General features: G+C 39.8%; 2 protein-coding genes across 16 annotated transcripts; one reads left to right on the top strand and one right to left on the bottom strand.

Annotated features, from left to right (window-relative positions):
• Positions 1 to 94713: 94713 nt before the first annotated feature.
• Positions 94714 to 188750, top strand: ARNTL (aryl hydrocarbon receptor nuclear translocator like). Of its 11 annotated transcripts, XM_043971322.1 has the most exons (23): positions 94715 to 94864; positions 128098 to 128271; positions 136753 to 136875; positions 141351 to 141543; positions 142356 to 142490; positions 145443 to 145590; positions 146180 to 146200; positions 147850 to 147888; positions 148178 to 148219; positions 150144 to 150301; positions 155810 to 155889; positions 162258 to 162329; positions 163648 to 163740; positions 164896 to 165013; positions 172505 to 172654; positions 173299 to 173545; positions 174980 to 175086; positions 176336 to 176486; positions 179753 to 179841; positions 180456 to 180564; positions 181864 to 181957; positions 187298 to 187400; positions 188065 to 188750. In XM_043971322.1, the coding sequence occupies exons 6-23, from the start codon at positions 145451 to 145453 to the stop codon at positions 188223 to 188225; spliced, it is 1974 nt and encodes a 657-aa protein (XP_043827257.1). In that variant the 5' UTR covers positions 94715 to 94864; positions 128098 to 128271; positions 136753 to 136875; positions 141351 to 141543; positions 142356 to 142490; positions 145443 to 145450; the 3' UTR covers positions 188226 to 188750. The 11 variants fall into 11 exon arrangements, with proteins under 11 accessions (XP_043827262.1, XP_043827258.1, XP_043827257.1 ...); XM_043971327.1 differs by lacking the exon at positions 141351 to 141543 and having other exon boundaries at positions 94714 to 94864; positions 173302 to 173545; XM_043971321.1 differs by lacking the exon at positions 141351 to 141543.
• A 573-nt stretch (positions 188751 to 189323) lies between these two features.
• On the bottom strand, positions 189324 to 280567 carry BTBD10 (BTB domain containing 10). Of its 5 annotated transcripts, none has more exons than XM_043972700.1 (9): positions 280349 to 280567; positions 247355 to 247512; positions 211280 to 211476; positions 209298 to 209580; positions 204167 to 204269; positions 197426 to 197546; positions 196056 to 196253; positions 193491 to 193601; positions 189324 to 190457 (listed from the first exon to the last, which is right to left on the bottom strand). In XM_043972700.1, exons 2-9 carry the CDS (start codon positions 247453 to 247455, stop codon positions 190147 to 190149), a joined length of 1425 nt encoding a protein of 474 aa, XP_043828635.1. In that variant the 5' UTR covers positions 247456 to 247512; positions 280349 to 280567; the 3' UTR covers positions 189324 to 190146. The 5 variants fall into 5 exon arrangements, with proteins under 5 accessions (XP_043828635.1, XP_043828636.1, XP_043828638.1 ...); XM_043972701.1 differs by lacking the exon at positions 280349 to 280567 and adding an exon at positions 221462 to 221530 and having other exon boundaries at positions 247355 to 247477; XM_043972703.1 differs by lacking the exons at positions 247355 to 247512; positions 280349 to 280567 and adding exons at positions 221462 to 221530; positions 237543 to 237676.
• Positions 280568 to 288358: the final 7791 nt, after the last annotated feature.

Below are 288358 nucleotides of genomic sequence, written 5' to 3'. Positions count from 1 at the left end.
AAGAAACTGGAGTCTAAGATTCATAAAGGTGATTGAATACACCTGACTTTGGTCAAGTTTATGGACTAACCATTGTTTGTCACAATCTCTAAGTGCTTGCTTTGAAGTTCTCTCCACCCCTGGCTGGGGCCAAAGGGCAGTACTCTCCTAGTTCCAGTCCTACTGGTCTGATCATTTATTCTCTGCTTCTTTTGACAGCTTCTCTTCCTTTGCCCAGAATGGGAGTTCCCCCAAGGCTCTGCACTCTCTCCCTTGTCAATCTCATCAACCCCTGTGGCTTCAATTATCTTCTTTGTGCAGATAACACCCAGATTTCTATCTCAAGCCCTGATCTTTGCCCTCAACTCTGATCACAAATTTTCTGTGTCCTAATGAAGATGTTCACCTAAATGTCCTGGAATAGCTCCAAACTCAACTCATCTAACTCAACTCATTATTACCTTCTCCACCCCCAAGCCACTTTCCCCCCCTGACTTCTCTATCTTGCTTGATGGCCCAACAATCTTCTCAATTCATGGCTGAAACCTCAGAATTATTGTTAATTCTTTTCTCCCTCTCTATCACTTCATTGTTATGTTCCACAAAAGCAGGATGGACAAAAGCAGGATGAAATCCCTGAAGGTATTGGGAGGAGAATACATGAATTATCACCAGGCTCAAAGAATTAGAGGTCAGAGATTTAGAACCAAAAGAGATGTAGTCTGACACTCATTTTATGAATGAAGTTGAGACCCAGAGATTTATCCAAGATCACACCTTTAGTAGGTATCAGAGTTAGGATTCAAATTTGGTCTTCTTACTTCAAATCCATTTTTGTTGTTGTTTGTTCTTTGTTTTCAATGAGGACCAGCACCATCATGGAGTGATGATTTGACTATTGAATTGAATTTAAAGTGAGACAGAGTTGCACAAAGTCATTAACTTCACTTTCTCTTGCAGAGACATCAAGGTCAGTGGCAAGACAAAAGTCAAGATGACTAGTGATAACCCAGGATGCAGTGAATAACCTTGACACCTTCGATGTCTATCTAACCAAGCTCTAAGCTTTCCATGGTGCCTGATTTCAACTGCCTTTGTGGCCATTATAACAAATTATTTTCATCTTCCCACTCTGCCAGGGGAGTCTTCACATGCTTGGTATAGCCATCCCCCGAACTCACCTGTTGGTTACCTTCAATCTGGTTTAGCCTGTATGCCGAAACAGTTTTTTTTTTTTTTTTAAGTGAGGCAATGGGGGTTAAGTGACCTGCCCAGGGTCACACAGCTAGTAAGTGTTAAGTGTCTGAGGCCGGATTTGAACTCAGGTCCTCCTGATTCCAGGGCCGGTGCCCTATCCACTGTGCCACCTAGCCGCCCCTACCGAAACAGTTTTACTGGGGTATGGCTGCTTTGCACGCTATAGCTTCTTGGAGCCACTGGTGAGAGTGGAATGCTGGGTAAACACGATGCCCCTATCGATCAAGTCAGTTCATTATCAGAAACTCTGTGATTTCAGGGGCTAATGCCCTATCCTCTCTCACCTCCATCCATTGGCTCAAGCCATCCCCCAAAGCCAGAAATAGACTCTTCCTACAACTCTGCCTGGTCATATTCTTTTTCTCTTTCAAGATTCAGTTCAGGTGCCATCTTCTCCCTGATATCACTTTCTCTGATCTCTTCTATCGGAAGGGATTCCCATCCTGTTCAATTCTTAGGTCACTCTGTTTGGACCTCTTCTATGCACTTATATGATCATTGGTATTAGATTTATGTATGCATATAACTTAAGACCCCTTATCACATTGTAAATTCTTTGAAGACAATAACTATGTCTCTATATCTAATTTTATCTTTGTATCCCTTACACTGTACACAATGCACATAGTAGACATTTTGTGTTTTTTTAATTGAATTGAATATTAAAAGAGGAGTTTCCTAACCAAACTGAATCTCCATTTTGTAGAATGTAAGTGAGGAGACATTTATGAGAAGAGGAGCTTTCTGAGTATTCCTGTGATTTGAGATTTGCCAGTGAAACAAAGTCACAGACAGGGTCAGAAGCCTTCAAAATCTTCCTTTTGGGGGGAAGATGCCACAGCCTATTTAGTCTTGTTTGTTTGTTTGTTTTAATTTTTTTTTTCTATTTAGTCTTTTAAAGGAAGGATGTTTCTTACTAATTGTGTGACCTGAGGCAAGTTATTTAACTACTCTGGGTCTCAGACAACTAGATTGTCTCCAAGGTTCTTTGGAGTTCTCTAAGTTAGTTAGTCTATGAATAGGAGTCAGGACCAGCCTCTAGATATCCATCCTCCCATCTTCCTTTCTGCCTCCTTCTCCCATTTATTGGTGTTCCCTCCTTCTCTCCTTCTCCCCCATCCCTGACTAAGAAGCCAGTAGCTTATCCATATGTGATCATTCCTTCTTCCCTGCCCTTTTCTAACCAGAGACAAGGCTTCCTGTTATATGTTTTCAAGTTGTATGTATATTGGTTTTTTTTCCCAGAACTTGGGATATAACTGTCTTCCTGCTCCCTCTGTCCACTCCACTACTGAAGGGCTATGGAAGTCTCTCTTTGGAATTTCCAGACTGAAGCTCTCCTGAATTTCAGGCAAGGAAGTCATGCCAACTACTTATAGAGTGCTTATCAACCAGAGTCTGCAGAGAGCCTTACTTTCTTCCTTTGGGATTCCACACCTCTGCAAGGGCAGGAGAATGTCCAGAACACCTGAGTCAGAAAGTTAAGAAAAGGCCTATCTAGGCTAGAGTTCCAGCCTGGTCTTGTTCTTCCTCAAGTTCTCCTCCAGGAGCCTATTGTCAAGAGCAACTGCCAGCGGGAGCTCCTTCTGTGTCCCCAGGACTCGAATGAGTTAGTTAAAAACGGGAATATTAATCTTTACCACAAACAATTTTTACCACAGCTAGAAGCATGCCCATTGGCATCCTACATCATACCCATCAGAATTCTACTTTGAACAGCTGTTGTCTATTATCAATTGTATTGAGGCTAACCAATCAATTAACTTCTTTGTGTTGGGAATTTTATATCTAATCTACAAAACTCAACCAAAATGCATACAGACCAAGCATATACAATGAAGATAACAGGTATTATAATTCCTTTCTAACCATCTTGTGGGGTTTTAGAATGCCCAGTACCAGGTGCCTAGAAGCTCCAAATCCCCAAACCTGAGGCTGGAATAATCTAGAAATTAAAAATCCTAAAGCTGTTGGCTTCAGAAATGGAGTCATACAGACTGCAGCTAGAAGACGAGGCGGATAGAGCACTGGCCCTAGAGTCAAGAAGATTTGCATTCAAATCCAACCTCAGACACTTACTAGCTGTGTGACCCTGAGCAAGTCAATTAACCCTGATTGCACACAAAAACAACAACAACAAAGGAAATGAAGTCATCGTATAAATGTTACTGAATTTCTAGTCAGCAGTGCTTTAAGCACAAATCCTGCAAAACCTTTGGCAAGTCTCCACCTCTGAGTCTTGGTTTTTTCATCTTATAGATGATCTTATAGATATATATTTTATAAATAGGGAATTGTCCAACATTTACCTCATAGGACTGTTACAATAGCAAATTCCAAATTATAGTAAATTTGAAATATTCCAGTTATTGAAAGATAGTCCCCTTTGGGGAATGGCTAAACAAGTTGTGGTATATGAATGTAATGGAATATTATTATGCTGTAAGAAACCCTAAGCAGAGGGGGGCAGCTAGGTGGCGAAGTGGATAAAGTACTAGCCCTGGAGTCAGGAGGACCTGAGTTCAAATCTGACCTCAGACAGTTGACACTTACTAGCTGTGTGACCCTGGACGAGTCACTTAGCCCTCATTGCCCCGCAAAAAAAAGAAAAAGAAAAAGAAAGAAAAGAAACCATAAGCAGAAAAACCGGGAAAGACTTACATGAATTGATGCTAAATGAAATGGGCAGAACCAGGAGAACATTGTACACAGTATCGATGATATTGTGTGAACAACTGTAATAAACTTAGTTCTTCTCAGCAATACAATGATCCAAGATAATCCCAAAGGACTCATGATGGAAAATGCTCTCCACATCCAGAAAAAAAAGAAGAAGAAGAAATGTGGACTCAGGATGCAGATTGAACCATACTTTTTCTACTTTTTTTGCTTTTTTTTTTTTGCTTTTTTGAGGTTTTTCCCTTTTGTTCTGATTCTTCTTTCACAACATGATTAATGGAGAAATGTGTTTAATGTGATTGTACATATCTACCTCTATCAGTTGCTTTCTGTCTTGGGGGGGAAGGGAGAGAAGGAGAAAAATATGGAACAAGAAATCTTATAAAAACAAATGTTGAAATCTATCTTTACATGTAACTGTAAAATAATAAAATACTTTTATGATTAAAAATAAAAGAAAGAGAGCCCCTTTCTAAGTATCTAGGAGAGAGGGATGTTGTTGCTAAATTTTCCTAAATGTCTACCTGTTTTTCTTATACATATTGGCTCCAAACCTCATGTGATTAAAAAATATATATATGCTCTGTGATTTCCTTGGTATAGGGGACTTCCCTTGAAAAACTCCATCTACCAATTCAGATCATCATCTTGTGTGGAACAAAGAATTTCCTGGGTCACAGAAAGGTTAAGAAACATGGCCAGGGTCACACAGCTAGTCAGTGCGTCACTGGTACTATTTCTAGATCTGGTGGGTTGGGAAGAACATAGTTTAGAGAAAACCAAATCTAGGCATTGGAGCCATATGTCAGGTACCTGATGTCAGTTCCTGGGTCCACATGGATACCAATTCTTTAAGACTTAAAGGGGCAGGGGCAGCTAGGTGGTGCAATGGATAAAGCACCGGCCCTGGATTCAGAAGTACCTGAGTTCAAATTTGGCCTCAGACATTTGACACTTACTAGCTGTGTGACCCTGGGCAAGTCACTTAACCCCCATTGTCCCACAAAAAAAAAAAGACTTAAAGGGGCACAACAGCCCCACCAATCTAGTAGGTCCAAAGGGCTTCTATGCCCTTCTATGACCTCTATGCCTAATTGCTGTTACTATTAGTTTGGTCCTACCTATCTTCCTGGTCTCATTGTAGTCTTTAACTAGAACTTTTGGACTCTTAGGGCTATATTTTTCACCCACTCCATTTGACCATATACTCAGGTTTTTGAACCAATTCTCTAGTATTATGGCTGAGGGAAAACTATGGTGGTGGCCTACCTTATGAGCATTTGAACAGAACAAGAGCTAGATGCTAATCTATGCAAAATAAAAGCTGAAGAATCCAAGATACAATGAGAGTGTAGAACTGACCATAACGCTTTGATAATGATTTGTTTTAGGCAATCTACCACGAGAGATGAAAGCCATATCAAGGACAAGGTTGGACTTCTAGGTTTTCTCATCTGTAAAATGGGGGTGATGACCCCTGCCCTATCCTATGTTATAATTAGCAGATGAAAGAATGAATATGAAAATACCAAGGTAAAGGACTATTTAATTATCAGAAGTTTAGCATCTAGGACCATTTGCATCTCAGAAATGGGCTCTCTGTCTCAGAAACAAGTAGCATACCATAGAAAGAGGAAATCTGCACCTTTTTAAAAAACAATGGAATCACATTTCATTTCACCTGTAACATATAATATGATTCAGCTGTTTCTGATTCAGCTGAGCTCAACAAATCAATTCAGAAAAAAATGAGACTTATCAGTGATTGCTGGATGATTCTGGCAACATCTCTAGCCTGGTGAGACATTTATACTAAGGTACAAGGACCCCAGGAATTTCAGGAACACAAACACAAAACATTTTTCACATAAATAAAGACAGATAGAAATAATTGGACAAGTATTAATTGGGTAACAAAGTCCATCTGGAGAACAAAAGGTCAAGAATCTCAAGGAAATCAATTTTATAAAATGTGAAAGAAGGCCTAGTAATTCCAAATTTCAAACTATATTACAAAGCAGTAATTATCAAAACAATCTGCTACTGGTGCTGAGGAAAAGAGTGGCAAATCAGTGGAATAGATGAGGTATACAATTCACAGTAGTAAATGACCACAGTAATCCAGTGTTTGATAAACCTAAGGAATAAGAACTCAACATTTAACAAAAATCTCTGGGAAAACTGGAAAGCAGTTTGGCAGAAACTAGACATAAACCAACAGTTCATATTGTATACCAAAATAAAGTCAAAATGGATAATTGATTTAGATATAAAGGGTGATATCAAAAGTAAACTAAGAGAGCATGGGAAAATGTACTTGTCAGATCTACAGATAAGGAAAGAGTTTATGACCTAACAAGACACAGAGAGAATTATAAGAAGTCAAATAGATCATTTTAATTACACAAAATTAAAAGACTTTTGCACAAACAAAACTAATGCAATCAAAATTAGAAGGAAAACAGAAAGGGGTGTTTAACAGCAACTTTCTCTGATAAGTGCCTCATTTCTCAAATATATAGGGAATTGAGCCAATCTGATAAAAATAAAAGCCATTCTCTAATTTATAAACTGTCAAAAGATATAACAAGACAATTTTCAGAAAAAAACTCAAAGCTATTAATAGTCACGTAAAAATGTTTTCAATAACTTCTGAGTAAAGGAATGCAAATTAAAACAACTCTGCCATACTACCTCACACCTATCAAAATGACTACTATGACAGAAAATGATGAATGCAGTAGGGGATGTAGAACAATTAGGACCCTAATTCAGTGTTGGTGGAGGTGTGAACTAAGCCAAATATTCTGGAAAGCAGCTTAGAAATATTCCCACAGAGCTATAAAACTGCATGCCCTTTGACCCAGTAATACCACTATTAGGTCTATATCCCAAAGAGATCAAAGAAAAGAAAACAGGACCTACTTGAACAAAAATATTTATATTAGCCCTTTTTGTGGTGGCAAAGAATTAGAAATTGAGGGAATGCCCATCAGTTAGGATATGGCTAAATGATTTGTGGTATATGATTGTGATGGAATACTACTGTGCTATAAGAAATGACAAGCTGGATCTTTTCCGAAAAACATGATGAAAAGACATATATGAACTGGTGAAAGGTAAAGTGAGCAGAACCAGGAGCCGTACACAGTAACAACAAGATTGTAAGAATAACCTGCTGTGAAAGATTTAGCTACTCTGATCAAGAAAGTAATCTAAGACTTCCAAAGGACCCAGGATGAAAGAAGCCATCCATCTCTAGAAGAGAACTAGATGAACTGTGAATTTAGAGTGAAGCATACTTTTTTTTTTACTTTCTCTATCTTTGTTGTTTTATTTTGTTTGTGCTTTCTTTTGCAACATGGCTAATTTGGAAAAATAAAAATAAAGGTCTTCTAAGGACCTCAGGTGTTTGCTGTGTGATTTTAGCTTGACCCTTACTATATGATTCCCACTACAAGTGTTGGAGTAGATGAACACTGAACACCTTGCATGAATTCTAAGTGAGTTATCACCTCTGAGAATTAAGGACTATGCCCTTGTCATTAAGCCCCGCCCCCTTCCTCCCAGGAGTTGTGAATCCTCCTGCAAAGAAGGTATAAAAGGGTGTTGGAGCTGATTCCAGTCACTCTACCTGTAGAGGACTCTAGAACCAAAGGGCTTCCCATCTCTTCCTCTTTGCCATGGACAGAGTGGTAGGATCCCAAATGGAGGGAGGAGACAGGGCCCTATGGCCCAGAGACAACTGTTTAAAGTACCCAGAGGACTCATCTATGGATTCTTGCAGCTCTGAGGAGGAAGAGATTGAAAATAAGGAAGAGAAACTGGATCATGGAGCTCCTTGGGAAATCAGCCTGAGGGCCACCAGCCCATCTACAGTCACAGAGCTCTGGCCACAATTCAGACAAGGAAAGACTCTTCGTTTCCTCCGACTCTTTGATACCCAGAAGACTTCCATGTGGCAGGAGGTCAGAAAGAGGCTAAGAAAGAGAACAAAGCAGAAGAGACAGTGTCCCCCAAAACCTGACCCCGAAGGCCCCCAAGAATGCCTGACAGATGATGAGAGAAAAATGATGGCTCCAGTGGCCCCCCAGCCTAGCTTTCAGATGGCTGCCTGTCGCCAGGATCCTCACTCAGAGGAGGTGGCCCCATGGCGGTATGGCCCTGCCAAGCTTTGGTATGACATGCTGGGGGTCCCTCCCCATGGGAGAGGTTTTGATTATGGATTTCGACTAAAAGAAAACTCACCAGAAGAGCAGCAGCAGCAGGAGGAGGAGGAGGAGAAGAAGAAGAAGCAAACAGACCACTCCTTGCTGAAGGATGAAAACTTCCTCATGGTCACTCAGAAATCCTGGGAAGATGACATCATCTGGGACAACAGAGACATCCAAAGGCTCTCCCCTGATCCCCAGAAGGTATCCCAGGCAGGGTGGATTCCCTCTGAGAAGATCAGATGTTTCAGAACGGGTGGCTGTGACCCTTCTCGACCTGGTGGGTCCCTTTTCGTCCCTGAGAGTGAAGACCTCATCTATAGCCAATGGGAGGACAACATTATTTGGGATGCCCAAGCCCTACATAAGCCACTCCATCCTCCAGTCCTAACCATTGACCCAGATGATGAGAACCTCATTCTGTTTGACATCAAAGAGCCTCAAGAAGAAGAATCTCCAGCCCCCACACCACTGTCCCAGAAGCAGCTTTCAGAGAAGAGCCCAAGTGTGCTGAGATGTGGCAGCATGGGAGTGGGTGAGACTAAGAAGACTCCAGTCCAGCTGAAAGTCAAGGACCCCTGGAACCTGTCCAATGATGAATTTTACTTCCCCCAGCAGCAGCAGACCCTCCAGGTTTCCTTTAGGAAACCTATAATCCAGCATTCCATCCCAGCACTGAAGCTACACTCCAGCCTCTTCCCTACTCACATGGGAGCTGAGCAGCTCTCTCTGTTTCATCGACCACCAGTCAGGTGGCTGGGCAGAGGGCCCCAGCCTGTACACAGCTTGACTTTGCACATCCAGAAGAAAGCCCAGGAACGGGAGCAGGACCTGAAGGCTTCAGGGGGAGGTCACATGTTTTTTATGAAGACAATACAGGACCTGAGTGGGCAGGATGGAGATCTCATTCTGGTGGAATGGAGTGAGGAGCATCCACCTTTTTTGAACCAGGTGGGAATGGCCTCCCAGATCCAGAACTATTACAGAAGGAAAACTGGAAAGGACCCTGGACCTCCTGCCTCCCCTTATGGGAACCCTGTATTTTGTTCATCCTCACCCTTCCTAGGGCAACTTCATCCTGGACAGTTCTTACAGGCTTTGGAGAACAAGCTTTTCCGGGCTCCCATCTACCCACATCAGATGGCAGACACAGACTTCCTGGTTGTGGTGACCCAAGAGGGTTACTTCCTGAGGGAAGTGAAAGATATCTTTACTGCAGGGCAGCAGTGCCCACTGGCTGAAGTTCCCGCCCCCAACTCCAAAATGGCAAAGCAGTACATCCACGAATTCCTCCAGGTGTTTATGTATAGACAGTTTTGGAAGAGCCCTCACAGGCCTCGGAGGATTTGCATGGAGGAAATCCGCAGGGCCTTCCCCACCCTTGCTGAGAGGACCATTCAAAGGAAGCTCACCAAGTGTTCCGATTTCCATCGGACAGGGGTCTATTTTAATTGGTGGGTGCTGAAGGCTGGATTCCGCCTGCCAAGCGAAGAGGAGCTGAGGGCCATGGTGACCCCGGAAAAATGCTGTGCTTTGTATACCATGATGGCTGCCCAGCAGCGCCTCAAGGATGCTGGCTATGGGGATCTCTCCCTCCTGAACACAGACGAGACCCATGACGAAAGCATGGGTCTCGAGGATGAGGTCCAGGCTGCTCCCTGGAACACAACGCGGGCCTTCCTAGCAGCCACGAAGGGGCAGTGTCTGCTGGAGGTGACGGGAGCAGCTGACCCCACGGGCTGTGGGGAGGGTATCTCCTATGTCAAAATTCCTTGGAAACCCAAGCAAGAAAGCAAAACCCAATCCAAGGCTGAGAAGGTGAGGGACACTGATGCAGACCTTCGGCGCCTCAGCCTGAAAGAAGCCCAGAAGCTGTTGAGGGGATTTGGTGTTTCAGAGGAGGACATCAAGAAGCTGTCCCGTTGGGAGGTGGTCGCTGCCATCAAAGCCCTGTCCACCAAGGAGCTCCACTCGGGGAGCAAGGCCAAAGCCCTCACCAGGTTTGCACGGGCCCCGCGTTCCTCGGGAGCAGAGCAACAGAGACACTACCAGGAAAAGGTCCAGAGAGTGTTTGACCTTCAGAACAGGATCCTGGCTTCTACCGAGGTGCTGTTGACGGATACAGACAGTAGCAGCTCCGAAGAAGAAGAGGAGCAGGAGTTGGACTGGATGTGTCAGAGAATCGAGGACTTCCTGGAGGGGAAGACCAACCCTCGGAGTCTCCAGCGAGAGAAGGAAGAACGCGAGCGTCAGTTGCTGCTGCAGCTGATGCTCGGAGACAAAAGCAAGCAAGGGAAGCAGCATGCGGGCGCGAGCCCCTCGCCTCCTGCGGCTCTGGTTATCCACCGGACTTACATTGATGAGTCTGGCAAGGAGTATGTGCGGAGTGAGACAGTCCGGGACCCAGCCGTGATCCAAGCGTACCTCCGGGTGAGAAGCAGCCAAGACGAGAACTCCATCCGCAGGCTCTTTCTGACGGACGAGAAGCGGCAGGAACTGCGGAGAGAGAGGAAGAGACTCCAAGACCGGCTTCGCCGGATGCGCCTGGCCAAGGAGAGGAGGGAGCGCAAGGAAAACCTGCCCCCGCCTCAGTTTCCCAAGCCAGGAGCTCCTGCCTCAAATCTATTCTGTGGCCGCTGTGGATCCCATGGACACATTAAGACAAACCAGATGTGTCCGATGGGCCGGCCCAAGCGCGCGAACCCCAGGGCCAAGGTCCTCAGCCGCGAGAAGGAGGAGAAGGAGCTAGCTAAACGGATCCCTCAAGAGTTCCTCGTCAAAACCACAGGAACCAAGAGTTTCTTGAAGCAAAAGCCATTGGAAGCCATGAATGAGGTCCAAAGGAAAACTTTGAAGAGGAGAGGGGAGAGGCAGCCTCTGCCCCAGAAGAGCCAGTCTGGCCCTCCCAGTAAGAGGCGACTTGTGCAGATGGACCCTATGGAAAGTTTAAGCTGCATCCAGCGTAGGTGCCAACCTGCTCTTCCTTGCCTTCCATCTAGGAGATGTACAAAGTCTCCTCAGCCTCTACCAGATCCCCAGCTGTCTTTGGCAAAGCCTGGAACCACTCCTGTGAAGCCTACAGCCAAACCCCCTCAGAAGGCTCTGCCACCTCCAGACCAGTCAGCTCACACTGAACCTGAACCTCCCTCACCAGCCTCTCCCCAGCGGTCTTTGGAAGGGCCTGGGAGGACTCCTGTGAAGCCTACAGCCAAACCCCCTCAGAAGACTCTGCCACCTCCAGACCAGTCAGCTCACACTGAACCTGAACCTCCCTCACCAGCCTCTCCCCAGCGGTCTTTGGAAGGGCCTGGGAGGACTCCTGTGAAGCCTACAGCCAAACCCCCTCAGAAGACTCTGCCACCTCCAGACCAGTCAGCTGAGACTGAACCCGAACCTCCCTCACAAGCCCTGCATAAAGATTGGAGACTCCAAAATTGGATTCAGAAGAAATACAGAAGTTTAACACAACCTTGCCAGGAAGGACCAGACTTCGTGGCCCAGACTCAGAAACCATTGATCTGTACACCCAAGGCAGGCCCACTTCCTCCATATCTCCTATCCCATTCTGCTAAGACGGCTCAGAATCCTATAACCCAGTCAAAGCCATGGGCACATGATTCATCTGGCCAGCCCTGCAAAAGGCCCAGAAATTCTCTCTGCCCACGTGGACAGGAATTGGCCCAGAAACCCACAATTGCTTCCAGACAACTTCTTCAGAATGGACTGGACAGATCACTCCAGAGACCCCCACTAAAGAAGGACACACAGTCAGTTCTCCTGCAGAAGTCAGGTGAAGGAGTATCCCAGGTTCCTTCTCAAAATGGAATTCCAAATGGCCTGACCCTGAAGCATCAGCACAGTGTCCTCTACGAGGACCTCCAGGTTTCTGACACAGATGATGAAGAAGAGAGTAACAAGGAGAAGGAGCTAGTATAGAATCTTATAAGATTTTGCCCTTTTGTGATATGGAGGTGTAAGGAAATCAACTGAGAAATTCCCACTAGAGGATATCTTTTCTTTTTTCTTTTTTTTAACCTTTTAGAATAATAAACATTTTTTAAAAATTTTTGTGGGGTCATTGAGGGTTAAGTGACTTGCTCAAGGTCACTGTAAAGATTGGAATGATGCCACCTGCTGGAGACTTACTGTAGGAAAACTCTGCCATGAAGAGAAGGCCTCTGAGGGCAAAGCCATGCAGCTTTTCTTTGGCATCAGGAAGTGACTGTTTGCTTGTGGGAGGAAGAGGGGGTGAGACTGGCTGGCTCCCTCTCTTTCCTCAGGACTTGGGTGGAGAAGGGAGCTAGAAATGTGCTCTCCCTTTAATAGATAGATGAATCTAGGCCTTTCTCTCTCTCTTCACCAAATTCTTATTCTCCTTAATAAATGCTTAAAAGTCTAACTCTTGCTAAAGCTTATAATTTATTGGCGACCACTCATTAGATATTTTAGACAGACTAGCCAGAATTTTCGCCCCTTACAGGGGCTCCTGAATCTAAGGCTAGTGCTTTATCCACTGCACCACTTAATTGCTCCTAGAATAATAAACATTTTTATTTAAAGTTCTGAATTCCCAATTTTGCCCTTCCTTCCCTCCCCCCCTCCACCCCAGTCAGTAAGCAGTCGGTTCTAAGTTATGCATGTGCAAATATGTGAAGTATTACCCTGTTGGTCATTTTGTATAAGAAAATTTGAATAAAAGAAAAATGTGAAAGTGAAAAACAAGGTACAAGGACTCTTTTCTTCTAGAAGTGGCAAATCTAGATCAATGGTAATTGTTACGCATTGAAACTAGTCCTGGTGCTCACAGAGGATGCTATGGCAACAGGTAGCACTAGGAAAAAGGGAAGCTGTTGCTTAGCAACTGGAAATTTCTAGCACCTCTTTGTGCCTGGATTGAACTACAGGGGAAGGGGGATTGGGGAGGGGTGAATGGAGAACTGAGCAGGAATCATATCAAGAAGTCAAGAAATGTGTAGTCTAATGGAAAGAGCAATAAACTTGGCCACAAGAGAGATAAGGTTTGAATCCTGCCTCTGATGCTTATTAGCTGTATAGAACTGGGCAGGTCATATAAGGTCTCCAAGTTTCAATGTCCTTAACTGCCAAATAGTGTTAATAAAGCCTACTTTTCCTGTGCTAAAGGGTTGTTGCAAGGAAAAAACTTAGGGGGCGGCTAGGTGGCACAGTGGTTAGAGCACCGGCCCTGGATTCAGGAGGACCTGAGTTCAAATCTGGCCTCAGACACTTGACACTTACTAGCTGTGTGACCTTGGGCAAGTCACTTAACCCCCATTGCCCTGCAAAATAAATAAATTAAAAAAAAAAAACTTAGCCAACCTTAATGTGCTCTATAATGATGAGTTATTAAGAGGAGAGCAAACAGATTCTGGGTACCCTGGCTGCTTAGGTGCAATCCAGCCAAAGATGTGACAGGAAATAGATCACTTCTGGGAATTCTCTTCTGCTCTAAGAAACTGATATTTTTCAGCTGGAGATATGGATGGTAATTTTTTAAAAAGCAAAATCATGATAATAAGTAAGATTTACATAAGTCTTTATGATTTACAAAGCACTTTCCTCACAATAACCCTGCAAGGTCAGCATATTTTATGGTTGTTCCCAAGGTGGTTCACAACCTTGAGTATTTTAACAAAGAGCTTTTGAACTGCAGAAGTCAATTCGCTTCAATTCAAGAAACATTTGTTGAGTATCTACTTCCTGTAAGGTACTGTGCTGGATGCTAGGTATTCCCAAACATAAAAAGGGAAGCAGTTCTTGCCACTCCCTCTCCCACTCACCCTCCACCACTCCCAAAGTTTACCTTCTATGGAAGGGATACATAAAGAAATAGATAACAAAGTAATTTGGGGAAGAAGAGAGAATCAGTATCTGGAAAGTGTAAATATAGGGTGGCATATCATAAATACTTGAATCAGGGGGCGGCTAGATGGTGCAGTGGATAAAGCACTGGCCCTGGATTCAGGAGGACCTGAGTTCAAATCCAGACTTGGACACTTGATACTTACTAGTTGTGTGACCCTGGGCAAGTCACTTAACCCTCATTGCCCGGCAAAAAAACAAACAAAAAAAATACTCAAATCAGCTGCAAAGGACTAATAAAGGAAGATGCTATACATCTCCAGAGAAAGAACTAATAAACCAAAATATGTACAGTATAGTTTTACATATATTTATAAATCTGTAAAAATGGTGGCTTTCTCTAGTACAGGGTGGGGCGAGAAGTGAAACAGTTTGGAACTTAAAATGTAACCCAAAAAAATTAAATTTAAAAAACAGAAACAACTTCTGTTCTTGCTCTTTCCTTCCTATCTCTACAATGTGGGGTATAGAACTCTCACTCCCTTTTGCTCTCCTTCCCGGTTAGGGCCATGTTTTCAGCCTGTACTGCAGCCTATAGTCCTAGAGGGCAACTTTGGATGGAATGAAAACTTAGGAGCTTCAATGCCATTGCCCACTGGGGAAACCCCAAAGCCTCCAGGTTGAATGTTGACCCCTCCTGGTTAGCACCTGAGTCCTCATTTGAGACTCCAACCTCATCATTCTCAAAACTGACAGACAAGGGGCAGCTAGGTGGTGCAGTGGATAGAGCACCAGCCCTGGATTCAGGAGGACCTGAGTTCAAATCTGGCCTCAGACACTTAACACTTACTAGCTGTGTGACCCTGGGCAAGTCACTTAACCCTCATTGCCCCACCAAAAAAACAAAGAAGCAAAAAAAAAAAAAAAAAACCCGACAGATGAAGAGACAGAGAAACAGAGACAGAGAGGAGAATGCAAGGGAAAAAAAGGAAAGGGGGAATAAGCCATGAGAAATTGTGATACAAACTAAGATAAAGTTTTGAAGATTCTTTTTTACTGTTCTCTCTTGGTTCTCTTCCTATCTATCTGACCCCTCCCAAGGCTGTTAGTGCTTTCTGCTTGGAATTATTGTATATATGTTACAATTTTTATTAACTTTTGAGTCTATTTTGAATGTGCATATATTATATATGTACAAATATTATATATATATATATATATATATAGTAAATATGTAGTCTCTCCAGATAGAATATGTTTCTTCTTATACCCAATGCCTATTACAGTGCCTAGAACATATTAAGCCTTTGGTAAGTATTTGTGAGAAAATAATAGGGTTTTGGAAACTCCCAAAAGCCCCCCCCCCCCAAAAAAAAGAGGATTGATTATATTAAAATTGATTGGCTTGAGTTTGCTGATTGACTCACTTGGAGTTAACTTGATTGGAATCACACTTGCCTGGCCCTCAAGAGGCTGTGTTCTCAGAGGGTGTGAACTCTGGCCTCAACACGGGACCACCCTCAAGTGCAATGAATCAATGGATTTGGTTGTGCTAGCCAATTAGCTTAAAGCAGTGTGTAAGGACAGCCTCTCCTCCAGACCCATAGAAAGCTTCCACAGGCAGTTACTCTCAGTTTGTCTCTGGGACAGGCTCGAGGTAGAGGACTTAGAGGAAGAAGCAGGACGGGCTAGAACTCTAGGTCAGATAGACCTTTTGTTAACTTTCTGACCCAGGTGTTCTCTTTTTCTAATACTTTGTATGCTTTAATAACTGCTTAATGCCCCAAAAGTGGTGCTAAAGCTTCTAATTTATAAGTAACATTAGAAACGCCAGCTAATTTCCCCCCAAAATGAAAATAATAGATAGAAATAAGGTGACCACACATACAGTTTTACATGATACATATTTATTGACTGATTAATTGAAAGGCAGCATGTCTTTATTTGTGGGTTCAATAGACTTTTTGTGGGTGAACCTAATTCTCACTGATAGTGAATGCTGTTTCTGTGGGGAAACATGTTTAGAGTTCCAAGAAACCGATTTGTGAAGGAACCAGCCTGCTCCTGAATCAGGGAATACTTAGATCATACTTGATAATAACAATAAAACTTTGAATTTGTAGGGCAGTTTAGATCAAAGGATCTCAGTGAATTTTATAAGAAAAAGCTCATTCAGGACTGTCAAAACTTCTCAGACTTTAAGAGTGTTGTTTTCTTTTTCATTTCAAATTCTAAAACAACAAAGCTTTATGTGAATGGAAAAATATTCTCATATTCATGACTTCATACAAATCAACAGTATAATGCAGTAGCCAAGAAGCGAATACAATTAGGGGCTACAGGCATAAGAGGCTCGGTGCTCAGAACAGGGGAGGTCATAGTCCCACTGTGCCCTGCCCTAGTCAGACCACACTGTGTTTAGATTGAAGCAGTACATTCTAAAGAGAACTTTGGCAAGTTGGGGCATATCCACTGAAGAGTAACCAGGCTGGTGAAGAACTAGAAACCGTGTCCCATGGAGGTTGGATGGAGGAAAGAGAAGGATGGCAGCAGCCTGTTTCTTACTGGTTAATATGACTCGACCTGTCTGGGCTGTGATTTTCTCATCTGAAAAGGAAGGGACTGGACAATTCACTCAGTAAGTAATCAAGCACCTACTGCATAAATGTCGGGCCCATGCTGGCTGCTGGTGAGATAAGCCCAAAAGCCAGGTCCTCTCTGCCTTTAAGGAGTATGCAGTCTGAGAGAGAGAGAGAGAGAGAGAGAGAAAGTAAATATAGAATATGTACAAAATAAAGGTTCCTTCAGCTCTAATCCTATCTATCACACATTGAGATGTTTGGTCTGAAGAAGAAAAGACTTGGAGGGGGCCTCATCACGGTCTTCCAGTATTTTAAGGGTTGTCATATGAACAAGGGATCAGATTTGCCTTTTTTGGGGGGGACACCAGGGTCAGGACAAGAAGCATGGGGTGAAGGTCACAGAAAGACAGATTGTTGCTTCCATGTAAGGAAAAACTCCCTGATGATTAATGGCGGGGTGGGGGTGTTCCCAGTCACCGTTGTCTTTACCTGGAGGCAGGATGGTCACTGGTCTGCGATAATCTTCCAAGAGTTTCTAGCTCTGGCTGGAGCTTAACTTTGAAGGTTCCTTACAGCTCTAAGATTCTCTGATCAGGTTTCATAGATTCTCTATGATCACCATAACTTCTCTGATGGTAGAGAGAGGATTGGTTCATCTATAGCCTCTGCCTGAACACTTCTAAAAACGAGGAGATGATTGAATAATGTAAGACCCAAAGTCAGAATATTGCTAAATTACTTTTTTTTTAGTGAGGCAATTGGGGTTAAATGACTTCCCCAGGGTCACACAGCTAGTAAGTGTCAAGTGTCTGAAGCCAGATTTGAACTCAGGTGCTCCTGAATCCAGGGCCGTGCTCTATCCATTGTGCCACCTAGATGCCCTGCTAAATTACTATAGGTTGGCCAAGAGAGAGAGAGAGACACCAGTTCTAGCATATTTGGCCTATTTCTGCCCACAGCCCTGTCACTCTACTGAGTCATCCATCACTAAAAAGACACTTGGGACAAGTGGCCAGTAGAGGTCAGATGAAAAAAAGCATCTGTATCTGTAATTCACTTCCAATTTGTTGCCAGCAGATGGAGCTACTGTGACAGCTTTTCACCTACCCTCCATCCTCATAATTTTGGACTAATGTAGGTTGTCAGAACTGAACAAAGATCTTAGAAATTGTCTAAGGTCATAGGTTTAGAGCTGAAAGACATTTTAGAGGCCATCTAGACCTGCTCCCTCATTTTACTGATGAGGAAATTTAGGCCCAGAGAAGGTAAGTTACATGGCCAGGGTCACACATATCCTAAGGGCCAGAAGCAGGATTGGTAGCTACAGCCTTTAACTCCAAAACCATCACCCTAACCTTGAATCGCTCTGTTTCTCCCCTCCCTCCCTAGATCCTTACTGGAAGAGCCTGTTTTGTTTGTTTGTTTCCTTAGTCCTAAATTTAGCAATCCTTCCCTTTCTTTTGTCACATTCTTTTCTTTTTTTCTGGGGCAATGAGGGTTAAGTGACTTGCCCAGGGTAAAACAGCTCGTAAGTGTCAAGTGTCTGGGGTCGGATTTGAACTCAGGTCCTCCTGAATACAAGGCTGGTGCTTTATCCACTGTGCCACCTAGCTGCCCCCATCTTTTGTCACATTCTTCCATCTTCCTAGTCTCATTACATAGGTCAGGTTGATATAGGGTTAGATCTTTTATTTTTCTTTGTTTTCACATTAAATACTTTCTTCCTTTAAAAAAATGCAATGATGTGGGTGGGTGAGTGGGTTTGGGGGAGGGTGGCATTATGGCTAGAGGTTGGTTCTGTTCGGCATGTCAAGACCTAAGAACATGCTACCAAAATGAAGAACTCGGCACCACCTGTCACCAGCTCGTGCGGGGGGGGGGGGGGGGGGGGGGGGGGGGGCCGGCGGCGGCGGCGCGGCGGGGGGGCGGTAAATGGCAGGTTCTCTGTTCCTCTCTTTGGCTTACACAACACTACTCAATCACTGGCTCCACCACTCCATCGGTGGTGTTCATTTTCTAGTCCACACAGAATGTGCATGGCTTTCTTTGTACCCCCAGTGCTTAGCCAAGCAGTAAGCCAATACTTGAATGACTAAAATCTGAGTCCAAGAAACAGACAACAAGAATTACTTGCTAGTTCTTTCACTACCTCACTGCTACTTCTTTCTGTTATACCCTCCCAACCCTCCATCCCTACTATCTCCTGGACTATTTTGGTTAGCAATGGAGCACACAGAGGACTGAAACTTCAATTTTTCCAAAGTCTTGGGAGGATACATGAGACAGGAGAAAAAAGCACTGAAGTTGGAAGCAGGGGACCTGGGTTCATGCTCTGGGTCTGCCATTTATAAGCCGGCCAGCAACTTCCCCGTTCTGGAACTTAGTTTATTCCTCTGTAAAATGGAGAAAAAGGATGGACTGGAAGCATTGTGATTGAAGCAAAAGAATGCTGGCTTTGGAGGGAGAGGAGAACAAGGGGGAATAGTTTCATGAAAACCTAGAGAAAAGAGGACATGAAGGAGAAGAGGGTGATTGAGTGTCAGAAGATGCAGAGAGATGGAGAAGGATGAGGACTGAGAAAGGCGATTTGGCTACTAAGAGATTATTAATAAATCTTGAGAGAGTAGTTTTATTTGAATGATGAGGTCAGAAGCCACACTTCTGGGAGTTAAAGAGTGTGAGAAAAAAAGATGGGGAGACATCTATTGTTAGATGGCTAAGTAGAGGAGTTCAGGCAGAAAATGAGGGAGAAATATAATAGCTGGCACGGAAGGACAGATCAAGAGTGAGTTTTTAAGTAAGAGGGCTATATAAATCCACAGCTGCTATTAGATGAGAGATAAACCAGTGAGGGTGAAACAAAAAAAATGAATAATGGTGGTCAATCATTCTTTGCTGAGAAGTCTTGAGGTAGCAATTTGTCATAATGGCGAGAAAAATCTGTCTTCCTGCTGCTTATAGATAGGATGCAAGAGAGAATCTCTTAGGACTTAGCAAACTGGATGACTATTTCCCATTTCTATTAATTCACTTGAACACAACTAACTGTGATAAGGACTCTAGAAAGAACTGCTAAAGATCATGAAGTCTTGGGCAACAATCTTAAGACATCAGGGACACAGTTATTATTTAATCATTGCTGCCAAAGGAAAAGACTTCAGAAGGAAAAAGAAGATATTGGGAAGGAAATGTCTCATTAGGAAGATGCTATTAGAAAATGGAATTTGTGGACCATACTTTAAAACAAAGCTTTATAAATTATGGGTCACAACCCCATAGGGGGTCACATAACTGAATGCGGGGCTCATGAATAATTTGGCAAACAGAAAAATGTTATGTATGTAAAGAATTGTTATTTGAGGTTTTTATGCCTCAGTGCGCACTGGCCTGGGGCTCTGCAAACCGCACAGTGCTCCACCCACTGGTTGTAGCCGTTACCATTGCGCTGGCAACATCATCACCACTGGCTGATGCCTACATGGGCCTGGCAAAATTATAATGATTGGAAGCCTAGTGAGGGCAGTCATGTGACTGTCAGAGTGGCCAAACAATTGGTTGGGGGCTGTGTGGGGTTTCTGGGAACGGGGAGAAGTCGCCATTCTAGCTGGAAGCTGGAAGGCTACAGGAGCTCTGCTGTGTATTCTCAGCTGATTCCTGGGTGGTGGTATTTTTTCAGGTTGTTTAATTTCCCTTTCCCCATTTTATTTCCTTTCCCTTGATCCTACTGATCCTGTTTATGTTGTGTTTTTTTAAGTTTGTTCTTGTTAAAATAAATCCTGTTCGGGGCAGCTAGGTGGCACAGTGAATAGAGCACCGGTCCTGGAGTCAGGAGTACCTGAGTTCAAATCCGGCCTCAGACACTTAACACTTACTAGCTGTGTGACCCTGGGCAAGTCACTTAACCCCAAATTGCCTCACTAAAAAAATAAAAATAAAAATAAATAAATCCTGTTCTGTTTTGAGAGAGGCTGCCGGTCTCCTTCCTTGCCCCAATATTGCGACGAGCTGCTTAGCTAACACTCCCCAATTAAAAATTGGTCCCCCACATGTATATGTATTTTATATACCAATATACCCAGGGTTGCATAAAAATTTCCCAGGAGAAAATGGGTCATGGGTGGAAAAAGTTTAAGAAGTCCTGCTTTGAAACATAAGGATGATAAGCTTCTGGACAGAGATGGAGGACTTCAAGACTGAGGACCTTAAGAGGACTGGTAAATAGCAGAGGCTTAGAGGGAATGTGGGGCAATGGAAAGAAGACTAAATTTGTAGTTAGAAAACTTGGGTTCAAACCCTAGTTCTTCTGCTTGCCAACTATGTGCCCTTTCATCATCTATAAAGTGAAGAGGTTGGATTCAATGGCATCTAAGATTCCTTCCATTGCCAAATCTGTTACAAAATAATTAACCACCTAGCATGGATAAGTTGGCATTGGCCATTCTCCAAGAGGGGCCCAAGGGAAGGAAAAACAAGACATGTCAGTCAGAGGGAAAGGGAAAGGTCTGGAGTAAAAGAGGGGAGAGGAAGGGCGGTTTCATTTCAAGAAACATTTATTAAGAAGCTACTGCAGTTGGGGGCAGCTAGATGGCGCAGTGGATAAAGCACCAGCCCTGAATTCAGGAGTACCTGAGTTAAAATCTGGCCTCAGACACCTGACATTTACTAGCTGTGTGACCCTGGGCAAGTCACTTAACCCTCATTGCCCCGCCAAAAAAATAAAAAATAAAAGGAAAACAGGAGTCATTTAAAAAAAAAAAAAAAGGAGAAGCTACTGCAGTTAAACCAGTGTGCTAAGCTCTGGCAGAGATGAAAACTCTAGAAAAGACAATGGTTGGGGCAGCTAGGTGGCGCAGTAGATAAAGCACCAACCCTGGATACAGGAGGACCTGAGTTCAAATCTGGCCTCAGACACTTGACACTTACTAGCTGTGTGACCCTGGGCAAGTCACTTAACCCCAATTGCCTCACCAAAAAAAAAAAAAAAAGAAAAGACAAAGGTCCCATCTTCAAGGAGCTTAATCTAGTAGGGCAGAATAAAATACAAAGGCACATAAGGGGGAATCAAAGGGAAATTCTGGGAAACTCCCAATCAATTTGATGGACATGCCTCTCTCCTAATAGAATATGGATATACCCATGAGCAACTTGTTAACATGACAAAGTCAACTCAATTTCTTTTGTGGCTGCCCCCAAATTATTGGTTCTTTAGGATGCTTAAAAAGTCTGGCTCTAGCTAAAGGAGCTTATCCTGTGACAGCTTGTAAAAGAATGCTAATAGATCACATCAACCTTTTTACTATTTATCAACTTCACCTTTGAACCTTTCTTCCAGAGCATGAGGATGAGGAGGTGATATGTCCACACTAAGAATCAGTTTGTGGTGCCCTGAGGGAGAGATGCATGTCTGAGACAGATCTGTTTACCCAGACAGTCTAAGCCTGAGAGAACATTACTTGAAGGTAGAGAATGTCTTCACTTTTATTGTTGCATTCTCAGTGGGCAGGTAGGTGGCACAGTGGATAAGGCACTGGCCCTGGAGTCAGGAGGGTCTGAGTTCAAATCTCCCCTCAGACACTTACTAGCCATATGACCCTGGACAAGTCATTTAACTCCAATTTTCTTAAATGGCCATCTCCAGTCGTTCTGATATATATCTTGCCATTGGACACATATGGCTCTGGAGGAGAGAGTGAGGTTGGTGACCCTGCACAGCCCTCCTTCATGTTCCTCTTGGAGAGCAAAGGACCAACAACAATAATGTATTCTTAGTGCCTGGTACATAGTTGGTGCAACAAATGCTTACTGATGGATCAATTCCCAACCCAGGAGATGGCCACAGTTAAAGACATTACCAAGAACTCAAACAGAAGGTCATGGAAAAACAAAACAAAACAAAACAAAAAACCCAAACAAACAAAAAAACTTGTATGCTTTCCCACATGGCCAGAAATGAAAGTTGATAGACAGTATTTCAACCTCCTGCATAGAGGAGAGAAGGATCTTAATTTACTAGATACCATGACCTCAGCCTTTTAGCCAGAGAAAGGAGATTTCTTGGGCCTTGGGAATTCTCATAAGTAAATTCAAGAATTTCCAGACCTATCTTTTAGAGAGAGACAAGGCATTCCCAAGTAGCATGTCATTCCCAGTCATGACATGGGAGAGAACAAGAGATCAGAACCCTGACAACTCCAGCTATTCCCCTGAGTTATCTGCATGGTCTAGGGATGGTGACATTAGCTTTTCCATGGGAACTCTGAACCACAAGGTGGCACTGGGGACCTAGATGTCACTGGGTGAAACTCAAGCGAGTGGGTCTTTTAGCAAAATGTCCAGAGGTGGCACCACTGACAACTCCAAGTTTGCTTCCCTTCTAAGGGAATTACAATGAATATTTCATGTGTTTTCTGTATCTATGTGGATATAAGCTCTGATTATAAGAATTATATCTGTGGTTATGGGAAACATTCTTGAGTTTTCCCAGAGTAAATTCTAAACAGGGACAAAAGAGACAAAAGAGAAAATGATCCTTTTGGTTCAGATCACATCTAGTTTATGTAATTCCAGAGCCAGAGGGTGGGGGGACAAGTCATGGGTTACACATGCGTATGACTATAATACATAATAGTACAAGAACATACACTCCTTGCAAATAAGGATTCTTTTATTGTTTTCCTATTTCCAGAGTTTGGCATGGTAAGAAGATTGACAAAGTGTCTGCACTTAATAAATGCCTATTCACTGATTGATGATAATAAATGTATTAGAAAGTTTAATATAAGGTCCAAGGGAAGAGGTTGTTACCAATGTGAGAATTAGGACTAGTACTCATGAAGGAGATGACATTTTAGTGGGGCTATAAAGGATCCAACAGGGCAGGAACATATAAGGGGGCCGAAGGGTGTTCCAGATTTATAAGGAATAGCATGAACAAAGGCACAGAGGTAGGAAAATAGAAGGTATATTTGGGTATGTAGGGGTCTGGATGATGAATCTGAATGAAGAGAGACCTCCTACAGTAATATGACTGGAAAGGTAGGGTAATTACAGGTTGTGAAGAGTCTGAAAGTTAGGATATACAGGAGAGGGCTACCCCAAGCAGCTGGGGGAGACCCTGCGGGAGCACGTGGTAGGAGGAAAAAGGATACCCAAAAGGCAGAGGGAAGAGCAAAGGTGACAGGACACTGCTTAGTAGTGGGTTCTGAAGACACCTTTCGCCCGCTTCACAATGTTTCCCAGTGCCCTGCTATCATCACAAAAACATAGGTATGTTGGGACTAAAACTCAGATCCAATCATCCAGTCCAACATTGGTGAGTAAAGTTGTAATAACTCATATTCTTAAAGTACTGTCCTCACAACAACCCTATTGAGTCTGGTCACAGGAGGCTATTAATAAATGCTTATTGACTGGCTGACTGGAGGAAGGCAAATATTATGCTCATTTTATAGATGAGGATACAGGAGCTCAGACAGGTTCGAATGATTCTCCCATAGTTATGGAGTTCCTTACAGGGAGAGCTGGGATTTTAACCTGAATATCCTGAGTCCAGTATGCTTCCCACCACATCACATTAGCTCTCTTTTTCCTTTCATGGAGGGTATAAAGATACATTGGGATGTATGGTACCCTGAGGATGCAACTATGACAAATCCTTCCTCAAAAGAATGGCATGGCCAGAGGTGCCCATATCTTCACTGGCAGCATTTCTGCCATGTGCCCCTTCCTTAGTGTTGCAGGGGACCTTCATGCTGTCCTCTCCCAGGAACTAGACTGGTCATGGTACTTCCCCTTTCTACATAATTACTAAACCCAGCCCAATTCAGGCTTTCTTTAGCTTTCCCCTAATGGTATAGCTAACTGAAGAGGACTTCCAGAAGAAAGAAGCAATCCCTTCCCTTATAGGCTCCCAGTAGAGAAATCAAATGGACAGGAGGCAGCTAGGTAGCGCAGTGGATAAAGCACCAGCCCTGGATTCAGGAGGACCTGAGTTCAAATCCGGATCCAGACAATTGATACTTACTAGCTGTGTGACCTTGGGCAAATCACTTAACCCTCATTGCCCTGCCAAAAAAGAAAAAAAAAAGAAATCAAATGGACAAATCCAGGGCCTTCTCCTTGTACATGCTGATTGGGATGGTAAGCTGTTTGGCTGAACACATAACCTCAACCTTGTCAGCAGTCTTGTCTGGGGGTATAACAGGTTCAAAACAAAAGTTTCCAGCTTCCCTAGTTTCTTTCCTTTAAGGAAGGGAGGGTAACTCTTAACTTATACCTTCTAATTTTACACATTCCCACCAAATTCTATTTACACAAAAGACCATCACAAACAGTGAACCCATTCATCCAAGCAAATAGCAAATAGAAATAGAAAGTATACAGATTAAAATATGTTAGAGTATACACAGGATGAATAAATTCTCTCACTGGAAATAAGATATCTTAGCTTGAACCAAGAAAGTGAGGCCCCAGTGTCACTCAAGGGGAAATTCTGAGATACCTTTAGCTATCTGGAAATCATGAGTATGTTGAGAAGTCAGTCCCCCTACATGTCTGTAGCTTCCAAAACCTGTGCCCTACTCTCTTTGCTCCCTCCCATGTGAAGGATGTTGATCTCTCAGAATTTAAAAGAAAGAAAGAAAAAGAAAGGAAGAAGAAAGGAAGAAAGCAAGGGAGAAAAAGAAAAAGCAAACTGCTTCTCCTGTCCAAAACTGTCACACCAACTCCTCCCCTCCCATAGTTAAGCTTCATATTGCATCAGCATTCCCTCCACCAGTCAGGAAAATCTCATGGAAAATACCCTAGGCTTGGCTAAAAACCCAGATTATATGTGTAACTCATTCTGATCCACCCAAAATGAAAAGGGTGAAGGAGGCACTTTATTATGATCACTATCCCCCCTACACAGAGTATATCCTCCAAGAAGTACATACTATAGCCACAAGGGGATCTGGACGGTCAGGGGCTAAGGCTGGAATTTTCCAATGGTACCTGTGCATTCCCCTTGTAAGAGCTATGTTGAAATGTCCCCGATTGAAGCCTAATTCAAAAAGGGAGAATTGGCAGTTTCCATAACAAGTGGCAGGTTAAGTGGGGGGGGGAGGTATGGTTGTGTTGAACAAGAAGCCCCAAAATTTGCTTTTGAAGACAGGGTGATCATGTCCCTTTTGGGGTCAGGTCCTGGCCCCCCAGAGGACCCTTGCCACTGGTTTGGAAACAATTTCTTTGGACAATGAGAAGTCATTGAAAGTTTTTGAGCCAAGAAATTACGTGATCAATAAAAGAATTACCCTGCCTCCTCTCCCCAACACTTGGCCCTCCAAAATGAGAGAGAGAGAGAGAGAGAGAGAGAGAGAGAGAGAGAGAGAGAGAGAGAGAGAGAGAGAGAGAGAGAGAGGAAGGAAGAAAGAAGGAAAGAAAGAAAGAAAAAGAAAAAGAAGAAAAAGGCAAGGATTGAGTGAGGGAGATAGAGACTGAAAGAAACAGGGAGACAGGAACAGAGACAAAGACGAAAAGATGAAACAGATGACAAGAATAATGATAGCAAGGGACAGACAGACACAGGAAAAGGGAGAGGAGGGTAGATGAAGATGGAGGAGCTTGTGAATATGTTTCATTGAAGAAAAGGGAAGTATGATGAGGTTCTGCCCATGAAAGCTGACTAATTCTACTGGAATTTGTGAGAGCCAAAGGAGGTTAATTCAGTGAAATCTCCCAAAGACACTGTATGCTAGCATTTCCCATTCAAGATAATAGGGCAAGCCTTGCTTTGTAGAGATTGAGATCGCAGAGGATTTAGTGAGTAGGTTTGTAACAATGCTGAGAATCCCAAATGAATAAAGAGTCAATGGCAGCTGTCTTCAGGGATGATTAACAGTGAGATGTAAGAGAAAATGGGGCTGGGGAAAGCACGTTTCCCTCTTTGCAAGTCCATTCCCAGGGCTGAGAATCTTGGGCTGCCTGGCAAGATGAAATGATATTCCAGAGCTGACTCATCATCAGAAGGGAGGGCTGACTTCAGGGCAGACAGCAAGGAAAGCCACTGCTTCCACTGCTGGTGAGATCACTAACCAGGCAGCTCATAAGCAACACCATTACACCATGGGCTTCTCTGTCCATCCAGGAAAGAATTCCAAATCCACAAGCTTCACTAACCTCAGCAATGTACCTCTGACATAGATCTCCTTATGCGGCATGCCTCAAAGGCGGCATTCCTGCTGGCATTATGAGATCTGTCTGTTCTTAAGGGCAAAGGCAACACACACGCATAGATTAAAACGAGTGGGCTGGACTAGAATGATTTCTAAGGCTGCTTCTATTTCTAACATTCTGTGCTTCTATGATCACATACAGAGGCTCAGTCAACATAATGAAAACTATTAGGTGGAAAGTTGATTCTCTGGGGTTTTCAGCTATCTTTGTGGGGCAATAACTGTCATGTGCCTCGGCCCAAGACTGCTGTTAATGGTTCCCTGGGGGAAGGTTGTTTGGGGTACAAGCTTCCCCACTGACTCCCACTTGGGTCCATTCTTAGATCTCAAGTTTAGGGTCTCCCCGATGCCTGCTGAAAATGGAGCCCAGTGGTCTAGAGAAGCTTAACGAGCACCTGGTGCAACCCCCCTTATTTTAGAGATAACAAAATCTGAGGTTCTCTAAACACAGCTGGTACCAGTCAGGACTCAAATTCAGATTGACTCAGGAGAGAAATTCACAAATAACCAAGATGTTTCTTTAGGAAATTCAATTTTATTACAGAGCTGTTGAGGGTCCAAAACTCTGACTGGTATATATCCTAAGAGAATCATCTCCCAAGTAAAGGTTGTAACATTACCCCATGAACTAGGTGGAAACAACCAACCCTCTTGAGAGATAGCCACCAGTTCGTCTCCAACACAATTCTACCACCTATTTCACTTCTTATAATTCAAACACTCCCCGATTCCACCTTTCCCACAATTGACCTCCCATGACTATGGTGAGATTGACCCCTCAGAGTGATTTTAACCTAATTGAGATCCAGACATGCAGAGTAGCCACACTAGCAAAATTCCCCTTTCCTCCAGCATCCCCACCCCTCATCACTCACCCCCCAGATTTGCCCCTCAACAGGTTGCGCTTAACTGGCAAGCTCAGTGAAACTGGGCAGCACTTGGTGAATAAGAACTGCCTCACTTTTAATTTATTTTGGTAGTGAAAGAAATTATTATTTCTATCTCACATTAATAGCCAATTGTTAAAATTGGGGAGATCGCAGCTTTTTGCCCCCTGTCCTATTTCCTTGTCCAATCTCTCAAATACAGGGCTGATAGAGGATAGGATTAACATTCTCCTCATTCTGGGTACTGCTACTCTACCCAACTAGCTCAGGCTTGGATGGGGGGATAGAGATTCTTTGTCTAGATTGCCAAAGCCTGGGGTGGTCTGGGTATAGGATGGTCTCTCTGTCCAAGAGTGACATGATGTCATTCTCAGCCCCTCATTGGAGTAAGCTCACTTCTCTTTGTAAAATCCACTTCTCATTAATTGTTAACCAACTGGAGTTGATTGCCACTACCAGAAACACCCATTCTTCCAAGGGCATATAAACTGTGAACCCACTACCATGAAGGTCTTTGGTATTTGAGAGTGTCACTGACCTTTGATTTAAAATTCTGGCATTATTAATAAAATGACTACTTACCCAGAAATTGTCTCTCAAACCGTTTAAACACCACAGTAGGAAAGCATGAGTAGTGAAAGATGAGTGGCCTTGGATAGGTTTTGATCTGTACTGCATATATCATTACATTATCTTTCCATACAAATTCACCAATTTTTTGAACTTCCCTATTTACATCAAGGGCACAACCATTTTTTGGGTGTCCCAGGATCTCAACTTCATCATTATTCTCAACTTGACTGAAACTTCTCTCTTTTAAGTTACTAATGATCTTTTTTTTTGTAGGGTAATGAGGCTTAAGTGACTTGCCCAGGGTCACACAGCTAGTAAGTGTCAAGTGTCTGAGGCCAGATTTGAACTCAGGTCCTCCTGAATCCAGGGCCAGTGCTTTATCCATTGTACCACCTAGCTGCCCCCTTAATGTTCTCTTTTGTTTGGTTGGTTTTTTCGGGACAATGAGGGTTAAGTGACTTGCCCAGGCTCACACAGCTAGTAAGTGTCAAGTGTCTGAGGCTGGATTTGAACTCAGGTCCTCCTGAATCCAGGGCCAGTGCTTTATCCACTGCACCACCTAGCTGCCCCCTTAATGTTCTCTTAATGAGGAAATTCAAGGGACTTTCTCCAATTTTCATCTTTCTTGACCTCTCTGCAACACCCAGCACTGTGGATTACCTTCTTCTCCTGGATACTTAGTCTCTCCTCTTTGGGTTGGTGAAAACAATAGATGTGTCACCTATAAAAATTCAATCTGCATACTTTTAAAACCTAGAAACAGAATTTCTAACCTGTTTAAAAATCTTTCAAGTGAAGAATTTCAATGCATTTTGAACCTGCTTCAAACTTACAAAACTATAAAATGTCACACCTTCTCATCAGTGGGCAAAAATGACTGACATCAGGGAAAATAGAAATTTACTAGCTGATTTTTTAAAAATCCCCTTTGTATAATTGGTGGATGGGATTGAAAAAATGAGTATGATTATTTAGTAAGTAAAGTCAATGATGTATGTCTTCCATTCAATGCAGGTGTCTTTTTGAATTATCTGTTTTAATTATAACAGTCCTTAAATTGAACTTGGAACCAGACTGAATCAGAAAGTGTTAGACCAAGATTTAAAAAAATAATGAAGCATATTCATTCACATTGTTCTCATTAAAAATATCATTAATAGCAGTAAGTTAGTAAGAGAAAAAAATGGATTTATGCCACTAATAACATATTTTCAAATTTTATTTTTATCTCATCCTCTTAATTGCTAGCTTCATGTATTACAATATACATAATTATTTAGTATAGAAGTACATTGTATAATTTATAAATATATATATATTTGGGGCACATACTAATTTTTTCTCTAATAGGGTAATGAAATTAAGAAAGTTCAGAGAGGGGGCAGCCAGGTGGCGCGGTGGATAGAGCACCGGCCCTGGATTCAGGAGGACCTGAGTTCAAATCCAGCCTCAGACACTTTACACACTTACTAGCCGTGTGACCCTGGGCAAGTCACTTAACCCCAATTGCCTCACAAAAAAAGAAAAAGAAAAAAAAAGGAAGTTCAGAGAGCACTTCCCTAATAGAAGGGCAATACGCTCCGAGAATGCTATAAAGGATACAAGTTCTACTGCAGCTGGAACTGGATGTTAAGTGTGGGAGACAGATAGCAACAGATAAACACAACATCCTGGGAACCCAGACGATATCCTCTCCTTCCTGTGACTGCCATGATAGAAGGGAGGGCCAATTAGCAAGAGCACACACATGCAAATAAGACCAAGACCACTTCCAACAGAATGCCTAGGTTCGTGTAAGAGTTGTACTTGGTTCTTCTTCCTCTCACTTGTAATCTCTCAATCAGCCTCTTACAGTGAGAAGGGGATAGGTCATCTAGTGCGAGGTGTACCTGAAGAGAGAAACCCCTCTACGATTCTTCCCTCCCTCAGGTGTCATTGTTTCCTCTGCTAGAAGACCTCAAAAGGAAATCATTACCTCCCAAAGAAGTCCATTCTCTAATTGTTCCTTACACAGGGTATCCCCAAAGACTTAGTTGACTTTTAAGCTAAAATAGTTTTGTTGTTGTTTGGGGGGTTTTGTCTGTTTGTTTTGCGGGACAATAAGGGTTAAGTGATTTGTCCAGTCACACAGCTAGTAAGTGTCAAGTGTCTGAGGTCAGATTTGAACTCAGATCCTCCTGAATCCAGGGCCAGTACTTTATCCATTGTGCCACCTAGCTGCCCCTAAGCTATAATACTTTTAAACTACACTGAAATACTCTTTATAAACTTTTGAACTACTTCTATGGAGTTGAATATTGATTCCAACTTCTCGTGGGATCCTAGATTTAGAGTTGGGAGAGCATTTATAAATAAGCTAAAATAGCTCATCCATCATACAATACAGGTAAGGAAAGTGCACCCCAGAGAAGTCCAGTGTGGTGCTCAAGGTCACACAAGTGTTAAAGAACACAGTCATGCTTTGAACCTAGGTCTCCAGACTCAATATTTAATTTTCTTTTGCAATATCCCACATTTCTTCTTACTGATCTACTCATTGGTCCTAATTGTGTCCAGGTAGAACAAGTCTCAACCTTCTTCCACAAAAAACAAACAAAAAAAAAACACTTTCAAATACTTGAAAAAAAGTTATTATGCACCCTAACCTATCTACCTACTCCTGACACCAAGTGTTCCTTTCTCTGGGCTAAACCCCCTACTTTCTTCCACAACTCCTTATACAATATTGTTTCTCGTTTCCTCATATTCATACATATATTTTTTAAAATTTGTTTTGCCATTTCTAGAACAGTGCCTGGAACGTGTGAATTGCTTAGCACTGAACTGAATTGAACTCATGCCTCCAAATAAGCCTTTTTTATTCTAGTTTCCTCATCTGATTACTCTAACACTGAGCAAAAATTTTGAAGTTTACTTCACAAATGATCTGGCCCCAACTACACAATCCTGTCTTCCAAAACATTATCAATGAATTTTTTACATGCGGCAAGGGCAATTGAAAGCATTAAGATTTAAAAATACCTAGATTTTAATGACAATTGAATTTATAGAGTAAAAATACACCTAGAAATCATAGCCTTTCACTAGTTTCCTCAAAAGTTAAAAATAAATTGAAGCTATTTCGATGACAATTTCAGAGGCAACATCTGTAGTATTTATTTATATCACTCTTCCCTTCTGATTTTCTGTGATAACTTTCTTCTAAAATGTGTTTTTTTTTAATTTTAGAGGTAAATTTGCAGGGAAATCTCTTACTACCTTTTATATTCAACCTTCATTAATCTTTTGAGATTTTTACGCCCATGTAGTAACTGCATTTATAAGGAAAAGTCAAAGTTAATTAGACTCTAGATCTCTGAACATTTCCTTTCTTCAACAATTTATCATGTTTCTAAAAAGTGCCACTTAGAACAAAAGGTTGAGTTAAGCAAGGAAGTGAGGCTTTAAGACAGTGTGTGTTTGTAAAAAGGAGAGAGGGGAATGGTTTTTAGGGGAAAAGTAGTATTTAAATTCCGGCTTTCATTTTATTTCACATATCAAGCTTGGGGTTTGAATACCTTTGGTCCTAGAAAAGAAGGATGAATCATCTATGTGCGGCAGTTCTATGTCATTGCTGATGTCTCTAGATTTGAGGAGCTAACCACCCTGAGCTCCCACTTCAAGGGAGGCAGATAGAAGACGGAGATAGAGAAGGAAAGGAGTAAGAAACAGAAGGATCAGGGCAGCTAGGTGATGCAGTGGATAAAGCACCAGCCCTGGATTCAGGAGGACCTGAGTTCAAATCCAGCCTCAGACACCTGACACTAGTAAGTGTCAGTAGGCTGTGTGACCCTGGGCAAGTCACTTAACCCTCATTGCCCCACAAAAGAAAAAAAGAAACAGAAGGACCAAGGCAAAACCTTTCTCTTTGCCTTCACCTCTTCTAGGATAGCCTTTTCTACCCCACCCTTGCCTACATTTGTAGCTAGTGTGAAATAGTCTTTTAGTTCTTTTTCTAGTCTGGCAATAGATAGATGGATGGATGGATGGATGGATGAATAGAGAGAGAGAGAGAGAGAGAGAGAGAGAGAGAGAGATGAATAAATAAATCACTATTCTTTTAGAGAAGCAGAGTTGTCTAATAGAACTATCATTTTAGTTCTGAAGACCAAGGTTCAAATCCAGCTGTGGCATATACTGAATGTATGACTTTGGGACAGTCACTTAACCTCTCAGTGTCTCAACCAACTCTAAATCTACAAGTTCTGGAGAAGATGCCAATCTACAGTGGTAGAAGAAATTCCTCATCAGAGTGATCTACAATAACAAAATTAAAGGTAGCATCCAAAAAAAATACATACATACATACATACATATATATATATACCTACACACACATATATATATGTGTGTGTGTATATATATATATATTTCAAGAGGAAAACAAAACAAAAACTAAGGGTATATATACATACGCATATATGGGAAATTTCTTTTTTTAAATTATCAATCTATGTCAAGGAAAATAGATATCAGAAGAAAATAGGTCAATAAGTCTGATAATATTCCTATTTATAAGACTGTGACATAGTTTTCTTAAGTTGGAGATGGATTGAAAAGCATAGTACAGAATATCATAGCAAGGCAAGGATATGCTGATCCCTTCTTATATTAGTACTAATTTCCCTGGCAACCCTGTTAGTTGTGTGCTTTTCATTTGCTTGAATGATTCATCCTAAAACATTATGACCTACTCTGTTTACTTTCTAATGAAAATCTACATAGAACAGAGAATGAAAAAAAAAATTTCTGTTCTGTTTAATCACCAGTGTACTGTATATTCATCTAAAGACTCTGAAGTCTCTCATTTAACAGTCTTAGATTTGCAATTTGAGATGCTGAATAAAACTTCTAGGGACCAGAAAATTAACCTAGTTGTGAGAACGAGTTGATCATTTCTGCAAGTAAACAACAAATAATCTGTCTAGTAGTTGCCAAGAGGATGCTGTCTAGACAATGCCCTTTCTATGCCTGGATTTAACAGGATCCTTATTTAGAAGGTAAAATAACATGGAGAGGAAGTATCCAAGTAGCACATGTGGGGAAGGGGAGCAGAAACCACACACACACACACACACACACACACACACCAGCAATTCTTAATTGTTCAGTGTGGTCATTGCCATCCATGATGATAAAAACATATGCAATTGATCTGAACCAGCCTTCCTAAAACCTAGTATATCCAACCAGGGGAAAAACAACAGTGAGGTTAGGTTTGCATAAGCCTTTGGGACAAAGGTTCATATGAGGGTGGGTGAAGATCTGTGCTTCCATCTTTCCTTGTTATACTTCAGTGACTTCACTACGGAGGCCATGCCCCAGTGGAGAGCTAGGAAAAGCACTTACAGAACAGATCCAGGGTGTGGAGGGTTGTTGTTTTGACCAGTGTTCTGTGGCGCTCTGAGACCCCATGACTAAAAGAAATAAGCAGGATTCCAACAGATAACTCAAAGATTGTTAAAACTTGAAGGCAATTTACCCTCCTCATTTTACAAAGGAAGAAACTGAGGTCTGGAGACATTGAGTGAATTCACCCAAGGTCCTACAGCTAATCAGTGTCAGAGCTGGGGCAAGAACCAAGGTCTCCTGACTCTTCCCAAGGCTCTCTCCACTTTAATACATAACAGGCATCATTTCCCCCCATTCTTCAGGAGGATTCATTAAGAACTAGATAAATTGATTTTTCCTACCTATTTCCCTCTCAGGGAATAGGAGGGTTGGTCATTTTAAAAAGCATTTCATTACTAGGCTATTCTCATTTGTTCTGAGGAGTTAAAAAGCATTACAGATATTTTTATTCCTTGTAGCAAATAGAAATGATGTTGCTTACAACATTAAAGCTTTTCTTATTAAGTTTTACACTAATGTGAGTAAAGATTGCAGGTAGGGGAAAGCCAGGCACTGTTATCTAGAGTAGTCTGCCTCTGTTACAGCTGCTAAGTAGGAACCAGATTTTAAAAAGCATATTCCTACTTCTACCAAAACAGTTTTTCAGCAGCAGTCATCTTTGTAAAGAATAGCACTGTTGGCAGCAGCATCTTCTAAAAGGAAAGATGGTAACATTATAAAAAAAAAAACCTGTGCACATTCTGTTCTTTTTAAAATTAACGCAAGCCATGCAAAGTTGGGAAGGGCAGAAAATAAACATCTAGGAAGAAGACTAGCAGCTGTTTGTTGTTATCATTATCATATCATTATTTTAAAATTGAAATGAATAGAGTTCACGATGTATTTAGACATCACTAAAAAACTATGCATTCTACTCGCTTGTAATTTGGGAAAGAACCCAAAGTTGTTCACCATCAATCAGCAGGTGCTTATTAAAGACGTACTGTGTGAAATCCCTGTGTTGGGGTTCTGAGGATACAAGTACAAAAAATTGAAACAATCTCTACTCTTAATGGTCTTCCATTTTAATAGAGGAAGCAACATATAAAAATATATACAACACGAATAAAAAGAGACTAAATGCAAATATACACAATCTAGTTAAGTAGAAGTTTGGCAGGGAGGGCACTTGCAATAAACATCAGGAAAAGCTCCATGAAGGAGATAATGCTTGAACAAGGTCTTAAAGGAAAGGAGGCAAAAAATTATATAATCAAAATCAAAGTGGGGGCAGCTAGGTGGCACAGTGGATAAAGCACTGGCCCGGGATTCAGAAGGACATGAGTTCAAATCCAGTCTCAGGCACTTGACACTTACTAGCTGTGTGACCCTGGGCAAGTCACTTAACCCCCATTGCCCCACCAGAAAAAATTATATAATCAAAGGAAAGGAGGGGTTTGGAGGCAGAAGTGGGGAGAAAGTACATTCTAGTCATGAGTGGCACTCAGTGCAAAGGCATGGACACAGAAGATGGAATATCATGTGTAAGGAAGAGAGAGAAGGCCAATTTGGCTGTATCATACAGTGCCCTTTTTCCTTGGGGCAGCCTTCCAGCATCCTTGAATTTTTTATTATTCATGTAGCAGTCAGGGGTATTGTCCAAACAAGCATGATAAAAATAAAATAAGCTACACGTAATGTGGTGCTTGGCAACAAGAATCAAGTGACCAGAAAAGATGTGTGTGCACATAGAACCAGCCCCAAGCAAAATTGGGATGGAGGAGAGATTTGTCTCAGACTAGGGGATCATGGGTTCATAGAATGTCATAGCTAGAAGGGATCCTTTAGAGATAATTTGGTCTATATACTTCATCTTACTAAGGCAGAAACTGAGGCTCAGAGAGGGAAAATCATTTGCTGCAAATTGCATAATGGGTAGCTAGGGGGCACAGTGGATAGAGCACTGATTCTGGAGTCAGGAAGACCTGAGTTTAAATATGGCTTCAGATACTTACTAGCTATGTGACCTTGAGCAAGTCACTTAATCCTGTTTGCCTCAGTTTCCTCATCTGTAAAAATAAGCTGGAGAAGGAAATGGCAAACCACTATAGTATCTTTGACAAGACCCAAATGGGGTCATGAAGAGTCAGACACAACTGAAAGGACTGAACAACCATAAAAATTACATAGTAGGATGCAACAGAATCAGGATTCAAAGTCAGGTCCTGTGATACAATTCCAGTGCTCTTTTTCCCCTATCCCCCATTGCCTCTCCCTTTTAAAAAGGGATGTGGCCAATATTATTTCCTAGTAGCCACATGATGTCAGCAGTATAGTCGCTACTTCAGGCCCTTTTGACCTATGCACTGCCATGTGGTCAAAGATCCCACTGTCCCGCAACACTAATAACCATGTCCTGCTCTTTGGGCCCTCCAATAGTAGAAAAAAATATTTTAAAATAGGGGTTTTTAATCTAGGTTCTATGGGTCTCCAAGGGAATCTGTGAATCTGGATAGGAGGGAAATTTCATCTTTATTCCAATATAATTGGCTTCCTTTGTAATCCTATATGTTTTATGCATTTAAATACATCATTCTGAGAAGTCCACAGGCTTCACCAGACTCATAGGGGTCTGGACTCAAAAAAAAATTAAGAACCTCTTTAAAATGTGGTCATAAATCTAGAATTGAAAGGGACCTTTGAGGTCACCTCATTCGACCCTCTCATTTTACAAATGAGAAACCTGAGGCCCAGAGAAGTTAAGTAACTTGCCCAAGGTCACATTGGTTGTATCAGATCTGGGATTCAAAATCAAATCCTGTGACCCCCAAATTCAGCACTTGTCCCACTATATATAATTTTGCATCCCACTGTCTATAATGCTGTATATAATGTCCCACCGGGACAATCCTTTCATTTTGTAAATGGGAAAACTGAGCTTCAAAGAGGCTCCAGCTGTTTCTTAAGGTCACAACTCAGGTCTCCTAATTGCAAATCCAGCGCTTTTCCCACTAACATTTAATTTCTCTGCTAAAAATCAAACCTAAGGAACAGTTGTTAAATCTACACTAATCTAAGCAGGAAATTCAAGGGGGGTGATTTGTTTCTGTCCTGGGTAATCTGGATGACCTCGACCTTTGTTCCACTTTCGCTTTTCCAGTTCTAAAACAATTTGGCTGACTTTAATGTTCCCTCTAAATTCCTTTGTCCTCTCAATTGGTTTCTGCTTCCATGCAATTTTGACCCACTGCTCCTAGTTCTATATTTCCTCTTGTATAGATCTAATGTGATTTGATGGCTGAGTCACGATCAAAGATCTTCGAAAGATGATAGAGAGCAGAAATGAGACCAAAGGGCTAGAAAAAAGCCAATATCCTAGGTGCTTTTTTTTTAAGAGAGCCTGTAAACGTTCAGCTAGTGAGCTTGTCTTTCATTCCTGTTAAAATGCTAGAAAGTATTGTTGAAGGGGAATTTGAAAAGAAGTCAATGTGGTTTTGTCAAGAAGAGATTAGACCAAACTAATTTCATTCCTTTTTAAAAATGTATAATGTTATTAGACATATAAGGGAATAAACACTTTAAAGAACCGACTATATGCTAGCAGGCAGCTAGGTGGCTCAGTGGATAGAGTACTGTGCCTGGAGTCAGGAAGACCTGAATGTGGGGTCATGAAAAATTTGACAACAGCAAAAGGTTATGTATAGCTATTTTATATACCTATATACCTGGGGTCATGTAAAAATTTTTCTGGCCAAAAGGGGTCACGAGTGGACAATGATGATCAAAATGATGAAACGCCTAGATCTTATTCCATATGAAAGTAACAGCTGTCTGACAGACCCCACCAGTGGCCTGAACTATGCTGAGAACCTCATGGAAGTAGTTCAGACTATAGATAAACCCGCTAGGGTTGTCCTGTTTTAAGGTGACGAAGATTAAAGATGCAACCTTGTGAATTTCCAAAGGTCAGGAAAGTGACATCAGAAATCTGGGGGGTGGAGCCTATACCTGAGCTACCAGGTATCCAGCCAGGTCAAGTACCAGCAGACAAAAATACAGTCTCATCCAACCATCAACCATGCAACTTATTGAAGTGAATTCGGTGGGGTAAATACTAGGTAGAAAATGAATTAAACGAACCCACTTTCCCCAAGATCTAAACTAGTATAGAGAAGACTATGTCCCCAGGTGTTAGAAGGAAATGGTTTTGACTTCTGTTCTTGCTCTATCATTGCATTTGTAAAAGCTGTTAATTGGGGGCAGCTAGATGGCACAGTGGATAGAGCAAGGGCCCTGAATTCGGGAGTACCTGACTTCAAATCTGGCCTCAGACACTTGACACTTACTAGCTGTGTGACCTTGGGCAAGTCACTTAACCCCAATTGTCTCACCAAAAAAAAAAAAAAAAAGCTGTTAATTGGTTAAATGAAATTAGGTGCTAATCAGTGGTACTTGACTAGGGATTGGTGGGAGGGGGGTGGAAAATGAATCTGAACCGGGGCTTGAGCCAAAGACAGTAGAAAAATCCATTCCAACTCTCAGGGTTATCCCTAGAACTCTGAGGGGAAGATGCAATCAGCCTCACTCTAGGAGAGCAAGTTCAAGGTATTACCATACATAGATTTTATCATATTCTTCCTCTATTCAATGATTCTTTGTTGCCTATCAAATACAGTTCAGACTCCCTCACCTTAACAGTTCCCATAAGCTCTCCAAAGGAAGGTCAATCAATATGCTGCAGGAGGTGGGGGTGGGGGGAGGGGGCAATTCATGACCTGGTATAGTGTGTGTGCCCTTGATTCCCTCCTGCCTCCTCTAGGACTTTATTCCACTGATTAAGTCCCCTTTTTGATGCACCTTCAGTCTCTTCCCTGATTTTCCCCTTCTCCTGATAGTGGATCCAAGTAAAAGCTGTAGCATGACCTCAGGGAGTCTGGTATTAATCAATCAAAGACTGGGAAGAAGATGGGTCTCAGGTTGCCATCTCTCCCACCCTAATAGATAATCAATAGATGGGATTTGTCTCCAACACAACCATACCTACCTCTCATCCACTATTTTCTGCCACCTCCTACTGCTGTGCAAGATCCCAGACTCCCCCCCCCCCTTTGTATCTGATGTCGGCCCTTCTAGATATTTACAACATAACCCTTTCCAGGGTACTTACAACAATAACTATGTAGTTACCAGTGGGAAAATTCCCTCCCCTTCTCCTATCTCCTTATAGCTATAGATAGATCTGCCCTTTGGGGATAATGATGAGTAACAGTCCTGTCTTCCCTCACTGCCCCCCCTACCATTTTATTTTGGTGGGACTGTGCACCACAGAAAATATACCAGCATGGCTGGATTGTTATCCTCACTGCAGATGTCATTGCATTATCTTTTCCTCTAAACTGAGGTCCTCAACCTTTTTTTTTTTTTATCATGGACGCCTTGGCAATCTGGTAAAACCTATGAACCCCTTCTCAAACAATGTTTTAAAATGCATAATTTTTAAATGTGTAAATACATAGTGTTATCCCCAAAATAGTTATATTGAAATATAGCCATCAAAACAATTTAAAAAAATAAGCTAATGGACCCCAGGTTAAGAACTCCTTTTCTTAAAATGACCCCTCTATGCAAGCACCAAACTTCCCTGTTACTGTTGAGGGCCTCACCATGCTTCCAATCACCCAGGTTTGCAATGTTGGCATTGTCCTGAACTCCTTACCCTCATTCACTCCATATATCCAAGCAGTGGTTGAATGTTGTTTGTTCAGTCTCCATATCAACATATCTTGAATCTCTCCTCCTTCTCTGTACTCCCACAGCTGTCACACTAATTCAGGGTTTCATCACCTCTAGTCTGGATTTCTAGAGAGAGTGAGACTGATGACTGTGTCTCCTTCAATCCAATTCACATGCAAGTCATCAATCCATGTCATTGGTCCTCTTTGAGAATGGAAGAATAAGAACAACAAATTGGTCTCCTTGAATTGTCTGTTGTCCCTGAAATCCATCCTCCACACAGCAGCCAAAATGATTTACCTTAAGCACAGATCGGATCACATTACACCCTACTCAATGAATTCTACTGGTTCATTATTCATCTAAGATCAAATATGAACTCCTTTCAGTTTTTTTTTTGTTTTTTTTTTTTTGGTGAGGCAATTGGGGTTAAGTGACTTGCCCAGGGTCACAGCTAGTAAGTGTTAAGTGTCTGAGGCGCCGGATTTGAACTCAGGTCCTCCTGATTCCAGGGGCGGTGCTCTATCCACTGTGCCACCTAGCTGCCCCTCCTTTCAGTTTTAAAGCCCTTCATCTGTCCCTACCCTATCTTCCCAACCTTATTTTACATCTATCCATTTTTACATGTTACTATACATCCAAACTGGTCTTGCTGTTTCTCCAACTCTCATCTGAGCACAACTAAATTATGGAACATGAATAGGAAATTAGGTATGACGCCATCCAATAAGCAGAATCGTGTAAAGAAGGGGGAAAGCAATTTTGTGCTCATGTGAAATCAGAGACATTTAACTTTAGTTTGTTGTTTCTGCCTTCTATATGGTCAATATCCATGAACAGAGAAGCATGATTCCTCATGGAAAATTATGTTCATTATTATGAGCTATTATTTGATGGTTGTATTATATATTTTTCAATTTTAAAAAATCTTTTAAAAGTTCACCAACTTCATAAAACTCAATAATCAAGTATTTTTAAACCCCCACATTTGGGGGGGGGGCAGGACAATGAGGGTTAAGTGACTTGTCCAGGGTCACACAGCTAGTCAGTATCAAATGTCTGAGACTAGATTTGAACTCAGGTCCTCCTGAATCCAGGGCCAGTGCTCTATCCACTGGGCCACCTAGCTGCCCCTAAAAAAAAAAAATAGCTACATGCATATCATACTCAGTGTACAGAGATCTTTTGAAAATAAACATATTCAACCACATTTCACTCGATAAAAACATTATTTAACATTGCTAACTAATATAAAAATTGTTCACATTTGATGAATGTTTTTAAAAAGCTATTATACCATTAAGAAGTAGAATAAAGATTGTTTATTTCATCCATATCACATCATTTATAGACATCCATACATATGTATGGATGTATATATGTGTGTGTGTATATACATACATACATATATATACACACACATACTTGTAAAAGAGAAGACTAGGACCTGACCTAGGGTAGTTCTAGTTTTTAAAAAAGGAGAGAAGGGGATGAAATCAAAAGATGTTGTGGAGGTCTTTTGTCTTGATGCCCAGCTCATCTTCCTCTTCCTTACCCCTTAATGCTACCAGTATGTTTTGGGGACCCTCTTCCTTTTACTCTTTACATTTTCTTCTTTGGCAATATCTTAATATTAGAGATGTGTGGCATCACTGGAGATGAGGTTCTAATAGAAAGGACAGATCACACTGTTTTCTTCCCTCTCCTTGCTTCCTAACTTGGTAATCGCTTTTTGTAGGACTTTGCAAGCAAAAACTCATATTCTCTATGCCATCCACCTTCTCCTTCCCTCACTAGGGACCCTAACTTCACTCTGTTACCATATACTATGTTTGATCTTTACAGGGTTGTTGGGAGATCAGATGACATAAGACATATAGATGCTTTGTAAATTTTAAAGCACTATATAAACATTAGAGGCAACTAGGTGACGCAATAGATAGAGCACTGGCCCTGGAATCAGGGCCTGAGTTAAAATCTGTTTAACCTGAATTGAAATCTGACCTCAGACACTTAGTAGCTATGTAACCAGGCAAGTCACTTAACCTCGATTTCCCTTAATCCACTGGAGAAGGAAATGGCAAATCACTCCAGTATCTTTGCCAAGAAAACCTCATGGACAGTATTGGCATGCTACAGTCCACTGGGTCACAAAGAGTCAGACCTGACTGAACAACAAGAATAACAATATAAATGTTAGCGATTACGCAGGATGATGGGTGGGGGAGGAGAAGCCAGGGATCCACAGTCAACACTGGTTGTTGTAGCATTGTCATATTGATTTGAGCAGCAGCATTTCTAGATATAGCCTATTACTCTAATACTTAATATCTTTGAAAGAAACAGACATATGTGTGTGTGTGTGTATGTATGTGCATGTGTGTAGACACACACAGAGAAAAACACCACTAATTATAAGTTACACTCAAGATTCAAAACAAGTAGGATTTGGGGGGATGGGATATGTTCTATGTTCAAGCCAGTACAGTTCCTTTGGGGGGGGGGGGGTGTAACCTACCAGAATGTTGGACTGTGGTTAAAAAAAAGAAGTTAATATCTTTTAAATTTATTGAAGGCAAATGCTAACCCAAATTTTTGTGGGCCAGTAGGTTTCTTTAAATTACTTTCCAGGCTATGTTTCATGCTCACTCATCCAATGTTCCTCCCTTTAAAATAAGCTAACATCATTATTATGGTATGACAAAACTCACATCACCCTTAACCTTCTCAGTGATGAGGAAATTGATGGGGGACCTTTCCTGATGAGTCAAAGGCCTTAAAGAGTCATAGGAAAACCGGGCTTAGGACTCAGAGTTCCTAACACTCTCTTCTATGTTCAGGATAACTGACCTCAGTACCATCCCACTTCATGACAAAAGCACAGAGGAAACTTATCTGTACTGAATGAGCCGAGAGATGCTACTGAACACTTACTATTACAAGTTATGAGACAAGAAGAAATAGCCAGAAACTCATCAGCTGTTTTATAACCAATTTCTAGGCTGGCGTACAGTGAGAGGTGAGATTCCCATTCCCTCAGTCCTCGGCCCCCCACCCCAAACAAATAATGAAGAACACGGTGAACAGTCTGTCCAGGTGCCTGCAGGTTCCCTATGGCTTTCTTCTTCTGCCTTTCTGTTTCCTTTTCTGGAACAAGTCAGAAACCAGAATTCCTGAGAATGGATCTTCCCAGTCTCTGAGGTTACCTCATGGGTAACACACTTTAAAATAACACCAAAATTACAGGCCACACTCAGATTTTATACAAACCAGATATGGGAAAGGAGGGGATGTAGCTCATATTTATCCATGCCTGGGGTATCTTTACCAGGCAACAAGAGGAATTTCTAGCGATTTATTACAGCATTATGTCTAAAAAAATAGGAAAGCAATCTATCTCTAGTAATATTTTGGGTCAAAAAGAAATACATCCCTACCACTACCACTACCACTACCACTACCATTATGTCTCTGTCATCTCTTCTGCCAACCAAAAACTTCACCATAAATGACTTCATTCAAATAATTCTCCAACTCCCATATCCCAGAAATCATATTATAGTGGTGGGTGGGGGTTTTTTTGGGGGATACACATCTCTTCACAAATCATTTTTCATTTAATCTTCAACAATCCAATGAGTTGGTAATGCTGGAATCATTACATTCTATTTACGGAAATTCAAAGAGACAGAGTAGTTTTTCCATGTTCACACAGCTGGTAAGTGTGAAAGCCAGGAGTTCAACTAATATGTCCTGATTTTAAGTCCTGCTTTTTTACCAGATTATCGGGGAATCACAGAGACTTCTAGCCAAATTGGACAGAAGGATGGTGTCAGACCATCAGATACGCAGACATTTGCTGAACATCGATCATGACATATATAGCTCTAGTGAGGCATAATATTATGCTCAGATGGATTAAATGCCTGGGGAACAGAAACGCCACCCCTCCTCCCTGCCTGACTGTCAACCCAGAGAGTGGGGCTTTCGGCAGAACCTGCTATCTCTTCTCAAAGAGGAAAGAAACAGCCTTGGAAAATCTGACCACTGCAACCACACTGATCAGTCACGATGAAGTCTTGACTGTCTCCCCCTCCCCCTCATTGCACACAATTCCTGTGAGTCTGCAGGTCTCAGAATATTCATCAGCAACATTTAACATTGTTTCCTTCCTTTAAACCTGGGAAAGTCAGGGCAGACCAAAGCAGTTCACTAACACACTTGACCATGAACAGAATTTGTACAGTTCCCACAATGCCCTCTTCATTTGTCACCATACCATCTAAAATGCCATATACTATTGTTTCTCATCCATTCATTCACTTAATTCCAATTGACATTTTTTAAGTACCTATGTTCCAGACACTGTGTTAGATGCTGGATTGTAGAAAGAAAAATACAAAATAACCCCTGCATTCAAGGAGCTATTTGCGAGCACAACGTGTAGACAGCTAAGTGAGTACAAGGTAATTTGAGGAGTTAGAGAGCATTAGAGACTAGACAGATAAGATGCCACTGTCACAGTCTTGGATAAAGTCAAAGATTCTGAGAGGCAGAGAGATGGAAGTTCATGCTAAGCAGGGGGCATGACCTATGCAAACACAAAGACAAGAGAAAAAATGCTAGCTTGGAAACATAGAGAACAGTATTAAATAAAGCTAGGAAGGTAGTTTAGGGGAAGTGTGGAAGGCATTTTAAATGCCAGGATGGTATCATAGAGTCAAAAGGGAACAATTAATTTTTGAGGAGGAGAATAGCATGGTGAGACCAAAGCCTTAGGAACACAGGGGCATTAAAGCACAAGGCAGGTTTGGGGAACAAAAAATAGCTGGGTTTGTCTGGAGGACCATGACATCACCCTGATGTCATGACTTTCACTGAATTTAAGTAAGGGAGGGCTGTGCAAGGTCACCAACCTCACTCTCTCCTCCAGAGCCATCTGGGTCCAGTGGAACTGGAGGCGGTCCCAGATATTTTAAGGCAATTGGGGTTAAATGACCTGCCCAGGATCACAGAGATAGTAAATGTCTGAGGTAAGATTTGAACTCAGGTTCTCCTGATTCCAGGGCCAGTGCTTTATCCACTGCACCACCTAGCAGTACATAAAGGAGTAGTGAGAGATAAGCCTGGAAAGGTGAGCTGCAAACATACTTTGGAGGGTCATGAATGCCAAAACAGGAATCTGAACTTTATTCATGAATAAAGACAATGTAGTTGGTACCTTTCTGCTCCATGCTGTATAGCGACATAACCTGTAGGATGCTAACTACAAGTAAGAAAGAATAAATAAGGGCAACTAGGTGGCTCAGTGGATAAAGCACCAGCCCTGGATTCAGGAGGACCTGAGTTCAAATTTGATCTCAGACACTTGACACTTACTAGCTGTGTGACCCTGGGCGAGTCACTTAACCCTCATCGCCCTGCCAAAAAAAAAAAAGAAGAAGTATTGTACAAGAGACAATGGAGCCCAAGAAACAGCCAGAAGAAAGGGAGAAATAGTCAGAAACAAATGCATCATGATCAACAAATATTGATTGAGCACCTATTAAATTTCCAGCACTGTGTGTAAATGTAACAGGGCCAAGGCAAAATTAGCTCTGGACAAACCAGTAAATATATTCTCTGTCTTTCCTTCTAACTGCTGCCTCTTCCTACCTAGTCAAAACTCTCAACAGAATGAATTTTATCACCTCAGCATTAGTATTATGAGTTCAGAACCGGGAGAAACTTCAGAGTCCATTTAGAGAAACCACTTCACTTTATGGAGAAGGAAACTGAGAACAAGAGGGGTTAATTGACTGTCCCAATATCACATAGGTAGTAAGACTCTGGATTTGAACACTGATCCTCTCCTTTTTAATCCATTATTCTTTCCTCTACACCATGCTGTCTTCTCATCCATGCTCTGCATTCAAATGTTAAAATAATTTAGACTGTCTCAAAAGCTAAAGAGGCAGCCCACTCATTTAGCTGTTTGGCTAAGATTTAAAAGACGCATTATGTCTATATAATATATACATATATTTATACGGTGCATTATATCATTATAGTATATAGTGTATAAGTGCTATATGTACATAGTATATAAGTGCTATATGTACACTACATGTATATGTATACTATATGTGGATGACTCTATATTATATATGTGTGCCTATGTGTATATGCATATGTATGTATGTATATAGATTAAAAACATCTGTGGATATGAAACTGACAAGCATGGAGCATGTTGAAATGCCAAACCAGTCTTTTATAAATCTGCTTCTGGAGGAGGAGAACAATGTTGCCTGGAGACTTGCATCTACTTAGGAAATGTTACCATTCACCCAGAAAAATCCACAGGAACAATGACTCTGTTGCTGATCTTATGGGTTCCTGCATTCTACCCCTGACAGGCATCCATCACTATTGCCTCAACAGTGACCCTGGAATTCTGAAAGAGCAGCCTCCTTGTGGCATGTGGCCCTGAATTAGGAGAATAGCGTAGGAAAAGGTTAATGTTGTCAGTGCTCACAGAAAAATGCAAGGCTGCCTACTGAGTGATTAAGCAATATCAGGCTACGGTCTCCGTATTAACCTCATGGGTTAGAGGATCAGTGTTCAAGTTCACATTACAAAATGTTGGAAATAATTACACAAGAAAGGCTCGAGGTATGTACTGAAGGATACAGACACTATAGTAGAAGTCAGCAACCCTTGAGCTTATTCCCCAAACACCCTGAAATGGACCTCCCATTCAGCAGAGTTAGCCCTGGGTACTTCCTGCCCTCTGAAATATGCTTGGGAAACTATTTTGGGAATTCATTTACATCAAGGTTGTGTGAAGACATGAAAGGCATTGCCTTACACTGTGCTGACCCGCTGCTCTTTCTAGTCCACCTTCTTTATAAGCTTACAAGAAGTGTGCACGAAAACAGTATCAATTAAGAGCTCGCTTGTCCTGGTGGTCCCTATGGGTATTCCATTCTTGAGTTTTATATTCTCTTTTCTTGTTATTGTTCAGTATTTTCAGCCCTGTCTGACTCTTTATGACCCCATTCAGAGTTTCCTTGGCAAAGATATTGAAATGGTTTGCCATTTCCTTCTCCAGCTCATTTTTACAGATGAAAAACTGAGGCTAACAAGTTTAAGTGTCTTTCCCAGGGTCACATAGCTAGTGTCTGAGGCCGGATTTAAACTCAGGAAGATGAGTCTTCCTGAATTCAGGCCAGACACTCTATCCACTGTGCCACCTAGCTGCCCTTCAAGCTTGTGTCTGTTACATGAAAACCAATAAATTCCTGAAATGTACAAAGTAACAGGATATATAGGGAGGGAGGGAGAGACAGAGAGAGAGAGAGAGTTAGACGCATAGCTAGATACATGAATAGATAGGTATATGTGTGTATATGTACATACACATAGACATATGTGTGTGCGTGTGTGTGTGTGTGTGTGTGTGTGTGTGTGTGTGTGTGTGTATATATATATATATAGTGGGGAGGGAGGACTGACCAATGAAATCCTTGAAGTATGCTCAGTTCTTGGCATATGTAGTGGTCTGTGCCTGCTCCAAATTCACATGGAAGTTCTGAGGCTGCTTCCAGAACTACATGATGATGAATAATAGGAAAACCCTCCCTGGCCCCTTTTAGAGTATGCACTGGTATTCTGTGACTGTTTCTTGTATAATCACAATATAATGACAGAAAGCATTTGAATTGGCTGCTGAATCAGAAAATGTATGACAAGACAAAATGGTTAAGTATCTAATCACATATTGAGAGGACAGGATAAGCATTGGCTCCAAGTGTTCTATTAGAATATATTCCGTGTCAAACAATCCAGAGATCCGAGCCCATGCTCCAGCGGCACATTAGGGAAAGATTTGGGATAGATTTACAGGAGACCATCAGCAAGACTTCATGGTAGAAACCAGCCTGAATGGATTGGGATTTGCATCACTGGAGGGAGTGTCCCTGTCAATGAACTCATGAGCCCATCAATAGACTCATCTAGACCTGGTCTACATCTGTTTATGAAGAAAGCTGAGACTTGAGTATTGCCCTGAAATGAAGGCTCTGTTCACTGAATTCTGTTCCTGGAAATCTGCAGAACAAGCTGACATACTGATATCAGCTTGCAATTAAACAATTATCGGAATAAAAAGGTGCAATGCACGCACAAATGGATCTGTCTTTCAGGGAATACCTTCACATTGTATAAATAGATGTGTCGTTCCTTGATTTATCTATAACTTAATTGTATTAGTAATTCCATGCTTCTTGAATATATGAGTTTAAACAAGGGAAGAACGGAAAGAAGAGACCTTTAATTAATCTCGGTTTCTAAATTCTGTATCTTCTGTAAGGGAAAATGCCAACCTAGGGCGAGTCCTCTATTATAAATTGTAAGAACTGCCAATGAGGATCATAGATACATAGAAGCAGATATATCGAGGATCAGATCTCCAGCTGCAAGGACTGAATAGATCATCCACTTTACTCAGTTCGTTTTACACATGAAGAATCTGAGAGCTAGAGAGGTTAACTGACTTGTCCAAAGTCCCTAGGAAGATTAGGTTGCATGAATACATGAATACAATTTTAGGCTTCTGCACAAAAGAGGATAAAATAGGAACTCTCCTACGTTCACAATAAAAAATTCATCTTCTGGAGGACATAAATGGAGACTGTGGGGGCCTCAAAAAGTGATGTTTTCTCTTTGAAAAAAATGGCCCTAGTGTAGCATGTCAAGAGACTTGTGTAATGATAAATTCATAGATTTCTAGAACTTTAGAGCTGGGAGACAATATAGTGGTGCCCTAGAAGTATCACAGTGTAGGAAAGGATTTAGGAATAGAAGAGCCACCTTCAAATGCAGACTCTGCTACTTAGGACCTTTGTACTTTGGGCAAATCAATTAACCTCTCTGGGTCAGTTGTCTCATCTGTAAAATGAAAGGATTCGACTGGATGATCTCTAAAGTTCCTTTCAGTTCTAAACCCTTTGAGAATCCAGGGTCACTTCCTAGGCATGATGAGACATTGGAGCAGGATTTTAATGGAGGATGTATTATATATCAAAGCAATTTAAAGAGGTTTACAGTGTCATTTTAGCTGAAAAATACTAGCTTCCACCTGCCTAAAAGGGTTGTTATGAATACAGTGCTTTAGAAAATGTCGAGCACTATGGAAAGGCGAATTATTATCATAGTGCAACTTCATTTGACAGACACAGAAACTATGGGCAAGAAAAGTGACTTGCCCAAAGTCATACAGTTCAGGAGAACATTCTATATTGTAACAGCAATATTGTAATGATGATCAACTGTGAAAGACAGCCACTGTGATCAATACAATGATCCATGATAATTCCAAAGGGCTCATGATGAAAATACTATCCAGTTCTCTCCAGAGATAGAATTAATTGAGTGAAGATTGAAGTTTATTTTTTTTCTTTTTCTTTCTTTCTTTTTCACAACATGGCTAATATGGAATATTTTTGCATGACTTCCTGGGTATAATGGGTATTGTACTTCTTGCCTTCTCAAAGGGTGGCGGGGGTGGGGGGGTGGGGGGAGGATGAAGGGAGGGAGAGTTGGGAACTGAAAAGACTTTTATTTAAAAAAAAAGAACACATCTCCAAAAACAAAACAAAGTCATACACTTAGTGGCAGAGTTGACTAGAACTCAAGACTTGATTTAGATGCATCAATTCTCCCTCTGTCTCTCTGTCTCTGTCTCTGTCTCTCTCATATATATATATATATATATATATATATATATATATATATGTAAACACGGTCATGCTTATCTCCCAAACATGTGTCACAGGCTATACTTGAACTCAGGTCTTCTTGACTAGCATCTAGATAACTATTAATTATGTCATACTGCTTCTCCAGATATTGCCTAAGTCCAGGAAGCCTGGTTAACCCAGAGATGAAAGCCTTACCCAATAGTTATTCCATGGGAAAATGCAACACTTCTATTTCTTGATGCCACAAAGATCTTGGCTAACCCCTCTCCCACTTCTACCTTCATTCTCTCATATAATTATGGACTGAATAAGAATATATGTAATGCCAGGTATCCACAGATACATGCTTATGTGTGTGTTAGAAAGCACAAAGTAGCTTAAATACATAGATGCTAGCTAATAGATCCTTGAAAATTGGAACTCTTTGTCTTTAGTGATTTGCCCTAAACTCTCCCTTCCCCAGTCTCCTATACCTAGTAACATTGTTGGATTGAGGCAGGTTGTTCTTGATGAAGCCATGCTGGCTCTTCATGAGCACCACCTCCCCTTCTGAGTTTGCACAAACCATCCTTTTAATAACATGTGTTGATATTTTGGCAATAACCAACATCAAGTTCTCCGGGACTCCTGACTCCAAGTCTAGAACTTTTCCTACTCTATCCTATAGCTTTTACTTGTAAAACACTGTGCTAGGTTCTAGGGAAATAAAGATGAAATTTAATGTGGTCTGCCTTAAAACAGTTGTTACCTAAATAAAGTCTTGAAGGAAATCAGGGAGGTTAGGGGGATGGGACTCTATATTACAAGAATATAGGATGCTATAAGCAGAGGCACAAAGAGGAAATGCAAGATAAAAAAAAACAGGAACAATCAGTACAGCTTCATTGGAATAAAGTATACAAAGGAGAGAGGTATGAGATGGCTGAAAAAAGTCATTTGGGGCCAAATTATGGACAGCCTTGAATACCAGGAAAAGGAATTTGGACATTATTTAGGACATGATGGGGAAATATTGAAAGTCTTTTTTTTTTTTAAATAGAGAAATGATGTGATCTTAGAGTTCCATTAGGAAGATTACTTTGGCTATAGTATGATAGATGGGAAAGGAAAAGAGCCTATAAGATCAATTAAACAGTTATTAAAATAGTCCAGGTGAGAGGTAATGTGGGCCCGAAATAGGGTGGATCAGTGAGTGGAAAGAAAGAGACAGATGCAAGAGATATTTTGGAGGTAGAATTGACAGGACTTGGCAACAGAGTAAACGTGGGGAAAGGGATGAGAGAGAGAGGGAGAGAGAGATGAGTTGAATAGGAATAAAGTTTTGAGATTGTGTGACTGAAATAGTCAGCAGGGCGGTAGTGGGGGGGGAGCTTTCAGCAAGATGAGGGAGGATGAATTCGTTTTTAGATATATTGTTTGAGGTGATAGCAGGAGAACATCCCACTGGAACTGTCCAGCTGGAAGTTGTAAACTTTGGACTGGAGGTCTGGAGAGAAGACAAGAGGATTGTTATTAAAACCATAAAAACTGATTTGATAGTTAAAGATATAGATATAGACATGTATATATATACATATACACACACACACACACACATATATATATATATAGAGAGAGAGAGAGAGAGAGAGAGAGAAGTGCAGTGGATTTTAAAAAGGACCTAATTTTATTTTATGATGGTGTGGTGTGTTTTTGGGGCGTGGGGGGTAGTACCTAATTGTAAGGGGTGATTTAACGGGTGGAAGATAAGAAATTAATAAAGGAATAAAGAAACAAGGAGAATCATGGGTTTTAGGGCCATCAAAGCCAAAAGGACAATATTCTATCAACTGGAGGGGATGAATAGTATCAAAGTCTATAGAGAGAAGTAGGAGAATGAAGGTTGAAAAAGTCTATTGGATTTGGTATTAAGGCAGTAATTAATGACATTGAAGAGCAGTTTCTGTGGAACAATATAGAGGAAAATCAGATTGAAAGGTGTTGAGAGATAAGTGAATGAGTGATGAAAAAGTAAAGGGAGGAGTGATTATAGGCTACTCTTCCAGATGTTTGGCAATGAAAAGGAAGGGAGAGAAATGAGAGCTTGAGGGAATAGGAGGGTCAAACAAAGGAATTTTTAGAAGAAAGCTGAGTTGAGGAGGATTAAAGGAAAGAAGAAGAAAAAGAAAAGATGCTTGAGAGAGAGACAATTATCGATGGAACAAAGTCCTGGAGGAGATGGTGGGAATGGGATCAAGGACACAGCAGTAAGTATAAAATCCTGTTGTGTTTATTTTTTTTTTATAAAGAATTATTTGACTCAGTAGAGTAAAACAGATATTTCTGTTCAATGATCTTTTACCACCCGTATCTCTGATTTTTAACAGTGAATGAAACATATGGAAATCATCACAGTAAATTAATTCAATTCAACTCAACAAACATTTATAAAGTACCTACTATGAACCAGGAACTGTGCTAAATGCTAGGGATACAAATAAAATGAAAGGCAGTTCCTGCCCTCAAGGAGCTTATAATCTAATGGGAGAAGACAATACACAAAAGGAAACTGTAAAGGAAGGTATCTTGGTGAGGTATCTTGTTCTATGGAGTTGAGACCAAGCAGAACTAGAAAAGATGGAAAGGAGTGATTTGCAAAATCCAGACTCTATCAAGAAAAGCTCTGAGTGGAGTTTAGTGCCTGAGTTATACAGGGTATGAAGGCTTGACTGTATTGTAATCCATATCAAGGGATGCAATACCCTTATCATGGATTCACTGAAGCGTGTTAGTAAGTTCCAGAGGACAGAACTGGATATGATAAGTAGAAGTTGAAGGGAAAGAAGAGGTTTTGTTTTTGTTTTTGTTTTTTGGTAAGGCAATTGGGGTTAAGTGACTTGCCCAGAGTCACACAGCTAGTAAGTGTTAAGTTTCTGAGGCTGGATTTGAACTCAGGTCCTCCTGAATCCAGGGCCGGTGCTCTATCCACTGCACCACCTAGCTGCCCGGAAAGAAGAGTTTTGATTCAACATAACAATTATTTCTGACTGAAATAGAATGGATTATCCAAAGTCATGAACTTTCCATCACCATGTTTTCTCTCCCGTTAGATTGTGACCTCCTTGAACGCAGAGCAGTTTTTGCCTTTCTTTGTAACCCCAGAAGTTAGCACAATGCCTGATATACACGAGGTACTTAATCAATGTTTGTTATCTTGACTTTAAGCAGAGACTAGGCAATGACATGTAAGTGACTGCTGCACTGATAGGAAGTTGGAATAGAAAATCTCTAAGGCTTCATGATTCTATGACTCTTTTATTATCAAATATTACACAGTGCTGCCAAGCAGTTTTGTGTGTTCAACAACTAGATAAGTATAATATTTTAGATAATTTTATGCAGTACTCCCTCCAGGGCAAGTTTCCCCATTCCCACTTGCATTGGTTGGACTGGTTCCCAGGGGTAACCCTGAGGGATGCCAAGGTTTCTAGTACTGTGGCTGATGAACCCACATGGTTAAGCTCCCCATTATATATCATTTGGATTTAATTATTAGCTTCTAGGCAGGATATTTAACAACCAGGTTACTAAAGAAATGTCCCCTAAAACCAGAGGTACACTCTTCCCTCACACACACAACATCCTTGGGAAAAGTGGATTTACACTAGAGAGCCCATGTAGCGAAAGGGTAAATTCACATCTCTTGGTTACCGGAAATCCTCTTCACCCTTCATGGAGTTCTCATTAAGTTCTCCTTTGGTGTGGCTCTCTGCTGGGTTCTGAGGCTTGGTGCCTTTATAGAGGCCTGAAGCTGCTTTTCTGCCAAGTGTCTGGTTTGTCCTTGGACTGTCTCCTGATGCAGACACTGACATTAGCCACTGCTGTTCTGGGGACACTGCTACCAATGCTGATTAAAAACTCAAAATGTTCTGACCTGAAGTTCCTGGTGTTGTCATCTGTCAGTGAAAGGGAAACTAACTCCCTCAGAAGAGAAGAAAGAAAAAAAAACCTCTTTCTTTCCCCCCATATGCCTCCAAATGCAATTTTCTTAGTCCTTCACTACTGGATTCAACCACTATGACTGACTTCTTGTTGGAGTGGTCAAACTTCCAAACGATTTGTTTTTTTAATCCAAAGGCTCACAAGGCATGACTGAGTTTCTCTAACTAATCACAAGATATTTCCTTTGCAGCATCATCTGCTTTCATTCAATGACCAAAAGCCTTTCAAATAGATTAAGGGCTCATTCACATCTCATTTATTTTCCATTGATTGATTCAATTGAGATTCCTGGGCCTTCTGTGATTGCTTAGAGTGAGAATGGACACCCTCCCCTAGCCCCATAGCATTTTTTTCTGGGGCAGAACATATAAAAATAAAAGAAGGGCTATAATTCCTATTGCAGAACCTTAAGTGTCACTTCTGCTAACAATATCTACAAAAATAGAGTTCCCTTTGCCGAAGCCAGTGCTTCATCACACCTCTTGATGAATTCCTTTCCTATAATAATAAACCAATACTGTCCTGGGATTTAAGATCCCTTCCAATCCCAAACTTATTTTTTAATCTAATTTTTTTATCTACTACCTGTCACAGGTAATAGGTATCTTCCCAGCTTGCATGAATTCTTTCCTACTACTAGGGTACAATAATTTTGTCAGTTACTAAAGAGATGCATTTCTTGTAGGTTAAAAGAGACAAAGGACAAAGGAGAGTGAACTTGCCTCTAAAAGAAATAAAAGTTTTGGGATACTTCAGTATTTTAAATATTAAGGTTTCCTTTTAAGGGCCATATCATCCACACTGATTTCTGCGTCTAAAAATCTTTTTGACTGTTTTGATGTACATGGAAATAGGAATGTAACATCTTCCTGTAAGAAGACATAGAACCCTATGATGACACTATGATCAGTGTCTCATCAGTGATGTGACAAAAACCAAGAGTATCATTTGCTAGCCAGGGAGAGACTTGTGCACAAAGTATCTGTCAGCCATCAAGAAATAAAAATCCATCAAAAACAGGGGAGGGGGGCAGTTAGGCAGTTCAGTGGATAAAAAACACCAGCCCTGGATTCAGGAGGACCTGAGTTCAAATCCAGCCTCAAACACTTGACACTTACTAGCTGTGTGACCCTGGGCAAGTCATTTAACCCTCATTGCCCCAGAAAGAGAGAGAGAGAGAGAGAGAGAGAGAGAGAGAGAGAGAGAGAGAGAGAGAAGGAAGGAAGGAAGGAAGGAAGGAAGGAAGGAAGGAAGGAAGGAAGGAAGGAAGGAAGGAAGGAAGGAAGGAAGGAAGGAAGGAAGGAAGGAAGGAAGGAAGAAAAAGAAATAGAAATCCTTGTAGCACTAATTTTCCAAGAATCACAGCTGACATTTATATTGGATCGTAGAATTGAGAGTTAAAAGGGACTTTAAAGGTCATCAAGTAAAATTTCATTGATTCATTGATCCTCATTTTATTGATGAGGAAACTGAGGCCCAGAAGTGATTTGATCAAGGTTCTACAGAATGACAGGATTTGAATTGCAAGTCTTGTGTCAAATGAGAGGGTTAGACCCACCCAGCTCTAAATCTATGATTCTGTGACTCTTACTGATGAATATAAGAAGCTTATTCTAATCCTCCACCAATCAGTATTCTTTCACTTTCCTTATAGCAGATGACAGCAGAGGCTATTGATGTGTCTAAAAGTAGCATTACTGACCATTTCAAGAAACTTGTGAGTTTCTGAAAACCATAAGAGTAAATTATGGGGAAAAATATCTTTGTGAATAACTGAGGGAAATTATAATGAAGATTTAAGAAAGGTCTACACACAAGTTGGTAATACAACCTATCAAAAATGTGATGAGATGCATCATTAGGGACTGGGTCCTTCTTAGGATCTTGCTTGAATTCTTCTTCTTCGCTCCTGTCTACAAAGAGGTATACATATTCTTATTCTATCACATGACCTCCTTGAAGAATACATATAAACAAAAGGCTGGAAGTAAAGGGAACATTTTGATTTCAATGTGTTTTGTTAAAGAAAGTTAATTGACAGAGAAGACCAGCTGCAGTAAAACCTTAGATCTAGAGACAGGAGGGTGTCTAAATTCTGCCTCAGACATTTGCCAGATACTTGTGTGATGATGTGATGATGATTGTGTGATGAAGAACTTAATGCCAGCCTCTGTTTCCTCATCTGTAAAATGGGGGAAACCATGCTTGTGTTAGCAAAGTGCTTTGCAAGCTTTACTTACATGTGAACTCTTGTTACTAATAGTTTCTTCAGTATATTGCTAGAGTTTCTATTTTTTTTAAAAATTGATTGATACTTTAAATTAGCCTTATTTCATTATCTGTGATGAGATCATTTTTTTTTAAAGTTTACCTGGCTCTCATTTGTAAAATTCCCTTATTTATGAACTGATAGAATCTACCTTGCTCTCTAGGGTGATTAAAACAAAATCAGGCAAGCCTGCAGTGAGTGATTACATTAGTTTCCAACAGCCTTTCCTGTGGGCTTTCCTTAGGAGAATGTGTTCAGGATTTCTAATCCCTAGTTAAGAATCTTCACACCTTCTAGAGAGGCCCAGATTTCAAAGTAAAATGTCCAGCAACCATGTTCAAGAAGGGTTATTGGGCGAATCTTTTTTTAGTCTTTTTAATCGTTGGACAGATCTCTTCCACTCTCTGTAGGAGGTATTCAAGGAAAGTTTTTGGCGAAGATAGGAAGAAGAGACAGAAAGATGAATTAGAAATTGGGCATTTTTTTTCACACTTCAATTTTCCCTGTATGAAACTAAGGAGAGTCAACTGGCTCTTTAGTGAACTAAAGAGCTTGATGACTTGTGAGTAATAGTTGTGCATGGCTGTTCTGGATAGAACGATTACAGCTGATCCTGAATGTATTACCCACACCTGGTAATTGAACTCAAAGTGGAGACAATACTCTGAATTAAATACCACCTTAACAAGCTTGAACTTGACCTAAGTTCCCTTTATAAGTTATCCTTACTCCTGAGTCCCTATTTAAGGGTCCCATAAACACCCACCAAAAAGATGGATGCTTCAGCCTTCACATAAGTCCAGACCAGTGCAGAACATACGTCTAGAGGGGATTTGGAAGTATCTGGAACCAGGAGACCAGGTAGAGCAGCCATTACTAAGTAAAGCTATCTGCAGACTGCTAACTTTGATTTCTGTGAATCCTTTAAGAAAAAAACAAAAACAAAACAAAAAACCTATGCAATCGAGGTTTTCTTTGTTAGCTTGTTTCACTTGTCAAATCGCAAAAATCTTTTGAATCTACTAGCTCAGACTAAGACGTTGATGTATCATCTTTTTCCCATTATTATGACTAAGTAGTATCTATAAGAAAAGTGGGGCTGTGACATTAAATTAACATCATGTTAAATTAATTCAGTCTTCTCACTCCTATCCTATGACTAATAGACTTATATGGTGGGAGAAATATGCCAAAAATGATAGTACCTTTCATGGAAAGCTATGTTGTAGGATTGTAGAGTTGCTGGAGTCCATATAGAGCAATAGGCAATATGTAAACTTTTCTGTTGGGCATTCAAAGCACTTCAAGCTAGGCATGGTGGGGCATATCTGTAAGCTACCAGGAAGACAGAAGATGAATAGTCTCATTAACTAAGGGGTTCTGAACCACAGTGGACTAGAACTGTCAAATGTTAGTATTGTCAGTATATGTTGAGCCTTCAAAACCTGGGGGCCATCATGTGGCCTAAAGAGAGGCCACCTGGTACAATTGAAGATGGAGCAGGTCAAAGCTACCTTGCCTATCAATCATGATAGTCTATTAGTCCACAAATGATCCTTGCACTCCTAGTCTAAGCTAAAAAGGGAATCCTGGGCTTAAAAACAATAACAACCACAACCAAAACGCAAAATCAAAGTGCTTCAAAAAAGCTATTCCCTCTTACTGAAGAGGAGTCTGCAGGTTCACATCCCAAGAATCATCGTGCATTCCTGTATTTTGTCTGGTTCTCTCCTTTGGTTTCTCATGTATTGTACCTATCTTCTCTTGTACCTTTGCAGTAGCTACCACTTCTGAAAGACACAGTCAACACTCAGATACTATTACCTAATTCAATGCAACTTTCTTCAAATATTTATTAGAAATTTGTAACTATGTGTAAAGAACCATGCTGGGTTGCTAGGGACACACAAAAACTAAAATTAACACAATCCCTTCTCTCAAGGACTTTACTTTGGTTGGGGAAGGGGAAGAATTAAAAAAAAAAAGATAATCATAATATATGTAGGGTGCCAAAGGAGAGGACCCAGGGCAAAGAACATGATGCAGGATGCCTCTTAGGATATGAACCTGGGCCATTAAGATTAGTGATGCACTCAATAGAAATATTGGGAGGGGGACCTATTTATGAGGGGAAAAAAACAGCTTCATTTTGAACATGTTGAATTTGAGATGCCAAGAGGAAATCTCCGGGAAGTAACCATAGGCTACTTAGGATTTAGGACAGGGCTTAATATATAGATAGAAAAAAATCATTTTATCGAGATCAAAAATGAAGCCATGGATCACTAAAAAAGAGAGTGTGGGGGGCAGCTAGGTGGCACAGTGGCTAGAACACTGGCCCTGGAGTCAGGAGGACCTGAGTTCAAATCTGGCCTCAACATTTGACACTAGCTGTGTGACCCTGGGCAAGTCACGTAACCCTAACTGCCTCACCAAAAACCAAAAAAAAAAAAAAAGAAAGAGAAGAAAAGAAAGAAAGAAAGAGAATGTGGTAAGAGAAGAGAAGAGGCCTAGGAGCAAGCTTTGAGGAAAAACTCATGATTATGGGGTATTAGTAACCAAAAAGAACTCAGGCAATTGGGGGAGAAATCAGGAGAGAGCAGGAAGCAAGAGGAGTTTGTAAGGAGGAAAGAAAAGTCACTGATCATAGGCATTGATTTTAGGGGAAAAAGGAAGAAACCTTGTTTGAGTACTGTATTTTATATACATATTTTGCATTATATGGGTATCCATTCTTTGTGGGGCATACAAAAGGTATACTCTAGGTATTCTACCTAGTCTATCTAGCAAAAGAAAAATACACATGAAAATCATTATAATTTGAAGGCAAACATCTTTAGTCACCACACTAGTTTAATGTTATTGAAAGGCAAATTATAATAGAAATATGAAAGCATCAAGGAGCTGAGATATAGTCTGAATGTTATCAGTCAGTTAATAAGCAATTATTAGGTGCCACTATGTGCCAGGCACTGTGCTACACCCTCTTCTAAATTTTCTACCATTATCTTAAATAATAGTCAATGTATTATAAATTATATATAGCAACTGATTTACAAATCTGAACTTGGTTTTCCTGATCTGTAGTCCTGAGGTCTAGACTTTATAAACCAATTAAGGAAATCTTCTGGGAGTCTGAGGAAAGGGAGAAGAGGCAAAGGTGGGATTATAATACAGCTCAATACTGTATTTTGTTTTAAATTCTAAGTCTTTTGTATTGATTTTTAGGGGCTAGGCTCTACATTTAGGAGCAAGTTATGAGTTATCTTGGTTTTACAATCTATATGACATACTGAATGCTATGCACACAGAGTCCCTGAATATATTAACTGTCCATACATGCAAAACAGAACTCCATTGCTTCCCCTTCCAAGGCTGCCCCTTATAGAAGGCCCCACCATCCTGCCAGTCATCCACTGTTGTAACTTTACAGTAATCTTTGATTCTTCTTTTTCCCCTACCCCATTCCTTTCATCCCATATTCTCCCCCCGCCCCACCCCCACATGCCTTACCATCACCAAACAGTTGCCAAGTCATCACTTCAACCTCAACATTATCTTCCATGTTTCTCCTCTTTTCTCCAATTACTCAGCCTCCCTGACTAATACAGGCTTTCTTAACATTTCTTCAGGACTACTATCATGTCCTTCTAATGGCCTCCCTACTTCAAGGGTCTCCCTGTCCAAGCAATCCTTCACAAACCAGACAAAATAATCTTCCCTGAGGTCAGGTCTGACCATGCTAAGCCCTTGCTTCAAAAACTTTAAGTGTGGCTCTCCATTGCCTTTGAAGACACAACGCAAATTCCTTAGCCTGGCTCTGAAGCTCCTTTGCAGTCTGGATCCTTCCCTTGTTTTCTGTTTTGATTCCATATGGAAAATGGGACTAGCCAATGAGGGGCCCTGCACTGGTGAGCATGGCAATATTTTTTAAATGGGAAGGGAAGTATAATGGTGTCTGGCCAATGAGGCAAAATCATAAGAGCATGCCTAGGAACCCAGGTTATGTTTGGTGAACCTGCCTCTGAATGTTCATGATGATGTGAAAAAGAAGGGTCCAGCCTCCACTTCAGGGCAATTCACTAAACATATACCTCACTTGATGATTCCATGTTCCAGCCTAATTGAACTATTAGCAACTCCTTTACTCAATACTATATGCCTCACCTCCATGCATTTCCATAAGCCATTCTCTGTTCTGGAGCACACTCCCTCCTCACCTCTGTTCTCAGAATCCTTGTCTTTCTTCAAGGATTAGCTGTGGGAATTCTTCCTGTGGGGAAATTTCTCATGCTTTCAACTTCTCAATTTTCCATATACTGTACTTGTGTGTGTTTTGTCTGCCTCCTTTTAGGAGTAAAAACTTTTTCATTTTTGTATTAGTATCTCCAGACCCCAGCCTGGTATCTTATATACAGCTGAATTTAATTGTATGTTTGTTAATTGAATATGACATCATCAAGTGTCAAAATACATTTTAAGCCAAATACAGCAAGGTACACCTCCTGACATGATAGTGCAAGTCTTTAAAATCATTGATCTAAATCTGGGACGGACCTTAGAAGTCATCTAGGTCAACCTTCTTCCCCACCACCCCTCCCCCCCATTAGATGAACAAACTGAAACCCAAAGGTTCACAAAGATGGCACAGTCAAGATTTGAACTCAAGTCCTCTCAGTTCAAAATTGTATTATGATCTATAAGGCTTAAAAATCCAAATAATGTCAATAAGAAAGAAAAAGCAGAAAATAGTACTTTTAGGAAAATTTCTTTTTAGATAAAATCTAAAGAGATTGGCTATAAGACTATATGATTGGGGCAGCTAGGTGGTGCAGTGGATAGAGCACTGGCCCTGGATTCAGGAGGACCTGAGTTCAAATCTGGCCTCAGACACTTAACACTTACTAGCTGTGTGACCCTAGGCAAGTCACTTAACCCCAATTTCCTCACCAAAAAAAAAAAAAAAGACTATATGATTATATATAGTCACTTCTGCTGGAAACACCAGCACCAAAAGCTTTCCCGAGGCTGTGTCGCTTATCCTGAGAACCAGCTTCTTTCTGATTGTGACCCTGATTCTGGAGATTGTCCCATATCAATTGCCTTGTTTATGCTATTGTCTGTCTGTTTTGGAAACACCCTTCTAGGCTCCTGTCTGACTCATAGGTTAAAGAGGGTGAGTAATCCTTCTGGAACTCCTTTAGACTGGGAGGGACCCCTCCCATTCAACTTCCTGTCTTACAAAAAGGACCAGATAGTTCATTTTCCTATTCAACAATCATCATGGCCCATGGATGGAAATCTCTGCATTCGGAGCCTTTGTTTACAATTAGATCGCCTTAGTGGTTTTGAGTTCTATGAAAGTGGTATCAGAATGTGCTTTAAAAAACACACATAACCCAAATCCTACTGACTTCATTCCATGATGTAAAAATGAAAAAAGCATGGCCTGATTTCTTAACTGACACTACTCTCATTTGGCTTGGTAGGCTAGGACGATAGATTTGATTTGGATTAGCTAGGATGGCAGGGAAAAGTCTCATTTTTCTTATTCCGTGGGCTTGGACTTTTCTTTTTTAAAAATAGAATAAGCTGCCTAAAGTTCTTTCACCTATAAAATAGAGGTATATATCACTTTCAGTAGTGAGTAGAAAAGTTCATGATTCAGTTCTAAAGGAAGTGGAGTTGCATACAATATCACATATACCAGACTGATAAATAGACCAATTATTTTGCAGGACTTTTGCTTTAAGTACTTCTTTTATATGACTAAAATTCAAAGAAAAAAAAATTGTTAAAGTTGCAACCTATTTCTACTTGCAAGTATTATTGTTTCTAATCAAACCATCAATAGAATAGTGCTGAAAATGACTATTGCCTAGTTTGTCCTGGGATTCTGCATTTAAAGTGAGAAGGGACTTTAGAGATAATCTAATTTAAACTCCTCATTTGACAAATGAGAAAACTGAAGCCCAGAGAAGCTAAGTGATCAGTTCAATATCATCCAAGGCATAAGTGATAGAGCTGGGATTTGAGTGGTACAAGTCTAGATGGTAGAAGATAGACAATATATATAATAGATAATACAAATGACAGGTAGGTAGGTAGAATAGATGGATAGATATGATGGATGGGATAGATTAGATATAGATAGCTGGGATAGGTTAGATATAGACAGACAGACAGACAGACAGATATGCTTGTCAAAGGCATTTGCTACTATGATGGAGGAGATCCAGCAAAGAATCTAGGTCAAAGAGGGATGATGTTCTCTAACTGTGCCTGTTTGTACATGAAACTTTCAGTGTCAAGCCCTAAGCACCTCAAAACCTCCTATATGAGATCTGTAATCACTCAAAATAGTTTGGCCTGCCCATTAACACAGGAAAGACCAAGTGATGCAGAATGTCTATTGACTATAGGGTTTGTCTATGGACAACAAACCAGGCCCAGAATTAAAAAGAAAGAAGTGCACAGGTTGGATTGCTTTGGGGAAATTACAAAACTCTTGAGCAAAATCCACAGAAGAATGTGCTGAGATCATTTTCCAACCAAGGACAGCTTGGAAGGTCAGAAGGAGGGAGCTGCTGTGCTGAGACAGGAGTGGACCCAACCCCACAGTCACATTGACACAGATCCAGTCCCAGGAAGGCCTCACCAGAGAAAGAGACCCCAAGAGCCTCTGAATCAGCTGCAGTGCCAGTGTTGTCTGGAACTAAACTCAGTCTGGTGAGAGGTCTGAGCCCTTGATAGGGGGCAGATTACAGGGGTCTCTGCTGGTGCCTGTGTCATCTGGAACTAAATTCACAGTCTGGTGAGAGGTCTGAGCCCTTGACAGGGGCTTTGGTGGAACTTGGGGTTTTTCACCCCTGCTGAGAACCAGGAGGTAGGCTTGAGTAGCAGTGGCCCAGGTGGGGAGGGGCACAGGCTTGTCAGAGCTGACAACCACAACACACAAGCTGGTTGATTAGCAAGTTAGTCTGGGATCATCTACAGACCAGGAACAGGACAGGCGAGTGAAGAACCTGAACCTCCTTAAATCATACCACCTGGGACCTCCTGAAGCTTGGGATAGTGAAGCCTGGAAACAGTGCTCCACTTTAAGTCAAGCAAAAGAAAGGCAAGATGAGCAGACAGAGAAAGGTGAGGACCATAGAAAGTTTCTTTAGTGACAAGGAAGATAGAGGAGCACCCTCAAAGGAAGATGTCAATGTCAGGGCCTCTATATCTAAAGCTTCCAAGAAAAATATGAATTGGTCTCAGGCCTAGAGGTGCTCAAAAAGGACTTTGAAGATAAAGTTAGAGAGGTAGAAGAAAAATGGAAAGAGAAATGAGGGTGATGCAGGAAAGACATGAGAAAAAAGTCAACAGCTTGAAAAGCCAAATGGAAAAGCTCTCTGTCAAAAATAATTGCCTAAGAATTAGGATTGAACAAATGGAAGCTAGTGACTTTATGAGAAATTACAAAACTCTTCTACTAACCCCAAATTTCCCATGAAAGCAAAAGTCCCTATTTTAAATACCATCATTTTTAAACAATGTTGCTATATGACAACAAGACATAGAACACTTGTCTCTAAAATACAAGGGTGAGTATCACATAGAAGGCAATGAGAAGCACATGGTGGGTGTGGGCAGGCTGCAACACATAACAAAGGAAGGACTCTGAGGAACAGAAGTCACCAGGGAATACTATGACATGACATATGTCAAGTGATAAAGAGCCAGAATGCTCTACTGGTAGCCTTGTAATATTAGGAGGAAAAAAGAAAGGCTTCTAACATGTTGAGTACACTCACTGGGTGAACTTTGGGATGTGATGAAAAGATTTCACAAAGGATAGGTAGGCATGGATGGGCTGCAATATTGGTGAGAACTCCTACATCCGGGAGATCATAGATCCATTTGAGTGTGCTTATGCAAATGCACATGCATATAGGACACATATAGTATTAGACTCTGATTTCATTGGCATAGGGAACCCCTAATGAGGAAACTCCCACTGTCAGTGCAAGATGGGTACCTAACCCATAACTTAGCATCTTATAAAATTGTCTGGATAGGTTAAATGAATTGGTAAGCTCCACATGGTCAAAATGTATCAGAAGCAGTACATTAAACCAGGTCTTTCTGATGCTAAAGTCAGATGTCGATTCATAAATCCATGTCTCTGTGTCTCTCTGTGTCTCTCTCTGTCTCTCTGTGTCTCTCTCTGTCTCTCTCTGTCTCTCTGTCTCTCTCTGTCTCTGTCTCTGTCTTTCTCTCACTCTCTCAATTTTTTAATTTATTTGAACTTAAATACAAAAAGGCAAAGAGAGAACATTTCCATGTACACAACATAACATAAAAAGAGGATTCAATATGAAACCATGGATTTCCATTTCACACTGTTTACTTTAAAAAAAAAATATGTAATAGGGGACAGCTAGGTGGCACAGTGGATAAAGCACTGACCCTGGATTCAGGAGGACCTGAGTTCAAATCCGGCCTCAGACACTTGACACTTACTAGCTGTGTGACCCTGGGCAAGTCACTTAACCCTCATTGCCCCAACCCCCCAAAGAAACCAAACTATGTAATAAATACTTCATATCATTTTCAAAGTTACTTTGGTTTCTGTACTTCCTTCTAAGCCCTCTTTTGTTCTCTCCTGTGTACTTTTTTCCTCCCTCCTTCTCCACCCTGCTGTAGAGAAGGTGACCATTAGACACAAATGTGTGTGTAAAACCATAATATATATATATATATATATATATATATATATATATATATATATATTTCTATTTATCAGTTCTTTCTCTGGAGGTAGACAGCATCTTCCATCATAGGCCCTTTGTAGTTGATTTAAGTATTTATGATACTTAAAATGACTTAGTTGTTCAAAGTTGTTCTTAGAATAATATTGCTGATACCATGTATAATGTTCTCTTGGTTGTACTCTTTTCACTCTTCATTATTTCATGCAAGTTTTTAATGCAATGTTTTTCTATAATTTACCAGCTCTTCATTTCTTATAGCACAGTAATATTCCATCACAACTTGTTTAGTCATTCCCAAATTGAGGGGCATCATCTCAATTTCCAGTTCTCTGCCACCACAAAGAGAGCTGCTATTAATACTTTAGGACATATAAGTTATTTTTCTTTTTCCCTAATCACCTTGGGAAACAGACCCAACAATGGTATTGCTGGATCAAAGGGTATACACAGTTTTGTAACTATTTGGGTATAATTCCAGATTGCTCTCCAAAATGGTTGGATCAGTTCACAGTTCTACCAACAGTGAATTAGTGTTCCATCCCCTCAAACATTTGTTGCTTTCCTCTTCTATCATTTTAGCCAATCTTATAGGTGTAAGATGATATCTCAAAGTTGTTTTAACTTGCATTTCTCTAATCAATAATGAATTAGAGCATTTTTCATAAGACTACATATAGTTTTTATTTTTTCTACCTGTTCATATCTTTGATCATTTATCAATGACTTGTATTCTTATTCATTTGATGAAGTTATTTATAAAATTGAGATATGAGACCTTTATCTGAGAAACTGTCTATAAAATTCCCCCTCCCCAATTTTCTGCTTTCCTTCTAATCTTGGCTACATTGGTTTTATTTGTATTTTTTAAATTTAATGGAATCAAAATTATCCATTTTATACCTCACAATGTACTCCATCTCTTGTTTATTCATAAATTGTTTTCCTATACATAAGTCTTAGAGGTAATGTGTTCCATGTTCTAATTTTCTTATGATTTCTTCCTTTATATCTATGCCATGTATCCATTTTGACTTTATCTTGGTAAATGGTGTAATATACTGCTTTATATCCAATTTCTGCCAGACTGCTTTCCAGCTCTCCCAACAATTTTTACCAAGTAATGAATTCTTATCCCCAAAGCTTAAATCTCTTTGTCAAAAACAAAGTTACTATAATCATTTGTTGCTGTGTATTATACATCTACTCTGTTCCACTTATCTACCTTTCTATTACTTAGCCAGTACCAGATAATTTTAATAATACTGCCCTATAATATAGTTCAAGATCTGATAACTGCTAAATCCATGCTCCCTTAAATAGGCATAAATACTTTTAATAAGTACTCTTTTTAGTCCCTACTGTTACCTTGTGCTATTCTAAATACCAGGGATAGGAAAAACAAAAACAAAAACAAACTACAAGGTCATTGCCTTGAAAGAGTTTATAATCTCATTAGAAAAATAAGGCAAAAAAGAAGACAAATATGCACAAAATAATTAAAGATAAATATTCTACTGAAAGATGTAATATGGAAAGTAAATGCTAAAAGAGATTAGAGAAGAAGAGACCTGTGTGTGTACATTGTTTTACCTTCCATTGTAGATGGGAGAGAGAACATGGAAGTATTAAGTCAATCAAACAGCAGAGCTTAAGAGAAAGAACTGCCTTAGACATTTTACACAATTAATCATGCCTTTTCCTTTTGCCTTATGTTTATGGAGGAAGTAGAATTTGAGCTGGAACTGAAGCATGAGCAGGATTTAGGCATGCAGAGAGGAACAAGGAGGACCTAGGAGGCTGGGGTAATAGTCAAGCAAAGTATCTGATGCATATTTAGAAAACTGAAGAGACTAGTACAAATGAGTCAGAAAAGTCATATGAAGGCATAAGGGGGTCAGGTTGTAGATGCAACTGAATGCCAGGATGAGGAATTTGGGCTTGATCTTGTAAACAATGGAGTGTCACTTGTGGATTTGGGGCAGGGAGTGGCAATCTCAAGTGGCATTTCAGAACAATTAACTTGGCACTGGTATGGAGTATAGAATGCATGTGTAGTGCCCCTTTGGACCACTTCCTCCATACTTGTACCCAAAGAGTGGGTCCTCTGGAGTGTGACTACCCTGGGTTCGAGGTAGTCTGAGGGTCTACACTCAAAATCATAACTTGTGAACCCCATTAATTATGACTTTTCACTACTCAATCAGAGTACACAATTTGTTCTAAATAAAAGCATATTCTGGAATAGCAAAGAAAGAAGATTTACAATAAAACTATTTACAACATTTATAAAATATTTATAATGAAATAGAACACCCTCTCTGCCCCACCCCCTAACACTCCCGGCAACTTAGACACCATCATTGGAACAAATACAGAAATCACGAATCCCACATATAGGGGGCACATGAGTATCACACCCCTAATGCTGCAGAACCCCATGCTTCTCTTGAAATTTCTCCTGAATTGCTCCTTACTCAATGAGATGTCTCGAACATTGTTCTCATGGGCTTGCTCTTTGCCAGGCTCATTGCTCTACCCTATGGTCTCTGTCACTTCCAACTTCTAGCTTCTAGGCAGCCAGATGTCACGGTGGCTAGAGCACTGGGCCTTAAGTTGGGAAGACATGAGTTCAAATCCAACCTCAGACTAGCTGTGTGACCCTAGGCAAGTCATTTACCTTCTGTTTGCCTCCATTTCCTCAAATGTAAAATAAGGATTGTGATAAGACCTACTTTTTTCTTTCTTTCTTTTTTGTGGGGCAATGAGGGTTAAGTGACTTGCCCAGGGTCACACAGCTAGTTAAGTGTCTGAGGCCAGCTTTGAACTCAGGTCCTCTTGAATCCAGGGCCAGTGCCTTATCTACTATGCCACCTAGCTGACCCTGATAATACCTACTTTTCTGTGTTGTTTGTAAGGATCAAATGAGACGATATTTGAAAAGCACTTAGCCCAGTATATATAAACACATAAGCACCACATCACATAGTAGGTACTATATAAATGCTTCTTCCTTCCCCTTGCCCCCTTCTAGCTAAACTGAAGTGCTTAGCTAAGTCAATGCCTAGTTCCTTCAGAAAGATCATTGGAACCAGTGGGGAACATCCTTAGTTCTGCTACCTAAGAGTCTTAGCTATGATACCTTCCATTTGCTAAGCAGTAGGATCTTTACTGCAGAAGCCAAGCATTTTCTCTTCAAATCTCTCACATCCTTAAATTCTCTGCTCAGGTTTCATGCAAGCATTTCTCCAGGGGTTATGTGCTTCTACTACAAGACAGAGTTGTCAGGGATGGGGGAAAAGAGAGAAATTCACCCCTTCTCATCCCTGTTACAATCGGCTGGATGTGTTTCTAAGAGCTGACTTCTTGGCTGGACTATCTCTTCCAGGGTCAGTGCCCTCATTTTGAAACCCTCAGTCTCTCTTGTCTACCCATGAATTGGAGAAAGACTTAGAAATCTACAACAAGGAGCAAGTCCCTCATCTGTGCCAATCTTCAACTGTGTTTCCTGATGCTTTTATATGCATCCCATCATCTCTGATACCAGCTCTTTACAAGCTGCATATGAGGTCCCTGAAATCTCCAATGTGTTTTTCCCCTATAATTTCATCTAATGAGGAATGGGGAAGGCCTTGATCAGTTCTTCACTATATATGTAGAGAGGGGATGAAAGAAAGTGGAAGGAAGATGTGGAGTCAAGTATAGCTCTTAGGAAATAGTTGCTGTCATCTAGGCAAGGTGATCATAAGGAAGGGCCAATATTTTGGTGTTGACAATGGTAATAAAGAAGGCATACGCCTGAAAGTATGAAAGAAGAATGGATATAATCCAGTACCTGACCAAATGCAGATATAGTATCTATGTGTTGGAAGGGATGGAGGAGGAGTGAAAGAATCTCTCTTCAGTCCAATGAGTTGTCCAATCAACTGGATGGGACATTTGTCAGAAATGTGACATGAGCTATCTACATGGGCAATAGCTCCTTGCTGAGATGACCCAGGAAACATTCATTTCTTAGGATCACTAATCACCAACCTATACTCAGTAAAGAAAACAGAAAAGCAACTAGGTACTGGGAGATCTAAGAATCTTAGTCACAGGCTCCCCTGGAGCAGTATATCTCCTAATCCCTACTCCCACATGCTTCTGCTTTAAGTCACCACTACCACAAAAGGAAGAGAGGGAAGAGAAGAATCCTCTCCCCTTTAATGGTTGTCTAAAGAAGAGAAAATGTGCAAAAAGAGTCATCAAAGAGAAGGGTACAGAGAAAGGTAAAACCATTTCCATGACTCATTCTTACAGGCTACAGAGAGGGAAGGCTCCCCAGTAAAAGTCTGTCCATCCTGATTCTCAGCCATTAGACACAGTCCCAGTTACTGGAGACTTATTAGGAGTTCCCCGTGTTATCCCTGCAAGGGGTTAATGTTCACGTTTAGCTCCACAGAAGGTGTTCCTTTCTGATAAAGATGTAATTCCAACAAGTTCACTGGGGGACTCATTAAATTGATCATGTTCTCCTGATCATCCCTGCTACTCAGGGAGTTAAGGCAAAGGAAGAGCAAAAAAAAAAAAAAAAAAGACTCCAAGTTGCATCTACATTTCAGGGTTTGGGGAACCAATTCGGGGAGGAAGATTTCAGTTCAGTTGACAGTAGAACATGTAAACAGAAACTTCTATTTAGGGGGTGAGGCAATTAGGCATGTGGGATCGGTAGGTAAGAGAAAGGACCTCAATAGATTTGGAAATCATTTATATAAGGATAATAGCTGAAATTGTGAGAATGAAAATGTAAAATAAGGTAGAAAAGAACAAAAGGCCTCACACTGGAACTTGGGAAATATAACACAGGGTAATGAAAAGAGGAAGAAAAGTTCATGGAGGAAACATTAAAAGGTGGCTCACAGAGGAGGAAGGTCATTTGATTTGGCCATTTTGTCATTAGTTATCTGTAAGAGGGGAGTTCCAGGAGAAAGAAAATGGAGATCATTTGGACAAATGGACAAATGGACAAAGAGATTGCTTGCTTTAAAAGTGTAAAAGGAGGGGGCAGCTAGGTGGTGCAGTGGGCAAAGCACTGGCCCTGGATTCAGGAGTACCTGAGTTCAAATCTGGTCTTAGACACCTGACACTTACTAGCTGTGTGACCCTGGGCAAGTCACTTAACCCCCATTGCCCGACAAAAAAAAGGTGTAAAATGTAGCAAAAATGAGATAAGATGGTAGTGAATAGCAGGAACCTTGTCCTGTTTATCTTTGTATTGCCTCCAGCGCCCCACACTGTGCCTTGTGCATAGTAGGGATTTAATAAATAGTGTCTTGAATTCGATAACTCATATTTCTGGTCCAATTATTTCCCACCACCAGATGTGCCATGTTTTCAACATTAAATCGAAACCATTTAAAAATCTGAAGTCCCACAATGTCTTCTCCACATCCTATAAAAGGAAATGTGCACAAAAATGGTAATTTCCCTAGATCTACAGCTTGATCCCCACCTTCTGTGCAGGGCAGTTGGGGTTTGGGGTTGGGGAGTAAATTAAGAGGTGGTCTGAGGAAAGGACATTAGACATCTGCTGTAGGGGTAACCGGCAAGAAATGAGATCAGGGGAGAGGGATGCCAGAACCAGTAATGTCAGTGGCAGGTTTCTACTTGCCTGGGGACAAATGGCCACATCTACTCACTCTGTTCTGTGATAAATAGGCTAGCTGAAGATTGGAAAAGGGCAGTACTGAGAAAAGCTCCAGTCTTTCCCTAAAAAGACACTTCCCAGAGAACACCATGCTACATTGCCTGCAGGCCAGTTTCCTCTCCTCCCTCTCTTTCCTCTAGAAATCAGATTTCAACTTCTGGCTGATGAGCACTGACCATATCTAGGTCCCTATGACCCTCCCTTGCCAGCTCCAGACTGTGCCACTTACTCTTAGCCTCCTCCTCTTCTACTGGAAATCTGACTCTAGTCCTTGAACTTGAGCTTTATCTATCAGCCAATTAACTACAGCTCCATCGCCCTCCCTGATGCCTTCTCCTCTATATGTGTTGTTTTCCCCTACTTGAATGAAAGTTTCTCAAGTCCAAGGACTGACTCTTTTGCCTCCTAATATGTGTATCTGCAAGGCTTTGGTCTTCAATGCCTTCTCATTCATTAATTCCCAAGCTCACCCAGAGCCCAAGTCCATTTCCCAAAGCTGCTCTGGACTTTCCAAGTCTGCTCTTGATGATGGATCTTGCTTCATTCATGGGTTGAATCTCAGGTGGAAACTTTTTACATTCCTTTGCTGAATTGCAGAGGGGCACACCATACTGGGAATGGACCAGATTTAAAATGTGCATTTCCTAGAACTCCTGAGTTTGAAATAATTTCTGAATTATATGAGGGGTTCCTAGGTTCTAGAGAAGTGGTCGTCTCTTAACCACCTGGTAGATGGTTTGTTTTTCTGTATTTTCTTATTATAATTATGAAACACCTACTTGTTTATCTATTCTAAGGGTCAAGACAACTTGCACACAGCATCTAAGTATGTTTGTCTGCTTCTGTGGAGAGTCATCTCCATTATGCCAAAGTCCATATACCAAGTTCAAGAAGGAAATGGGGGTTGGCCAATGGGTAAGGGCTCAGATTTATTCCAATTGGGCAAACCAACTAATCTATACATGTTGCCCCAGAGAAAGAAACAGAATTTAGGGACAGAATAATCCCTCCTTCTAAGAGAACCATAGAGGACCTGGCACTTAATCTGTGATAAACATTCCTCCCAGAAAGGGAGGAAAAGACCACCATGACCCAGATCATCTATTCTAAACTGAATAGTACTAGATGAAAATTCATTTGCAAAACCCATGTATGAACATGTATATGTTAAGAATTTGGAAAGCCGGATGTACACAAAAGAAAAATTAAAGAAGGGATATACATTTTACAGAAGGTTCCTTTCCAAAAGGATTCCCAGGATTATTTGAAATGGCAACAAGATCCAGTGTGATTAAAATGTGAGTCAATTTACAAAGTTTCCATTTTTTGCTACTTAAAGGATTGTCATTTTGCAATGGGCAACATCTTGTAAGAGGATCAAAAGTATATAACAAATTAGAGTTTAATTGCCTTGCGCAAGTAAATCTCTCATTGTTAAAGTAATCTCAAAAAAGAAGAAAGCAGGAAATGTTATGACAAATTTTCAGTCTAGCAAAAGCCTTGTTAGTGTTGAATATGTAAGTCTCTTTTCAGCCTAAAATAGGATGAAAAGGAAAGAGAATAAACCTGAAGCTCAATAGGGAGAAGTGGAACCAATGGGCAGGAGTCATTGGAAAGTAGATTTTGGCTCAACCTAATAAAACAGTTGCTTAGAAGAATTGTAGGTGGATGATGCCTCAGCAGGGAGGGTGATGAGGTGGTTTATCCCTAAGGCAGTTGGACCAGGTTAGACCAGACTCTTAAGATCCCTTTCAACTCTCAGGTTCTATGACCTAGAGCCTGCTTAATATACAGCTATCTACACCTGGCTTCCCTGCTAGAGAGCCTTCTTCTAACTCCCTTCCAACTTGAAGATTTGATGATTCAATGATGTGTAATCCATCACCACAACTCTTAAAACTCATCAGGAAACTTTTCACAGTGACAGCAACTTGAATTTCTGTGATTTTTTTAATAATGGAAAACTATGGAGGTAATTTTAAAAGTAGAACTATTTCATTTCTTTCTTAAATCTCTCACAGTGATTATAGATTTTTCAACAAGAAGATCTTTAGAGAAATTCAATTCAACTCCCATAGTGGCATCAAGCTGGCACAGTGAATGAAGTGCTGGACCTGGAATCAAGGGAACCTGAGTTAAAAATCTGGCATCACACACTTGCTAGATATGTGACCCTGGCCAAGTCACATAACTGCTCTCTGACTCAGTTTCCTCTTCTGTAAAGTGGGAATAATAATAATAATAGCACCTTCTTCCTAGGGTTGTTGTGAGGATAAAAAGAGAATCGACATGTAAAGTGCTTTGCAGACCTCAAATTTATACATAATGCTAGTTATTATTAAAATTATTTTTAAGCTTTCCTTATATGCATGAGTAAATATGTTTGAATATAATAAAATGAAGATACAATATTGTATACCATTATATAAGAGGAAAGAGCAGAGTGTGATAGAAAGAGCATTGGACATAGCATAAAACAATGTGAATTCAAGTCCAGGATTAGCCACTTACTGGTTATGATCTTGGGGAAGCCATTAACTTCTCTGAGCCTCAATTTCCCCATATGTAAAACAAAGAAAGGACTTGTATTACCTCATTTCACAGGGTCATTGCAAGTACCGATGCAATTATATATTGTGCTTTAAAGCAATAAAGCATAATTTTCTTTTTTATCAAGAAAAAAAAAAGGGATTATATGAGAGAACTTTCCAGGAAGAAACTTTGATTCATGAAAATATATTGCTTTGGAAGAGAAGTTTTATCTCTAAAACCCTATATGAGGTTAAATGATTTAGAAGGAAGGGAATACTGATACCAAACAGACCTCAGATTGCAGGTATGCACTCAAGTGTGAAGGAATGTCATGTCCTACCTACTTCTCCTATGCAAGGTACCATGCCTACCCAGGCACACATAGAAAGCATTGTTTTGGATGAATGTGAAGGAAATCGAAAACATGCTCAGGCAAGATTGTCATTCTTCTTTCTGTTATAATTAGCAGAAATACTTGTATTGCTCTTAGTATTTGGTAGGCACTGTTAAGTTTCTTTATGTGCGAATTTGGGAAAATAAGGCTTTTCTTTGAAAACAAACAGACATCTGGAGATGGTTTGTGATGACCTATGAGTTTGTCAGTATGGGAAACTCCCTCCACCTACACAAATTTCAACCCATCTACGACTAACTAGTCTCAGAATGGTTAAGTGACTTGTCTGTGGTTACACAAATTGTATGTGTCAGAGGGGAGATTTGAACCTAGGTCTTCCTGATTTCCAAGTGAACTTCTCTAGTCACTATGTGTCACCACTTTGCTATACAGTAAAACTCTCTCTCTCTCTCTCTCTCTCTCTCTCTCTCTCTCTCTCTCTCTTTCTCTCTCTCTCTCAGTATATATACATATATATGTGTATATATATACATACATACATATATATATACATTATATATATATATAAATTAGGCTGGCAGTCAATGCACTTTTTTGACAATTTGTTGTCCATTACCAATCAACCCTTAGAATTGTGTAGCAAAATAATTGATTATATTAAATGATCCTATGATTTCAACATCTTCTGATTAAAATGGTCAGTCACTAGATAGTTTAATATAGTCTAATTTATTCAGCCAAAAATAAAAAGGGTACATATTTCAAAAGAGCCAGTGTTGAATAGATTCGGAGATGGGGATGGTGAAGAGGAAGGAGGAGATTGAGAAGATTTAATTTTTTTATTGGGTATCCACACTGTCCTTGGTTATAAAGATGGGGGAAGGGCACTAGTTAAGAGAGAACTAGGGCCTTGAGGTCCCCTTTAGTTTTAAATATTCCCCTGGAATAGCTGTTTCCAAAGCCACTGATCTCAGATGTAGAAAAACTGCTAAACACCATGTTCTTTGCTCTCTGTTTGATTTTTGCTCTGGTAAATCTAACTTCTGTTATGGAAATTTAAAAGCCAACTCAACATTTAAAAAATTAATCATTGAAAAAATACATGGGACTCATGGCTGTGGATGCTTGACTGGAATTTTCCAGGGATCCTGTTCTATCCAATCCGTGTTATCAAAAACAAGGTCTAATCCAAAAAAAACCCAAAAAACAAAAAAAACCACCCCCCCAAAAAAAAACAAGGTCTACTACCCATTTCTTCTATACCTCTAAGGTAGGAAAAAGAAAACAGCTCTGATTCAGTCTTCATTAGGAAAACAAATAAAATTGAATTAATAATATGACTTACGGACAAGATTGTTCTAATGATAAAATCCCTTGATGTTAAATCCATCATTATTTGATCAGGCATAAAGATTCTAACTAAGCACCTCTAAAATAGTACAATAAATAAAACAAAGTGCTTTGCTTAGATATTTTAATCATAAACTCTTTGAGGACAGAGACTGTTTTGTTTTCTACTCAGTGTGTATAATGCATACATTGGGCTATTAATGAATGTTTTCTGAACTGAACTCACTCTCGTTCATATGGGTACACCTTCCACCAATACAGACCATCTAGGTCTTCTCATCTGTGCAAATTTTGATGTATCACCATAGATCCTTCATAATGGAATTAGTCGGTGTAATGAAGGACTCACTATTGCTCTCTTTCTTGATGATGTCTGTCATTTTACTTCTTGCAAGCTAGTTGTCACAACTCATATGTACATTATTATGTTTACATGTTATCCATCTTTACAGAGCTCTTTGACTCATCTGTCATATTAATTCTTCAAAGATGATCATTTTCTGTGATTCACAATTATATAGTATCACTGAGAGAATATTGGTGTTAAATAGACACAACTGCTGTCATTTGAAGGACAGGATCACAGAAAGTCCTAGTTTTCCAAATGTAATCCAGCTTTATATCACCCTCCTATCCAAATCTGGACCCAGCTCATTATCTTTCCTTAGTACTTATCCAACACACACACGCACACAAAATATGTATGTCTAGATCTATCCATCTATCTAACCACAACTCCATTTAATCTATCTCTATTTCCAACTCTATCTATCTATCTATCTATCTACCTACCTACCTACCTACCTACCTACCTGCCTGCTATCTAATCTGTTAGGGGCTTCTAATAGCCCTTAACCCTCCCAGACTGGGGAGGACAGATCAATGAGACAATGAGGAAGGTAGGAAAAGAAACATATAGGGGAATGCATTTTCCCATAGCCCCGAGTTTCTTCTTTTGCACTTGAAGAGACTTCCAGTCTGGCATTCACTCCATTCCATTCTATTCTTTCCATGCTGTGGGTGGGAAGGGTGTCAGCCTGTTGTCAGCATGTTACTCTCAGCAGTTTGCTGAGGCTGCCAAACCTGGGGCCACTTGAGTCAGGTGTAGCAAAAGGCAAGCTGGGACACATCCTGGAGATCTAGAGTAGGAGAGACAGGGCTCTAGAATGGAGATGGGCCCAGGGTGTTACAAAGGCAAGAAGGATCAATATTACTATAGAGCACTAGTTTTATAACAGACCAGACTGGCAGCTGCTGTTAAATGTATGCTGGAAAACTGATCTCCATCCTTATGTCCCCCACCCCCAACCACCATTTTGTTGGTTGTTGTACATCTTCTCCTAGCAGGTTCCCAACATGCAACTCTGTCCCCTAATCTTCCTCATGCTCCAGTTGTTGTGAGGATGGTTGGAAGGATTGCTGGGAAAGATTATCAGTCAAAGTAAGTTCTTAACTGTTTTGCTATTTGACTACAACTTTACAGTTACTTAATATGTTTTTTACAAACTGCTATGGGCATTGAAAAGCCAGACATCTGAGTCTTGTAAATGAGATTGTTAGACTGAGAGTAAGAGGTTTTCCTAGACTCAGGATAGGGGGTGTAGATCCATGTTGAGGTTTCTATAATTTTAATGTTTTAGAGTGATATTCCATTTTCTTTTTCCATGCTCCTAGAATGCTGTCAAATAAGGGCCAGCCCTGTACCATGAATCCTGGGAACATAGGGCAGTGAAAGAGGAACTAGTCTAAGGGTTTAAAGGTAAAAATACTCTGGGGAGCAGTAGACATAGTGCAGCCTTTGGGGAAACCCACACATGCACACTGGATGGTCTTGGATGAAACCAGTTGACTGGTGGCTTGAATTACCGCCACCTGGTGGACAAATAATACATTACACCCTCTGCTGATAGCTTTCCATTCCAGCCTGCTGTTTTGTGGGTTTGCCAACAGCAGCAAATGAACTTGGTGTGAGCTGCTACTGTTATGGCTATGCCAAATGCCATCTGGAATATTCAAGTGAACATTATATACTGATGGCCCAATGAGATAGGCTCCCCACCCAGCTGCATGTGTCCCTTCCCTTTCAATTTCTGCCAGGCCCTGCTCCATCAGAACTCCACTTTCTATACTATATCCTTCCCTAAACCTTTATTATAGCCTCAGACTTCTCCTATTATAAAAAGCCTTTCCATCCTTTAACATTCCTGCAAGCTAGTTTTCTTTCTACCCTTCACTACCAAACTTTTGGGGAAGCCTGCCTGTAATGTTGCTTATACTTCCTCATTCACTTATTCCTCAGGCCTTCACAATTTGTCCCCATCACTCTGCTGAAACCATCCTTTTCAAGATTATTGGTGACCTTTTAATTTTCAGATCCAATAATTATTTCTCAGTCTTCATCCTTTTTTATGTAAATAGTATTTTATTTTTCCAATTACATGTAAAGATAGTTTTTAACATTCATTTTTATAAAATTCTAAGTTCCAAATTTTTCTCCCTCCCCTTGCCCCTCCCCAAGACAGCAAGCAATCTGATATAGGTTATACATGTGCAATCATGTTAGACATATTTCCACATTAGTCATGTTGTGAAAGGAGAAAAAGAACAAAAGGAAAAAACCACACACACACACACACACACACACACACACACAATCAAAGAAAGCGAAAATGGTATGCTTCAATGTGCGTTCAGAATCCATCACTTCTTTCTCTGGATGTGGAGAGCATTTTCCATCACCTTATTCTCTTTTGATCTTTGAACCACTGACCTTCTCAACCTTCTTTTCTTTGGATTCATGACCCTGCGATCTCATGGTAATCATTCAGACAGCTCCTTCTTTACTGCTAAAAGAAGATGCTCCACAATTCAGTGCTATCAACATCAATAAATGGATCAAAATGAATCAAGTTTATTGTGACTATAACATGTAAGGCCTTGTGCCAAGGGTTAGGCATACACAGATGAAGAATAAGAGTCAGCGTAGTATAGATTAGAATCCCTCAGAATTGCAACTAAAATCTGGGGAGACCTGGATTTAAATCCCGCTTCCAACAGTTACTACCTTTTTGACCAGAGATAAGTCATAAATAAGTTAAAACTCACCTCAGTCTCAGTTTCCTTACTTATAAAAAGATAAAAATTCCTCCCTGATAATACTGTTGAGATCAAATGGTAAATGGATGCAGAGTGCCTAGTGAGCCTTAAAGTATTCTATAAGTGTCATCTATTATTGAAAACAGTCCCTGCCCTAGCTGTTTATGCTCTACTTGGGGCAGGGTTAGCCATGGGCTTGGTAGTGGAAATAACATGTATACTTCAGTACTTGAATGAATACAAAATTATATCAATTAGCATTCCCTCTAATAATACATAACCACAACCCATATTGTACCCTTTTTTGTTTTTTGTTTTTTTTTTTGCTGGGCAATGGGGGTTAAGTGACTTGCCCAGGGTCACACAGCTAGTAAGTGTTAAGTGTCTGAGGCTGGATTTGAACTCAGGTACTCCTGAATCCAGGGCCAGCGCTTTAACCACTGCGCCATCTAGCTGCCCCCCATATTGTACCCTTTTAACCCATGAATACTTGTCCATTCCCTCAGAGATCCTCCACAAAAGAGCTACCCAATATACTAGAAGACTTCTTCAAGCACTTATATTTTCTAGAACAAGAAAAGCATCCTAGCTCTCTGTTATTCCTCACTACATGCTACATGACCAGCCCATATTTTCTGATCATACATTTTCTCAATGGTATCCCTTATACTACTTCTTAAACATGTCCTTGTTAGAAATGTTCAGCAGCCTACTTATTCCCAACACCCATCTCTCCACTGCCCTTTGGTTAACTCACAATTTGAATACTTTAGAGAAGAGAAGGCAATCAGGGAATAAGCATTTTTTAAGCCCCGAATGTGGGCCAGGCACTGCACTAAGAGTTTTTACAAATATCTCATTTGTTCATTACAACAACTCTATGAAACGAGTGCTGTTATCATCCTGACTTTATAGTTGAGGAAACTGAAATAGGCAAAGGTTAAGTGACTTGTCCAAGATCACACAGATGATCTTCTTGACTCTAGACCCAGTCCTTTATCCACTGTGCCACCCAGCTGCAATCTAGAGAGTGCAATATTCCATGATTCTTTTCTTTCTTTCTTTTTTTTTTTTTTTTTTGGTGAGGCAATTGGGGTTAAATGACTTGCCCAGGGTCACACAGCTAGTAAGTGTTAAGTGTCTGAGGCCAGATTTGAACTCAGGTCTTCCTGAATCCAGGGCCAGTGCTCTATCCACTGCGCCACCTAACTACTCCAATATTCCATGATTCTTTTTTTTTTTTTTTTTTCTTTTTTTTTTTTTTTTTAGTGAGGCAATTGGGGTTAAGTGACTTGCCCAGGGTCACACAGCTAGTGAGTGTTAAGTGTCTGAGGCTGGATTTGAACTCAGGTACTCCTGACTCCAGGGCCAGTGCTCTATCCTCTGCGCCACCTAGCTGCCCCAATATTCCATGATTCTTAATCATTGTTAAAAGCACTGTGCTATTTCTGAAATGCCATCCAGAATTCTCCCTTTTCTCTTTCTCATTTCTTGGCCCAACTCATTGTCCATCTTTAAGAGCCCAAAATGTACTGACATATATTGGATATGTACTAATGCACCAACTCAACATATTTCCTATTCAACTTCAAGTCAATATTTGGACAATAATAATTCTTTGTCTACCTGGTTTTTCCTATGTGGAATCTCAGATTAAGCTCTTTTGAATGAGGGTGGATCTCATTGAGTTGGATCTACAATATTTTGTAGCTTAATACAGTATTCTCAATGTTAAACTTAGAGTCTGGAAGACCTGCATTCTAATCTTGCCTCAGACACAATGAATAACTGTCTGAATGTTGGTAAATCACTTAATCTTTCTTAGTCTCATTTGAAAAATGGGGATAATAATGGCTGTGAGAAACAAATGAGATAATATAGAATGTCTCAAAGGTCTTAGTTCAAGTTTAAGTTTCAGTAGCTTCACTAAGACCTTTGGGGCACTGTATAAATTTGAGAAGGGTTTTAGGGTCAATCTTTACCCTTACACATTAGCCTTGTTGGGGTGATCACCTCTATCTAGTCTGTTACTATCCCATTTTCCTTATCATTTTATGCTTGGTTCCAAGGCAATCAAGGCATATGTTCTGATATTTCTTCATTAATAACTAAAATTACAATATTTTTCTTATTAATCAATTAACTCTAGGCCCTCACTAAATTCATGAAATATTATGTACTTAAAAACAACAACAACAACAGGGGTAGCTAGGTGGCGCAGTGGATAAAGTACAGGCCTTGGATTCAGGAGGACCTGAGTTCAAATCTGGCCTCAGACACTTGACACTTACTAGCTGTGTTACCCTGGGCAAGTACTTAACCCTCATTGCCCTGAAAAAACAAAAACAAAACCACAGGGAAATCTTTCAATATATCAATCTCTTAATCTCCTAGATTTAAACACAAAGGTTATTAGCTACATAATTTATTTGTAGTGTAACATATAGTAAAACAAAAAAGATCACACCCAAAGTCACCCTTAATCATCACTACAAATGTTAAGCTCCTCAGTTCTAGAAACACAGTCCCACCACTCATCTTTCTCAAGAATGCAGCCAAAGTTATATAATAATTCTCTTTATACTATTTCTTTGGAAGATAAGAGTTAAAATTATTCCTAGAAGAAAAAAAAGTTCTCTCCAGCCTCTTTAATTAGAATGTAAATTCCTTGAAAAGCCTGTTTTTATCTTTCTAAATACCCTGGAGCTCAACATGGTCTTTTGGCTTGCTTGCTTGCCTGATTTCTCTCTGTACTTTACTCATTCTCTCTTCTGCCATGCTAGGTACCAGTCTCACTAGAATGTCAGTTAAGCTGCCAGTCTTCCCATGTACTATTGTCTCTTAAAGACAGAGTCATTGTGTCTATGATCTCTGGGGGAGAGGCTATTAAAGCTGCCAGCACATCTGAAAAAAAACTTTGAAAACTTTGAAGTGCTACGAATGGCTGACCATGGAATGAAGATGGGATAGGAAAGGAAGTGAATCTAGAATGAGGATGAATTGCTCATTGATTTATGAAATGATGAAATGGGGCAGGCATGCCTGATTCTTTGGGTACCCTCTGGGAAAGAACCTGATGGCAAGAAGAAGTAAGGCTTCAATCTCACTTTAATAAGGGTGTAGGGGTGAACAGGCAAAGAAAGTATACAGTTGAGAGTAAATGGAGAGGAGAGCTACAGAAGCAGATGGCAAGGGAATGGGGATGGTTCAGTGGAGAAAAGCAGGTGGCTTGGGGAAGAGACACAGAGAGCAACTCACATAACCACAGATGAGAGCTAGGAGCACTCAGCAGCATAGACCCAATGGAGATAGAAGATTGCTTGGGAGCAGGATTTTTGTAGAACAGACTCTTTTTTTTTTTTTAATTTTTTTTTTTTTGCAAGGCAGTGGGGGTTAAGTGACTTGCCCAGGGTCACACAGCTTGTAAGTGTCAAGTGTCTGAGGCTGGATTTGAACTCGGGTACTCCTGAATCTAGGGCTGGTGCTTTATCCACTGTGCCACCTAGCTGCCCCAGAACAGACTCTTATCTACAATACCTTGGGATTATATGCAAATCATCTTAGAGTTGTCAATAAACTTTAAAGTTGACTTCTCCATGTCATCTCAAAGTTATTAGGAACATTCGGTGTTCTTCTGGTTTTACTAAGGATGTCTGCAACCTATCACATCTGGAACTTAACATATCATAGGCCCAAAAAGCCTAGATGGCTTCCCCTGATTTAACACATAGTCTTGGGATAAAATTTGGGTCAATGTGTGATGCGGTTTGCAAACTGTGCTCCTTTGATCTTTGGGATGGTTGGTAGGTGACTTCTCGGTTCCCTTTTGTTATCTTACTTTTTGCTATTGTTCCTTTATACTGGGTACTTATAAACTTATTACACATGGGATAATATAATGAAAAACTTGGGGCAACTAGGTGGCACAGTGGATAAAGCGCGGGCCCTGGATTTAGGAGAACCTGAGTTCAAACCTGGTCTCAGACACTTGACACTTACTAGCTGTGTGACCCTGGGCAAATCACTTAACCTTCATTGCCTCATCCCCCCCAAAATAATGAAAAACTAGGGAGTGTTTAAGGATCTGGAAGCCAGGATAAGTACAAACAATACATTAAAAAAAATAAGAGTAAGTATATGGGAGAGGATTGAAAACAAAGTATTCTAGTCAGAGAGAGAAATTTCAGAGTTCAAGGTCTTGAAGGTAGAGCAGTTCTAGGCAATGGGGAGATCTCAGGTATGATAGCTATGGGGGAGAACCAAAGTAGAATGGAGATCAAGGTCAAAGGAGCCGCGGAGGACATCATATGATCAATATTCCTACCCCTGCTCAAACCAGGCTTATGTACCTTTTGACCAAAGACCTACAATAACAGAGAGCTCAGAAGGCTACAGTCTGAGGGGCCAAGAAGTCAAAGGTCATCAATACAGATGTTGAAATCATTGGGGGCAGCTAGGTGGCAGAGTGGATAAAGCACCAGCCCTGGATTCAGGAGGACCTGAGTTCAAATCTGGCCTCAGACACTTGACACTTATTAGCTGTGTGACCTTGGGCAAGTCACTTAACCCACAAAGCCCTGCAAAAAAAAAAAAAGAAATGAAAGAAAGAGATCATTAAAGATGGTGTCAGAAGGGAGGCTGGAATGGGAGACAGTAGAAACAATGAAGAGGTTAGGGTAGGTGGGACATTATTCTAGAAATCAGTTTCTTAGTGACAAAGTTAAGGAAAAGTTGGTCAGATTAAGCAACAGGAATTTCATGAAGAGGTTGTTGATGAACATTGGCTGTTGATAAATGGCTCCTTCTCATGTCTCTGTGTTTGGGGGAGGAGAAGGAATGGATGATAGTCATGTGTCAAAACCATATAGGCTCTATGGAGAGCCAGGCTTCCTTGAGGGAGGAGCGAAGTAAAAAGATATTGAGGAAAGGCATGAATTTATAATAAAATGGGAGTTCCAAGGAGCAAAGTCAAAGGGACAGAGGTGGTGTGGTACAGTAGAAAGAGTACAAGTGTATGGAGTTGGAGAATATGGATTTACAACTTCCACTTACTTACATCCCTGTGGGAAGATGCCATCACCTCTGGATCTGTTTCTACTTCTAAATGAAATGAGGAAGGGGGAGACTCTTTGAAGGTAGGACTCTAGTTTTTGTCTGTATCCCCAGTCCCCAGCTGAGTGTAAATGTTTATTGAGTTGAATTGGACTAGATGGGCTGCACAATCCCTTCTAGTTCCATATTCATGATTGCTTGGGTTGACAAAAGAGGGTACGGTGTTAGATTGGGCCAATGGAATGAGAGTGATGATTATGGGAAGAAGAGAGCAGGCTATTGGTTTGAAGCTAGAGAGGCAATTCAGGCTCACAGGTATTAGATGAGCAGAGGTTTTAGAGGTGAACTATAGGAATGTTATTCCTAGGCAGCTAGATGGCACAGTGGATGAAACACTGGGCCTGGAATCAAGAAGACATGAGTTCAAATGTGACTTCAGATACTTACTAGATGTATGACCCTTGGCAAGTCCCTTAACCTCATCTGCCTTGGTTTCTCCATCTATAAAATGGGAATAATAATAGCACCTACCTTGTAGGTTATTGTGACAATAAAATGAGATGATATTTGTAAAGTGCTTTTCAAACATTAAAATACTAAGGAAGTTATAGCTATTATTCATAAGAGGGTAGATAGGCAGCACAGTGAATAGGGTGCCAGGCCTAGAGTCAGGAAGACTCATCTTCCTGAGTTCAAATCTGTCCTCAGACACTTATTAGCTATGTGACCTTGGGCAAGTCACTTATCCCAGTTTACCTCAATTTCCTCATATAAATTGAGCTGGAGAAGGAAATGGCAAACCACTCCAATATCTTTGCCCAGAAAACTTCAAATGGGGTCACAAAGAGTCAAACACAACTGAATAACAAATTTTTCAGAAGAGGAAGCTATGTGTCTCAGTGGATAACAGTGCTGGGCCTGGAGTCAGGAATACTTGAGTTAAAATCTAGCCTCAAACAGTTACAATCTGTATTACCCTGGGCAAGTCAATTCATCTCTGTGTGCCTTAACCCACTGGAGAAAGAACTGGCAAACCACTCCAGTATTTTTGCCAAGAAAACCCCATTAACAGTATGACGAAGAGTTGGGCACAACTGAATGACTAAATAACAACAATTATTCATAAGGGACGGGTAGTACAGAATAGGCAGGATTAGTTCATGGAAACCAGAAAGTTGGGAAAACAATGTTGGGAACATGAAGTGGGTCTCCACAAACTGAGGTCCCCATTCATTCATTCAACAAGCATTTATTAATTGCCTTTTATGTGCAAGACATTCTGCTAGGTTCTGAAGATATAGAAACCAAAGTGAGAGTCTCAGCTTGTAAGAAACTAATATTCTCGGGGCAGCTAGGTGGCACAGTGGATAGAGCACTGGCCCTGGATTCAGGAGTACCTGAGTTCAAATACGGCCTCAGACACTTAACACTTACTAGTTGTGTGATCCTGGGCAAGTCACTTAACCTCAATTGCTTCACTAAAAAAAAAAAAAAAAAGAAACTAATATTTCTCCTTGGGTTGATCATATATACTCAACTAAGTAAATATAATATAAATACAAGTTTACGGGAGGTTGGCAAAACAGTAACTAGGGGAATCAGGAAAGGTATCTTGTAGAAGGTGACTTGAGGTGAACGTTTAAGGAAGCTAAGTTTCAAGAGGCAAAAGCGAGAAAACAGTTTTCCAGGAATCGGGTTCAGCATTATATTTGCATTCAAGACATTTGGTTGGGTTTAGGTAAATGGAAGACTGTGTTGGTGATTAGAAAGTTGTGAGATGCACAAATCTTTAATAGTAACTTCAACTCTGTGAAGTATGTACAATTATTATCATCATTTTAGAGAAAAGGAACGTGGAGTCAATAGAGATTAAGCAACTTGCCCAGGGTCACAAAGTAATTATCTCAAGTGGGATTTGAATTGATTCCAATTCCAGGTCTTGATTCACTGTACCACCTAACTGCCTCGGTGGATAAAATGCTGTATACAGGGAGTAAGTAGATTCATTTTGGTAGAATATAAAGTCCATAAGATGAATAATTTGTAATGAGCCTAGAAAGCTATGTTGGAGCCAGATTGTGGAGGGTTTAAAATATGCAAGAGAGGAATTTATATTTTGTAATCAAGAGCCATTGAAAACTTGAGCTTCCATGTCATGTTCGGGCCAGTGCTTTAGAAATATCTATTTTAGAAATGATGAAGGGGATGGCTTCAGAAAAGCTTGGGAAGATATATATGAACAGATACAAAGTGAAGTGAGCAAAACCAAGTGAACACTGTGTGCTGTAACAGCAATATTGTGAGGCTGAACAACTGTGAAATACCTACTCTGATCAATATAATGACCCCCCACAACTCAAAAAAAACTCATGATATTATAAAATGTTATCTACCTCCAGAGAGAGAGCTGATGGACTCAGAGTCCAGAATGAAGCATATTTTCCCTTTATTTTGTTTTTTCTCCCAGAACATGGCTAATACAGAAATATGTTTTGCATGGCTGCATATGTATAATGAATATCATGTTTCTGCCTTGTCAAAGTGTTGGGGGAGGAGGTGGAGAGAGGGAGAAAATGTGAAACTAAAAAAAAATTTAAAGGAATCTAAAAAAATAAAGATGAACTTAGCAGCTTCGGAAGATGGATTGGAGAGGAAAAAGACTAGATGCTGGGGCAATAATCCAGGTAAGAAACAATGAGGCCCGTCATAGGGTGATTGCCATTTTTGTGTAGAAATGGGGATGATATGAGAGAGAGCATAGAATTACAATCAACAACTGGCAACTGATTGAATATGGTAGGAAGTAGGGAGGAATTAAGTAAGAGTGAAGAACCAAGGTTGACACCTAAGTTGCGAACCTGGACTGAAAAGCTGGTAGTACCTTTGAAAGAAAATGGAAAGTGAGAAGGGATGGGTGTTTGGGAAGAAAGAGAAGGACTTTTCTTTTTTTTTTTTTTTTTAGTGAGGCAATTGGGGTTAAGTGACTTGCCCAGGGTCACACAGCTAGTAAGTGTTAAGTGTCTGAGACCGGATTTGAACTCAGGTACTCCTGACTCCAGGGCCGGTGCTCTATCCACTGCGCCACCTAGCTGCCCCGGGACTTTTCTTTTGGATATGTTGAGTTTGAGATGCTAGGTAAAGATGTCCAGTAAGCATCAACGAGTAGGACTGCAACTGAAAACACAGATAAGACCTAAATATGCTCCTTCTCCTGCTGTAGCCCTCCATTTACCCACTTGCACATGGCAGATGTGCTAATGAGTAATGAAATGAGTAATGAAACCTACCAAAAAAGGTAGATAACCTGAGAAGAGAAAAGTCAAAGGTCAATTATATTGGTTTCAATACTTCAAAAACCTGTGATTTCATAGGTGTAGACACTCCCTCCACCAGGGGTTACAGAGCACAAGTCCTCTATGACCTAGGATATGATTTTTGAGAGTCACTAAAAAATTTGTAAGAGTTTACCACCCTACAGCCAACCAAACCTGGTAATGAACCTCTCCAAACTTAGAGGGGTTGGATTTATTATCACAGACATATGGTCATCACTGGGTCTGTACTTGAATTGAAGCCTTTATAGCCTGGGGTGACCTTCCAGATGTTGAACTCTATGATTGTCCTTAAGAAGATAGGGTCATCCAGCCATCTACCAGGAAATCCGGGGCTATCTGGCCAGTTTGCCTCTTGTCCCACATAAATGGCCTCAATCTTCCTGCTTAGAAAATCAACCCTCAGGGGCAGCTAGGTGGCCCAGTGGATAGAGCGCTGGCCCTGGATTCAGGAGGACCTGAGTTCAAATCCAGCCTCAGACACTTGACACTTACTAGCTGTGTGACCCTGGGCAATTCACTTAACCCCAATTACCTCTCACACACACGCACACACAAAAGAAAAAAGAAAAAGAAAATCAACCCTCTTACTTGAATGAAAGCTCACCTAATCTAATACATCTGGATGGCCCCAGACCATGCTTGATATCCCATCCAGGAATCTACCAGGAAACCAATGCCTCCATGGGCATCTTGCCATCTGCACTGCCACCACAAGTGTGCCACACCCCACCCCACCTCCAAGCTTTGGCTTTTTACCTCTTATCCTTATTCTGAGAACATTAAGCAAATAAATGCTAACACTGCTACTGGAAAGAGACCTATAATAGACTGACCTATGGCTCTACTCATAATTCCCGTTTGTTCCCTGACCAAACTCCCTGCCCTGTCCCACTATTGGTTTGTATGTGCAGTATCCTGCTTTTAGAATGTAAGCTCCTTAAGGAAAGGGATTGTCTAATATATATTTTGTCCTCGATATAAAGCACAGTGTATGGTACATACTAGGTGATAAAATTACTTTTTCCCCTTCCTTCTTTCCGTCTTTCCCTCTCTCCCTTCCTTCCTCCCTTCCTCCCTTCCTCCTTCCTTCCCTTCCTCCCTTCCTTCCTCCCTCTTTCCTTTCTTCCTTCCCTTCCTCCCTTCCTTCCTGCCTGCCAGAATGAGTCACTAGAAAAGAAAGATCTAAATGGAGGTATAATATAAAGTGTACTCCATAGTAACTGAGGCTTTATTTATCTGCACTACTTATTGCTAATTGCTTTTTGTATCTCTAGTGTACTTTGAAACGCAGAATTGATGTAATTAAAAAAGATAAACTTATCTAAAGTAATTTTCAGTTTTGTTTTAAACTCTGCTTTGACAAAGTTTTTATTTACATTTTATAATACAACTTCATTTATGCTAAAGAGGGAAATATCAGGTAGAGGCAGCAGAATCTGCTGAGAAATAATGCCACCCCTTCTCCCTGCCCCCCAACCATGATCACTTGGAATTATAACTATTCACTACAGTCTGCACTGGATATAATGAACTGTTGGTCATGGTAATGAACTGTGCAGAACCAGGAGCAAGGAAACTTCCATACCTAGTAATGTTTTAAACAATTTCAGTTTCTTTTTTTGTTTGTTTTGTTTTGATATTTTTTTAAAGTGAGGCAATTTGGGTTAAGTGACTTGCCCAGGGTCACACAGCTAGTAAGTGTTAAGTGTCTAAGGCCGGATTTGAACTCAGGTACTCCTGACTCCAGGGCTGGTGCTCTATCCACTGCACCACCTAGCTGCCCCATTTTCAGTTTCTTAGGAAACAAATTCCTTGAAATGATTAAAGATAATTTATTCTTTTTTTTTTTGAGGCAATTGGTGTTAAGTGACTTGCCCAGGGTCACACGACTAGTAAGTGTCTGAGGTCAGATTTGAACTCAGGTCTTCCTGAATCCAGGGCCAGTACTTTATTCACTGTATACCTGCCCCCAAGATCAATTATTCTTATAGTATTTAGACCTGATGTTACCAAATGCGATTTTCTTTTTTAAATCAGGAGATTTTTTTATAAATGAAACAAGGGTCTCTGGGATGATTTGGCTCAGCCTGGGATACATGGCAAAATCATTTTCTGCTTGTCCTATGATTTTTAAGTGATACTGCGTGCATGGCACTATGTGCTGAGGGTACAAAGACAAAGGAAAAATGGTTCTTGCCTTAGAGCAGCTACACTCTACCATGAGGAAGTGGTCACCAGAGCTGAGCACTGCCTCAACTTCTCCTCTAGCTCTTCTCTGTTTCTCAGCCCAACTCATAGAAGAAGCTGCTTCTGCCTCTTCTCTTCTGTCATTTGCAAGCATTTTTCCACCTTTTGCAATCTGGCTTCTGACCTTGTTGTTTTCTCTCCAAAGTTAGCAATGCTCTGTTAGTTGCCAGATCTGAGGGCCTTTTCTAAATTCTCATTCTTTTCAAGCTCTTGGAAGGATTGGATACTATGGGTCATATTCACTTCCTGAATACTGAGTTTTTGTGACACTGTTCTCACTTAGTTCTCCTCATCTGACTGCTCCTTGATTTCCTTTGTTGGCTCATCATCCATACTGCAGCCCCTAACAATGGGGAGACCCCAAAGCTCTGTCCCAGACCTTTCTCTTTCTCTACATTTCCATTAGCTCCCATGAGTTTAATTATGATCTGTATTACAGATAACTTTCAGATCAATATATCTAGTCCCAGCCTCCCTGTTCAGTTCCAGTCCTGAATCTCCAACTATCAGTCAGCCAACAGGCATTTACTAAGCACTTACTCTGTGGCAGGTAGGGGAGTGGATAGAGCACTGGCCCTGAAGTTGGGAGGACCTGAGTTCAAATATCACCTCAGATGCTTACTAGCTCTGTGACCCTAGAGAAGTCACTTAACTCCAATTACCTTAAACATCGTGGGCCATCTCCAGTCGTCCAGGAGTATATCTTGCCACTGGACCCAGATGGCTCTGAAGAAGAGAGCGAGGTTGGTGATCTTGCACAGCCCTCCCTCACTTAAATCCAATTCAATAATTCAGTGCAAGTCATGTCAGCACCCTGATGCTCCTCTTCAAGAATTAAGGACAACAACAACAACATAGGACATTTTCTGTCTGTCTCTTTGTCTCTGTCTCTGTTTCTGTCTGTGTCTGTCTCTGTCTCTCTGTCCCTCTGTCCCTTTCTCTGTCTCTCTGTCTCTCTCTGCCACACACAGAGTTAAGTACTAGAGGATATAGAGGAAAAAGACATCCCCTGCTCTCAAGAAGCTCGCAGTTTAATGGAGACAACATGCAAGTGATTATGTACAAATGATTTATTTACATATATGACGAAGACAATCAACAAAGGGAAGTCACTAGCATTAAGGCAAAATGGGGAAAACCTTCCTGAAGAATCTGGGATTTTAGCTGGCACTTGAAGGACGCTGGAGGAAGAGAAGAAAGAGAATTCTAGAGACAAAGGACAAGCAGTGGAAATAACCCAAGTGCCTTGTTCAAGGCACAGGTGTCTCTGGATTAAAGAGCCCAGGGGGGTGAATAGGGTATAAGAAGACTAGCAAAGTAGGAGGGGGTCAGATTAAGAATTGTTTTGAACAATGAGTAACTGCAAACTTGCTGCCTCATTGGTATCTCAATGGGTCCAAAACAGAACTCTTTCTCTTTCCCCCCAAACTCACCTCTCTTATTAGGAATTTCCTTATTGCTCTAGAGGCCACCATCATCCTTGTAGTCACCCAATATTATCCTCAACTCTTCACTCGGCCTTCTCTACAAATCCAATCAGTGGCTGTACGTTGTCATTTCTGCCTCCACACTACATCTCTCACGCCCATTTCTTTCCTCTTGCTTGTAAGGCCACACTTGTTTGGCACCTTATCACCTCTCACCTAGACCAGACTTCTGATTACTCCCCCAGCCTCAAGTGTCTCTCGAGGACATGACTCTCCTATTTAATAAACTGCAACGACTCTTTGTTCTCTTTAGCCTCTAATATAAACTCTTCTGTTTGGCTTTTAAAGCCCTTCAAAACCTAGCTCCAACCTACCTTTCAAATGGACTGTACATTTTGTCTGGGATCCAGGGAGATGGGCAATATTGCTGTTCTTTAGATACAATATTCTTACCTCTTATTTCTGTCTCTAGAGTCCTGCTTCCTTCAAACTCAGTTCAAGAGCTCCCTTCCATGTGAAGCCTCTCCTGGTTCCTCTCTATATCCTCTTCCTCAAATGATCTTGTATATACTTATTTTTTTTTGTTTGTTTTGTTTTTTTGGTGAGGCAATTGGGGTTAAGTGACTTGCCCAGGGTCACACAGCTAGTAAGTGTTAAGTGTCTTAGGCCAGATTTGAACTCAGGTCCTCCTGAATCCAGGGCCAGTGCTCTATCCACTGCTCCACCTAGCTGCGCCTCTCGTATATACTTATATATACTCATATATTTAGAGCTGAAATGGATCTTAGAGACCAAATTCAACCCTTTACTTACAAATGAGGGAGCTGAGGCAGACTCTGACTTGCCCAGGGTCGCTCAGCTAGGAAGTATCTGGTCTTCCTGACTTCAGACCCCATGCTCTATCCACTGTGACATGTAGTACACAGTGCCTGTCACATACTGAGGAATTAATAAATGTTCTTTGTTTTGTTTTATGGCTTTTCTCACAGGGTTGGTATAAAGGCCAGATGGGACTCATTTCATGAAAAATGTACAAAGGATACTAGGTAAGTCTGGTATAACCTGTTCTGAATAAAGCCACTCTAGTTATTGTGATTACCACTTCCTTATCTAAACATGCACTACTATTTCTTTAATAATACATTCTAGAGTAGGAATTCAACCTTTCTGTGTATGACGGGCCTATAGACACCTTCTCAGAATAAAATGTTTAAATGCATAAAATAAAATATCTAGGATTACAAAGGAAACCAATTATACTGAAATGCAATCATCAAGATACATTACAAATCCCCCCCACAAAAAAGGTCAAGTTCACAGACTACAATATAATATACTATATTATATATCTTGTCAAGACATGGTCGATGGTTTTACTGTATCACTTTTTTCTTTCCCTTTTTTCAATAAAGTTTGTTACAAAGTATAAAGGTAGGCATTTGCAACCCTACTCCAATATAAACACAGAAGGCCCAGGCATCTTGATTAAATCATCAAAAGTAAACTGTATTTTAATAGATCTTTAATATATTTGAAAGGATCATAGACTTTGGGTCATTGGATGAAAGCAGATCACCCCCAAAGACAGAGTGCTAAAAGAAAAGTATCTCTGCATAGGTAGAGAAAGAAGTAAGTATATATTCAGAAATGAAGGTAATGCCAAAACAAAGATATCAATGATTTTTTAAATCTCACCTGTGATTTCATAGTGGGAGCTCCAGGCAAGGAATTTCCTCTGCCAAAGTAGATCAGCACTACCCCCCCCCCCTTGCAACTTACATCCTTAAGAGACTTCCCCCCGGGCTCTGAGAGTTTAAGTGATTTGTCTAAAGTCAAATGGCCAATATATGCCAGAGATGAGATGTGAACCCAGGTTTTCTATACTCCAAGGCCAATGTTGCTTACATGGTCTCTTTTTATTTATTTTATTTATTTTTTATTTTTTGGTGAGGCAATGAGGGTTAAGTGACTTGCCCAGGGTCACACAGCTAGTAAGTGTTAAGTGTCTGAGGCTGGATTTGAACTCAGGTCCTCCTGACTCCAGGGCCAGTGCTATATCCACTGTGCCACCTAGCTGACCCCATGGTCTCTTTTTAAGTAAAAGATTAAAGGACCAGCAATTCTGCAATATTCTAGTAATAGATTTTCCAAAGAATTGAAGTCAAGCGTACTGATTTATAGTTCATAGGTTTCATTATCTTCCCCTTTTTGAAACCTGAAACTTTAAATTCGGCCAGGCAGCTATAGGCAGGATAGTGGATAGAGTGCTGGGTTACAAAAACCTAAACGCAAATCTGGTCTCAGATAATTACTGTTATGACCCTGGGCAAGTGAGTTAACTTCTGTCTGCCTCAGTTTTCTCTGTAAAATGGGGCTCGTAATAGCACCTGCCTTCTAGGATTGTTGTGAGGATTCCAAGAGATGATATCTGTAGAGCAATTTGTAATGCTGGCTATTATTATATGCCCTCTAGTTCTTAGGTACCTCCTCTGTTCTGATCTTTCTGATATCACTGACAGTGGCTCAAGTAATCAGTATCTTCCAGATCTTCCAATTCCTGAAGACTTAGTACATCCATGAATCGGTAATCAAGTACTATGGAAAGTATAAAATTACATATAAAATTACAGCTGTCGTTATAATGAATAAAAAGAAAAGGGCCTGGAGAAAGGAGTGGGTAAACCAAGAGAGTTAGAAGAAAGTAAAAACCAGGGTGTGATGAAGTTGGAACAGATCCAGAAGATAAATCGTGAAGATTCCAATTAAAATGCAAGCTACAGGGGGCAGCTAGGAGGCATAATGGATAAAGTACCAGTCCTGGATTCAGGAAGACCTGAGTTCAAATCCAGCCTCAGACACTTAACACTTACTAGCTGTGTGACCCTGGGCAAGTCACTTAAGCCTCATTACCCTGCAAAAAGTAAATAATGAACAAATAAATAAATAAATAAATGAAAGAAAGAATGAATGGATAAATAAATAAATGGGGAAAAAATGCAAGCTACTTGTGACCAAGCACTTTTATTTATTTCATCTCCCCCTAAAGTACATGAGATAGCAGGTAGCTCTGTAAATGATGTTGACTGACTGACCTTAAAATGCATACTACTTTTATTGACTTCCAAATTCTTGCAAGGTAGTCAGTCCCTGTAGGGGATAAAAAGATGTACCAGGCAGTCCTGTTTTCTATTTTATAGTCTATAAAGGAGTAATTCCAGGAATCAGGAGATGGGGTGGACAGTCAACCTACCTCGATTTATTTCTTCTCAAATTTATATATGCAGTCCTAATCCCTCTTTTGATATAGTCTGGGGGTTCTTAACCTAGGGTTCATTAACTTAAAAAAAAGATTTAGATAACTTCCTTTCAATATAATTAGTTTCCTTTGTAATCTTACAAATTTAATTTTATGCATTTAAAATATGTGATAAAGGATCCATTGGCTTCATTAGATTGCCAAAGGGGTCCATGACACAAATCTCTGAGATAGCTCTATATTACCAGCAGCCTACTGAATACCTCCACCTAGATGTCTACTAGGCATCTCAAATTCAACTCAAAATGATACTCATTATCTTCCCCTCCCTTAAACATGCTCCTCCTGACTTCCCTATTACTATTGGGGACAACATGCTTCTAGGTAGACAGGTTTCCAGTTTCTTTCCTCATTCTTTACAGTACCCCCCACCTTCCCATATTCAATCAGTTACCAAGTATTGTTAATTCTACCTTCCTAAGAGTTTTCCTGTTCTCTTCTCACCTCTCACACTGGTAACTATGTTGGTTCAGACCCTCATCAGACCTAATTGGTCTTGTTTCCAATCCCCCAGCCCTACCCCTTCTTCCATCCACTTTTCTACAGAGCATCAAAAGTCATTTTCCCGATTCAAGAATCACTTCCCTACTCCCACATCACTTTTCTGTTTAAGAATCTCTAGTACCAGCTCCCTTTTGCCTCTTTGATAAAATGTGAATCGTAACCCCTGACATCTAAAACTCTTTCCAATTTGGTCATAACCTCTCTCTTTAGCTTTCCTAAATTTAGCTTTTCCTAAATTCAATCGTTGGGGCATCTAGATGGTGCAGTAGAGTGCTGGCCCTGAAGGTAGGAGGACCTGAGTTCAAATCTCGCCCCAGACGCTAGCTGTGTGACCTTGGGCAAGTCACTTAACCCCAATTGCCTTAATCTCTAGTCGTCATGATCTATAGCTTGCCATTGGACCCAGATGGCTCTGGAGGAGAGAGTGAGGTTGGTGACCTTGCACAGCCCTCCGACTTGAATCCAATTCACTGCAAGTGGCATCACCCCGATGAACGAAGGACAAACAACAAGCTTTCCTAAAGATTTGTCTGGCATTACTTCCTCGATGTTTTTCCTGGTCAGTGCCTTCTCCTCAATTTTCCTTAAGCATACTTTTTTGCATGCTTGCAGCGATCCTTCAAACCTACAAAATGAAGCTTAAGAGTGGAAATTGTTTTTTGCTTTTTAATGTTTGTCTTTGGACCTTCAGAACCCAGCACAGTTTTCTGCACATGCCGAGCACCAATAACTGCTTAATTTCTTCCTCTGTGAAGTAAGGGGTTGGCCTGACATTCCTTCCAATTCAAAATCTATGCACCCGAATGAGCATAACAAGCGACTGGTCACTCAGTGACCAATGCTTGGCACGAAGTGAATACTTAAGAAATGCACGTTGACAAAGCCACTCGCCCTCCCGACCTCTTGCTGTGCTTTCGAGGACAGTGTCAAACCCTAAATAGCTAGAAAAAGACCTCGCTATTTTTCATAGGTCAGTTTCAATGCCTGACCTCTGAAAGGCCATATAACTACTACGTGCCTCAGTTTCCTCATCTGCATGCCCGATGGCTGCGGTAACCTTAAGCACCCAGGGTCCAAGGCACCGAGGGAGACAAAATGAGTCGGTGGGCTAGAAAGCTTCCGGGGTGTGCAGGGAGAAAGAGCCGTGGACTGAGGAGAACCTGGGAGTGAGGGCCAATTCCAACTGCGGGCGCCGCAGCCCCGTAGTCAGCCCGGAGCTGGAAGGTCGAGATGGAATGACTCGACATCGGGTAATGCAGGGTCACCGGAGGTAACAGGTGCTCACCCCGCTGCTGGCTGAGGAATGCGGACAAGCGGGGCAGTGGGGCGGGGAGGAACCCGGTGGAAAAGGAGGCGTCCACGCTGATTGGAGGCTTTTTCTGGGTGTGAACTTAGTTGCGCTTGCTGACTGGTTGGGGTGAAGCGTCAGGTAGACCGGCCAGCCTTCCTGTTGCCCCGCCTCCTTGACGTCCTTCTATTGGCCAGAGCCTCTCCCCAGACACTCAGTGATTGGTGAACCTGGCCCGCGGAGCCGGGCGTCGATTGGTGAGCCGTGGCCGCCGAACCGGGGTCCCTCTGGGCTTTTTGATTGGCTCATGGAGAGAGGCAGGTATCCGGGCTTCCTGGCTCCTCCATTGGAGGGAGGAGTAAGGGGGGTTGGGCTCTACGATTGGTGGGCTGGGGGCCGGGCCTGGGCCGGCGGGGAGCGGATTGGTCGGAAAGTAGGTTAGTGGTGCGACATTTAGGGAAGGCAGAAAGTAGGTCAGGGACGGAGGTGCCTGTTTACTGGAGTGGAGCTCGCAGTTGCCTCCTCCTCTGCCACCGCCGCTGCTGCCGCTGCCGCCGCCGCGGAAACTGAGGAGAGCTGGGGCCCCGGACCGCGCGCCCTCCGGGCAGCTCGCCCGCCCACGGTGAGTCCCTCCGGCTGGCCGGGCGGCGGGGAGCCGAGAGGCTTTGGGCCCCGGCTTGGGCTCCGGCTGCCCTCAGGGACCGTTGACGCCCTTAAAGGCACAGTGCCCCCGGGCAGTCGAGCGCTCTCTGACGGTCAGTCTTCCTTAAAGGCACAGACCCTCCTCCCCCTCGGCTGTCCCCCCGCCCCCCACCCCCGGGACTGACAGGGCAGCCTCTCTTAAAGGCGCCCAGCGACCGTTCTCCCTCCGTTTGCCCCCAGCTGGAGCGGGGGAGGGGGGAGCGGCAGAGGTTCCTGCTGTCACCTTAAAGGTGCAGGGTTCCCAATTCACTCACCAGACCCTCCCCTCTCCCTCTCCAATTGATCTCTACCTTTAATGGGGGAGGGGAGACTGCTGCCTCTTAAAGGGACAGTCCCTCCCCCAGGGAGAAATTACTGGGGAATGGGGGAGCTGTGGCTGGCTCCCGCGAGGGTATTTCAGGGAAGCGGGGAAATCGACTTAAGCCTCGGCAGGTTTCAAGAAAGGAGGGGATTCCTTCTGTCCTTCGGCGCCCCCCCCCGCCCCAACAATTCAATTCAATTCAATTGAATAAACATTTATTAAACGCCTACTAAGTGTCAGCCACTGTGCTAAGTGCTGGGGATACGAGGCGGAGTAGGACTTGCCCCGATTTGGGGGTGGGGAAATAGGGAATGGGGATGCAAGTCGGTGGGTTGGGGGGGGACAGGGCCTCCCACCCACCCCACCCCCGACCCTGGCAGGTACCCGGCTTACACCGTGCTTTTGGCCAGTTACTTCCCCTTGCCCAAGCGATGGAGGGAGGAGGCGTTGGGGAAGGCTGGATCGCCTCCCGAGCGTGAGAGATGATGGGCCACTAAGTCCATCGGGTTGGACTTCCACCCGAGATGTGTTAATTGTTTGAAATTTGGACCCGGGACGGGTTTGCCCAGAGTTCCCGTGAGCCGCCCGGAGTCGAGCTGGTGCTGAAATGACAGGTAGCGCTTCTGGAGTGTCTTGTTGGCTCCTCGAGTCCCGGGGGAGAGCCCCTGTCGAGGTTGTTAAGGCCGGATGGGGTGGGTGAACCACCAGGGTTTGACAGATGTCGGGGGGAGGGGGGGAGGTTCTTGTGTTTGTCTGGTGTCAACAGCAAAACTAACCCTTGTTTGCTCAGTGAATGGGACTGAAGATAAAAATAAGACTTGCTTTCTGTGACTCTCATATTACACGTCTTTCCTCCAGGTGAAAAGGGGAGGTATTCAAGAGAGGAAAGTGTGTTTTGGGGGTGGGAAAAAAGGTCCTTGCACTTGGTATGGCTTTAGGTTTGTTTGTCTCTTGTTTAAAAAGTTTAGGGTGAGGTAACTGACCTGAATTAAACCCACTTGGATTGGGTCCTTGCGTACTATATAGGCTGCTCTACCTTCAAGGTTTCACCCTTCAAACTACAGTAAATGGTTTCTTTGTAGAAAATAATGACTAAAGTTTTCTCAACTGTGATTTGAATAGTTGATTTGGTATCGATCAACACACATTCCTTAAAGTTGCTTGATTTTGAAAAGATACTTTTAAAACATGGTGCTTCAAAGCTGCATTTTAGGTACCATTCGTTCTGAGAAGTGTCTGTAGTTGTCATTTATTCTTTGCCACTCTTATGATAAACTACAGATACAAATGTTCATTTTATGAGGTAATGACTTTGGCTTCCAATGTAAATTTGGGTTATCGGGTTCTTGATTCATTGATTGTTGCATTCAAAATTATTTTTTACTATTGGTAATTTTGTTTGATGGTTTTCTTCCCCCCCCCCCCTTCGGGGCAATGAGGGTTAAGTGACTTGCCCAGGGTCACACAGCTGATAAGTGTCAAGTGTTTGAGGCCATATTTGAACTCAGGTCCTCCTGAATCCAGGGCCGGTGCTTTATTCACTTCACCACCTAGCTGCCCCCTACTATTGGTAATTTTGAGTTATACCTTGATTTTCTTCCTTCCAAGTTATTGTTAACTCTTGTCCAACTCTCAGTATCCCATTTGGGGTTTTTCTTGTCAAAGATAGTGGAGTGACTTGCCACTTCCTTCTTCGGCTCATTTTACGAATGAGGAAACAGAGGCAAACAGGGTTAAGTGACTTGTCCAGGGCCACAGTGAGTATCTGAAGACCTATTTGAACTCATGAAGATGAGTCTTCCTGATTCCAAACCCAGTGCTATATCCACTGTGCCACCTACCTGCCCCTTCTTTCCAAGAGAGAAACATCATTTTAAATTTGGTTACCATATCAGTATATCCTGAAATATTAAAAATTTCAGTTTTCAGTTCACATTTTATTGCCAAGTCTTAAAAATGGTTCACTTAACATATTTAAGATGAATTTTTAAAATGAATTTCTGATGCAGCATTTGAAACTATGTACAATCTGATGGTTGGCTGTCTAGTGGAATTCCCATATTTTAGATGTAAAAGGTGAATAGCTTAAATTAAAACTAATACTTGGCATGATTTAATTTTGTATTAATTATTATTTAACATAAAATGTAAAAGAACCTATTTCTCTTTGTGATATATAGGCAGACTTTTATAGTTGTAAGAACACTAGACTAGGAGTCAGGAAACCCGGGTACAAGGTTCAACCCTGGAATCAACTACCTTTGTGATCTTGGATAAGTCATTTAACCATGGTGAGCCTTATAAAAGACCCTAGGGATTTGAATGTTTTTGTAAACTTAGTATGAGTCCACATTTTGTCTCCTGACAGCCAGAAACACTAATGAGATCTCAGATTGCATTAATAGAAGCATATTGTTTAGAAGGAGACAGTTACACTGTATTCTGCTCTAGTCAGGTCACATTTAAGTTTGGTGTTCAGCTCTGGGTTGCACATTTTAATGACATTGATAAAGTAAGGCATATATAGAGAAAGGTTACTGGGATGGTGAGGGTGATAGGGATGGAGTTGAAATTCTCTCATCCAAGGAATGCTTGAAGCAAATGGGGATTTTTAGCCTCAGAAGAAAGGATTTAAGGGGAATGTAATCACTGTATTTGGGAGATGGAATAATCTCCTCCTTGGCCTGAGGAAAATCTTTGCCCAATGGGAGGAACTTTCAGGGTTTTGCTTAATATAAGAGGGGGAAAAAGCCCAAACCCTTCTGACAAGTAAAGCTGTCCAAAAATGGAACTTGCTGCTTTGGAACATGGTTGTTCCAACTTGACAGAAGTGTTGCAGAGGAAATTCATGGCTCAGTTGAGGAATTCATATTCTAGATGTGGTCTGACAGGAGTAGAATTCCTAGGATTTATTACCTCCCAAGTTTAAATTAGATGAGCTCTAAAGTCCCATCTCACTCCAAGATTTTCTGTTTCTGTGGTATGGAATCGTTGAGGTAGAATTTGATTGAACATAACATTTATTAAGCACCTACTATTTCAAGGCATTGTAAAACCCTTAGACACCTTCTTCCTGTCCAACTCCCTCATTTTATAGATGAGGAAACCAGCCAGAAGGTTAAGTGACTTGCCTCAGGTCATAGAGATAGTGGCTGAAGCCGGTCTATGGCCCAGCCTTCCTGATTCACAATTCATTCTTTCCATTCATTCATACCACCTTTGTCACTGGTCAGGAAAAGGAAGTGAATGTGATTTCTTCCATTATGTCTAGGTCTGTATTTTCTGCATCGTTTATATGTTCAGGTTTTGTACCAGCAGTGTAGACGTAGTTAATGAGAACACCAGGAGCATAGTGATGCAAAAACTAAACATTTCTGACCTTGTTTTGAGATAAGTGTTGTCTTCTCTCCATTGTTTATTGACTTATTTCGGATGAAGTAATCCTTCTGCTAGAATCAAAGGTCTGGGTGAGGAGATAGTCCTTTTCCAGAAGATTAAACATTCCCTGTCCACAATCACGTAGGATCTGAGCGTCCTTACTGCTGAAACATGCACACAGCGTCCCCAAAGTCTTAGTGCAGTTTTTTCTTGATATTGCGTGTGGGTGTGTGGGTGTGTTTGCCAGTTATTTGCATGGAAATGATAATTAAATCCACAGAAATCAAATGAAATCACTAAAGAAGAGAGAAAAGGAAACACGGGCCCTGGACAATTTTAGAAGATGCCTCAGTCCAGAGACTGAGACATTGTAGCTTAACAATGGAAATGATCCAGTGAATAAGTACAGGACTTTATTTCATAAAGTACTGGCTTAATATATCCCCAGACAGTTTATAAAATCCATAATTAGTATTTTTATCATGTGCTTATAGTCTTAACCCCTCCCACCCTCTTCATTTTAACATTCATCGCCTTTATGGACTGTACCTGATGCGAAGTTGTACCAGATATTACTGCTAATTCTATAAGGAGTTTATAGTTTAGTAAGGAAGAGAAAACCATCATTCCACAATGCTCAGTGGAATGTAAGCTCCCTGAGGTCAGGGAATAATTTGTTTCTGTCTTTGAATTTTAAGCATCTGGCACATAACGGACCCCCAATAATAAAAATTTGCTCAGTCAAATTAAATTATATTTTTATATATAAACATATAAATATACATAAATACATATACATACACATGTACACATATCTATATAAATACAGTTTTGGATGGCCAAAGCAGAGAGTCATAGATTCCTAGTATCTTGGAATTGGCAGGGATTTCAAAGGGTCATTTAGTCTAATCCCTTGTGAAACAATCACTTTTTCTAGAATCCCTGATTAGATTACTGATCATTCAGCCTCAGTGTGAAGATTTCCAGGGATAGAAGCACATCATTTGATGAAATGGGCCATCCCATTTTGGGAGAGCTATGATTGCTTGAAGTTCTTCCTTAAGCTGAAAGAAAGATCTGCTTCTCTGTAATTCTCATTTTTGCCAAATTCCTTTTCCCCATGAAGACTGCAGTTATGCCCTCCCCACATTTTCAGAGTTGTTACAGCCCCCAGAAAACTAGTGCCAATCACTTTTTGTTGGGTCAGTATGCACTCCGAACCATTCAGTCACAAGTCCCCACCAACATATTTGATTCGAGAGCTAACCAGAAGGTACAGAAGTTCAAAACAAACAACAGCCAAACAACATAGTAAAAATAAGTGACAAAAAAGACTTTCCCCATTCACATAACTTGCCCTTCCACGTTATCATATGCCACCATGATTAGAGGGAAGAGACAGAGGATCACGATGTGGAAGAACACATCTGTAGGCCATACGTATGGTCAAGAAACATACCTAAGTAACCTGGGTAGCTTCTATCTCCAGTTCCATAGCAGTACTGATATTCTCTGGTAGTAGAATTGTTTTCTGTTGGGTATCTCTACTTAGGTGCTTCTGCTCTCTGCTACCACCCACTGGTCATTAGATGCAATTCAGCTTTTTCCCTTAGAAGAAGTTCTGCCAACTCTTTAACTTTTATAACTCTATACTATACTTAAGCTCTTTTGTGATGCAGTTCCCAAACATAGGCTCCTAGCTAGAGAAGCCCTTAGACATTTTCATGTCTGTCTTTTGAATTGCTCTTTCGCTGCTGCTGCTAAGGTTCTTTAAGTCTTCATTCTTTTTTTTCTTTTTTTTTTTTTGCGGGGCAATGGGGCTTAAGTGACTTGCCCAGGGTCACGCAGCTAGTAAGTGTCAAGTGTCTGGGGCCGGATTTGAACTCAGGAACTCCTGAATCCAGGGCCAGTGCTTTATCCACTGTGCCACCTAGCTGCCCCCAAGTCTTAATTCTTATCTGAGCTATGCCCCCAAATTCATTTTCTTTCTTTCTTTTAAAAAAGTATTTTATGTTTTTCCCAATTACATGTAAAGACAATTTTTAACATTCATTTAAAAACATTTTTTGAGTTCCAAATTTTCTGCCTCCCTTACTGCCTTCCTCCCTAAGCAATTTGATATAGGTTATATATGTGCAATCATGTAAGACATATTTCCATATTAGTCATGTTGTGAAAGAAGAAACAGACCAAAAGGGAAAGAAACAACACACACACACACACAAAATAAAGTGAAAAATAGTATGCTTCAAACTGCATTCAGATTCCATCAGTTCTTTCTTTGGAGGTGGATAGCATTTTTCATCATGAGGCCTTTGTAATTGTCTTGGCTCATTGTATTGCTGAGAATAACTCATTCATAGTTAATCATTGTACAATATTACTGTTATTGTTTACAATGTTCTCCTGGTTCTGCTCACTTCAGTTGCATCAGTTCATATAAATATTTCCAGGTTTTTCTGAAATCAGTCTGCTTGTCATTTCTTTCTTTCTTTCTTTCTTTCTTTCTTTCTTTCTTTCTTTCTTTCTTTCTTTCTTTCTTTCTTTCTTTCTTTCTTTCTTTCTTTCTGGGCAGTGAGGGTTAAGTGACTTGCCCAGGATCACACAGCTAGTAAGTGTTAAGTGTCTGAGGCCGGATTTGAACTCAGGTCCTCCTGAATCCAGGGCCAGTGCTTTATCCACGGCACTACCTAGCTGCGCCTGTTTGTCATTTCTTATGGCATAGTAGTATTCTTTTATAATCACCTACTACATCTTGTTCAGTCATTCTCCAATTGACAAGTATTCCCTCGATTTCCAATTCTTTGCCACCACAAAAAGAGCTGCTATAAATATTTTTGTACAAATAGGTCCTTTTCCTTTTTTAAAAAAATCTTTGAGATACAGTGGTATTGCTGGATCAAAGGGTATACACAATTTGATTGCCCGTTGAGCATAGTTCCAAATTGTTCTTGAGAATGGTTGGATCAGTTCACAACTCTACCAACATTGCATTAGTGTCCCAATTTTCCCACATCCCCTCCAACATTTATCATTTTCCTTTTCTGTCATATTAGCCAATCTAATAGATGTGAGATGGTACCTCGGAGTTGTTTGTTTGCATTTCTCTAATTAATCATGATTTAGAATGCTTTTTTTATATGACTATAGATAGCTTTGATTTCTTCATTTGAAAACTTCCTGTTTATATCCTTTGACTATTCTCAATTGGGGAATGACTTGTATTCTTATAAATTTGACTCAGTTCACTATATATTTGAGAAATGAAGCCTTTATCAGAGATATTTGCTATAAAAAATATTTCCTAACTTTCTGCTTCTAATCTTGGTTTCATTGATTCTGTTTGTGCAAACTTTAAAAATTTAACAGAATCAAAATTATTCATTTTTCATCTCAGTACTCTCTATCTCTTGTTTAGTCATAAATTCTTCCCTTCTCCATAGATCTGACAGGTAAACTATTCCTCCTAATTTACTTATGGCATCACCCTTTATATATAAATCACGTACCCATTTTGACCTTATCTTGGTAACCCAAAGTTCTTTTCACTATTACATTACCCTTACATTATTAGCTTGAATCTCCTTCAAATAATTCTAAGTATTCTACTCAGCAAACTTGAAAGGAGCTGGGGTGAAGAATTTTGTTTTTTGTTTGTTTGGTTTTTTTCCCCCATTCCCATGATGTCCCTGGTTCTTATACAGAACAACTTAGGAGCAAGACTGAAGATGCCTGGGTATGCTTGGTAATGCTGGCAAATTTTACCCCACTGCTCCAGCAACCAGAATCACTTACTCCCTAAGTTATGAAGCACCAGCATGTGTGTTGGTTACACAATTGTCTTAAGAGAATTTCATTCTTTCTGTCTCATTGGTATTTACTCACAGCTTACCATAGTTTGGTGCCGATTTGGCCGCTGTCCCCCAGAATTCATTAGGATTCATGAAAGAGAAAATGTTTTTAGGAGAAACATCGTAGCTTTAGAGTCTGAGGACTAGAGTTGGAATCCCACCTGTGTGATCAAAGCTAGCTTGCTTCTCTCAGAAGTTTCATCTCATCTGTAAAAAGAGGCAGTTGGAATAGATGGTTTATCTCTAAGCTCTTTTCTAGCTTTAAATCCTGCGAAACCTATGTATATGTCCCCTTTAAATAGATCCTGTTGTCAAGTTTTGTTTATTTTGGTTTTTTGTCTTCCTCTCCTTTCACTCTCTTAATACAGGCCTTCTGTGTCTATCAATTCCTGTTCAGTCAGCTCATTGATGATGTGGGAGTTTAACAATTCCTCCAACTTCAGTTTTCTCCACATCTGAAAATCTCTCACCCTCAACTCTATTATTTCTTATTGAAGAAACACCCCTCAGATACTGTTCCCACGTTCTCTCCTTCCCCTCAGCTTTTTGGCTCCCTGCCAATTTCTTAACCTAAGAATGGGGGGGTAGGTAGGCTTGTAGGATTTTAAAATGCTGCCTGCTAAAAATAAATTTAGAGAGTAAGGGAAAACAATGTTATGTCAAGAACATGTTATATAAAATGTGTTATATGGGGTTCTCTATATCATACAGTGAATTTATGTTCTGTATTTTTCCAAAGAATTAACATCCAGTAAAAGTATGCTGAACATAATTTAATCTTTGATTTATATTTAATCTTTGAACATGTTTTGGTTTATATTTTAGTTTAGGATTTTAGGGTAATCATCCTGTCTATGCATAGCACTTAGCATAGTGCCTGGCACCCAGTAGGTACTTGCTTAAACACTTGTTCGGCTATATTTAGCAGGTATAGAACTTTGAACGGAATCTGTTTTGACCCCGTGTCAGACAATGAAAGTGGTTTTTTTTTTTTTTTTCTTAAGTTTTAGCTTGTTTACTTTTGTTTCTCGTTGATATGAGCAGATAATATGCCACTGGCTCTTGCCTGAATTAGTGCTGCTGCTTCCTTTACTGATCTTCCTGCCCTCAGGCCTTTTTTCTCTCCATCTATTCTGTAAACCACTCTGGGACTATTCTCTCTTCCTAACCTACTTCTATTGCTAATTAGCATCAAATCTGAACTCCTCTTGTGTTTGGTTCTCAGAACCTCCCTCTATAATCTGTCCTAATCCTACCTCTTCAAATTGATTATCTGCTCTTTCTCAACATGTTAATTAGACCAGTGTCCTTGTGGCGACACCTCACAGTATATACTTTATTTCTTCCTAATTTTGTATTTTCTGGTCATGTTTTTTCCTCTAATTCGAATACTTCTTCCTTTGCATTTGAATCAATGATTCACTTCAAAAAGTGTAAGTCATTCTGCTGAGCTATAGTAAATAGTACTTCAGGACTTCAATAGTACTCAGTTTATAAGGTTGTTGAAGTCATTAGTACTGTATGATAGTATATTCATATGGTTTTTTTTTTATTTAAATTCTGGTTTTTTTAGTCAACAAAAATCTATTTTTTCTCCCTCCCTTCTCTCCACTTGCAAAAAGGAAAAAAAGAAAAAGCGAAATCTACACAACAAACATGCATAGTCAAGCAAAACAAATTCCTATACTGACCATTTCCAAAAATATGTTTCATTCTGTATCTGAAGCCTGTCCCCTCTCTGAGGAAATGGATAGCATGCTTCATTATCTGCCCTCTGGAATCATGCTTGGTCATTGCATTCATCGTAGTTCTTGAGCCTTTCAAAGTTGTTTGATTATAATGTTATCGTAAAAATTGTTCTCCTGGTTCTATTCACTTTACTCAGTCTCATTTCATACAAATCTTCTCAGTTTTCTCTGAAACCTTCCTTTTAATCACACCAGCACAGTGGTATTCTGTTATATTCATGAGCCATAATTGGTTTAGCCATTCACCAATTGATGGACAACTCCTTAGTTTCCAGTTTTTTGGCACTACCCAAAAAATCTGATATAAATATTTTTACACATATAGATCCATTCCCCCTTTTCTTTGATCTCCTTGGGGTATAGAATTAGTAGTCATATTGTTAGGTCAGAGGGTATGTGTGTAGTTTAGTGGCTTTTTGGACATAATTCCAAACCACTTTCCAGAATGGCTTGACTAATTCACCAACAGAGCATTAATGTTCCTTTTTTCTTATAGCTCCTCCAACATTGATCATTTTCTTTTTTTGCCAACTTTGCCAATCTTATTATGTATCCTAGAGTTGTTTTAAGATTCATTTCTCCAATTACTAGTGATCTGGAGAATATTTTTCCCCATGTGACTATTGAGAGTTTTGATTTTTTCCTTTGAGAACCGTATGTTCATATCCTTTGACCATCAATTGAGAATGACCCTTATTCTTATAAATTTGAATCATTTACCTATATATTATAGAATTCAAACCTTTGTCAGAGAAACTTGCTACAAAGATTTTTTTTCCCCACTTACTTGCTTCCCTTCTCATTTCCATTGCTTTGGTTTTGGTTTTGCAAAAACTTAAATTTTGTGCAATCAAATTTGTCCATTTTATCTTCTGTGATCTTCTTTCCCCTCTATTTGATCCTGAACTCTTCCCATCTCTATACATTTCTAATTTATAATATTTTAGTTAATTTAATTTCTTCCTTGCTTCTCTAATTTGTTTATGACATCACCCTTTATGTCTCAGTCATTAACCCATTTGGCTCTTATCTCAGTATATAGTGTGAATGCTGGTCTAAATCTTATTTCTGCCAGACTACTTTTCATTTTTCCCCGCAGTTTTTGTCAAATTTATGTCCCACTAGATGTGGACTTTGGATTTATCAAACACTAGGGCATTATATTAATTTGCTTCTGTAGATATATATATATTTACTCTGTTCTAATGATGAACCTCTCTAACCTTTATCATTATTTTGACACTTAAACTACTTTGTAGTTTAGTTTGGGATCTGGTACTGCTGTTACGAGCACTGATAATACTAATTTGCCTAAATAAACCCTGTCCTACATTTTTGTCTAATGGGTTCTGTCTTCTTCCTCCTTTTTTCCTTTCCTCCCAAGGTAATTAAAGAGAAAGAGGTTCACCTATTGCTCCTGTGGGCTTAAATTTAGAGTTATGCATAGCCAGAGTAGTCAAATGAAATGCTAAAAATGATTAGGAATGTAGTTCTATCACCAGTGAATTCTGTATCCTAGTTGAGTTGTGTTACTGAGCTACTGACTTTCTCATTGAATTAAAAGAAATGTGGAAAAGATTCCCAAGTTTTACAAAAGATAAATAGGAAAATATATTTTTATGTTCTTAAGTTAAAATAACTATAGTTTTCATTCTTTTGAAATACACTTGAAGGTTCTTCAGGGAAAATGAATTAATTTGAGAATGAGAGTATGAAGTCAGAAACAAGTTTGAAATGTATTCATTCAGACTATTTTTGGTGTAGTTCAGGAAGATATGATGATAGTTAAAGAAGCTTTTAGAGGATTTGAATCCTTTTTGCTTAGAAACATAAGGTTCCTGGCATTTTAGATGGATAAAGACTGCCTGTTCCTATTAGCCCACATTGATTTTCCCCTGCTTCTCTTTTTGGAGTCTGCTCTGTCACTGTCATCACTGTGGGCGTTTTGTGGTTATCATGGGTACCATTTTGGACCTCTTCTTTGTCCTTTGAGAGAGCTTCTTGTGGTTACGCCAATGATGGTGGCCATTGTTGAAATCTGCCTCATCCTCCTCGTTCTACCTTCTGGGGCCAAGCAGAGCCCATCCAATCCCAGCTTGGCAAGACTTGCTTTGATGAAATTAGTAGTTTTCACTTCCTATTTTCTTCCCTTTTTGAAGATGATGACATCATTTGCCTCTTTCCATTCCTGTGGTATTTCCACGTGTTTTCCATGACCTTTCAAAGATTGCTGACGGGGCTTAGTAATCACAAAGGACATCTTGTTCTCATAGGGCCATATCACTTTTTTTCTATTCATCCTCTGCTAACTATACTTCTTTTCATCTTCTATGAATATTTTTTAATCAATTGATTGATGATTTCCATATGCCGTCCCATCAATATCGTTTAGACATCTCTCCCTTTTCTTTTTTCACTGGAATCATTTGTGTTTATTTCTTCAGAATTTTACCTTTGAGAGTTTCTTGTTCATCTTGGACTGATTTCTCCTACAGTGTTCTCAGCCATGAGATATCTTATCTATCCTTTGTCCAAACCCTTTGAAATGAAATCCATTCACCAAAAGTGTGGGTTACATGTTAGACTAGGCCTGACTTTCCTTATCATTTTCCCCTCACAGTCCCTGTCATTTTTACTTCAGCAATCAGTTCCTCCTTGTTGGTCAAAAATCAGCCCTAGAATAGCAGTATCCATCGTTCATTCCACCTTTTGATGAATGTAGTTGTCATTAAGGCAAGTCAAGAGTTTTTCAGTTGCTGAAGTTTTGGTAGACATCTGATACTTGGAGTCTCCCTTGACTGTGTGATCCTATCTTTTTGTCAGGCTGCCGTAATCCTCTGAGAATGCAGGTAGTCTGGAGCAGAAGTGTCAAAGTCAAGTAGAAGCTGTGGACCACTAATTCATACAGGCTGCATATTGACTTAGTTTTAAAATCTAATATTATCTATGTCTTCTATTTTTATTTATTTTGTTCAATGTTTCCCCATTACATGGGGAAATGGTTTGGGCAGCACTTGAGAGGCTACATCTTTGCCACCTCTGGATCAGAGTATAGTCCTAAGACAAATCGCTTCTTCTTCTTTCTCTATTAGTTCCTACCATTCCTTTATATTTATTTTTACTAGGCTTCCTCTTTCTGTTCCTGTATTTTCTCACAGATGTATTTTCAGAATTGTATTATTCCACTATTCCTTTTCTTTTCTTTTTTTTTTTTTTTTTGTGAGGCAATTGGGGTTAAGTGACTTGCCCAGGGTCACACAGCTAGTAAGTGTTAAGTGTCTGAGGCTGGATTTGAACTCAGGTACTCCTGACTCCAGGGCTGGTGTTCTATCCACTGCGCCACCTAGCTGCCCCCTATTCTATTCCTTTTCAATAAAGTATACTCTTGGATAGGCATATCCATTCATGAGGTTCATCTTACCAAGACTCAGAAACACCTGAGGCCAGATTTGAATTCGGGTCCTCCTGAATCCAGGGCCGGTGCTTTATCCACTGCACCACCTAGCTGCCCCCCTCCTGGCTTTCTTATTGGGAATTATTTCCTGTATTATCAAGCCTCTACCATTTTTTTTTCTTTTCTTGTTACAATAGCTATTCCTTTTGATGTCTGGCTTGGCAGATGCATGCGGACATTCTTCTCCCTTCCTCTCAAAATTTCAATTTAAATCCTTCTACTTTAGATTTGGAGGACTCCATCCAATTATATTTTTACTAGTACTCTACAGGTATGTTACATTATTGAGCAAGAGCCCTTTATTCTACAAGTTGTGGTCCAGAAATCTAAATACCATTCTCAGACACTGTTTTTATCCAGCTGTTCACTTCTCAAATCAGTGTTTCTCATAAGAAGCCCCTACCTTCACTTGGCAGCAGTGATGAAGACACCATCTGTGGCCCTGTGGTCTTCATTTTTTATCCCAGTATTTCATCATCATTAGGTTCTTTCTGTTGGTATCATTTGTACCTCCTACTTATAAAATCCAAGAAGACTTTCCATCTCTATTTTAGATACTCACCCCCGAGAAGGTGGCAGGCCTTTCCATTATTCATATCAAGTCAGCCAAGAGCAGCTTGGTGCCCCTCATCAGGGTGTTAGCAACTCTCACTGCTTGTCTCCCCTTTTTCTTCTGGCAATTAATGACTAGATAACTTTTATACTGGTGGCACCTGTGGATCCACATTCTCATTTCTTAGAACATGAGAAGCTGCTTCTTGCTCAGAGAATCCAGCTCCCTGCTCTGTGGTAAGGGGTGAGCCTCGGATCTATTAGCTCCAAAAGGTGAGTGTTCCTGCTTTCATTCCTTTCCTTTGATATCCTCCTCCATTTTCCTGGCACAGGTTAGCTCTCCTCTCAACATCTTCAGAGATTTTTTTTTTTTTTACAACTTTCTCTTTGAAATACATGTTGTTGTTTTTCAAATTCTCTCAAGTAAGAAACCCCACCCTGCTTCTCAGCCCCATCTCAACTTAGAAGGGAGAGAGGTTCTTCCAATCTTCTTAATTTCTCTGGTAGGGAGGTTGGTCTGTGCTTTCTCCATCTATGACTGTTTATTTGTCACTTTTGGAAATACAGATGTAGTAAGTATACTTATCTCAATGCCACAGCAACATTTTCTGCCCTTTACATATTTGCTGCCAGTAAGAGCCTCTGGTTTTGGTTGTTCTGAACTTGCAGCTCATTTTTGTAGATGCCTGAATACCATGGCTATATACATTTTCCCCACCCCCACCTCCACTTCCCCTGGATTGGGTATAGCCAAACCACAGTTCCAGAAGAGGAGCTCCTGCTCATCAAGGCTCCCTGGAGGTTTAGCTGCATTGCCTCCATTCAGGGCTAACCTAGATGTCCTAGGCAAAACCTAGAATAGCTCTAGATGTAGGCCCCATTTGTCATGCTCACTATTTCTAGCGCCTAATACAATCTCTTCCACAAAATAGACAACAAATGCATGTCAGGTTAAATAGACAATGCACATTGAGCTGGGCACGCATACAAGAACAATTTCCCTTTCATGTTCAACTTCATATCGACATGCCTTTTAACATTACCCTGGAGGGTAAGTGACCCTCCCCACTCTGAGCCTGCCTCAATAGGAAACCCCTTCCCTACATCATAGAGCAGCCCTTTGTGCTTTTGGACAACTTTGCTGATTAGGAAGTATTCCCTTAGCACATCAAAATCTACTGCTTTAAGATTAGAACATCTGGGTTTTGGACATGGACATTGAGGGAGTTAGTTTTGCTTATTAATGTTGATTTATTATGTGTATTTTTGCTGGGGGGGGGCAATGAGGGTTAAGTGACTTGCCCAGGGTCACACACCTAGTAAGTGTCAAGTGTCTGAGGCCGGATCTGAACTCAGATCCTCCTGAATCCAGGGCTGGTGCTTTATCCACTGGGCTACCCAGCTGCCTCCTATTATGTGTATTTTTTAAAAAGTGGTTTGTTTTTCTTTTTTTTTTAATTTTTATCTTTCCCAATGGGGAAGTGGGAAGGGATGGGGAGAAAATTGATTTTTGTTCATGGAAAAAATTTTTCATTAAATTTTGAAAAAAATCTATTGTTTTGCAACTTCCACCTATTGTTTCTAAATCTGCCTTTTGACACCATGAAAAACAAGCCTAATTCTTCTTGAAAAAGAAAATATTTCAAATATTTTAAGACAGGTGTCCTGTCATCTCTCTTCCCTCCACCTCCCTTAAATATTCTCTTCTTTAGGGGAAACACTCTTCCTTCCTTAAACTGATCCTCACGTGTTTGTCTTCCAGTCCCTTCATCATACCATAAGTTATCAGTGTCAGTTGGCCTATCACCTCCCCTGGGCACTATTCTTTTTTAAAAAATATGGCCTAAGACATTATTAGAATTTTTTGCCTGCCAAATAACACTTACATTGCATTTGTAGTCTACTAAAATCCCCAGATTGCTTTTACATGAACTACTGTCCAGCCATACCTAGTGCTTAAACACTTTTTTAAAGTGTAAAACTTCACATTTATCCCTATTTAATTGCATTGTATGAGAGTTATTTCATTATTCCAGTCTCTAGAGACCTTTTAGTATCTCACATTAAAATTCTGTTGCCAACATGTTCACCATCATTCCCAGCTTTGTGTCATTTGCAAATCTGATAAGTGTTCCATTTATGTTTTTAATGAAAGTTATGGTTAAAAATGTTGAAGAGAACTAGGTCAAGGGAAGATCTGTGGTGCAATTGACTACATACCACCCTCCAGTTTAACATTGATCCATTAATGCTTATTCTTTGGGTTTAGGCATTTAATCAGTTATGAATCCAACTATATTACCAGCCTGTGCCTTTTTCTCTTGTCTATAAACATATCCTGAGAGACTTTGTCTGATCTTTTTGAAATACAAATATATAACTTCCATGGCATTCCCTCAGTATGCCAGTTTTTGTTTTTTGTTTTTTTTTAGTGAGGCATTTGGGGTCAAGTGACTTGCCCAGGGTCACACAGCTAGTAAGTGTTAAGTGTCTGAGGCCGCATTTGAACTCAGGTCCTCCTGACTCCAGGGCCGGTGCTCTATCCACTGCGCCATCTGGCTGCCCCTCAGTATGCCAGTTTGACAACTGTCCAAAAAAAAAAAAAAACCCAAAACCTTTTGGCCATCATCAACACTGTCCAAGATAGTGTCTATCCTTCTTCCCTTGGTCTCAGCCTGGCCAAAGAAATAACCAAAATGTTCTTGAAATGCGACTTCCACTTAAATGAACATTGCATTCTATATCTCATGCTTTTGCGCTTGCTCCCCATGGCTAGAATCACCTCCTGCACTTGTTTCCTTTCCAAGTCAGTGTCAGCCCCAGTCTTATAGGAAGCCTTTCCTCATTTCCTACCCTCCCCAGCTCCTAGTGCCTTCCCTTCCCCCTCCTCGTGGTCATATATTTAGACATGTGCCAAATCATAAATTCCTTGAGGACATGGATGATTCTGTGGCCTCAGCACCTGGAAAGCTTCTGGCTCATAACAGGATAGGGATTGGGACTGCACTTTGGATTTCATTGCTATTGGAAACTCCCAGGTGAGGAAGATCCCTTTACCAGTTCTGCTAGACACCTTCCTCTTAACTTAGCGCTGGGTTACCAGGAAGAACTGGGTTCAAGTCCCACCTCTGAAACAAACTGGGTTTTATGGTCCTGGACAAGTCACTACCTCTTGAGCTTATGGGCTCTTGTTTACTTAATTCTTTATAGGCGTTGGTTATTGCTCTATAGAACATGAAGTCAATGGGAATAGAAATGAGGAAATGGGCTGAGCCAATTTGCTGTGGCGTAAATCTTTTATGTCAGTTTTTGATTAAAAAAAAAATTGGTTGCCAATTGACTACATTGAGTAATTTCCCCCCTCATTTTGATCATTTAATGGTAATGGCCCAACCACTTAAATGGGGTTTACTTCATGCCTAATTTGAACCATGCCTAACTGGATGAGCACTCTTCCTTTGAAACTGACTTAATTTTTACAACATCCAAGAGTTAGAAGGAACCTCAGAGGCCAACTAGTCCAGCCCTGACATGAGCAAGAATTTTCTTTATAAAACACTTAACAAGTGGTCATTTCTTTGTTGGGGATTTTAAAGAAAACATTTTCCTTGCTCCTTGATAGTTCAACATGGAGTAATAAAGTTTCAATTGATGGCAAAGACAACAAAAAGGATCTCTTTTAAGTAACTGGTATTTCAGGGCTGGCTGAATTTCTGTTGTAAAAAGCAATAATCAGTTGCCTAAAGTGGGAAGTTGTTTGCAAGGAAAATACACCGAAAAATAGTTCTTTTGAGAGTAGACTCAGGACTGCATAAGAAATCAGTTAAATATACTGATCGTGAGTCTGTTCCTCTAAAGAAATCGCATACTCTGAATGCCTAGAGTGCTTCTTTATCTCTTTGACTCTCTCCCTAGAGCTACCATGGCCCGGTGAGAGAGCTGGCCTCAGCATCAAGGAGATCTCAGTTCATGTCCTCCTGCATTTGTCATTGAATGGCGATGTGACTCAGGGCAAATTTCTTAGCCTCTTAGATACCCAGTAGCAGAAAAGGTGCTAACATTTATTGACAGAGGAATATGTTGATGAAATCACAGGTCCAGTATAAAATACGCACATATTAAACTTGTAGCATAAGATGGTGTAGGGGAACACAGGACATAAATGTAAGACTTTAATTTATTCCTATAAATTTCATCTAGTTAGGTTTAGCTCACTGGTTTGTATTGATTAGATCTTTTAAAATTCAGGTTCTGTTACTCCACAAATTATAAAACACCCCTAAGTATTGGCAGGAATGTTGACCAGAACAAGGCTAAGAATAGAAACTGGTATATCACTAGAGACTTCCCTTCAAATTGAATGTGATGGAGTCAGTCAGTCATAAAACATTAATAAGTTCTTACTATGTGCTATAAGCACTAAGCACTGGGGATATAAAAACAGGCAGTCCCTACCCTCAAGGTGCTCACAGTCTAGTGAAGGAGACAGCAAGCCAATGAAGGTGGACATACAAGCTACATACAGGAAAAAAGGAAATAATTAAAAGGGAGAAGGCAATAAATTAAGTGAGATTGGGAAATGCTTCTTGTAGAAGACAAACAAGATTCAGAGAAAGCCAAGGAAGCCAGATTTATTAATAAGTACTGTTTGTATATAGTTGTTCTCCCAACTATGAATTTAATGGTAGTATCTTTAAGCTCATGTTTCTCTATCTTGTGTACAAGAATATCTGAAAGACTTTGTCACATATTCGGCTAAATAATAATACATAATGATCTTAATCCTGAATCTATACCATTTCCCTTAGCTATCATTCTTGCAAAAAGAGGCACTAATTTGGCTCTTCTTTGTGAATCCATTTAAGTTCTCACAAACCAACCATTTAATAATCAGCTCTAGAGTTTTTCTGGGAATCAATATCAAGCTAACTTCTATATAGTTTCCATAAGCTGCTATGGCTACCATTTTTTAAAATTTGGGCACTATTTGCCCATTTCCAGTTTTTTGGCACCTTTTTTGTTTTTCAGCGCTTATGTAGAGGTTGCCAGCTAAAGTTCAGCAATCAAATTTACAAGTTTTTTTTTTCAGTATCCTGAAATGTAATTTTATATTAGCTAGAGGATTTGAATTCATTTAAAAGAGCTGTTATTGTTTTATTAGCTCCTTGCCTATGTTGGGCTTCAGTTCCCCATGTTTATTCTTTCCTTTCCAGATTGAAGATCATTTTCCTTGGCAGATTAGATGAAAGCAAAACAGGATTTTAAGTAGCTCTGATTTCCCTGTCATCAGTTAATACTTTTTTTTTTTAACCATCTGCCCCAAGCAGTGGGCCTCTATGTTCCTGGTTTTTCTTGCTTTAAACATACTCTTTTAAAAAGTATCATCAGTATTTCTTTCAAGGCTTAGCTCATTTGGGGCTTTAACCCTCCTGACACTATTCTTTCAGATCCATGCCAATTGTGTATTTGTCTGTTATGTATTTGTTACTATGTAGTGCTCTTTATTTTAGCTTTTGTATGTGTACAGAAAGGGCAGCAGTTCTGGGCCTGGAGTCAGGAAGACCTGAGTTCATATTTGGCCTCAGACATCCATGAGCTATGTGACCCTAGGCAAGTCACTTAACCTCTGTTTGCCTTAATCCACTGGAGAAAGAAATGGCAAATCATTCCAGTATCTTTGCCAAGAAAACCCTATGAACAGTATTGACGTGCTGTGGTCCACAGGATCACAGAGAGTCAGACATGACTGAATGACAGCAACGTGTACAAAAGAGCAGAATTACTTAGCTTCATATACAGCCATATTGGTTTTTTAGATGTCTTTTCTTCCTTATCAGTATCTTTTGCAGTAATATTATTAGAATTAAATTTTCAAGGACCTCCTCAGGAACCATCTTTCCTTTTAGAGCCTCTCTTTTTTTTTCCCCTATGAACTTTTGTTTTGTTTTGGTTTTTTTGTTTTTTGCAGAGCAATGAGTGTTAAGTGACTTGCCCAGGGTCACACAGCTAGTAAGTGACAAGTGACTGAGGCTGGATTTGAACTCAGGTCCCCCTGACTCCAGGGCCGGCGCTTTACCATTGTGCCACCTAGCTGCCCGCCGCCCACCCGCCCCCCCCCATGAACTTTTAAAAGATCACTTCATTAGAATGTGAGTTCCTTGAGGGTAGCAGACTGTCTGGTGCTTAACATAGTGCTTGCCACATAGGTAAGCATTCAATAAATGCTTGTTAATGTCTCTCATCCAGTCTAGGGAACATGTTGGATCATGCTTAGCTTCCTCTTACTCTAAGGGAGAGCTCCAGACCATATAATTTTATCATCCATTTTAGCAAGATCAGAGGGTTTTGAGTTGAAAGATACCTTAGAAATCATCTTTTCCAATACCTTCAATTTCACAGATGTCCCAGTAAAAGTGAAGGAAAGAAGCTTAATATCTTAATTTAAGTTCATGTAGTACTGAAATCACTAACCGCACACTATCTCTCCCAAGGACATACTTTGCCATTGGGTTGCATGCTTGAGTCTATTAGCAGAGGGTCAGTTGGGGACTCTCCAGAGGAAGATATCCCCTAAGCCTCAGCTGCCAAGAGTGAAGGGAATGACTAGAGAGAAGAGAAGAAAGGAAAGTGTGTGACCTTTTTTCTAGTTCAATGCTTGGAGCAAGGAACCAATCCCCTTTAGTAAAATGAGACAAGGGTGGAAGAAGGCTCAAAGAAAACTGAATTGATTGATCATAGCCCAGAAAGTTTCTGACCAGAGCATATTCTACTTAGATCTGGGGAGTAAACTCCGAATTAAATTAAGCATTGCTTTTACAATAATTGATGTTTCATAAGAGGAGATACTATCTAGTTCAGGGTTTCTTAACCTGGGGTCCATGGAGCCCCAAAGGGGGTTCTCTCCCCTGAAGAAGTTCTTAGATCAATTTTAAGGAGTTGGTGAACTTGTATGGGGAAAAATTGCGTCTTTATTTTTACCATCCTCTAACTGAAATCTAGCATTTCCTTTAATTTTAAAAAACTGTTATTCTGAAAAAGGGTTGATAGAGTTTTCCAGACTACCTGAGGGGACCGTGACATACAAAAATGTTAAGAATCTTTTCTCTGTAATGTCTTCACCAAATGCTTATTTAGTCTTGTGCCTAACAAATATTTTTATTCCTCAAAAACCTTTTAAAGAGTGTCTAATTTCCTGATATCATTAAAAAGTGATCAATTTTTAAGTGGGTACCCACTTTGGTGTTGGTGGGGTCAACAATACTTCGACAACTACAACTCATAGCAAATACTTAATTCCCCAATACACACATCTAATTTCATTTTATTTTAGTCTAAATTTATTGAACTCCAAAAAAGGGAACCATTTCCATGTATGTACAAAAGACCAGAAAAAAAATATGTGTGTAAAACTGTGAGTCCTACATACAATGTGCTTTAAAGTGTGTGTATGTATATATACACATATACGTGTGTATATATGTATCTATATAATAATTCAGTATGTTACTTTCAAAGCTGCTCTGCTTGTTTCTGTTTCCTTGTGAACTTCTGTGCATAAAAAATGCTTCAATGACCATCTTTTCTTTTCCTTCTCCTTTTCCTCCTCTTCATGATCACTAACTCCCCTTATCCCCCAAAATGGGAGAAAAAAAGAAAAAACATAATTCTTGTAACAAAGAAGCAAAGCCAAGTAAAGAAGATGCATACATTTAGCATGTTCATTCATTAAACATTTATTAAGCACCTACTGTGTGCCAAGCACTGTGCTAAGCTCTAGGAATATAATGAAAGGCAAAAAATATCCCTGCTCTTGAGGAGCTCAGAGTCTAATGGGGGAGACAACATGTAAACAGCTAGATACAAACAAGATAGGCACAGGATAGATCCAAAATAATCAACAAGGAGAGGGCACTAGAATTAAAGGGGAATCAGAAAAGGTTTCCTGTAGCTCAAAAATATGTCACACTTTGCACCTTGAATCTTTCACTCTTTTGCCAGGAAGTAAATAATGGATTCACCATTGGTCCTCCAGAGTCATGGTTGGTCATTGCACTGATCTGAGTTTCCTAAGTCTTTCAAAGTTTTTTGTAGTTTATAGTGTTGTTCTGTGAGTTGTTTTGGTTCTGTTCACTGCACCCTCCATCAGTTCATACAAGTCTTCCCAGGTTCTCTTAAATTGTTCCTTTTGTCATTTCCTATGACAGCAATTATCTTTTAAAAAAAAAAAACAAACCACCTTTTTTCTTCTTCTTCTTCTTCTTCTTCCTCTTCTTCTTCTTCTTCTTCTTCCTCTTCTTCCTCTTCTTCTTCTTCCTCTTCTTCTTCTTCTTCCTCTTCTTCTTCTTCTTCTTCTTCTTCTTCTTCTTCTTCTTCTTCTTCTTCTTCTTCTTCTTCTTCTTCTTCTTCAGAGGGCAATGAGGGTTAAGTGACTTGCCCAGGGTCACACAGATAGCAAGTGTCAAGCGTCTGAGGCTGTATTTGAACTCAGGTCCTCCTGAATTCAGGGTTGGTGCATTATCCACTGCACCACCTAGCTGCCCCTTATTTTCAATTAATAAGACGTTATATTCTCTCTCTCTTTCTCTCCCCTCTCTCCCTCCCCCCTGCCTTTCCATGGAGGTAAAAACGACAATAAAATCTTTATAACAAATAGGCATGAGGGGAAGCTAGGTGGCACAGTGGATAAAGCACCAGCCCTGGATTCAGGAGGACCTGAATTCAAATCCAGCCTCAGACACTTGCCACTTACTAGCTGTGTGACCCTGGGCAAGTCATTTCACCCTCATTGCCCTGCAAAAAAAAAAAAAAAAGGAAGGAAGAAAGAAAGAAAGGAGGAAGGAAAGGAGAAAGGAAAGGAGAAATAGGCGTAGTCGGAAACATGATTGGTCACTGGATTGATCTGAGTACTTAAGTCTTTTTTTAATTGTTTATCTTTAGAATGTTGAGATTGTATAAATTATTCAGACTTCCAAACCTACCATTAAGCCACCATATTTTTAATATATGTGACGATAGCCCCTGCCCCTCCTGTGTTGTCATACTCTGTTTGCAAAAGCATGGCATTTTCTGTGGTAAATAATAAAAGATCCATTCTGATGCCTTTTCATGGTACCCTGGCATAGTTTCTTATAGTACAGTAATGTTCCATTACATTCGTATGTCATCATTTGTTCAACTAGTCCCCAACTGATGGATGCTCCCTTTGTTTCTAGTTCTTTGCCACTAGGAAAAAAGAACTGCTATAAATATTTTTGGACAGATGGGTCCTATTTACTTGATGTCTTTGGGGTTTAGACTTAGGAGTAGCATTGCTTGGATAGTGTGCCCAATTTATTGACTTTGGGGGCATAGTTCCAAATTGTTTTCCATAATGGTTTGACCAACTTCCAACCAACAGTGAACCAGTGTTCTGTATCATGGTAAATCGTTCCTTTTGTCAAGGAACTTATAATCTACTGGGGAATAAAATATGTAAAGAGACAAATGTATACATTATAGTTTAGGAATGGAGGGAGAGAGTACAAACAAGTAAGAGGAATCAAGAAAGTCTATAACTATCTCTTTTTAAAAATGAATATTTGTAGATATGTTTGCTTTTAAGAATACAAACATTTACAGATTGCCCTCACTTTGTGATAGGTCTTTTTGCCCTAAAGGTAAACAGTTAAATAAAATTAATAATACAGTGACCTCATCTGAAAGTGTATGGAACATTTCATATCTGTAGCATTCCTCCACCCACCACCCCCAGCTCTTTATTTAAAAAAAAAAATGAACAGAAATCTGTTTCTTTCCTTCCCACCCCTCTCCCCATTGGGGAAAAAGGAAGATACAAATAAATTTATTGTAACAAATATGTATCATCAAGCAAAGTGGATTCCCTCAATGACAGCCTGCAGAAATATGTCTATTTCATTCTGTACCCTGATGGATAGGATGTTTCATCCGTGGTCCTCCGGCAAAAGCTGGGAGCCAGGACTAATGAATCATTGAGCTAAGTTTGGCTGAAAGATAATATGAAGAGGAGTGATGTTCAGTAAGCTTGGAAAGGTAAGCTGGAGCAAAATCAATCGCTCCTAAGAGCCGGGTGCTGTACTTATAAAACAGCTTTAAAGGCAAGTTATTAAGAGCCTACTATGTACCAAGCATTGTATTTGTGAAAGGCTTTAAAGGCTTGGCACAGTGGCACATTCCTACACTCCCTGTCCCTGCCATTGGGGAGGCTGAAGTTGATGGATTGCTTGAGTTCAGGAGTTCCAAACTGCAGTTGCTAAACTAGTCAGATTTGTGTACTACGTCCAGCCCCAAAGTGGGGGGGCCCTCAGTAGCAGGGCTTCACCAGGCTGCCTAAGGAGGGATAAACTGCCTCAAGTGAGAAAAGGAGGACATTCCAACTTCTGTACTGATCAGTGTTGAGATGCGACCTGTAAGTGACTATTCAATTTCCAGCTGGGTAAGATGGAAAGACCTAGCTTTTTCCAAAAGAAATAAAATCTTTAAATGTCAAACTAGAGTTTATATTTTCCCCCCATGGGTAGTAGAGAGTCACTGAAGTGTCTTGTTCAATCTATTACACATTCCTATTTTGAAAAACAGAACATCTGTGGATCATCTAGTGATCTGCCTCTAATATAAAGGAGACCAACTAGTACATGTGGAGTCCAGCCTTTCCCTGGATATAAGTTACATACCTGTAGTTGTAGCATTCTGGATAGAGTGTTGGGTTCAGATCCCACCTTTGACACCTGAGAAGCTGGGTGGCACGGGGGTGGACTGGGGCTTAGGAATCCTTTGGATTCAAATCCTTCTTTGGATTCCTACTACCTATGTTAACAGAATGGGTCACTTAATAGCTGCCTGCCCCAGCTTCCTTATTTGTAAAATACAAATAATAAAAGCCCCGACCTCCCAGAGTAGTTGTGAAAATCAAAGGAGATAATATTTGCACAGTTCTTTGCAAACTTTAAAGTGCTATAGAAATAGTAGCTATTATTATTACCTGCCTGGTGATGGATAACTCACTCAAGCTCCAGTTTTCTCTTCTGTAAAATGATATGTGGGGGGCAGCTAGGTGGCACAGTGGATAAAGCACCAGCCTTGGATTCAGGAGGACCTGAGTTCAAATCCAGGCTCAGACACTTGACACTAGCTTTGTGACCCTGGGCAAGTCACTTAACCCTTATTCCCTCTCCCTCCCCCCAAAAAAAAAAATACGTGTAATTCCTACCTTACAAGATCTTGTGAGGCTCAAATGAGATAACATATAAATGCTCTGGGAAATCTTTGACTGGAGGTTCATCAAACCTGGGAGTGGAGCACAAGGCCTTTGCTCATCACCCAGCACAGTATGTATTACACAGTGCTACTTCGATGTGCTGGTGTAACAACAGGAGGGAGACTCTTCTTACTGGGTACCTCTCTTCCCGACCCATCTCTTCATCCCTGCTTGGCTTTACTTCTATGACTTTGGACCCTGCTTACTCACCAGGACTTTGGATGCTTTTCACCTCCTCCCTTCTGATCTGCCCAATCCTATTGCTGCCCACCTGCTGATGTGACCTACTCACCTACTCAGGGAGTGTCTGCCTGCAGAGCAAATGGTATCATGCTCTAAGTGTTCAAAAATGAAACCAGCCACCTTGCCCATGTGCATTTTCAGTTATTGACAATGGTATCACAGAAGACTGTATGACTGTTGCAAGAACTTCGATATTTTTTCCTCTCTTTTTTTTGGTGTTGCTTTGTTTTGTAAAAGAAGGCACTGAGAACTTTTTATGTATTAACACTTGGAATATTTATTTATTTATTTGAGAATGTCAATTGGCCTAGCTTTCATGTGGTTACTTGTCTTGGAGAAGCAGCAGCAGCATCAGCAGTAGCAGCAGCAAAAGCAGCAGCAGAAGTCTTCTGCATTCATTATGCTGAAAAATACCTGTTTGTCCTTTCTTCCTCATGGTCCTTCCTAAATTTTTTTTTTTTTTAGTGAGGCAGTTGGGGTTAAGTGACTTGCCCAGGGTCACACAGCTAGTAAGTGTTAAGTGTCTAAGGCCGGATTTGAACTCAGGTACTCCTGACTCCAGGGCCAGTGCTCTATCCACTGTGCCACCTAGCTGCCCCTGTTTTTTTGGTTTGGTTTGGTTTGGTTTAATGGGGGGGGGGGTGAGGCAATTGGGGTTAAGTGACTTGCCCAGGGTCACACAGCTAGTGTCAAGTGTCTGAGACCAGATTTGAACTCAGGTCCTCCTGAATCCAGGGCCAGTGCTCTATCCACTGTGCCACCTAGCTGCCCCTGTTGTTTTGTTTTGTTTTGTTTTGGTTTGTTTTTTTGGGGAGTGAGGCAATTGGGGTTAAGTGACTTGCCCAGAGTCACACAGCTAGTGTCAGTTGTCTGAGGTCAAATTTGAACTCAGGTCCTCCTGAATCCAGGCCCAGTACTTTATTCACTGTGCCACCTAGCTGCCCCTTAATATTGTATTTTTACTATATAATTCCATATGCTATATACCCCATGTATTTTTAGATAATGTAAGTCATTTTTGTATATATTGGTATCATTTGTTCATTTCAATTAAGGTTAGAAATGCCCATTATATTGAACAGTATTTGTACAGTGCTTTGGGGCTGGGTGAAGAGGTGGAGAGTGATCGAGGGAAGTATCAGAACAATAACCTGCAGTGTAGTCATGCCTCCAGAGGCTATAATTCGGCCTCTGGTCTGCTGGAAAGGAAGTTCTGTGGGTGTAGCATAAGTATGATATCCAGAAGAAGTGGGATGATGGTCCCACTGTACTTTGAGCTTGATGACCTGCATGCAGAACGTCATCCAGTTCTGGATAGTCACCAGTTTTAGCAATGATAGTCATAAGTTGGAGAATGTCCAGAGGAGGGTGCTCAGAATGACGAGAGGACTCCAGACTGTGTCATATGAGAATCAGTTAAGGGAACTCGGAATCTGGGGGGTTAGGAATGAGGGGGAGGGAAGGAGGTAGGAGATTTTGCATCTCTAGGCCCACCCCCCACTCCCCGTGAAGCCTTTTCTCCTAACACTTGCCAACATGAACCCTCTCTTCTAATGCAATGCCTGAGGACATGCTCAGTTTATTCTTATTTCTGTATTTTTGCTCATGTTTTCCTCTCATCCCTTTCCTGTTCCCCCCTGTCTAATCCTGTCCATCTTTGAAGAATCATCTTTAGTTTGATGTTCTCAAGGAAATCTTTGATCTTTTTTCCTTCCTAACCTTGCCCAGTATTTGTTTTCTGAAGCCCACGTTTTGGCCTTTAACTAAAAATAATATTAATGAGAATATTTCCTAGAGGACAAGGACCGTTTTTGTTTTTTGTTTTTGTTTTTTGGGGGTTTTTTGGTGAGGCAGTTGGGGTTAAGTGACTTGCCTAGGGTCACACAGCTAGTAATTGTTAAGTGTCTGAGGCTAGATTTGAACTCAGGTCCTCCTGACTCCAGGGCCTGTGCTCTATCCAGTGTGCCACCTAGCTGCCCTGACTGTTTTATTTTTGTCTTTGGAGCTACAGCATCTCACACAATGCCTGACATATAATCGGCTATGTCAGTGAATGCCTGTTGGATGATTGAATATGTGTATATATTTCTATTTATAGAAATTTTCAGGTTTCTAAAACATTTTACATGTTTTCTCATTGGAACCTCATGACGGTCCTGAGAAGTATAAATTTTCACAGGTTTTATAGCCTTCTCATTTTACAAACGAGGAAACCAAGGCCCAGGGGAATTAAGCTACTCGGCCGTGTAAGCAGCCAGCAAACCATAGGGGTAGAATTTAAATCTAGGTCTTCCTGAAAGCAACTCAAGCCCTGACATGTTTATTTTGTCTTGTCTTGTTCTCTAATTGTCTCATCATGTCTCCCAAACAAGATTTAAAGGGCGTTGAGGTTCAAGACTGTGTTGTATGCTTTTGATACCGCACAGCTGGAACACATAGTAAATACTCTGTTAATACTCATTGTGTTGAGCTGAAAGTGAGTTAAAGATTTTGGCGCTCGGATGCTTATACCGAGGATTAGTTTGTAGCTGGAAACCATTTTATTACAAATATTGCTTCAAAGCCGTTTGGTTTCTAAGTGGCAGTCTAAAGGACAAGTGTTGAAAGTAGTTTATTCTTGGAGGAAGTGAACCACAAATATAATCTCTTTGGAGGGAGTATTCTCAGAGTGATGTTTCTTTGGAAATATGAAAACTATGTTTCCTGCTGGCGCAGTTATTTTAACAGTCTGTATAAACCATATTAAAGCCATTAGCCTTTGTAAGGTCATAACTTCTGCGTGGGCAGTAAGTAGACTTTGACAAGACCTTAATAGAACAGTCTTTGGCATGACCGATCTTGGCCTTGGTGATCTCTGTGGCTTACCACATGATTGTGATCTGTGAACTCTAGTCATCTGTATTGATTTGTGAAGATCAGAGGGAAGTGATTGACGCAGCTTCCGTTAGATTCACCAGCCACTTACAGACCCTACTTTAGTTGACCTACTTTGGGTGTGACCTTGATTTGCACAGTGAAGTGTTATTAACATATACCCATGATGAAGCCAATCGTGTAACAAACCAGTGTTTTTTCAACACACACAAAGATCTGCAGTGGGAATTTTTAGGGTTTTACTGCTCCTGCTTTTAAACTACATTATGAGCAAAGAGTCTCATCTCAATAAAGTGGAGCAATTATTTGAGCATGGATAGGCACTGGGCAAAGACAGTATGCTTTGATTCCTTTTTAGATGGGAGCTTAATCAGGAAATGGCCTACATGGCATTCTTTCAAGTAGGTCCTTGAAGTATCTTGGCAACAGTCTCAGGGTCATAATGGGAAGAATTTGGCTCTGTTTGTCTGTGGGTGTTTACAGTGTGTTATAGGGCACTGTTTCTTTTATTTATAGAATGTTATAAGCAACAAGCAGCTGAAGGCTGAAAAGTCACTAAATGTGGATTTATTTGGAGCAGATTCCATTTTAAAAAGCACCGGAATAAAAACAGAGTTATTATAAAAATATATTATGGTGGAGCTTGACACCTATAACTATAGGGTTGCCAGTGTCTGTTGGAACCACATTTTAAGGGCTTTAGAAATCAACTCTTGTTCAGTCCATGAACTTGAATTTGAGTCATCTTCTTTGAGATAGAGAGTGTAGTTATGCCTAAGTGAATAATTGTTTACCTTTAAAAAATGCATACTTTCTAAATGAGGAAGCTGAGGTGCCTGTTATAGTGGTCCTTAAAGGCTGTGGTAGTGGAGGGAAAGTTCTGGCAGGTCCTCCTAGTGCAGAAAAGCTAGTTGGCCAGTAGATTTCCCCACCCCCTTTGGGGAGGGTGGGCCATAGCAATAGATGAAGACAGTCTACAAGGCTTTAGAAGAGTTTATGCATTGGTGGAGGAAGTACCTGCATTGACTATCATTTTCTCTCTGAGTCTTCTGTTTTCTAAGCTAAACATTCTGGGTTCCTTCAGTCAGTCATTTTGGGCACAATCTCAAGGCCTTTCACCATCTTGGTTCCCTTCCTCCAGCTTATTGTGTACTGCCTAAAATTTGGTACCTAGAAGTAAACACAGCGGTCTAACTATACTCTGACAAGAACAGAGTATAAAACGGCCTCACCTTCCTAGAGGTAGGGACACTGTGCCTCTTTGGCTATAGCCAAAGTTCACATTGGCTTTTTTTGGCTACCAAATGATACTGGTGACTCATGGTAAACTTTAGTTCACCAAGATTCTCAAATCTTTTTTGGACTAACTGCTGTCTAGCTACATCTCGATTTTGTACGAGCAAAGCTGATTTTTTAAAACCCAAGGGTAAATAATTTACAAGGCATAGTGGATAAAGTAGTGGACCTGGAGTTGGGGAGACCTAAGTTCAAATCTGTCCTCAGATATTTACTAGCCGTGTGACCCTCTACTTCTTAACCTGTCCCAGCCTCAGTTTCCATATCTGTAAAATGAAGATAATATCTCCCAGGGTTGTTTCGAGGATAAAATGAGATTATTTGCAAAGTGTTTTGCAATTCTTAAAGTGCTGCATTAATAATACTATTATCATCATTTTCCTGGTTTTAAATTTCATCATAATAGCCTCAACCTAATACTCTAGCCAGTCAGGTTATTTTTGGAGCCTTACTTTGTCTTTCAATGTGAAGATCACCTGCACATTTGGTAATTATGCCAAGTATGCCTTTACCCAAGTCACTAACCATCCCTTTAATATTTTCAAATTTCTCTAAATTTTGATTTTGATGATATATTTTAGAATTCTTCCAGGATTTGGAGTCTTGCTCATTGTCCTACAGTTTGCAGACTTTGTTCTCATCCTAGCAGGGCACCATGAAAATCTACTATGAGATTTTGTGTCAGAAGATACAGCTCTGCCACCTCTAGCCTGGGTAACCTGGGGCAAATCATTGAATTTGTTTGGGCTTCAGGTTCCTTTTTGTAAACAAGATGAATGGCCCGGTGATTTCTCAGGTCCCTTCTAACTCTAAATCTATGATCCTGTTGTCTTTTTTTTTTACTTTTTTTTTTCTTTTTTTTTTAGTGAGGCAATTGGGGTTAAGTGACTTGCCCAGGGTCACACAGCTAGTAAGTGTTAAGTGTCTATGGCCGGATTTGAACTCAGGTACTTCTGACTCCAGGGCCGGTGCTCTATCCACTGTGCCACCTAGCTGCCCCCCCTGTTGTCCTTTCTTGAAAATCAGAACGCTTTTTTTAGCTGCTCATTCCATAGTCTTTCAGAAATTTATGATGGTAGTTTGGTAGTTATATCTGTTAGCCTCAGGACCCCAAGCGCTAGTTCTTCCGGAGCAAGTGTCTTGAATTCATCAAGAGCAGTTAAATACTTTCTTGCAACCACATTACTTATCATGGTTTTCAGCAAGCTACTAGCCATCTATCTTTGGTCTTTTCCAGTCCAAAGATCTTTCTTCTTGTCAGAGAAAACAGAAAATAGAAATAAACTTAAGAGTTGAGTGACAGCTTATCTCCACAAACTGAGAGAACAGCCAGTGTCCAATACTCAATGGGGCATGCTCTTTTTATTGTGCTTTTGTAGGCACTGGTTGAAGTTTGCTTGAAAGTTGAGGACATCTTTAATTGTCAGGTAGGAAGAGCTCCACAGCTATTGCTAACATCAATAGCTTTCTAGCACTGGACAGCAGCTTCCTGTAAACCCTGACTGATAAATGGTACAAAGGCAACTTGTAATAAACCTCTGTTGTTTCTAAAGTTCAGTGCAGAGTTTGCAGACTATCCCTAAACCTTCTCCATTCTAGTCACTTGCAGATGCTTCAGTCAGTAGCTCACATGTGCATCAACCATTTCCAGATGGATTTTGATGATGGATTTTTTTCCTTTATACTGCCTCTGCTTTTAGAATATGCCCACCAGGGGGCAGCTAGGTGGCACAGTGGATAGCGCACCGGCCCTGGAGTCAGGAGGACCTGAGTTCAAATCCGGCCTCAGACACTTAACACTTACTAGCTGTGTGACCCTGGGCAAGTCACTTAACCCCAATTGCCTCACTAAAAAAAAAAAAAAAAGAATATGCCCACCAGTTCCTTACTATTGCTTTGTGTAGTGGAGTCCTCCCAAGACCTCGCTACTGAGAATTGTATTTGTTTGTTTGCTTGTTTTTATTTAACTGTCAGTTACTCAGATACTTAGTTATCTGCAAAAAGAAGTTGGTTCCACTCTTAACAAGTGATTCATGTTATTTTGACTTGACTTAAAGGGAGACTGTGCTTCATTCTTTTAGAAATTTGGAGAAGTACAGTCTAATCCATTTTTCATTCATTCACTATGTCACTTGTCATGTGAACTCAGTGCCCAGTTGTTATCTAAATGATAAAGATAATTAAGTTAACTTACCTCTTTTGTTAAAAAAAAATTGGGGGGGTGGGGCATTGAAGGTTAAGTGACTTGCCCAGGGTCACACAGCTAATAAGTGTCAAGTGTCTGAGGCCAGATTTGAACTCAGGTCCTCCTGAATCCAGGGCCAGTGCTTTATCCACTGTGCCACCTAGCTGCCCCAGTTAACTTACCTCTTACAACTTTATAATATTTAGAGCTAGAAGGAACTTTAGAGATCATATAGTCTACACCTTGTCCTGATCTCTTCCCTCCCTCCTTTTTTTTTTTTTCACAGATGAGGTCTATAATAGATTGTAAAATTAGGTGACTCATCCTTGATTGTATACTAATTAAGTGCAAGAGTTGAGCCTTGAGCCCAGGTCTTCTGAGTCCAAGACTCATGTTCTTTTGATTGTATTGTTAAGTTCCTGTCTCCATTCCATTTACAGAATTACAAAGCCTTAGGGTTCAAAAGGAAATCATTTACTGGTATCTATACATGAATAGAATTTCCTTCTATGATTTACCTCTGGAAAAGCCTAAAGTGAGAGGGAAACCAATCTCCCTGGGAGGTAGTTCATTTCACTTTTAAGCAGCTATTTATTAGAAAGGTTTTCTGCCACTCAAAAAGAATGGGGTCAGTGACAAATACCCTGGGGCACTATATTTGAGACCTTCTTCTACTTTGGCATCAAGTCAGTAATCAGTACTCAGATTTAGATTTGGAAAGGAACCTTAGACACCATCTATTCTGAGCCCTTCATTGAGGCCTATAGAGGTTAAGTGATTTGTCCATGACCACACAGGTAAGTAAGTAGCTGAGGTGAGATTCACATCTTCGTTTTCTAGACTTCAAGGCTGTGTCTACTGTGCCGCAAGATCACGCTGCCTCTAACTGCTGCCAGAACAGGGCCATGAACCCTGAAACCTCCAATTAAAAGTCTAATGCTCTACTGGTAACCTGACTCTTTGGAACCAGTCATTGAATGAATTCCAAATCTACCTAGCTATGGTGTCATCTAGACAACTCTTACCCATTTTTGCCTCCTAAGGTCACATCAAAGATTTTGTTAAATGATTTGCTAAAATCTATGGTATTCACTTTTTCCATCCTTCTGTTTGAGATCAAAAGAGAGAGGAGAAAAAGAGAGCAAGAGACAGAGAGAGATGGAGAGATGGACGGAGGGAGGGAGGGAGGGAAGGGGTGCGGCAGGGGGGAGAGAGAGGGAGAGAGAGAGATGGAGAGATGGAGAGATGGAGTAGAGACATGGTGCATATCCAGACATCATGCTTACTGGAAACAGCCCTCCATCTTCCCAAACAAGAAGCAGCTCCTATTTGGGGATGCAGCCAAAGAGAAGCTGTCAAGATATGCTGAAAGATCATCAGGGTTATCTTCAAGATACCTACAAAGGCCTTTGAGGGCACCTTTACTGACAAGAAGTGTCTCTTCACCAGGAATGCCTCTGTTCAAGGCAGGCTCTTGTCCTCTGTGCTGACCCAAATGAAGATGATGAGCATAGTTGCCATCTGCTGTGACTACCTCTGTTAGATCTACAAAAAGCCAATTCTGGAAGTGCCACAAGACTGGATTAGTGTCCACCGCTTAGCAAAATGGTGAGGTTCCATGTGCTGCTGGTCACCAAAGCATCTTAGGCCAAGAGGCAGCTCCAGAAGTTTTGAACCTCTCCCTAGTTAGCATAGGCTCAGACAATTTGTAGCCTGGCCTGACAGGAAGTGTCCTTCCATTCCTATAAATAACATATAACCTATGAGCTTCTCCTGGTCTGCCACTCTAATGATCCTGCCTCCCCCCGCCCCCCCCCCAAAAAAAAGGGAAATGAAGTTACCATCATAAAATATTCTTGAGCCATTAATGTTGATTTTGAGTGGTCACATCTTCTCTCCCTAAAGGCCTCATAAGACTAACTTAGAGAATTTTGTCAGGAATCAAAGTCACAGTCACTAGCCTATAATTTGAAAAATCTGCTCTCTTCTCTTTTAGGAAATTGAGATGACATCTGCTCACCCTTAGCTTTATAGCCACCTCTCTTCGCCATTCCTCCTGAGTTTTTGAAAAAAGATGAAGATCACCAGCAAGTCTGTCTGCCAGTTCTTCCAGTCCCCTGGGATGTATTTCATCTAGACCTGGTGACTTGACCTCATCAGGAACAGCCAGGTACTTTGGCCATTTCCTTATTATCTTGGGTTCCAACTCCCTGCCAGTCATTTTGGTTCTCTGCTTCCTAGAAATACTAGAAAATTATTCTCCATGGCAGAAAAAAATGAAAACAAAACTATGAAAAGTTCTGCTGTTTCTCTGTAATCTGTTACTATCTTATCTAGTCTGAGACTCAGCCTAACTCTTCATTAATCTTTTTCTTGCCCCCAACCCGGCTTAAAACCAAACAAAAACCAAACCAACATTCCTCTATTTTACTCTCCATTACATTTGTTGCCAGCTTCAGCATATTCTAAAGTTTAACGTTCTTAATGTGTCACTATTTTTATACTACTGTGATGCTTTTGAAAACCGGTTAGCTGGACAACAAGCATTTATTTTTTACTATGTCAAGACAAGGAATACAAATACAAGTAGAAAGAAAGTTAGTCAGGGCAGCTAGGTGGCGCAGTGGATAAAGCACTGGCCCTGGATTCAGGAGGACCTGAGTTCAAATCCGACCTCAGACACTTGACACTTACTAGCTGCGTGACCCTGGGCAAGTCACTTAACCTTTATTGCCCTGCCCCCCCCCCCAAAAAAAAAAAGAAAAGAAAGAGGAAAAAAAGAAAGTTAGTCCCTGACTTCAAGGAGCTTTCATTCTATTGGGGGAAGACAATGCATAAGGAGAAGCTGAAAAGGGGAGGGAGAGGATGACAAAGGAACCTGGGGTTAGGAGAAGTACATAAGGCCTCCAGAAGAGGAATGAGGCATGGCAGGCCTGTGCTTCCTCCTTAAATGGAGGTTGTGGGAGGGACCACAGGAACAGAAAGTCCTTTGAATGTGTTTATTCCAGGGTTGTGAATAAAGAGCAGGGCCATGGTAGAGGATATATGGAAAGCTGCCTTAGTCCCTCATTCCCATATTTGTTCATGCCTTTTAAAAAGCCCAAGCTGATCTTTGTACAACAGAGCCAAGAGTTCTGTTGATTTCTTAATTTTCAAATCCAAGTTGGTTGGTGACTTCCTCATGCATCCACATCAGTCTCTTTATTAGCATTGTCCCTCTTTGGCTTCCTTCTAGAAAGAGGGATTTGTGTTTGTGTTGTCCAGATTAAGTTTTGGAGAGCATGCCGTTCCTCTTTAGCTGACTCTGGGCTTCTACTTATTCTCAACTCTTTGAAATCCACTCTCCCCAAATCTAGGAGCCTTTTCCTTTCTTTTTCCCCCATGAACTCTAAGAAGCAATAGTTGCTTCCTTACAAGATTCCCATCATTTCTACTTTGGCAAGTGTTTTCTCCTCACTGGTTGAAGAATATTGAATCTCAGAGTTAGAAATATCAGAATTGGATCCTGAATAACAGTTCCTCTCACAGCTCTCTCTGCTTTTCAGAGAATGACATTATCATTAAATAAAGTCAGGAATTTCAGCTGCTTTGCCTTTAGCTATGAGAGTGCTTTAGCAGATGTCTAGTTAACTAAGCTTTGCCATCACCGTTGTGTCCTGCCTCTGTGTTTGGTTTATGATCTGTTTCCTGAATTTTCACATCTGGTCTTATTTCATAATGAGCTTTTGTATCTTGTCTCTTCCTTTCCATCGTCATACAGCTGCAGCCCAAGCCTTCTGTTGGAACTTTGACCACATTACCTCTTGACCCCTAATGTCTAGGACCACTTTTATTTGTTGCCTTGGCTATTCCTTTCCATCCTCAACATCAGTCATTCAAAAAGCACTTACTGCAATTTGGAACTGTGCCCAAAAGGCTATAGAACTGTGCATACCCTTTGATCCAGCAATACCACTGCTAGATTTATATCCCGAAGACATCCCCCCAAAGAGAAAAAGACCTATTTGTACAAAAATATTAATAGCAGCTCTTTTTGTGGTGGCTAAGAATTGGAAATCAAAGGAATGCCCATCAATTGAGGAATGGCTAAACAAGCTGTGGTATATAATGGTAATGGAATATTATTGTGCTGTAAGAAATGACAAGCGGAATGATTTCAGAAACTCCTGGAAAGACTTGTATGAACTGATGTACAGTGAAATGAGCAGAACCAGGAGAACATTTTATACAGTAACAGCAATATTGCTTGATGAAGAATTGCAAATGACTTAACTGTTCTCAGCAATACAATGATCCAAGACAATCCCAAAGGACTAATGATGAAGCATACTATCTACCTCCCAAAAAAGAATTGATCTTGATTGAACACAGACTGAAGCAGGCTATTTTTCACTTTCTTTCATTTTTTTTAAATTCAAGTTTTCTTATACACAATGACTAATATGGTAATGTTTTATATAATCATACATGTACAACCCATACCTGATTGCTTATTGCCTCAAGGAGTGGGGGGGGGGACAGATAAAATTTGGAACTCAAAACTTTAAATAAAAATGTTTACTATTTTTTTAAAGTACTTATTAAACTCCTACTTTTGTATGTCCTTCCTTCCTAGATAATTTCAAAAACTTCCATAAGTTTTTGGGAATATTCTCCAGGCTATCTTCTTCCAGTCCTTCCCCCCCCCCCCCCCCCCGCCCAGGACAATGAGGTTAGTTAAGTGACTTACCCAGGGTCACGCAGCTAGTAAGTGCCAAGTGTCTGAGGCTGGATTTGAACTCAGGTCCTCCTGAATCCAGGGCTGGTGCTTTATCCACTGTGCCACTTAGCTGCCCCCTATTCTAGTCCTTTTTAATGAGCTTTTTCCAAGCTTCTAACCCTTCAACCCCACCTTTTTTCCCATAATAGTAACAAAATAATAACAGCAAAAACAACCATTAGCATTTGCATAGCTCTTTAAGGTTTGTAAAGTGTTGTATATAAATTATCTTATTTGATCCTCAGAGCATCCCCATGAGATAGGCACTATTATTGTTCCCATTTTACAGATGAAGAAACTGAGACAGGAGTTAAGTGACTTGCCCAGGGTTAGACAGCTAATAAGTATCTGAGGCTGGATTTGAACTGATGTCATTCTGACTCCCAAGTTCAGGACTCTGACCCTCTCTGTGCCACTTAACTGCATTAAGAAAATCACATCTCTCCTGTGAGTGCTGTATAGCTCTGTGGTGTATAACCTTTCATCGTTAATTAAAAGGAAGACATGTATTTCATACTTGTGAAATTAGCAGCTGGAGTGAAGCTATGATATTTATTGGGGTGGTTCACATCCAGGATTCAAAACAATTTCAACTGAGTCAAGTGATGGTTGTAAGTAGAAAGTAGGATATTTCCTCGGTATACATCTAGAGTCCTCCACTTGTATAGCAGGTTTGTTTGAAGTCCAGGTACAAGAAGGGGAAATCTGGCAAGACAGCCACGGTTTGTGGGAAGGTCCCAGGGTTTAGTGGATTTGAAGCTCCGGAGGATTCAACAGTATGACTTGGCAGCCAGAAATGCCAGTACGGTCTTGTTCTAGTCACTGTGTGTCTGGTAACGAAACCTAATTCTCCCTTACTTTGAGGTTTTCTTGGGAAGGTTGGATGACCCATTTTAGGAAATGGACAAGAGAGAATTTCTGGTCAGGTATAGATAGAGCTCCTGGGCTTTCTTCCAGCCCTTAAGATTTTCTGACAGCTCCACCATCGTCTGTCCTGGTCAGTCCATCTTGGGAACGTTCGGTTCAATCAGTGAAATAACAGATCTCCTTGAATATGGAGAGGCAGCTTAGAGTAGTGGATGAATGTGCTGGACCAGAAGCCAGGAAGGTATGAGATCAACTCCTGTCTCTGCTCCTTTCTGAATCTCAGGTTCCTTGTCTGTAAAAGAGTATAATCATACCTGTCGTATTGAACTCACAGGGTTATTGTGAGACTCAAAAGAGATGAGGTCCGGAGAAGCAGCTCGCAAGCCTTATTGTTACCGACTTTTGAGAATTGTTAGACAGATGATACACGTAAAACACTGTAGCCTTTTGAAGTGCTTCACAAATGGCAAACAGAATTAAGATTAGAAACCGACTTGTACAAATTGACATTGGTTTGGTAGCCTGAAGGGTTTGAGATTCATAACTAAACTTGCCTCCTCCCCGCCCCCCTCCCCCAGCCCCTTGTTGGAAAGATCAAGTGGAGTGGCATGCATAAAGCCTCATAACCATCCGTAAATGTGAACTCGTGTTATGTTAAAGAGCTTTGTGACCCTAGAATGCTCTAGAAATCTGAACTGATATTCATTGCTTTGTCACAGTTAGATGTTTGGGAGAGAGAGTGTATTGACTCTCTTTGACTCCCCTTCATTTGAAAAAAAAAAAGATTCTCTAATGTACCTACAACATTGCTTTATTTCAGGCATTTGGCGCTTTGGTTTTTTAGATTCACAAACCTAGAGAGGTACATTTAGTTACTTCCCTTATATGTTATGCCAGAAATTAAGATCAGGTAGGTTGACTGAGCTTTAAAAATGACATGGTTTAGCTTGGTTGTAGCAGCCAGTCAGAGCCTAGCTAGATTGATTGAATGCAAAAGCTGCAGGTCTCAGAGACACTGGTTTTGGCAAGTGTAAGTCTTCTGAGGGGGTGTATTGGGCAGTGTTCACTGTGCGCTGACTAATGCACTGCCATAAGTGTTGGCAGGTGGAGTTGAGATCATTTTAAAGATTCTAGTGCTGTCCTTGTTCTGGCTTCTTTTGTGTCACCTGAAGGCTGTGGGTTGAACATAAGCTTCTATTTTTATTTTTGACAAACAGGATCTCATTACCTTGAACTAATTATTCCAATGAATTGAGGTGGTGGTGGTTGTTTTTTTCAAATAACCAAATAATTTCCTTGTCCTGGGGAATAGCATAGAGGAAGGATCACACAGAAACACCTCTTCCCCACTTCTACCTTCCTCCACTTGTGGATTAATGATTCAGGGCTTGAATATCAAATACGTTGTTGCCACCAATCCTACATTCTTTCCTTGCACGGTGTGGTAACACTTTATCGTTACACCTTTGTAGGACTTAGATTTCATATAGTAAAGCATTTCTGTATGTAGAGAGGATACACCATGGGGGTTTTGTTGTGTGGCTCAAAGAGAGTCAGAATAGACATGTCTACCCTCCTCTCCCTCTACGCTTCTCCAAAGGAGATTTTAATTCCTGCCAAGAGGGGAAGCAGGAAGTGGAGGGTTGAAGAAACTTGACCACTCTGTTCTCAGAGAGAGGGAGTACTAAACTAAAATTATATCTGTTGGCTCCCTGAAATATTATTGGTTTAGGCAATGTGATTTTCAGGTTCATACTAACTTCTGATCGCTCTTTGATTAATGGGGGAAGCAGAACGCCAGCTTTATATCCAAAGCTTAACTCTCTACCAAATACTGGCTCTACAGTGAACACATACACATAGCAGTTATCAAAGAAATCCATTTAGCCAATTCAATAGCAAAATAGAAATCAGAGAAAGCATATATAGAACATATATCAGACAATACAGAGTGAAGGACCTCTCTCATTGGGAGCAAGATAACTCAACTCAACCAAGAGATAGAGTCCCAGAACTTTCCTAGCAGGAAGTTCCCAGAAGTCTTTAGTATAGCCAGCTGGGAGAAGGATATCATGGAGACTGCCAGCTCCTCTCATTTCAACTTCTTCCCAGAATTTTTTCCCTTCAGCAACCTGGGAGGGGAGGGCTGGCATCTTCCATATTTCAGTTCTTCAACTCGAGCCAAGAAGTACCCAGAGTTCAAAGAGACTTAGAGCCCATGGTCTACACTCTGCCACTCTTGCCCATTCAGCTTCACTCCTCACCCAGGTGCTGAGAATTGATCTCCACCAATAAGAAGAGAATCCCATACTTAACTTTGGGACTGGAGTTACAGTGATTAATTATAGCACCCATAAGAAACACAATTGACAGTGGTGATATCATTCTAGGAAGGTGAGTTCTTCATTCTAAGTAGAATGAGGTATTAAGTAATGGGCCCAAACTTAAATAGTGAGTGAGTGGCAGAGCCAGGATTCAGATTCCAGCTGGTCACATGAAGTTCATTGCTCTTTCCACTGCATCAGGCTCTCTCCCTTGAGCTCACAAAAAGAAAAGCAAGTAAAATATATTCAAAAGAAAAATTTCCAGAATAATTCCTGGGATCAGTGAAAAATTTATGTAGAAGGGCCTGGTAGTTTTAATTGACTGTGAAGTCAGTATGAGATGCTGGTTTCATATGGCTGTCACCAAAGCTAAGTCTTAGGCAGCACTAATAGAACTGCCTTCAGTGAGGGAGGTAGTAGTTCCACTGCATAAGACCTTGGTCTGACCCATTACAGAGTAGGGGCATACCTTCACCCTTATGTTGTTCATTACTTCTGCAAAAATTTGGCTTTGAGTCTAGCATCATTTTGGAGAGCTGTCTGTTTCATGGAATTAATGTTGTACTTTGTGTGATCAGTTGAAGAACATTACAATAGAATTCTTGATATTCAAGTAGAGTTTGACTGTAACATCAACTGCATTATCATGAAATTACTTTGGTTGAGGCAATATTATGCAGGGGGTTTGGTTTTGGTTGCCACATGTTAGCACTGACAGGTTGGTGGGTATCTAAAAGATACTTGGGTCCAGGAGACTGGAAACCCTATTATGGAAATAACAGTTATAGGAACCTGGACAATGTCTAAGAAAAATAAGAGAGGAAAAAGAACTTACGGGAAGATATAATCATTGTCTTCAAACATCCTATTGCCTATAATGTGGAAGAAGGCTTGATCTTTACATAGGATTTGTGGGAGGACAGAAATAAGAATTGCATGAGATGAAAAGGGAGGTTGGGTACAGAGGATCTGTACTGGAGGTGTCATTATTGAGGAGACAGGGCATCCATTTAGGCTAGAGTATTCTCCAAGTCATTCCTTATGACTGAAAGACAGGGAACACCACAATGTTGGAAGAAGCAAAATTTGCAGGTGATCCAAAGGACCATGCGGAGATGTATGGTACCTGTACGTGGGCTCCAGCATATTACCCAAAACAATTTGCAGGCAAGCTCATTGGCTTAATGAGGTGGGAGAGCCATTCAATGAGACCAAGTTGGACAACTGCAGGCTGCAGTGTTATCACCAAGGAAGGCCTCTCATATATTGGATAGCTCCTCTGTGGAAGGTTTATGGAAAGGGATGGAAAACCATCACTGGGGATACAAAGTCATGGATAAGCTGAAACCCACACTTGCATAGGGTCTTTCCACACTACTGAGATTACCACTCTGCTGAAGAACTCATTTAAGACAAATCCCATTAACAAAAACTATGCGCTCCATGAAGTCTTAGTTTAAGAAGAACCTTCTGATCTGGGGTACTTAGAGTGCCACAATCAACATTAACAACTTCCATCATTGAGATTACTGTTGTTATAATTTTCATCATGTGACTTCTTGGGCTGGAGATGATGACTTAACCCATGGAATCAGTCATCTGAAAATCCTTTGAGCACATAGTTAATGAAATCATGTAGGTTTCTATCCAAGGGAAAGGGAGCCAGCCTTCTGTTTTCTGGATGTGACTGAAAAGAGTGGTTAGATGGGAGAACAGAATAGATTTTATTCTGAAACAAGCTGTTAAGACCCTTTTAATGAGAAGACAAGATCCAAATGAATCTTGTGAATGAATCAAACACAAGATATATAAGAGAAACCACAGAACTTCGGGTGCCAGCAAGTGCTATTTTACAGTCAGATGGAAAAACACAGATATTCATGCAGGCCTCTGAGGCAGAGTGGGGGAAGGTGGAAGATCAGCAACATGTGTAGGTGCAAAGAATCAGCTATGTCAAAAAGAAGGGGAAAAAAAACAAGTTTTATGTGGGGATTCTAAGGGAAGAGGGGATATTCCTTCCTTCTCTAATCAACTTTAGCTCCTAGGAAGGAATAGAAGAAATGGGGAATGGGCATAGGGGTTGATATCTCATTAAAATTAATTGGCTCTTGTAATTTCTTTCCTTTGGCTTCATATGTTGTTCAGATATTATAAGCCTTTCTTAGATTTTTTTATCCTGAATTCCAAATAATATCTTCAGTAATATTCCCAGGTATCACTATGTTAGGGGTAACTAGGAGTTATAGTGAATAGAGTGCCAGGCCTTGAGTCAGGAAGACTCATTTCCCTGAGAGCAAATCTGGCCTCAGGCACTTACTATCTGTGTGTTATGGGGCATGTCACTTAGCCCTGTTTGCCTCAGTTTCCTCATCTGTTAAATGAACTGGAGAAGGAAATGGCAAACCACATCAGTATCTTCACCAAGAAAACTCCAAATGGAGTCACCAAGAGTTGGACACAACAGAAAAATGAACAACATTACATTGTTAACATTTTGTTTCAGAGAATGTTTTTACCTCCATCTTTCTTGTCCACTGTGGGCATATTAAGTAAATGGGCATCAGGCTGTTTTTTTAAGTTAACAAAATGAAAAGCTTATGAATGAACCCAGCTATCTCTGTTCACCCATATTAATTTCATTTACATTAAAATTATCTTATGATTGTTTTTTTTTCCTCCCTTCATGCATTCCCCTTTCTAGGATTCCATGAGAAGTTGACTGACTGGAAAAAACAGGATATGAGAAAAGTCTTTAGGTGACTAACACTGCAGTGGAGACCTGGTTTCTGGTCTGAATCTCAATTTTTAAAAAACATATTTTAAGGTAAGGAGTCATTCCCAATAGATATGCTCACTTTGTAGCTATTTTAGTGGTTATTGCTAAGGTTGAACTATTCATTGCAGAAATGTAGGTCAAGTAATAATAGCTCATTTTTCTATAGTGCTTTTAGGTTCCTTGCCTTTGGAGAATGTGTCCACATTAACCAGCTGTATCTGAGTTTAAAAAAAAACAAAAATGGGGGCAGCTAGGTGGCGCAGTGGATAGAGCACCGGCCCTGGAGTCAGGAGTACCTGAGTTCAAATCTGGCCTCAGACACTTAACATTTACTGGCTGTGTGACCCTGGACAAGTCGCTTAACCCCAATTGCCTCACTAAAAAACAAAAATGAAACAGAGACTTTACCCCTTTTAAGTCTGATTCCTTAGTCTCTATAGACAAATAGTCATTCTTTTGCCAATGGTAGCCCTAAAGGATATTCTATGAGATGACATTTATCCTCCATGATATTAGATAAATATTAAATATTAGATTTTCAAGGTAAGAGGCTAAATGATCAGCTACTTGTTGGGTTGTTGAAGAGGGGAGTCTCACTTGGGTGTGGGTTAGACTAGATGTCTTCTGTCTGAGGTTCTTCCAACTCTGAATTTATATAAGGTTACAGCTTTTGATTCTCCTTTGTTTTACATGCTTATGAATTCCAGTAAATAAGGAAGGCATGACTGTACTTCTTAAAACTATGCTGTCTTTGCCCCAGTGGACTCTTTAAGTTTTGTTTTGTTTTGTTTTGTTTTGTTTTTTTATTTTTATTTATTTATTTATTCACTCATTCATTCATTCATTTATTTTTGCTTTGTGTTTTTGATGATCCTATCCTTTATTTATTTCATCATTGTGGGACTTCCTTCTGTGCTTTAACAAACTAGGTACATGAATTTCTGTGACCCAAAATCTTCATCCCCTGATGACCAACCTTTGGGCGGTGAATCTTCTGAATTTAGCTACTCTGTGCCTTAGAAGACATACATGCCCAATCTTTTCCTTGGCTTCTATTCAAAGAATTTTCAGCTTGCCAAAAGCTTGCCCTTACTTGTCATTGTCTTGGAAAATTGAAAGTACCCTTGGTGATGAAGTATAGGGTTAGACTTTACTGAAATCGTCCTTTATCATAGATTCGCTTACTGTAGACCTGAGAGGCAGGCAGCCGGGTGTGTTGAACAGAGAGCTGGCCTCAGCACCAGGAAGAGTGAGGTTTCTTCTGGTCCTGCCTCTGACACTTACCAGCTGCCTATTTCTAGGCAGCTTTCTTCCTAAGACTAGAAGTGGTAGAGAAGCTCCCTAACTACTGACAGAGAGAGTTTCCTCACCTGGGAGTTCCCTATACCGGTGAAATCATAGGTCCCAGGCCCTATCCCTCTCCCTTATTATAGGTATACTGGTCTCTAATTACTCAGATACCTTCTAGAGTTCATCTTTAAAACCCTCCATCGCCCTGGCACAATGGCCTTTTGTGATGAAAGGTCGTATGTGTGTTAGGATGTATTGGACAGAAGACACTTGACTGATGTTATTCTTGAAATGCCTTCCTTCCTTCTTCAACTCTACCTCTCCATCTTCAGAATTGAGGTGCCAGGCAGCTAGGTGGCGCAGTGGATAAAGTGCACTGGCCTTGGATTCAGGAGGACCTGAATTCAAATCCAGCCTCAGACACTTGACACTTAACTAGCTGTGTGACCCTGGGCAAGTCACTTAACCCTCATTGCCCTGCAAAAAGAACAACAAAGACAAAAACAGAATTGAGGTGCCACTTTTTCTGTGATGCCTTCCCTCGTACATGTGCATGTATGAACACACACATGCACGCACGTGTGCACTCACATGCTCATAGGCACAAATATAAACATGTACACGTGCATGCACGCACAAGCGTGTGTGCACACAGAATGTTTTCTCTTTTCAGATAACCTTGTACTTGCTTATCTTAGTACATGGTATATTCCCCTACCCAATAGAATTGAAGCTTCTTGAAAATAATCTTGTTTTCGTTTTTGAGGTTCTACCACTTTGTATAAAATTTTGTTTATAACAGAGCCTTAAGGGGGCAGCTAGATGGCGCAGTGGATAAAGCATGGCCCTGGTTTCAGGAGAACCTGAGTTCAAATCTGGCCTCAGACACTTGACACTTACTAACTATGTGACCCTGGGCAAGTCACTTAACCCTCATTGCCCCGCAAAAAAAAAATAAAAATAAAAATAAAAAAAATAAATATATATATATATATACATATACACACATGCACATGTATACATATACACACACATATATACATACATACATATACACATGCACATATATATAAAATAGAGTCTTCATAAGTATTTGAAATGAATGAACTTGCATTGACTTTTAGGAGAGCTAGGTTCTAGTGCTAGAATTTCTGCCAATCAGTTATCCCATCAATATGCATCTGTTAAGCACCTGCTGTATGCCAGGCACTATGCTAGGTGCTGGAAATACAAATATAAAAATAAGACATTCCCTGCCCTTGAGGAGCTTACATTATAACTTTGACAATGATAGGTAAGCCTCTGTCTATCACTAATATTTGCTTTCTTCCTTTGTAAATTGAGTGATTCCAACCAGATGGTCTATTAGGACCCTTCCAGTTCTAACAGTTTGATTCTTAGGTTCCCAGTTCCATCCAAACACTCCAGCGAATGCTCTATGTTCCAAGTGTTATACCTATATTGTCAATTTGGCTTTATTAACCATTGCTTATTCTAGTAACACCAACCTATTCCCTTCAGAGAACAGTCTGGAAATGGAAGTCTCTCTGATATTCTATTAGATAAAAGCTGAAGCAAAGGGATCATTGACTGGAATTTCCCTTTGCCTGTAACAATCCTGGGATCACCCTTTGCCCCCACAATAATTTACGAGTCCCAGTTTCCTCCTCTGATATATTTAAAGAATCTTTTTTTTTTCTTTTAGGATGCTATGCATAGTCCTGTGGGTATATACCTGTTAGGTAAAATGAAATCTAGTTTTAAAACTTTGCAAGCTTCTCTAGCGTGTCTTTATTATCATTATGCAAGATTTGCCTCCTTATATGATATATTTTCTAGGAAACAACCCAGAGATAGGTGATTTCATTACCATCACAGAATTATTGCCCAGTTGGAATGGTAGTGTACGCACATGCTTACAGAGAAAAATCAATAATATTAAGAAGATATTAGTTAATATTTTACTCCTAGATTTTTAAAAAATTCCCTTTTTGTGTGCAGTATCAGAAACATGCAAATAATGACTTACTTAGATATCAATTAATAGCACTAATGGAACTCTTAACAAAACAAAGACCTACCAAATATAACAACTCAAGAAACATACAGACTGGTGTCATGTTAGAGGTAGAGGAATGTTCTTATGGATCTAATGGAAACCCTTCCCCATGCAGAAGAAGAATCTAGGGAACAGCGGAAAAACGAAGAATTTTTAATGTTATTTACCTACTTTAAAAAACCAGTGTCGGGGGCAGCTAGATGGCGCAGTGGATAGAGCACTGGCCTTGGATTCAGGAGGACCTGAGTTCAAATCCGGCCTCAGACACTTAACACTTACTAGCTGTGTGACCCTGGGCAAGTCACTTAACCCCAATTGCCTTAACAAAAAAACAAAACAAAACAAAAAAAACCCAGTGTCAATCAGTCAACAATCTCAACAAATGCTTTACTATAAAAGGGCCAAACTCCTGACTTTCAAGTCCTGAAATACACTAATGCTTTTTATGACTACACTCTCAGGGGCAGCTAGGTGGTGCAGTAGAGAAAGGACCAGCCCTGGATTCAGGAGGACCTGAGTTCAAATTTGACCTCAGACACTTGACACTTACTAGCTGTGTGATCCTGGGCAAGTCACTTAACCCTCATTGCCCCAGGGAAAAAAAAATGACTACACTCTTCCTTCATATTTTCCTTTGGACCAGCTAGGTGGTGTAGTGGATAAAGTGCTGGACCTGGAGTCAGGAAGATGAAGTAAAATTGGGCCTCAAACACTAACTATAGGACCTTGATAACATCACTTAATCTCTGTTTGCTTCCGTTTCCTCAACTGTAAAAAGGGGGATAATTATCATACCTGCCTCCCAAAGTTATTGTGAGGATCAAATGAGATGATGTTTATCAAGCTCTCAGCTCAGTGCCTGGCACATAATAAGTTCTATATAAATACTGGTTGTCGGTATTTTAATTCTTCTGATGGCTTACTTGTACGAGCATAGATCCACTAGTGTGGGGGCTTCTTCCATAGTGTAGCTTGTAACTCATCCATGGGTCTTATCCTGTGTACCTCTTGTCTTTAACCCTGATATAAATCCCCATCATTGGTCCACTCATTGTGCTGGGGCCTTTCTTTAGATGTCTTGACAGAATGTGAATACATGAGTAAAATACGTGAGCTGCCATGTTATGGCACGTTGTGACTTCTCATATTATGACTGCTCTGCCTCCTTTTCCAGTTATGCATCTTTCTAATGCCATTCTTTGGGCCACCATTACATTGGGTGGACCAACTCTGAAGAATTTATGAGGTTATGGACAAGAGGTACACGAATGAAACATCATGGATGGGTTGCAGTCTTCACTACTGGTAGAAGTATTCATGTGGATTTATGATTCATACAAGCAAGTCAAGACATCAGTACTTTTTTGGTAATATACTGCACCTTGTTCATGACTATACTACCATGTACCTCAGTTACCCTTTGGGTGATTACAAGTTGAATTCTTTGGAGACTGTCATATTCCATGACTTGCTACTATGCAGTTGACTAGAAGAATTTTTTTTGGTTTGTTTTTTCATATCAGTGTCACTTCTCAATTCTTTTCTCCAGCCCCCAAAACAAATAAGTGCAATTAAGAAAGACAAGTGGATACCTTGCTATGTCTGAAAATGTGTTCCATATGACACACACACTTATCATCTACCTCCACTGTCGCAGGAGGCGAGAGGGACACCTCACTGACAGTCCTCAGGAGTCATGATCGCTTACAGCTCTGACCAGAGTTCTCAGGTCTCTTAATGTTGTTTTCAAAAGATAGGAAAAAGTTGGACCATTGTTTCAGGAAGAAGCTTGGAGTCATTATGTAGTTTTCCAAATGCAATCCAGCTTTCTTTCCTCCTTTTCAGTTCTGGTGGCAGTTCATTATCTGTTCAAGATAGTTGTACTAGGGGCAGCTGGGTGGCGCAGTGGATAGAGCACTGGCCCTGGTTCAGGAGGACCTGAGTTCAAATCCGGCCTCAGACACTTAACACTTACTAGCTGTGTGACCCTGGGCAAGTCACTTAACCCCAATTGCCTCACCAAAAAAAAAAAAACAAGATAGTTGTACTGATGGACCAGCTTTATGGCTTATCTATCTCACTACAAGTCATAGTCTAGGAAACAAGCATCTTCATCCACTTGGTTTTTCTTTTCTGAATAATAAGGCCAAACACTGAAGTGATTTTGGATTTCATTTAGGAGGCTCTACGATGTTCTGGGATTTGATAGCATCTGCAGAGAGGAGCATCTCCACGACCTCGCCTTCTGCAAGGAATTCTTCTTCGATTTAGACTTTGCACTGGGCATCCTCTGTGACCATAGTAAATACCTTTGGTGAGCACATATCTCTGTGTTTTATGCCTCACTTGATATTTTATCAGAGACTTTTCAAAGTCTATCCACTTTTGTTCTCTTTTATTTATTGCTCTTGAACCATGTTTTTCAACATTTTTCATTTCTTCCCATATGCCCTCCTTTATCTTGAAGTAACCTTGTATTTTGTTTTTGTTTTTGTTTTTGAATTTTTTGCAGGGCAATGAGGATTAAGTGCCCAGGGTCACACAGCTAGTTAAGTGTCAAGTGTCTGAGGCCTGATTTGAACTCAGGTCCTCCTGAATCCAAGGCCAGTGCTTTATCCACTGCGCCACCTAGCTGCCCCCGAAGTTACCTTGTATTAAAGTATACATTGATTCAATTTAGAGGGACTTAACAGGTTCATTGTAGAGTTTCCTTACCTCCTCATCTTCTGCAACAATTGTTGATATATAGGGAAGGGAAAGGAAGAGAGCAAGCAATTATTAAGCACCTACCAAACACCTATCATCTTGTTTTTGATCCTCACAATAACCTTGTGAGGTAGATGCTATTATTATCCCCATTTTACATTGGAGGAGACTGTGGCTGAGAAAGGCTAAGTGACTTGCCCAGGGTCACAGATCTAGTAGGTGTTTGAGGCTGGATTTATTTGTTTTTTGTTTTTAGGGGTTTTTTGTTTTGTTTTTTGGTTGTTTTTTGTGGGACAATGAGGGTTAAGTGACTTGCCCAGGGTCACACAGCTAGTAAGTGTCTGAAGCTGGATTTAAATTCAGGTCTTCCTGACTGCAGGACCTTTATCCATTGGCCTACTCAGCTGTAATTGTCTTTATGGTTTTCTGTTTGCAAATGCTCATCCTGAATACCATTATACAAGTGACCAGTTGTCCCGTGAAATAAAAAAAAAAATGTTACCTTTGGACTCACTGTAAATCTATCTTTGTCTAGTTTTTTATTTCTCCAGTGAGAAGCTGAGAGTCATGTCTTCTGGTTGCATCTAGAATAAAAATGTCAAGATTGATATGATTTTCTTCTTCCATTCATTGGTCATTGGATAAAGATTTCATATTTAGAATTCCAGCAGTTATTGTATTATATATTATAGGTGGTTGAAAAAACTCATTCTTATTATCATCTGCTCCTTTTTCTGCTACTTCACCACTATCAGTGCAGAAACAGAAAGCTCCACAGAAAACTGAGGGTCATTTGCTACTTTTGTTTCGGTTTATGTGGCCAAATGATTGGTTCCCAGGTGTACAGCCTACCTACCATGAGCCTTTTAGTACTTAGCTAAGTGGGCCGGCCCATGGACACTAGGTACAATATGTTTCCAGAACCATACTTGAAGCCATTCCTACAAGGCAAGAACCTGCCACCACTTGTAGTCCTCTCTAAGTTTTCAAGAACCTAAGGGCTATGCCAGATGAGTTATCAGGATATGTGTTTTCAAACAGTTTTCTCTGCTCCCATGAGTATTTTCCTTCATTCAGAGTTTTGTTTTTGTTTTTTAATTAAGCTTCATTCTCCTTCCCCCACCCCTAACCCCATCCTCTCTTTCATTATTATTCACCTCATTTCATATGATAATTAATTGTTTACCTTTTTTCCCCAGTTACTCAAAGCCCCCAATGCCATCCTAAACTTTGAGCTCCACATAGTTCTGTACTTTGAGTCTTATTCATTGATCTCCCATTTAATTGGGGGGAAGGAGAGGGAATGAAATATCTTCTACAAGTGCATTTTGTTGTTCTGTAGTGTTTAGAAACAGCTTTCATGAATCTTTTGACTCTTAAAATGTATCTAGTTAGAGTAGATACAATTTGAAACCTCATTGTTTCATGTTCTCTTTCCCTCTTTCACACTCCGTGGCTGTCTATGTTTCACCAAAAGGGAAGTGAAAGGAAGTTTTTAATGTTTTGTATATTTTTTTGCTATCCATATTTCACAGTTTAGTTCATTTCTTTTTTTTTTCCTTTTTTCCTTTTCTTGTGGGGCAATGAGGGTTAAATGACTTGCCCAGGGTCACACAGCTAGTGTCAAGTATCTGAAGCCGGATTTGAACTCAGGTCCTCCTGAATCCAGGGCCAGTGCTTTATCCACTATGCCACCTAGCTGCCCCCAATTTAGTTCATTTCATCAAATATTTATGTCATGGGTAAAAAAGAATAGGCCAGATTACAAACATGATAATATGTCTTTTCCTCTACCAAACCTGGACCAACATCATTATGTTATAATATAACATAATGAAATGGAACTCACCTATCCAGTGTGAATTTTACTAAGTAGTTATAGATAGAAGTCCTGAATTTTTTACCTTTATAGACAGTCCTTTAGGTTAACACAACAAACATAATAGCATTGTATCCTAGAGTCCTCCAGTATAGGAAAGGAAGATAGGCAGTGAGTAGAACTCCTCTAGCCGTTAATTAGGATATTCATATAGTTTATTACATTTAATGAATTGTCATGTTAGAAGGTATATTGACTCTAACTTAAGAAAATGAGATAGAGGACTGAGCTACAAAAAGTCCTTGGTACCAGAGGCCAGCATGGGCTACTAGCTAGGGAGGACAGGTCACAGATAACTGGGTACTTGAAGGGCCCTCTAAGATAAGTTTTGCCTAAATAGCGTGGTGCAGTGGAAAGACTCAGGGCCCAGGGACTTAGATTCTGGATTTGTTTCTGTTCTTTACTACCTTTTTGGCCTTGGGTAAAATCTTTCTTCTTGGATCTTATTCCTCTTCTGTAAAGTGAGAGGATTAGCCTGGGTAATCGCAAGTTTCTCCCAGGTCTGACATCCTGTAATTACACTTCACAATTGGACAGGAATCTAGGAGTAGGATCTGCTTTGGGCTTTGTTTATCTGAGATTTGCTAGATTTGGGATATTGGTGGGTGTTTTGGGTCCCCTTATCCTTTTGAATATGATAGTTTAGAGACTGAACTTACCGACTTTTCTTGACAATTTCAGAATATTCAATGGCTGACCAGAGAATGGACATTTCTTCTACAATTAGTGATTTTATGTCACCAGGTCCCACTGACCTCATCTCCAGCTCCCTTAGTGCCCCTGGGATGGATTGTAATCGAAAAAGGAAAGGCAGTTCAACTGATTATCAGTAAGGACTTGGGGTTTTCTTTCTCTTATTTAAACTTTGTTTAAAAGTGGCCAAATATACCATCTCAGCATTATCTTTTGTGTAACCTTGAAGCTGTGACCATATTCACTGTAAAGGAAATTTTCAAATCACTCCTGGAGACAGTTTTACATTACTTCTGTCCTTTTTTCTTCTCTTTCTCACTGACTTTGGTTTTGTCATCTTCTCTTCTCCTTAATAAGTTGAAAGAGATTTAAAAGCCAAATTCTACAATGTGCTAAGGTTCTTCATTTTCCTCCCAGAGCCCGGGACGTTATTATTTTAAGGAAGGTTCTGAGTAAATGTTTGTTGAATTAAATGAATGAATATGTCTGGGCACTTTGTCCCAGCGCATTCACTAAGTGCCCCTTTTACTGAAGGCAGGTCTCTTTTCTGCCTTCACATTTTGCAGTCGTGTCTAAGGCCATTCATAAGTGAATGTGGTCATTCTCTGCCATGAGAGCAATATTAGAGCACTTAAATGTAGGACTCAGATCACTGCCATTTTACTGAAGATCTCAAAAATGAGTTTGTACCTGTTATAATGAGCAGTGTTTGTGTTTCTTTGCAGACTCGATGGCTTTTCTTTTGAGTAAGTAAATTTGCACATTTACATGTTTATATTTCTACCATACTTAGGTAAAAATCTAAAGCAGAGTGAAAAAGTACTTATCATTTTTGGACGAGTCAGAGTGGAATATTTTTGAAATCTTAAACTTTAGTAACTTCAAACTTCACTAAGACTTTTGTGACAGACCATATTTATTTTGTTTTCAGTGAGTCGAATGTTTAAATTATTGTCCTAATATCCACTTAATAATTTGGGTTGTGCTAGTTTTTTTGTTTGTTTGTTTTTTTGTGGTTTTTTGTGTTTTGTTTTTGGGTTGTTGTTTTTTTTTTGGTGAGGCAGTTGGGGTTAAGTGACTTGCCCAGAGTCACACAGCTAGTAAGTGTTAAGTGTGTGAGGCCGGATTTGAGCTCAGGTCCTCTTGAATGCAAGGCCAGTGCTCTATCCACCACACCACCCAGCTGACCCCGGTGTGTTAGTTTTTTAAAGGAAGAAGAAAATCCACAGAGTATTATATGCTCTTTCTGCTGAAGGATTATGGTAGAATTAAGGACATTAGTGTTTCTTTGGAGATGCTTTGGTAAATCTGCATTTATTAAATTCCAGATAGTTGGTGGGGGGGAAGCCCCAGTGGAATAATGAGGGTGAAGACACAATCTGTGAGAAGACACTGCTGCCTTCCCTTGCTCAGAAAGAGTTGGGAATGCTTTGGCTGAGATCTTTCTCCCTGCTCATTTTTTGTTGTTGACATGATCCAAATTCTAGATATTCCAGATTTGGTCTATATCTGCCTTGATGTATGTAAAGTTTTGCCCTTGACATTCCTTTTCTTGAGAAATTTCTCTAAAAAGAAGAAAATGCCCAAGAGAAAAGGCAGACTTCTTTATTTGGCCCTACCTTGTGGGCAGAATGTTGTTATTCAGATGAGGCTTTGGAACCACCAGATGAGTGGTTTTCAGACTTTTCCACTGACCTTCAGAGTTCAATGATGCATCCACAAGAATTCCCTAAAAGGAAAGTGGAGTCACAGCAGACATTGAATTTGCACCTGAGGTTATGTTAAGGCTCTGCTATATTGCCTTTTGAAATAGAAGGGTTCCAGGATACACCCTCATGCACTCACGCACTCATTCAACCATCACAAGAACGTTATCCCTTCCAAAAATTTGAAATCCCAATGTACTCAAAAATTCCCAGAGAAGAAGGAAGAAAAACATGCAGCAGGCCTTTAGGTCAGTCCCTCTGGTGTTAGTACTCAAGTCTCTTTCCATTTCTGATACGACATTGTTTTGATCCATCATAGGACTTTGCAAATAGATGCTCATTTATCCAGAATGACTAGAGAGTGGGGTGTGGTTACAGTAATATTCTCCTTGATTGAATGGTACGATCTATGTCATGCTGATTTAAAAGGAGAGAACAATAAGACACTTTACAGTTCATGTTAATGCTATGCCAAACCTAAGTATAATTGTTCTTTGATCTGGAGAGCATTTCAGTGTCTTTTGTTTAACTCCAATCCTTTAGTCAGTATTCTTCTAGGGGTTGAGGATATTGTGCACTTTGGTTAGTCTGGCTGCTTGGATTCTGGATAAATGGGAGCCTTCCATATTATGAAGAAACTTTTGTGAATACTTTAGTAATGAGTTTGAATATTTTTGTTTTGTTTTCAGAGAAAGTATGGATACAGACAAAGATGACCAGCATGGAAGGTACATTATGCATCTTTATTAATGTGTATGTTTCAGGGGAGTGACTGCTGTTATTTTTGTATGTTTGGTTAATTTGCATATAACACAGAACAATTACTCCCCTTCCCCCAAATTATGAAAGAGATGGTAATGACCCTTCTCTCAGTCACAGTACCACTTCATGGCATTGCCCAGGGGACAAGGGCCTAAAGGTAAATAAAAACAGTAGAAGTTGAGAAAAGAAATGGGAAAGAAAATGGCTGACTCTAGCACTAATGTTCTGGGCTTTGTGGGGGTTTTTCTCTTCTAGGTTGGAATACCCAGACCAGCAGGGCAGAATCAGAAATGCCAGGTAAATTCCCAGACTCATTGCATATTTTACTTATGATGACTCATCCTGATGGATACTAAAGAAAAGATACCACTATATCCATTCATTAGGGACAAGGGAGGAGAAAGGAGTTGACTTGTAACCTGCTGGGCCTTATGCTAGGCTCTTCTCTCCAGGTTAGGTTGACCCCATTCTCAGCTCTTTTAGCAGGTTGGTGGCTCAGGGGACTATGGAGGCAACAGAGGATGTCTCAAAGCTAAAAATATCTCTGCAGCTTTAGCAGATTATTGACTGTTAGAGGGGATTTTAACTTGAAGGGCAAGGAACGTCCCTAGACACTTGGACTCTGCTCCATTCTAAGCCAGAGCAAAGCCTTTATTGAACAGGTCAGTGTTTAAACCCAGATTTGGGGTGATGCTTTGCTGTCATAATGAGGCCAAATGGCATATCTCTTACCCATACACACGGTTCGTTCAAAGCTGACTGCAGATGTTTCCTGAAGTCAGTTATTTCTGCCCTGCTCATTGTTTTTAATAGGGGATTTTTTTTTTCTATTTCTTCATGCCATGAATACAGACACTTAGGCTGTGTCCTAGCAAACAGGATATGAAGCTGTGAAATTTGTTTGAACTGTGTCACCAGGGATTTTCCTTACATTATGTAAGTGGCAGAACTGGTGCTTCTGGTCCCTACCGTATGGATCTTCTGTATAGATCAGCAGAGCACGTTTTGATTCTGGTTCTGTTTGCTCTCCACATACAGACCCAGCCTTAGTCTCTGTTTGAGCACAGTTATAGAAGGATGGTGATCACCTCTCAGGGAGATAGTGTCTGCTAGCAAAGGAGATATGACCTGGAAAGGTAATGTTAGCGTTTATGGTGTTATGGCTTAGGAAAAAGTTTCTCCCGTGGCACTGAGTGATTGGCATGTAGGTCATCTTGAAGGATAGCGACTTTTTAAAAATAAAGCCCTCGGTCAGGTGTATAATCCATTTGCATTCTACAGGGTGGGGGGTGGGGGCTACAGAAGTTGATGAAAGGATGTAAGGGTTATTAAACAGTGACTCATTGAATGAGTCATTGACAGACTATTTTTTAACTAGAAAGATACCTGAAATATACTTCCTAAAGAAAAACAGGATGATCTTTTTAAAACTCAAAGGATGGGTAACTGTAGAACAAATCCCCAACTAATAACTACTATAAGGGTGGGAGTGCTTTTCTTTCTTTTCTTTTCTTTCTTTTTTTTAAAAGAAGGACAGAAAGTAAGAAAGTGAAAATAGAGTGGGAAATATTTCACGTTACCAGATTAGTTTGAATCTAGGCCATACCCTTAAAATGAGATCTCTTTTGAAGGAAAGAAATACATGTACTTAGTATAATGTTCTGGATCAGTGTATATGAAAAGGAATTAAATTTTCAAAGAAGTGAAAGCTTCATTTATCTTTCTTGATTTTTTTTCCTATAATAATTAAATGCCAATTGAATATTCATTATATCCAGCAGTTTAAGATTTTACTTTGGGGGGGTGGGATAGGAAAAGAACCTATTGTACTAAAAGTATAATTGTAAACTAAACATCAGATTTTATAAAAGCCAAATTGGGGGGGGGGGCAAAAGTGAAGTTTATATGTATACTAAATTAGTAAGGTAAACATAAAAGAGAGAACTGTTGGAATGTTCCAGCTAATTGTAGTACTAAGTAAAATAAGATAATTACAGTATAATTAAAGTTTTACTAAGGTAGTAGTGAGCCAAGAAATAATATGTATGTGAAGCATTTTGAGTGTTATATAAATGTTAACTATTACTATTATAGTCAAACTTCCAGTTTTGAACATTGTGTAAATTCTAAATTTGACATGTTAGATGAATATTTAAAGGAGATACATTTCTATTTTGGGCCATTTTGTTCTGTGAATAATCATTTTTATGTTGTTGCTTAGGGAAGCTCACAGTCAAATTGAAAAAAGGCGTCGAGATAAAATGAACAGTTTTATTGATGAACTAGCTTCTTTGGTACCAACATGCAATGCAATGTCCAGAAAGTTGGATAAGCTTACTGTATTAAGAATGGCTGTTCAACATATGAAAACTTTACGAGGTGAGTCACTTTTGTCAGAGAATTTGTGTTTTGTTTTTTTCCTTCGGTTCTCTAAATAGTGTAGTTTTCTGTCCCTTCCAAAGTACCTAACCAAATATTATCATTTGCAAATTGTCATCCCTTTAAAAATGTATTGCCATTTTATCATTGAATGGGATTCCAAATGATCATTTTCTGCAACTATAATAAATACACAATACATTAAAAAAGAAAGAATGTTGGTCTTAGAGTCAAGAGACCTGGGATTAAGTCCAGCCCAACTTCTATTGAGTTGTAGAAACACTGGAATTTAAGGTAGAAAACCTGGGTTTAAGGCTATGCACCATCACTTTGAGAGGTGTGTGACTTAGCCAAATTGCTTTGGCACCTCTGAGCCTCACTTTTTTTTCCAATCTATAAAAATGGAGATAATAATACTCACAGGGTTTTTGTCTAGAAGAAATGAGAAGGGGGTGCAGCTAGGTGGCGCAGTGGATAAAGCACCGGCCCTGGATTCAGGAGGACCTGAGTTCAAATCCAGCCTCAGACACTTGACACTTACTAGCTGTGTGACCCTGGGCAAGTCACTTAACCCCCATTGCCCCGCAAAAAAAAAAAAAAAAGAATAGAAGAAATGAGAAGACCTTTTTGAGTATTAGTACCTCTGTTACCTGTTATTATTTAGCCATAATACATATGAGTTTAAAGGAATCCTTTCACATGGATATAGGATATGGTATCAACTCTTTCATCTTCTAGCATATATGTAGTCTTGACCATGGAGCTACATGCACACAAAAATGAAATGTGTTATGTTGTTATTAATTCACACAAGTACCACTCCAGTATCTCATCATTTCCTGGAGGTAACCTAGGGTTTTAGACAGCTATGTCAACTCTGCCCAAGTTTGGTTTAAGTGGGAAGCATCTGAGTTGTATGTGGCAACAGACAGTGTTTGCTGTCTGACATCAACCTAGTTAATCACAAAAGGCTGGTTACCAGGTGATAGATTTGTTTGTGTGTTTGCTTGTTCATTCATTTGTTTGTTGGTGGAAGGGATGGAGTTCGACCATAGAGAACCATAAAATGGAGGGGGATACAAAACTGTCTTTGTAACTTCACAGCCCTCTTCAGCTTTCTCAATGTAGCTGTGAGAAGGCACTAAGCATCATTTTTAAACTGTCTGCAAATGGTTGTAATATTTCATCTTTGTCTAACAAACAGTAAGTTGAAATACTGTTGGAGGAATGGAATTATGATAAAGGTAAATAAAAAAGTTAGAAGAGTTGGTTTCATTTCATTGACTTTGGGTACACAAAACTTCATTTCATGGTACTCTTAGTCATCTCATCTTACAGTACTCATGAAAAGATTAAGCATATAGTCTGCCATGAAGATATTTGTAGTACATGCCCCAGCAACTATCTCAAAGGATGAAGAAATAGAAATACTATGAAGAATTTGGTAATATTCTTCAAATCAAGTCATCAGATACCTCGGTACATTTTGACGTAAATATGGGCACAGGGAAGGGACAACAAAAAATACGTTGGGTTTAAGAAAAGATAAAAGTGTGGAGACTTATAGATGCCTCAAAAACCTGATATCTGTATGTTGTGAATACATTCTTCAAGTAGGAATGTTTGAATTTGGTGAGTACCTAGCACCATTATGAAACATTACATTATGTCTGAAAAGAGAGAAAACAGATCATTCTAGATTTAGTAGTTATTTTAAAAATTACTATCTGTAATCAGATTTACTATAGAGAGGAAAAAAAGTGGACTAGCAGATTAAAAAGAGAATAAAGAGGCAGCTAGGTGGTACAGTGGGTAAAGCACCAGCCCTGGATTCAGGAGGACCTGAGTTCAAATCTGGCCCCTGACACTTGACACTTACTAGCTTTGTGACCCTGGGCAAGTCACTTAACCCTCATTGCTCTGCAAAACAAAAAACAAATAAGTAAAATAAAATAAAATAAAAAGATGATAGAAATGAGAGTAGACAATACTATGTACCATCAGAGGAGCTTAAACCTGGTCTGTTTGAACAAGGATGTAACTCCAAAAAATGCAAAATGGACAAAGGAGAAACCATTGCCTTTGACAATATTCTTTTCTTAGAATAATTAAAATGAAACAAATGGTCACCCCATGGTGGAGGCTGAAAGTACCCCCAGAATTCTCAGTTCACCAGCAAATGTTTGACCTCCTTGATAAGTGTAGACATGGGGCAGGTAAGGGTAGCACTGCTTCAGAGTGAGAGTTTACATATAGAATGTTACAGAACATTAGGAAACAAAGCAGGAGAAACTCTGTCTCCTGGCCTTTCTTAAGTGCTCACTCTGTGGCAGGCACTGTGCTAAGCACTAAGAATATAAAGTCCTAGCTCTCAAAGAGCTCCCAATTTTATGGGGCACTTGAGAAAACAAATATGTAAAGCGCCTAGCTGGAGAGCCAGGCAAGTCAGAAGATCTGGAAAGGATTTAGAGATGATAGTGAAAGGAAGACAACAAATAGATAGAAAATGAAGCAGACTTGCCTGCATTTCTGGTTGGGTATGTTCTTCTCAATGACAACAGTGGAACTACCACTTCAGACTCTGCCACCCATTGTACTATATAAGAAAAGGGTGGTGGTACCTACAAAGTCAGGTGGCTTTAGGCTGACATATATGCAAAGGAAAATCTGTACAAGAGACTACAGACAGAAAAAAGGGATTGATTTTTGAGATGGACCCAAGAGGTCAAGATGCCAAGAGAATGGAAGGTTCTAGACAGTGCTGGCCAAGAAGATGTGATGAGGAACTTGTGTCTAAATAGTTCATCTTTTATGAGAATGGATTCTGCGCATATATAGAAGATCCTCATTGAATATAGGAGATGAAAATACAGGCCTTCAAAGGTCATTTTTTTTTTTAGTTTAGTACATCTTTATAGTTATACAACCGAGAGACTTAGAAGATCTTACTATGTCTGGTAGTTTAATAAAAGCATTTGACTTGACAGAACAAGATGTTGCTTTTATAGTTCTCCTTAAGGTGTCTCTCACACATATGTTAAAATAATTTTGAAATCTGACAGATGCAACTCTGAAAATGACTTTGTTCAGTAACTGAGTAATAATATTCAGTTAGGTATAAAATAGAGATATGTTTGTCTTTGGTATTTTCCGGTGTCAGGGAGGATGCTCTGCACAAAATCTAAATGGAAGGATTCCCTGTTAATAAGTAGTAATGTTCTACACATCCACATTCATAGATGTCATGATGCTAATTGCATACAGCTTTGGAACACTACAGGTCTCTATAGTGAAATAATATAATTACTATAAAGACATTGATTTAACTATCCATGTGGAAAAAACAAAGTGAAGAGTATATTATTCAGATTGTGACTTGCAACATGATAGATACTTCATTATGTGTCTGTGTTCATTTAACTTTTTTCCTTAAGTAGCATTCAAATATCAGAGGAACTATATATACACATAGTGATGGAGTGAGTACTCACACTGATAACATCACAGATCCATAATCTATGCTTGTATTGTTATTATTAACATAATATTAATTAAATTCCCTGTGTCTGTGTGTGCCTGTGTGCGCACAGAATTAAGGCAGTATATGCATTAGAAGATACAGCTGATGCCATATCCTGTATATATTTCTATATGGATTACTGAGCAGATGCATTATAAAAATCAGAAATGTGATATAGTGACAGATAAGGAAGCTTCAATTTTTAGGGAAAAATTAACTATGATTCTGATGAAGAATGTCTTCATCTCATAGTGCCTCTTGCATTTTATTTTATCAAGAATGTGCACCAATGGTATTATCATCTTCCTAGAATTTTCCCCATATAATGCTTCTTTTTGTAAGGGAAGTCATATTTTCTTTCTGTCTTTTTTAAACTAATTGTGAAAAGCATGAGGAAGCAGAGAAGCAAAGTGGAAATGACGCATTCATTTCTCCAAAGGAGAAATCTCTACTGAAGTATTTAAAGCTAGAAGTCTCTTAGTCTTGCTATTACATTTTTCTTTAACCAATCTTCAAATATAGGAGTAAGTTGGGAGGCAGGTACCGTTGTATAAACATATGGTTGCAAAGATGTATATTTTAACTCATAAACACATAGAATTTTCATCTAGTCCAGCCTCCTCATTTTACAAAAAACAAAAACAAAAAACTTGAGACCCAGACCGGGATCCATAGGATCATAAATTGATCTATGGAAGGAATCATTGAAATCATCTTGTCTGACTCTCCTCATTTTATAGATGAGGAAATTGAACTCCAGAGAGGTTTAAGTTGCTTGCTCAAAGTCACACAGGCTTCAGGGGCCAGGTGCAGACTGTGAATTTTCCAACGTGATGCAGCTGATAAAAGTGGGCCTGAAACCCCCATCACTTGGCCTCTAGGCCAGTGTTGTTTCCAGGCCACCAAATGGCTCCTCAGTAGCTATTAGAAACACAGACCTAAATTCTTTCCTTTTTTTGCTAGTAGTTGAAAAGGAACTAATGTATTCTATTCTACTTTGATGTTGTTTTAAATTTGATAGAAGATTGTGTAATGGAGGAAAAGATGTGGGAGGAATTTTTAGACATGAATTCTCAACAAGTGAGAAAGAAAAGAGTGGAAAGCCTGAAATTGTGTTGCAGAAATGTGGATCAATACACTGTTCTTTATTAAATGATATGCAAGTTTTCAATTGAGTTATACAAACTGCTTTCTCTTCCATAATTCATGTCGCTTCAATCACACTTTTCAGTATTTATTCCATTAACTAGGCAGTAATTCAGGGCCATCTAATAATAATAATGGTAATAATAACTTACCTTTTTTTTTCCTTTCTTTTTTATAAACGGCTGACGCATTTCTCCTGAAAGAGTGTCTGGAGACAGAAGTCCTGACTTTGCTCAGGCATGTGTTGGCCATTGCATTCACCAGGAAATGTATCACTCTACATTGTAGCTTCCTACATTCTCTTCGTTTAACCCCTAGAAAGAAGGACCACCTCTAAGAAGTTTCAGTCAGTGTCTCTATTGAAGGCCATGACTGGTATATTATATCTTCCAGGAAAAGTCAGAGTGATTTATTAAAGAACTATTTGCTTTTCTTTAAAAAAAAAAAAAAGGAAAAAGAAAGGTCAGAATCCTTTGAGGTTTGGTTGGCAAAAAACTCAAAACCAAACCTAATCTCAGCCAGTCTGCTTCTAGAATCAGTTGAATGACTAAGAAGTAGAAAAATTCTAAGTTTTCATTTTAATGAGAGAAGCACTTTTTTCCTCCCTCCCCAAGATCCCAGAGCACAACAGTATTCACTGTTAAATGAATTATCTGGTATTTTCCAAGACCAAATTCAGCCCAATTAAAGTAGAAGAGACATGCTTACAATTTCAATTCCCTCTGTGGGCACAGCCATTTCCAGAAGGTTTGAATAGGAATCTTTTTAAGCTAGACATTAGTACAGTTTCTCTGTGTATTTTTTTAAAAATATGAACTGTTGGGTTTTTTTTCCCTTCTAAGGTGCCACCAACCCATATACAGAAGCAAACTACAAACCTACTTTTCTGTCAGATGATGAGCTAAAACATCTCATTCTCAGGGTATGTTGGGATTGCTTTTCACCTTTTCTACCCCCATTCCCCCAAGTCAATGAATTATTTACCTTTATAAACTTCTGAAACATGATTATGTATAAAATTGGTTTTCAGGAGAACATAATTAATTGATTTAGTATTGAACTATTAATCAAGCTTCTTTTCATGACCTTCAGTGTCATCCTGGTATTCCCTGTCCTAAGGTTTTATTAGAGATTATTATTACTAGTCATAAAATGCTAGACTTTTAGAGCTGGGGCTAGTCATCGACAAGTCATCTGTATGGGGAAAACGAATTTTCAGAGGTTTGGTGGTTTGGGTTTTTGGGGGTTTTTTTTGATCACTTAACAGTTGTGTCTTTTTTTAAATGTTGAATTTTGATCAAGTCATAAAGTAATGGTAATAAAGCAAAATATTTATGAGTTTGTAGTCATTGATCCATGTTACGGGTAGGGACTGATGGAAGAGGAGAAAGCTGGGAATTTAAATAAATATAATTTTTTTTGCTCCTTATCTGGGTAACAGTAAAAACAAATGTAGCAAAGTTTCTGTTACTATTTTTACTCTCACTTTTTGGCATAGTCATTAAGAGGAATTGTACCACTTCGGGATGATGAAAATATAAGCTGGGAGTGAAAAAGAGAGAAAAGAACTAGATTTTAAAAGCCTCACACAGGGGGAAGCTAGGTGGTACAGTGGATAAAGCACTGGCCTGTATTCAAGAGGACCTGAGTTCAAATCCGGCCTCAGACAATTGACACTTACCAGCTGTGTGACTCTGGACAAGCCACTTAACCCTCATTGCCCTGCAAATAAACAAATAAGTAAATAAATAGTTTTTAAAATATATCAGCTTTTTTTAAAAAAGCTTCATACAAACTTAAACTGAAATATGCAGTCATTTCTCAAAACATCCTTCCCCCACAGGAGGGATGACCCCATAGAGTCATAGCCAGCTTCCATTGGGCACAATTTGAACTAGAACACACCTGAAATTGACTTTTCTTCTGTATCTTGAAGAGCTCTCCAGCTTCAGGCCCTAGGCTCTGCCTGCATGATCCAGCCTCACCATCCCCTTCACTTGGCTAGCCCACTGATGGGCCGTATTTATTGCTGCTTGTCCTGCCTCCTTGCTTTGCTCTTCCTACCCAGCTCCCACAGGGCCCTGCCTCAGGCTCACCATCTTCTTACTCTAGTAGCCAGGCGTTATCTATCTGGGCCCCCAAAGGGGCTGGGTCCAAATATGATGCCCATTAGAAAGTCAGCGCCTTGAGGGCAGGGGCTGTCTTGTTTTTGTCTTTTAGTCCTAGCACCTGGCACAGGCCTTTGCACATAGGGGTTGACCACGTGTTTAAATTGAGTTAGACGGAAATTGCTCTGTGGAGGGGCTTCAAAGTCCCAGATGTTATGATGGTAGATAAACAAAATTCCTCTATAGGCTAGCTACAGACCATTGAGAGGAGTTGCAGCCTCCACTTACTCGGGGCAGTCCCACCTGTGTGTCTGTGTTTACAAAAACTCCAACAAAGAGTTTCAAGCCTTGCTTGATAGTTTAGTTCCCCTGTTATCTATGCAGTGGTGAATAGACCTCCAAAGCCTGAGACTTACAAGTCTGGGATTGTGGGCTTCATAGAGGCAGGTACAGTGCATGTTTATTCTTGCCTCCCTTCGTGTCAAGCACTGTGATTCACACCTAGGAGACACTTAGATGGCTGCCGGAATCAGGAAGTGAATGGATAAGTGGACAGCCAGTTATCCTCCGCTCTCTACTTGTAGCCTAACCTACCAAGTCATTACCATATTTCCCCCAGCCCTGCAGAGAAAGACAGATACATTCAGTCCAGCAGAAACCATGGGAACCTCTGCAAGGGAGCAAAATGTACCCCTTCACAATGGGAGCCCCGGTGAGGCCGGTCATCTGAAGACATGTTTCTGATGAGAACACGTTCACAGCATCAGTGCTTTTATTATTGAATGAAAACCCTTTTCCCTCTGCTAAAGTAGGATCCCCTTCCTGGCACTTTGATGAGCACAGCTGCAAAAGATTGTGACCAGATGGATGGGGTGGGGGGCGCCAATGAATTGGCCACCTCTTTGAAGAGGAAACCATTTGTTTACCTGCCAATACCACGTGTGCCTTTTGGCCCCTGAGCATTCCTTCTCTTGCTCTGGCAGGGGCAAGTTTTCAGGACCATAGACAGTGTTTGGTTGCTTTCAAGCTTTCTGGCTCCCGCAGTGAATAGTAATTTCCCTGCCTTTAGCATTCCTTCAGCACTTTAATTTGTTCCTTACAATTTAATGCTTACTTACACATAGTCCTGCAGTGTTCCTTGTCATACAGTCAGACACTATGACAGCTGGATGTGGGACCTTACAGTATTTCATTCTATGTATGAGGAACTGAGGCCTGGAAAGGAGAAATAACCTGCCCACGGTCACACATCGCTTTCAAACAACAAAGCTGAGATGAGAACTTCAGATCTCTACAGTAGTCCGGGGTTCTTTCCCTTTGCTCTCCTTTCATGTGTGTAATTTCATCTACATTACAGAATAGACTCTTTTTCCTTTTCCTCCTGGTGAGATACCAGGGAGTGATGAGTTAGGGTACATAAGGCAGGAAGTCAGTCAACAGTTATTTAACACCAGGCACTATGCTGAACCCTTAGGGGTACGAGCATGGAAATAAAACAGTTCCTTCTTTCAAAGAAGTTGTCTTCCAACAGGGGACACCACACACATGTATATAAGTACATAGAGAGTATCTACACAATAACCCAAGGGAGTTTGTGAGGGAGGAGGCGCTCGCAGCTGAGGGAACAGATATCCAGAGAAGCTTCATGTAAAAAGGCAGCCCTTGTGCTAAATAACTAATCCACTAACTTTATTGGAGAATTAACATGGCCGATACAGGAAGTTGATTCATCATACTCAGACCAACAAAGTCCTGTTTAAATGGGCCACCTGCTGGGATTGTGAAATCGGTGTGTTAGCCTGGGGTTTGACATGTGGTCAGTGTTTGACCAGTGTTTGTTGAGTTTAATCCTATAGCCTTCAGTACCACAGTTTGGCATAGTAACTTAGTAAACAGAATGCAGAATTTGGAGAGAATTGGATAGACATCCTGCCTCCAGCACTACTGGTATACCCATAGGCAAGTGACCAAGTCTCTGGGCTTCCCTTTCCCTATCTGTAAGATGAAGATAATGATACCTGTAGTGCCTGTTTCAGAGAGAGTTATAAGGGTAAACTAAATATATGTGTGTTTGTATAAAGAAATACACACATATGTACTCATTTACAAACATTTCACAGTCCTTAAAGGACTTGTATAAATGTCCGTTCTTATTATGTTAATAGAATTCAAAGTAGTTAAAGAAAAAATGTTTAACCTGAAATAAGAGAAGGTAAAAAGAACAAATTATATATTTTATAATATCTTAAAGTTGGAGGGAGCACTCAGAGGCCATTGTTCCTACATTATCTTCCCACTGCTACATCTTGTACTGGAAGCCTTCCCCAATCACTCTTAATTCTAATGTCTCCTTCTCTTAATTATTTTCTATTTATCCCATCTAGTTTGCTTAGTATATACTTATTTGTATGTCGTCGCCCCCAGTTAGATTGTAAGCTCCTTGAAGTCAGAGACTGTCTTTTCCCCTCCCCTCCTTCTACATTCCTAGTGCTTAGCACAGTGCCTGGCACACTGCTGGCAAAGTCATTTTTCTTAAGTACAGATCCGATCGTGTGATTCCAATATTCAACCCACTCCAGGGGTTTCCTGTTGCCACTAGGATAAAACACAAACTTGTTTGGGTAGCTTTCACACCCCTACACAATGTGGCCTTAACCCATCTCTCCAGCTGCACCCCCCCCCCCCAGCCTTCTCCAGTGGCTCATCCGCTGTCTCCTGAACCTGGGGACTCTCTCTCCACACCTCTGCCTCAGGGCCCCTCTGCCTTTAAGATGCATCTCAAACACCATCTTCACAATCCCTCAGTGGTTAGTGTCCATCCCTCCTTTGACTTTAACAACTTCCTATGTGTGGTACGTGTTTACTTTGTATCCATGCTGTGTCATCTCTGTTATGAGAAGGCAGATCCCTTGCCAGGAGGGATTATTTTATTTTTTGTTCTCATCTCCCAAGTGCCTGGCACATAGTAAGTGGTTAGTAAATATTTGTTGACTGATGGTTTGAATGGAAATAGACATTTACTGGGTTCTGGGAACTTACCAACTGTCTTACCCCAAGGCTTCACCAAGTTTTCATTTGATCCCCAGATGCCCAGCTGAGCTATCTTCTTAACTTGAGCCTTATAGTCATTTAAAACTCCAAGGCCTTTTTCACTTGAACTACTAATCAAGTAAAGTCTCTCATGTCCCATCCATACCCATGCAGTATTTATATATATATATATATATATATATATATATATATATATATATATATATATATATATATATATAATTTTGCATGTACACCTTAACAATGACTTATTTCTTCCCATTGTTCTAGCCTATAAATAGCATTCTGAATTTTTGTTCTGTCATCCTACCATCCACCTCTGTGATCTGCCAGCTTGATTTGGGCAGTGCATGGTTGTGTGAGGCCTCCATCCATGTGGGAATCAATTCATTATTCACAGATCTTTAGGTGTGATTCCTTATTCTACATGCTATGGTTGTACATGATAGTTTACATTTCTCCATCAAAATACATTAACTCTTCTCTGATCAAAATATATTACATCTTTAGTACTCACTTGTTATACCACTCTCCTAACTTCATCAATAAAGGTAGATTTATCTGATATTATTGATCTTCATGAATGTATGCTTTTTTCCCTTCCTAACAACTGATTTCTAAGTTTTCATAAGTCATCTCTTTAATAACCCAGTTTGGTGCAATTCTGTCAGTCTTACTGGTCCATAAATTCTAAAATCAAATGTTCCATCCCCTCCCTTCCTATACCTTCCTTTGCTTTTTGAAAACTGGGAAAGTGTTGCCATCTTTCCTTCTTTTGGTCCCTTTCTTCTTCTCCATAATTTTCCAAAGATCAACAATGGCTCAGTAAGCATATTCAGTACCCTGGACTTGGTTTTTTTTTTTCCTTAGAAAGGAACATGGATGCTGTGTTATATTAAAGGTCTTCTTTTTTTTTTTTTTTGCAAACATAGATAAGATCATATGATAGTTTATATTTTACTTATTGAAATTATGCATATTGAAAATTCCTAATATTGACCCATTCTTGTATTCCTGATACAATTTCAAGTGTATTAAAAGTTTATTGCATACAGTTTACAATAGGAATTGTGAAAGAAATGATGAGCAGGATGCTATCAGAAGGACGTATGAGAAATGCAGACCATCAACAGAAAAAGAACTGATGGTATCTGAATACAGATTGAAGTATAATTTTATTTGTTAGTTCCTCTTTCTAAAGTTATTTTTTCTGTTTTCTTTCACAACCTGACTAATGTGAAGATGTTTTGCATGACTGCAACATGTATAACTTATATTAAATTGCTTGATTTCTTAGGGCGGGGTGAGGAGGAAGGGAGAAAGAAAATGTGGAACACAAAGTTTTTTTAAAAAATCAATGTGAAAAAACTTGGTTTTTTTTTACATGTAACTTGGGGAAAATTCTAAATAAATAAATAAATTTTTAAAAATAAAGCACTGGCCCTGGATTCAGGAGGACCTGAGTTCAATCTGGTCTCAAACATGTGACACTTACTAGCTGTGTGACCCTGGGCAAGTCACTTAATTCTCACTGTCTGGCAAAAAAAGTATTGCTGTGCTCAGTTGCTGACTTTTTATTATCAAATATTTTTGTATTTATATTCATTAGTGAGGTTGTTCTTTATAATTTTCTTTTTTCTTGTATTTATCATATTACCCCAGGCAACTGATCAGTCTTTCTAAGTTACTGACCCATTAGTTGGTATCTGTAGACAGAGGGAGTTCCCACACTGATAGAAATGCAGGTCTTTGATATACTGACATATTTACCAAGTAAATATTAGAATCAAGACCACATGAGTTTCATAAAAAGAATCTAGTAGCTATGCCAGCTGAACAAAAACACTGGCAGGCCCAACCAAGCTAGAAAGGCCTTAAGTGTAGGCCCAGTATGTATGTTTGTTTTGTTTTGTTTTGGGGAGGGGGGCCATCAAAACCAGGATAGATCAGTTGGAAGAGGCTTATCACAAGGTTGACCAGTGATTAATTCTTTGATTATAACAATTCATGAAGACCCTCTACTAAAGGGGTGAAAGTGTCTTTATTAGTGAAAGAATCACCCACCCCAGAGGACTTCTAGATCCTTGAAGTACCCAAGGGTCTGCTTAGAGTAGTGTGTTCTTGCCAATAGGTGCCTGGTCAGTTGAAGTTCCCTCCCAACCATATGATCCCCCTGTGCCAAGGTCATCACTTTCTCCTTCTGGTGAGATGGTCTTTAATTTACCTCTACCATAATCTGGCTTCTTTCCACCCTCCATCAATCCAAATCCATGTGCTTGCTCTCTCCACCATTCATGTGGCTCTTCCCATGTGTGTTCTTAATGTATAGATTTTTTCCCCTGCCCCATTTTACTCCTCTGTTCCTTTTGGATGAGGCAGACAGTTCCATACCATAAGTTAGACAAAAGTCCCCTCCCATCAGGTGTATCTCTGTGATACCTGGAAAGTCACATTTGCCTCCTTGCTTTAAGATCTGTATTTTATCTAGTTTAGTATCCACACTATGCATTTGCAGATAAATGTCTGAGGCTATGATTTTTTTAGAAACAATACCTTCCCTCCTGTGGTGTCCTGAGATCAGTATGCTTCTCCTCATCACTGGTCTTCTTCTGCCCTTGCCTTCCCTGCTATTCTAGGGTAGTATCTGGGGAGCTGAATATTTTTTGGCAGCTTAAAACTCTCTTGATGAGGGGCAGCTAGGTGGCACAGTGGATAAAGCACCGGCCCTAGATTCAGGAGGACCCGAGTTCAAATCCAGCCTCAGACACTTAACACTTACTAGCTGTGTGACCCTGGGCAAGTCACTTAACCCCCATGGACCCCCACCAAAAAAAAAAACAACTCTCTTGATGAAGTCAGGCTCTATACTCTCACCCTACAATCCACAATGTGTAACTGTTTGCATACCACCTGTGAATGAGTGGAATGCATTTCTTTTGCATACTTAGTCAGACATCCTGATTTGACCTGATTACTATTTTTGAAGGATGGAATTGAAGAGGAATTGCTACTCACTGGATAGACAAAGGCCCAGCTTTCCTCTTCCTATCTTAGGTGGCAATGGGCACAGTGATCAGTCAGGTACAGGATGACTTACTCATGGTACAGAGTTCATGGGGCTTGGTAAGAGGAAGCATGGTCTCTAGAGGCCTTCATCTAATGGGAAACTACTTTGAGTATGTAGCCTTCTGATTCATGATGGGGTTTACTGCCATTGTTTTAAATTTAGACATGTAAGTTGCGGGGGGGAGAGGAAGGGAAGAAGGCAGATAAGAGGAGGGGGGGGGAGAAGATGTGTATATTTGCCTTGGAAAAGGGGATAGTGCCAGAAAAGCTTTATTTCATGCATAAAGAGTTTAAGTTTATAGATTTTTTAGCTTTCTGTTCTCATGCATGTATAATTTCAGTGAAAATATTTGTTTTGGGGTTTCTTATGAAATGAGTCCTTGATTCCACTTCAAAATGACTGAGAATCTTATTTTGTGAATGTGCTAATTTGATGATCCATTTTTCCTAATTAGGCAGCAGATGGATTTCTCTTTGTCGTCGGATGTGACAGAGGAAAGATATTATTTGTTTCAGAGTCTGTCTTTAAAATCCTCAACTATAGCCAGGTATTGTTCATATTCCTGTTGATGATGAGCAACTTTATAGCATTCATAATTGTGGTGATGAGATACCCAACAAAATTCATCTCTTTGCCACGATGATTGTAGTATACAAGCCACAAACAAAAGGCTTTGACTTCTTACTAATATCCTCCCTCTGCAAATTATCGCTTCTCTAAGGGTAAGTTAATTAAACCCAGGGATCTGTGAAAGTGCATTTTTCCATGGGAATGTGTGATTCTCTTTTTTACTACTATAAAATAAACCACTCAATTTCATGTTAGGGATAAGGAAGCAGAAGGAGGCAGGGGGAGAAAGGGAATACTGAATATAAACATCATAGGGACACATGCATGGAACAGCATGCCATTAATGAACGAATGGGAAGAACACAGGATACTGAGTCAGAGGACCTGGGGTCTAGCCTTGGTTCTGCTAATTACTACCTATGTGACCTTGTGCAAATCTTCTCATCTCTCTGAACCTCAGTTTCCTTCTCTATAAAAATGAGTTGATTGAAATGCTCATGTTTGTTGGAGTCCAAATAAGTTCATCAGTATCAAGAGCAGTGCCTTGCATATGTTAAATGCTCAATAAATGTTTGTTGAGTGAAATATAATGGTTTCTAACTAAAAGGCACCCGACATTTCTCCTTAAAACAACCCTGGGAGATTAAGTGGCATAATATAATCTCCATTTGACAAATGAGAAAATTGACCTTCAGAGAGAGTGGGTGATTTTGCCCCAAATCACCCTCCTCATAAATGCTGGAGCCAAATCCATGTCTGGGTTTTTTCCCCCAATACTTTGTTGAGATACTACAGAGAGGGGCAGCTAGGTGGCGCAATGGATAGAGCACTGGCCCTGGATTCAGAAGGACCTGATTTCAGGTCCAGCCTCAGACACTTAACACTTACTAGCTGTGTGACCCTGGGCAAGTCACTTAACCCCAATTGCCTCACACCAAAAAAAAAAAAAAAGAAAAGAAAAAGATACTACAGAGAGATACTATATATTATGAAAGATTCTTAACTGGAAAGTTCAGGAAGTTCTCATGTTTAAAGTATATGACAAAATGTACAGACTTGGTAACATTTATTTAATGATTTCTGTTCAAGGTGCTATTTATATTTAACAGTTTTTAACATTTCATATCTACAGAATGATCTAATTGGTCAGAGTTTGTTTGACTACCTACATCCTAAAGATATTGCCAAAGTTAAGGAACAACTGTCTTCTTCAGATACTGCTCCAAGAGAAAGACTAATAGATGCAAAAAGTGAGTAATACTATATTCGTTATTTTATCCCATGCTCTCAGCAGGCTGGGTTTTCATTGGAGTGGGTTGTAATCTCTTTATGTCTTAGTAGAAAGGATGAGTTGATATAGCTGGAAAAAAAAATCCATCCCTTGGTAGGCAGCCAGTGACATGTGATGAACGTGTCAGAGATCACATGTTCTGGTTCTGGGGAAATATACATACAGGCCCATCCTTAGCCCCCCACTCAGCACCTTTCCAGTTTGGTATAGGGCTTTCTGGAGAGTGTGCTTCACTACCACAGGCTATGAGAACCCAGGGTTGCTTCCAGGCCATGATAAGGCACAGGGAGAGGAAACTGTTGGAGAAAGACAAATAAAAGTGCACATTTAGAAAACCTTTGAGAAGAAAACTCTTCTCTGGGGTTACAGCAAAGCAGATGGTACCAGTATTATTGTTCCCATTTTATAGACGAGGGAATGGAAAGTCAGAGAGTTTGAGTGACTTACTCAGGATCACAAAGCCAGTAAGTGCTGATGCCAAGATGTGGCTGAGCCCAGGCTTTGGATTCCGAAGTGTTTAAGGCAGACTGTGCTGCCTCTCAAATAGTGACTCATTCCTCCTACACAAAACCCTTCTGTAGCAGTCAGGCAAAGAAGTCATATTCTTCATAGAATTCCTCCAGATCCTTTAAACAAAGTCAGTATTTACCTTGATACACCATGACTTAGCTGTGATGGGGGGTACAAGGGAGGACAGTAAAGGCTTATACTGAAAAGTGTGGTTCAGGATGAAGAAAGGCTTCAGAAGTCTTAGGGCTATATATAGTATCTTCTTCATTTTGAGGGCTGAAAGCCTCTGGATGTAGTAAGCACTCCATGACTTATTAAAAGAATCAGCGCCTTTGGTTTTTATACCCCCTCCCTACCCCCACTCCACCTAGAGCTATCCCTTAAAAGAAAGATTTTTAAAAAGAGAAAAGAAATGAACTCTAGCTTAGGAAATAAATTGCTGATGGACATGGGAGTCATTTTAGAGTCTGCTGTCTATGTGTTGTCACTGGTTTAAACAGGGGTTGGACTCAGTCTCAAGTAGAAGAAATATGAGAAGACGTTGGATGTGATTGTACATCTGCTCCCATCTGGCATGCTTAATATTCTGTCAACTCTGAAAAGTGGGAAATGGACAAAATTAGACTCCATCTCTATGACCATTTCTTAGTTCTGTTTAATCAATGGAAAACAGTCACTCTAATGAAGAAGCCAGAAGAGTCTGGAAGCAGCCTCAGCCAACAAACACTTGATCTCCTTGTCAAGCAAAAAGACTGGCAGCACAAGCCAGAAGCAGTGGAGAGTTCATTTTTAAATTATTATGGGTGGTGGATTTTGAGCTGTGATTCTTCAAAAGAGAAGCTATCAGGGACCTTGGCATGAGGCTCCTCCAAGTAACATCAGCTGGAGAAGATTTTTAGATGAAAATGCAAGGGGAGCAACAAATGGTGAGCCAGGAAAGAAATCCATAGCAGGAATACCAGTTTTAAAGGCACTCAAGAATCTGCCGAAGACATCCCAAACAGATGAAGTTCCCAAAAAAGGAAAATATCCAACAGTAATTATCCTTCTCCCCCAAAAAGGTGGTAAAAAAGACCACAGCAGTTACAAATACCTGCATGCCTAATTTCTGATCTCTCTAAAACCTTTGAGAAAATAATTTGTATGGTTTAAGAATATTCTTTTTGAAAATAGGAGAATGGTAGAGTCAGGCTTTTGCCCAAAAACTTTTTGGAAAAATTTACCAAGACCTTTTGCTTTTGTATCAAGCATTTTTGAGAAAACACACACACACACACACACACACACCCCAACCCCCCTCCCCTGTCCTCCCCCAGATAAACACTTTATTATAACAGGGAACACCAGCTAAATATCAACAATGATATATCCTTGATATGGTGAGCTCATCTGAAAACATCAATTTGCTTTCCAATAATTTTTTTTAAAGTGGACCATTTCAGGGCAGCTAGGTGGCACAGTGGATAAAGCACTGGCCCTGGATTCAGGAGGACCCGAGTTCAAATTTGGCCTCAGACACTTGACACTTACTAGCTGTGTGACACTGGGCAAGTCACTTAACCCGCTTTGCTCTGTGCAGAAAGAAAGAAAGAAAGAAAGAAAGAAAGAAAGAAAGAAAGAAAGAAAGAAAGAAAGAAAGAAAGAAAGAAAGAAAGAGGACCATTTCTTTGTTTGCAAATTCCATGAAAACCATTTTTATTTTCTCTTCCTAAGCTGGAAAAACATTCATCTTGATAGAGAAAAAGTTGAGGAGTACTGTCTTCACTCTGTCAACTGTTTTTTATCCCTCCACAATAAGCATTAGGTATCCCTTTTGAGTATTTTTTTTTTTTTAGTCTTTTGCTTACCTGCACCATGGCTGTAAAATAAAAAAGGCCTTTTGTGACTTGGTAACTGAGTCAGAAGACACAGTTATGGTTTTTATACGCTACCAATACTTTGGTATATTTAGTAAGTTATTTTGTGCCACCACCAAATTCCCCTTACACTGCACCTCTTCAGAGACTAAGGATTAATGATAATCTTTCCTTTATCTTCACATACAAATTCTTTGAGCAGGTTAAATTATTTTGGTCAAGTGCTTTAAACTGTAGAGTGAAAGAAATTTTATTTTATTTTATTTTTTTACATAATAGTGAAAACCTAAAGATTTTTGAGGAAAAGAGGAAAATGAAAAATTAATTTTGCTTTATTTTTTATTTCTGATTTTGAATGTTATTATGAGTGCTAGAAACTGAAAAGGTCACAAATAGAATGTATTTTTTTTTTAATCTTCATTTTCTATGATTGACATGACATTATAGAGTATTATAATAATCTAACATCTGTAAGGTATTATAAATATCCTAAAAAAAGTTTTATTTCCTAGTTACCCTTCCTGATTTCTATCTCTTCTTTATTTCCATACCATTTAAATAAACAACCATTTATTTATGTTTGTTTGCTAATTCATTTGTTCATGTATTTATTTTCACATTGTCCTTGCCACCCAGATTTAAAATTTACTGTTTTTGTTACTACTTTCTCTCTCGCCAGCAGATCCATTCATGTTCTAAGTTCTATTGGTTCTTCCTTTGCAATATCTTTCATAACCATTCCCCCCTTTCCATTTCATTGGCACCACCCTGATTCAGGCCTTGAGCACCTCAAACCTGAACAACTGCAGGCAGTAGCCTCCTACCTGGTCATCTTGTTTTTTCCTTACTTCAATCCATCAAGTAGACTGTTGACAGTTTTCATTATGTATGTTGTTGAAATGGTTGATATGAATCATGTGGGTCTCCAAAGATTTCAGTGGTTCCCACTTGTTTGTAGGGTAAAGTCCAAACTCCTTCTCCTGGTACTTACCAACCTCTTCCAGTCTTCTCTCTCACTACTTCTGCCGGTTTTAGCTCATTGTCCTCTGAATAGGCCTTACACTTTCCCACATTTGGACCTTTTCTTATACTACTTCTTAGATCACCTTCCCCCTCCCTCCCGCGCCCCCTCCCCCAAACTATTTGTTTAAATGATCAAATTTCCTAGAAAATGTCTATTTCAACATTTTACAGCTCAGAAGAGTAAAGGAGGGTGTCCTAGGCCACACAACTAGTGAGTGGCAGAGCTGGGCCTAGAGCCCAGCTTTTGATTTCCAGGCCTAAGTACTTCTTCCTGCCTCAGAACTGAGCTCTCTGCCAAGTTATGCCTCCTTACCACCCCATTGGGAAGTGGCCTTTCCCTCTGAATAGCTCTCATGATGTCTGTGAGTTGGCAGCTAATGTTACCTTGTATTAGCCAAGCCAGCAAGCACGTGGTCAGGACCTGCTCGGTGCCTAGCACTGTGCTAAATGCTGGGGATAGAGAAAGGCATTAAGAGCCCCTGCCCTCTAACAGTCTGTGAACAGACAACAGGCAAACAACCATGTCTGGATGAGACAGAATCTCATTGTCTTGAGGGGTTTCTTTCAGAGAATGGGATCTTATTTTTAGTTCTTTTTTTTTCATGAGTCAGTGTCCTCGCCAGAATGTGAGTGCCTTAAGAACAGTTATACATTTTATTTCTTTGTAGCCTCCATGTTTCTAAGGATTATATTAAGCAAAAATAAAACTTATTTTAAAAACAGATGACAAGAAAACACCTTAGTGTATGTATTCTCAAGTCTTAACCATAAGAAAGCATAATAATATTCTCATTTTCAAAAAGTTAGGCATTTTTGCCCCAAGTTATTCATCCAGTCCATCAACAAGCATTTTGTAAGTTCCTACTGTGTATCAGACACTAATTGTTCCAGGTACTTCAGATAACAAAGACCAATGTAAAATGCTCTCTGCCTTCAGACAGCACGTGCATGTGCGTGTAGACAAAGGAGAAAGGAGTGGTTGTTTGGGGGAGAGTGGAGAGAGGACAAACAGGGAAAGCCTCACATAGAAGCACTTGAACTGAGCCTTGAAGTGACTAAGTATTTTAAGAGGCAGTGATGAGGAGGGAATGGAGTGCCCACCATGGGGTGGTCAGGGCAAAGACACGGATAGAGAAAAAGTAGCTGCTTGAGGCCGGCTTGACCAGTGTTGATGTGTGAAGGGAGAAATGGCAGTGAGTCACTCAGCAAGCATTTGGTATGTGCCAAGCCCTATACTAAGTGCTCAGGATACAGGGAAAGGTGAAGCCAGTCCCTGCTCTCGAGGAGCTCAGTCTAATGGATGACTAATAATTAGTAATGAGACACATTAGACTGGAAGGATCATTCTGAAGACAGGCTGTGAAGGGCTTCTAAAGCCAAAAGCAGATATGTGTATTCTATTTCAGAGGTAATAGGGAGCCCCTGGGATTTACTGAGTAGTGGAATGAGACAACCAGACCTATGCTTTAGGAAAATCAGCTTCGTACTTGCATGCACAGTGTGAGGAGAGGCCAGAGGCAGCTGCAATGGAAGCATGTGAGGGCCTGAAGTAGGGTGGTGGCCACATGGGTGGGGAGATAGGGCAGATTCTAGAGATATTGTAGAGGTAGAAATAACAATATTTCTATTTATTGGGGGGGAGGGGTGGACAGGGAGACAAGGAACAGCCATTACAAAGGCATAGTTACAGGAGATGGAATTTTGTGTGTGAGGAAGAGCAGGGTCGGATGGCTAGACCATGAATGTGTGGAAAGGAGCAGCATGTAAGAAGATTGGAGAGATTAAGTAATAAGGAATAGGAAGGTGACATGATCAGGCCTATCCTTTAGGAAAATCCCTTTGGCCACTGAATAGAAGATGGCTAGGAGTAGTGAGAAACTTGAAGAAACAAGTCCAGTTATTGCTGTTGCATTAAAATACTATTGCAATAGTCTGTGTAAGAGATATTAGAAGGACCTAAACTAGGGTGGGAGCTGTGAAACTGAAAAGAATGAAAGTGATAACAGAGATCATTTAGCCCATGGGAGCTGATGAGGTCACCAAGTAAAGGTAGAGAAAGAAGGGGGGGGGGGCCGCACTCGGGAAGCTAGGTGGTGCAGTGGATAGAGCACCGTCTCTGGAGTCAGGAACATCTGAGTTCAAATCCAACCTCAGACACTTGACACTTACTAGCTGTGTGACCCTGGGCAAGTCACTTAACCCAAATTGACTTGCAAAAAAAAGAGAAGAAAAGGGGGTTTGAGACAGAGCCTTGGGGACACCTGCAGGTAGTATGGGGGTATGATGGAGGATGAGCCAGCAAAAGATGTGGAGATGGAGTGATCAGATAGGTCAGAGATGAACTGAAGGAGAATGTCCTCAAATGCCCAAAGTGGATAAAGTATCCAGAGAATTAACAGTGTTAGATGCCACAGAGAGGTTGAGGGATGAGGATCAAGAAAAAACAGATAAGGAAAGCAGAAAACTGGGAAATAATTTTTGCAACAAGTATCTCTAATAAAGGCCTCATTTCTCAGATATATAGAGAACTGAGTCAAATTTATAAAAATACAAGTCACTCCCCAAGTGATAAATGGTCAAAGGATATGAACAAGTAGTTTTCAGACAAAGAAATCAAAGCTATCTCTAGTCATATGAAAAAAAAATGCTCTAAATCACTATTGATCAGAGAAATGCAAATTAAAACAACTCTTGAGTTACCACCTCACACCTATCAGATTGGTTAATATGACAGAAAATGAAAACGTTGGATGTTGGAGGGGATGTGGGAAAACTGGGACACTAATCCACTGCTGGTGGAGTTGTGAGCTGATCCAACCAATCTGCAGAGCACTTGGGAACTATGCCCAAACAGCTATAAAACTGTGCATACCCTTTGATCCAGCAATACCACCACTAGATTTGTATCCCAAGGAGATCATTAAAAAAAAAGGTATAAAGGACCCACATGTACAAAAATATTTATAGCAGCTCTTTTTGTGATGGCTAAGATTTCAAAATCAAAGGGATACCCATCAATTGGGGAATGTTGAAACAAGCTTTGGTATATGGTTGTGATGGAATATTATCGTGCTATAAGAAATAACAAACAGGATGATTTGAGAAAGGCCTGAAAAGGCTTATATGAACTAATGTATAGTGAAGTAAGTAGAATCAGGAGAACATTGTGCAGTGACAGCAATATTGTTTGATGAAGAGCTGTGACTTAACTAATATCAGCAATACAATGATCCAAGACAATCCCAAAGGACTAATGAGGAAGCATACTATCCACTTCCAAAGAAAGAACTGACTTTTGATTGAACGCAGACTGAAGCATGCTATTTTTCGCTTTCATTTTTTTCTTTTATTCAGGTTTTCTTATATAAAGTGACTAATATGGTAATGTTTTACATTTACTCTAGACATGTTTGTTAGGAGTTTGTGCCAGCCTTGGTGCCTCATGGCCTGCTGACTACTATTCTGTGCTCTTTCCAGAAAACAGTTCATGGAGTAGGGCAGTGGACTAGATGAACCTAAGGCCCATTCCCAGTCAGTTTTTATCCTTCTTTCCAAGCAATTCTTTTTCCAGTTTTTCTTCTACTCTTATTTGATTTTTAACATTTTTTTTTAACTCTTCCAAAAAGGCTTTTTGGTCTTGAGCCCAATTCATCTTCCCCTTTGAGGCTTCACATGTAGTAATTCTGATAGTGTTGTCTTCTTCTGAGTTTGTGTTTTGGTCTTCCCTGTCACCTCTGTAGCTTTCTATGGTGAGGGTTCTTTTCTGTTTCTTACTCACATTTTAGCCTATTTTGTGACATTTAAAGTTGAATTCTGCTCCTGGAGCACAAAGGGCACTGTCCCGGGCTTTTCTGGCTTCAGGGACTCGTGGCTTGCTCACTGTGCTGGGGTGGCCTGGCCTAGTCGTGCCTGTTGTGTAAGGGATACCCCAGTTGGCAGTTTGCCTTTCTGCTTTTGGGCTGGCAGTCTCACAAGCAAGGAAGGCCCCTTTCCAGTCAGTGATGCTGCCATTCTGCAAATGATGCTTTCCAGTAATTACATTCTTATGTATTCCTTTGCAGCTGGACTTCCAGTTAAGACAGACATAACCCCTGGGCCATCAAGACTATGTTCTGGAGCCAGACGTTCATTCTTCTGTAGAATGAAATGCAATAGGCCTTCAGTTAAAGTTGAAGAGAAAGATTTCCCCTCAACCTGTTCAAAGAAAAAAGGTAACATTTGATCAGCTTTTCATAAATGGTACACAGGGATGGGAGTGTATGAAGCATTTTAGGTGTTTTCCTCCCAGCAGAAGACTCTGCTTTTCTTGTGACTCATGTGTTCTTCAGTAGCTACTTGGGTGAGGGTGGGAGGAGAACATGGACAATGGCCTGAAGTTGTTGACGAAGCCCGGTACTAAATAAGCTTTAAAATGGAGTACCCAAAACAGCCTCTACTATATACTATGCTATGTTAGTTTTCAAAGCACTTTTCACAAAAAACCACAGTCAACTCTTTTTTTGTTCCTTATTCATGTCATTCAAGTCTTTCTGCAGGTGGGAATGTCCCCTATTTGTAATGGGGAAAAAGAGCCAGAACTGGAAGCAGGAACAGAACTACTGAACACTTGGCCCTGGGCCAACACAGTGAAAAGGAAACGTTTTTACTTTCTGGGTTGTTTTTTTCTCTTTGGTTCTGTACTCAGGAGTTATTATACTTATAGAACCAGCCTCTCTGCTCATGAGGCCCTGATGTACAAGTGCACCCCGGAAAACAATACAGCCTTTTGACTTTCCTTCCCTAACCCAAATGCTGTAAGGATGATGTCTGGGCCCCAAAGGCTATGTTGACACCAACTATGGTCTTTGTTCTCTAGCAGACCGAAAAAGCTTCTGCACCATCCATAGCACGGGATATTTAAAAAGCTGGCCACCCACAAAAATGGGCCTGGATGAGGACAGTGAACCAGATAATGAAGGCTGTAACCTCAGCTGCCTTGTAGCAATTGGACGGTTACACTCTCATGTCGTTCCACAGCCAGCGAATGGGGAGATCAGGGTGAAATCTACAGAATATGTTTCTCGCCATGCAATTGATGGGAAATTTGTTTTTGTGGACCAGAGGTAAGAGCCTCCTTGTAACACTGAAGTAAAAATAGTGACAGAAAATGTGCAGTTGTTAAAACTAAGCTAATATATTTGCCTTTTCCTAGGCATGAGGAAAATTAGAAAAAACTTATTTTTTCTAAGATGATACTCATCAATGGGGTCATTAGAAACCCCAGTTATTAGATATTTGCTCTTTGTCATTCATCAACACTTGTGGACACATTTATTTGATGAATATAGTCAAATGTGGTTTTCATAGTCATTTCTAGCACACTTCAGAAAACAATAACCTGGCAACTTAGAATCTTGGAACTAATATGCATAGCATTGCCTCCTCACATTTTCTTAGGGTACTTTATATGGATCTCTTCTTTGCCATCACTCCCTACCTTAAATTTTATTTATCTGAGAATGTTTTACCCTTATTATATGTGTGTGTGTGTGTGTGTGTGTGTGTGCATGCGCACGCACACACGCACGCACGTGTATGAATGACCAGGACTTTTTTTTTTGTCTTAGTATCTCTTATCCCTTGCTTATAATAAATGCCATTCTGAATTGAACATCTGAGCTAGAAAGGTCCTCAGAGATTCATCCAATTCAAGCCCTCTACAGAGCAGAAAACCAAGGGCTAGTTAGGGGAAGTAAGTTACCCAAGATTATTCAAGGAGTTAAGGACAGAACTGACCCTCAACTCAGGTTTAGACTGAAGTCAAACTCCCCTGGCTGACTTTTTTTAATCTTGATCAGGTAGCTGTCAAGTAAGGCCTGTAAAATTTCTTGAGATTCTTGAATTTCCATTCAGTGCTTTTCTCCTTGCCCACTACATACTTATGAAAGTATCCATCTACACATTATATGTTGACCATTGAAGACAACTACTGGATTGATGCAAGAAAAGTTATATAATTGGTGTTCAATTTTAATGTTACTAAAGGGCTAACGAAATTGAATCTCTGGGCCAACATTTCTGACTCCAGGCCCAGCCACGATGACACCTCAGAATACTCCAGTATTGGTATTCTAATCCTGTACAATTACTGTCATATATGATAAGTAGTTTTGAGGATTTGAATAACTGAGTATTGTCTGAGGAAATGTTTTAATTCATTTTAATTTACCTCTTCCAGACCCACCCCAAAATAATTCACAGTTGGATTCCTTTCTTTTTTCCCCATTTTTCCTCTCACCTAATATCTTTGCCCCTTAGCACTCATACTTTTTAAATTTTTAAAGACTTTTTTCCTCCGGAGGTTCATGTGCCCTTTGAGAGCTTTTAAAATCTTTAACTTCAAATAGCTGAAGAAAACATTTATGTATGCAGCTATTTGGCGAAGATCAGCATGGCTCTTGTTTCTGCAGCATCCTGCTCTTGCACCAGGAGGCCCCTCTTCTTCTACACTTCTGCCCCTGAACTCACTTTTGCCTTTTTCCAAATGTCATTTTTAGGGCAACAGCAATTCTGGCATATTTACCCCAAGAACTTCTAGGCACTTCGTGTTATGAATACTTTCACCAAGATGATATAGGACACCTCGCAGAATGTCATAGGCAAGGTAAGATCTCTAGGGTGAACTGACATCATAAAAAAAAAATCAAGAATAGATGATGTGATCTCAGGATAAAATGTGTTCTAAGCAATGCAAGGTGTTTTCTTTGGAAAACAAGGTTCACAGACCAGGATCCATATGCAAAGAATAGGGGACTGTGTAGCCTTGTACTAGCAACTCATCCAAAAATCTGTTGGGACCCCAGCTTCCACTGAGGTTCTCTTTGGGGCATGGGGGTTAATGGGGTTTTTGAAGGCTGTGCCAGCACAACAGAGTCTCTGATCAGTCCCTCCAGATTGGAAAGATTTGAGAGGCATGGTGATTATTAATAATGGTAGTAGCTAGTATTATGTAGCACCATACATTTATATAGTGCCTATGACACTACAGTGCCAGGCACAATGCTGCATGTTTTATAAGTATTGTCTCATTGAATCATCACAATAACAGTGGGAGAGGGTTACTGTTATCATTCCTGTTTTATAAATAAGGAAGCTGAGGCAGACAGGGCTAAGTGACTTGCCCAGGATCACACAGCTAGTAAATGCCTAAGGCTGGATTTGAATTCAAGTCTCGCTGACTGCAGACCTGGTGTTCTGTTCTATGGCACCCTCTGGTGACTGCGCCATTTTATACTGAGGACCAGCTTCACTAGGCTCAGTTAGCCACCCGGTGCTCATGCAGAGTCACTGAAGCTATGTGAGATATGGTGTTAATGGGGGGAGGACCCCCAAAATAGGATTGCCTCCATCAGAGTGAAGCCCCAGAACAGAGATCAGACAGTCCAGAGTAGTTGCTCCAGGCCCACACTGTCCCAGAGAGAAAAAAGGCTTAAAGCACAGGTTGTCCCTGAACATCATCCAGTCTAATCCCCCATTTGGAATAGAGGTCACTGAGCTTCAGAGAAGGAGAACCAGCCCGGCCCAGAAGCCTGGCCCTGCCTCGCCAGCTGGCGCAGGATGTGCTGCCCTTCTCCTCCCTCTGATGGATGTGAAGCAGATCATGGGTGGTTAGCTTTTGTAGGCTTCGGGAAGTAGTCATAGATTCCAAGTTCAGTGGAAACATTGTCCTGTAAAGCTGCTGAAGGTTCACAGTTCTCCCAGGAAGCTTTTAGTGCCTGGTGCCATAAACTTAACAAATGACAGTGTTACATACAATCCATGGTTCCCCGTTTATCTTTATGGCATTTTCTCTTCATTATTCATTGTGCCTGGTTGAGGAAATGGCAATGTTCACATTCTCTTTACATTTCCAGTTTTACAGACAAGAGAAAAAATTACAACTAATTGCTACAAATTTAAAATCAAAGATGGTTCTTTCATCACGTTGAGAAGTCGCTGGTTCAGTTTCATGAACCCTTGGACAAAGGAGGTAGAATACATTGTCTCTACCAACACCGTCGTTTCGTAAGTGTTCCCTTTTTACCAGCTGTGCCCTTCTCTCTGAAAATTACTTTCATTTGACTTTGCTTATTGGAATGGGAAAGAGAGAGAAACTTCCATGCTTAAATAGACAGAATGCTCCAAGACTTGTCAACCAAAGCTAGTGTGGGAACTAAAAGAAAGGTAATGGGGGAGGGAGTAAGCATTTATACAGCACATACTATTTTCCAGGTATCTCATTTGATCCGCACAACCCTGCGAAGTAGGTCTCACCTCATGCTCTCCCTTGCCTCTCCCCTCCCTATCCCAGTTTGCTTTAATTGCAACAGGAAGTAACTAAATTGGCCTTCATGTAAAGCATGAAGATACAGATATGTTGATGTTCGTTTTTTTTTTTAAACTTTAGCATAAGACTATTTCTAAAGCTGTGATTTTTTTTTTAAGTTGGAATCACATTGGTACCAACTTTTAGTTATGTTTCATAAGCTCACTAGAGGTACAGCCTATGCAGTATACCCTGAAATAGCTTGAAGATTATAATTATTGATTTTAAACAGTAAAGTAGATGAAGCTCAGTGGGAGGGGGTAGAATAGTACAATCTACCAAATTACCCTTTTTAGCCCCCTCCAACTGTGACTACATAACTTTCTGCCTATGCCAGTCAGTTTAGAAATCAGCACATGGCAGATTCCCAGCAGAAACCCTAGGGTAGCTAAGGGTCTGTAGATATTGCTAGCGCCATTGGATAGTGAACTAAAAAGGACCAAGAATGGAGTTCTATAAAAGCAGCTGATAGCTACGTATTACCTGTTATCAAGGAAACCGATCCTAAAATGTCTCATTTGCTGACCTGTCAAGGTCCAGAAATAGCAGAATCACAGACTGTTAGACAGGAGTAAAGAGGCTATCTGGTCCGATTCATACCTAATCTCTGCAATACCCCTGACAAGTGGTCATCCATCCTCTGCTTGAAGAACTCTAGTAAGGGACAATCTACCACCATCTAAGGCAGGCGGTTCCAAGTGTTGAATAGTTCTTATTTGTCAGGAAGTTTTTCCTTAGATCAAGCCCTAAATCCATCCATCTACAACTTCTACCCATTATGCCTAGCTCTACCCAATCGTATTACTGATTTAGAACTAGAAGGAATATTAGGGGCTTTTTGATCTACTTCCCCTAGCCCACCTCCCATTTTATATATGAGCCCACAGAGAAAAAGAAAGATGAAGTCCCTTCTCCAGGATCACAGTGTAGTAAAAGGCTGCCCCAAGATTTATCTAGAGCTCTTTCCCTTGTACCCCCCAGCTCCTATCCCTCTGCCCCTGGACAGTCCTTGGCATACTGGAGGACATCTGTCATGTTCTCTTCCCTGCCTGGCCTCTAAGCTTCTCTTCTCTGGGCTGCCTAATCTCACCATTCTTCACCATCCTGGTTGCCTTCCTAGACACTCTGTAGCTGATCTGTGTCCTTCCTAAAGATGTAGTGCCCAGAAATGAACACGGTGCTCTAGCTAGATGTGTTCTGACCCTGGAGGAGTGCTGAAGGCTAAGATTTTATTGGCTTTCTTGGCTACAGCTCATGCAGCTGTCATGTGGCACTGTTGACTGATTGACTCCGCCTCTAGAGCTTCTTCACGAGATCTGCGACCTAACACGCTTCTTCCTGCATCTCACACTTTTGAAATGGATTTCTTGAACTTCAGGGTAGGACTTTCCATTTATCCATATTAAAGTTCATCTTAGTAGATTCAGCCATGTCCTAGCATATATCAACAACTTTTTAGATCCTGATTCTGTCAGACTTATTTGCTCTCCCTCACAGCTTGGTGTCATCTGCCAATGTCATAAGCATGCCATCTGTGCCTTTATCCAAATCATTGATAAAAATGTCAAATAGCAGGCCAAGGTCTGATCCCTGGGACACTCTACTAAAGACCTCTTTTGACCTGACCATTCAAACAGTTCTGATTACACTAGACTTTACTATTTATTGTAGAGCCCATATCTGCATCTTGTCTATAGGCATAGCATGAAAGACAAGCAAATATATACTTTGCCAAAATCTAAGTAAACTATCTATAGTATTGCCTTGCTCTACCACTCTATTAACCCTGTCACAAATAAAAATTAGGTTAGCCTGGAATGACCTTATCTCAAAGCCAAATGGTTTTTTTCATCACTGCTACCCTTTCTAGATGTTCATTAGTTATTATCCCCTTCATAATGTTTTAGATTTTGCTAGGGAGAATTAAAGTCAAACTTAGTTTGCCCAGTCTCTTCCTTTTGGAAAATGGGATACTTGCCCTTCTCTAGTCCTATGGCACCTCTGCCATTCTCCAGGATCTTTCAAAGATCACTGACAAGTAGCTCAGTAATTCTATCCATCTGCCAATGATTTCAGTACACTGGAATGTGGTTCATCTAGGCCTGGGGACTTGAACTCATCACTGGCAGTTAGGTACACTCTTACTATCTTAGGATTTTTCCTGCCTGTTGTACCCTTTCTAGAGAGGCCTGGGAGGAAAAAAAGAAAACAGAACCAAACTAAGAGTTGAGCAGTTCTGTCTTCTGTCATATTAAATTATCTTCTATCCACCCTGATTAGTGATCCTCTTCCTTCTTTAATACCATTCTTTTGCTTGATATTTTTAAAGACTATTTTTTTGTTTTTGTTTTTGTTTTTGTTGTTGTTGTTGTTTTAACACTGTCAGCTTTGGCCTGAGCTTTAATACTCCTGACATCCTTTTTAGGACCATGCCATGCTTTTGTTTTCATCATCTTGTTACCAATCAGCCCATGCTTCTACCCTCTGTGCATGTTTTTAAAATCCAGGTTGGTCAATTAGTTTCCTGTGTATCCATATCAGTCTCTTACACAACTCTCCTTTTTCTTCATCATTGGAATTATTTCTCTTTGTGTCTTCAGATTTTCATTCTTGAGCTTTCCATCCCTCCAAGGCTAACTTTGCCTATAAAATTTTAAACCATGGAAACTTATCTTTTTTTATGGACCCTTTGAAATTGGGAAGCATGTTAGACAATACCAGGGATTTCTTCTCTCTAGTACAAATTCTAATATGTGGTCAATTCCCACCAAAGTTCCTATCGTTTATACTTACATAGCTACTTGTGGGTGAGAATCAAGTCCAGAACAGCAGTTTTTGCTTCCTCTGCCTTTTAAAGGTAAAATGTCAGTAAGGCAAGTCCATGACCATTGATTTTGCTAAGGTGAAAGACGAAAGGTTCTAAGCAGGCATGACTCACTTTACCTTATTGCTGGGATGTTCACAGAGCCAACGTGCTAGAAAGCGGGGATCCAACTTTCCCACAGCTCACAGCTTCCCCCCACAGCATGGATAGCATACTGCCCTCTGGAGAAGGTAATTATGTTCTTTGGGGATATTGAGGCTAGCCTCACATCACATTTTCTATTGTAATGGGAGGGAAGGAGGGCGGGAGAGTAGGAGGGAGGGAAAAGGGGAGACACCTTCATTTTCCTCAAACACATTGGGAGTATCAAAGGATCCTTAGGTTTTTTGTTTTTTTTTTTAAATACAGTTCAGTGTAGCTGCTGACCCTAGAAATCTCTCTCTCTCTCTTTCTCTCTCTCTCTCTCTCACACACACACACACACACACACACACACACACACACATGCATCCAAGTTCTTTGTCCCCCATCATAAAAAGAACATAACCACAGGATGATGAATTTCTCCCTCACCCACAGCAGTACTTGAAGACCATTTAAAGTCATAGAGGAGCCACTGACCTGTGCCAGTGGAAGATGCACCCAGCCCAGTGAAGTTGTAGATCTTTGAAATCTTAAACTAAAATAGTATAATACAGGTTCTGAAATGTTCACTTAAAATGTGTCATAGAACTAGGCAATTTTAATTAGTTGAATTCAGTTACTCCAAGGGAAAACAGCATTTTCCCATTCCTTCCCCTTTCCCTTGAATGCTTTCTGTTCTTTCCATCTCTCTTTGTTATAGGTGGACAGAAGAGGAGCCATCCTACTGTTCCTGGAATTCCAGGTGGAACAAGAGCTGGTGCAGGCAAAATTGGTCGAATGATCGCAGAAGAGATCATGGAGATACATAGGTACCTAGCAGCCTATAATTTGCTCCCCTTAAAATGAAACAAAGAAGTTGGCACTTGATACAGTGGTACATGTCCTAGGGTCCCTAAAAATATTATCACAATTGAGTGTAATGAAAAAGGAATCATTTGGGATGCCTCAGACCTGCTTTATTTGAGGTTTATTTAGCTGTATGTCAAATCCCATTCCATCCTAGGCTCAGGGACTGCTTTGCAGGTTGTACTCAGAGAAAGAAGAGTTGGAACATCTCACAACATACTATGACCCCTCACTGGAAAGGGAGCCACCCCAAATAGTTGAGAATATTAGGGACCACCATAAAGGAAATTAAATCGGAGGGGGCACATGATAGAAGGTTCTTTATGAAATGACTTGGGATCTTGGGGTCTCTAAATTGAACCAGCCTCATGAGATAAGGAGTCAGTTATTTAACCTCTGCTTCCATGGGAAAGGAAGCTTCAGGAACTTGGAGAATGGAAATGCTCAAGTTTTCCTTTTGTGATGGATGTTGGTGTCTAAATGTAGGAAGCCCAACTATAGAGCATTGAGAAACAAAATGTTAACCTGGCCTGCAAGAGACATAAAGAGGACAGAGGACGGAGCTGAGAAGAATCCACCGTGGGGTTTTAACAGACTTCCCTCAAGAAGTATTACAGGCAGCTAGGAGAGTGCCCTCTTCAAAAAGGAAAGTGTACTGGCAGTTGTATAGTACTGGTCCTGTGGCCAAGGGTATGTTTTCATAAAGGAAACTAACTAGTTTCAACTGAGTTCTAGTTGAAGTAATATGAGTATGGTATGGCAAAACGGACAGACCACTAAGGGACCAGGATAAGAATCACTATGAACTTCTAAGGACCTGTGTGGACAGATCCTTGCTGATGCACACAACCGAGAAGTCGCATATACAGGTCTCCTCCATTCATTCCATCCCTATCTCCTCTGGAGGACTGGGTCAAGTCTGAATCTTAAAATGAACGGTGTAGCTTTATTCCAGACTGCAAGTCTAATGATTGAATTCATTAACTTACCTCTTTGGGCTCCAGTCAAGGAGATTTGGGGGACAAGGGGATTGGATAAGTGATCATTCAAAAGGTTTCTCCAGTCCAGTGAACAACAATGAAACCAGCTGGCTACCTGTGCAATGTGCTGGTGATTTTGTCCTTGTCACGGGGGTTTCAAGTTCAAACAGCAAACCCACAAAGTCTGTGAAATGCCTTGCCCTGGGAGAACCAGGGCTTGAATCCCTTCTCTCCTTCCTTCCTGACTCTCACTGTGACTGAAGTCTTTCCTTTCTGTGATAGGATAAGAGGGTCATCACCCTCTAGCTGTGGCTCCAGCCCCTTGAACATCACAAGCACGCCTCCTCCCGATGCATCTTCCCCAGGAGGCAAAAAGGTAAGACCTCTGAATGTTGCTTGCTGGTGCTCACCTCCCTAACCCTGAGGTCTCGAAGAATGGCAACCTTAGCATTGAACTGAGATGGCTGAACAATACAACAGCTTTCTGATGGAGGAAGAGCTGGAATTATTTCGATTCTTTTAAGAATTATAAGACTTTATATGCATATGTGCTCATGCATATTCATATGCAGACATCATACATATGCATGTATTTGCTTATGTAAATTGTTGCATGTGTCAGCATGGCTTTATGGATTCTTAATGGCCTATCTGGAGAGTTTGTTCTTCCTGGGTTTGGAAGGATGAAATTTATAGTACTGTACTTTGTCGGGAAATTAATTACTAGCCATTCAATTACTTGAAGACAGCTACCAGTCCTGTGCCTACCCCCTGCTCTCCACCCCCAAGTCTTGTCTGCTCTAGGTTAAATAGACCCAGTTCCTTCATTGTCTCCAGGAGGGCCAACTTAGAAGCCAAGTGAAGATGACGACACACTGACCTTCACCAAGAGCTCTCCTTGGAGAGGCCTTTCCCATGCCACTTGCAAAGCTCTTTCCCCCTGCTTTGTAAATTGTTTTCTGAGCATATGTCCATTCATCTATTTGCATATTTGTCCAAGAAAAGGGTTCAAAAACAGTCCAAGAATAAAAATAGCACTTCCAGAGTGTGTGTGGGAGTTGGCCACCCACAGCATAAGCCATGTGACTAATTTCTCCTGGCATATGGGCTGTTCCCTCTTGTCATCAACCTACCAGACCCCAAGCCACCAAAAGAGCCCCTGCTATCTCAAATGAGCCGACGTACCCACCACCCTGATCTAGGAAACAGGTAGAATTTACAGTAAGTAATACAGACCCCCGGAGTATTATGGGACCAGGTGTCATAGAATCCCAGAATGTGGGTTGGAAGGAACTCCAGAGGCCCGCAAAGAATCCCTCTTAGAGCACACCTGACAAGTGAGGTCATCTGACCTCTGCCAGTAAGGGGTAACTCACTAAATATAATCCCGCAAGGCGGTCCATTTCACTTTTGATTATCTCTAGCTTACCTCTTGGTAACTTACACCTGTCATTCCCAACTCTGCATGCTGGGGCCAAGCAGGACAAGTCTAATCCAGCCACTCCACCACAGGTGTCATTCCTGTACCTACCTCCATCCCTCGACTGCCAGGTCTTCTCTACTGCATGTTAAACAGACCCATATTCTCCTATGCCATAGATTCAAGGTCCTTCATCCTGTGATCACTCTGGTCACCTTCCTCTGGAGGTTTTCCAAGTCTTCGTATATTTTCTGATGAGAGCAGTATCCAAGGACATAGTTCATCTTGACCAGATAAATTCACATCTCCTTATTTATTGTGACTGTCGGTTTCCTATTCTACTTTTGGCCTGTTCTTTTCAGCCAGAAAACAGAGCCTGAATAAGCATAATGCATATAGATTCGCCTTTTCTTTTCTTCACTGGGATCTCTTCTTTGATTCTCCTCTTTTCCATCACAAAGTTTTACAAAACCAAACCCAAATTTTGCCTTTTAAGTGGTATTTAGCATGACCTATAAACCTCAGCACATGCTGAACTTTAATGGCATGACAGCCATTTTGGGTATTCATCCTATTGATGGAAGACCTTGCTTCCATCTTCTGTACATATCTTTTAAAAATATAAACTGATGAGTGAATGTTTTCTATCCACAGCACTGTCTTCGGACAAATCCCACTTTTCCTCATGTATTTAGAATTTCATTGTTAAGAGTGTTTTATCCCTTCTGGGCTGAATTTCTTCAAAGAATTTTATTCCATAGGATCCTATCTATTTATCCTCTGTGCCATTTAAACATATAGGGTGCATAACTGCATTATGTCTGGCTTTCCTGTCACAAACTTTTAAATGTACTGGTCCTTCCTCCAAAGGCTCCCATCACTTCCACTCCGATTTTCCTTTCTTTTAAAGGTAAGTGACATCATTATAATATATCAAGAAGTTATTAACAGTCCTACTTTTGGCAAAAAAAAAACAAAAACGTTTCAGGAGGTGGATGGATATGATCCCTGACAGTATCATGCCTTTTTTATCAGACTTAGGATCTTTCTCCACTCTCCTCATTTGTGTCTTCTTTCTGTGCAGGTGCTCTGTCATATGCAAAGACAAAACCACTTGTTTGTCCTCCCACTGATCTTCACATGAATATTCTCCATGTTTTCTTTCTCTGGTGTATCTTCTTTCCTTCTTCACCTTTAAAACACGCATGCTCCCCACTCCCCAACCATACCTATCTAGCAGTCCCACCCTATTCAGTCTCGCTGATATCGGGGAGGTAAAATTTTCCTCTTTGTTTTCATCTTGTTTGTTGCTTACAGGAATTTGAAGCCATGGTTTTACTGCTGGCTTCTTTCTTGAAGTTGCTTCTGTGAAAGCGCATGCCTCAAGTGGTTCTCTAGCTCCATTATAGTTATGGTATCCTCTATCTTTTTCATTTTGAAGCCCTTTTGATTAGATATGCAAGATGCCATACAAATGCATTCCTCCCAGGCTTTGATAGGTATGCTCTACGTCCAGGAGTCTGTCAATACCATTCTTTAATCCACGGTTTAGAAATCCAAATTCCAGTCTCCTATTTCAGTTTCTCAGCCTCACTTCCCCAATCACTGTTTCTCTTTTAAAGCCCTCCTTCAGTGGGCATCAATGTGGAAAATACCATCAGTGCTCTGAGTGCTCCACGTGGCCTTCAGTTTTTCATGCAAGTCTTTGTAGTCTTTGGCAGTACTGCCACATAAGAAATGCAGAAAGCATCATTTGTGCACATGTGAATCACCAGAAATCAGTGTCCATCATCCATCTTAATGGCTTTATCTTGGATATATGACCCTGGAAGACAAGAGATCTTCATATTGTTATTCATTGACCCAGTACCCTGTTTTTCTAAGGTCAGTGCCTCTGGTTACCACATTCATGATTGGTTCAGAAATTGAGACAGTTATCTTTCAGGATCCAGTTACAACCACAACAAACATATTAATTAAACGTCTGCTGTATGGTTCCTATTTGGGAAGAGAAAAATACTAATATGAGACTGGATAAAAGGCAAGGCACTGCCAGCTGGTGTGCCAGGCAGAGGAGTTTGAACTTGATTCACTGAGCAGGTGGGAAGGAGGAGACGGTTGAGGCAAGAGAGAAGACATGTGAGGAATCCACAGTGGCCAGTTCAAGAGATGATATGAAGTGAGTTCCTATGCTCACCGCTGGCAGTAGTAGGATAAAGAGGGTGAGGCGCACATAGAACGTTCTAAGATTCACAAGGCATGTTATACCCATTATCTCATTTGATGATGCTGGGAGAAAGCAGCAAAGATAACCTACCGTTTCACACCTGGGAGACAAAGTGGCCTGTGGTTCCAGAAACAGAAAAGCTAAAGTCATAGGGAAGACTGAGGTTTGGAGGATAGATGATCTATCCATGTTCAGTCAGTCCAAAGAAAAGTTACTATGCCGTCTTCCTAATGAATGCTAAAGCAGCCCTAAACTCATCTCTTACTCCTCCTGCATTTGCCATTCAGCCGACTACAATCCACTAAACCTTTTATTCATCACTGACACTTTGAGTACTTTGCAAACAACCTCTCAGAGCTGGGAGAGTTTGATTGGGGTTAAGTGACTTGCCCAGGGTCACACAGCTAGTAAGTGTCAAGTGTCTGAGGCTGGATTTGAGCTCAGGTCCTCCTGAATCCAGGGCTAATGCTCTCTCAACTGCACCACCTAGCTGCCCCTTGATTAGATTTTTAAATTAAATGTCTATTGTACATAGCATAATAAATAATACACATAATAGACTTTTCAGTTCAGATCCTTTCTTGAACAGTCTGTCAGCTGTTAGGGCACCAAGTGAGATACAAAGAATTCACTTTGACAGAGGATACTGTGTATCCTCTTTGTACCCAAAGTACCCAACTTTGGTGAAGACAGACATGGACATGGGCATGGCCATGGACAAGAACTACAATGGATGAGAATACATGGGTAGATTCTGATCTGTTCCACTGGGGGGAACACCCACAACGATAAGCTTAGATCCACTGAAGGAAGTGTCTGTGTAAGGCTCTGTGGGTACAAAGGTGATATAAGATACAGTTTTGTTCTCTTGGAGAAAACAGGAATACAATAATCAGTTCATTGCTAAGTGTTCAAGGTTAGTAGTTTTATGAAGTACCACAGATGAAGGCGATCACTTCTTACTGGAAGAGGGGTTAAAGTAGGAACCAGTTTTAGGCACAAGGAACAATTCAGCAAAGATACGGAGAGGCAAAAGTGTGGGGTTATACCCGAAACAATAAGCCTTCATGGTTGCTATCACTGGAATTTGCAGCTTTATTGTTGATAATAATATTTTTCCAGTTACCTACCTGGAAAAAGCTGCAGGGTCAGTCATTTAGCAGTCTTAAATCAGTTTGAAATTGGGGGCACTGTGAAGATCCAAATACATAGAGAAAGCCTCGAGGGACTTCCCCCCAGGCATAGAACACAGTGCATTTCTCCATAGCTAGCTTCTCAACATGTCCTAAGTACAGATAGCTTTTTAAAATGTCCACCTCAGGGCAGCTAAGTGGCGCAGTGGATAAAGCACCAGCCCTGGATTCAGGAGAACTGGAGTTCAAATCCTGCCTTAGACACTTGACACTTACCTAGCTGTGTGACCTTGGGCAAGTCACTTAACCCCCATTGCCCGGCAAACAAACAAAAAGTCCACCTCCTAGCATATATAAAAGAGCAAAAGATGGGGCCTCACCATTGTACCACTATCTCTAGCACAGTACCTGGGGTGTGTAGGAGGCTCTTAGTAGAGGGGGGTTCATTTGATGATTCTAGGTCTGAGTGAAAATGTAAGAGAGCACCCTTTAAGTTCCATATTCTTACCTGTTTCCCTGGCTTGGAGACATTGGAGTAGTTGTGTTATTCTTCCCTATCATTCTGCAAGACAAAGTTGGTAATCAACCTAGAAGATGCTTTATCCACATACAAGGGCCACTAGGGTGGGCCTGTTGACATTTGGTGGTCAAGACTGGGCATGAAGCCATAATTTCTAAGGTACTGTTAATACTCCAGGGAGAGTTCTACACCATAGACTGACGGTCCTGAACCAAATGAACAGAGAATAATTTTAGGAGTGAAGGTTTTCCCCCGACTATTGTAACTTTTAAAACTTACCACGAGGAATCTTCCCAGTTAAGGCTATTTCGGATGGCCTCTGGTGTTTTGTTGTTTCTTTTTCGTAGTGGTCATTATGTTTGTATAAGATTTGAGTTCAAATAATAAAAATTCCTATGCTTTTCCCTGTTTGGTAGATTCTAAATGGAGGAACTCCAGACATTCCTTCTGCTGGCCTCCTACCAGGGCAGCTCCAAGATAACCCTGGCTATCCATATTCTGACAGTTCCTCTATTCTTGGTAAGTAGCACTAATATAAATCTCTTCAATAAACCTAGCAAATACATTAAGTTTTTAAAAAAAATGATACTGATTAAACGTTTTTACATAAAGCAGCTTTGTCTCCCTGAAGGTGTGTGTCCCTGTTCCCACATCCCACCACTCCAAATTTTAGAAGTTAGGCTAGTACAAATTAGCTTGCAGTCTGGGCTAGGACTTTCAGAGGAGAATTTGAAGTTTGGGGGACAAAAACAATAGCTGAAGAGTTGTAAACAATGGTCAGTCAGACCTCACTTCTATTTCAAAAAGGACCTACTGAAGCTTCTTCTCTCCCTAGTCTCTTTGTTTGCTTTTCCTTTTATAAATCAGTCTCTGATCTCCCTTTTTTCTTTATCCTCTGTAACAGCTTTTCCCTTTTGTCCTGGATTAATATGGAACTGAATTATATTTTAAATGTTACTGATACCTACAGAATTTATCTGTGTTCTTGAATCTAAGAACTGTGATTTTAATTTTGTTTCTCCTATAATCTTAATAGAAAAAAACGGCCCCCATTTCTGCAATAAATAGAAAGATTTGCTTAAAACAGTGAGTCCAGTGTACCATAAGTTTGATGTAGGAATTAAAATAAAATTTAAACCACAGGAAGTATTTTAGACCACTAATAAGTCTGTTTTCTATTCAGGTGAGAACCCCCACGTTGGTATAGACATGATTGATAACGACCAAGGTTCCAGCAGCCCCAGTAATGACGAAGCAGCCATGGCAGTCATCATGAGCCTCTTGGAAGCAGATGCTGGTCTTGGTGGCCCTGTGGACTTCAGTGACTTACCTTGGCCACTTTAAACAATACTGTACAGTTGCTTCAGCAACATCTGCAGTATCAAAGTGCATTATTGGTGGAGTTTGACTGTCTGTGAAGCATCTTGGATAAAGAGATAACAGCTTTTATGTTCGAACTTTATGATAAAAGCCATCTCAAAGCCATTGATACAAGTCAATCCTACTATGTGTAACTTAAGACAAAGTGGAACTAAAACCGCTACAGTGTTTCTGCATCATTGATTATTGAGCTAGCTGTGAATAGCTTGCATTAATTGTATATTTTGGATTCTGTTCGTGTTGAATTTTTAAATCATTGTGCACAGAAGCATCATTGGTAGCTTTTATATGCAAACAGTCATTTCAGATGTATGGTGTTTTTACACTACAAAGAGGTCCCCCATGTGGACATTTCTTATACTAATTGTATCATAAAACTGTTTATTCTTTCTTGTAAGAATCCTTTACTATAAATATGGGTTAAAGTGTAATGTATTAGACAGTTAAATATTTTTAAAATAAATGTTTCCTTTGTTCTATAAAATACAATTTACTTTTTAAAGCAGTAATTTGAAAAGAACATTCCCGTCACTAAATTTAACTGTCATGTACTCAAGAATGATGATTATCATGCTTCCCATTCCCTGTTTACTTTCATGGTAAACGTCCTAGTGTGTTTTTCCTTTGGCTTGCGTATTCACACATTACGTTTTCACTCAAATGGAACCATAATGTTCATACAGACATTAATTCTGAAAGCAAAAAAGATGTATTTATCACAGATGTTGTAGCATCTACCCTTGAAATGTAAGTTCAGAATTTGGTTCTTAGCATTATTTGGGTTTATGACAACTAGCCACAGATAGCAATAATTAGAATAATTATTCTTTCCACTACCACCCTTAGTATTGGGATTGGAAATGGTGAACCTCAACTTTAAAGGACCTAATCTTTCAGGATCCTTGGGGATTAGGAGGCATGTTATATCCATTTGCTAGTTGAAGGCAGTGCCATGATGTAATATTGCTGTGGTGATTATTCTTAGGGGTTTGCCCTTACACCATTCAAAGAGGAATAACTAAGGAAACAATCGGTTGATTCTAAGAATTAATAATCTGGTCAGAAACATGAAAACAATGTAAGTTTATTTCAATGAAAAACTCCAGTTTACAATCATTTAGTAAACGAGAAGTGAACACTTCATTCCTATCCCATGACATTTATGAAAACACCTTGTCAGTAAATAAATATCTGTGAGCAGATTAAGGGTAAGGCAGACTGGATGATAATCACCTCTGCTGCTCACATCCCTGCATGTGACTCACACAAGATGAGTGAAAAACTGCACTGGGAAATAGCCTAAACAGCTAGCTGCTGAATATCACCCTCATCGTCCAATGAGCCCAATGGTAAATACTCACACTTTATGCTCACTCAACTGTGAGCAGCAAAACCTACTAACAGACGCCAACTGCATTTCCGCCTGTTGCTGAAGAGGCTTTGATAGAAGCACTTGTTTAAATTTGTATTGTGCATCACAACTATAAAAAATGGCTTTAAGAATTCCACGGAACCACCATTTATAAAGCGCTACTATCAATGTTGTTACCGCAATTTGTCCAGGCTGTGGCCAGTGTCTATGGTGAAGGTACATGAGTTCCCCCCCGACTGCCGATCCCACCATTTCTAAATGTGAGAGTCCTGTCCAGCATACAAAGAACCAATTTCACAAACCTACTGGTAAACAAATACATTTATATAAGTGGAACCTCAGGATGTCAGATTGATACCTTTGGTCTTTAAAAAAAAAAGTCCACACTGCAATCTCCTAAACACTGGTGTGTGCATTTCACAATGAAGAACGGTGGCATTGCAGTGCCGAAGCGTGAGGGCAGCATCACTGGCGAGAGGAGCATGCTAGCATTTGTGAGATGGGCTGCCTCCATCACAGCATTGGACTCTGTCCCTCGGGATCCATCTCATTGCTGCCAGGAGGAGGAGGAATAGGTAGAATATCCAGCTCATCCACTTGAGGTGTTGGATGCATGACCACAAGCTGGTCCTGGGGAATGTCTGCGGCAGCTGCTGCTAGGTTTGTGATAGACTTACTTTTCACACACTGGAAGTCCACATGCCGACTTTTCCCTTCCTCCTTCTCCCAGGACATGCGAATAAATGGTCTTTGGACGTAATTGTAGATGACTTCTGGGCGCCCACCAGGCCTTTTCTTGACTTTCTCTTTGTAAGTGGGATATCCTGAAGGAAAGATTTTGTACAAACTGGTGAAATGCGTAACTTCTTTGAATCCCAATTTTCTTCATCTATACCATGGCTTCTTAAACTTTTTCATTTGCAACTCCTTTTCGCCCAAGAAATTTTTACATGACCCCCAGTATATAGGTATATAACCTTTTACTGTCACCAAATTTTTTGCTACTCCCACGCTTGCATGACTGCATGAGGCTGTGACCCACAGTTTAAGAATCTTTGATCTATATTATCTGAAAATTAGAAGACTTCCAAAAGCAGATTTCTCTAAATAGAACCATCCACATATATACAAATCTACATCAAGAAAACCATGTAAGTTGTTTTGCTTGTTTTTCTTTAAATCCCTTACACTGTCCTTAGTATCGTATTCGTCCACTAGGTGGAGCAGCAAACCCTCTCAACCCTATAAATTCTACTACATTAGGTCCCATCTCGACCTTTACGTTGACACTTAAAAACCTGTGTGATCTTTCAGCAGGTTACTCAGCCTCTGGGCCTCAGTTTCCTCCCCTGTAAAATAAGGTCTCTTCAGGCTCTAATGCCATGAGCCTAGTAAACTCTTAAGTAGGTACAAGAGTGATTCTTAAGAAAAAAAAACTGGCCTATTTTGTAGAAATTAGAGTGGAAAGTAAATTAGCCAGAACTCCTCATTTATTGAAAAGGAAAAGAAAATCATTATCTAAAATAGCATGTTTTCAATGCAGCAATGCTGCCGAGGTGTCTCCGAACCAGAAAGACAAGAACTGACTTAACAAGTGTCGAAAGTAACCCCGTGGCCCCCTCTCACTTCCCTCACTGCAGATCTCTTCCTATGGTCTGTCACACAGAGTCAATGAAGCCACTACTTTGGCTACTCAGACAATAATATTCCACTTCAGGATAAAGAGGAATTGGGAAGTGAGGAAGGAGGCATGAAGGTGCTCACTGAGGCAATATTCTGAGTTTATCCCTCTAAGGGCAAATAGGAAAATGTATCATTGCGAAAGAGCAAGAGCAGAAGGCACGGAGCCCCCGCTATGGGGAGCATAAGCAGCAGTGTGAGTGATGAACTTGTTTCCCTGTAAAGCTCCACTGTCTCACCAAATATCCCTGGCCATCCTGTGTAGTGCTGGGCATTCCTCCCAGGCCTCTTGAAGCACGGAGCCAAGAGGAGAAAGCACACCCCTTGCTTCTCTCTCCCTTCTAGACTGACCTCTTGCCCTCATCCCTCAGCAGCCACACAGTCCAAACCTTTGTCTTAGTGCTCCCCTGACCTCCAGACTGTTCCCCCCCTTTCTCCAGGTCAGGACCACTCCAAAACCACTGCCCTCATACCTGGAGACTGTAATACCCATGATGAGGTACCTGAGAACATGCTCGTCTGTGAGTTCCCCAGCCTCTTAAATGCACATCATCTCCAACTTCACATCACCTCAGCCACAAACAGGGATTGTCATGATGCCTTTGAAAACTGGATCCCCCTTGTTGAACCCACTAGGCTTTCCCCTTCTCAGCCTATCCTTCACAAAGCCACCAGAGTGCTATTGTCCTAAGCCACAATTCTAACTCATTTGGCTACTCAATTCTCCAGTGGCTCTCTATTGCCTCTAGGACAAATTACAGTTACCTTCAGCCTGGTATTTAAAGTGCTCCACAATGTCTTCCCCATACCTGTTCAGTCTTCTTCCTAGAATCGTATTCCAGACCAGCTGGGCTACTCTCCAAGCATACCTGTCCTTGAAGAAGTGCTCCTTCCTTCCCCACGTTATGGAATTCCCTACCTTCTCCTCTCCACCGTGCACAATCCCTCATTCCCTTTACAGCACAAACCGCTCCTAATTTACTCTGCCAGGAGTCAATGCTCGCTCCCACCAGAATGGCAGTCGGCGCAAGCCCCACCTCTGACACGGGCTGGTCTTCCCCATGGCAGATCACCTTCCCTCTCAGTGCCCTGGGGAGCACTCTCAAGTGGAAGAGAAAGTGCTGAGCAGCACTTTCTTCACCTGGGAGTTCCCCATAGTCACATAATCATAGGCTCAGTTCCTATCATATATGCAATCTATCTACTTCTCCATGTTTCCCCCAGCAGACTGCTCTAGGAGGGTGTGGAGTATTTTATTTGTGTCACTGTCTACCAACACTGCCATCTACACAAAAGATGCTCATCAAAAGGAATTTTTTGTGATTTTAATTGTTACATTAATAAGCCCTGTCTATAAACCATGGCTCCCATACTTCCTTGCTATGTGACTATAGGTTTTCTGAACCTCACAGTTTTCTCAACTATAAAGTAAGATTAATGTTTGTATCACCATAAATGTTAATTAGAAGGAATAATTTTTAAACTAAAAACTCTATTAAATCCTATTAAATTGGGCACTAAGTGGCACAGTGGATAAGAGCACTAAGCTTGAAATCAGGAATATTCATCTTCCTTAGTTCAAATCTGGCTTCAGACACTTAATAGCTATGTGATCTTGGACAAGGCACTTAACCCTATTTGCCTCAGTTTCCTCGTCTGTAAAATGAGCTAAAGACAGAAATGGCAAACTACTCCAGCATCTTTGCTAACAAAATACCAAATGGAGTCAGAAAGAGTGGGACATAACTAAAATGACTGACCAACACATACAGTTGGTGGCTGTTATTTAGAAAACAGCTCTTGTAAGAATAACTCATCAGACTTTTTCTTTAAGCTTTTACCCATACTCTCAAAGGCTTCTGTACTTTTTTCTTTTCTTTCTTTCTTTTTTTAACTTATTTTTTGTAGGGAAATGAGGGTTAAGTGACTTGCCCAGGGTCACACAGCTAGTAAGTGTCAAGTGTTTGAGGCTGGATTTGAACTCAGGTCCTCCTGAATGCAGGGCTGGTGCTTTATCCACTGTGCTACCTAGCTGCCCCTTCTGTGCTTTTTTCAACCCATTTAAAAGAAAAAAAAGTCTTGAAAGTACTACTCGTCCACCCCTGCAAAAAAGTAAAAAATAAAAATAGACGCATCAGGAAAAGAAGACACATTGAAGAAAAACAAACATGTCTTACCTTCTATACCCAATCGAATCTTCTTAAGACCCCGTTCCTTCAAAACAGATTTGGCCACATCTCTATTTTCAATGTATTTGAAAAACCTATACAACTTTGTGCTATAAATAACTGGGGACAAAAAGCAAGAGATTTTAGAAATTAATACCAGAAATAAATCTACTGAAGATTTTTACCTTAAATTCATCTTGTTCCACAATCAGCAGGGCCTGATCACCCTATAACCCCATAATGGATGCAGTGATGCCAAAGGATGACTAGCCAACATGACAGAACAATAAGTTCAGTAGAGTTAATATACAAGCAAATCTCTAATAGGCTTGAGACCAGAGAAGCTTTGATAATCCATCAGGTTACTGGAGCTTAATACTGAAACCCAATCCATAGGAAAAATAATTCAATTCTTAACAAACCATCTTTACAGACCTAACAAAAAGAGTGTGTGTTTCTTTAAGGACAATGGCCCACAGACACAGACTAAAACCCTGTCAAACAGGCAGAGTGAAGGACATGTTTATCATCCCCAAAGGGTAGAGACAAAAGACACTTTCTGGATTTCATGGATTGAGCTACTATTATAATTCCCAAGAAGTGTACGACCCCCCTACCCTCCAAACTGTTCTCCACTTAGGTGGCCATCCCACTCAATATTGATGTTAAAGGCAGATTCGAGCAAGTTCTGCCCAGGTTAGTCTGTTTAGGTCAAACAGGCTTTGCAAAGGACAGACACTCCACTGACAACATGATGAGTCTTCCAAATGTGCTGGGGACTTCAGGGAGTTAGACAGATGGGCCTTCCTCGCCTTCTCTCTTTCAGGTGGAGTTATCTCCCTTAAAAGGTGAACTGCAAAGGTTTTTGCAAAAAAAGAAAAACACGCTCACAAACCAAACATGCTGGTTTATAGGATCCAATTAAAAGGAAAATAAATACTTGCTTTCTCTGGAATAGGTTTGTATCTATTTTTATGTCCTTAAAAATGCTGAAAATTTGAGAAGATTTGTCACAGTTTCACAGAATGGATGACATCACAACCACCATCATTTTATAATACTTCCTAATTAGAAGAAAAAGGCTGGCAGAACTACCTTCATCTCCTACAAATAAATCCTTGGTTAAAATATCTTCTGTCTCAGAGCAAAATAGGAAATTGAAACTATTTAGCTGAACTAAGGAAAAAATGTTTTGCAGTCTTGAAGCTTCAAAGTTTAAGTTTCCAAAGTCTTCTTCAAAAGAAGTAAAAATGAAAAAAAAAACTGCTTCATAATGATCAGATAAAGTAATTTCAAACGTTTTTCCATCCTCTGCAGGTGAAAGTTTTGGTTTTGAAAAACAAATCCCAAACTTTTAAGACATACATTTTACTAACATGACAGGTTTCTAAAAATTCTTTTTGTATCTCTTTAGTCTTTTTGAGAAATCATTCATTTTTCCTGCTTTTGGAGGACCTGAGTTCAAATCCGGCCTCAGACACTTGACTCTTACTAGCTGTGTGACCCTGGGCAAGTCACTTAACCCTCACTGCCCCACCCCCCACCTCCAAAAAAAAATTCCGTGCTTTTTGTCCAGCTTATGAAGCAAGACATCATAAAAACAGTTTAGCCTCTTAGAGAGCCCAGGATCAAGGGTTTGCAATATCAGCTATCTAGTACTACTACTGTTCACGAGAAAGAACACAACACTCATCTGAGCACATCATGCAACAACTCCTTAAGGAACAACACAGCAATTTGTAGCTTTAGGCAAAGAAAATAATTTTTAAACAAAGAAAATATTCTTATGAATCCTAAAATATTTCCCCCATCAAACAATGTCATAATGGACTTAAACAGAAAGAAAAAACAAGCAACACAACCACCAACAATAACCCCAAGAGTTTTACTATCTTTGTGCTTCCTCCAGCTTAAGTTCTTTATCCAGGTACTGGAAAACATTGGCCTTTTACAGACTAAATGAAGATGTTTATAAAAATAAAAATTTCATGGAATTCTACCCTATTGTCTTCTAATATGAGAAGAAACCTCACTCAGAGAATTAATATAAGCTTCATGTGTGATTTGATTTATCCAAAATATTGAAAGCTCTGGCGACATAGGGGAAAGGGAATAAAAATGCAATTAGAGAGAAGCTAAATGATTAGTGCTTTTTAAAAAAAATGCAGATATCGCCTTAGGGGACATAAAGAGCTTTAAAAAAGCAAAAATACTGTGGTCTTTTAAAGGCATTTGTGGGTCCCAATACCGTCTACAAATGGGCAGGTTATCAAATAAAATGAAGCTTTTTCTGACCAAAACTCATTTCCATAGCCCAGTTCATTTAGACTTCTGGGTCAAAAGCCATCCATAATCTACAGTGACCAAAAAGCATTCTAGCAAACCATTACGACTTTTACAGGATGCTTCTAAGAGTTATTCATTAATAAGGAAAAGACAGCTGTTATGTGCAGTAAAATTCCAAAATAAAAATGTATTCTTTTATTAAAATGAAGTTAAAAAGCAATATACTAAAGATAAGGTATAAGCCAGCAGCCCTGATCCGGCAGGTAAAAGACGTCTTCCAGTACTTACTCTGTGAGTATTCTTCTCCCATCTGTGGCGGGTATTCTTCATCCCAATCAACCACGTCATCGTCGGTGAGCACCACTATGTGACACTCTCTTTCGCCACTTTGGGCACTGGCCACCATCAGAGGGAGGATCATTTCTTCTAAATAAAACTCAAACTGTCTGCGAGCACCGTCATTTGATAATTCATGCATGAGGGCACCTGGAACCAAACCCATGATAATATCATGATTTTCGGACAACTCACGAGGAATATCGGCAAAAAGTATAGAAAACTTCTACCCATCTCGGAGAGGCCAACCCCACAATAAGCCTTCGCCAGCCCTCTGGGAATCTGGACAAGCGTTTTGTTTAATGCCTTTGATGGTTGCATGCGATTGTGTCTCCTACCCCTTGTTAAGACTACAAGCTCAATGAGGGCACAAGCAGTTTATATAATCCCTTTATCATACCAAACACCTAGTAGAGTATACTATACTGTGCTTAATGACTGTCTCCAGTTATGATTATGTTTATTAGTGACATGATTATTGAGGTAGACTGGAGGAATGGAAACCTAGCCTCTGATACAAACTGGCTGTGTGACCCTGGACAAGTCACAACTTCACAATGCTTTAATCAAGTAAAACTCTAAGTTGGAGAGGTATCAAACTGCACTGGTTGAGAGAATGATGACATTTTCAGCCCCAGCAATTCTGAGAAACTAAATTGGGGTGAGCTCCCACCTGGATAAGAGGGAATACAGCATAGCGGGCGAGAGCTAGTTTTGAAGCTAAGAAGGCCTAGGTTTCAGTCCCACTTGTGACACCTGCTGGCTGTGGGATCCTAAGCAAGTCTCTTCCCCTCCTCAGTGCTCTAAGCCCCTCCCTCTGGAACTATAAGCTGCAGGCAAGTGGCTGACTCGCAGTGGTAGAGGCCATTTCCTTGTCTGGGAGTCTCTCACACACCAATGCAATCACAGACCCAAGTTAGTCACTACCCAATAATCTATGCTGACAAAATATGCACGCATAGAAACAGAATTTCAGATTCTTGAAATATGAAAGAAGAATTTTGATGGAACTTAGGGCCACACATACATATGCTATTAGCTTTCAAGCAGCACTGTCACATGGCAGAAAGTAGCAATGACTGGGTATATCAACACTGGCCTTTTAAAAATCACCAGAAGATCATGTGCATCATAGACTCTAATTAAGAGTATTAAATTTTTTAAGTTCAAAAACTGCACAAAGACCCTGAAGACCCTAAGATGGGGATCTTGAAATATTTTGCTCAGTTAAGTAATGCTTTTCTTTCAAATATATTACAGCTCCCCTTAAAAACAAGCACCACATTTTCTATACAGATTTTTTTCATAAATTTTGTACTTACTGAGATCTCTACATTTTATAGTACTATATTCAAAAGAGATACAAAGATAGTCACACGCTTCTCTTAGCTCAGGAATAGATATGCCATCAGGACAACGGATTATTCCAGTCTTGTAGTAATCCTAAAAAAAAATACCAATAAAAAATTAGCAAAATATCTAGTAGTCCAAAACACAGCAACTCTGAGATAGCAGTGGTATTACTAGAAGAAAAAGGAGAGAAGGGAGCATGTCACTGACAATCCTTCATCACAAAAAAAATTCAACAAATTTTTATTAAATACCTAGTATTATGCTCAGATCCCTATATAACATAAAACGTTGGGATCAAGACTATATGCTCTCAGAAAATTTGAGGAAGAGATCAATTTGTCTTTTGCATAATGCCTTAAACAAAGGATCATAGTAAGTGCTAAAACCTTCCATGGAATTGAAAAAAACAAGGGCTTGGGGCAGCTAGGTGGCCGAGTGGATAGAGCACCAGCCCTGGATTCAGGAGGACCTGAGTTCAAATCCGACCTCAGACACTTAACACTTACTAGCTATGTGACCCTGGGCAAGTCACTTAACCCCAATTGCCTCACCAAAAAAAAAAAAAAAAAAGAAAAGAAAAGAAAAAGAAAAAACAAGGGCCTCAATTAGAATGGTGGTAGTTCTAGTAGAAAGGAGGGAACATACATGAGCACTGTTATAGAACAAACAGGACTTGGGACAACCAAATAAGAGGGAGAACAGTCAAAGATCACCTGGGTGACCGATAAGATGATGATGCTATTAACAGAAATAAGGAAACGGGAAGGAAAGATAAGTAGAGAAGAGAGGACAATGAGTCAGTTTGGGAAATATTAAGTCCGTGGTACTAGTGGAACATTCAGGTAGATATATCTAGTAAACAACAAGAAGAAGTGGGACTAGAGCTTTGAGTAGTAATATATTATTAGCAATAAAGACTTGGGAAGTGTTTGCATAGATCACTGATGAATTGGAGATCACCAAAAAAGAGAGCAGGGCTAGAAAAGAGCGGGATGTGGCCAGAGCCCTTTGTGTTACCAGCACTAAAGAGGCAGGCAGAAGATGATGTACCTCTCAATAATAAGAGAGTAGTTCTACCTACATGACAAGCAGGAAAGACACTGTCACAGAAGCCAGATTAGAAGAATCTATACAAAAGGAAAACAGTGGTCAACTACTTCCTTGTCGTTTGTCCTTCATTCTTGTAGAAAACCAACGACTTCACAGGGTGAGTCAGATTTGTACAAAGTCACCAGCCTCATTCTGCCTCCCAGAATGATGGAAGTACAGTCCGAAGACAAAAGTCAGGATGACTGGCAGTGGCCCAAGATGCAGTAAATGTCCTCTGACCAAACTCTAAGCTTTAGCCAACTTCATGGGGGTTGGAATAAATTTTTCTCATCTGCCCATTCCAACAAGAAAGTCTTCACATGCTTGGGGTAGAAACCCCCTAACTCACCAACAGGTTTAATGCCTGTAGGTTACCCTCAATCTGATTTAGCCTGTCTGATGAGATGGTTCTCAAATCATCCTTTCTGCAAGAAGCCTTTCCTGGTCTCCCCTACTGCTAGTGCTGCCTGAGATTACTTCCCATATACCCTATACAGAGCATGTCCTTACATAGCTCCTTGCATAAAGTCTCTCCCATTAGAATATAAGACACTTAAGGTCAGGGTCTATTTTTCCTTTTCTTTTTCCTCAGCTTACTTAGCATAGTTCCTTTCACATAGGAGGGACTCAAAAAATGCTTGATCTTTTATGCTTTTACATTAGCCATCTCCTCCAGTCCCAAATCCCACATGCCCCAAACGCATTCTCTCTTTAATTCCACCTTGTAGGATTCTTCTCCCTCTTCTTAATTAAGAGAATACTTCTCAGCTCTGGACTCATGAATGTGGACTGGTTCAGTCTTGGGGAGCCTGGCTCATAAAGAGATTAGGTTCTTTTTCTCATCTTTGGTTCTGCTTTATATCCTTACCCTGAAGCACCAGTGAAAAATTACTTAAAACTATGGGCGGCTAGGTGGCAGAGTGGATAGAGCACCGGCCCTGGATTCAGGAGGACCTGAGTTCAAATCCAACCTCAGACACATGACACTTCCTAGCTGTGTGACCCTGGGCAAGTCACTTAACCCTCACTGCCCTGCCAAAACAAGGAAAATTACTTAAAGCTTAGGTTTGGGCTCATGTCTAGACCCTTAACCTAAACTGGGGGGAGAAATAAGGTACTGGACATACAATGCAGATTAGGTATAGACCAGCTATTTCCTCTACTCAAAAGAAAGACCTTAATCTAAGAGGCTCACAAGCACGCTTTGACAAGGTCTTAAACAAGCAGTAACACCATAACTACTAAATTCTTTTAGAACGCTGAAACAAACATTAAAAAACATGAAGCAGTTTGTCTGAACCATTCTCTCCAGGTCCAAGTAATATGTAAAAGAAGATGAAAACCAAGAAGAGGTTAATAGATTTGGCAGAGAATGGGGGTGGGATGGAGGAAGAGTGGAGATATTTCAAGTATAGGAAACAAAGATGTGGGAAAATATAGGACCTGCCCAAGTGATAAAGTAACCTCAGTTTGATTTCAACATGGAGTACGTTTAGGGAAATAGTGTATGATAAGGCTGGCAAATTGGAAATAAAGTAGAGATGTTTGTTGATTGGGGAAGAGCTAAATAAGTCGTAGGAACATGAATGAAATGAGCATTACTGTACTTTAAGAAATGATGGATATGATTAAGAGACATAGACAGACTTATGTGATTTGATACAGTGAAGTAAGTAGCGGCATGAAAACAACACACCTAAAACCTACAGCAACATAAATGGAACGAACAACCACAAACAATAAAGAGAATGCTGCAAAATTACAAAAAAGCATGAACCCAAAGAAGATATGAGAAAAGACACTTCCAATTCACTTCTTTGCACAGGTAGGTCCATGAATATGGAATACTGCATATATATATTCATATTGTTGTTATTGTTGTTCAGTGCTTAAATTGTGTCTGACTCTTCCTGACACCATTTGGAGTTTTCTTGGCAAAGATACAGGAGTGGTTTGTCATTTCCTTCCTTATCTCATTTAAGAGATGAGAGAACTGAAGCAAACAGGGTTAAGAGATTTGCCCAGGGTCACACAGCTAGTTACATGTCTGAGGCCAGACTGGAACTCAGGAAGATGAGTCTTCTTGATTTCAGGCCCAGAACTCTTATCCACTGTGCTATCACTTTCTCACTATATTGATCAGTTTTGCTGGATTTTGCCTTTAAAAAAAACACCAACCACCACCAAAAACATCAATTGTTTTTTCTGGAAGAAAAACTTTCTGGAAGAGGGTGGAAGGGGAAGGATAATAGAATAAATTCTGGTGATGCGAAAACAAAAGATAGGCTGGCAACCAGGTTGTAGAGGTCCTTAAATTACAAAGGATTTTGAGCAGAAGAGAAACATAGTTGGATTTATGCCTTAAAGATTATTTTGCTTTATGTTTAATATTAATGTACATTTATAACCTATATCAGATTACCTGCTGTTTTGGGGAGGGGGGGAGGGAGGGAGAAAAATTAGAAATTAGAAATCTTATAAAAACAAATGTTGAAAATTATCTCTACATGTAACTGGAAAATAATAAAATATATAATTTAAAAAAAAAGGATTATTTTGCTGAAGTTGTGGTAAGATTAGAAAAGGATGAGAGTGTATGTGGAAAGATCTGATAGGAAACTGCTGCAAAAATCCAAGCAGGTGGTAATAACTATACTATACTAGGATAAAGGCGAAAGGGATAAAGAGGAGTGATGTTGAGATGACAGAGGGGAGAAAAAAGACCAAGTAAATCACTGGCTATGAGAGGTGAAGGAGAAGGGCGGAGTCAAAGAAAAAGGGAAGGTTTCAAATATGGGAGAAATGAGGATCACCCTATTTAAATGGTCCTGAATAAGACAATAGGCCTGTGATGGAAATAGAGAAGAAATAGAGGTGGGAAAATAAGGAGAATGTATTGCCACTGAAGTTGAGGAGAAGCATCTTAAAAAAACAGGATGGTCAATAGTGTAAAAATGCTATGAAGAGGTTAAGGACAATGAGGCCTGGGTATTTCCCAAGACCATTAATTTAGTAATTAGGAGACCACTGGGAACCTTTAAGGCAGTTTTAATGGAGTGATGGAAAAGGAAGCCAATTACAAGGGGTTAAGAAGTATATAAGGTACTTAACACTTACTAGCTGTGTGACCCTAGGCAAGTCACTTAACCCCAATTGCCTCACTAAAAAAAAAAAAAAAAAAGAAGTATATAAGGTAGCAAAAAAAGTAAAGGTAGGTGGAATAGGCAACTTTTTTCCAATTAACAAATATATGAAGGAGAAGAGATAACAGTTGACTAGAGTAGAATAGTCAAGGGAAAGTTTGGAGGCATTTTTTGGACTGGAGACCCCTAAATAAATTTATAGACAAACAGAAGAAGTCATCAGAAACAGAGAGATTAAAGATTATAAATGAATAAGGAGATAAAGTAAAGGGCATATGGCAGTTATCCCAAGGGGCAAAGGTACCTCTTCATCTGATAAAACAAAGGAAGAGAGAATGGGTGATGATTCTAAGAAGCAAAGAGAATTCCAATTCAATTACCTCTATCTTCTCAGTGAATTAAGAGGTTAATTATTTGCTCAAGCATAAAGGTTACATACAAGTCAGGGAACTTTGGAACTTGAAGAAACAATTGCTATGGAGGATGTTAAAAGGACAACAGAGTTAGAAGTAAAAACATTTATCTTCTGATTGCTGGTCCACGATTCTTTGTATGTGAACTTTTTTAATCCATATTACTAATTTTCATGTAAAATCAACTCAAATTGTTGTATTTTCATTCCCTTTTTGAATAATAAAGGAAATCAGGTAGATGAGTGTCAGGGTCTAAGAGTTAATGAAAGCCAGGGGAGATGCCTATGCAGCAAATGTAACATAGTCCAAAGGACTTCACAGAAAATGAAACTATTTTCAAATAAAAATTTCTAAGATGTAACCCAATCCACAAATGTGAAATATAAAATGTTCAATGTCTTTTTTTGATTAAGTATGAGATAGAAATAATCAAGGATGAAAATAAGGATGGACTGATCATGTTCCCCATGAATTCCCTATAATCTCATCAATCTTATATATGCCTGAATACTCTTGTCCTCTTTTCCCCACCCCTCAAGCATCTCAGAATAAAGGGGGTGGGGGGAGAGACTGACCGTCTAAGCTTTTAGTCTATGGCCTCTGACTACATATATTAATATTAATGATAAAATAATAGCGGTTCACACTTTATTGATTTCTAGTTACAAAGCACTTAAGATACACTATCTCATTTGGTCCTAACAGCTCTGTAAGACAGATGATATCAGTATTATTATCAGATTTACAGGTGTGGAAATGGAGGCTCAGTGAGATAAACTGATTTGTGCCTAGGATTAAATAGCAAGAAGTGACAGACCTAGTGAATTCCACCCCTTGTCTCCCAGTGTTCTTTCCACCCTTTCACCAAAGTAAAGTGGTAGCCTGTCAGAACTACCACACTCTCTTCCCAGGGATGCAAGAGTGGTGTTAAAATAGCTCATTTAGTAAAAAAGAATTTTTTTTATTGTACAAACAATGTATAAAGCTGAATCTCCATCATGGGACTGAAATTACTAATTTAATTCTTTCTAACAAAAATACACATGCTGGCAAAGGAACTATGAAAGTTGAATGTAAAGAGTCCTGTCTCTTTTACTTCCTTTTAATCTGCCCTCATTTCATTCCTCTAAACTGCTGTTTCCTCATATGTAAAATAAGGAATTGGAGCAGGGTGATCCCTGCTCCTCTAAAATACTTTAATTCCTCATAACCTTCTAAATTCTTATCTCAAAGGAAGTCATACATAAAGCGTAGGAGATATCTATATTCATCCTTATGTAAAAATTTATTTAGGGAAATTTGGCAATGGAGACGTCATTCCTAAATACGCCCAGCTAAGTGAAGCAGCAGGTGACACAAAGTTAGTACAGACACAGTGAAGTTTGCTCCCTCCTAAAACCCTCCCCCAGAAAAGGTCACCCTGCATTTTTTATATTATATTCCTTTTTCTTGCTATCAAACATTAAAAATGGTATTGACGTGGGGCTTGGGACAAGGAATTAAGGACGATTAAAGTTTAAACAGATCAACTAGATATCAGGAGGGACACATCTAAGAAATATGGGGAGATGAAGTTCTATACCAGGAAAGTCAGGTGGGCGTGGCAACTCCCTGAGCTAGGAGACAGAGATAAGTCCCGCGGTCAGCACTATCATTCCAAAAGAAAAATCCCCCTGATTCTTAGGAATCTTTCCCTACCCTACCCCTAAAAGGAACTTTCCATTGTCACGTGGTCACCCCACCTATCCTCTATAAAAGCTTTTGCTTTTCTTCCATTCAAGGAGAAAAGATGTCTCTAAGTCATCTCCTCCCCTGGAGGTGAAGTTTTCGACTTCCCTCTCAGTCACTTTCTCTAGCCCCCAAATAAAAGACCATTTTATTCTAATTGGATTGTGTGTGAGAATTGCAATTCTTCAAAGAGGAATGCCTAAGGACCTCCAGCACCTATTTCCTATGTGATTGTATCAAAATGATATTCAAATAGAATGTAACAACTAACTGTACTTAGAGTTTTATGTCCCAGGACTTAGTAGTCCACACACCTGAAAAAATACTTAACACTCACCAAAATAGCTCGAAATACAGTAGAACCAATTCCCTCTGCTACTTCATACTCTCCTTTCTCATTAGGACGTGTGAAGTTGTGTTCTCTCCCAGATCCAAACATCCTATCAAATAAAATAATGAAGTCAAATCAAAGTATCCTCCAAGTGGGATAAAAAAATTTAAAGTTAAAATGATTCCTCTTCACTGTGAAATATAAATATTAAATATTACATTAACTACAGAAATGTCCATAGAAATATATTCTGACAAACAGTAGGAATGAAGGCCCTCACTGTCGTTCCATTATAATGGGAAAAGAATTAATAACAGTAGCAGGAAAATGAAATATAGTAACCTTTTTATTCATAAAATAGTAATAAAAATCCTAAACTATGGGGCAGCTAGGTGGTGCAGTGGATAGAGCACCAGCCCTGGAGTCAGGAGTACCTGAGTTCAAAGCTGGCCTCAGACACTTAACACATACTTACTAGCTATGTGACCCTGGGCAAGTCACTTAACCCCAATTGCCTCACTTTAAAAAAAAATCTTAAACTATGCAATACACACGTTCAAGAATTTCCTCTGAATTGTCACAGGCAAACTAACTGTTGGATCCACATTTTTTTTTTAAAGTTGGGTTTTTTTCTAATCCTAAAGCTGTGATCTCCTTCATTTGGAAATTCTCCCCCCACCCCCCTATAATTCAGGTTAAAATTCATCTATTAAACTTTGTTAGCTAAAGGAGCCAACTTTTAAAAAAACAACAACCACCATACTCCCATAGCCTTCCTTTAAAATTTCCAGCCTTAGACAAAGAGAGAATAAATAGCAAAAGACTGTATATAATAGGTTAGAAAGCTCAAGGGATAGATAAAAGAAAAAAATTTTGTTTTTCATAATCTTTTTAACATATGCAAAAATATCATGCCAGCAATCACTGCCATCATCATGGAAATGAAGAACAAATGACTTGGCAGGGCAAGAATAGGACTAGGAAAAGGTGAAATATAAGGGAACTTTAAAAATATCCCAAATATTCTAGTATTGGATTCCATTACCAAAAAAAAAGGCACAAAGAATAAAATATGGATGGGTTAAATTTTGGCAAAATACACATCAGCTACTTCTGTACTAACAACAAAGATACCCCTTTAAATTGTTCATGTTTATGTCCAAGTGTCTTCCATGTACCTAGTGTGAACACAGATATGAGCTGCACAAATGCTTTGTGGAATTTATTTTAAAATATTGTCTGGAAATTTCAAATGCATACTTCTCATACAAATTATAGAGGTCTGATCTTTGTTCAAGAAAGTTATACTTCTTTTTTTTTTTTAGGAGAAATAAGGTCTTTAATGGGGGCAGAGGAACTATAGCTCCTGGTATCACAAAGCTCAGAAGCTAGGAATACCAAGAAAGCTATACTTCTAAATGAATTATGTCCTAAAGATGGCCAAATATCCAACAACTTCCCAATTCATAAGACTTCTACTTTTACTGTAATAGTGAAACCCATCCAGGACAAAGTCTTTTTATTCAAAAGTTTCAAAAAGCCAACCAAGTGCTTTTACAGTTCCCATGAATATTAATTTCCATTCACAATGATATACTGTAGTCCTTTTAAATGAAATGATGCCTTCATTTGTTTTCTAAAAAAGGACTGTCTTTCAGGAATTAAATGTCACACAGTTCTTCTCAAATACTTGAACTGGATTAAAAGGGCAAGCTAATATACTTAGATCAGTTTGAAGATTTTTAACAAATCTCACAAGCACCTTTGAATTAAAATGTGGAATTACAATTTTAAATACAATTTCAGATATTAGCTTTTTACACTTTCTAAAGTTTAGATAAGCATGTGTAACAACACTAATAAGTCTTATTTCCTTAAAATATCTTTTTCCATGTTTTCCTTAGAAAATAAGTAAATTCCTGCCATGCATTTTTCCCTTTGAACCAATATAATTTCATTATTTTTGCCCTTTAGAATGCCCTGCATACTATGTCTCATCTCATTATCTAACACCAGTAACCAGTCCCAAAAGAAACAAAACACTCAAATGTAGTACAATCCATTTTCACACATTTGTGTCCCAGGCAGACATTTCTTTCCCCTATATACTCCATCCCCCGCTCCATTTTCATACTGGAACCAATGAGGTCAAAGCTATTTGTTTTACAACATGCTTGTAGACTGCTTAGTTTTAATTTTGGATATACTGTACTCACAATCAGCTTAGCATAATATAATAGTAGTTAATCAAAACTAAGCTTAACATTCCAGTTCCTGCCTAGCAACCTCTCTTGGATAGAAACTACCATGAATAAAAGCAGAATATATACCTACAATCTTCAGCAAAGCAGAGCTGAGTAAGGACCTACACCACAGGTATTTCCTTTGAGGGATAGATAACAGCTAACATTTAAATATTGTTTTATGCTTTGCAAAGCGCTTTAAATATACTGTCTCATTTGATCCCCACAACCCTTTGAAGCAAGTTATTATTCCCATTTTTGGGGTTTTGTTATTTTTTTTTTTTTTGCAGGGCAATGAGGGTTAAGTGACTTACCCAGGGTCACAAAGCTAGTAAGCGTTAAGTGTCTGAAGCCAGATTTGAACTCAGGTCCTCCTGAATCCAGGGCCAGTGCTTTATCCACTGTGTCACCTAGCTGCCCCTTATTATTCCCATTTTACAGATAAGGTAACTGACTGAGAGGTTAAGTGACTTGCTCAGTGTCACACAGCTAACGTCAAGTGTCTGAGGTAGACAGTCTGAGTGTTGAACTGCTAAACCATGCTTAATGAAAGACCCACAGGATCTTGTGGAAGAACAAGGATAAAAATCATGCTGGATGCTAAAAGAATGGACAGGTTGTGTTCTGCACATCATGAAGGAAGTATCCACATAGATGAGATGGTGGGTTCCCTTTCACCAAAAGCCTTCAATTAAGCACTGGATGACTACTACTCTGACACATTATACACAAAACATTTCTGTTTAGGTGTAAGTTGAACTGGAACCCCCTATAAAGTCCTCTTAAACCCTATGGTTCTATGAGAGCCTGGAGCTACAGAAGTATTACAACACTTCAGAGGAACTTACTAGGCTATATCAAAGGTTAATATATTTCAGAATTTGAGCATGCCCTCTTTCTCTTGGCATTTATCAAATGCTTGAAACATGGAAAGCTCACCATTTAGAGAAAAGGAGTAGGGGTGGGGAAGGTTTCATCTAGGAGGCTTGTGGTAATACCAAAACATGTTGGGCATAGGGTTTTTTTCTTGTTATGTATCCATTTGGCAGTCTGGTAAAATCCATGAAACCCTTTGCAGAATGATATTGTTAAATAACTGAAGAAAATGTTAAATTTCCATTAGAATTCAGCGAAAAAAAGATGTGATTAAAATTTTTTTTAAGATGTTATTTTTTTTTAAACCCATCCAAATTCGGAGATGTCCTTAAATTCTACCTACAAACCCCTTGGGATTCATATATCCTACGTTAAATTCCCGGGTTACAGAAACCTAGGAAATTTTCTGCTGTACTATAAAATAGAGAGGGGGGGAACCCAAAACCTGCAATACAAATGAAAGAGTTAATAAATCTTACATGTGATAATCTTTTAAAATTCTGTTGTTTGAGAGCAGGTTGAGGGTAACAATGGATAAAAGTAAAATAAAGTTATTTGTTGTTCAGTCCTTCAGTCATGTCTAACACTTTATGATCCCATTTGGGGTTTTCTTGGCAAAGATGCTAGAATGGTTTGCCATTTCCTTCTCCAGCTCATGTTACAGATGGGGAAACTGAGGCAAACAGGGTTAAGTGACTAGCCCAGGTTTATGCAGCCAGTAAGTGTAAGAGGCTGATTTGCACTCAGATCATCCTGACCCATGTGCCCCAAAAATAAAGTTATAGAGAATGTGAGAAAATAATAGGGTTTTGGGACTCCCAGAGGCCTAACCCGGAGAGTCTTGCCTGACCTTTCTTGCTGCCAGCCCAGAGTCAGGAGAATTTCAAAGGAGACTCAGAATGAGCTTGCTGACTCGTCACTAAAAACCACACCTACCTGAAAGCTTTTCCCCTCAGAGGATCTGCCCTCTGTCCTCTGACATCAGCACATACTGCTCATGGACCGCCCTCAAGTCCCATGAACCAATAGACTGGAATGGTGCTAGCCAATGAGCTTGAAGTAGTCTGTAAGGGCCTCCTCTGCTCCCAACCACAGGGTGCTTCCACTCTGACTCTCTGGGCTTGGAATGCTCAAGGAGGCAGGACACAGATGATTCTCTCCCCTCTATCCTAGATAGGCTTTCTGACCTTTCAGAGCCATGTGCGTTCTCTTTACTAACATTTAATATGCTTTAATAAATGCTTAATGCCTCAAACTGGTACAATAGCATCTAATTTCTAAATATATTAAAACCCCAGCTAATTTTCCCTAAAACTTGGGACAGTAATAGGGCGATCCCATATAATTTTAATCATCACAAGAGGAACATTTGGGCTCAAAGAACTAAGTAATTTAAGCTGTCAAAGAAAGGAATGGGTTACAACCAAAAGAAGAAAACATCCATCCCTTTAAGTGTTTAAGCAGATACTGGATGACCAGAGATTCCTGCTAAAGGTTAGGGGCTTTGTAAAGTCCCTTTCAGTTCTAAGATCATAGGACACTTAATTATTGATTCTAGAAGGAAAAAAAAAAAAGGAGTAAATTTTGGTAACCTTTTCAAAGTCACAAATACTAAATACTATTCTCAGATACAAGAATATACCAATTAACAAATCCTGTGGGACAAAAGCTCCTTAAAGAGTTAGCCTGGGCATAGATTAAAAAGGGATTGGAAGAAATTCTACTCTGTTTAGTACTGGATACACAGTGGTGTACAGCTGGGTGCTATTTTAGTTTGTGGGCCCGGGTGAAGGATTAAGACCAAAGGGAAGAGGGAAGTGAAAAAGGACCCTGGAAGATCTATCCATAGGAAAAGCATTTACATTCCATAATACTTATATACTCTTACCAGTCTCTGGCACCAAAGTTTCTAACAACAAAATATAATACTGGAATACATATTCTTCATTAACATAAGTATCACTGTAGTTTCAAATAACAATTTTTTTGATAGTTAAGTTATTATTACTAATACCAACCTGCCCAACATTGTATTTGGCTGTGCAGTAAAAATAGATGGATCTACGACAAATCTAGTATTATCCACAATTAGTGTTACTCGTTCTGATGTTCTTATACTCCGAGCTCCCTCCTTTGCATTCTCATACACAAATATTTCCCCAGAAGTCTTACAACCACCATCTGAACTTGACTGACTACTGTTTCTGCTGTTGTTCCCGACACTGCTACTGGAACCATTAGGGGATGGTTTTTGAGGACGAGGACTGCTTGGGCGGGAAGAACTATGATCTTTTTCTCGTTCTGCAACACAAAAAAATATATATCCAAATTTAAACATATGTCTTTGTATTTTCAGGATTTTTCAAAACAGCAGTTTAAGTATCTAAAATTTGGTTGTAAGTCTCAAATTCCTCAAGGGACACACAGATTTTTTCAGACTACTTTTTTTTTCATTATAAATCAGTTTCTATTAATTCTAGATTACCTTTTCTGATGAGACCAATGCAAAATATACCAACTTGTTACTTCTCCAAGATAAAATGTCAAAACGAATCAAATAGTTGGCCATGATCTAATATATATGGTCCAAAAAGGTTGTGCGTACTAGTTAAGCCAGACTAATAGAAAGGAGTAACATTAACTTAATGCTGCTAATTGACCTGCATAATCCTGTATCTAACAGAACAGCATATTTTCACATGGCAAGCAAATACAAACATAGAAAATTCAGTGATAATTCTATAAAGAGCATCATTTTTAACTGTACTGTACCCTAAAGACTAACATCTCTCAGAATGCTCAAAGTAGTAGCTCTGGCATCACATGGAACCAGCAGCTCTTCATAAAATGAAGAGTTAAGTGACCCACCAAGGACACTAGGGCATGTTTATTTTTCAAAAATCTACTAAAGTGATTACCAAATACAATGGCTTACAGATGGTAGCATGCTGTTATAGGTTTGGGACATATCAAGGAATTGGGGATTATTAAAGTTTAAACTGGCCAGCTAAACTAAAGGACATGGGTCTGCAGTAACTCTCCTTGAGAAGCTAAGCTATCTGGGCAGGCACACCTAACAAGTAAGGAAGATAAGCACATCAGGCTTAGCTGCTGCCTGATAAGAGACAGGGGACAGAAATAACTCCAGAAATCAGGACCACCACCCCACCCCCAAAGGAAACTTTCCATTGTCAGGTGGTGACCCCTTCCTGTCACCCCATCTACCATCTATAAAAGCTTTTGCCTTTCCCCTGTTTGAGGAGATAGGTATCTCAGAGAATCATGTCTCTCTGAACTATCTCCCCTTGAAGAAAGTCCTTAACTTCTCTCTTCTCTAGCACCTAAATATTATTTTATTCTAATTGGATTTGTGTATGAGAGGGTGTAATTCTCTAAGGACCCCCCCCTCAACTGATTTCCCCATGACAATGCCACATCCTTCTGATTTTTTTCATGGCAATGCTGCCAGTTTCTGGGAATAATGTTTAATCATTGCACATCTGAACATTCTAAAAAAACCTTATTAAATCTGAAGATTTGGTTTAGATGTTTTGTATATTAAAAAAAAAAAATCAAGATTTTTAAATAAGAAATTTAAAAGCATAATGACCTGCAAATTTAGCAACATCCAATCAGTTTCATAAGCATTAGTTAAATTTCTCCAACAGCCAGGCATTTAATAAGAACATTTAGTACATCATCACTGATGACTACTTTCATATCTTTTGAATATTTCTTTTACTGATTACATAGTTTGGATTTTCTAGTTACACTGAAATCACCATCAGGTTCTTTTTAAAGCTGTCTTTTCCTAGAAACAACCACCACCTAGCTAAGCAAAAATGGACATAATAGGATATAATGAAGTAAATAGGTTTCACCCTCAAATGCTAGGTACAATGCACATCAAGGCAAGAATTCAACCATATTACTATAGCTGGAAAAGCTAAATCAAAAATGTCTATTCTTCTAAGAATCAGAGAATGTTATTCCGACATACCAATGTGATGCTGTCGAGTAGGAGAAGTCACATTTCTAATACAGGGAGTGAGTTGTGACTCTGCTCTTTCATGGGATGAGTCACGAGATCTGTCGCTTGACCTTCGTCTATCTCTGGATCTCTCATGTCCACCACTAGCACCATGTAAGCTCATTTTGGTGTGGTCCGCTCCTCCTTTAGCAACACGAGATGGGGTACTAAAAAAGAACATTATTCCCTTATTAAAAGGTTAAAATTATCTAAGTCTTCAAAGAAAAAAAAATTTTTTTTTTTATTTTAGCAGGGCAATGGGGGTTAAGTGACTTGCCCAGGGTCACACAGCTAGTAAGTGTCTGAGGTCGGATTTGAACTCAGGTACTCCTGAATCCAGGGCCGGTGCTTTATCCACTGTGCCACCTAGCTGCCCCAAAAGAAAAAATTTTAACAAACATAAAAGCTTACAGATTTATAAACCAAATCTATTCAAAGCTGGGAAAGGGACCTTTCAAATTCACAGATTCTTTAAACAATAAAACACCTTCAAGAACACTTACTCTGGGTCCAACCTTTTAATTTAAAAATTTTATTTCAGGCAGCTAGGTGGCACAGTGGATAGAGCACCCAGCCCTGGATTCAGGAGGACCTGAGTTCAAATTCGTCCTCAGACACTTGACACTTACTAGCTGTGTGACCCTGGGCAAGTCACTTAACCCCAACTGCCTCACCCCCCAAAAAACAAATAAATAAAATAAAATTATTTCACTGAGGTCCAGAGAGAAAATGTACCGAATCAAGGTTATAACATCTAGGCAATAAGTGAATCAGAATTAGAACAAGACTGACACCAACCTGAATGTCAAAGAAAATCTGGCTATGTGCTGATCCCTAATCTACTAGACTTGAAGACTGAAGGCTGATCAGTTGAGAACTTGCTGCTGAAGAACTACTAAATCAAATGAAACAACTGAATAGTACCTCTCTCAGCACCATTCGACTGAAAAGTCTGCCTAATGTATTTCATGTATTCAATATATATCTGAGTATTTAATATGTCAAAACACATGGCGCTACATGTTCAAAGAGCCACAAAGAAACCTAAGAAATAACACTTGCTCTCATGAATATCAAATCTAGCTGGCATTTGTACTGGGTCTTGGAGAATGGGTAGTATTTGAAAAATTGATGGGAGAGCTGGAGCATTCCAAAATTGGAAGCAGGGTACATAAAGGCTCTGAGGCAGGAAAATTTAGTATGCATTTGGGAAAAATGTGAGTAATACAGCATGGCATAATGGTAAAAGTGATGCACTTGGAGTCAAAAGGCCTGGGTTCAAATTTTCCTGACATTAGCTGCATAGTAACTATTAAGCAGGTCAGCTGACCTCTCAGCTATAAAATGAAGGGGGCAGACCAATTGGTCTCAAAGGTACTTTCCACCTTTAAATGTATAATCCTATGAACACAATAGATCAAAAGGTTCTTGAATGTCAGGTTCAAGAATCTGAACTTGGTTATGCAAAAGGGAGGCATTGAAGAGGAAAGTGATTGGCTGTAATGAAAGAAAACTAATCTGGCAATGGTGCTTAGAGAAGTGGAAAACAATGAGCACACCAAATCAATTTGGAAGCTACTGCAATAGTCCAATATAATTTTTCTTTGGATTTTTTTGAGGAAATGAAGCAATTAGGGTTAAGCGATTTGCCCTGGGTCACACAGCTTGCAAGTATCTGAGGCTAGATTTGAATTCAGGTCCTCCTGACTCTGGGGCTGGTGCTCTACCTATGCACTGGCTGCCCCTCCAATAAAATTTTTTTTTAAAATATTAAGCACCAGAGATTGTACTAGAAGTGACGAATACAAAGAAAAGATAAAAATTATTCCCTGACCTCAAAGAACTTGATGTTTTACTAGAGGGGAGAACACAACATGTAAACAGATATATACATATGTCTATGTTGTGATAAAATAATTTTTTGGCAGACACCCAGGGGGCCCAACCTGAAGACTGATTTGGAATTGAGAACCTACTTAAGGATGATTAAATGGAGACCACGCCTGGCTGGCCCTGAGTGGGGTGTTGTTCTCAGAGGCTGTGGACTACGACATCAACAGGAGACCACCCTCAGCCAATCAGCTTGAAAGGTCTTCCCTTTTGGGGAGGGAGACAGGAAGTAGGAAGGGAGGCTGGCTCCCTAGCTCTAGTCTTTGGTTTGGTGGCAGACAGAGAAAAGGCTCAATTTTCTGTCTATCCCACATAGACTTAAGCTAGGTTTCCATTCTATAAGAGATCTGTTCTCACCCTCTCTCTCCACTAACTTCTAATACACTTTAATAAATACTGAAAAGCCTAAACTCTTGCTGAATTTATCAGTAAATCTTAGTTTCCCCAAAAAACGGGGGGGTGCGGACAGGTAAGGACCCACATTAGTTTTTTATTTATTTATTTGTTTGTTTGTTTTATTTGGCGGGGCAGTGAGGGTTAAGTGACTTGCCCAGGGTCACACAGCTAGTAAGTGTCAAGTATCTGAGGCCAGATTTGAACTCCAGTCCTCCTGAATCCAGGGCTAGTGCTTTATCCACTGCACCACCTAGCTGAACCCCCACATTAGATTTTAAACATCATAGGGCACAGTTATTATGAGTTGGAAAGTTGACAGGCAATAGCAGAGGGTTATCTGTATGGCATAAAGCACATTAAGGGGAGTAATAAAAAATAAACCAGGCAATAAGCCTGACTGAACAAGTATGGAAAGGACCTTAAATGTCAGGGCAGTAAGTTCTGTGCTCTGGGGTTTTGAGTAGGAGAATTATATGTTCAGATTTGTCTTTTAGGAAGATTACTTTAGTATGTGAGAAAATAATGGGTTTGGGGAGGGCCTCCCCACAAGGAGATAATATTAAGATTGATTGGATTGACTTTGCTGATTAACTTACTTAAAGTTAACTTAATTAAAACCACACCTACTTAAAAGCAACTTAATTAAAACTACACCTACCTGAAAGCCTGGCCCTCAGAGGGTATGTTCTCTGAACTTTGAACTCTGACCTCAGCACGTTCTGCTCATGGACCACCCTCAAGTCCACTAAACCAACAGATTTGAATGATGCTAGCCAATTAGCTTTGAGCAGAGAGGGCCAGCTCTCCTCTGGACCCTGAGGAAGCTTACACACACACATACACACACACACACACACAATCTCAGAGGTGCTCGTGGTGGGGGACTTGGAGAAAGAAGGAAGCCAGGCTGAGTTCTATCTCTCCTTTAGGTTAGATAGGCCTTCTTAACTTTCTGAGCCACATGTTCTCTCTTTACTAATATTTGGTATGCTTTAATAAATGCTTAATGCCTAAGTAGCAATATATTAGAAACCCCAGCTAATTTTCCCCAAATTTGGGATACAAATAAGGTGATCACATATAATTTTAAATGCCACAAGTAACTAAATGGAAGACGGATTAAAAAGGAGACTAGAGGGGCAGCTAGGTGGCACAGTAGATAGAGCACCAGCCCTGGATTCAGGAGGACCTGAGTTCAAATCCGGCCTCAGACACTCGTCACTTACTAGCTGTGTGACCCTGGGCAAGTCACTTAACTCCAACTGCCTTACCCAAAACAAAAAACAAACAAACAAAAAAGAGACTAGACACAGTCTATTTAGGAGAGTACTACAATAACACAGATGATAATAATAAAGTACCAGGGCCCTGACTAAGGTGGTGATCATGTGAGAAAAGAAAAAAAACAAAAGTATAATTGATAGGATTTTGCAATTAACAGTATATGAGGGGAAGTAAAGAGGAAAGAATCATGGATAATTCCAAAGTTTGTGACCCTACATAACTATAACTAGCATCCTCCCAGGAAATTCAGGAGTGGTTTTGGGGGAGGAATTGCTTTGAATGTACTGAGATTGAGCTCCCTATCAAGCGGGGTATGCCAGCTCACACTGGGCCTAAGCCAATTGTTAAAATTTTCAGCATGTACATTTACACCTTGGAAATCAGCAAGCACTATAAATCAGGGTTTGATTTGTTTTGTTGATTATCTAGATTTAATGAGGGGAAATGTTAATAGTGTTTTTGTTTGTTTGTTTTTTTCCAGAGCCAAAGGTTAAACATTTACCAGAATACCCTGTAGGTCTTTCAGGTGATATAAATCAGACCAGGTGATGAGAAGAGAGACTGGAGTTCGGCAAAGACTCAGGCTGGATCTATACAATTGGGAGTTATCACCAGAGATACCTGAATCCTTGTAACTGATAAGATCATCAAGAGAAGGAATAAGGGAAAAGAGGAGGTCCCTTTTCTTAAAGCATACAAGATGGGGCAGCTAGGTGGCTCAGTGGATAGAGCACCAGCCCTGGAGTCAGGAGTACCTGAGTTCAAATCTGGCCTCAGACACTTAACACTTACTAGCTGTGTGACCCTGGGCAAGTCACTTAACCCCAATTGCCTCACTAAAAAAAAAAAAAAAAAGATAAAAAAAAAATAAAAATTTTTTTTAAAAAGCATACAAGATGTCATACCACTTCAATACTCAAAAACTCCAGTGGCTCCTTATCGTTTGGAGAATCAAAGGAGTCTTCATAACTTTGCAGTCTCTGGACACGCTGCAACCCAGTTAGAAAGGCCTCCTCTGTTTTCTACACGCACCACATTGCATGTCTCCATCTCGGTGCCTCTGATTTCCATCAAGACCCAGCTTCAAATCCACCTTCAGATCTAAGTCCCACCAGCTGCTAAAAAGCCTCCTCCAAAAACTACCTTGTGCTCATATCTAGAGTATTTACATACATGAGTGTGTTCACACCATTTCCTCCATTAGAACTGAAGCTCCTTGAGAACATGGATTCCTTCACTCTTGTCCTTGTGCACCCAGGACTTAGCATAATATCTGGCATATAGTAAGTACTTAATAAATATTTATTGAAATCTAGCCCTAAAATCTCTCTGCAGACCTCCAGTCTCCTATCTTCAACAATCTATCCAATACTTAAAACTGGCTATCACAGAGACATCTTAAACTCATTTGTCCAAAACCCAACCGATTATTCCCCCTCCCCACCCCACTCTAGCCTCTTCTGAAACTCCCCATCACAACATTTTTCCAGTCACCCAGGGTCCCACACTAGGAGTCATCCTTGACTCTTCACTCTCTCTTCCCTCATATGAAATATGCTGTCAAGGCCTGTCAATATAACTTTGTATTATCTCTCAAATATGCCCCCTCCTCTCCTATGACACTGACACCACCCAAATATAAGGCCTCATTACCTCATACCTGGCCTACTGCAACAGCAGCCTCTGGCTGATGCCCTGCCCCACTCTAGTCAACCCTGCACATTCAGCAAAGTCATAATTCTGAAGTACAGTTCTGACCATGTCACTCTCCTACTCAAATTCCAGTAGCTCTGTATTACTTCCAGGATCAAATATAAATGCTCTGCTTGGCATTCAAAGTATTTTTTAACCTGTTTTCCCTCTCCAGCCCCCGCAAAGTTCCAATCTTCCTACATCTTACTCTTCCCCACAAATATTCTGCTGTTCTTACATGAGTTATTCCATCTCTAGGCACTTTTACTGGCTGTCCCCCATGCCTGAAATGTTCTCCCTCCTCCTTTGCTTCCATCAACTTAAGGGGGGGTTGGGAAAGGCTTCCTGTGGAAGGTGAGACTTTCCCAACCCTGCCTTGACTCTAGTGCCTTCCTTCTAATGATTATTTCTGTTTTATTTTGTTTTGTTTTTGCAGGGCAATGAGGGTTAAGTGACTTGCCCAGGGTCACACAGCTAGTTGAGTGTCAAGTGTCTGAGGCTGGATTTGAACTCAGGTCCTCCTGAATCCAAGGCCAGTGCTTTATCCACTGTGCCACCTAGCTGCCCCAAAGATTATTTCTAACATATCGTGTGTGTGTGTGTGTGTGTGTGTGTGTGTGTGTACAGCTATGTATATAGCTTATTTGTATATATTAGTCATTTCTATGTATGTATGCATGTTGTCTCCCCCAGTAGACTGTGAACTCCTTCAGAGAAGGGACTGTCTTTTGTCATTATTCTTTGTATCCCTAGAACTTAGCACAGTGCCTGGCATATAGTTAGCACTATTGGACAGACTGACTTTGGTCCCTGGTTAAGGAATGGGTCATGGATGATGAGAAAAGAAGACTGAGGAGTGGTAACATGGTGACTGAAAAACTATTCTAAATTTCCAATTGTAATGCTGGTGAGATGGCTTTAGCAAATCAACACTTCCCAGGGATTTATAAATTATAGGGTCTAGTCAAAAAATTCAGAAGTCAGTTGAAGGGCAGGTAGGAATAGTCTTAAGGAGGGGGGTTGGAAAGTCAAGTAGTAAATCAATCTTGCTTTCTATATGGTGGTATCCAGAAGAGTAAGGGGACTGGTTGATCTGACAGTCAATATTATACTCAACAAATATTTATATAGCTACACAATACACCTAGCACTATGGGGAGAAGAGAAAATAATATAGTGTTCATAGCCTTAAGTAGTATTTATGATCTCACTTGAGAGATTAGATATGTACACATGAAAATTAAATACCAATCAATAATAAGAGAATATAAAAGACAGTGGGTTATTAGATTCACAAAACCTCAGAATTATAAGGGACTTCAGAGATTATAAAATCAGTGCAACACAACTATACCTGATTAAGAGTCCCCTCTACAAAATACCCAAGAGGAAGTCACTCAGTCTTTGCCTGAAGAGCATCTTCTTCCCACCACCCCCTACCAGCCAGTAAGGGGGAATCTGCTACCTCCTCAGACAGAGGTGACATAAAGAAAAATTTCTGTGACAAACAAATTGATTTCTCTATAACTTCTACCTACTGTCACTAAGTATCAAAAAAGACTAAGTAAAATGTATAGATAAAATCATTCTCCTGTGTCACCCAGGGAGATGTTATTTTGCATTAAGAGAAGGCTAATGCTTTCTTTAGACACATGTATATGCTACATTAAAAATCGTTATAAAAAGTGAATTTCATCAAAGAAGGATTATAATAAAAAGGCATTAATAAAACTTTTTTAAAGAATAGATAAATGATTTGAGATCACTATAGACTAAAAAGCTTCACAGGGTAGAACTTAAGCAAGATCAGGATGGAAGAATATTGAAATAGGAGGTGGAGGATGTAAAGAATTAATTATGATTTGAAGTTTTTATGACCCCACCTTTTGGCTAGAATTAAAAAATCCCCAGCATGCACACTGGTCAGGGCTCAGGCACCGCCTTCCACACCAGATTGGTGCTCCAACCCACTGGCTGTAGCCAGTGGCACTGGCACTGGCAGCTCACATCATCACCACTCCCTGATGTCTACATGGGCCTGGTAAAATTATAATGACTGGAAGCCCAGTGAGGGCAGTCATGTGACTGTCACTCAGGGCTGCCAGCCAATTAGCTTGGGGCTGTGCGTGGACAGGCCCCGGGGTTGCTGGTAAGGAGAAGGGAGGAGATTCTCCATTCTGGCATTTGAGCTGGAAAGAGATGGGACTCAGCTGTATGTTCTGCTGAGCTCCCGGAGGTGGTGTGATTCAGGTCGGATTATTTTCCTTCCCCCATTTCTTTTTCCCCTTTCCTTAATTCTACTAATCTTACTTGTGTTTTTAAGTTCGTTCTTGTTAATAAACCTTGTTCTGTTTTTGAAAGAGGCTGTTAATCTCCTTCCTTGCCCCAATATTGCAGTTAGCCACCTAACAAACACTCTGAAATTAAAATTTGGCCCCTACAAATACTAACTTTTGTAGAACTGTAGAAATTGAATAAATTTAGCCTGCACAAGTACCTTCCAGAGAGTAGATGAATATAAAATAAATACATGTACATATACATACACAAACATATACTGTAATTATATAAGTATATATCTGTTTACACACATAAATGTGGTTTATGTAAAATCTAATATCATAGCATGTGAAAGCATGGAATATTTGACTATCAGACCTCAGAAATCAACCCCATCAAATTGGCAAGTAAAGACAATAAGAATGGGGGCAGCTAGGTGGTGCAGTGGATAAAGCACCTGCCCTGGATTCAGGAGGACCTAAGTTCAAATCTGGCCTCAGACACTTGGCACTTACTAGCTGTGTGACCCTGGGCAAGTCACTTAACCCTCATTGCCCTGCCCCCACCCCCAAAAAAGATAATAAGACTAAGAAAAGTTAATGATTTTTCCAAAGGCAAGTTATCTGAAGTAACTTAGCAAACACCTGCTTTCCATATTTTATTTAATCTTCAAAACAACCTTATAAATTAAGTTCTACAAATTTTATCCCCATTTTCAGGAAACTGAGACTCAGAAGAGAAAGGATATGAGCTCTGGTATCCTGACTTTCTGTCCAGTGATCTACTATACATTCTGTTCTCTGCCTCCACTTACTATAATAAATATTGTAGTGACTCATCATAAAATGGAAACAACACTGGGGTCTCTACATTGTTGCTGTTTATCCTTCATTCTCAATAAGGACCATGACATCAGGGTGATGCCATCACTTGCACTGAATTGGATTTAGCTGAGGGAGGGCTATACAAGTCAAAAACTTCACTTTCTCCTCCAGAGCTATCTGGGTCCAGTAACAAGATATATACCAGAACTACTGGAGATGGCCCTGTATGTTTAAAGCAATTAGGGTTAAGTGACTTGCCCAGGGTCACATAGCTAGTAGGTGTCTGAGGTGAGATTTGAACTCAGGTCCTCCCAACTTCAGGGCCAGTGCTTTAGGAGTACAAACTCTAGAAGGCCCTATTCCAAGGCAGAAAGGCTTCAAAAGTACCAGTCACCTATATGTCTGCCATCTAAGGAATGGTCTGGCTATATTTGGGAAGTTTCACCACCAGAATGTAAGATGATGAATTTTTCACCTGCAGCAACTCTGGAAGATAGTTGTCTACTAAGTCATGAAGACTTAAGTCAAGGAAATGAGAGTACCTATACTAATAAATGCAGAGCTCTATGTACTCTATTATATCTGGGGGAATATAAGTAAATCCTTAAAAGTACTTAATTATTCTCAATACAAAAATTATATTGAGCACATGAACAATTTTTAATGACTCAGAAGTCATTGCAATTTTATAAAGTGCTTTAGTGTGCTCACTATTATATGAACAATGATGCTGATGTGTAAAGTATAAGAAACTGAAGTTTTTATATATATATATTTTATATATATAGGGTATATGCACACACACACATATACCCTAGAACATACCCCAGTTTCCTTTTTTGGAATACCTGATATCTGTTTACTAATTTGTAAGCTGTCTCTTATAAAAAGAGGCACCCCTATTCAAGTGTTTTGAATTCTACATAAGTGCTATAGTGTTTTCACTTGAAATAGTAATTTCCCTCACATCTAGGTACCAAAAGTTCCCATGTATCTATGTTAAAAAAAAAAAAAGACCTGAGGGTAGGTACACTATGACTTTTACTTATCCGTTTACTCAAGATTTAGCAAAAGAAGGAATAAGTCAATGCAGGAATAATTTCTACAATTCCTTGTGCTGCCAGGTTTTAATACCCCCAAACAGTAAGATTAAATGAGATGGATATTTGTGCTTTGCAAACCGTAAAGCACTATATAAATGCTAGCTATTATTGTTGCTTTAAAAAGGAGTCATTTTCTGTGTGTGAAGCTGATCATTTAATTCATGAGGTAAAAATGTAAGCACTGCTGGCTAAGTTCAGCCACAATGTCCAATTTAAACAACTGTCAAGCACGTTCATTGGGATGCAGCTCAATAAAGTCAAACAGAGTATTAAGTGGTAATGTCTGATCAGAAAAGGAGGTGGGCCAGTCATGTTGAAAAAGGTAACAGATGAAAGTCCCAATGTTATAGAGGTAAACAAAATATAAAAAGATATAGAAGACTGCTTCAACCAAATAGATGGATCCCTTGTGGAGGTCCTATGGGAGAACACAGGCAAGAATTGCACAGAATGAGAAGGAAAAGATAGGCTGGTTATGATGTGCACTGATAGAAGCCTCAAAGAACTACTTTTGAAAAAATTCTAACAGCTAACCTGTATATAGTGCTTTGCAGTTGATATTAAAAAATAATATCGTAAAGTAGGTAAATAAGGAGAAAAACGAAACTATTTCACTTAATCATAGATCTGTGAAGACTAACTTTTCACACCAAGGCAGAATTCTTCACCTAGTGGCAGCTTACCCTAATTGCTGTTAAGGAACTCAGGAGGATATAAAAATCTTCTCCCATGCAGGCCTTGCAACCTCAAACCTATAAAAATGACAGCAAATTATCAGTGTCTCTCATTACAAAAAGGATACAGAATTCTAGGTTTATAACTTCCTGGAATCCCTTTCTGTACAGTTAAGTGAATTGCTGAAATGGCTTTTTCTGGGACAGTGTACCTACCTACACTGTTCTATTATCTTGACATCAGTGACCATTTCAATCTGCTTTCCAGTTTCACTTCCAACCCTAGCCGGCTTAGATAAAAGATTTGCAATTTTATTTGTCACTGACTCAAAAGTCTTCTTTTATAGGAGAAAGTACTCATTTTATGGACTTTTAGAATATTATGACTCAAATATTACCAATGGCACTTGAAAACACATAAAAATGCTAACTCCTTCATTAATTCAATAATGAACATTAAATCAGGCTGGATTTTTGTAACTATAGTCATAAGCTTTGAACAAGACTTTGACTCCCTAAACCATAAGAGTCACCAAAGCCTGTCAATTCTGTATTAGTAATGGTCTCTTACATTGGTTTATTCTTCTATATTCCCACTATCACCCAAAGCATTACCCCCCTCTCATCCTTTGACATCTGAACTGATAGAAACACCTTCCTGCTCTGTTTATCTTTCCCAACTTGGCCAGCCATCAGAGATGATTCTGTCTCTACATGTCTAATATTACTCATCTGGTATTGACTTTCCACACTATGTTGTTATTATTACCAGTTTTAGTTGTAAATCCAATTCCACAACTAAAATGCTTACCTCTCTGAATATACAAATATATCATCTAGCTTTGTATCAATAGTGTATTTGGCAAGTTGGTGCTACCTGCTACCAACTAAGCAACTGCTTATTGGCCATCTCAAACTGAATTTTCCATAAGCATATCAATTCAACTTGTCCAAAACATAACTGACCAGAATCTGTGCCCCAAATCCTTCTTCCCAACTTCCTTATTACCATTAAGAGAACTATCATCCCCCCAATTACCCAGGTTCAAAACCCCCCTCAACTTATCACTCATTCACTTCACATAATTAATGTTTACAAATTTCATCATTTCTACCTTTGTAACATCTCTACTGTTGTGTCCCCTTCTCTCTACTCCCACAGCTCCTACTCTGGTGCTGGTTGGTCTCCCTGCCTCTCTACTTGAAATAGTTTTCTTCATAGTTAAGTACACAGGTACCTGTTCTTGAAAAACAAAACAAAGGGGGCAGCTAGGTGGCACAGTGGATAGAGCACCAACCCTAGAATCAGGAGGTCCTAAGTTCAAATCCAGTCTCAGACACCTGGCACTAGCTGTGTGACCCTGAGCAAGTCACTTAACTCCAACTGCCTCACAAAACAAAAACAAAAACAAAAACCCTCTAGAGTAGGTATACAGGGTAAATGAAGAAAATAAGAATGAATACGGCAAAGACAATACAGAAATAATTTCTGCTGTTCCTTCTGCTGCCAAGTTTTAACTGCCTCAAAAATAAGCAAGCGCCCATTTTGTGTGAAGGTGATCATTTTAATACAGTCCACCCTACACTCATCTGCCAAACACAGCTTCCTGAAGTAAAAGACTGAACACATCTGTGTCTCATCCCTGCCCACTCCCCACATTCAATCAACTCCAGCGGTTCCCTGTTATCTTCAGGATCAAATATAAAAAAAAATCCTCTGGCTTTTAAAGTCCTTCAAAACGTACCTTTTTTCCTGCCTGGACAAACTTCTTACACCTTTCTCCCGAGTTCTGGGTATTCTATTGGCCAGGGTACTGGCCTTCTTGTAGTTCCCTACACACAACTCTGCGACTTCTCATTGGTTCTTCCCCCACTTTCCCTCCTCACCTCTGCCTCCTGGCTTCCTTTAAGATCAATTCAAATCCCAGACTACTACAAAAGACCTTTCCCTCCCACCCACCCCAACTCACCAGTGCTAGTGCCTCTCCTCTAAGATTATCTTCCATTTATACTATATATGTCTTGTATGTTTCTCGTTGTTTGCACATTATTTCTCCCTTAGAATTTGAGCTCCCTGAGGACAGGGATCACATTTTTGCCTTTCTTTGCATCCCAAGACTTAGCACTTCAATGTAATTGTTGATGATTATGCTGAATCTATTGTTTTACACACAACAGCAAAGGTAATCACGAATTAGGAATTAATTACTTGTGTCTTTAGCAGCTTCAGCAGTATCCTAACTGCTAAACTTCAAGGTACCAAATAACAGATTTTACTCATTACATTTTTAGCCTTTATCTTCTGTGTAGGAATAACCAGTTTAAAAGTTAACTATCAGGGGGCAGCTAGGAGGTACAGTGGATAGAGCACCGGCCCTGGAGTCAGGAGTACCTGAGTGCAAATGTGGCCACAGACACTTAACACTTACTAGCTGTGTGACCCTGGGCAAGTCACTTGACCCCAATTGCCTCTCACACACACACACACACACACACACACACACACACACACACACACACACACACACACACACACACACACACAAAGATAACTATCAACGGTATGAAACAATGCTTATTATCCACCCTTCTAAAACTTTAGGAATGCTGCTTTTTCTCCAGATGATAGGGCAACAATCAGTAATAATCTAGTGTAAACTTCTAAGGATGTTGCCCAGTACTCTGGGATTTATCCATCCTGATGTCTTTCAGGCCTTTTCATCCCAGATTGATTTTTAAAATATTATGATTCTGGGGGCAGCTAGGTGGCACAGTAGATAAAGCGCCAGCCCTGGATTCAGGACTACCTGAGTTCAAATCCGGCCTCAGACACTTGACACTAGCTGTGTGACCCTGGGAAGGTGACTTAACCCTCATTACCCCACCAAAAAAAAAAAGAGAGAAAGAAAGAGAGAAAGAGAGAAAGAAAGAAAGAGAGAAAGAAAGAAAGAGAGAAAGAAAGAAAGAAAGAGAGAGAGAAAGAAAGAAAGAAAGAAAGAAAGAAAGAAAGAAAGAAAGAAAGAAAGAAAGAGAGAGCGAAAGGAAGGAAGAAAGAGAAAGAAAGAAAGAAAGAAAGAAAGAAAGAAAGAAAGAAAGAAAGAAAGAAAGAAAGAAAGAAAGAAAGAAAGAAAGAAAGAAAGAAAGAAAGAAAGAAAGAGGGAGAGAAAGGAAGGAAGAAAGAAAGAAAGAAGAGTAGTCCTGGCTTCCTATGGCCAATCTGCCTTCTCTGAGCCTCAGTTTCTTCATTTGTAAAATGGAGAAAGAACAGTCCAGTCCTTCCCTTGTTTGGGGGCAGTTAGGTAGCACAGTGGATAAAGCACTGGCCCTGGATTCAGGAGGACCTGAGTTCAAATTCGGCCTCAGACACTTGGTGTGACCATGGGCAAGTCACTTAACCCCCCATTGCCCTGCCCCCCCCAAAAAAGAGAAAAAAATTATAATTCTATAATTAAGGACCATTATTTTTAAAATTATTTTTAAGTTCATGATCTGTCCTCACATGTAACTCCCTAACTCTTTTGTTCATTTTAGACTACCTTCTCTGGACCTTTTATAGTTCTAGTACATTTCTTGAAGTATGATGAAAGTACCCAATATATTCAGATATACCTTGATTTTACGAAAGTAAAGCATCAATGTTTTCTGTTAGGTGTTATTCTGAATGCCTTTTTAGCTCCAGCAGAAAACTGGCCTGTGTTCTTGAAGAACCGGGTTCCCTGTCTGGGTAATTAAGACTGACCTCTCACTCTCAGAGCCCAGTATTTTCTGAATATAGTTTGGAATATTTAATGGCTTATCTAGCATCAAAATTCATCCAACACTAACAAGTAAAAAAGATGGTTAAGAAATGGTATCTGAGAATGGGATTTGAATTTCTGAACCACAGCCTAGAATACAGGAACAAATGACTCCCAATCCTAGCATGGACTGTTCTTAATAGAAGTATGCTTGGGGCAGCTAGGTGGTGCAGTGGATAGAGCACCAGCCCTGGATTCAGGAGGACCTGAATTGAAATCCAGCCTCAAACACTACTAGCTATGTGACCCTGGGCAAGTCACTTAACCCCAATTGCCTCACCAAAAGGAGAAGGAGGAGAAGGGGGGAAGGGGAAGGGGAAGGGAAAGGGGAAGGGGAAGGAAAGGGGAAGGAAAGGGGAAGGAAAGGGGAAGGGGAAGAAGAAAGACAGCGTCAAACACGACTAGCTGTGTGACCCTTAACCCCAATTGCCTCACCAAAAGGAGGAGGAAGAAGAGGAGGGAGGAGGAGAAGAATGCTTTTCTTAGATGTCAAAAGAGGAAAATTTTAATTGTTGCAAGGACTAAGCTAAGAGAGGCACAACTTCTTGATGGAGCTGTGAACTAATTCAACCATTTAGGAATAAAATTTAGTACTACACTAGAAGTCACAAAACTGTAAAAACCCATGACTCAGCAAAACTGCTACACAGAATTACCTGAAGTAAATCAAAGACAGAGGAAAAGGCAAAAGCACAAAAATATTTATAGCAACAATTTTTGTGGTAGCAAAGAACTAGCAGTAATGTGGGTGCCCAACAACTGATAAATAGCTGAACAAACTATGGGTATATTCATGTAAGTGGACATTACCCCTCCCCCTATGAAACAGTGATTATGAAGAATTTCATGTAACTTAGGAAGACTTTATGAACTGATCCTTGAGAAAGAAAGCAGAAAGAGAAAAATTTACAAAATGACTACAATAACATATAGGAAATTAACACTGAAATAGCTAAAACCTGATCAATGTTGCAACCAATCCTGACAGCAAACATGACATTTCCTCAGAAGAGAGGCTATGAACTGTAAGTACAGAAAGAGGCCATACATTTATTAGACACTCCAACATAAACAATGGAGGAGGAGGAGGAGGAGGAGGGATGGGGGGGGCAGCTGGTGGCACAGTAAATAGAGCACTGGCCCTGGATTCAGGAAGTCCTGAGTTCAAATCTGGCTTCAAACACTTGACACTAGCTGTGTGACCCTGGGCAAGTCACTTAACACCATTTGCCACTCCCGCCCCCCAAAAAAAGAAGGGATGAGAAGGAAGTTCAGGAATGAAATGCAGACAAGAAAGGCAGCTTTAAAGTAATACATTGAATTAAAAGAGAAAAAAACATTGCCATATACACAGCAGAATATAGGAGAGAATCCAATATGAAACAATAAATTTCCATTTCAAGAAAACCTATATAATAAATACTACACAGTTCTCAAAGCTGCCCAGATTTCTTTGCTTCTGTAACGATTGGAATAACGCCACCTGCTGGATACTTACTGTAGAAGAGTTCTGCCCATGAAGGGAAGGTCTTTGAGGGCAAGACCAGGAGTCAGGAAGTGACACGGGCTAGTGGGAGGAGGAAGGAAGAGACTGGCGCTCAGTCTCTTTCTTTTTCCTCTGGACTCTGGCGGAGAAGGGAGCTAGAAATGTGCTCTCCCTTTAATAGATAGGAATCTAGGCCTTTCTCTCTCTCTTTACCAAATTCTTATTCTCCTTAATAAATGCTTAAAAGTCTAACTCTTGCTAAAGCTTATAATTTATTGGCGACCACTCATTAGATATTTTAGACAGACTAGCTAGAATTTTAGCCTTAACAGATGGCTGACCACGAAGAGGAAAGCTAAACCTCAGTCTTCTTCTGATCTTCTGGTTGGGTAAGAAATTTCCCCTCCCTCTCCCTTTAACTGCTAAGTACTGGAGTACTGGCTGTGTTTTCCTTTAAATTTTTTCGAATGGACCTTTTAAACTCCCTAATTATCCTATTTTTGATTTTAGTCTGTTTAACCAGACAAATGGGAGATAAGATCATGTTAATGCTTTGTTTTTGTGGATTTTCTATTTTTCTTTTTATTTTTGTTAAAAGAGCCAGCAACTTACTCACACAAGGAAATATCTCTCCCTCTCCCAACCATGCTTTTTCAGAGAAACCTGAAGAGATTCCCGCAGCTTTTCCCAGTTCTAACAGTAATTGTTGCTTTAATTTTGCATGCCTGGAGGCAATGACCCACCCTCTAGAAGCTTTTAATCCTTTAGCACCTAGAGGCAAAGTGGGGGAAGAGGAATCCAGGCCTGAGTTCAAAATCAAGTCTGATTCAAATTCCTCCTATGGCCAAGCCCATAGCTTCCCCTGCCTGGGAAGTCCAGAGATCTGATGCGCATGCTCAACTTTTTCTACCTGCATTTGCAGCTTCAGGCTCAGCCCTTCCCCAGCCTGGCTGTGCTTTTGAGACAATCTTAGAAAACTCTTTAAATTCCAGTTATGCTCGTTTTGTTCATAATTTTGCTAACCTGCTTTTGTCTTTAATTAGTAATCTTATAAAGCATTTGTATGGTGAAAAGCCCGACAGACAATATAGAGGGGTTAAAGAAGAAAAACTTAAGCTGAATAAGAATGACAATCAACATAGTTCAAGACTCTGCTTCTTTTGCCATGGAAGGGTATATATTTTACAGAAATGTGGAAGTAAGCAGCAAGGTATTGATATGAGTATTGGGGATTTTAGATATCGGAATCAAGAGTGTTCTGAATTCACTAAGATTATTAATGTCAGTTCAGAGGTTACATAGGATTTCTATGCTATTACATATACATTTTGGAATTAATGGTATAGGTTTATTTTCATAGAGATTTTAATGCTTTTGAGATTGTGTCTTATACTTAGTTTTTAAAACAAGGAGAATATTTGTAAAAGCTTTTTATAGTCATGTGATCAAGTTTATATTTTATAATACTCTTATTGATATTAAGTTCATATTCATTTAGATTTCCTTAGTTTGAATTTCACTGTATTTTATTGTTCCATGTGTATTTTCTTCTATTCATTTGTCTATCTAATTTTGAAACATTGCAAGATGGTTTTGATTTCATAATACAATGTTAATTCTAGTATTGTGCTCCCATATTCTGAGTTGTTTGTTTTTGCTATTTTTTTTTTCTCTCAACTGATTATTTGATCAAACTCTTTAAAGCATTTCCCTGGCAAATTGGTTGCCATGGCAAGTGTAAATTGATTCTAGAAGTATTATTTTTAATAAGCATATTCAAAAAAAAGGGGAATGTTTGTAAAAGTTTTCTTTTTTCAAAAAAAGTTTTCTTTGAGATTGTGTTGTGCTTTAACTTGTATTCAAATATGTTCTGATTTTTCACAAAAGTAATTGTATACTAAGTAAAAAAAAGGGGTATCATTTGAAATTGTTGCATAATTATATATTGTGTTCTGAGTCAAGATGTATTCACATTTTTTGCAATCATTTATTATCCTCAATTTTTCAATCCATATGAGACTTGGATTATGGGAACTTATCATTTAAGACATTAATTGCCTTTATTCTGAGTTATCAGATGCCAGTTGGCCAAGATGCCATCCAATCACAAGAGGAATACATGCAAAAGCAGACACTGAACTGTCACATGAGGGGAGACATGCATGAAGTCAAGGTATGGCCGAGGGAACGGCTTTTGACAAATGTTGAGGTTGGATTCTCTTGGTTTAATATTTTATTCTCTTTTCCCCACAATATTGTACAGATGGCTGGAAGTATTCATCCCACCCATCTCACTTCTACACCTGGCTTCTATGCTCCCTCCTATATGCCTGATGCCATGGACATCTCAATCCCATGCATCTGATTAAGTCTGACTCAGTTTCTTCCAATATGTTTGGTGGCATGGACATATATTCCATCCACCTATTTTAAGCCTGGCATACTGTATGGGCAGTATATATTGCTCAAGTGTGGGAATGCTCATATCCCATCATTTCTCTGTTCTTTTATGGTAACCCCCATAATTATCTCAGGTGTCATGATAAATACACTGTTGAATTTGGCCTTGACATCTGTTACCAATTATATAAGATTTTAAAATTTCTCATAATGGCATGAGGATAATTAGGCAGATGATGCAAAAAGTGATGAAACAAAGACAAATTATTTTTAAAAATTAATATCACAGCAATTGTCTTCTCAATTACTCTCCATAAGGGGGGACTATAATAATAATATAATTTTAAAGAATGGTTCAATTTTTGTTTTATTATATGTTTCATGTGTAACAACTAAGATTCTGAATTCCCTTAGACATGTTTTTGAGAACTTTCATTGTTTGATTTGATTATTGACAAAGCTATTTTAAAGTTGTGTTAAGCTCAATTTTGTAGGAAATTTTCCTGGCTGATTACCAGCATCCACACATCAACCCCTAAAAAGACTTCCATTCCACGACTACACCTAGAGGACATCTGAGAAAAGACTTTCAGAGACTTTAAATGAACAGTTTTGATTTGTTGTTTTTGTTGTTTTTTTCTCTTTCTGTTATAATATACACCATCTGTAACATGTACTCTCTGCAGAGGCCCTCCCTTTGCAAGACTAATGTCAAAGCGTCGGTTCATGAGGACAAAAAAAAAAATCGCCCCTCTGGACAAAACTTTCCTCTCTTCCTTTTCTATGTTGTTGTTCACATATTATTAGTTAGCAATAGTTATTATATTCTTTTTACTGTTCCGTCAAGGAAACATTTTGTTTCTTGAGGAACAACAGGGGGGACTGTAACGATTGGAATAACGCCACCTGCTGGATACTTACTGTAGAAGAGTTCTGCCCATGAAGGGAAGGTCTTTGAGGGCAAGACCAGGAGTCAGGAAGTGACGCGGGCTAGTGGGAGGAGGAAAGAAGAGACTGGCACTCAGTCTCGCGCTCTTTCCTCTGGACTCTGGCGGAGAAGGGAGCTAGAAATGTGCTCTCCCTTTAATAGATAGGAATCTAGGCCTTTCTCTCTCTCTTTACCAAATTCTTATTCTCCTTAATAAATGCTTAAAAGTCTAACTCTTGCTAAAGCTTATAATCTATTGGCGACCACTCATTAGATATTTTAGACAGACTAGCTAGAATTTTAGCCCTTAACACTTCCTTCTTGGTTTCCTTTTGTTCTTTGCTGTGCACTTTTTCCTTTACTTTTTCCCCTACCTGCCCCCCCACACACACACACACCTTAAAGAAGGCTGCAATTAAGCATATATGCGTGTGTGGGTATACATACACACACACACACACACACACACACACACATAGAGAATTCAATACTTTCTTAAAAGGCATGCTGTATATAAAACAAATTTGTTACTTCACATAGTACTCTTTTTTCTTTTCTACTTTGTATGCAGAAATGGTCTTTTTTGGAATTGCTACATTTCTGTTTTGTTTTGTTTTTTTTAAAGTCAGTTTGCAAAGAGTATAAATAGTACGTGAAGTGAAGTAACGCATAATAAGGCTGAAAAGGTAAGTTGGAGACAGCTTGTGAAGGGCTTTAAATGAGAGAGAAGTTTGTATATTTTCTTAGAAACAACTGTGAACCAATAGAGCTTTGGGGGGGGGGGCAGGGCCATGGGGGTTAAGTGACTTGCCCAGGGTCACACAGCTAGTAAGTGTCAAGTGTCTGAGGCCAGATTTGAACTCAGGTACTCCTGAATCCAGGGCCGGTGCTTCATCCACTGTGCCACCTAGCTGCGCCCCCCCCCCCCCACCACAGCTTTTTAAGCTGTAGAATGACCTGTGCTTTTAAGAAAATTACTAAGATGAACTGTGAAAGGGAAAGAGACTTGAAGACAACAGATCAATTAGGCATCTAAAACAATAGTCCAGGAGAGGCATGAACTAGAGTGTAGTCATATGAATAGAAATAAGGAGTAGAAATGACAAGACTTGGAAAGTGACTGAATACATGATGTTGGAGAGTGAGGAGTCAAGAATAGGAAACTGACCAGAAGGCTGGTGATACCCTGGCCAAAAATAGGGAAATGGTCAATATGTTGTTAGCTTAGCTTTTGTTCTTTGTTAAAAGGAAGGTGATCGATTGAGAAGTAATGGCAATGCTTTTTAAAAGGCCCCAAAATGTCCATATGTACATGTGCCTTTATACTGTAAAGAATTGTTATTTAAGGTTTTTATGCCTCAGGGCGCACTGGCCTGGGACTCTGAAAACCGCATGGTGCTCCACCCACTGGTTGTAGCCTTTGCCATGGCACTGGCACCTCACATCATCACCATTCACTGATGCCTACATGGGCCTGGCAAAATTATGATTGGAAGCCTAGTGAGGGCAGTCATGTGACTGTCAGAGCGGCCAGACAATTGGTTGGGGGCTGTGTGGGGTTTCTGGGAACGGGGAGAAGTCGACATTCTAGCTGGAAGCTGGAAGGTGACAGGAGCTCTGCTGTGTATTCTCAGCTGATTCCTGGGTGGTGGTATTTCTTCAGGTTGTATAATTTCCCTTTCCCCATTTTATTTCCTTTCCCTTGATCCTCCTGATCCTGTTTGTGTTTTAAGTTCGTTCTTGTTCAAATAAATCCTGTTCTGTTTCTAGGGAGGCTGCCAGTCTCCTTCCTTGCCCCAATATTGCAGCAAGCCGCTTAGCTAACACTCCCCAATTAAAAATTGGTCCCCACAATACATATGCATATATACATACACATAACCCCTAAAGTCGTAAAAATGTAATAAAAATCTCTTTGAGCTAAAAAGGAAGGGCGAAGGAAAAATGCTTATGTTATGTACCTACCAAGTTATAAGAGCCAGCCATGTAAGGGAATCCAGAACCAGAAGGAAGAAGCACAGTGAAGAGGATTTGGACAAAGAACAGGAGCACAAACAGAAACAAGATCATTAAAAAGTACACTACAAGGGGCAGCTGGGTGGTGCAGTGGATAGAGCACTGGCCCTGGAGTCAGGAGGACCTGAGTTCAAATGTGGCCTCAGACTTACTAGCTGTGTGACCCTGGGCAAGTCACTTAAATCCAATTGCCTCACCAAAAAAATATGTTTTTTTTAAAATGCTTTTTTTAAAAAAAGTACACTACAGACCATAAAAAGGACAGATACAGGAAATAGAAGAGCAGCTCAAGAAAAAGACGACAGCTAATAAAATACTCAATACCTTATAAGACAGTTCATTCCAATTTTGGACATATCCAATTGTAAGAGTTCTTTAAACTATGCCAAAATTTTCTCTTCTGTGTGTAGCTCCTGCTTCTATCTAGTTCTGATTATCCTTCTAACTTGAAAGACTTCAAATTTTTGAAGATAGTTATTATAAATGTGACACCTAGAAGTGAGTACATGATTCCAAATGAAATCTGACTAGAGCCAAGTACATATATTACTCCCAGTGTCTTAGAACCAGAGTTATATATTTTAATTAACACCTTAATTAGTTGTAATCACATTAACTTTTCTGGAAAACACAGCTTGCTGAAAATATCTAAAATGTCTTTTTTAATTTAAACTGCTATTAAGCTATATTTTCTTGAAATTAAATTTGTGTAGCTGGGTTTTTTAAATCTAAATTCATACCTTTAGATTTACTCCTATTAGGAGAATGTTATGAATATGAAATATGGGCTACATTGGGAAAGCCTATATGAACTGATGCAGTCAAGTGAATAGAACCAGGAAAACAATCTATACAATAATATTACAAAAAATGAACTACTTTGAAAGACTTAAGAATTGAGCAATTCAACAGCAAACCACAATTCCAAAGGAATGGTGTTGGGGAGGGGAAATATAATCTTCTCCATTCCTTTTTCTATAATTTAAGGTAATATCACAGGACTAAAAAAATGGAATAGACTTTTTTTTTTGGATCCTCATAATTGCTCAACCTCTCTAAAATAGGAATTATGGACCTTTCTCCACAGTAGCCTAGGACAAAGCTTCTTAAATTGTGGGTCACAACCCCATATGGGATCATGTAACAATGTGGAGGCAAAAAATTTGGCAATAAATTATTTGTATACCTCTTTTATATACCTATACACTTGGGGTCCCATAAAAATTTCTCGGGCAAAATGGGGTCTTGATTGCAAAAAGTTTAATGAGGCCCTGGTCTAGGACACCAAGAACCCAAACAAGGTAACAATTTGAACATTAAAGAGGGCAATTCCTTTACCCCTAATGTGCCTTCTGAGCTCTCTACTTCCTCCAACAACCACCCTACCAATAATACAGCTGCACGAGCCAACCTAAGATGGGCTTCCAATAAAATGCATTTCTACTACCACCTTCCTTCAAAGTGACAGAAAAACAAAAAGTAGAAGCTTGGTTAGACTGGAACAGCAGTAAAGGCAGTACACTCTTATACTGAAAGAAAACTCAGCCAGAGAACTGAAGAACAGAGGGAACTAGGGCAGTACATGTATTTGACTAAGGGGCACTCCATTAAGCATGAACCAAGCATTTAACAGGGGCCTGTTTTGTCCCCAAGAAGTTACTTGACAAAAGAAGTAATGGAAGTAAAACTTGAGTTATTCATCATGGGAAGAGGTTTTATTAAAACAGCTTTGAGGTCCAGGAGTCAGGAGAAATTTCCATCAAAGAGAACCAGAAGGTTAAATGATGGAATTTTTTAAAATAAATTTTTTTAAATGCCGAAATTACCAAAGATCTCAAGAGGAAAACTCAGTTAAATACCTTGAGAAAAGATAAACCAACAATGATGATATTAATGACAGAAGAGAATATGATCTCCAAATCAGGTAAAACAGTCCATAAATGTATGAATGAATATTTCAAGACAATGAAAAATGAACCAACACCTGACGAGGCACAGGACCCTGTAGATTCCCAAGAGAGCATGGAATCACAACAGGATGTTCCTAAATGGCTTTAAAAAAAATAAAAATTATTAAAGCAAAATTTATGGCCTGTACATCACGCAGAAATAATTGACACAATAGAAAAATTGAATCCATGGTGGCAAGTCTTATCAAAGAAACAAAGAAAATAACTGATTGAGATACATTAAAATGAAGGTCAATCTAAAAGAGAAGTAAAAGGCAATAACATTAAAAGAAAACATGTTTATACAAGCAAAATTTATTGAAAAGAAAAAATCATTGCAAGGCAACTTATAGTAATAGATCTCCAAGAAAAACACAAGCAAAAAAATCTGAATACCATAATGCAAAAAATAATAAACTACTGAGAATTTCTGAACACAAAAACCAAAATGCTAATCAAAAGAATCCAGAGAATGCCTTCAGATAAACAAGAAGCTCCTAGGCAACAAAGTCCAATGCTTAAATTTAACAATTACAATGACAAACAACAAATTCAGCAAGCAACCAGGAAAAAGACCTCAAAATTAAAGGAAAAGGGGGCAGCTAGATGGCGCAGTGGATGGAGCGCTGGCCCTGGATTCAGGAGTACCTGAGTTCAAAATCCAGCCTCAGACACTTAATACTTACTGGCTGTGTGACCCTGGGCAAGTCGCTTAACCCCAATTGCCTCACTAAAAAAAAAAAAAAAAATTAAAGGAAAGGAAATTCAAGTAACACAGGACAATTTTGCACCGACCAGAAACAAGAGGAAGGAGTGGGTTGTGTTCTGAAGAGAAAAGGTTCTCAAGATGCAATTCAAGGTAATATACCTTACAAACCTCAGCCTAACCACTAATGAAAAAAATATGTACTTCAATTTTAAAAAAGAGAGACATCATAAACATTTTCAGAAAGAAAATGAGAGCTGAGGTAATTATAAATTTATACACTGGTATCTTGGGTTTTCAGTCTCAGATTTACTACTTGCTAAGAGGAAGACTTAAAGCACATCTCAACCTTATTTGAGCCTCAATATCATCTATGGGGATACTACTTAGATCAATTCTTTTACAGGACCACTAAAGAGATAATGCAGAAGATCATAAGTAAAAATCCTTTGTGCTTGAAAAATATACAGCACAATTATCTTAAAAAATAAAAACTAGTATTTCTAAGTTGATTTAAAACTATTTTTTGGAGGGCAGGGCAATGAGGGTTAAGTAATTTGCCCAGGGTCACACAGCTAGTAAGTGTCAAGTGTCTGAGGCTGGATTTGAACTCAGATCCTCCTGAATCCAAGACCAGTGCTTTATCCACTGCACCACCTAGCTGCCCCAACTTAAAACTATTTTTTAAAAATTAAACGCAGTTTTATACAAGGCTTTTTCCTATAGCAAAATAAACCTATAGATCTTTAATTTCTAGTGGGAGAAATGGAAAAAAATAATTGTAATGGTCATATAATTCAAAATAAATACCAGATTTTATTAAAAACAACAACACAGACTATCAGGGCTGAAAAGTACCTTAGAAATAAACTAGTCCAACCATTTCTCTTCACCATTAAGGAAACAAAGGTACATCTCTATCATTATAGTAGTAATCTACTAAAAATTCTATTTTACTTTCCCCCTAGTGACAATACTTATCTTTATCTTTTATAAATTATTTTCACCATGTAGCTAAGAACACTAAGCAATCTACCTCACCCTCAAAGAATATGAGAAAACTAGAAAAGGCAATAGATGTGGGGATGGTAGAAAGCATTTGGCTTTTTTTTCTATGGGTCTCTATTCCTATTACAAAGCAGCAAAGAATTAAAGCAAAACAATAAGAAAAAGCAGATGTATTATATTGTTTGGATGGATAAAATCAGACAACAAAAGTTAGTGTAATTTCCCTTTATTCCCCAAAACTAGTAAGGGTCACATTCAGACTAAGACTGTAAAGAAAGTATTATCAAAAAAGTACTACATCCAGCTGGGCAACAGCTTCACACAAACAGGGGTATATATAAGGATATCATCAGCCACCCAGTAAGAAGCTCCACCACAAAATTACAGGATATGTTACTCATCTGATGAAGTGGATCCAGAGAGGCTCTCTGAAAGCTATCTCCATCAAATTGCAGTTAAAAGAAAGAGAAAGGAGGGATAACTGTCTCAGAGGTCTCTGCTTTGGATCAGATCACTGAAGTGGATTTCAACAAAGATATGTTGAAACTTCTAGACTTCAGCAGTTTGTCCAACCTGCAAGTTACCCAACCCACAGTTGGAATGAACTTCAAAATACCACAGAGGAGTTGCTGAATATTTACTTTTGCCATCTTCCTAAAACTTGGTAACTCTCCCCCGCTTCCTGCCAAAAAATCAGTCACCTAGCATAAATCCAGATGAGATATTAAAAAATTAATTAATACTTTAAATGAAGAGTTTAGAAACCTAAATTTTATATCTTTGGGTATTATTCAGTCACGTTACTCTAATAAAAATTAGCAAATACATAAAGTCAGGTGACACTAGAAGACACAAGCCTATATAGTACATTAACTTGATATTGATAGAAACTTTCAAATTTTTAGGAGAGAAGTAAGGATAACCACTGGTGCTTTCTTTTATTACATGGAAGGCTATCTTTTATCCATTATTTAAGTATATAAAATTTAAATAAAAAATTTAAAATAAATGTCCTTTTAACATTAATAACCAGATATTAGTATTCACTGAAAAAAGAGAGAAGGATGACAGAAAGTAAAGAAGGGGTTAATATGACCAAAAAAGTTTTAAATTATATTGGTTTCTGAATTAAGCAATTTTCTTTCAGTCCTTAGAACAAAAACACATGACAATAATACAACTTGCCCCATTTGAAATGACTACATTGACAATCTTGGGGGAAAAAAAACTACTTTTGTAACATTTTCTTTTAAAGAAAAAATACATAGATTACTTTTTGTTTCAAACAGAAAATCACCAAATCATCTGATCAACAATTTCTATCCTTTAATGAAGCACAACATTATTTTAACTAATAATTGGTTGTACCAATTCAAAATGCTTTTTAAAAAGGAATATTTAACTTTTTGCTCTTTAAAAATGAAAATCGACTTTATTCTCACCCTGGATTTGATTTTTTTAAAGATACAGCAAAAACAAATAAATTCCAAATTAATCTTTTTGTATGAGTATCATACATACAAAAAGATTACCAAATCTAATGATTCTCAAGTTACTGGAAGATTCCACTAAGGTTTTTAAACAAAGCCACCCAAAACACAAAAGAAAAAAAAATACATGCCACTTATTTTAAAATTACCTGCTACTAAAGTATGAGGGAATAAATGACCTTTAGCATTCAAAGATTTCAAATAAGTGATAAAAATGAGTGGGGAAGGGAGGTAAGGGGCCTAAGCATTTTTCCCTGTTTATTTCTTATTAAACCCCAGAGATTATCATGTAATAAAAATAAATACACACCTTCCTGTTGAACATGCCAAGGTAGACACACAAAAGCAAGGAAAAATTTTTGAAATCAGAGCACAAAGGAGCTCTGCTCTTTCAAACAATGCAGCAGTGAAAGCCAGGTCAGCATCCTTGAGCATTACTAGCAAAGTTTAGCACACTTGATATTTCCATTATCTTCTCAAGATTCCTTTGAACCATTCAAAATAATCTTATTCTTTTCACATACACCCAACTCCTCCTGTTTTTCTCCCGCTTCTCTGCCTTGCAAGTGCAATAATCCTGTTGCAGTTATTTAGGCTGCTTAATGTTCAGAGACGCAACACCCCCCCCCCCAAGATATTAATTCAGTTCATTTTCTCACAGTCACTGACTCAGCCGTGGGTAGTGCAGCACTGACGTCTCTAGCCTAACAGCATCAGATGAGCTGTGGTCGGTCCATTTCTCCATATCTGAACAGCCATTGGTTATTGTAATTGACAGACAGGAGAAAGAAGGCTGAGAGAAGAGGGCTTAGTGGTACACTGCCAAATGCCATCTGTAAAGCTAATTCTAGCCTTGCCAGCCTTCCAGGTTTCAGTAAAAGCGGGGAAAGCCAGTTGAAAATGATATAGCAAACTTCTTTTCTTGTTAAGTTTTTTTCCCTTTTATTTTGTGGCCCTTCAAGACAGTAAAGATTCATTTGTAAATAAGACCAAAGAATAAAGTTCAAGGAATGCTATTTGACTTCAAGAAACTAAGTGCTATTCTTCAAAGAAACAAAACTTTTTTATCTTCTAAATATCTATGGAGACTACAAGCTATAATTTATAAAGTAAATGGACAGCTCAGTCTTCATTCAAGCCCAGATAAAGAACAGAGCATGCGCTCCCCTTGTGGGAGTGAAACCTTGCGGCAAAGTCTCATATTGAATGTATGATGCATGTATCTTTGGTAACTTGAGCAGGCTGCAGATCTGAGTTTGATACAGTGATTGTCCTCCAAAATACCTCTAGTCCATAGTTGATTGCTTTCGGCATCTAATTTGTACCATAAAGAATGAAATTCTATTTTTAAAAAAGCAAAGAGCCTTCCTCTGCTCTACAACTTACAGAAGACAGCTACAATTTTGTCTAACTTCAGAAAAGGAATTAGGAGCTTATTAACAAAAAATGAGAACTAAAAAGTGGGGTAAACTATCAAACCTCTATGTAAAGCAAAAAAAAAAAAAAAGTTAAAACTTCATTAGTTTCAAGGCTCTCTTTTCTAATATCACATCAAGTGTGCTTGTCATGGGAAAATAATGTAAGAATCAGATCTAATATACAACATTTGTTCTATATACATATATATATATTTAGGGGCAGCTAGGTGGCGCAGTGGATAGAGCACCAGCCCTGGAGTCAGGAGTCCCTGAGTTCAAATCTGACTTCAGACACTTAACACTTACTAGCTGTGTGACCCTGGGCAAGTCACTTAACCCCAATTGCCTCACTAAAAAAATATATATATCTTTCTTTCTTTCTTTCTTTATTTTATGTTACATTTCAAACAATACATCTTGATGTCATCCATACAATCTAAAAGAAACCAAATTTACACATATTGTCTACAAAGTATTTAACATATATTACTTAATTTTATAATATCTTGGACTTAAGTATTATCTATTTCTTGAACAACCCAGATAATATTTGGAACACAAATACTATCATCTCCCTTTTATAGGTGAGAAAAATTACCTCAAGTGAAGTTGTCACATACAACTAGTAAGTATGTAGTAGAGTTGGAACACACACACATGCATGCACGCGCACACACACACACACACACACACACACACACACACACACACACACACACACACACCCCTGAGAGTTTATATAATGATTGAATTACATATATGTATGTCCGTCAATTAGCATTTTATTAAACACCTATACTGTGCCAGGCACTGGAAGCACTGGAGATACAAAGATAGCACCCCCCCCCCCAAAAAAGGAAACCAGCCCCTGTTCTCAAGGAGCTCGGAGTCTAATGGAAGTAACCACATGAAAACAACCATGTACAAACAAGCTAAATACAGGATAAATTGAGGGCAGTCTCAGAGGAAAGACACAATGACTAAAGAGAATTGGGAAAGGATCTTGCACAGGTTGGACTTCAGAAATGAGAAGAACGAGCATTAGTCAGGTATGAAGGACACCTAGCAAAAACACTCAGCTGAGAAATGGAGAGTCTTATTCAAAAGTCTCTGGACTGTGAAGTATGTAGAGGGAATAAAGTGTATGTAAGAAGACTAGCAAGGTAAGAAGGGGGCAGCTTATTAAGGGCTTTAAAAACCAAACGGAAGATATGACCATCTCTATGTCTACATATTTCCATTCAACATGAGAAAACGGTATCTGACCATGGGAAAGTCAATTAACGAACAGATATACTTTTGCAAATAAGTACTTAAAATGTAATATTCTGACCACGTTAATGCAAGAATGTCTTCTCCCTCCCCTTATTTCCACTTTCTTCCCAGGGTTATGAGAATCAAGTGAGGTATTCCGTGTAAATTGCTCTTAATTATAAAGTACTATATAAATGTAAGCTATATTACTGAGTCCTTAATAAGTGAAAGGAACTATGTTGAATTCTGACACTAGGCAGTTTTGTGAGTAAGGCATTTTTACCAAAAACTTAATTTTTCTCCCTTAAAAATGTTATTTATGTAGACAAACATATGTAGCATAATACTAGAACTCGGAACAGTGGCTTACATATAGTAAAGACTCATTAATAAACAAAATCCTCTTCTCAATAAAGGGTCAACATGGTTTCATCAAAGAAGTCATACCAGACTAACATCCTTTCCTTTTATTTTTTTAATGGGGTTACTAGACTGGTTTATCAAGAACATAGTTTAACTTATTTTATCTTGATTTCAGCAAACACCTCTGAAGACTCAAAGAAGTAGACTAGATGACAATATGGATAGGTGAAATGGGAATTAGTTGAATTACCAGGGCCAAAGAGTCATCAGTGAAAACCGGAAGAGATCTCTAGTGGCCTGCCTCAGAAATTTGTCATTAAATCTTTTCAAAACTTTGACCAATGATTTGAATGTAAGCTTATCAGAATTTTCATATGAGAAAGTAAAGAGGGATAATAAGCAAAATGGAAGATATGGCATGCCATAGTTAAGAGATGGGGAGGCAGGAGACGTGAGCTAAAATACTATGCCAAATATTTACAGGGCAAGAGTATAACTTTAGGCAAATCATTTAAGTATTCAGGATCTTAGTTTTCTCACTTATAAAATGAAGTTAATTAATACTTGCTTCATAGGGTTGTTTTGAATATAACACTTTGCAAAAATGTGCTATGTGAATGCGAGCAATTATGATAGAAATTAAAAGTCCCTATAAGAAAGAACAATGAGTTAAATAAAAAAATAAGATCACATAGATACCTATTAATTTTTTATTTCTATTTACATCCAAGGATAACTGAATGAGAGGACAACTGCCCAGCTTCTATATATCTACTCCAACAAAAGTCTAAAGTTCTCATTAGACGAAATAAATAAATCTAATGTAAAACTAAAGTAACTTTTTAAACCCCTAAACTACAAAAGTCAGCCAGAAGTCCAAAGAATTATAGAAGTTTTTAAAGTCTTAAGATAACTTAAGAAAACGTTTTCCTTCACCTTTGAATCCCCAACCCCTTGTCCTTTCTGTGTTTAAACCCTACAAATCCTCAACAGTAGCTGAGCCTCCACCTCCACCTTAATCTGTCTCAAATGATAACCCTGCCTAATTTACTGAGAAGACTTAGGAAATCTATAAAGAGATCTTTTATCTTACCTCCTACAAAGAACAAAAATTTCTCCATATCTTAACTCATATCCATACTCTTCTCTGCTCCAGTGGAAGGCTAACCCTTCCATTTGTACCTTCAGTTCTCTTGTGGTAGAAGCAATATCTGCTATGTAGGCCAAGCCGATTTCTTCTTAAAACATAAAAACATCCTCAGGACTCACAGTAAATAGCGTAGAGGAATAAGACTTGGGTTGCTAATGTAGCTTCCCACAGGCCCAAGTACAAGAAGGCAGCACCAAAGTCATCATCAGCTCTTCCTTCAGGCTTCTGATCCACAGAGAAGCATTACCAATACTACTGAGGTAGAGAAGCTGAATTTAATGTGTCCCTGCTGAATATCCTTCCTCTGCTATGACTAACTAAATCTTTTTTTTAAAAAACTGTTACATGTTCTAAAATGTCCCATTTCATCTCATTCTTAAACCTGAACTACCAGTCTGATCTGAATCTGACCTAACCTGTAACGCCCTGCCACCTCCCATCAGAAGCCATTTCATTTTCCATCTCTCATTATCTATTGGCTCCTTTTGTCCTCACTGCTTACAAAAACACACTCATATCTCCTGGCTTTGGAACCAACAAACTTCTTCAGTCTGTGACTCTGCTATAGCTGTCTATTTATCCCTCTTTTTCCCTTCATTGCCAAACTCCTAAGAAAAAATATCACCACCGATTTTTAACATTGTTTTTAGAATTTTCTTTACTGTGAATGTAAATAAAAAATGAACATTTTAATAAACGAAGGGCTAAAAAAAGAGCATATTAGAGTACATGGAATAGTGAAGAGAGTGATGGATTTGTAGTCATGAAGACTTGGGTTCAAACCTTCATCTCAGCCACTTTACCTCTGTGAGCTGAACTTGGGCAAGTAACCATTCTGTGCCTCAGTTTCATCATGTATAAAATGAAGAGGGATTGAACTCAATGACCTATATCTTTTGGCTATTGATTTTAAAAAACCATAAACTTGTTATGTATAGTTTTTTAAAAGTATTTTGACCACAGTAGTAATAAAATTATTATGTGCTTCCTTATGAATGTTTGTATTTTGTAAAATGTTTTACTGGTATTTATTAAATTTCTATCACTACTTACCAAATAACTCAAACCCACTGTCTCATCGAACCACTCCCCTAAAACAAATTAAGTTATAGTCAAACAAAACACTTCAATACAGTGTCATATCCAAAAAACTCATCTCATTCTATACCTATAGTACAGGGGTCAGTCAGCAAACTATAGAACAGCTGTTCTGTTTTCATACAGGTCCATTAACTTAATTTTGTCTTACATTTTAAAATAAGATTTTATTATATTTAAAGATGTAAAATCCATTTTTTAGCTTCAGAGGCATTAAAAAAACAATTAGCAGGCCAGATTTAGCCTTCAGGGCTGACCCCCATTCCTTCACCAACACCCCAGCCCCCCAAAAATCTATCACTTCTCTACCAAGAATTGGAAGTGCTTCATTATCAGTCTTCTAAAATAATGACTGGTAACTGAATTGATCATAGTTCTGCAGTCTTTCAAAGTTGTTTCCCTTTACATTATTTTGGCAATCCTATAAGTTGTTCTTTCTGCTCATTTCATTCTGCATTGGTTCAAACAAGTTTTCCCAGTTTTCTCTAAACACATTCTTATGGCAAATTGCATTACATTAACATAATACTATTTGTTCATTCAACCATTGCCCAACTGACTAGCACCAACTTTGCTACAATAAAAAGTGCTGCTATAAATATTCTTGTACATATAGATGCGATCCCTCTGACCTTGACCTCTAGAAATAGAATCCTAGTGGTGGTCAAAAGATACACAGAGTTATTTCTGGAGAACAGTTCCAAACTGCTGTGCTTTTCACCATCCATTTATTTCTCAAACTCTTACAATCTAACTTCCAACCCCATCCTTTTATTCAAAGTATTCTCTATTGAATATTAAGGCCCTTTCTAAGTCCTCAATACTGTTGAACACAACCACTTCCAGGTTATTTTAATTTCCCATGATTTTCAATGTCACTGCTCTGCTAAGCTAAATTTTTGAAAGAAATTAGATTTTAAGAGGTAAATGAAAGGGGAATATATTCTAAGCATAGAAAAGAGCCTTATGAAGACAGGAGATGGAATGTCATATTTGAAAAACAACAAAAAGACCACTTTGGCTGAACCAGAGCAGACAAATGGCAAAATGTATAAAAAATCTGAAAAAGTAGGTCAGAGACATAATGTTATGGGTTTTAAATGTGTAACATAAAAGTTTCTATTTGATCCCAGAGAGGTTAGAGAAGGGTTTTTTGTTTTGTTTTGTTTTGTTTTGTTTTTAGGACTGTATCCCTCACCTCAGGGCAGCCCAAAATAACAATGACATAGAGGACCTCTAGCCAGTCTTAAGCCTCCAAATATATTTTCTCAATTACAGAGGAGTTCTCCCAATTTCTTCTTTTTCATGAGCCCCAGGACTACTCTTCCCTTGCTATCATGCCACTATCTTTACTTCTACCTGAAATCTTTGCCAGAATCCCTTCAGGAAGGGACACTGGTTTCCAACTTTTCCCCTTTCTCATCATTTCCAAAGTAAGAACACAAGTATGAACTAGGTTTTCCAAGGGGTTTTACTGCTAACAGCTTAAGGCAAAGGATAAACACAAAAGAAAAAAGAGAGAATAGGAAATATTAAAAGACTATGGCTGTATATAATTCCAGTCTTAAATGAAGTGTCCATAGAACAACGTTTTGCCCCAGTTAAATATTACAATTTTTAAAGTTAATTTAAAGTAGCAAAATATGTTGTCTTGAGGTTTTGTCTGGTATGATGAAGTCCCCAAATTCAACTATTATTCTGGTACAAACCTCCAGTAAACTCACTATAGTAAGGCTGCATGAGAACAGTTTTAACCAAACATTTGTCATTTAATGGTGAACTGTTTTTCTTTCAAGTCTTTTAAGCAAGATCCAATCTCTAAAACCCTGCCCTTAGCAGTCTAAAAACAAAAGGATATAAAAGTCTCTTGCCAGAAATGCTGGGAATAGTCATGGTATGTGACATTAATGTGAGACCAACAATTAAAAAACGTTCCTATACTCTTTGCACATAGTAAGTGCTTAATAAATGTTTATTGAATTGAATTATATGCAAATATATTTTATAAACCAAATGAATGGCATTTTATTTTCATTGCTGTCATTACTGAGCTTAAAAAAGTACAATTCTATATAAAAGCAGAAAGAGAAGTGGGAACTCTGCCCATAGGAAGGAAATAGACAAGCAGAAGATGGCACAAATATAGTCCTAAATTTAGTGGAATATATTCAAAGAAAAAATAAGCATCAGTTAGAGATCTCAGCATGGAAAAAGGAAACAGTTCTAACTGATACAAAAACTTGAAACCTCATATTGCTCTGTATGTATTGATTACTAAGCTTCTTAATAAACTCCGTAATTTTCAACCTCAGGCCATTTTAAGTTCATTGAAAAAAATATATACCAACACAAAACTATTTGCCATGGATTTAAAGGTACTTCTTTACAAGAGTACAACAAAAGAAACACATCTTCTCCAGTTCTAGCATTTCTTAAGAAAAACAGCCTCAAATGAACACTAAAATAAAGATATGACAGCAATCATATTTTACAGTGAAACCCTCTCAGACCTGGAAAGTGGCCCATTTCCTTGAAATTAGTTATCACAGGTTCAGAAAGGGATCCTCAAATAATTTTTAAGCTTTTATTTAAAGATTTTTAGCTCAAAAATCCAAAAAAGCTATTTATCACAATTTATTATTTCAGAATATTATTTATTTTTAGGAAATCACACCAAATCTCAATTTTTAATTTTCATTATTTAGTATCTATTTCCATTATTTTAGTATCTATTTCAATACTAATATTCAGTATCCTATTAGAAAAAGAAATGGAACAAGTTAATGTTTTCCTTTACTTTGTACATATTTTTAATCAACCTCGAATGCCTGCTTTAATAAAACACTATCAAAATTTACACATTTTTAATTATATTTTTCCAGAGTTAAGCAAATCAGAAAACTAAACAAAGGCTGAAGTTTAGACCTGTGATTTCACTGGTATAGGGAATTCCCAGGTAAAGAAACTCCTACCAATATAGGTAAGTACCTTCTCCACCTATTAGCTTAAAGAGTTGTGTAGGAAGGGGCAGCTAGATGGCGTAGTGGATAAAGCACCAGCCCTGGATTCAGGAATACCTGAGTTCAAATCTGGCCTCAGACACTTGACACCTACTAGCTGTGTGACCCTGGGCAAGTCACTTAACCTCCATTGCCAGCAAAAAAACAAAACAAAAACAAAAAAAAGAGTTGTGTAGGAAAGGTGAACTGTCTTGCCCAGAATGACAGCGACTACATATGTGTCTGAAGCAGGACTTAAACTCAGATCTTCCTGGCTTCAAAGTTGGCTCTCTATCTACTATATTACAATACTCCTTTATAATGTAAAAAGCACAGTGTGATTTGTATCATATCCTTTATTATGAATAGCTAATCTCCCCCTGAATAATCAGAACACTATCAGACTTAAGCTGTTTGTGATTTATTCTTTAATGCCAATCTCCCCCAGAGGGTGATGATGATGATGAACGTTTATACAGCACTTACAATATGCCAGACAAGAGCAGGTAGGGGGTGAACAGATAAAGAAATTCAAGAAATTAAACGACTTACACACAGGCCAAAAAAAAAGTATTAAATGGCAGAGAAGGGACTTCTGTCTCTAAACTGAGTGTTCTTTCCACCACATCACTTTGTGTCTCAACTAAAAATTTCTGATTAAGGAAAACCAAAATATATTTCAGCTAAAATGAAAGTACATGTGAGACATGGGGCCCACAAAAAGCTAAAGCTCATACTTTCAAACTGTACTTCTTAGAAGGGGCACAGTGCCCAGCTCTAGGCAAGCAGCAGCTGCTCTCTGGCCTCTAACCCAACTACCTAGAAGTATCTGTTCCCTTCAGGTGCTACCTTTAAAGAACAGATAAACTACTGCTGGTGGAAAGGCACCTTTCATGTAATGCAGATATGTCTCTTGCAAATTTTAACATAAGCTCTAGTTGTTCTCACATCCTTACCACAGTGACTATAATATTACAAGTGCTTAATATTCACTTGCTGACTGATCATTAAGGTAGCCTATGCTGAAATCCGTATTTTCTACTGAAACACACATACAAGATGTGGAGAGAAACAAAACCAAACCACAATTTTCAGATGGCATTTTAAATAGAATTCCATATTTAATTTAACAACAAATCTGGAACTCAACAATTAACTCTTTTAGCTATTAGGATCAAAAATGTGATGTCACATAAACCAATGCAGGCAAATACAAATCCAGACCCATAAACCATCACTTAAAGATTTTCTATTACTAATCTCTAAATACTTCAAAGCTTACAAAGTGCTTTCTCACAACTACTCAGAACTGTATACTTAGGTCAAACACTGTTATCTCCATTTTACTGATAAAGAACTGAGGATTTCCAGAAGTTAAGTGTGGTGCCCAATGTAGGAGCACCAACTTTCTTTATACACTGGCAGCTATATCTTAGCACCTGTGTTAATTAGCGCAAGCACAACATTTAAACCTATGAGATGGGTGGTTAGAGGTCCAGTTCTAGGGAACAAGAAACTGAGTTGTAGGGCTCCAACCTCCTAGCTATATAATAGTTAAGGAAACAGAAGCCCTAAGAAACAACCAACTATTGATATTCAGGCCAGTGCTCTCTCCATACTTTTCAATCATTTAGTCAATTAAGTAATTTCTAACATTACCTGGAGTTGTAAATAAAAATCCTTACAGAAATACTGAAATTATCTACATTGAAAATACATAATGTTGCCTTATATTTCTAACTTTCTATTCCTCTAAGAAGGTTGTACAAACCAAAGGCAGTAGTCTTCATAATCAGTTTTATCATAGCTTTGATATGTGAAGTATATATTTTCCACCTACCTTGAGTGTTTATAAAGTTTACGAGGTCTATTATGCAATTTCCGATCCCAATTCTCTGGATCACTGGAGTTACTGTCATAAGGATGAAGGCGTCCTGCCATCCCACTTCAAGCTTCCTCACACTACAGCTCTGAAAGCACACATGTAGCACCCACAACCTACGTAAGAGAGCAGTGTGCACCTTTAAGTCTAATTCCATAAAGAGGAAAACAAACAGAATTTTAAAATCTCTTTTCAGCAATTTCTTTTCAGGAGGTATGTTTTTAAAAGGCCAACAGTCATGGTTACAAAAGACAATACACACACTAATAAAGTATAACAAAATATGCATCATATCACTTTGGGAGGATTTTTCACTAAGCTCCCAACTCGAGGTTTTTCTTTACTATTCATATTTAATGTGGAACCATTTTAGTAAAGCACGCTCACATTTTTAATGAACTTAGTAGAACCTAATTATTTCTACACCTTTAAATAGTAGTATTATCAACACAGTAAAAACTTTTTTTGGAAGATGAGATTTCCTATAAATAAATGTCATCTAACATGAAAATAGACAACCTGATTTGGAAGGGAAAAAATATTGCAATGTGTATGAAGCATCTTTATGAGAAACCATTTACAACTTCAACTGTTTATTTGGGGGGAAGGAGGACACCTAAAAATACACGTGGAGAAAACAAGTTACCTAGGTTTCTAATTATTGGGATATTTATAAAGGTACATTTTGTTTTAGTCTGGACCTATGATTTCATTCATATAGGGAAATCCTAATGAAGAAATTTACTCTAGCAAGAAAAATCATTAATTCTGCCACTTTATGCGCTTATGAACATTGCCTGGGGCATTGTACTGGGACATTACTCAGTATGTGTCACATGTGGGACTTGAATCCAGCTCTTAATACAGGATGGATAAGTTCTGCAACCACTGTCTGCTTTCAACATTGTATAGGGAAGTAAAAATCAACATAACAGGAAAAAAATTCACTAACAAACCACTTGTAAAATTCCCAAACTGGGGGGCAGCTAGGTGGTGTAGTGCATAAAGAACCAACCCTGGATTTGGGAGGACCTGAGTTCAAATCCAACCTCGGACACTTGACACTTACTAGCTGTGTGACTCTGGACAAGTCACTAACTCCAATTATCTCGCCGCCCCCCCCCCAAAAAAGAATCCTTGATATAGACCAACCCCTTCAAGTTATAGATGAGGAAGGTGAAACCCAAAGAAGTGATTAAATATCACAAGCTTAAATGGTGACAAGATCAAGAGGAAAAGGAAGGATTAGGTAGAGAAATTCCTTTAAGTAAGGGATTTAGTTATCTTTTAATTCCCAGCACCTTGCATCCAGAATTCTATGCTAAACAGCAGTTGAACAGAATACCAACTCCCAGTTAGGGCACTGCCCTCATTCATTCCAGTTTTGCAATGATACAAAGGCCAAGAATAAATAAAGTACAACAAACACACTAACATGTGTCAAATAACACATCTAATACAACCATGGGATCACAGATTTAAATTGAGAAGAGGACTCTGAGGTCACTTAATTAAATGTCTTCATTTTATAAAAGAGGAAATAAGGCCCAAACAGGCTGGCTTGATGAGGTACAGTAAGCCTTATTCTTTACGAAAAGACTTCCATTTAGCATGCCAAAGGATTGTTTTTCTATGGGGAAATATCTTCAAATTTATAGTAGAAGTCAAAGGGCCCATTATACATTCTCTATACAGAAATTATCTTTCCCTCAAATTGTCCTTAAAAGTTATTCCACAAGCAAGGGCCACCTATACTTATATGTCTATTTTTGTTGTTTTCCATTTACACAGGGCCTTCTGTACCAAAAAGCCTAGAGTACAACATAGAGAATTTGAAAGAAGGAACATTTAAATGTCATAGGTATAAAAATAAAATCAGCAAAGGAATAAAAATAGATGAACAGGAAAGAAATGAGTAGAAGGAATAACAAATGTTATCTCTGATAACTTAATTATAATTCAAACTTAAGTCCCTGTCACACAGATAATTCAACAAATGTTCCAAGGATGAAAAATCCTATTTCTACTGAAAAAACCTTCTAAATGGTCACACATGCTGAATAACAATATAAAAACCATATGAAAAGGGAAAGGTTTTAGGTTACAATTGCTCCAGTCTAAATTTTAAAAAAGGGTCCACATACAACTTCCAAGGCTGCAAATAAATTCTTTCAACTCATTAGAGTCATTAAGCTTGTAGGTCATAAAATCATTATGTGGGGCAGCTAGGTGGCACAGTGGACAGAGCACCAGCCCTAGAGTCAGGAGGACCTGAGTTCAAATCTGGCATCAGACACTTAGCATTTATTAGCTGTGTGAAAAAAAGTAACATTATAAAATCATTATGTAAGGTACTTGGCACTAAAAGTTCACTATCTAGTCTCTATGATAAACCCAAGAAAATAAATTAGAAAGAATTGACAAGAACTGTTGTTCCAACTGGAAAGCAGTTCAGAAGAAATTGATGTTTATCAGTAAGTTATACTACATACCAAAGTAACCTCAAAATGGATACAAAACCATTCATCATGAAAGGTCATGTCATAAAAAAAAAAAATTAGAGCAAGATCAAGTACCTTTCATAGCCATGATTAGGTGGAGAGTTATTAACCAAAGGAAAGACAACTTGTACAAAATGTAAAATAAATTTATTTCATTTACAGAAAACTCTGAAGTGTTTACATGAACAAAATTAATGCAGTTACCATAAAAAGGAGAGCTGTCGCTTGGGGGAAAACATCTTTGCATCAAATATCTCTGGCAAGAGTCTAATATAATATCTAAGATACATAGAGAATTAACAGAAATAGAAACATAAGCCATTCTCCAACCAATGAATGGTCAAAAGACAAAGTTTTCATGAGAATCTCAAGCTATTAACAACCATATGTGAAATGGTTGATCTATAAAAACATGGAAAGACTTGGACTTATGAAGGAAGATACTATCCACCTTCAGAGAAGCAGATGACAGGTGGAAACAAGTATAGTATGGCGTTATATGTATGTGTATGAAAGTACATGTATATATACATGTGTGTGTTTGTAGATATCTATGTTTATGCATATATAGCCATGCTTAATTGTAGACTTCTTGGGGGAGGGGAGATAAAGAAAAAAGTACACAGCAAAAGATTAGTGGAATACACAAGACACAGTAATAAATTACTATAGTAATCTGTTTGATAAACTCACTGTTTGACTAAAACTGCCAGAAAAAACTGGGAAACAGTATGGCACAAACTAGGCATAGACCCAACATCTTACACCATATACCAAAATAAGGTCAAAATGGGTACATGATTTAGACATAAAGGGCAAATTAGGAGAGGAAGGAATGATTTACCTGTCAGATCTATGGAGAGGGTAAGGATTTATGACTAAACAAGAAATAGAAAACATGAAATGCAAAATGAATAATTTTGATTGCATTGAACTAAAAAGGTTTTGAACAAACAAAACCAATGCAACCAAGAAAGCTGGGAAACAATTTTCATAATCAGTTGTTTCATATGAAGGTCTCATTTCTCTAATATGTAGAGAACTGAATTGTATTTATAAGAATACAAGTCATTCCCCAACTGAGAAATGGTCAAAAGATATGAACAGGCAGTTTTCAGATGAAGAAATTAAAGCTATCTATAGTCATATAAAAAAAAGTCCTAAATCACTATTTATTAGAGAAATGCAAATTAAAACAACTCTGAGGTACCACCTCTCACACCTATCAGATTGGCTAATATGACAAAAAAGAACAATGAAAATGTTGGAGGAGATGTAGAAAATTGGAATACATGTTTTGTTGGTGGACTTGAGAACTGATCCAACCATTCTAGAAAACAATTTGGAACTATGCCCAAAGGGCTATAAATCTGTGCATACCCTTTAATCCAGCAGTACCACTACTAGATCTCTATTTCGAAGAGATTAAAAGGGGGAAAAGGACCCACATGTAAAAAATATTCATAGCACCTCTTTTCCTGATGGCAAAGAATTGGAAATTGAGGGAATGCCCATCAATTGGGAACAAGCTGTGGGAAATGAATAGAATAGAATACTACTGTGCTATAAGAAATAATAAACAGGCAGATTTCATAAAAACCTGGAAAGATTGATGCTGACTGAAGTGAGTAGAACCAGGAGTACATTATACAGAGTAACAGCAACATTGTTTGATGATCAACTAGGATAGACTGAGCTCTTCTCAGCAATACAATGATCTAAGACAATTCCAAAACACTTATGATGGAAAATACTTTGCACATCCAGAAAAAGAACTATGGAGTCTCAATACAGACTGAGGTCATACTATTTTCACTTTTTTGTTGTTTTTTGTTTTTTCTTTCTCATGGTTTTTCCCTTTTGTTCTGATTTTTCTTTTTAGCTAAAAAAGAAGAAGAGATTTAAGTAGATTTTAAAGTTAAAATACCAGTTTTGGTACATTTTGACCTGAATATATGTATGTATGTATGTATATGAATATATGTGTGTATGTGTATGAATATATATGTATACATATATATACACACACCATATGTGTAGCTCAACATGTGAATGATGATGCTTACTTAATATTTATAAATCAGTTAAGATAACATGGTATCAAATTCATGATACTGCAGCATCACTGAAATTCAATTCAAGTATATGTAAAGTACCTACTATTTATGAGGTATGGTGATGTGTGCTGGGGTTACAAAGATGAAAAAATAACCTGCTACTTGACTACAAGGAGATTATCAATCTAAAAGAGGGTTGAGGAAATATAAGATATACAAACAAGTATAATACAACTTGGGCTACGATAAAGACAAAGGAGAGGTTTGGGAAAATGCCAAAGAGAATGGAGAGCTCACTTCTAGGTTGTGGATAGGAAATGGTATTATTAAAAAAGTTTTCCTGGAAAAACTGACACTTCAGTCAGGCCTTTGGGGGAGATCCAAGTTTCGACAGGCAGAAAGGTGGAGAAATATGGTTGAAGCAGCCTGAGGACCTACGTGAATATTGAGGAAGGAATGGGTATGGCTGGGTCAGAGAAGTTTATCCTACTACCAATGAATAGGCAATGACAGTTTCTGACTATCAAGAAAAACAAAATTTCTATGTGTTAGGGAAATCATGTTGGTGGCTTTGTGATTGATGGATTAGAGTGGGAAGAGACTGGATGGAGAATAAGAGTTAGGAGGCTTACAATAATAATGACACATCTGACATATTTATAGAGCTTTAAAGTTTTGCAAAGCACTTTAAATACATTTTCTCATTTCATCCTCACAACCTTTTTTGCAAATGAAAAAACTGAGAATCTGAGAGGTATGGGGAACTGCCCAAGGGTCACATTGAGGAGGAGTAAAGGAGCACTAGCACTGACTAAGGAGCAAAGTTAGCCTGTGAACCTTGACCACAAGGTAATACCCTTGCTATTATACCACATGCCTCAATATTATAAGCAAGAAGTGATGAGGGACAAGAAGACAAACATGCTAAATCAATGTCCCAGAATTCTGATTTTCTATAGTTTAGTAACTATTTTTGCCAAAAATAAAAGGTGATCTAACAAGTTCTTGTATATAAATTACATGTGGAGATTAAGTCTAGTTACATATTTTTCCAAATGATTTCCCCAAATTCCAAGAATAGGGCAACCAGTGTAGGTTTGTTGTTGTGAAAAATGTCCTCGTCCCTTTCCCAAGCACTGAGGCCACCCAAGATCCTGAGCCCCACAATTGGGCCCCAACAGTGGATATAACAGGTAAACTGCCCATGGGCCTTATGGAGCCACAGCCCAATATCCAGTGCAAAGGACTAGGCCTTCAATTAAATTCAATAGACAACAACATACAAGACACATTCTTCTTTCTCAAGAGCTTCAGGCAAAAAACAATGACAAAATGATTTCCTTTTCTACAATAGCTATTATAATAAATATAAACATAGAAATTATTTTTAGTAGATACTTATGAGCTTGTGACTCTGGGCAAGTCATTCAGCTTTCCTTAGCTTCAGGTTTTTTAATCTGTAAAATTAGGATAATAATAGCACCTACCACACTGGGTGGTATTGGGGTTCTAATGAGATAACAAATTTAACCACTTTGCAATAAAAAGAATTATATAAATGTTTATTATTATTACTATTATTATTATTATTATAACAGACTACACAGTATGGAAACACAGGACTTTTGAAAGCTCAAGGACCTACATTCTACTCCCAACTCTGCCATTTATTTACTACATGATTTTGGAAATGTCACTTTATGCATCTGAGTCTTTTGCTACTTTCTACAGACATAACTGCAATTGTTTCCAGAAGACCACAGGTCATTATTAAAGGATTAACTACTTATCAGACCACATGGGCATCTAATAAATAAAAGATAAAAAGACCAAAATGTGTCATTTCTCACAAGTGTCATTTGTATCTGTCTCTTAGATAACCAAGCCTATTAAAAATTATGGTTTTAAAATGAACATGCAAAGACATTAATGCACTGAAGGTGGAGTTGTGAACTGGTCCAGCCATTCTGCAAAGCAATTTGGAACTATGCCCCAATTTATTAAGTCAGTTATGCCCTTTGACTCAGCAATATCACTACTAGACTTATGCCTACAAAAAGATGAAAGAGGTAAAGTACTGTAAGGGCCAAATTTTAATTGGGCAGCTCACTGTAATATTGGGATCAGAAAATAATGAGACACATCTAGGTCCAAAGTCTCCTCTCTTCCAAACTGCCTTTTTAGTTATTATTAGACTAATAAGAAAGGAGATTAACAGCCTCTTTACTATAAACAAACCAGGTTTTATTAAAAGGAACAAAATTTACAAAACAGGTGAAGTTAATAAAGCCAGGGACAACAAGGAAGGGAATAGGGGAAGAGAAAACGAGTAAGTTCCCTGGCTCTAGCAAAGACTGACTCAAATCCCAAACTTGCTTGCTGCTCAGCTAGCTCAAAGAGCTGGCCTTGCTTCCACTCACCACCACCCGGGTTCCATAGTTTTTCAATGAGAGTCAGCTGTGCAGTTTCTCTCTGGGTTCACTATAAAGCTCCCTCTCACAGCTCCTCTCCAGTCCCCCCTTTTTGCCTCTCCCACAGGAAGGGGAGGTCCTTAGCCATGCTGAGGGTCCAACTGGTTCAACATACCCTCTGGGCTGTCCCCATTATAATTGTGGTCGTAGGGGAACTGCTAGAGGAGACTTAGATACTTAGTTGTTCTTCTCTATAATCTCTTCAAGTACACAGCCATCTTCTCTTAGGCTTTTTCAAGATTACATCTTTTCAGTCTGATCATAATGAAGCAAAGATGGGGTGATGAAAACCCCAAATCACAATTAATTTCTTACAGTACTCATATGCACAAAACTATTATGGTAACAAAAAAATAGAAAATAAAGGGCCATAAATTGAGGAAAATCTGAAAAAAATTGGTTATACGAATATAATAATTTATTGGGTTGTAAGAAATGAATAAAAAGACAGATACTGAGAAACCTGGGAAGACATATGAACTGATACAGAATAGACTAAGAAATGCAGAACCAGGAGAACAATTTATATAAAAGCAACACTGATGAAGACAAACTTTGAAAGATCTAAGAACTCTTCATCAACACAATGATCATTCATGATGCCATAAGCCATGATGAAGTACACCACTCACATACTGACAAAGAGGTGGGTGATGTTTAAAATCTAAATTGTGTGATCGCCTTAAATTAGGAGCTTCAACACCAGTCTTTGGACATTAAACATTTATTAAAGCATACAGGTATTCACATGGAGTTCAGAAAGTTCAGAAAAGGCCTATCTAGCCTAGAGTTCCAGCCTGGTCAGGTTCTTCCTCAAGTCCTCTGCCACAAGCCTGCTTCAATCACCAACTCTCTAGCAAACTGATTGTGGAAGCTTTTTATAGGTCTGGAACAGAGGTGGTCCTTCACACTGCTTCAAGCTGATTGGTTGACATCCTCCAAATCCATTGGTTCACTGAACTTGAAGGTGTTCTCAAGTTAAGTTCAAAGTCTAGCTTCTGAGAACAATACCTTCTTTGAAGTAGACTAATCAGCAGTTAATCACTCTCACTTGATTGAATCAGTCTAGATTAATCTCTAGGTGGGTCTTTGAGTATCTGCTAAATCCCATTTTATCACATTCCCCTCTTTGTTTCTTCTAGGACCAGGTGTTCCTTGATGATGCAGTAACAAAAATAAGTCTTTGGAAGTCTTCTCAGATGATTCTTGGGATGTCCTCTGGGTGTAGTTGTGGAATGGAAGTCTTTTCAGGTGTTTCAAATGTGTAGATGGTGGTAATCAGCTAGGAAAAGTTTCCTACAAAATTGAGCTTAACATAACTTTAAAATAGCTTTGTCAATAATCAAATCAAACAATCAAAGTTCTTAAAAACATGAATTGAGAAGACAAGAATTTTTTTTAAATCTTCATTTCATCACTTTTTGCATCATCTGCCTAATTATCCTCATGCCATTATGAGAAATTATAGAATCTAATATAATTGGTAGCAGATATCAAGGCCAAATCCAACACTGTATTTATCATGACATTTGAGATAATTATGGAGATTACCATAAAAGAATAAAGAATTGATAGGAGGGGGCAGCTAGGTGGCTCAGTGGATAGAGCACCGCCCTGGATTCAGGAGGACCTGAGCTCAAATCCAGCCTTAGACACTTAACACTTACTAGCTGTGTGACCCTGGGCAAGTCACTTAACCCCAATTGCCTCACTTGGGGGAAAAAAAAAAAAAGAATTGATGGGATATGAGCATTCCCATACTTGAGCAATACATACAGCCCATGCAGTATTCTAGGCTTAAAATAGGTGGATGGGATTTATGTCCATGCCACCCAACATACTGGAGAAAACTGAGTCAGGCTTAATCAGATGCATAGGATTGATACGTCCATAGCATCAGGCATATTGGAAGGGGAATAGAAGCCAGGTATAGAATGAGATGGGTGGGATGAAAACTTCCAGCCATCTACATTGTCTCATCTGAGAGACCTCCAGGAACCTGTAGGTCCCTAGGTACAATATTGTGGGGAAATGGAGCCAAAAGAAGCCAACTTCAGCCCTTGCCAATAGCCATTCTTTCGGTCTTTCCCAAGTCAATGCAGTACCTGGACTTCATAAGTGTCTCCCCTTCTGTGAGAGTTCAATGCCTGCTCTTGTATGTATTCCTCTCATGGGTAAAGGCAATTAATGTCTTAAATGGTAAATTCCCATAATCCAAGTCTCATATGGATTTAAAAATTGAGGATAATAATGATCGCCAAAAATTTGAATTTGCTTTGACTCAGAATATGTTACAATGTACAATGATTCCAAATAATATTTTTTGTAAAAATAGTATTTCTAGAATTAATTTACACTTGTTATGGTAATCAATTTACCAATGAAATACTTTATATAATTTGATCAAATAATCAGTTGGAAAAACAAAACACAATCTTAAAGGAGTGAAATCTCTATGGAAACAAACATACTATTAATTACAAAATGTAGATACAATGGCATAAAAAGGAAACCTTTATGTGACATCTGAACTGACATTATTTCTCTGAGTGAATTTAGAGCATTTTTTATTTCTATATCTAAAATCTCCACATCTCATATTAACATCTTGCTGTCTACTTCTGCATTCAGCAAAATATGTCCCAGTTTATGGCAATAGAAGCAGATTCTTGAAATATGATGATGATAAGGTTTCTCTTGTTTTTCTTCAACCCCTTTATTTTCTCTTTCATAATACCAATGCTTTATAAAGTTATTAATTAAAGGTGAAAGCAGGGGGGCAGCTAGGTAGCACAGTGCCTAAAGCACCAGCCCTGGATTCAGGAGGACCTGAGTTCAAATCCGGCCTCAGAGACACTTGACACTTACTAGCTGTGTGACCCTGGGCAAGTCACTTAACCCTCATTGCCTTGCAAAAAACTAAAATGAAAACAAACCAAAAACAAAACAAAACAAAACAAAAAAAATAAGGTGAAAGCAGGTAAAGATAAACCAAAATGGAAAATCCACAAAAATGAAGCATTAACATGATCTTATCCTCTGTCTGATTAACCAGAGAAAAACAGGTACTTAGGAGATACTTGAGTACTTAGTGGGTAGAAGAAACCCAATTGAAAATTTAAAGGGACAAGCACTTAAAATCAATGAAAATAGGAGAAACTTACAAACATAAAATTTCTTACCCAATGTGAAGATCAGAAGGTTGAAGGGTTCAGCAATCCCTTCATGGTCACCAAACTGTGATGTTTAAAATCTAAATTGTGTTATAGCTTTAAATTAGAAGCTTCAACACCAGTCTTTGGACATTAAATATTTATTAAAGCATACAAATATTCACATGGAGCTCAGAAAGTTAAGAAAAGGCCTACCTAGCCTAGAGTTCCAGCCTAGTCAGGTTCTTCCTCAAGTCCTCCACCATGAGCCCGCTTCAATCACCAACTCTCTAGCAAACTGAGTGTGGAAGCTTTTTATAGGTCTGGAACAGAGCTGGTCCTTACACACTGCTTCAAGCTGACTGGTTGGCATCCTCCAAATCCATTGGTTCACTGAACTTGAAGGTGTTCTCAAGTTAAATTCAAAGTCTAGCTTCTGAGAACAATACCTTCTTAAGGGCTAGCCAGGTGTGATCACCTAGTTAATCACCTAGTTAGATCTAGTTAACTTTGAAGTAGGCTAATCAGCAGTCAATTACTCTCACTTGATTCAATCAGTTTAGATTAATCTCCAGGTGGGTCTTTGAGTATCTGCTAAATCCCATTATTTTATCACAGGTGATAGATTCAGGGTACGAAATGAGACATTTATTGCACATAGCCAATGTAAGAATTTGCTTGACCATGTGTAGTTGTTACAAGGTTGTTGGGTTTTTAAAAAATTTCCTCAAATTGGGGGGATGAGGAGTAGAAGCAAGAAGGAAAGAACAGATTTTTGTTAACTGAAAATTAATTTTATCTTAAAATTTTAAAATGAGTATGCACATACACAAATACAAGAATAAAAAGGCTGAGAGTTGTGTTAAGCTCAATTTTGTAGGACACTTTTCCTAGCTGATTACCACCATCTACACATTTGAAACACCTGAAAAGACTTCCATAACTTTAGTGCTAGAGTTTTATAACAGTTATTTCAAATGCTTAGAAGCTTTTTTTCCCTTTATATCCTTTCCTGGCAATATACCAGAAAGTAAAAGTTGCAATAAGTCTGAAATTTTACCATATTTTTTTTAATTAATCTATTCTTCATAAGTAAGAAATGGCTATAGCTTTCACCTTTACAAAATTTGTAAAGAAATTAATTTTAAAGATACTTCAAAAAACAAATATGATATTCAAAATTATTGCCACATTTGAAGCAGATATTGATGAAGGTAGACTCTATGAAATTCAATAGGTAATTTAGAAATTTAGGAAATGTTAGCCATTTGGAATTATAGAACTAAACTCTAAAAAAGGCTACATTGAAAGATCTCTTGTGCCTCAAGGATGACAAAATAATCAGAGGTTAGAGTTTGTGGGCTCACTGAAGGGAAGCAATAAGAAAAAAGTTTCCCTCCACACTGTGGTACCCTCATTTCAAATATGCTTATGATGCCCCCTTTATTTTAATAAGGAAACTGAGGCCCACAGAAGTTAAAAGACATATTAGGACTACTCTTTAAACTAATATTTGTATAGGGTTCTCTAAAAGTTTTAGTGGTTTTTTATGCTATTAAAGCTTAATACTTCTGAGACTTTGAAGACACTATTATTTCATTTAAACAGAAAGAACAAGAAAAAGTATCACATGATAAGAGAGCTGGCCTTGGATTCAAGACCTGGGTTCAACACCCCTCCTTACTTCTCAGCACCCCACTCCCATGCAACTTTAAAACAATAAGAAGCAGAGGAGGTGCTGATCTGCACTGGGAAGAGTTTCCTCATCTAGGAGTTCCAATATAAACAAAATCATAGAGCCAGACCCCAACTCTACAACTCTACAGAACAAATTTAGCTGATCTCTCTGTCTACACATACACACCTCCCTTTATTTTAAGAACAAATAATACATTTACAAGATTTCAGAGTTTGAAGGACCTGGGAGGCCATTTATTCCAACATATACCCGAATAAGAATCGTTTCTACAATAAAAGTCTCTATACCAAGACATTTAGTAAAGCAAAACCCTATTTACCTCCTGAAGTAGCCCATTCCATTTGTGGGTAACTGCTGGAAAGTTTTTCTTGACATCAAGTCTGAATCTCGTTCTAATTCTACATGATACCCCTCCTACTTTTGCCTTCTGAGGCCAAGTAGAACAAGTCTTGTTTATCACATCCTGCCACATGACAGCTCTTCAGCAACCTGAAAACTAATTATTCCCCCCATCAGAAGGTCTATCAATCCACAAGCATTTATTTTATTCCAACTAAATACTAGACCAGAAATACAAAGGCAAAGATGAAACAGCCCCTGCCCTCACGGAGCTTATTTTATATTGGGGAATGGGGAGAGTACACATGAGTAATTGAAGGTGGAGGGAAGAGGAGAGCTGAGGGAAGCCTAATTAGAAAGAACTCATGCAAGAGGGGGCACTGAACTTAATTTTTTAAAGGAAGTATGGGTGAGAGATGGAGGTGAGCAGGATATGTATGACAGGTACAGGAGAGGGGCTGTGGGATAAAAAAAGACAGCTTCAACCAAACTTTATATGACATAATTTTGAGACCCTTCACCATACTGGGTCTCTTCCTCTGGACATTCTTCAAGCTTAGAAACAAGCTTTTGGGGCCCTGAACCAAACACTATTTCGGATGAAATCTGACCAAGGCAGAGTACAGCAGGAAATGGAGAAGAGGAATAGCCTGAGGAGGTTGGGGAGGTGGAAGGAGAGGAAGGGAAAGGAAGGTTAAGGGAAATTGTCTCACATATAAGACTTGAACCTAATTTTCATCGTAATTGATCAAAAGAGGGAAGACTAGACACACAGAGTTGGGTACAGAAATACATTTCACTCAACAGGAAAATAAAAGAGAGAAGGGGAAAGGGAAAATTAGAGAGAGGATAGATGAAGGGAAGAATTAGCCCTCAGCAAAACAAACTCCAGCTAAGGATACCCAAAAATATTTGTAGCTCTTTCTGAGGTAGCAAAGAATTGGAATCTGAGAAGAGTGCCCATCAACTGGGTAATGGTTAAACAAATTATAAATGTAATTAATGGAATACTCTTTTGCTGTAAGAAAAGATGAAGGAGATGGTTTCAGGGAAAAATGGTATATGAGACAGGTGGACTTGAGTCAATTCAGAATCTGAGGATGGGGTCTGGAAAGTACCCAGCCCCCAGTCCCTGTTATAGTCAGATTATTCTGGTCATGTTTTATTCCATTGCTAATAACAGAAATCATGTATCTTGCTTTACTGAACTTGATGTATCCTGGTAATACCACCCCTTTCTCCCCCTGGCCTACATTCCAAACCCCCAGTCCTTGTTATGGGTTAGTTATACTGTTGCTACAACACCCCTTACCCCCACCCTTGTTCTATGACTAGGCAGGAAAGATGTCTCCTGTTAGGACAGATACACCCAGATCTTACCTCTCCCTTTTTGCATTCCTAAGTCCTAACTCCCCCTAGTACCAGCTCCTGGTACCATCGTTCCCCTCTTCCCCCTTGCCCCTCTTTGCACGGGTAGAGTGGTTTCACCCCCTTTTCCCCTCCCCTTTCCCCCCAGCTCTCGGACATAGCTGAGCATGCATTCATACCCTGATCACAAGCTGAACACACACCCTGGGTGAGACAGGATTGGATGTTAGATTGTGAGCTCACCCTGTGCATGAGAGGACACCCCACCCCCCTCAAAACTTCCATAAAAACCCAACTCATGAGCCCGTTAGTGTGCTCCTCATACCTGGCATGGGGTTGCCCATTCTCACGAGAATGTAATAAATATGCCTCTATTTGACTTGGTGGTCTCCTCGAGTTATTTGGGTAAACTGAGGCAATTCTGTCCAAACAAATGGGAAAATTTATATGAACTGATGTAGAATGAAGAGAACAGAACCAGGAAAACAACTTGTATACTGATGACAATATTATAAAGACAAACAACGAAGATGGCGGAGGAAAGGCAGTGAGCTCCTGAACTCATGACACAATAGCTCCAAAAAACATCCAAATAGGAAAATGCCCAGAGCAGCAAAACTCACAGAAGAATGTGCTGAAATCATCTTCTAACCAAGAACGGCTTGGAAGGTCAGAAGAAGGGGGCTGCTGTGCTGATACAAGAATCGGGCCCAACCCCACAGTCACCCTGACACAGATCCAGTCTCAGGAAGTCCTCACCAGAGAAGGAGACCCCCAGAGCCTCTGAATCAGCTGAAGCACCAGTGTCATCTGGAACTAAGCTCACAGTCTGGTGAGTGGGCTGAGCCCTGGGCAGGGGAGAGACTACAGGGGTCTATGCTGGTGCTAAGGCAGAACTTGGATTTTACACCCCTACTGAGAACGAGGTGCTAGGCTCAAATAGAAGTGGCCCAGGTCAGGGAGGGGCACAGGCTCGTCAGAGCTAACCAACCACAAAAGCTGGTTGATTGGCAAGTTGGTCTGGGGTTATCTAGGACCAGAAAACAGGCAGGGTGAGGGAAGAACCTGATTCTCCTTAAATCATACCACCTGGGACTTCTTAAGCTTGGGATACTGCAGCCTAGAAACAGTGCCCCACTTCAAGGAGCTAAAAGTCTAGTAAAAGAAAGGCAAGGGACAGCTAGGTGGCACAGTGGATAGAGCACCAGCCCTGGAATCAGGAGTACCTGAGTTCAAATCTGGATTCAGACACTTAACACTTACTAGCTGTGTGACCTTGGGCAAGTCACTTAACCCCAATTGCCTCACTTTAAAAAAAAAAAAAGATAGGCAAGATGAGCTGAAAGAGAAAGGTGAGGACCATAGAAAGTTTCTTCAGTAACAAGAAGGACCAAGGGGCACCCTCAGAGGAAGATGTCAACATCAGGGCCCCTATACCTAAAGCTTCCAAGAAAAATATGAATTGGTCTCAGGCCATAGAGGTGCTCAAAAAGGACTTTGAAGATAAAATTAGAGAGGTAGAGGAAAAAATGGAAAGAGAAATGAGGGTGATACAGGAAAGACATGAGAAAAAAGTCAAAAGCTTGAAAAGTCAAATGGAAAAGGAGGTACAACAGCTCTCTGATGAAAATCATTGCCTAAGAATTAGGATTGAACAAATGGAAGCCAGTGACTTTATGAGAAACCAAAACACAATAAAGCAAATCCAAATGAATAAAAAAATAGAGGGCAATGTGAAATATCTTCTGGGAAAAACTGCCGACCTGGAAAATAGGTCCAGGAGAGATAATTTGAAAATTATTGGTCTACCTAAAAATTATGTTATAGAACTAGAAAAAATAATAACAAAATTCATCTGGAAAAACAAAAAAATCAAGAATATCCAGGGAAATAACGAAAAAAAATTCACAGGAAGGTGGGTTAGCGGTACCAAACCTGGAGCTTTACTATAAAGCGGCAGTCATCAAAACTATCTGGTACTGGCTAAAAAATAGAGTGGTAGATCAATGGAATAGGCTAGGCTCAGGAAATGCAGTAGTAAATGACACTAGTAATATAGTGTTTGATAAACCCAAAGACTCCAGCTTCTGGGATAGGAACTCAGTATTTGACAAAAACTGCTGGGAAAACTAGAAGATAGTATGGCAGAAATTAGGCATAGACCAACATCTTATACCTTATACTAAAATAAGGTCAAAATGGATACACAATTTAGACATAAGAGGTGATACCATAGGTAAATTAGGAGAGGAAGGAATAGTCTACCTATCAGATCTTTGGAAAGGAAAACAGTTTATGACCAAACAAGAAATAGAGTACATTATAAAATGCAAAATGGATGATTTTGATTACATTAAATTAAAAAATTTTAGTACAAACAGAAGCAATGCATCCAAAATTAGAAGGGAGGCAGAAAGTTGAGAAACAATTTTTGAGGCAAGTACTTCTGATAAAGGCCTCATCTCTAAAATATATAGGGAACTAAATCAAATTTATAAGAACCCAAGTCATTCCCCAATTGAGAAATGGTCAAAGGATATGAACAGGCAGTTTTCTGATGAAGAAACCAAAGCTATCTATTCCCATATGAAAAAATGCTCTAAATCTCTAATGATTAGAGAGATGCAAATAAAAACAACTCTGAGGTACCACCTGACACCTATCAGATTGGCTAAAATGACAAAAAAGGAAAATAATAAATGTTGGAGCTGCTGTGGGAAAATTGGAACACTAATCCATTGTTGGTGGAGCTGTGAACTGATCCAACCATTCTGGAGAGCAATTTGGAATTATGCCCAAAGGGCAATAAAGCTGTGCATACCCTTTGACCCAGCAATACCACTTTTGCGGTTTTTTCCCAAAGAAATCATGGAAGGGGGAAAGGGACCCACATGTACAAAAATATTTATAGCTGCTCTTTACGTGGTGGCAAGGAATTGGAAGTTGAGGGGGTGCCCATCAATTGGGGAATGGCTGGACAAGTTGTGGTATATGAATACAATGGAATACTATTGTGCTGTAAGAAATGATGAGCAGGAGGAGTTCAGAGAAACCTGGTGGGTCTTGCGTGAGCTGATGATGAGTGAGATGAGCAGAACCAGAAGAACATTGTACACAGTATCATCAACACTGAGTGTTGATCTACTGTGATGGACTATATTCTTCTCACCAATGCAATGGCACAGAAGAGTTCCAGGGAACTCATGATAGAAGAGGATCTCCAAATCCAAGAAAAGAAAAAAAAAAGAACTGTGGAGTATAGATGCTGAATGAACCATACTATTTCTTTTGTTTTTGATGCTGTTGTTTTTTTCTATTTTGAGGTTTTTCATCACTGCTCTGATTTTTTCTCTTATAACATGACTAATGCAGAAATAGGATTAATGTTATTGTGTGTGTGTGTATATATATATATATATATATATATATAAAACCTATATCAGATTACCTGTTGTCTACGGGAGGGGAGAGAGAGAAAAATCTGAAATTATAAAGCTTGTATAAACAAAAGTTGAGAACTATCTTTACATGTAACGGAAAAAAAATACTTTATTAATTTGAAAAAAAAATTATTGGTCTACCTGAAAACCATGATCAAGGAAAGAGCTTAGACACCATCTTCCAAGATATTCTCAGGGAAAATTGCCCTGAAATTCTAGAAGAAGCTAAAATAGAAATTGAAAGAATCCACCGATCACCTCCAGAAACCCTAACCCTAACCCTAACCCCAAAAGAAAACTCCTAGGAATATTACAGCCAAATTCCAAAGCTCTCAGGTCAAGGAGAAAATATTGCAAGCTGCCAAAAAGAAAGAATTCAAGTACTGTGGAGCCCCAGTCAGGATAGCACAAGATCTAGCAGCTTCTACATTAAAGGACCAGAGGGCATGGAATATGATATTCCAAAGGGTAAAGGAAACGGGATTACAACCAAGAATCACCTACCCAGCAAAAGTCAGCATTATCTTTCAGTGGAGAAAAATGGGACTTTAATGAAAAAGAAGACTTTCAGATATTTGTGATGAAAAGGCCTGAACTGAATGGCAAATCTGACTTTCAAATACAAGACCCTAGAGAACCATAAAAAAAAAAATTGGAGCCGGGGGACATACCTGGGGTCATACAGTGGGAGACTGTCTTGTGTATGAGGCCAGGTTTTGGCTGGGATCCCCCTGGGTCCAGGGGTGATAATCTGTCCACTGTGTCACTTAGCTAGATGATAACATCTTTAGAGTTAAATTTAGGGGTGAAGGGAATTCATTGGGGGAGGGGGAAGGGCAGAAGTGAAATCCTACATGAAAGTAACAGGAAAAGGCTTATGGAGTGGGGGAAGAGATGAGCAGGGCAGTAAATAAATTTTACACTCATCAGAAAAGGCTCAAAGATCTTAAACTCATCAGAGCTGCCTCAAGGAGGGACTAATAGACACACCCAACTGGGTAGAGTAATCTATTTAATCTGGATAGTAAATGAGCCTAACACTCACTAAAATTGGCTCAAAGACCTCAATCTCATTAGAACTGGCTCAAGGAGGGACTAATGTACACACTCAATTGGGTGGAGTAATCTCTATAACCCTGCAGGAAAATAGGAGGGGAAGGGGATAAAGAGAGAGGGGCAAAAGAAGGAAGGGCAGAGTAGGGGAGGGGACAGACACAGAAGCAAATCCCTTCTTTTGAAGAGTGATAGGATGAAAGAAGATGGATAAAAGAATAAATATCATGGGGAAGGGAATAGGATGGAAGGGAAACAGTTATCAATAGTAATCATGAAAAAGAGAAAAGGGGGGAAAATTGTACAAAAAATATTTATAGCAACTCTTGGTGGAGGCTGAGAATTGAGAAGCAAGGGAATGTCCATCAACTGAGGAATGATGGAAAAAGCTATGTTATATGATTGTAGTGGAATGGTCTTGTGCTACAGGAAATGACAAACAGGATGATCCCCCCAAAACTTTGAAAGACTAATGAACATTGATGTATAGTGAAATGAGCATAGGTGAGAGGACATTGTGCACAGTGACAGCAGTATTGTTCAATGAGTAATTGTGAATGACTTAACTGCTCTCAGCAGTGCAATGATCCAAAACAATCCCAAGGAACTGATGAGGAAGCTTACTACGCACCCCTATAGAAAGAACTGATAAAAAGAACACTTGTGGATTGTACATATATAACCTGATTGCAATCTTGTGGAGGGGGGAGGAAAGGGAGGGAGGGAGAAAAATGTGGAACGCTAAATTTTATGAAAATGAATGTTGAAAACTACCCTTACATGTAAATGGAAAATAAAATAAATGTTTGTTGAGAAAAAAAAAAGACAAACAACTATGAAAAACTTAGGCACTCTGTAATCACTAACCTTGATTCCAAAAAACTAATGCTGAAATATGCTACCCACCTAGTAGTCAAAAAATATTTTATCAAGCATCTACTATGTACCAGGTACCGTTCTAAACACTGGGGATACAAAAAGAGGCACAAAAATAGTCAATGACCTCATAGAGTCTACAACCTAATGAAGAGCTTATAATCCAATAGTGAGGTGAAGGGCTCAGAATACAGAAAGAGACACCTATCTGTGTGAACACACAGGTACACACACGCATACAGGATATGGCCTTTGCAGCAATTTGTTTTGTTTGTCTATACATGTTTGTAATAGGGGTTTTGGTTTTCTTTCAGTCTCAATTGGGGGAGGAGGAGAGAATTTTTGCTGATTGAAAAAAATAAAACTTAATTTTTAAAAAGATTCAACTTTGTTAAAAACTTATTTTTAAATTTTAGAGTAAGGATTTTCCCCCCCAAACCTGTTCCACTTGAAACTAAACAAATTCCATAAGCACTTTTAAGGTCCTTTTTTGGTAGTCATTCTTTCTTCCTTTCAAAACTTCCCTGGCCAAGGCAGGAGAACGGCATGGTTTCATTTTCACAAGTAGAACATTAAAATCTATATGAAAAAATTTGGCTCCTTTTTCATACTCACTGCCTACACAGAAAAATAAAACTATATTCTAGCATAGGAAAGAAGGCATAAAAATGGTATTTTCCGAAGACCAATCCTTACATAGATAAATGAAGAAAAAGATGGGGCTGTCATTTGTTACCACCTCCTAGCAACAATGCTCGGCTTCAGAAAATGTCTGAAAATAGCAATGAACAAATGATGGTTTGGGTCTGGCAGGATTCCTCAAGATCTTTGTTCTATTACTAGCTGCCCTTAGTACATCATCCAGCCTCCCTTTTTCAGAACTCTGCAGATGCCTCAGGCTATCCTCTAGAGCACAAATGCCCCACCATGGGAGCTTAAAGACCTTACCCAACTCCACCTCCTCTTGCCTCAATAAACCTATTTCCTCCCTCTCTTCAAAAATCATCAATTCCCATCCCATTGGATCATGGTCCTGTCTTCAACCAACAAGCTAAGGATGAACAGCCAAAATGACATAAGATATGACTGGTCAAGGTAGGGGACTATGAAAGTCATTTCCCTTCTCTGCTTTTGCAGAGAAGTCAAGTCTGTAAAAGCTTCTTAACTTATTTGTGCCATGGAACAGAATAATAACATTTTTAGATGCAAAGTTTTTCAGAAGAAACTACGTGTACTGAAAGACAATTATCAAAATTCAAATCAAGAGTATACTTGACTCCAAGTTAAGAATGCTGGACGAGATGGTCTCAGCGGTCCTTTGCTGAGCCAAAATATTTGAGAAGTTCCCTGTCTCTTCCAACAGCTTTGGTATCAAATGAAGGACACTGTGCGGCACCAGTGTAACAAAAGTAGCTAAACAAGAAGACTTTAAAATTGCTAAATGCGTTTAACTTAAACTACAGAAAAAATTTTCAAAGTGCTTAACATTTTACCCCATAAATCCAAAATTTTAGGTTCAATCCATCTACTACTGAAGTGTCAAGAAACTTTTAGTAGCCAGTCCATCAAAAAAGTTTTAAAAGGGCTTAGCAAAAAATGAAAAAAAAATTTTTAATTTAATTTAAAAGGGGGCGGAGGCTTAGCATGCTTCTTTGTGGATAAGTAGGCCTAAAAAAGCAATAATCTCCATCAGTAATATGAAACCTATTATGGGAACACAATGTAAATATCTTAAACAGGAACGTTGTTTCTGAAGAAAGCCCTAAACAGGTAACCAAGAAAACAAACATCCTGTCTCAAGTTCAAATTCTAAATTGCAGTTTAAGAGAATATTACAATATTTTATTATATTATATTATTTTATAATATTTTTATAAAAATCCGATTTTTTAAAGTTGAAACTATCAGTTAACATGGAATTATGAAATAAGGGGCATATCAAAATTAAAACTTCCCTTCAGAAATTACTGAAGGTGGTAAGAATCTCAAGCTATCATCTTGGTAAAGGATACTGATGACAATCAGAAAAGCAAGAGATTTTTGTGCTTTTCAATTATAGTGCTCTAACAATACAATAACATAATACAACTAATTAACTTAGCAAAGAGACAGACATGCTATTAAAAATAAAACATTCTAATATGCCATCCATTCAGTTGAGAAGCATTTATTATATGCCAGGCACTGTGCTAAGTACCAGGGATACTAAGAAAGGCAAAAGATAGTCACAGCTCTGGAGCTCAATGTCTGAGACAGAGAAAGATGCAAACAACTATATACAAACAAGCTATATACAAGATAAACTGTTGCACTAAATTTTAAAATATTTTTAAAAGGAAAAGCATTACTCACAATGCAGGTGATTTGAAGTTAAGAGTTAAGGAAACAGGGGCAGCTAGATGGCACAGTGGATAAAGCACCAGCCCTGGATTCAGGAGGACCTGAGTTCAAATCTGGCCTCAGACACTTGACACTTACTAGCTGTGTGATCCTGGGCAAATCACTTAACTCTCATTGCCCCACCAAAAAAAAAAAAAAAAAAAAACTTGGGTTCAAATTTCTCCTCTGATAAATACTATCTTTATGACCTTGCAGACAAATAACTTTCCTAAGTCTCAGTTTCCTCATTTATAAAAAAGGGAGTATTTGGAATAGATGGCCTCTGAGTTCTCTTCCAAATCTAGGCCCAGGATCTTTCTAATTTTATTAATCTATGTCTTATAGGTCCAAGCATAGATTCCTGGGGCAATCCAGTGAAGACCTTCCTTAAGTTGGCACTATATCATTGATTATTATTCTTTGGACCCAGCGTTCAACCAATTCCAAATTAATATCATTGCACTATCATCTTGCCCTCTTCTCACCATATTTTTTCCCCACAACAAATCCAAAATCATTAGACTGTCAAAACATTTGTTAATAGCTCAGTAAACCTATCAAAAATAAACCAGGTATTTTGGGATGACCTATTCTTTTTTCCTTTTTTTTTGGGGGGGGGGGGTAAGTGACTTGCCCAGGGTCACATAGCTAATAAGTGTCAAATGCGCAAAGCACTCCCTTTACTAGGTATTTACCTACCAACACTTTAACGATGTGCTCTAAAATTTTGGCAGAAATCAAAGTCAAATTCCCTTTTTGGAAAATCAGACATTTACCCATATACCTTTCCCATTCTACAATATCTTTCAAGTATCACTGACAGGGGTATAGCAATTACACCCACTAGCCCTTTCAGAACACAAGTTCATATTGTCCCACTTATGAGATATCATGATGTCTATTTTCAACTTTAAACCAAATTCTGAACTGCCACTCTCTGAAGAAATAATGCTCAAAGCTGATGTTAAACTAAACCATTGCTAGGGAAATAAACACTGCTTCTTCCAAAAACACACTTTTTTACCCTTTTCTCAGTATCTGCTTGGTGTTCAACTAGAACACAAACTCAAAGCAACTTCCCCTTATATTTAGGCCATAAATTTACACTAGCAACCTTAGAAGAACTAAAAACATACAGATTCCCAGAACTAGATCTGAAAAGAACTACACAAAATACCTGAAACTTTAAATAGGGCCCCTTCTACCCTGAAAGTAGGAGCCCAACTTTAACATAGCAAACAACTACAACAAAAAGAAACTGACCATAAAAATTTACTATGTTGACAGGGAAGCTCAAAACACAAACTCAGAAGATAACAAAGTCAAAACTGTTCTATCCAAAGCCTTGAAGGAAAATGTTAATTGGTCTCAAGCCCAAAAAGAATTCCTGGAAGAACACAAAAAGGAATTTTTAAATCAAAATAAAGTGGTAGGATAATAATTGGGGAAAAGAAATGAGGGTGATACAAGAAAAAAAGAGTCAACAACTTGGTAAAGGAGGCACACGCACACACACAAAAAATACTGAAGAAAAATAATCCCTTTTAAAAAAAACAGAATAAGGCACAAAAATACACCAGAGTGGGGTCAGCTAGGTGGCACAGTAGATAAAGCACTGGCCCTGGATTCAGGAAGACCTGAGTTCAAATCCTGTCTCAGACACTTGATATTTACCTGTGTAACCCTGGGAAAGTCACTTAACTTTCACTGTCCCACCAAAAAACAAAAAACAAAAACACCAAAGTACTCCTTAAAAAGCAGAATTACCCAAGTGGAAAAGGAGGTATAAAAATTCACTGAAGAAAATAACTCCCAGAAACTCTTCAGAGTTTTCAGATGATGTAATCAAAGCTAGCTATACTCATCTGAAAAAATGTTCTAAATCACTATTCATCAGAGAAATGCAAATTAAAACAACTCTGAGGTACTACCCCATATTGATATTATTACAGAAAAGGAAAATGACAACTACTGGAGGGCATGTGGGAAAAAATGGGACACTAATGCACTGTTGGTGGAGCTATAAACTGATTCAACCATTCTGAAAAGCAATTTGGAACTATTTCCAAAAGGAAACCATCCATATTCTTTGACCCAGAAATACCACTACTAGGTCTGTATCCTAGAGGTAAAAACTAAAAAGGAAACAAACCTCCATGTAAAAATATATTTAGAGCAGCTCTTTTTGTGGTAGCAAAAAACTGTAAAGTGAGGGGATGCCCATCAACTGGGGAATAGCTAAACAAATTGTGGTATAAGATTGTGATGGAATACTCTTGTGCTATAAATGACCAGCAGGATGCTCTCAAAAAAACCTGGGAAATCGCACATGAACTGATGCAAAGTGAAATGAGCAGAACCAGGAGAACATGTACACAGTAACAACAATATTGTATGAGGATCAGCTGTGAATGTTTTAGCTATTCTCAGCAATAAAATGATCTATGACAACTCCAAAGGACTTATAATGAAAAATGCTATCCAACTCCAGAGAAAGAACTGAGTATGAATACACTTCAAAGAATACTTTTTTAGACTTTTTCTAGTTTGTTTCTTTTTTTGGTCTGTGTATTCTTTCATAACATGACTAATATGGAAATGTTTTGCATGACTGTATATGTATAACCTATAGGAAATTTCTTGCCTTCTCAATGAAGGGGGTGAGGAGATGGAAGAGAGAATTTGGAACTCAAAAAAAAAATTGTTAACGTTAAAAATTGTTTTTACACGTAATTGGAAAAACGAAATATACAATGGGGAATATTTAACAAAGTAAAAATACAATAAAATATATGTTACATTTTAAAACTCAGTTGATATGCCCTTCCCCACCCCCACCCCAGATCCTTATGTGGCCTGTTTCTATTTGAATTTGACACCACTGATGTAAAGTGCTTTGTAAATCATCAAGCACAAGAAGGTATTTTTGAATTTAAGTTGAGCTAAATTACTTCTAGAGTCTCAGCTCCATGGCTGTAAGCCACTTATATTTTAAAATAATACTCTTTTAAAAGAGAAAATAAGGTGTTTTGTTTTAAAAAATGAAACCAAGGGGCAGCTAGGTGTGGCCCAGTGGATAAAACACTGGCCCTGGATTCAAAAGGACATGACTTCAAATCCGGCCTCAGACACTTGGCACTTACTAGCTGTGTGACCCTGGGCAAGTCACTTAACCCTCACTGCTCCTCACAAAAAACAAACAAAAAAAGAAACCTAAATGAGTGCCCCAAAATCTATCTTCCATGCCATATTCATCTTTCATTTTAAAATAATCTTGAATGAATCAAGCAAATGACTAAACATAAGTTTTAACTGCTGCTTCTTAAAATGTGAGAAAAATATCTAACCTTATAGGAATATATTACAAAAGCATTTCGTTTTTAATCAAATTACAAATCAGTTTGCCCTTTCATCATTGAGTTTAAAAATGTATCTTTAAACTGACATTTAACATGTCATGTAATTAAGCAGAAAGTTCTTTAATTCAAAACCTGATTCTAGTCAAGGCATACTGTTTCTGTAAAAAAAAAAAAAAGTTCAAATTTTTATTTCTTTTCCACCAGTCTTGGTCCAATAAAAAGGGGCTAGGAGAATACTTCTGAAAAAAACAGAACCCATTAGTCTCAATAAGCCACAGGAGTCTCAGATAAACTACATGAGAAACTTGAAACGCAAGAATCACTCATATACCTGACAGTCACTAATAGATAACAGTATCTTACTAATTCCAAGAACACATAGCTTTCTATCTTAAACCAGCTCTCATCAACTTTTTTATCACTGGATTAGTAAACATTTTAGGAATACAGTGGGTAACATTAACTTACCAATAAGATATTCCAAACAGGAATGCAAAGTTTAAGTGACCACAGAAAAGTATGATTCACAATTTTAATCATGTGCTTCCATCAATGATTCACAATGACACACCTGCATTGTAGCTATAAGAAAGGAAATTCAACTCTCCAAAATAAATCACTCTATCTGTGAGTATAAAAATAAGTACCATGTCCAGGCATTGCCAGAAAAGACAAAAATCACATTTTAAAAATGCTCAAAATACTAGCCTGGCCACTTAGGGATGATTCTTTATCCGTGGCAACCCATAAAAAATACTATTTCAAATGATCAATTTGGAACCAAAAGAAGTTTTCTCTACTGCCAAAAATCCCTATGGCATCTCCCTAGTCCTTAATCAGTAGGGCAGCTACTAGGTGGCACAGTGGATAAATACCTTGGACTTGGAGTCTGATGACTTGAGTTCAAAAACTAGCTCAGACCTACTAGATGTGTGTTGGTGGGCATCATCTTCCTCCTCTGTAGAACAGGGATAATAGCACCCACCTCACAGCCTCATACAGTGCTTATAAAGAACTATATATGTACCAGCTATTATCACCATCACACAGAACCTTTCCATTTTTATATTCCTTTCTATTTCTCTTGGTCCCATACTCATAGTTGATTTCCACTCATCCATATGTTTCTCTTTCTAGTTACAAAGAACTTTCTCTTGATACAGCTAGCACAATGGCCTTTCACAAGCACAGAGTAAAACAAAGAGGAAAATATATACCAAGTATGAACAGAATCACAAAATTAAGAGGTAGAAGGGTCCTGAACCATGCTCTAGATCAATCTATACATGACAGAGATCCCCACCATTAATGTACTCCATAAGTGGTCATCTAGTTTTAGCCTGAAAGACCTCCAATGGAAGAAGCCCCTCCACCTTACCTCTTGAGGAAATCCATTCCACTTCCAGACAGTTGATATTATGAAGAAGCTTTTCATGATATGAAGACTAAACCTGTCTTTGCAGCTTCCACCCACTTGTGAGATTTAAAATTGGATACTGAGCATTAACCTCCCCTCTTTAACCTTTCCCTTATATTTATCTCCCAGACTAGTAAATGGAAGAAACTTCTGGTCTCTAGTTAGAGCTTTTATTGTGTAGTAGTTACCAGGTGATGTTGATTAGAGGGATAGGAAAATAGAAATACAAACAAATAGTCTTAAGTCTAAGCTTAGTCTATATTCCGTATAAAACTCACCAAAAGCCCAAGGCCACCTTTGGGGGGAGAGAGAGAGCTGAGTCAAGCATGTGCTGCTAACGGCGAGCCGGGCCGAGTCCAACTCCAGTCTGCGTCTGTGTGTCGCACCAGTCATCAGACCAAGAGAGCAGGCAAGAGATCCCACTTCCGTTCTCTCCTTGCCTTTTAAGCTCGCACCCCAGAAGCGGAGTGCTTAGCAGTCAGACTGGCATGCGTAGCCCATACACGGCCACCGTTGGTCTCCTCCCCAAAAGGGTGGTCCTTTAAAAACTGGCGTCTTTTCATATTCACTAACCGACTGTTAAAAAACTTTTTACCACACACTGCTACCAGTTCTCCCTTCTGAGGCCAAAGAGAACAAGTCAAAGCCTTCCTCCACATGACAGACCTTCAAACAGTTGTAGACAGTGAACCTATCCATCCACTCCTCCCTGCCAACACCAAGTTGTCTCAAACTGCAACATATAAGCAATGGAGAAGGAAGGGGAGAGCAAGAAGGGAAAGAGACAGGATGGACTGATCCTGTGGAAAGGATAATAGATGACAGGTAAACCATTAGAATGCTATGCACCAGCACCTCCACCATGTCAGAAGAAACTGAAAAAGATTCTCCACTGACAAATTTATTAGAGGAAAAACATTAATCTGTCAGTCAATTAGCAATGACACTCATACTGTGTTGCAGGCACTCTACAAGTTCTGGCAACACAAACAAAATGAGAGTATCCAACCTCAAGGAACTTAAATTCTAATGAGGCAAAAATTATACCTAAAAGGGGAGCAAATTGGTGGAGAGAAGGGGTAGTTGCTATGGTAGGGACTCGGTGGCCAAGTTCAGAAAACGAGGGATAGCTGGTCTAGGGCCCTTCCCAAAAATGGAGGTTTCGAGAAGAACTCACCAGTGTGGAGTCCAGAGGCACCTGAGGTTTGGTGGCACGTAAAACAAGTGCACCAGAGTCGTTCTGGGGGACTCTGGATAGCTTACTCCACACCTCTCTGGGCTTTAGCTTCCTTACAAAATGGTGTTTGGCCTGGTTGGCCTAGGGAGCCTTCCAATACCCAAATTTATGAATCTATGATTTAATGTGGGTCTTAAAGATTGTAAAAAGGTATCCGGATAGGAAAGGGAAATCAGACTTAGAGAAGAATGGCGTAAGAGAACAATATAGTATTAAATAACATTTAAATTAATGAGAAGAAAAGTGAAAAATATTAGTTAGAAGGAAGAAAAAAAGGGGTAGGAGGGATAAAAAGCACCAAAAGGCCTCAAAAACAAGAGACAAAAAGGGCTATTTTTAAAAATGTTACTAAAAGAAAAAGCTTTGAGGGGGCAGCTAGATAGCACAGTGGATAAAGCAGCAGCCCTGGATTCAGGAGGACCTGAGTTCAAATTCGCCCTCAGACACTTGACACTTACCAGCCATGCGACCCTGGGCAAGTCACTTAAGCCTCATTGCCCCTCAGAAACAACGACAACAACAAAGAAAAGAAAATCTCATGGTTCAAGGAGCCCTGATCTCAATAAGATCTGCTCCTGAGTTGTGTCCATATAAGGAAGGAAGAATAAGGTCCACTCCTGAGTTATACCCATATAAGGAAGAGGGATGGGAATACTACGTTCCCATTAGCTCATTTTTGCCTGTAGATTGTAACCCTTAAGTAATCGGACCAATGATGAGAAAGGGGAGAGTCCATTTGTGTTAGGGACTAGGGTTTAAAACAGGGCCTTCAAGCCCCCTTTCTTTGCACCCACTAGCTGTACACTAGGGTGCCTCCTTCTCACAAGAAGGAAATAAAAGAGCCTTTGTCACATTGCTGTTGAGTTCCTGAGAATTATTGAGGATTGTTTTCCCTCACAGTCAGTCAGTTAATAAGCATATAACAGTAACAATATAACTAACATTTATACAGTGCTATGTGCCAGGCACCTTGCTAAGCATTTTGCATTTATTATCTCATTTTATCCTTAAAAATCATGAGGCAGGTGGTATTATTATTATGCCCATTTTACAGTTGAAGAAACAGAGGCAAAGAGGGGTTAAGTGACTTGCCCAGGATCACACAGATAGTGTCTTAGGTCTGATTTTTAACTCAGGTGTTTCCAACTCCAGGCCCAGAACTCTATCCATTTCACCACCTAGCTGCCCCATTTATTAAACACTGTGCTAAGGATTAGACATAAAAAGAGGCAAAAGGCAGTATTCAAAGAGTTCGCAATCTATGCAGGAGACATTCAAGCACACAAATATGTACAAACAAGTTATTATATACAGGATAAATAGGAAATAATTAAAAGAGGAAAGGCACTAGGGATTTTAGTTGGGACTTGAAGATAGCCAAGGCAGAGATGAGGAGGGAAAGCATTTGTGAGATCAGATTCTCAGGCCTTTCTCCTCCCCACTCCAGAAATCCAGTTTTCCTGGAGAAACTTGATCAAATCTCATTTGGGACAAACCCAATTGAACAAAAGAAACAGAGATAGATTCTTCTGTCTAGATCAAAGAAGGACTGAGGAGATAATGGACTTTGCCTTAAGCAACCTGAGTGAGGGTCTTTTACATTCTTTTCCCTGATGTCATCTCAAAAGTTCATTTTAATGTAGACCAGCTTCAAATCACGTCAACCAATGGAATTTAATGATGCTAACCAATTAGCTTTGATTGATGTATAATGAATTGCCTCTATCAAAAGAGAATAAAAATCCTCAGAAAATACCACCACAAAGGTCTCTTTTTTAGGGCAGCAAGGGTCTTCATGGGGTCTTCTAGGTGTTCTGGGTATTCTGGGACTTTTCTCCTGTTCTCCTACTCCCTCCTCTCTGCTTTCTCTATCACGAGAAGTTAGGGAGACAAGTGGTCAATCTTTTATTGGTATATTAATAATATATGCTTACCCAAAACTTGTGTCTATACCAATGCCAACAGTATTAATTTTTAAAAACACACATTCCAGGGATTGGGAACAGCCAGGGAAAATGCCTGGAAATGAGAGACTGAGTGTCTTGTTCATAGAACTGCAATAAGGCTAGTACTGGATCACCAAAGTACATGGCAGTAATTAAGATTTAAGAAATGTGAAGGGGGTTAGATTATGAATGGCTTTAAATGCCAAACAGAAGATTCTGTATTGGGGGGAGGAGTTAAACAGTCAGACTTACACTTTACTAAAATCATTTTGGAGCCTGAATTGAGGATAGACCGGAGTAGGAGAAATTTAAGGCTGACAGAACCATCAGCAGGCTAATTGCAATAGTCCCAAGTGTGAAGTATACTCCAGGAACATAAGAAGTGTTATATAGCTATATAAATGCTACTATTATTATTAGATACATGATGTAAAGTGAATATATAAAAACCATATATAAGTAGTTAAATACAAATTAGTTTGTGAGGGAAGGCACTAGCAATCTAAGGGTCTGGGGGGGGGGGGGATCAGAAAGGGATGCATGCAGAAGATGCCTGACCTATGTCTTAAAGGAAGAGAAGAATTCTAAGAGAAGATAAGCATTACAGGAATGTGGAACAGCCAGTAGAAAGGCATGGAGATAGGAGATGGCGTGTCTTGTATGAAGAAGAAAAAGAAAGCCAGTTTGGCTAGATTGCTTTGGTTGGGGGTTGGTGGAGTAATATCCAATGACTAGTAAGTCAATAAGACTATAATAAGCAGATACAGTGATGAACACTGGAGATTGCAAAAGAAAAAGAAAAAGAAGCTCAATCTAATGGGAGAGATAAAATGCAAATAACTATGTACAAACAAGTTGGAAATCACTGACTAGGAAGGGGGGAAGAGAGGGTACCTGTCAGACCTGTGCTTTAGAAACATCAATTTGACAGCTGAGTGGAGAGTGGACTGATGTGCTGAGAGAGGAGACCAGATGATCAGATCTTTCCCTCCTTCCTTACCTTTTGATTCATAGGCTTTCACTAATTGTTGTTGACTCATTTTCAGTCCTGTCCAACTCTTCATGACCCTATTTGGGGTTTTCTTGGCAAAGTTACTGGAGTGGTTTATCAGATGAGGAAACTGAGGCAAACAGGGTGAAGTGACTAGCCCAGGGTCACACAGCTAATAAGTCCAGGCATGAGCATGATCATGATCATGATGAAAGTCTACACCAGGATAATGGCAGTATCAGAGGAGGGCATATAATATAGAATGTCCTCCCTCCTCTCTGCCTCCTGGCTCCCTGAATTCCCAACTAAAACCCCATCTTCTAAAACAAACCTTTCCCAACTCCTCTTCATTCTATAGCTTTTCTTCTCTTATTTCCTATGAATCTTGTATGCACAGCTTTCTTATACCTGATCCTGAGGTAACAGTCACTGGAGTTTACGTGGATTTGATCACTTTGAAGAAGACTATGCCTGTATTCCACTTTTTGTCTATGCATGAAAATATATTTCAGGTCACCAATGCTGAAAAATGTTATGGACATTTATGAAATTTATCACTACCAATCCCTTATTAGAATGGGAGCTTCTGAAGGTCAGAGACTATTTGCCTTTCTTTGTATCACCCCATAATTAGTACAGGTGGTTGTTGTTCACTTGTGTCCAACTCTGTGACCCCATTTGGGGTTTTCTTGGCCAAAAAAAAAAAAAAAAGATGAGGAGGAAACTGAAGCAAACAGGATTAAGTAACTCACCCAGGCTCACAGAGCTAGTGTCTGAGGCCACATGTGAACTCAGGTCTTCTTGACTCTATCCACTTTACCACCTAGCTGTCCAGATTAGAAGATAGTAAGAGTTTAATAAATGCTTGTTGGATCAAGTCCCCCGATTGGCTCCCTGCCTTACGCCTCTTCCATTCATCCTCCAGAATGCTGCCAAATCAGTAGTTCTAAAGCACAGTTCTTACCACATCCCTCCACTTCAAACATGAACAGCTCCCTAATAACTTCAAAGTCAAATAAGATTTCAAAGACCTAGAGAAAGAGCAGAACTGGAGAGGCCATTAAGTCCAAGTGCCTCATTTTATAGATGAAGCACCTGAGCTCAGAAAGGGCTTCAATACACTCCTTTATGCTTACGGGAAGAACCACACCTAGATAATGGGCTTTGCCTAGAGCAACTTCATCAAGGGTCTTAGACATTCTTCTCCCTGATGTCATCTGTAGAGTTCATTTTAATGTAGACCACCCTCAAGTCATGTCAACCAACTGAACTGAAAGCTGCTAACCAATTAGCTGTGATCAATGTACAATGAGCTGTCTCTATCAAGAGAGAATAAAAACTCTTAGAAAAGGTAAGGAACTCTAGCTGGACATGCTTTTGGTCCATTCTAGGTCTTATGAGTCTTAGATGTCTTTAGGGACACCCTTATATTTCTCCTCCCATTAAATTACAACCTCTCAAACTGGCCATTAGTGTTAGCCTAGACAGAGCAACATCAGCTAATTTTCCTGTCATGTTTGTACATATGTGTGTGCATACTTGTATGTATTTGTGTGTCTTTGTATATCTTGTATATATACTGTACATATGCTGTACATAGCATGTTGCATACATATACTGCACATACATATATACTATATATATGGTATATGTATGGTATATGTATGGTATATGTATGGTATATGTATGGTATATGCTGTGTGTGCATATGCATATGTACATGTTTTGCACATATAACATCCCTATTTTCTATGTATGCCGCCTAGTTCTGCATGGGTGTAACATGTATGTGTCAGACATGTGTGCAACTTTATATGTTTATGAATGTTTTTCTACACACACATATATCTACGTGTATGGAGGGCAGCTAGGTGGCAAAGTAGATGGAGCGCCCAACTTGGGGACAGGAAGATGAGTTCAAATCCGACCTCAGACACTGACTAGCTGTGTGACCCTGGGCGAGTCACTGAATCCCGTTTGCCTCAGTTTCCCCACCTGTAAAATGAGATAGAGGGCATGGCAAACCGCTCCAGTATCTCTGCCCAAAAAACTCCAGACGGGGTGAGGAAGAACCGGGCTCGACTGCATACACACTCGTGTGTTACTGGAATAATAAGCTTCCCCCCCCCCCAAACAAACAACACACACACACACACACATTCACTCATCATTCACCCAGTACCTCGAGGCGGACGCGTCCACACCCACCCCCCCACACCCCCCGGCCCCGGAGCATTTCAAAGGGCCGCCGGGCTCGCGGCCGGGAGCGGGTACGAAGGGATGGGAAACGCGCCGGGCGACTCCGCGGAGGAGGGCGGGGGAGCCCCACGTGAGGCGCTGTCACTGAACCAAACAGGGCGACCGTGGGCAGGTCTCAGATCCCCGGCTTCCCCGGGAGCCCTTCCCCCTCCCCGGCCGCGCCCCCATTGTGATGCCAACCGGCTCTTCTCCCCGCCGACGTGAGAATGACCGCTGGGGGGGGCGGGGCGTGGAGGAGGAACACGAGTGGGCCTGTCGTCTCGGTGCCCGGGCCGCCCGGCACAGGGCTGGGGCCGGGCGGCCCGGGGACCCGGCGCCTCTCCCCCGCCCCCCAGCTCCCGGGTCCAGACCGCGGCGGCGCCGCCCCTCAGGGGCTCCCTCCCGGCTCGCCCTCCCGCGCTCTCCTACCTGCAGACGGCCCTGACGCATCCGCCGGGGCCGGGGGACCGCGGGCCGGCGTCGGGAGTGGCAGCGGCGCCTCCTCGCTCGCAGCCCGGGTGATCGCGCCTCCTCAGCCGGCGCGGCCGCGGCGGCCACTGCTGAGGCTGGAGCTGCCAGGGCCAGCCCCGGAGAGTACAGGCCGGCTCCGCTTCCTCCTCTCGCGAGAGCCTGGGAGCCCGAAAAAGCCAGGCCCGCCGCACTCTCGCGAGAGGCCTCGCTCCAAAGCGGTCGCGGGGCGGAGTGGCGGGAGGGAGGCCGTTGCTGAGGGGCGGGATCCCTGGGCGGGGCCTGTCCTTAAACGACGCCGCCCCGCCCCCCGCCGAGTCAACCGTCCCAGTGACGCTCTCGGGGGCTTCCGGAGGCTCGCGGGCTCTCAGGTCACAGTAGCGTTTCCGGGGTGGGGGGGTATCCCCCCCAGGCTTTCCTCCCTCCTCTGACTCCGTTAGGAAAACGCGGGGAAGCCAACAGTTTACAAAAGCCTATGGACCCTCGCGTGGAGGCCATAGTGGCTCTGATCGAGCTCGTGCGCAGGCTCGGCGTGGGCCACGGCCCCACGAAGGGAGAGCGGGACGCCCAGCTCGGGGGAGGAGGGGACCTCCGGGGAAAGGCGCCCGACGGCAAAGTCCCGGGCGACACTCCCGGGAGGCCGGCGCCTCGGGCGAGGGCGCCCGCGGCCGGGGGAGCTTCGTTCGCCCGGGACCTCGGTGCCCCGGACGGCGCCGTCCGGGTCCAGGAGGCGGCGCTGCGCCTGCAGAGCCTCCCGGGCCGCGAGCGCGACCGGGACCTCCGGCGCTCCGAGTGGGAGGCGCCCCGAGTGGGCGCCAGGACGGCCCCGGCGGGTGCCCCGTCGCTTCGCGACCACCTCGAAAAGCTGGTGAAGAACCAGTGCGCCCTGCACGAGTCCCAGAAGGCCCTGCAGCTGGCCATCGGGGACCTGTCCGGCAAAGTGGACGCCCTGGCCAGGACGATCCCGTCTGCGCTGGACTCCATCACCAACACCCAGACCAACCTAGGCAAGAGCCTGAGCTTCCTCGGGCGGCAGCTGTCCTCCATGGAGTCCGCCCTCGATCGGTTCCACGCCGGGACAAACTCTGCGGGCCAGCCTGAGCTCGCGGGGCCGGCCCCGGCCGCTGGCCCCACGGAACCTCGCCTCTGCCCGGATCGCGCTGACCTCTACCCCCCGAGAGACGTGGCCGGCGCCTTTCTCTTTGATTAGCCCATTAAAGTTTTCACTGAAAAAGGAAAACCTGGGAGGGACTCGGAGGGAGCTTCCCGCCTCGTGGGAGGGGGCGGACACCTCTCGTTACCCCCCCTTCTAAATCTACCCCATGCAGTCTGCCCCCGGGAGCGTCCTTCCTCCCCATCTTTGTCACCTGCGTCCTGGCTCCAGCCCAGGGCAGAGGGGTAGGCTCGTACAAATGCCCTCCGAAAAAAATGTGGGACTGCGACCCCCCACGGATAATGAAGGCGTAATGGAGTTTGGGGTGTTGGACCATGCATTGATGAAGGAGTCTAACGCGGTGGGGGGAAATCAGGCTTGGGATGGGGCAAATAAGAGTGTGGACAGGCAAGCGTGAAGGGCTCAGGGTCTAGGCCGGACCATAATGGATGATCTAAGAAGTATAAATGTCCCTCAAGAAAATGAAAATGGGAAGAATAATCAATTGGGCTTGGTCTGGGGAACTAGGGAGGGTCACATGGAAAGAGCTCAGGGATCAAGCTGGTCCTTTTTCTTATCTAAAAACAAGCTGTTTTCACAATAGGCCAGAAAGGTGTCTCAAGTGTGTGTCTGCCTATCAAATCAAGCCCTGGGTTTGCTGTAATTGAGAAGAGGTTAAGTTTATGTCTCCAGCATATACATAAGGTGTTTTGGCCAGAAACCCTGAGGGCCTTCCCTTCCAGATCTTTGTTTCTGTCTCCATTCATTCATTCATGCATTCATTCATTCATTTGTTTGTTTTGACTGGGTAAAGGGAGCCCATTCTTTGCTTCACTTCATACTGTAAGGAATTAATCCTGATTTGGGGTTTCTATGACCCCTTCTTTGGCTAAAATTAGAACAACCCTCCCCCCCCCAAGTGCATGCTGACCTCACACCAGATACCCGAATGCCTACATGGGCCTGGCCAAATTATAATGAGGGAAGCCTTGCCATGACTAGAAGCCTGGTGAGGGCAAGTCAGGTGGTCTTCAGCATCCCTCTCCCACAGGAAACAGGGCCTTCCACACACAGCCCTAAGCTAATTGGCTGGCAGCCCTGATTGACAGAACTAACAAGCAGCTCTACAGAGAGGAGTTCCCAACGCAGGGTCACATAGCTAGTGTCTGAGGCCAGATTTTAACTCAGGAAGATGAGTCTTCCAGAGTGCAGGCTGAGCATTCTATCCACTGTACCACCTAACTGCCCTGGAGGACATGACTAATGTAAAGGCTTAAAAGATCAATAAACATTTATTAAGTACCCACTGTGTGAAAGGCACTATGTTAAGTAAGCAATTGCAATAAGAAGAAAAGGAAAAAAACTCTCTGAACTCAAGGATTGGACATTGTAATGGGAGAGAAGGCACACAAAGAGCTTTGTAAATGCATGATGTATGCAAGGTAAATGGCACTAGATGTAAGGAAGACCAGGAAAGGTTTCTAGCTGAAAGTAGGATTTGAGATGAGCCTTGAAGCTAGCCAGGAGGCAGAGGTGAGAAGAAAGAGCATTGTGCAACAGCTGGAGAAAATGCTGAGTCAGGAGATGGAGTTCTTTGAGGAATAGAAACGCCAGTGTTGCTAGATCATCAAGGGGGGTGGATGAGGGGGGGGGGACAGAGGAGGTAGGAAGGGGAGAGCTTATGGAAGGCTTTACAAGGGTTTACTTGATAGTAAAAGTAGAAGGGAGCTACTAGAGGTGAGCAGAGGAATGACATGGTAAGACTGGTGCTTTAGAACAGCACTTCTTACTTGTGACACTTTATGCCAGAGCAATTTTTACATGACCCCAGGTATATAGGTATATAACAAAGGTTCTTAACCTTTTACCATTGCCAAATTTTTCACAACCCCCATATTCAGTTATGTGACCCCATAGCAGGGACTTGAAGTAGAGAGACCACCAACAGGCATAAATTGATGACGGCCTATACTAGGATGTCAATTGTGAATGAAGAGAAGGGGATGTATAAGTAGAAATGACAGGTTTGGGCAACAGATTGGATGTGTGGAATGAATGGAAATTAGGGAAAAGACAAGTTAGGTATCAAGAAAGGCATCTGGGTTGTTGGAAGGGAGATGGTGCCCTTGGCAATAGTAAAAAATTAGGGAAGGGGAAAGACCTTAGAGGGAAAAGTAATGAGTTATGTTTTAGACAAATTGCATTTAGGATATTGATACAAGCAAAACAACCCTGAAATTTCACCTCACACCCTGCACTCTGGAAAAACTGGCAAGAGATGAGAAGAATCAATGCTGGAGGAATTGTGGGGATATAAGCACATTAGTGCATTGGGAATCAGAGCAACCATCCATTTTTTAAAAGAATGTGCAGTTAATGGAAATAAAGTGGCTAAAACATCCATATCCTTTGATCCAGAGATTCTAATATAAAACATTTTCCAAGGGGGTCATTGATAACTAGAAGGTCCCCAGATACACCAAAGTACTGATAGCAGCACTTTTTGTGGTAGCAAAGAATTGGAAACAAAATGGATGGCTATTGATTGTGGGACAGCTAAGCAAATGAATATAATCTTATATTACTGTGCTGTAAAAAATTATGAATGTGATGAACAAAGAAACATGGAAAGACTTAGCTATTCTGATGCAGAAAGAAGTAAGCGTAACCAAGAAAACTATTCACAATGACTACGACAATGTAAATGCAAAGAACAGCCATAAACAATCAAGAAAATATTGAAAAATGATCAAAGAATAAGCTTGGCTGCTAAGAAGCATGTGACACACCTAGACCTCACTTTTTTGGAGAGGTGAGAGGTGCACCAGTGTGATGTGTTACATACATCTTCCATCTTCCTGTGTATTCTCTTACTACTTTGGAAATCTCTTTTTCTTTTTTTTTTCCCTTTGAAAAAATTATATATGGAATGGTTCTCTCTGGGAGAGGGGAAGAGGAAGGGATATGGGGAGGAATTCTAATGATATAAAAAAAGATCTATAAAATTATTATTTTTTGGTGAGGCAATTGGGGTTAAGTGACTTGCCCAGGGTCACACAGCTGTAAGTGTCAGGTGTCTGAGGCCTGATTTGAACTCAGGTTCTCCTGAATCCAGAGCCGGTGCTCTATCGGATGTGCCACCTAGCTGCTCCAATAAAATTATTTCAAAAAATATTTAGGGGGGGGCAGCTAGGTGGCGCAGTGGATAGAGCACCAGCCCTGGAGTCAGGAGGACCTGAGTTCAAATCTGGCCTCAGACACATAACACTTACTAGCTGTGTGACCCTGGGCAAGTCACTTAACCCCAATTGCCTCACTAAAAAAAATATATATATATATATATATATATATGTATATGTATATATGTATACATATATATACATATATACATATATATATATATTTAGGGGACATGCAGTTCTAGCCAGCAGGCAGTTGATGGGCAACTGGCAATTGGGCTTGACAAAGAGATCTGACGACCTTCTTCATAAAGACTGGTGATAATTGAACCCCTGAGAACTAATTAAATCACCAAATGAAATGCTATAGAGAGAGGAGTGCTGAGAACAGACCCTTGGGACATACCCATAGCCAGAGGTCATTACTTGGATACAGCAAAGGAGAGTGAGAAACCAGAGTCTGTCAGGTAAGAGGAGAACCAGAAGAGGCAGCAGCATGAAGTCCAGAGAGGAGAAAGTAACTAGGGAAAAGATGATCAACAGTAAGAGGCTGCAGAAGGGTCAAAAAGGTTGAACATTCAGAAAAGGCACTTAGATTTTGCAAGTAAAAGATCACCATTAACTTTGAAAAGAGTGGAATAGCTTGAATGAGGAGTTTGGAAGCCAGACTGCTGAGAGTTTAGAAGAGTAAGAGGAAAGGAAGCCGAGGCACATATGGTAGACAGCTTTGTCCAAAAATTTAGCCACGAAAAGAAGCGATGCAGAGCAATAGTTAGTGGGGATGGTCAGATCAAATGAAAGAGTTTGTTTTTTTTAAGCACAAGAGAAATGTTATCATACTTATAGAGAGCAGGAAAGCAGCCAGAAGATTGGAAGACACTGAAGGTTAGTGAGATAATAGGGGATAATACGACAGTCTTTTAGAAGAGACATAATGAAATATAGAGGTTTTCCTTGGCAAAAAAAAACCAAAAACTGGAGGGGGCCACATCTCAATGTAACAAGTGGCATGAGATAGAGAAGAGGGAGCTCTTTGCAAATGGCCTCCATTTTTTCAATAAAGTACTTAGAAGGGAAGGTTCTCAACTGAGGGATGGTGGGAAAAATAATACATGGGAGGTGTAAGAAAAGTTGAAAAGATATAGAATAGCTAAAGTAGTGACTGAGATGGTGAATTGATAAGGGAGAAAGGTTGGTTGGGATGATGTTGTGAAAGACTTTAAAAAGACAACCATAAAACTTTGACTTTGAGACAAATATAGAGCCTAGACAAAGTGTACATGCTATGCTGCTAGCAGCACAATTTTGAAAGCTCTTAATTCTCAAAGAGAAGAAAATACCAAACTCGGAAGGGAAGGAATTATGGAAATTATAAAGCACAAAAAGGTGACCAAGAAAATATTAAATTACTGACCCATAGGTTTGCTCATCTTTACAAAAGTTTTTTGTTTTGTTTTGTTTTTTTAGAATCCTGACAGTATCCTTGATGAAGGTTTGGAAGGGAACAGGAAGGGTTTCACAAACAATATTTGATTACAGACCACATTTGGGAGGGTGGGCAATGAGGGTTAAATGACTTACCCAGGGTCACAAAGCTAGTAAGTGTCAAATATCTGAGGTCAGATTTGAACTCAGGTCTTCCTGAATCCAGGGCTGGTGCTCTTTCCACTGTGCCACCTAGCTGCCCCCATACAGACCACATTTTAAAGGTTGAAAAATTGATTGAAAGGTGTAGCAAATACAAGATTCACTGTGCTGCTTGTTATTTTTTTTAAAGCACTTCATTTGTTAGAGCAAAATGCCATTTTAGCATCTCTACCAAGTTGTCCCCTATGCATAGCTCAAAAACAAAATTCCTTGAAAGATGTAACAATAGAAATAACTTGTTGACAGTCCTTTGGATATTAATACCAAGAAAGGCAAAAAAATAGAAGATATATGCTTACCAAAGATGTCTGTAACTGTCAGGGAAAATGTCACAAGATCATAGCACTAAATCAAGAAGGGATGTTAGAGGCCATCTAGTTTATGGATAAAGTGACAGGCCTGAAATCAGGAAGATTCATCTTTCTTAATTTAAATCTGACCTCTGACACTTACCGTGTGACCCTGATCAAATCACTTAACCCCCCTGGGCTCAGTTTCTCATGTATAAAATGAGTGAGAGAAGGAAATGGCAAACCACTCTAGTATCTTCGCCAAGAAGACCCCAAATAGAGTCACAAGTAGTTGCATATGGCTGAAGAACAAAATTAACTTCCTCATTTAACTGATGAGGAAACAGGCCCAGAGCACTTAATTACCTTGCCCACAGTTGCACAGGTAGTAAGTGGCACTACACAGAGTCCAAATAGAAAAATTCCCTACAGATGTTAAGGGCCTCTAAAGCTCTTTGTTTGTGGGTCATTGTGCTGATTATGTAAAGGCTGGAAACATGGCAGAGCCTCCTAAATGAGATCTATAATCACTCAAAATAGCTGGATCTAACTATACCCACAGGAAAAACCAAGTGGATGAAAAATACCCATTTTCCAGACTGTGAAATGCAGTTGGACTGACAACTTAAAGAGCTGGTGCCCTAGAATATGTATATTAAACAGACACTGAAGATGGAAATTCCCAGAACTGAGCAGCAGAGAGCTCAGTCATATTTGGAAAATTTCATAGCGTTTTTAAATGAACTTAAGCCTCTCCCTGAAAGAGATCCATCTTTTTCATCAATAATATGCTGGTGATGCTAGATGGCTGTGAGTCATGTAATAAAGCCATAGTCTTCAAAGAATTAAAGTTAATGGTCACCCAAAGGTCAATGGAGAGTTGCAGAATGGGTGTGAGTAGGCTGTAATGTACCACAAAAAAGGGTACATTAGCAGTATTAGGAATGTGATGAGAAAAAGAGGAAGGCTGGTCATATAACAAAAATGAAAAATAGTGGAGCCCTCATTAGACATTGGTTTGTAAACTGAGTCAATAAAGGGTACAATAGCATAGTGGATAGAGTTGGACTTGAAGTCAGGAAGTCCTCATTCAAACCCCATTTCTGATACAAACATCTATGTGACCCTGGGTAAGTCATTTAATCTCTTGCTGCCCCCTTAGACTCTCAGAATTTAAAATGCATAGTAGGTGCATATCTGTGTAAGTGGAAGGAGTTTTCTCATGGGGCTTTCTCTACATCAATGGAATCACGTCTAGTATCTCATTCTAGCCCATCAAGAGATTTAGCAGAAGATTCTCCAGCACATTGAGAACACATGGAATCTAGACCTATGAAGATATGGTTTAAATTTATGCCATGAAGAGGTTGCAATTTGCACCATTGGAGGGAATGCCAGCATTGATGAAATAGCAGATCCATTGAATCCTGTGCTTAAAAGATAGATTCCACTAAGGAAAGTGGTTTGAGAGACATTCACCTAAGTAAATTAACCAGTTGATTCCAGCTGTGGCCTCAGTAAAGTTTAAAGCAAGGCCTAACCAAGAGGTTTTAGCGACTTGCCCATAAGGAAGACAATGGCCTTGCAATCTTGTTGTGCTGTAGGTGTTTAGTAAACAATTGTTGAATTTGAATAGAGACCCCTGAGCTTAAAGCCCACATCCCGGTGAAGGATGTGCACGACCTTTCCACAGAGATGCCAA

This window comes from Dromiciops gliroides, chromosome 6 (assembly GCF_019393635.1).
Source record: "Dromiciops gliroides isolate mDroGli1 chromosome 6, mDroGli1.pri, whole genome shotgun sequence".
NCBI lineage: Eukaryota > Metazoa > Chordata > Mammalia > Microbiotheria > Microbiotheriidae > Dromiciops > Dromiciops gliroides.
This window is presented reverse-complemented; position numbering and strand designations above follow the sequence as displayed.

What these genes read in the sequence shown, in the direction of transcription:
- ARNTL (XM_043971323.1), top strand. Translation starts at nt 145,451, where the DNA reads ATGGCTGACCAGAGAATGGACATTTCTTCTACAATTAGTGATTTTATG. An exon ending in AAAGATGACCAGCATGGAAG is followed by an intron (nt 147,889 to 148,177) that starts GTACATTATGCA and finishes TTTCTCTTCTAG; the next exon opens with GTTGGAATACCCAGACCAGC. An exon ending in GAGATCATGGAGATACATAG is followed by an intron (nt 180,565 to 181,863) that starts GTACCTAGCAGC and finishes TTTCTGTGATAG; the next exon opens with GATAAGAGGGTCATCACCCT.
- BTBD10 (XM_043972698.1), bottom strand. Translation starts at nt 237,667, where the DNA reads ATGCTCAAGGATGCTGACCTGGCTTTCACTGCTGCATTGTTTGAAAGA. An exon ending in TTGGCATGTTCAACAGGAAG is followed by an intron (nt 211,477 to 237,542) that starts GTGTGTATTTAT and finishes GTTCTTTTTTAG; the next exon opens with TACCCCATCTCGTGTTGCTA. An exon ending in TACTCGACAGCATCACATTG is followed by an intron (nt 209,581 to 211,279) that starts GTATGTCGGAAT and finishes TTTGTGTTGCAG; the next exon opens with AACGAGAAAAAGATCATAGT.